We start from the raw sequence: 228526 nt of genomic DNA, 5'->3' as shown, positions 1-228526 counted from the left end.
CTGCCCCCTGGTGGTCCTGCATTAAGCATCTGCCCCCTGGTGGTCAGTGCACTCCCACAGAGGGAGTGCCACTCAGCCAGAAGCCAGGCTCATGGCTGGTGAGCACAGCGGCACTAAAGACTCCTTGGGGGATGTTCTCCTGCCCGCTTAGGGGAGCGGGCCTAAGCCAGCAGGTGGACATCCCCCAAGGGGTCCCGGACTTCGAGAGGGCGCAGGGCGGGCTGAGGGACCCCCACCCCTGCACGAATGTTGTGCATCGGGCCTCTAGTAAGATATAAAGGCAGGGATCATCAGTGGCTCCTAACTTCACAAACAGAAAGACAACCAGAAATTATGTGCCTGCTGATGGAAGTATGCAACTTTAACTACAAAGTTCATTGTAAAAAAAAAAAAAAAAATCAAACCCAAATCTGATCAAGTCTTTAGATCTAACTACCAATTCATAGGAAATATACTGGCCAGAGCAACATCTTAAATTTCACAGGGATGTTCAACAAAATCCAGACTATAGGGCACTCTATAGGACATACTATCCATCTTCATCAACAAATAAATTATAAGGGGAAAAAAGATGAAGAGAGAACCTATAGGTTAAAAGAGTCATAAGAGACATATTAACCAATTGCAATGATTGGACCTTATGAGGAGCCAAAGAAATTATGTAAGTATTTATGGAGTAACTGAGGAAATCTGAGTATGGATATTGGATGACATGAAAGATTACTGGTGAATTTTTTAGGTATGATAATAGTATTTTTAAGTATAATGCATCTTAATATTTTAGAAAAATTACTGAACTATTTATACATGAAAATATATGATGTCAGAATTTGCTTTAAAATAATCTCGGATTGGTGATTGCCCAACATGAGATTGATCATCAGTTGAAAATTGTTGATGTTGGCTGTTGAGTACATAGGGTTTCATTATAGTATTCTTTCTGATTTTGTTTCTATTTAAAATTTTCTGTAACAAAAGTAACAATAAAATAAAGACTGACATTAAAGGAATTGTGTTCAATTTAAGTAAGGAGAGAAAAAATTAATAGGGAAAAGTTAAAATAGGAGAAAAGAAAAATATGGATAAGAACATAAAATAGTGAAGTAGAAAAATTGATACGGTTAATGAAAAAAGATGACACAGTTGAGAAGATCAATAAATAAAAAGTGGTTCTTTGGAGGCAATTCTAGAAGAAACAAACCACTATTAAGATTTATCAGGAGTAAAAAGAGAAAAGGCATAATAGACATTATTAGGAATGATATGGCAGGCCTAGAAATAAAATAGAGATTATTCTATTATAAAGAATTATTATGAATAACATTGTTAATACATTTGCAAACTTATATGAAATAAACATTTTTTTAGAAAAGAGTAATTGTCAAAATGCACTTTAGAAAATAATATGCCATTGATTATTAATTGGAAATAAAATTTTATGAACAACTTATCCCTCTCTCCAAAAATATACCCAGTCCTAATGGCTTTATGAAATAAGTATTCCTAGTTTTATACTGTTTCAGACTTGAAAGAGGGAAAGCTACCCTAATCATATTTTTTTTTTAAACATGTTTTTTATTGATTTTTTACAGAGAGGAAGGGAGAGGGATAGAGAATTAGAAACATCGATGAGAGAGTAACATCGATCATCTGCCTTCTGCACACCCCCTACTGGGGATGTGCCCGCAGCCAAGGTACATGCCCTTGACTGGAATCGAACCTGGGACCCTTTAGTCCAAAGGCCGATGCTCTATCCACTGAGCCAAACCGGTTAGGGCCTAATCATATTTTTAATTTTTAGGGAAAGAGAGAGAGAGAAACGTTAATGTGAGAGTGAAACATCAGCTGCTTCCTGCACGCCCCTTACGAGGGATCAAACCCACAACCTGGGCATGTGCCCCAACCGGGAATGGAACCAGCAGCCCCTCAGTACTAGGGATGACATCCAACCAAGTGAGCCACACCAACCAGGGATACCCTAGTCATTGTTGAGCCTAGTGTAACCTTGATATCCACACTCCACACCAGAAAAGACTAGTTTACAAGAGGACCATAAACTATGTATGTATGATGCTAAGGAGATAATATGTTAAAATATTAGTAAATCAAATGTGGCAGTTCATATAAAAATAATAATTAATCATGATCAAATAGGGTTTGTCCTGAGAATGTAAGAAAGTTCAACATTGTAAAATCTCTTAGGGAGTACACCATATAAACAGATAAAAGAAAAATGTAACACTTTTTAATAGATGCAGAAGAAAACATTTGATAAAGTCCTACAATCACTTATAAAATGAAAACTTTTAGCAAACTTATCTTTTAGCATAAAAGGTAGTCATCAAAGTAGTACTCCATATAAACAGATGGAAGAAAAAATATAATCATCTTAGTAGACACGGAAAAAATTATAAAAGTCAACATTAAAAAAAAGTATACCTTTTACCAAACTACCCCAGAGCAAAGCGTAGTCGTTAAAGACATACAGCAAGAATCATATTTAAACAGTAGAGGCATGAGGGTGGGGGTCCCTCAGCCCTGCCTGCCCCCTCTCACAGTCTGGGAGCCCTCAGGGGCGGGAGGCAACCCAGTGATCAGGGGAAGGCGACGCCCCCATCACACCTCTGCTGCTGCCACTGCCAGCAGTGCAAGCCTCTGCCGGCCTTGGGTGGCTGGGCAGCTGGGCAGCCACCATCCGAGGCTTGCCTGTTCCTCAGGCTGGCCCTGGGTGGCTGGGGTGGGGGGGGTGCTTAAGGGACTGGGGGACTCCAGAGGCAGGTGTGTGGAGTGGCCGGACCCACCTGGGGGCAGGCCCAGCCCTGCTGCACGCCTGCCGCCCTGGCAGGGCTGAGGGGATTGGGCGCCGCCATCTTTGAGGGCGTGGCAGTCAATTAGCATGTTCCCTCTTTATTGCCTGTGGGCACCACCATCTTGTGAGGGTGTGATGGTCAATTAGCATATTCCCTCTTTATTAGATAGGATGAGACTTCAGAAGAAGTTCCAATGAAAATAAGAAATAAGATATGTATATCCATTATTGTAATGTTCTTCTGTGATTAAAGGGCATAAAATAAGTCCTGAATAAATGAATGGGAAGAATCAAAGTCAAAAGATGATCAACAAACAAACAAACAAAAAATGGAGGTAGATCCAGTGGAACAGAATGCAGACCTCAGAAACAGACCCAGTGCATGTGGAAACCTGATGCCTGACTGTGGAATGCCATGACGGTGGATGAGGCATTCTATAACTTCATGGGTGTGGACAGGGAAAGCCCCCCCATGTCATAGTAACTGGATATTCCAGTGAGAACAAACCACTGCCCCTTCCTCCCAACACCCTTGTGAATCCCAGTCCCTTTTTTCCCTTTTCACTCTTTTACAGTGTCTCTCTCCACCTCGTTCTTTCTCTTTCACCTTCCCAAGGACTGGTTTGTTTTCACCCAGAAAAAAACACGCTAACTGGGGAATGTGCCGGTCTCTGGAGCTGAGATGGAGGGCCCGCACACAGGCCTCACGTGAGGCCCAGCCTGAAGGGTAAGAGGGCCCTGGGCTACCGTGAGGGAAGGCCCGCACCTCCCGCCTCTGCCCGGCTGTCTCAGCTCCAGCACACACCTGCTCCTCCCCTCCCCTGCCCCTCCCGTGTCCTCTGCACCTGACAGGCCAGGAGCAAACAAGGCTGTTTGTTTGTTCCTCCCTCCCCGGGATGCACAGTGACACTCAGGAGGCGCTGTATATGCTAACACACATTGCACTTTGCAGTTACCTACTGTTTCCCAACTTTTTCTTATGTATGCTGCTTTTCAGACTTCCTCTGAAATTCTGTGCCCTTTCAATTAGACTGGAGTCAGCAAACATCTATTCGTTTGAGGTCTATTTTATGTGCTGGGTTTATGAGGGGTACAAAGGAATGAAGAATACAGTTTCTCCCCCATGGGGATCTCACAACCTCGTGGTGGGGGCGGGAGGAGCACAGAGACTCATCCACAACTAAGTAACCCCACTGTCAAGCTAAAGGGGCCGATTCCCTGGGAAGATGAAGGACAGAGATTAGCTGTAACTTCAAAGTCCAGGAAGGCTCCTGGAGGAGGCTTTTCTCCGCAGACACCTCCAAGGAGAGGAAAACCTAGGCAGGCAAGGAGTGGATGAGCTTGTGCAGAAAGAAATGCTGCAAGAGAAGAGAGAAGGGCCAGCTACTATGGACCCACTGGGACTCCCGACTTTAAGGATGGGCAAAGACAGAGGAAAGAAGGAATGATCAGGGAGGAAGGACGAGGCCCGGGCAAACAACCCTTGTGCAGTGAGACTGGTCTGTTTTCTACCACTTAGACTACTTCAGAGCTGGCCAGGACCTTAGCAGCAAACTAGTCAAAACCCGCTGTTATACCGAAAAGGAAGGACATGGAGGTCCATCCAAGTGGGGAGTGATTTGCCCAGAAGGCAAAACTCAGTCCCGGCCTCTGAGCTTCCAGCTTACTCCATGCTATGCCCCTGTGATAACCCAAAGCTCAAGGTCAGCTCCTGATTCATTGCTTTTCCCACCAGCCATGAATTCCTCAGTGCTTAGCACCTACTAGTAGTTGGTACATGCGTATTTACTGAATTAAATTCCCTTACTTTTCCAGTCTGAAGAAAGGGACAAGAAAGAGGAATGGTCGGCTACCGAACCCCTATTGTACTCCAGACTGCATGGTATGTATTGATACAGAACAGCTGAATCTCACCATCATGCTGTTATTCCCCTTTTGGATCTTGGAGAGCTAAGTGATTTGTTTTACAGCTAGTGATCTGTCAGAATTCAAACCCAGGCCTGCCTCTAAATTCCAGAATGAGTGTCCATTTCAGTGACTGAAATTAAATGGAATTGAGCCGATACTGGTTTGGCTCAGTGGCTAGAGCGTCGGCCTGTGGACTGAAGGATCCCGGGTTCGATTCCGGTCAAGGGCATGTACCTTGGTTGCGGGCATATCCCCAGTGTGGGGTGTGCAGGAGGCAGCTGATTGATGTTTCTCTCTCATCGATGTTTCTGACTCTCTATCCCTCTCCCTTCCTCTCTGTAAAAAATCAATAAAATATAATAAATAAATAAATGGAATTGAATTGATTTCTCCTCTGTGCTCTTAGAGGAGGGAGGGGTATTTCTTTTTCCTTAGAGGGTGAGTGGGGGATAGAGTTGTGACAGGAGTGTGTGTGAAAGAGTAAATCCTTCTAAGAACTAACTCCTCATAACTGACTGAACTTCCAACACCAGTACAAGAGGCAAGCAAAGGTATGGGTTCTTCTTAAAAAGTCACTGCCTCTCTGGCTTCAGGCCCTCTCTGCACCATCAATATACAAACATGATCTGAGGGTCCAAAAACTCAGGGGCATTGTTGAGCTAGAAAGACAAAAAGGATTGTCATGTGTGTGACCTTTCCAAGAGTCTGGTAAGCAGATGGAGTTGGAGGGGGCGAAACTTAGAAAGAGGTTTCAATGCTCAGAAGAGAGGATAATAGAGATGAAGGTGATGATGTGATGGTGCTGGTGGTGGTGCTGGCGGTGTGTGGGTGTGTGCGGTAGATGTCGGGTGGTGTTGGTCAGGGAGAAGAGGACAGACTTGTCACAGGCCCTGCTTACCAGTCCAGACCTTCCCTCAGCTCACTGTAACCTTTTCTTTTCTTTTCTTTTCTTTTCTTTTTAAATATATTTTATTGTTTTTTTTACAGGGAGGAAGGGAGAGGGCTAGAGAGTTAGAAACATCAATCAGCTGCCTCCTGCACACCCCCTACTGGGTATGTGCCCGCAACCAAGGTACATGCCCTTGACTGGAATCGAACCTGGGACCCTTGAGTCTGCAGGCCGACGCTCTATCCACTGAGCCAAACTGGTTAGGGCTCACTGTAACCTTTTCAAGGCACCTCCACAAGCGGGCTTCTGGGGTTGTCACCAAGCCTTTGCACCACCTACTAAGGCCGGGGAGGTCGCGTCCAGGGCCTGGGGCAGGTTGGGAGAGAACTGGAGTGGGGAGGGGCGCTGGGGGTCATGGGAAACCTCGTTACCCAGGCCAGGTGCAGAGCCTGGGCCTTGCGGCCAGCTGGGGGTCTAGGAGTAGGATGGGGGCTCAGGCTGCCTGTTTGTTCAGCACAACCTGAGGTTCCTGTTAGGAAGTGCCCTTGTTTGTGTCCAGACTGATTTGTTTGCTGTTCACACTTGTATGGAGAGCTGCCCCTGGGAGTCCTGGCTTCCAACATAGGGGTGGGCGTGGGAAGGGGGATCCTGGGTCCCACTCAGAGCTTCCAGGGTCTAGAGAGAATAGTCTGGGAAATCAAGGTCTACGAGCTCCTGATGCGGAGAGGGGCGGGTTGGACGCCCCTGGAAGCTCAGCCCTGCTTTCCGCTATCCAGAGAATAGCCAAGCGGGGCTTGTCCAGTGAGGAGCCCTGAGTCAGAACTGACTGCCAGTCCAGGCCTCTACAAACCAGGGAAGGAGCTGGGGCTAAATTCTCCAGGACGCTGTACAGGCGCTCTGTAGAGACAGAAAACTCGGCCCTGCCTCCCAGGAGCCTAGAGCTCCAGAGGCGGGGAGGGATGCTCCTGGAGCTTTCCCGGACGGGTGCTTCCGTGCTGGCTGGGAACACTCCGGGACTTGGTGCTGAGGAGGGCCTGTCAGGGCTCACTGCCTGGGCAGGCTGTGCTCAGCCACAGAACAGGACTCACGAGGCCGGCCTGTGTGAGAACTGACAGGGCACAGAGGCAGGCCCCACCCGCGGTCAGGATATGGAGGCTCTGGTCTGGTTCTACATCTAATCACTTAGGCCCCCCGTGAAGTGGGGTGATAGACTCAAAGGGTGCAGAGCCAATTCATGGAGGCACCATGTTTCAGAGAGGAAGGGAGAGGAAGAGAGAGATAGAAACATCCACGATGAGAGAGACTCACTGATTGGCTGCTTCCTGCACTTGGGGATGGAGCCTGCCACCGGGCCTGTGCTCTGGCCGGCTCGAATCTTGACCCTGGTCCATAGGTTAACCCTCAACCACGGAGCCACGCTGGCCGGGCCCATTATGCTTTTGTAAGTGCCTGTCCTGCCTGCGTGCTGTCCCCGCAAGGCCACGGGATCGCAGCGCCCTGTGAGAGGTGGGGAGCCCCTGGAACCGGGGAGCCCCTGGAACCGGGTTCTGAAGGGCGGTCCGACAGCGTCGGTTCCCGCGGAAGGCAGCAGGGGGCGCGCGCAGACCGTGTGATGGGGGCGCCGGGCTCCCAGGCTGCGGGCGGCCACCGGACCGCTGGGTCTCCGCAGCCCCCGCGAAGGCGTGGGTGGAGGGAGGGGTGGTGTGGGCCTCCCCTGGGGAGGGCGCTCGGGGCCCCCGGGGGAAGGGGCCGGGCTCCCACCATCCTCCCGCCACCCTGCACGCCGCAGAGTCACGCCGGGCCGGCGCGGCCGCGGGCGGAATCCGGGACGGGGGATTGAGGCGGCCGCCGCGTGTTTGCCCAGCGCCCGCCGCCGCCGCCGCCGCCGCCCTCCCTAATCTCCGATACACTTGCGAGTTGGCTTCCTGCCCGGGGGCCCCCGCTCCCCGAGCAAACAGGCGGAGCGCGGCGCTGCATCCCCAATGTGGCATTGGAGCCCCGCGGGAGGAACGCCGAGCGCGGCCGGCCGGCGGTAATTGCCCTCCTCCGCCCTAATCCTCCGGCCGGCCCCTCCCGCCGGCTGCGGCCCATTGATTAGGGCGGGAGCCGCGGGCTCTGCCCCAAGCCCCGCCGTGGGCCTAGGAGGCCGTCAGGACCCTCCCCCACCCCGATCTCCCTGGGCCCCAGCCCATCGGGTTGTCAAAACTTCCCCGGGGCACACCCCAGGCTGAGGGACGTGAGACCCCAAACCACCCTGTCCTTTGTGTGATGAGGGAGGGGGTGCAGAGCGTCCGCAGGGGCCTGGCTGGGCTGGACACCCTCAGACCCACTATGAAGTTGGGGTCTGGGAGGTCCCTGTGTGCCCCCACCACCCTCAAGGCCCCCCGTGCCCTGCAGTGGCCAGGCCCACTTTGACTTTCGGTGGCCTGCCCAGGGGAGCCTGGACCTGCAGCGCCTCATTCAGGCATTCACCCCCTGAACACAGGGGTGGGGACTGCGAGTGCCAAGCACTCCAAGCTGGTAATAGACACGGCCTTTACCACAGTAGTTAACGAGAGAGGTCAGTACACGGGAAGAGAGAAATAGGGTGACATGGGAGCCTTTGGGGGCAAGCCCACTGGCGCCTGGGTGATGGATGGCTTCAAAGGGACAAGACCTGGTTCCCCAGCTGGAATGAGTTTTGTTTCTTCCCTCCTTCTCCCAGCCTTCCATTCAGGCCCCCAGCATGCACTTCTCCCTCCCAGAACAGCCACCCCAAGCCAGGAAAACACCCCTCTGAGTCTATGTCTCTGTGTTTAGGCCCCAGTTCAAGGCTTGGCTTCTCTGTGCAAGGGCAAGGACCCCGGAGGGTCCTCTGACACCCCGAGGCCCAGGGAAGAAAAGCTGGGGCTGGGGTGGAGGCTGGGCCAGGGCGAGTGGAGGTCTTCAGAAATGGAACACAAAGGCAGGTGTAGAGAGAAATCAGGCTGGAGGCCTCGATAGCAAACCAGAACCCCGTGCGTCAGCGCCTCCCCTTAACACACCCCGGGACAGGGCTGGGACAAGTGCGCACATTTAAAAAGGCATTCCCTCTCAAGGTCATGTAAGTGCAAGGTCAACATCTGAGAGGGAGCGCCTTCTGACCTCACCCTAGTGCCAGGCCTGCCCTCACGGCCCTCAGGGAGCCCTCCCCTGGCCCAGTCACCTGTGGGTTTACGTCAGAGACGGACACCACCTTGACCTCACCCCCACCCGTCAAGTGGTTGGTATTGACCATCTCTCAGCTGGAACAGAACGTGCATGAGGCAGGGACCTCATCCCTCAAAGTCACTGCCAATAGCACTACCTAAGTCAGCAGTGAGCACTAAATAAATGTAGAGCTGACGAATGAGTAAATGGCCCTGTCTCTCCCACCCGCCTCATCCCAGGTCTGAATTCTTCCCTCTAGACACGGCCAGCTGCAGTGGCCACCCCTGGGGATTGCTGGCTTTACTGCTAACCCCACTTAATCCTCAGTCCTTCTGCCTGATTGTGAATTTGCACCGTTGATGTGTTTTTTATTCTCGAGTCCTCTGATACCAAGCCCCACTTCTCTCTCCAGCCAGATGCCACCTTCCTGAGGGTACGGGGCCAAGCCTGGCCTGGAATTCCTTCTCTGCCTTGCAGCCCAAACCCCAGGGTGGCCTCAATACATGCTGATGGCGAGCACTTGTCACCTCACGCCCATCTGGGGACTTAGGGCAAGTTCTCCTACTGCCTTATTTCTGGTGAAGGAAAGAGTGTGAACCAGGCCACGTGTCTTCGCAGTGACAGAGTTGGCCGAAGGCAGGGCCCTGTGTCCTGGAAGCCGTGGGATGTCGTCCTTATGTTTAGTAACTGCATCATGCATGTAGGGTGGGCTGGTGGGCGCTTCTCTGTTTTCTCATATCACACCAGGTGCGTGGCCACCAACTCCAATGAACGTGACGATGCACGTGTGAGCAGGTGGGAGTGTGTATAGTTGTTGGGGGTATGTGTGTGTGTGTGTGTGTGTGTGTGTGTGTGTGTGGTGTCTGCTGTGTGTGAAAGTCTATGTGCGTGCCTGGGGAGTGTGTGTGTGTGTGTGTGGTGTCAGCGGAGGGTGTGTGTGGATTCTGTTGGATATGAGTGCAGGGTGGTGGGGGAATGTTGGCTGGGTGTGTGTGTATCTTCTGAGTATATCTAGGGTCTGTGTTTTGTAATGATGAGGGTCAGTGGTAGCTGTGGGGTGTGTCTGCAGAGTATGTGCAGTGCTGGCTGGAACGTAGGGGTGTCATGTCTGCTCTGTGTGCACCTAGGTGGCTGGGGTGCCTGCCTGCAGGCTGTATTGTGATGCTGCCTTCCAGAAGCCTCTGTGTAAAATGCATGGTGACAGCCCCGACCAGTGCCCCTCTGCTTGGCCAGAGCCTGCTGTCCCCAGGCCTGGCTGGCGAGGGAGGCATGAACTGAGGGCCTGGGAAGTACATTGCTTCAGGAGGTCAGGACGCTGAGAGATGGCAGTGACTGCTGTGACCAGGGCCATGGAGACCCCACCAGGGACAGGTGTGGCTGCCATGAGTGGACAGAGGCCAGTGCCTGGAGGCCTCAAATCCTGTTGAGTACAAATGGCAAGGTCCTGTGCACCACGTAGAACCAGGGCAGGGAGTGGGAACATCCAGTCTGGGTCTCAGTCCAGGCAATACATTCCAGCTCCGGGGTTTCAGGAGAGGGGCCCTGGGAGAAGGCTGAGCTCAGATGGTGGGGGCGGGTGGGAGAGAGAAGCAGGCCAGCTGTGGAGGGCCAGGGCTAGCCCATGCCACCCTTCTGGGCAGCAGCTCCCTGCCAGGGCACAGCACCCAGTGAAGGAAGCAGGAGCAGGACTTTAGCCCCACTGCCCACCTGGTACAACCTGCCCAGCTATACACAGTGACCCTGACCTTGGCCTTGGAACCTGTAACTTCCAGTTCCTCTAGGGCAGAGCAGAGGACGGCCTCCTCAGGCTTCGGAGGAGAGGGAAGGCCTGGCCGGCTGGGGAGGGCCTGGCTTTGGAGCAGGATAGCTGGAGGCCTGTTGGCTGGGCATGCCATCTCCTGGGTCCTGGGCTGGCCTGCACAGCGAAGAAAGGGCACAAGGAAGGCACCAGCAATCCAGAACCTTCTCACCCCCATAGAGTTCCAGAATGGCCACTCATCACCCATGGGAGAGTGATGAGGGGGGAGACACGACAAAAAAATAGGAGGCTTGACTGGAAAGGGCATCAGAGAGGAGTCTGACAGGGAAGGGGGAGGCTCCTGAACAGTCACAGCAATCACCAAGGTGACCCACTGATGGATTTGTAACCTCTGACGACCAACTTCTTTCTGGCCTCAGTTTTGTCATGTGATTAAGGGGGTGGGACTAAAACAACTTCAAGGTGCTTTTCCCTGTGACTTGGACCACGGACAGAACCAGCCTGGCAGAGGGCTGGCCCAGATGACCACGGACAGAACCAGCCTGGCAGAGGGCTGGCCCAGATGACGGTTAACACCGGCTCCTCCTGTCCTCATTGGCAAGGGAGTCTGGGGCAGGGGGGGAGCGGAGTGTGGATGCCTCAGCGCAGCCCACCCCCTGAAAACCAGCCCGGGGCCCACGCCCTGCTGTCTGGAGTACCGTGCTCACCTGTGAACGAAGACTGGAAAGGACTATTGTGGACTTTTAGTTCCAAGGAAGGCGGTATCTTTCTAACTCAACTGGAGAATAAAATGTCGAGCTCAATCATCTCTAGACTTCCAGGCTGAGGTTCTGGGAAACTCCAGCAAGCCCGCTGAGCTGATGCGAGTTGCCTTCGAGTTGCATTCCTTTTTCCTTGGTCGCTGGGGCCTGGAGGACAGAGAAGGGCAAGCGACAGAGAATTCAGGGCCTTTGGAGGTCACGGAGAAAGTGGAGGAGGAGGAGGAGGAGGAGGAGGAGGAGGAGGGAGCTGGTTGCCTCAGCACCCAGGAGGGAGGGGGAAGTGATGAGCAAGATTTTTCACACCTTCAGTGAAACAGAAAAACAGATTATTTCTCCTATTTTCTTCTCTGAGATTAATGATAAACGGTCTATCCCCGAAAAGAAAACGATAAAGACTCTAATTTTTCTTGGAGGCGTAGAAATGCCATTTCCACGCAAAGCAGGGAGCCCGTAATCAGACCGGAGCGGGGCAGCACTTTGATAGGGAACGCTTTCCTCTCTCCCTCCACTGCGGCCCCTCCTGCCCCTCCCAAACCAAGATGCCCGACAGCTAAGAACAATGCTCAATAAAGTGAAATAATATTTTAGTCAAAATAGGCCGAGACTGCTCCCAGCCAACTGTAAATTAGCATTTTGAGGGCAAATATGCAGACAATTTGAGATAATGAAGCCTGATTATTCAATCCAATGAATGTTAACTAGGGAGCAGAGGCTCCTCGGCCTTATCTCACTCCCTTCGATTTATTTTTTTAATCGTTTCACATTTGAACTCTTTATTTGTTTCTGTTTTATGTGCCCCCTCCCTTCTCCCTGTGCTTCTCTCTCTCTCTCTCTGTCTTCACACACACACACACACACACACACACACACACACACACGCACACACAGTCTCCTTCCCTTCTCCCCCTCCTCCACTCCTGCCCAGGCAGCAGCAAGGACCAGACCGGCCCTTGGGGTGGGTTCAGCAAGCCCCATGGAGCGCCCACTGCGTGCATGGCCCTTGTGGAGCCGGAGGGGCTGGGGCCGAAGTGCAGTGAAGAGACAGCACAGACCCTGCTTTGCAGTGTTTAGCGCGGGGCTGCATAGAGGATCTGGGAAAGTCATGCACGCTTTTAAGAAATATGCCAAGTGCCTGTGAGGTGCGGGAATCAGGGATGCACGTGAAAGCTAATACAGCACAAGCCTTCCAGCCACCCTCCTCGAAAAGGCCACGAGGAGCCACCCGCATCCCCAGGGGTCATGAAAACCCGTTTAGAAATGATTCCTCACTCCGGCCGGACGAACGTCATAATTTGCCAGGGCCCAGTGCAAAATGAAGAGACAGAGCCCCTCGTTAAAACATGATTGAGAATTTAAAGATGGCGATGGCAGAGCGTGAAGCAAGCAGGGGGGGGCCTGCTGAGGAGCACCAGGCCTGGGCATCTGCATAGGACACACCATGCGGCCGGCCCTGACTCCAGGAGCCCCGGGTGGAGGCAATCCAAGGAGGCTTTCTGGAGGAGGAGTGGGGCAGGAAGCCCAGCTGCTGAAGAGCTGTCAGCAGGGCCTTGTTTCCCCTTGGCAGCACCTGTTCTGCAGCCCAGAAATGAGCCTTATTTGGTGCTGGAGACAGCTCCCACCTGGGTGAGACCTCTCATGCTCTGGTGGCCCCCGAGCCTCAGCTTCCTCCTTTGACCTTGGCCCTGCTCTTTCCCTCGCTGGTTCCTGTCACTTTCCCCATGGGCCCTCGCCCCGGTGCCAGGCCCTGCTGCCCGCGTCCCTCCGTGCTCATTGAGTGCCCTCGTGCTGTGTACAGCAGGAAGTCTCCTCCCAAGCATGGCCTCACTCCTTTTCTGCCCTCTTTCTCAGCATACCCTCTTCCCACCAAACCTCCTGCTCTGTGAGGCTCGTGCTCCTCACACTGCTCAGACCCCATGGTGCCTCTGCGCATGCTGGGCCCCTCACCTGGAGAGTCTTCCCCTCCCATCTATCTTTATTTTTGTCCCTCTCTCAACACCCAGCCAGAGCTTTGGGGCCAAGCAGCCCTGGTTCTATTCCCAGCTCTGCCCTATATTGGCGTGTGTTCTTAGGAAGGTTATCTCACCTCTCTGAGCCTCAGTTTCCCTGTGAATAAAGGGGGATATACTAGGCCCTGTATCATGAGGTAAGTGGGAAGACAGAATGAGCTTGTGCAGGGAGCTGGCCCTCGTGAGAGTGCATACATGTTAGCTCGCCACTCTGAGAGGCCATTGGGCCAGCTGCCCTCTCAGAACTTCTGTACCAATTGGAGGTCCCATCACACAGTGTGGTCCACAGTCTTGCACTACTTTCTCCACTTGGCTGAGTCTTTCATGAGTGGGTGGTAGACACTGAGGATGGGCTCCCTCAATCTCTCAAGCCATCCTCCTTTTGGTTGGAGGGATCGGAAAACTAAAAACTGCATTTACCAGACTCCCTTGCAGCTAGGGTTCTGGAAGTGAATAGGGATTGTACCCATCAGTTACACTCATAGAATTTGGAGGGTGGACATGAGGCCAACGCTGTTTTCTGCATCTGGTTGTTTCTAATGACTGCCAAGATTGTAGAAACGTGATTTTTTTTTCTTTTCCTGCAACCGCTTCCATAATTTACTCTCTAGCTTCTGGGAGTCAAGAGTCAAGGACAGTGGTGACAATGTCAGTAGTGGCTGACTCCGGTTTCTTGATCTCTGTATTGCAGCTACAATGGTTTCAAACCAGTCGTTCAAAGAATGGTCTTAGAAGTGGGAGTGCCACTGTAGTCAATTCAGTATTGGTCAGGTTAAAATCCACTATGTTGGCCCTTCCAATAATTTTGAAAGCACCTAGTTCTCTATATTAAGTCTCTCCTTGGTTAAAATGCCCAGAGGGGTTTTTCTGTGCAGAACCTTGATAGACACAGGGATACACCATGCCTGCTTCTCCTCCTACACACTCACACGCAGCACCTAACACAGGCCTCCCTTTCCCAAAGAAAGCCTCACCCTTCCCATCAGCGGAACCAGTCAGTGCCAGCCTGGCCTCTGAGCTGCCCGGCTCATTGCCTGTTTGCACATCCGTTCATTTCCTCCCATCCCCTGCTCTGTCCCAGATTCAAGGAGCCAACTCCTGCAAATTATGTTTCCCAGCCTGTTCTGTTCATTGGTTTCCTGCTGTGTTCAACCAATTCGAGGCCCTGTTGGGAGGCTGGAGGACAGGAGAAGGGGAAAGGCCAGGGTATTTCTCATCCTTTCTCTCTCTCTCTCTCTCTCTCTCTCTCTCTCTCTCTCTCTCTCTCGTTTTCAGTGGCGTCTATTCTGTGCAGCCACCTTCTGCCAGGCATTTCCCCCCAAATGACTCCAGCTCCCAGTTGTTGTCCCTTCCAAGTTGTAGCTTTGACCTTGTAGCCCCAGCTCTTGGCTCTGGTAAATATCATCTCCTCCTGCAAATGTTAATCTTGGAGTTGCCTCACCATCCCATTTTCAGCTCTTCCAACACTTTTGTAACTGGGTTCTCCAATTAAAAACCCTCTGCAGTGAGCTACCTGGTGTGAACAGGGTTTGCAGGACACACTGGGGAGTGGGGACTCGGGGAGGAGCCAGGGTGAATGGCAGCTTTCACCAACACCTCACTCTTCTCTTCTTGACATGTTTACTCACAGGCTGTCTGGAAAGTGAGAATCCTCTCTAATGGATGTTTCACCCAATTCAATAATTAAATCAGAGTGTTGCTAAGCATCCTCGGCGAATGTCTCCCAGTCCTGGAGGCTCCCTCATGCCAGGCCGTGACTGCTGCCAGCTAGGGTCTGGCCAATGCTGAGAGAACAGAGGCTGGTGGGAAGAGCGAGGAGGCTGGATGTGTGGGGGTCCCCATATTTCCATGCCAGGATGAGGGAGATGAGTGCACTAGAGAGCGAAGGCGAGGCAGGTGTTTAGGAAAGGGAGGCTGGGGCTCACAGGAGGGTACAGCAGAGGTGAGGCTAAGGATGTATGATTCCTTCATACTGTTGAAAATCACTCAGCCCTTAAAAGAAATAAATAAATTTACATGTACGGGTAGGAAAAGATCTCTAAGATACTATAAGTGAAAAAACCCCCACAAAACCAAAACCCTGCAGCTTAATAGTACATACAGATTACTTTAATTCTAGAGGCCCGGTGCACAAAATTTGTGTATGGTGGAGGGGTGTGTGTGTGTGTCCCTCAGCCCAGCCTGCACCATCTCCAATATGGGACATCCCTCTCACAATCCAGGACTGCTGGCTCCCAACCACTTGCCTGCCTGCCTGCCTGCCTGATTGCCCCTAACCGCTTCTGCCTGCCAGCCTGATCACCCCCTAACCACTCCCCTGCCAGCCTGATAGACGCCTAACTGCTTCCCTGCCGGCCCGATTGCCCCTAACTGCCCTCCCCTGCCAGCCTGGTTGCCCCTAACTGTCCTCCCCTACAGGTCTGGTTGCCCCAACTGCCCTACCCTGCTGGCCCGGTCACCCCTAACTGCCCTCCCTGCTAGCCTGGTTGCCCCCAACTGCCCTCCCCTGCAGGCCCGGTCACCCCCTACTGCCCTCCCCTGCAGGCCCGGTCACCCCTAACTGCCCTCCCCTGCAGGCCTGGGTCCTTCCCTACTGCCCTCCCCTGCAGGCCCGGTCACCCCCAACTGCCCTCCCCTGTAGGCCTGGTCCCTCCCAACTGCCCTCCCCTGCTGGCCATCTTGTGTCCACATGGGGAGGCCATCTTTGACCACATGGGGGTGGCCATCTTGTATGTTGGAGTGATGGTCAATTTGCATATTACCTCTTTATTATATAGGATTATTGTATAGGATGAGTAAAAATGACATATACAGGCACACGTATACCTGGCTGTCCATGGAAAAGGGCGAGAGGAAGCACACCGGCATGTTTCTCAGGATGACCCCTGTGCCTGGGATAGAGTGGGGAGAAGGTGAGCGTTCTCATTTTACTCTCTGCACTCCTGACATGCTTGACTCTTACAACCAGAATGTGTTCTTACATCGCTTCTATAATTAAGACACACAAATGTTGTGAGAAATGCTGTTAGAAAAAAAAAGAAGTAGCTGTGTTTTAAAAAATGGCGTAGCCTGGCCGATGTGGCTAAGTGGTTGAGCTTCGACCAATGAACCGAGAGGTCTGGGTTCGATTCCCGGTTTTGGGCTTGATCCCCAGTAGGGGGCGTGGAGGAGCAGCCAATCAATGATTCTCTCTCATCACTGGTGTTTCTGTCTCTATCTCCCTCTCCCTTCTTCTCTGAAGTCAATAAAACATTTTAAAAAAAAATGGCACAAAGGAGGATGTGGGAGTTATGATACATTGAAGAAAATAGATTCTTAACTCCGGGGAGTCTAGATTCTTGAATCAGTATATTTCAATCATTTTGGCCCCATGTCATGGTGAGAAATACTGGGGTCAGGTCCCAGTACACACATGTGTATATTTATTCGAAACAGAAGTTTCACGAAATGATGTTTGCATTTAGTACATATTGTATACTCTAGTGTCTTCTATTCTTTTCTAATTTTCTCTTAAAAACTACTGATGGTGATCCTCTAACTAGATTTCATGAGCATTAGTGGGAAGATCCTGCCTAAACTGATGGGGCTCTAGGGCCCTCTTAGGAGAGGCTTGCCCATCAAGCACTCAGGGACAACCCCAACCCCAGCCTGGAGAGGAACCCGAGTCTTTTCCTTTCCAAGTCCCAGAGGACAGGGAGAGACGTTTCACCGGCATGACCACAGGGTGGCAGCGCTGGCTGTGTTTGCTGCTAATCCAAGCATCAGCCCAGAGGTCTACCTTTAACCCTTTGCACTCGCTTGCTTATTTCTTGATTCCTTTATTCTAATGCAAACCGTGTCGAGTCACACTCGACATCTGAGTGCAAAAGGTTAAACCATCATGAAACAGATTGAACTATTGCCTACTGCCCTCTCCACCTCCAGGTTTTGAGAGAGAGAGAGAGAGAGAGAGAGAGAGAGAGAGAGAGAGAGAGAACCCAAAACACTCCACATGAGGGGCCCAGACCTCCTCCCTCACTGGGGTAGCCCAGTCTTAAAGATGAAACCAAATCCCACCCCAAGTTCAAAACCCAAGTTCTCACTCATTGGCTGTGTGGCCTTGGGCAAGTTTCTTAACCTCCCTGTGTCTCAGTTTCTTCTGTGAAATGGGCATAGATAATAATGCCTCCTTCCCTCAAGGAGTTGTAAAGACAGAATGAGTTAATACACGCAGAGCTCTAAGAACAGTGCCGGAGGTCAGTAAGTATTAGCTATTGTTATATTGCTTTCCCTCCTGATTGCTTCTGCTCTAGAGGTGCTGCTAGGGGGAGGGAGGTGGGGCGTGCTTTAGCGGTCAATTAACTGCAGAAATGAATGAAGCCCAGGAGAGCCCATTTCCACCCTGTCCCCTGGCTGGGCAGTGGGCTGGAGCGGCGGGGTGAGGGGAAGTGGAGTGTGGCGGCTCAGATGAGGTTGATAAGCCTTGACTCCAGCTCCCTTTTGATTATGCCCTGGGGTCTGGGCACCCCCCCCCCCCCTGCCCCCTGCCCCCTGCCCCTCCTCCCGTGCCCACCCCCCTCCTGCTGCTATATACACCCTCAGAGCCAGGCCTATTTTGGTCATCATTGACCCTGAACCAGGCCCACCATCTCCCTGACCCCTTAGGTCGGGTGAGAGAGAAACAGACACACCCCATAGACCCTGAGAACTGCTCACTCGACCTTCTGTGCCAGCTAATCTCCCTCAGGAAGGTGGGGGTGGCCCACCCTTCCTTCCTCTGCACCTGGGCACATGGCACACTCCCCTCCGCCAGGTACATGGCTCCCGTCCAAGGCCACCTCCTCCCCAGGGCTCCCGTCCTCTGGTTAGCCTCCCTCCTCTCTTCTCCAGTCCTGCTAAAAGCATCCTTAATGCACCCTGCTCCCCAACGCCCTTTCCCTGAGCTGGGTTCCTTCTCCAGACCCCGATCCAGGCCCATCTCAGCCATCACTGGGCGCTGAGGCCAGCGTCTTCAGTTTCATCATCATCTAAATATCAGGGCATGACATATCAAGAAACCTGCAAAGAGCACACAAAAGTGCAAGATGGCCATGGTTTTTCTTTTGGAACCGTTTCCACTGAGATGCAGAACACAAGGTAGAACAAAGAAGGGCCAGAGAAGCAGCCCCAGAATTTACACCTGAATGCAGTAAAATCCACTCTTTTTGCCATAGTTTTACACCTGCAGAGAGCCCTGTAACCATCACTAAAGTCAAGATAGAGAGCATTTCTATCGCTCCCCACATTTCTTCCTCCTGTCTTATTTTACTTGTATTTACCCCGCCTTCACCCTTGCAACCACCCATTTGTTCTCCTTTCGTGTAGCTTTACCTTTTCCAAAAAGGTCATATCAATGAAACGCTAGAGTATGTAGCCTTCTAAGACTGACTTCTTTTGCTTAGCATAATGCATTTGGGATTCATTTTTGTGGTTGCATGTATTAAGAGTTTGTTCCTTTTTTCTTGCTGAGTAGTATTCCATCATATGGGTGTACCGTAGTTCAGTTATTCATTATGGGTTGATGGGCATTTGTGTAGTTTCCAGTTTGGGGCCAGAATAAATAAAGCTGCTACATGTATGTTGGGGTATAGGTTCTTGTAAGAACGTAAGTTGTCCTTTCTCTTGGGTAAAATAGCTAGGAGTGGGATTGCCAGGTTATACGCAAGTTATTCAAAAGTAAAGAATGAGAGCAAATCTTTTCCCCAGTCTTCTAGCTCCGCAGGCAACCTCTGTTACTTTTTTCTTTGTATTTTTCCAAAGATGTGTGCATGTGTGTGTGTGTGTGTGTGTGTGTATGTGTTTGAGAGAGAGAGAGAGAGAGAGAGAGAGAGAGAGAGAGAAGAGAGAGACAGAGAAAGAGAACATATAATATTAAAAAACACACACAAATTATCAGATAATACATGTTTTGATTTTGTTGCCTTTTCCACTTAAAGGATTTTAAAGATTTGATTGTCTCATTTTTTTTCTATAGCTGCCTCCTATTCCATATATAGATGTACCATACTTTAACTCCATATTGAGGATTTCTGATTTTTTTGGAATTGGTGTTTGTAACAAACATCCCTGTATATGCTTCTGTGCCATTGTTTGACCACAACCGCAGGATAACTCATAGGTGGAGTTCTGAAAAGAATAAAGTACATCCCAGCCGCCACTGTCTCTCCTTCCCTCTTCCTTGGCCCATAGCAATTTGGCCCAGGCCCCTACCAACCAACGAGACTGCCCTTCATCACGCATCCTCCTCGATTTCTCTGAGGCAGGCGGGGCTGCTGACCTACCCTTCTGTTTGAAACGTTTCCTTTGGGAGCTCCCGGTCTCTCTTGGTCCCCCCCACCTCTCTGATGGTCTCTCCCCCATTTCCACAACCAACCCTACCGCAAAGCATTCGGCAAGGCCCACACTGCTCTCTCCTGCACCCACAGCTTCAGCCACACTTGCCTTCAGGCAGCTCCTACTTTATGTCCACAGCTCTGACCTCCGTTCTCAGCTCTAGTCAACTTCCTGCCTACGTTGTGAGACCAACATCCCAAACCCGACTCAGCATCTTGCTTCCCCTCAAAAGCTGTTCTCATCCGCCTGCCTGGTTTTATTTAGGGAGCTGCCATGCCACCCGGAAACTGGAAGGGCTTGTGTCTCCTCCCATATACATACACAGACAGCCATCCTCTCACTCTCCCCTCCCATTAATTAGTTACCAGATGTTGCTCCTCCCCATGGTTCTTCCCCTTCCTTCCCACAGCCAGCCATCTGGGGCCGGGTTTCCCTTAACAATAAGGGCTGGTACTATGTGCTAGGCTCTGTGCAAGAATTACCAATCAAGTGTAAACTTCACACAGTTTTACTAGAAAGATTCTATTTGCCATTTATTTATTTATTTTAAAATATATTTTTATTGATTTCAGAGAAGAAGGGAGAGAAATAGAGAGAGAAACATCAACAATGAGAATCATTGATCGGCTGCCTCCTGCACACCCCACACAGGGGATGGAACCTGCACTGCAACCCAGGCCCGTGCCCTTGTCCGGAGTCGAACCAAGGACCCTCCAGTCTGTAGGCGGATGCTCTATCCACTGAGCCAAACCGGCTAGGGCTCTATTTGCCTTTTAAAGCTCAGACTTAGTAACACGTGTAGGAAGTGGTGGACACGGATTTGGTCCCAAGCATTGCGGAGCCTGCTTGCTGCACGTGATCACACCGTTGTACCTCCTTACTCATCGAGGTTGTCTTATGACAGACCATCCGGCCTCCAGACCTCACTACATCCAACCAACACTCAGCTCACAGATGGATCTCCCTGCAGCATCGCTCTAATTACTTGGTACATCACAATCCTGACCAAAGGCCTTCGCTGACTCCAAATAAAGCCCTGACCCAGGCTTGCTCTTCAGGATCCTCAGGCACTAGGTCCAACCTTCCCATTCCCCCAAAATACACCTAATTTGCCCTAACCGGTTTGGCTCAGTGGATAGAGCATCAGCCTGAGGACTGAAGGGTCCCAGGTTCGATTCGGGTCAAGGGCATGTACCTTGGTTGTGGACACATCCCCAGTAGGGGGTGTGCAGGAGGCAGCTGATCGATGTTTTCCAACTAGTTATTTGATGTTAGACAATTATTTTGCAATAAGTTCCATGTTGTTAGACATTTAGTTGGCCTAACCAACCCACTTTTGGATATTTAAGTAAGTCCACCCCATCAGATTACTTTTGGCCAAATTGTTTTGCGCCACATGTTATACTTCCTATTCGATCATCCCTTCTTGTTTTTTATCTTCAACCTCCCCTCCCCAACTCCTTTCCAGACCCTACTCAGGTCTCGCCCATGAAAACAAACGGCATCCTTCTTTCCCTACGATGCCTACACTCACTGCTTCCCCTGTCTCACTCCAAACTCTCTGTCCACTGTAGTCCGCCTTCTGGCTCCATCCATTCAGCAGCACAGTTCCCACAACCTCCTTGAGGCTAAGTCCAGTAGACACGTCTCAGGTCCTTTATTATTCCAGGACCCCCCCTGTGCCCTCCCCCCTTCCTGAAGCACTCTGTCTGGGCTTCCATGTCCACCCCTCTCTCCCTCCCCGTCCGCCCGCTCCTCTGTGGCCTCTTTTGCAGACTCCTCAGAGTGATCTTGGGGCTTCTCTCTCCTTGGCCCTCTCCTCTCCGTATTCTACACCCCCTCCACAGGGAGCTCACTCAGCGCGTGGCTTCAGTGGCCTCTGTATGTTGAGGGCTGCCACCAGGTTCCAGCAGCTCCCTGCTGTCAAGCCTGAGCTCCTATTGGCATGTCAACCATCCGCTGGGCCTGTCACTTGGATGTCTCCACTCACTCGGCTTGTCCATGCGGGACCCATCATCCCCTCCTTGGCCTCTCTAGTCTGTTTCCCCTCTCTTCCCATTTCAGATTCTCATACTAGGAACTTCCTACCGTGCTGGAAACTCAGGAGCGTTCAATGAACATCCGTTTAATGACTTGAATCAACCACCACGTCCAGGGGATTCCACCTCTGAATGACCTGTTGGCCTCCCCCCCCACCACCCCCCACTGTCTTCTGTTGCCTGTTGCTCGGCTGTCTCTCCATTAGACACGCGCTGACGTCCCCACCCCTCATCAGCCATGCAGGAGGAAGGGGTGCCTTTGAAGCTGCCATGTCCTCAGGGCTGCATCAGAACGGGCACCTCTTTCTAAATACTAACAGGTGAGCTGAGACCCATCCACACCCAGAGCCCGGGCCAGCAGGCTGCGCGTCCATCTTCACATTGGTTCGGCCTGGTTTAGTCCAAGGAAAGAGGGCCTCCGGCCTCCGGGGGGGTCTCCTGTGAGCCAGGGGAGGAGGGAGGAACAGCGAGGGGAAGGGCCAAGAGGTTGTGTGCTTCGTTGGGCAATGGAGGCAGTGGGCATGATCAGGGGCTGGGAGAAGATGACCGATTTAATCACTGCTCACAGACCGCTCTGGGGCCAGCCTTGCTGTTGAGGGCAAAACAACCTTATTCCGCGGGGAGGCCCTAATTCAGGGGTCCTCAAACTTTTTAAACAGGGGGCCAGTTCACTGTCCCTCAGACCGTTGGAGGGCCGGACTATAGTTTAAAAAAAAAAACTATGAAAAAATTCCTATGCACACTGTACATATCTTATTTTGAAGTAAAAAAAAACAAAACGGCAAAAACACCCGCATGTGGCCCGCGGGCGGTAGTTTGAGGACGCCTGCTCCAAACCCTGTTAGACCAGCCACTCTGGTGTCTCAGCTACTTGAAGGAATTGTAGTTCTTAAACATACCAGCAGAGGGAGCTCTCAATTCACCTCTGCTCTGTGCTGGGAGGGGGGTGCGAGCTAAATCTTGATGGGAAGGTTCCCATAGTGAATGAGGGGAGCAAGTGTGAAGGAGATGTGGTGACTTACACGTTTCTCGCACGTATGGCATCCAAAACTCGGACATACAGGAGAGGAGCCGTGTGGAAGTAGCCAGGGAAAGGGCCGGGTTTGAACCTGTGGACTCTGAGGTCCTGAGGGACAGCCGGTAGGAGAGGTGCCCTGTTCAATTGACATACAGTTCTGGAGCCGGGAACAGATTGCCGTTAGACATGTAGATTTGGTGTCATCATTGTGTGACAATGATGCAAGACCTGGAGTGGCTGAGACTGCCCAGGAGGCGTGAGAAAGAGGCAGGCCAACGGCAGAGTCCCCAGAAGCATCAGTAGCTAAGGGGCTGGAAAGAGAGGGTGTGGACTATCAGAGAGGTGGCAGAATAACCAATAGGGACTGTGGTGGATGAGAGAATTTAAAAGTGGATGAGTGTCTCCACTGACAGCCCTCTAAAGAAGAAACTTTGCCAGCTGGTCCAGAGAGACACAACAGAGAGGCTGGAGGGATGGGGGCAGGGAGGCCTTATCTAGAGAGGTGAAGTACATAATAAAACCAGGCAGAAAACATATATTAGGAAAAGAAAACCCATGGGAGAGGGGGAGGTCACCACACGGGGGCTTATAAAAAGCTTTGGGGTTGCCCCAGCTGGTTTGGCTCAGTGGATAGAGCGTCAGCCTGTGGACCAAAGGGTCCCTGGTTCCATTCCGGTCAAGGGCACATGCTCAGGTTGTGGGATTGATCCCCAGGAGGGGGCGTGCAGGAGGCAGCCGGTCAATGATTCTCATCACTGATGTTTCTAACTCTCTCTCCCTCTGCCTTCTTCTCTGAAATCAATAAAATAAAAATTAAAAAATATATAAAAGCTTTGGGGTTTTCGAGTGTGAGGGTCTCCAGCGTAGCCCCAGGGTGAAAGAAAATTGTGGGAGGGAGAGAAAAAGGGACTCTTGGAAAGTGTGTTTTAGTAGAGTATAAATAAAATCTCTTCTTGATTTCTCTTTGGAGGCCAGATTTGAATGAAACACATCTTTGAACCACATAGGACTTCAGTTTTATTAGAACCCATTAAACTTTAGCAAGCTAGAAATAGAAAAAGAAATCTTTCTTACCCCGACAAAGAGAAATGACCAGAAATTAATAATAGCATACTTAATGGTGAAATGTTGAAAGCATTCCCACAAAATGTAAGACCAAGACAAAAATTTCCATTATTGTTGCTCTTATCCAACACTGTACTGAAGGCCCTACTTTGACAAGAAGACAAAAAGAAAGAATAATTTGTGGAAAGGAAGAAACCAAATTATCATTATTGCAGATGTTGTTATTATGTGCCTAGAAAAGAGAGTTAACTGAAAAACTATTAAAACTAACAAGAGAAGCCCTGACTGGTTTGGCTCAGTGGATAGAGTGTCGGCTTGCGGACTGAAGGGTCCCGGGTTCGGTTCTGGTCGGGGGCATGTGCCTTGGTTGCGGGCGCATCCCCGGTGGGGGGTGTGCAGGAGGCGGCTGCTTGATGTTTCTCTCTCATCGATGTTTCTGGCTCTCTATCCCTCTCCCTTCCTCTCTGTGAAAAATCAATAAAATATATTTTAAAAAAAACTAACAAGAGAATTAAGTGGTCACCACAAGATTAACATACAATAATCAACAATTTTCCTACATACCAGTAATAAGTGATTTAACAACATACAAATCAAAAGATACCAATTCCAAATGGCAACTAAAAACTATAAAATACTGTACATATACATTTATAATGATTAAACTGGTAAATTTTATATTATTTATATTTTACACAATAAAAATACTATACCTAGAATTTAAATGAATAAAAAGGGCAACACCTACACTGAGTGACCAGATTATTATGATCTCTGAACGCATAATAATCTGGCCACTCAGTGTGTGTGTGTGTGTGTGTGTGTGTGTGTGTGTGTATATATATATATATACATATATATATATATATATGAGGCTCAGTGCATGAATTAATGCATGGGTGGGGTCCGGCCAGCCTGGCCAGGGTGAGGGCACATGGGCAGTTGGCTGGCCTGTCTGCTAGTCAAACTCCTGGTCGGGGGGACAATTTGCATATTAGCCTTTTATTATATAGGATATACACTGAGTGGCCAGATTATTATGCGTTCAGAGATCATAATAATCTGGCCACTCAGTGTATATGAAGAAAACTCTATTTGTTGTTGGGATTGTAGTTCAGCCACTGTGGTACAGCCACTATGGAAAACAGTGTGGAGTTTCCTAAAAAAATTAAAAATGGAACTTCTAGGAATATAGCCTAAGAAGCCTGAAACACCAATCAGAAAGAATATATGCACCCCTTTGTTCATAGCAGCATTATTTACAGTAGCTAATATCTGGAAACAGCCCAAGAGCCCATCAGTAGAAGAGTGGATAAAAAAGCTGTGGTACATTTATGCAAGGAATACTATACAGCTGTAAAAAAAGAAGGATCTCTTAACCTTTGAGACACCATGGAGGGTCCTGGAAAGTATTATGCTAAGTAAAATAAGCCAGTCAGAGAAAGACAAGTATCACGTGATCTCACTTATATATGGAATCTACTGAACAAAACAAAATAGATCCAGAGACAGTGAAGCATGCAACAGACTGAGGATTCTCAGAGGGAAGGCGGGGGGAGGGAAGAGATCAACCAAAGAACTTATATGCATATATGTGTAACCCATGACACAGGCAACGGTGGAGTGAAGACCTGGGGAGGGGATGGGAGTGGAGAGGAGGGGTGTCAATGGGGGGGAAAGGGGACATCTGTAATACTTTCAACAATAAAGATAAATTTAAAAAAACAACACACACATTTTATTGCCGAAACCGGTTTGGCTCAGTGGATAGAGTGTCAGCCTGCGGGCTGAAAGGTCCCAGGTTCGATTCTGGTCAAGGGCATGTACCTTGGCTGTGGGCACATCCCCAGTAGGGGGTGTGCAGGAGGCAGCTGATCGATGTTTCTAACTCTCTATCTCTCTCCCTTTCTCTCTGTAAAAAAATTAATAAAATATATTAAAAAATACATTTTATTGATTTTTTTTACAGAGAGGAAGGGAGAGGGATAGAGAGTTAGAAACATCGATGAGAGAGAAACATCGATCAGCTGCCTCCTGCACACCCCCTACTGGGGATGTGCCCGCAACCAAGGTACATGCCCTTGACCGGAATCGAACCTGGGACTCTTCAGTCTGCAGGCTGATGCTCTATCCACTGAGCCAAATCGGTTAGGGCAAGATAAATTTTTTAAAAATAAATTAATTAAGTGAGGAAAACTCTAAAGCATTACTAAAGAGAAAGGAAGAAAAGCTAAACAAATGGCGAGACATCATATTTCTAAGATGCTATTGTTGTGCAGCATTTTAATTGTTTTAAAACCCCATGAATTGGGGCTGGGAGGAGAGGGGAAGTAGGGGGGGAAATAGGGGACATCTGTAATAATGTCAACAATAAAAAATAAATGTAAAAAATAAAAAACCAAAAAACAATCACACTAACCACCCCCCATGAATTAGACATTATTATAATTATTTTGTACAGGCAACATTTGTCTGTCTACATGTTTGCCAGCTTCCTAGTTCTTTCCTGACTCTCTGCCTTCCTCCCAGGGTCATTTTCCTTCTTCCTGGAGGGACATGCTTTAGCAATTCTTTAGTACAGGTTTATCGGCGCTAAACTCAGTTTCTGTTTAGCCAGCTGTGTCCCTGATTCTCCTCGTTCTTCAAAATAGTTTTGCTGAATATATGATTCTCGCATGACAGCTATTTTCTCGTAATCCTCTGAGGACCCTTATCTGCCAGCTTCTGTTTTCTACTCTTGCTGTTGAGAACTCTTTGTCAGCTTAATTTTGTTTCTTTGTTGGTGACGTGACTTTTCTCCGGGATTGCCGTAAAAAAGCTTTTTATTTCGGAAAAATTTCCAGCGCACCCCACAGTAGAGAGAAGAGTTGAATGAACATCCACATTCCCAACACCTGGTCTCCATAAGTTCACATTTTTGCCACCAGTGGTCCTTTTATTCTGACTCCCTTTCTTTTTTTAAAAAAATATTTTATTAATTTTTTACAGAGAGGAAGGGAGAGGGAGAGAGAGTTAGAAACATCAATGAGAGAGAAACATGGATCAGCTGCCTCCTGCACGCCCCCTACTGGGGATGTGTCCACAACCAAGGTACATGCCCCTTGACCAGAATTGAACCTGGGACCTTTCAGTCCGAAGGCCGATGCTCTATCCACTGAGCCAAACTGGTTAGGGCCTGACTCCCCTTCCAGGAGGCATTTTTTTCTACACGATTTAAAGCAAATTCCGTATGTATCAGATTGTGTTGTTGATAGATAAGGACTTTTTGCTTTATTTTTATGTTAATCTCATCATATCTTCGAATTCCTCATGCACGTTCAAATTCCCCTAATTGTTCTAAAGAGGCCTTTTTACAGTTGGTTTGTTTGACTCAGCATCCGAACAAATTCCACACTGTGCCTTAGTGGATAGGGCGTTTAAGTCTCCCTTCATCTATTACATCGGCCCCACCCCACTTCCTTTTTTAAGCCATTTATTTGCTGATAAAAACAGGCCATTTGTCCTGTAGAATTCCCCACAATCAGGATTTGGCTGATTACTTCCTCATGGTGTCCGCTCACTTGCTCCTGTAGCCCCTGTGTTTACCACGCCTTAGTAGTTACAAAAGAGCTTGGACTGGATTTATGTTGAATTATTTTGGCCGGTGGCACCGTGTGTCTTTTATTGCACCTTCCCCGGGAAGCACATGTTGTTTGGTTGTTGCACTTTGATGCTAAAGTCATTCATAAATAAATTATGGGGTGCAAAATGGTAATTTCCTTCTAATTCAATCATTCCCTCTTCATTTATTAACTGGAACTCATATTTAAGAAACCTTTCTTCACCTCCTACTGATTGAAATGCAGCTGACATTCCACCAAGGTAACTGATGAGGGGTGTGTGTGTGTGTGTGTGTGTGTGTGTGGGGGGGGTGTGTGTGAGAGAGAGAGGGAGAGGAGAGAGAGAGAGAGAGATGAAATTATGCAAGTTTCTATATTTCATCTGACTTAATAAAATGTAGTCATTATTTATTAGTAATTCTGATGCTGAACTTATTCCATCTTCAGCCAATGTCCCTTCAAGTGGCTCTTATGACCTTTTAACATTATTCTAGTGGTTATTGACAATTCCCTTACTGTTAGGTTTCATCAAATAATTGAATCGATACTCCCTCCCCTGGGAACTGACCTTTAGGCCACTTCACAATGGACATTCCCTTCCGCTGAGACCACATTCCTCTGGCTAAGACCATTATCTCTCCCCTCCGGACCTTCCCAGGACCAGGCTCTGCACAGAGAATTCCCCGCCCAGAAAAAGCCCGCCTAGCGTCCTTGAAAAATCTCTGACTCCCGACTTTGGGGGCTGGCGCCATTTTGAGGCTCAGCGCATCTGGCATCCAGATGACCTCATACATTTATAATTCCTTACCACTTTGGCCTCGTGCGTTCCTCCTTCGGCAACCCTAACACTTACTTTATAGCTCAGTGAGATCTCCCAGGTTCATCTTGTACATTGCCCGCCCTGGTTCGTGTTAGTGAGAGATAGGTTTAGAGAGCAAAATTTTGTCACTCAAGGTGTTTATTATTACTTGGTTGTCATTTCTTTAGAGGTTGTGGAAAAACTGGATCTCATACATCCCTGATGAGAGAGTAGAATGGTATAGCTAGCTCAGTGGTCAGCAAACTCATTAGTCAACAGAGCCAAATATCAGCAGTACAACAATTGAAATTTCTTTTGAGAGCCAAATTTTTTAAACTTAAACTTCTTCTAACGCCATTTCTTCAAAATAGACTCACCCAGGCCGTGGTATTTTGTGGAAGAGCCACACTCAAGGGGCCAAAGAGCCGCATGTGACTCGTGAGCCGCAGTTTGCCGACCACGGGTATAGCTACTTGGGAGAATGATTTGACAGTCTCTTAAAAAGTTAGAAATAAAGTTATCATTTGACCCAGCACTTCCATTCCTAGGTATCTTCTTGAGAGAAATGAAAACATATGCCCACACAAAATTTGCACATGAATGTTCATAGCATCATTTTATTCATAATAGCCAAATCAGGAAACAGTCCAATGTCCATCAACAGGTTAGTAAATAAACAAAATGTGATATAAGTCACACAAGGAAACACTACTCAGCAATAAAATAAATAACTACTGATTATTGATACATGCTATGATATAGATGAGCCTCAAAAACATTACGAGAAGTGAAAATAGACACAAAAGAGTATATATTGCATAATCCCATTTGTAAGACTGGTACAGAAAAGGAAAATTTATATAGATGTTAGTAGGTAAGTGGTTCCCTGGGCTAACTTTGGGGGTGAGGATTGACTGCAAAGGAGCACAAGGAAACGTTCTGGGGTGATGGGAATGTTCTAAATATGGATTGTCGTGGTAGCAGCAACTATAGATTTACTAAACATAACTGCATTGTATACTAACAGTGGATGAATTTTATGGTATACACATGAAACCTCAAAAAAGCTGTTTGTTTTTTTTTGTTCGTTTGTTTTTGTTTTTTTAAAATCATAGGTCCAGGAACCAGAGTATTGAGATATTTTGGGGCTACTTTATTATTCCCCCTGGTCAAAAATCTGCAATAAGTTCAAATTTGAGTGCTGTATGCACGTCTCTACCTGTGGTATACCTGTGGTAGGCTGGATATTGTCCCCCAAAGACGTTCGGGTCTTGATCCCTGAAACATGGGAATATGATCGAATATGGCAAAAGGGACTTTGCAGACATGATTAAGTTAAGGATCTGGAAATGAAAATGTATGAATTTTCCGTTGTAGTGGGCCCCACATGTAATCACAAGTGCCCTTATAAAGAAGGAGGCGGAGGAAGATGGACTACAGCGGTAAGAGATGTGAAGATGGAAGCAAGAGGCTGGGGAAGAGGCCCCCAGCCAAGCCATGCAGGCAGCCTCCAGAAGCTAAAAAGTGCGAAAAAGCAGGTTCTCCTGAGAGTCTTCGACGCCAGTAAAACGCATTTCAGACTTCTGGCCTCCAGAACAGTGGGGACTAAATTTGTGGGTTTAAGCCACCAAGACCGTGGTACTTTGTTAGAGTGGCAACAGAAAACTAATGTAATAACAGCCTCAAGCATATTTGATTTACATTTTCTAATTTTGAATTAGTTGCAAAAAGGAAACATTTTAAATTTCATGTGTAATCTGGATATATATTTTTTTTTAACTGAGAAATTAGGCAGCACAGATCTTCCTCATCAACAAGGCAGTAATAAAACTGTCTGGCGCTGACAATGCGCCCCATCACCCTTCCCTTCTCCCCGCAGCCTGCTGCTTCCTCTGCCTCTGTGACTCCCACTTCAGAATGGTTGCCATAGCTTTCTGCTGCCATATTTGTGTCTGCATCCGAGGACATGACCCAGTCACTTGGAGTGGATGCAGCATCTTCCACGGATTACAACTCTCTCCCTTTCGAGAGGGCCGAGGAGGAAAGGGGGGTCACTTCTGAAGCTGGCCTGTGTGACTTTGTGCCATTCTGTGCCATGTGATGGCATCCTGTGTCACTTACACATCTGCTGGCTGAAACGGGACTCATTTCCTGTCAAACTCCCGGCCTTCCTGGAATATCGGGGGGACAGGGCTCTCTCACATTCACGCTGTGCTTGCTTCTCCCACTTTGCCATGTACGGATCCATTACCTCCTGGAGTTCCAGGACGACCACTCTCTCTGGAAAGATGTTGTGAGGGTCTTGGTGGCCTCCTGGGTGTAGGAGGGGCCACTGGGAAAGCTGTGCTTGAGTCGGAGACCTGAACACAGACCTGTCCAATTATTTGCTTGGCAAACTTACCTGAAGTCTTAGGGTGAATTACAATGCACCCGAAAATAAATCCTAAAAGTGTATAATTAGAGCGCCCCTGCATTTAAAGGCCAAGCGCCTCCACTTAAGCCCTCTCCTGGGCACTTCCTCTCTGCTGTCTCCTGTTCTCCCTCAAGGGAATGAGAAGGGCAGCAGTTCCCTCCACCAGGAGTCCTGGGCTGCTCCAGCCCCTCATCTCAGGTCAGGATGCGGGGTTGGTCTTTCCACATTCTGACCTTCCAGACAGACTGACAGCTTTACAAAACGGACCCACTTGCTGCACCCCACCCCCACCCCCCAAGAATACCACAGCTCTGGTCTGGCGCCTCCCAGCGTCTGGGTTCTTCAGTCTGCATTCCAGCGTGGGCACAGCCTCCTGAAGGAGCCCCCCTGCAAATGTGCTTCGGCCCGGCCAGTGGAGGCCGCTCAGGGGCCCCCAATCTGAGGAGGAGATTTGGTAAGAGTCCTTTTGGCTGCCTGCCTGGCTCTCCTCCCAATTTCCGGTGGGTGACTGCTTTGACCAGGACATACCCACACCCTCGCCCAAAACATAGCTACAGAGACTGCCTTGTCTGAATCATATTTAAGAACATTTTTTTTTTCCCCCGGCCGGCGTGGCTCAGTGGTTGAGTGTTGACCTATGAACTAAGAGGTCACGGTTCGATTCCTGGCCAGGGCACATGCCAGGGTTTCGGGCTTGATTCCCAGTAGGGGGCATGCAGGAGGCAGCCGATCAATGATTCTCTCTCATCACTGATGTTTCTATCGCTCTCACCCTCTCCCTTCCTCTCTGAAATCAATAAAAATATATTTTAAAAATTTCCCCTCCTAACCCATAAATGCATTGCTCTTGGTAGAAAATCCCAAATCTTTAAAGTGCCCCCCCCCGCCCCCAGGTCCTAGAAAGATGGCTCCTGCCTTTGCTTCCTGCCATGGTCCTCTGTGCTCAGGCCACACCAGCCTTTTCCGCTTCTCATCTTTCTCTGGTCTTGTTCAATGTGAATTTCCTCAGGGAAACCTTTCCTAACGTCCCAACAGAAATAAAGCCCCTCTGTAATGTGGGCTCCCACAATCCTGGGCTCTTCCTTCACAGTGTTCAGTTTTATATGTTTGTGTTTATCTATATATTTAATAATCTGTCTCCCCTGCGAGAGTTCCCCAATTACGGGGGGAGCTTCTTGAGAGGCTGTGTCTGTCTGTCCCACATTTTCTGAATCAATACATGAATGAAAGGAACCATTTGCAAAGGCACTCCTCCCCTTCCACCACCCACGATGTAAACGATGCCGAGATTCTAAAAAGATATGCAGAGCTTCTCACTATTTCAAAATAGCCTATCTAATAAAAGAGTAATATGCAAATTGACCATCACTCCAACACACAAGATGGCTGCCCCCATGTGGTCAAAGATGGCTGCCCCCATGTGGACACAAGATGGCCACCACAAGATGGCCAGCAGGGGAGGGCAGTTGGGGACAATCAGGCCAGCAGGGGAGGGCAGTTAGGGGTGACCAGGCCAGCAGGGGATGGCAGTTAGGGGCAATTGGGCCGGCAGGGGAGCAGTTAGGCGTCAATCAGGCTGGCAGGAGAGTGATTAGGGGGTGATCAGGCTGGCAGGCAGGCGAGCGGTTGGGAGCCAGCAGTCCTGGATTATGAGAGGGATGTTTAGGCAGTTGGACATCCTTCGAGGGGTCCCAGATTGGAGATGGTGCAGGTTGGGCTGAGGGACACTCCCCTGCCACCGTGCACGAATTTCGTGCACTGGGCCTCTAGTTTAATTTTAAAATAGGATGTTGGATGTATCTTCACAATTTCTCTAACCAAAAGACCCAAGGCTTAAGTGTTTTTCTCAGAATAAACAAAAGGTCACCAAAGAAGAAGTCTAGCAACACCAAGAAACCCTGACACGTGGAGACCTTAGATGGGATGGAGAGGAAAGTTTTCCAGGGCGAGGAGGTGGCTCTGAGGTGAGGAAGCCTCGGCTACAACTCCCCTCTCCTCAGCCGCCTGCAGCGCTCACATTTTCTCGACAGACAGGCCAGGACTTCTTTATCTCTGTTCATGGATATTTAGGCTCCATCCCACGAGGTTTGCTGTTTTAAGTCATGCAGAAATAAAGCTTCTTATAGAGAATTCCTTAAACACTTGTGTGAGGATTTCCACAGAGTAAATTCCTAGAAATAGAGTTTCCAGATTAAAGGGATGACCCATTTTAAATTGTTGATAGATATTGCTGAATTGCAAGGGTGCCCCCTACACTGGCTATCACTATTGTACCAATTTGTGGCTTTAAACTTGTAATGAGATTCAGCATTTTTTTCATATGGCTAATTGCTCTTTGTAGTACCCTGTGAACTCTTTATTCAAATTCTTTGAACACTTGAGATAGAACCCCAAGTATAAAAAATAGACTCCCGTATTTTATTTTTACATTAGTGGGGTTTATGATTATTTAGATCTTTAATCTGACATTTTTAATGAGCTGGCACTCTATATTTAATATTTATTACTACTATTTTTTTACAAATGAAAAGCAAACTTGCCCTTTTCCTACATGTGTGAAATACCATCTTTATCAGAGATGAAATTCTTAGGCATGTGTAGGATTATTTCCAGACTTTCTAGTCTGTTTGCTGCTGACTCTTTTTGTCTCCTTCTGGCTCCACCCCACATTGTTTTAATGATTGCAGCATTACAACACCTGCCTGAGAAGTTGTCACTCTCTAAATCTATCTTTGACTATACTTTAGAGTCAGTTCATCAAGTTATTTTAAAACCCACTGAGTTGCCTTTCTTTTACTTTCAAACTTCTTGAGCAATTTTATTTCAGCATACCTTTTATTGATAGCATATGTTTGCTTTAGTTTTTTTTAACCATATCTAAAAGTATTTTCTCTTAATTGGCAAATTTTGTCATCTTTTATTTTTTTCAAACTGTTTTTTAACACTTCGTTGTTCTTTTCCGGCATTTGCTTTCTGGTCTGTTTTCTTTCCACCCCCAACAATTTGAAAAATGTATAGTTAAAAAAAATGTATCTTTTTACTTAAAAAAATATGCTTAAGTCTGTGAAACTCCAAATTCATTCCTCTTAGAAGCTAAGACAGCAAGCAGACAAAAAATAGAGATATTGAAGATCTAAACAGTACAATTAATAAATTTGACCTATGGATTGATAGATTTGATCTTTTTGAGCACAGGAATAACATTTAAATTAGCTGTAAAAGGAGCTGTAATAAACTTGATAGAATCAATATCATACAGACCATGTCATCTGACCTTAAGGTACTAAAATTAGAAATTTTAATTAATAACTAAAGTAAGGCTTAAAAGCACACGCCTCTTGCCGTTTGGTGGCCCTACTGTCCTCTAATTTCTCCTGCTTGCCCTGCCCTCCTGGGTTGCTAGATGGCTTGGGGAAACTTGAAATTCTTATCCTACACAGCAATTCAAGTTCTCTATCCTCTCCTTGAAAATTCAGCTCCCAGATCAACTTTCTTTCCTCTTTGTTTCTTTTCATCCTCATACGAGGATATTTTTCCCATTGATTTTTTTTAGAGAGGGGGAGGGAAGGGAGAAGAAAGATGAGAGAGAGAGAGAGAGAGAGAGAGAGAGAGAGAGAGAGAGAGAGAGAGAGAGAGAGAAACATATCGATGTGAGAGAGACACATCAATTAGTTGTCTCCCCACTTTCCCCCGTCCCACCAGGGCCAGGAATAGAGCCTGCAACCGAGGTATGTGCCCTTGATCAGGAATCAGTCCTCCGGCAGATGCTCTAAGCACTGAGCCAAAGCGGCCAGGGCCCCAGACCAACTTTCGTCTTCCAGAACCCATCCAAGTGTCCAGCAGAAACAAGTGTCATCTTCTGAGTTACCAGGATCTGCCCTCCCAAAAATTTTTAATGGCAACTTCACACAATCAGTATTTATTGGCTTTCCAACATCCTATGTTCAAATTAAAACGTTTTAAGTTCATTCCCTAGCTGGTTTGGCTCAGTGGACAGAAGAGTCCCGGGTTCGATTCCAGTCAAGGGCATGTACCTTGGTTGCGGGCTTGATCCCCAGCAGGGGGCGTGCAAGAGGCAGCCAATCAATGATTCTCTCTCATCATTGATGTTTCTATCTCTCTCTACCTCTCCCTTCCTCTCTGACATCAATAAAAACATATTTTTATAAATAAATTAATAAAAAGTTTAAGTTTAGAAGGTCTGAATATTGGAGACGAAACCACAGATGGTTATTATGATCTTGACACTTTTGAATGGTACTGCTCATGTATTTCGAAGGATGGCCCTCAACTTGGATTTGTCTGATGTTTTTGTCTGGATTAGCAAGTGTCTTTGCGTTCTTAGAAAGGCACAAAAGCGAAGTGCCCTTCTTGTTGCATTGTCGGGGGTACATGCTCCTCAATATGAGTCATCACCAGGGATGTTCGTCTAGATTGCTTGATTAAGGTAATGTCTGCCAAGTTTTGTCACTGTAAAAATCACTATTTTTCATATTCTGTTCTTTGAAGGCGAGGCTCTGAGTCCCACCACACTCAAAGAGAGTGGAATTAAGCTCCACTTCTTGGAGGGGGCAGAAATAACTTGTACGATTTAGAATTTTTCCCTAAGGAATATTTTTCTCTTCTCCTCATTCACCTTAGTTATCCACTCAACCATTTATTGATAGCACTATAAACTCCTGGGTATCTATCTTATGTTATAGGTTATAATCCCATACTATTGTGATTTATTTTGTGGCTCAAATGGCTCCAGCTCTGGCCTTTTGGAGTTTTGTCCTCTAATCTCTCCTACCTGCCCCTCCCTCCTGGATTGCTAGATGGCATCTGTGTACAGGTTGGCACCTGTGTTGTTTATTTTCCCGAGGACTTCCTTACTTTCTAGCGTTACAAAATGATGTTTCCCTGCCCTGCTCCTAGAATCAGCCATTTCTCCAAGGAGCCTGGTTCTTTTCACTGGAGAATGATATCTAGAAAGCATGATCTGGGTCATGGGTGTGCTCATTGCTATTGGTGTATTTACTCATTGTTTAAAATGTGCCTTTCAAGTTTCTATGTACCTCTTCTAGTTCTTTTTCCTTGCAATTTATATTTTGAAAAAACTGGATTGTTTGTCGTGTGGTCTGTATTTTGCTGGTTACATCTCTGGGTTATTGTTTATCATTTCCCCCTGTCCCACGTTGTTCCTAAAAACTCCTAGTTGGATCTAGAGACGTGATCAGATTCTGGTTAGATTTTTTTTCTTTTTGAGGGGGCAAGACTACTTCACAGGTGGTGGTATGTTCTCCCATTAGCAGGCACATGATTCCTGGTTGTCTCCCTTTTGTTGTGATGTCAGCAGCCATTGGCAATCATTGCCTAGATCCATTTATTCACTAGGGGCTGTGAAATAGTGATATTCCGGTTCAATCATTCCTCCTTCATTTAGTTACTGGAACATGTCTATAAATTCTTCTCCTCATCTACTATTTTGTTACCTAATGCTATAGTTCATATAAAAAGGGAAGAATTCTGTCCCTTTATTTAGCAGTTTTCAAAATGGTGTTGGTTCCTTAGCATCTTCTAATGATGACAAATTCAATTTTTTAAAATATTTTTATTGATTTCAGAGAGGAAGGGAGAGGGAGAGAGAGTGTTAGAAACATCAATGATGGGAGAATCATTGATCGGCTGCCTCCTGCACGCCCCCTACTGGGGATTGAGCCTGCAACCTGGGCATGTGCCCTTGACTGGAATCGAACCCAGGACCCTTCAGTCCACAGGCTGACGCTCTATCCACTGAGCCAAACCAGCTGGGGCTCAATTTCTAAAAATGATGAAGTTTGGCCCTGACGGGTGGCCCAGTTGGTTGGAGCATTGTCCCATATACCAAAAGGTTGCAGGTATGATTCCTGGTCAGGGTACATACCTAGGTTGTGGGTTTGATCCCAGGTCAGGGTGCATACAGGAGGCAACTGTTCCATGTTTCTCTCTCACATTGATGTTTCCCTCTCTCTCACTTTCTCTCTCTCTCTCCCCACCCTCTCTTCCACTCTATCTAAAAGCAATGGAAAAATATCCTCAGGTAAGGATTAACAAAAAACAAAAAGATATCATTTCCCCCCCGCCCCTCACAACAATTTATCTCACAATTCCAAAAGAATTAGAGCTCACGTGGATGAATACATAGGTAAAGTAGCTATAAAATCTTTGAAGAAAATAAATGAGTGAAGATTTGCTTTTTCATCATAACAAAGCACATAAAAGGCAACATAAATAAAACAGAATGGCATTGGCACAATGATATAAATCTCAGTGGAACAGAATGCAAAGCTCAGACTCTGTCTATAGTATATATAAGAACTTACATTAAAAAACCCAATGGCAAGGAATAGCGTTTTGCAATATGTTTTGGGAAACTTGGGTAGCTGTGTTGGAGAGAGAGGGTTAGATTTAAAGTAAAAAATCCTCACCTGAGGATTTTTTTTTGTCTTTATTCCTCACTGGAGGACATCCTTAGACGGAGGAAGGGATGAGGTGGGGGGGGAGGGGGAGAGACAGATAAATATCCATTGGCTGCCCTCCGAACATGCCCCAGCTGGGGATTGAAGCCCCAACCCAGGCATGTGCCCTGAGCTGGAATCGAACCCACAACCTTGCAGTGCCCAGGACAAGGCTCAACCAACCGAGTCACTCCGGCCTGAGCTGAGGGTTAGATTTTTCATCTCAAGTCATTTACCAAAACTGTTTCTAGAAGAATTTAAAGAAACTGAAAGAACAAAGAAAAGCCAAACAACTTAAAAATTAGAAAAAATATGAGTGAATGTTATTGGACCTGTGAAAGAAGTTAAGTTTAAACAATGGAAGAAATGAAAAAATTTGATTATATAACTTCTTATGTCAAAACATATTTGCAATAAATATAAAAGACAAGGCATTATTATTCTTTTTAAAAAATGTATTTTTATTGATTTCAGAGAGGAAGGGAGAGGGAGAGAGAGATAGAAACATCAATGATGAGAGAGAAATATTGATCGGCTGCCCCCTACACGCCCCATACTGGGGATCGAGCCTGCAACCTGGGCATGTGCCCTGACTGGGAATGACCTCCTGGTTCATAGGTTGACGCTGAACATCTGAGCCACACTGGCTGGGCAAGGTTTCATTATTCTTAATAATGAAGGGTTATTTTCATTATTCTTAATAATATAAAGGGTTAATATAAATTAATTAGAAATTAAGGCTTCAAAGAAAAACAGGCATAGAAATTGCACAATTCAGAAAATAGGTAACTCATTAAAGGAGGAAACACAGTAAAAGAAGAAAGACTAATAACCGAAAAATAATTCAAATCTCACGGGCAATAAAAAAATGCAAATGAAACAACAAAGAGGTACATCCTTTTGCTTTTAGCAAAGATGTCTAAGATGATACTACTCATTACTTTTAGGATGTGTTGAGATAACTCTCACACTAATGCTATGAGGTGATTTCCTATTAGTAAGCCCATTCTATAGATGTGGAAACTGAGACTCAGTGGACTTCAGTAATTTGTCCAAGCTTATACTGCTAGTAAGTGGTGGCACCAGGATTGGAACGTGGGCTGTGACTCAATATGATGAGACCAGGAAGGAGAGGTGAAGGACAAGGGGGGAAATACAGCTTAAAGAGCCAGGCAAATATATTTGAAGTGCCTATGTGGCAGGGCCAGTATGGTATTGCAGAAGGAAGCAACAAGTGGAAATTACCCAAAGGACCACCACTCTTTTAAAGCAAGAACAGTCCTAATGGACTAGAGAGATCCAGGAAGGCATGAGCACACCCAGGAGGTCCTCTGTCTAACTCTTCCGGCAGGTGGGGAGGGGAGGGGGAGTGTCAGGTGGGGGCGGGGAGGAGGTTGGTGGTCTCATCTTCTAGAGAGGTGGCCAAGTCAGTGTCTTGGTAGTTTCTGCTCGTTTTCCCCCTGAAGACAGCTAGCAGACCCCACCCTTTCCTCCTGGGCCCAGTGACCAGCAGGGTAGCCCTGCCTGACTTCAGTGCCCTCCCACAGCCCCAATCCAAGCCAGCAAGAAGCCTGAGCTTGCCGAACTGCGAACTGCGTGGGCCAGGCAGGAGGAGGGAGAGCTGGAGGAGCCATCTGAGTTCTCTTTGCCCTTTCCTAGAGGCTTGTTATTCCGTGAGAGATGAGGAGGGGGGCAGGCAGGAGAAGGCAGACCAGGCATTTTGGAGAGCTAGGAAACAGAGAGTGACAAATTAAAGGAGAGTGACAAATATATTTTAGTTGTAGTTTGGCAAAGATATCTTCATTTACAAAGCCCTTGGGGAATCCACTCCTTTTTTTTTTTTTTTTTTTTAAATCCTCATTCGAGGCGTGAGGATATTTTTTCCATTGATTCTAGAGAGTGGAAGGGAAAGGGGAGGAGGAAGGACAGGGGAAGGCAGAGAAAGAGAGAGAAACATCAATGTGACAGAGACACATCGATTGGTTGCCTCCTACATGCTCCCCAACCAGGGGTGGGGATCAGACCTGCAACCCAGGTAAGTGCCCTTGACCTGGAATTGAAACCTTGACCCTCCAATGTGCAAGCCTATACTCTAATCACTGAGCAACACCGGCCAGGGCGGGAAATCTGTTCTTAAAAGCGGGGGGCTTCATCCTGACGCTGTGACCTCAGGTAAACCTGTTTGACCCCTTTTTATACCTCAGTATCTTTATCTGTAAAATGGGTATGAAAATACTTCATGCTTAGCTTCACATGGATGCAGGGCTCAGATGACCAACAACCTATATGGGGGCAAATTGCCACAGGCAGTAGAATCACTCAGACCTGAGTTCAAGTCCAGTCTCTGCAATTTTCCCGTTGGAGACTTGGGGAAAATTACTCAGCCTCTCTCTGCTTTAGTTTCCTCGTCAGTAAAACTGAGGGTGGCAATCCCACCTGCCTCAAATGGTTGTCTCTTGGGGTAAATGAGATAATACATATAAATGGTAGAACCAGGATGCCAAAGCCCACAGGTTGAGCCATTATCCTACAGTTGCCTCACAACCATAATACATATAAAACAACAACACATAGTGTAGAGAAAAGACTGGAAGGAAATACAACAAGTTGTGAGCAGTTTTTATTTCTGGACAGTGCGGCTATGATTTATTTTTATTTTCTTCTTTATATTTTCTGTATTTTCCAATTTACTTTTAGAATCAGGAAAAAAGGCTGTATACATTGGGCAGATGCCTGCAGATCCTTTGTGATGGTCTCCACTGCATTACAATCTTAGACAACATTTTCTCCTGTTTGAAGTAAGAATCATTATCCCCATTTCCTTGATGAGGACATGAGGCCAAGAGAGGCAAGAGAGCTGGCTCAAACTTCAGGTCTCATTGCTGCTAAGTGGCAGAAAGCCCAGATCCACAGGCAGATCTCACTGTCTCCAAAGCTAGGTGCTGTGCACAGGGATTCTGGAGCGGGGCTCCGTGCCAAGGACTCCTCCACCCCAGTCATATGATCATAGGGTTAAGGTGGGAGGTTGTCAGGATCGGGCCTGTGGCAGATGTGTCCCATAGGTCTCCTGTACTGGTTTCCTACATCCATATTCCTGGTGGAGGACATGGCCTGCAAAGTGGGGATTTTGGCATCTTCCTCTCACAGCACAGGAAGTCGAGCAGTACGATGGAGAGTTTCCCTAAGAAGAAATAAAGGTTTCCAGTAAAAAGGTATTCTGTAGAGGAACTAAAAATAATAGCTTAACTATATAACACTGAGAAAGGGGCCGAAGCCGGTTTGGCTCAGTGGATGGAGTGTCGGCCTGCGGACTGAAAGGTCCCAGGTTCGATTCCGGTCAAGGGCATGTACCTTGGTTGCGGGCACATCCCCAGTAGCGGGTGTGCAGGAGGCAGCTGATCGGTGTTTCTCTATCATCGATGTTTCTAACTCTCTATCCCTCTCTCTTCCTCTCTGTAAAAAAATCAATAAAATATATTAAAAAAAAAAAAGACTGAGAAAGGGAAGTGAGTGTGAGAGCATTAAATCATAGCAAGAAGACAATAGATAATGGCCAGTCCTGATAAATCCAAATATAGCTATATAAGCATTTTATATAAAGATGTGGAGGTAACCACAATGGCTATAAGTGCTCTCCCTGATTCCAGGGGTGGAGAGGGAGTTTTTGCTTTTCATCATAAGCACTTCTGTCCTATTTGATTTTTATTTTTATTTATTTTTATTTTATTTTTAAAAATTTCTTTATTGATTAAGGTATCACATATTTGTCCTCGTCCCCCCATTCCCATCCCACCCCCCTCCCCACACATGCCCCCGCCCCCCTGTTGTCCTTAACCGCCGGCTAGGCTCATATGCTTGCACTATTTGATTTTTAAAAAGCTGTATATGTGTGTGTTGCATTACCCTTTTTTCTTTTAAGTACAGGCTCTGAAAGTAAAAAAAGTTCAGGCTTTGGGGTCATCTGTGTGAATTCAAATTCTTCCTCAGCCAGTTAAGGATCATGGGCAGCATAACCTCTCTAAATTGCAATTTTATCTTCTAGAAAAACTGGGATAAAAATCATTATTTATCCACCAGGTTACTCCAAAACGAGGTAATGCATATAAAGAGCACAAACTAATACTGGCTGGAATTCAGCATCTGTGATTATTAACAACTGTTATCACTATCAATAATAAGCCACGCGTGCAAGTTATACCCAGGGCTTTGCACACAGTAGGCGCTTACGGGGTGAAGGTAATAGTTTAACCCCTCCACCAGGAGCCTATAATTTCCCCCAACTCGTGACGGCTGAGCTCCAGCGCTCTGAGCGAACCCTTAAATATTGATGTGGTTCCTCATTTATTCATCACCCTGTCCTCGGCGGCAGTGTCCGCCGAGGGCGAGCCCAGCTCTCCGGCCTTTCGCGCCGCATCCACGGCCCCCTCCCGCAGGGAGGTTGGAGGCAGCGGCAGCTCACCTGCTTCAGGTCACCGAAGCGGGGACCGTCACGTGGAGCAGCGGGAATTGCTCCTAGTTTCAGCCGGGGATCTCCCCGGGCAAAGGCGGGCTGGAGGAGGGGGAGCGCGGCTCAAGATGAGAAGGGCAGCCGGTCTCGCATCGCCCGCACCAGCCTGCGCCGAGGGATGGTCCTCCCCAGAGGAGAGGGGCGTGCCGGGGCAGTTTTTTGGCGAGAACTAGGACCTCCCGAGGGAAGGTGTGGGATTGGCCGGGAGACGCGAAGCGGGCATTTCAGAACCGGCCGAGGGTGTCGCGCGCTGGCCCCGAGCCGGCGGGGCGGAGCCTGTGCCCCCCAGTCAGGGGCGGGGCCTGCCGGAGCCCCGCCCCCTCTCTGCGGAGGCCGCGCGCCCCGCGGCCCCTCCAGCTCCGCGCGCACGCGAGTCTGCGGCGGCCTCCTCGCGGACGCGGGGCCGGCGCCTCCGCAGCACTGCCGCACCGCCGCACCGCCGCGCGGGGCTGACCGCGGACCGCGGGGCGGGGCGAGGGGCGGGGCGCTGACAGCGGGGCGCTGACGTCGCGGCGCGGCGGGCGGCCGGGGCGGTGGGGCGGCGGGAGGCGGCGGCCGTTTGGGCTCAGCCCATCCCGCAGCGGCGGCGGCCGGGAGAGCGGGCGGCGGCGGCGCTCCGAGCCGGCTCCTGACAGCCCCCGCCGCTGCCCAGTCTACCGCTTAGTCCCGGCGGTCCCGCCGGGCGGGGCCAGCCTCGCCCGCCGCCGCTTCTGCTGCCATGGCCCTGATGCAGGGCGCCGAGCCCGCGGCGGGGCCCTCTCGCTGGCTCCCCACGCACGTCCAGGTGACCGTGCTGCGGGCCCGCGGGCTGCGGGGCAAGAGCTCGGGCGCGGGCAGCACCAGCGACGCGTACACGGTGATCCAGGTGGGCCGCGAGAAGTACAGCACGTCGGTGGTGGAGAAGACCCCGGGCTGCCCCGAGTGGCGCGAGGAGTGCTCCTTCGAGCTGCCGCCCGGCGCCCTGGACGGCCTGCTGCGGGCGCAGGAGGCCGACGCCGGCCCGGCGCCCTGGGCCGCGGGCTCCGCCGCCTGCGAGCTGGTGCTCACCACCATGCACCGCTCGCTCATCGGCGTCGACAAGTTCCTGGGCCAGGCCACGGTGGCGCTGGACGAGGTCTTCGGCGCAGGCCGCGCCCAGCACACACAGTGAGCGAGGGGCGCGGGGGGCGCAGACGGTTCGAGGCCTCGGGGGGCGGGGCGGGGGGGAGAGCAGGACCCCGAACCGCGGCCGGGTTGCTGCGCCCTCTGCCTCGCGCTCAAGGGCGTAAACCGACCCGTTGGTTCTAAGCATTTCGAGGGGGGCCCCCCCGCTACCCATTCCTAAACGTGCGCTGGGCTTGGCTGCTGGTGGGCCTTGGGAGGCCCCGGGAGGTGTGAACGGTGGCCTAGCGTTCCTTGTCAATTGTCCAGTAACCTTAGGAGTGGGATCCAGAGGCTCTTGGACTGTGGGAACCTCAAGAAGGAAAATCTCGAGGCGATTCTTAGGGCCTCCGGGCTGGTCTCCCTTTCCTGGAAGGGGAGGAGAACTGCAGGCACCTGACCCAAGCCAGGCCCTCAGGGGAACGGAGAGGTGCTGCCGCACCCTGTGGGGGCAGGAAGGGGCAGTGTTGTCCTCCAGGTGCCCCCCTCCCCACCCCCCAGACCTAGAAACTGCGAGGGTATCTGCTTCTTGTCTGGAGCTGGGATGTCCTTTGCCACCTAGAGACCCCCCCCCCCCCCCCCCAGACCCTGTCCCTCTGTGTCCCTGGCCTAAACACAAGAGTTCCTCTACAGAAAGCGAGGAAACGCTTTAATCAGCCTTCAGGCCCCTGCGGTGGAAACAGCAGTGTGATTCAAGCACTCTGGGGATAATCTCCCAGTCACTTCCACCTAGAAGGGCCAGTGGGTTTTTTTTGTCATTTATTTTGGCAGCGTTTAACCTTCCCTGTGTGAAGATCAAGGCTTCAGACTGGGAGCCTCATTTCCTATTTTGGGTGTGGGCAGCATCTGGAGGCCCGTCCCCGGGGCTGGCAACCTGCTGTGGATCACTCATCCACTGGGGCGACACCTCCCCTGGGCCTCCTGGGTCCGGGACGGGGAGGATAAGGGGATGAGGGCAGGGGTGTGCCATGGTGCTGGGAAGGTTTGCCCGAGTGGAATGGCATCCAACGGAGTAACTGTAGGAAGGCTTGCTGGAGGAGACTGACGAGCCTGGTGCAGACCCAAATGAAGGCAGGAGTTGGCTAGAAAAGGATCTGACCTTGAACATTTTTTCCAAGTGTGGGCAGGGAAGGGTCTTCATGGCTCCTAGTGGCCTGGGGTGGGAAGCACAGGGCGGGTTCCCTGCAGGTCTGACCTGGCTCCGGGTCCCCTCCCCTGGCCTTCTCTCCTTCCCTCATGACTTGCTGTTTGGTTGCTGTGTGTGGGATCATGTGGCATAGCCTGGCCCTTGGTTTGTTTTCTTTTTTCCTCACTTTTTCTGTCCTCTCCCTCCTTCCTGGCCTAGGGAGCCTAAGGGGGTGGGGGTGGGGCTGAAAACTCTCCCCTGGATCTCTTCGCTCTTTCTTTTTTCTGGAGAGGCTCCTGTCCCCCAATTTTTTCCGTTCCTTTATTTCTTAGTCCTTCAACCTCCACCTCACAGCTAATCTCACCAGGCTGGTCATCGGGGGGGGGACACACAGAAGTCTCTAGGCTTATAGGGAGGGCTTCTGTGAGGTCAGTGACTTGGGGAGGGGCCTTTGATACCCCCCCCCCCCACCACACACACACCTCCCCCAGTTCCTGCCCTTGCTTTCTTCTTGGGCTGTGGATCTGACTCAGCTGAGCTGTTTATGCCTTAGGCCCAGGTGGGCCTGTTTCACCCAAGGACAGTTCCCCTTGGAGAATTTGATTTGCTACCCCTTGATCTGAATGGGAGCCTTAATTGACTTTATAAAAGTCCTCTTTGCACCAGGATCTTTCCGAACCCAACCCGCTGCCTTTCCTCAGATGTATTGACCTGGATTATTTATAGAACCTGGAGGAGGCAGGGAGGAGACGGACTCTTGTGGTGGGCAGAGGAAAAGTCTGTGAAACTGGCCTAATCTCCTAGTCCACTGGACCTCACAGCATGCCCACCAACAGAAGGTGAGGACTGCTGCCCCCACTCCGGTCCCCACCTCCCTCCTCTGGCTCTACTGGCTATTCCTGGTGGCCTTCCCTGGAGCACTCTGGTGTGGGCCGCTAAGACAGTGAGTCTGCACATTGCCCATTGGGCAGAGGGCAAGATGGAGAGGAGGAGGGTTTACCCTCCTCAGTTTTGGATAACGATGGAAAAGAATAGTAGCACACTTTAACTTCAGAAATTAGATGTGGTGGTCTCAAGGAGGGCCGATGGTAGCCCTGTGTCGCCAAGACAGGACCAGGCTGGGAAAGGGCAGCCTCATGGTTAAGAGGAGGAGCCTGTAGAATGGCATAGCCCAGATTCCAGTCCCAGACCTGCCAGCTTCTGGCTAGTGAGGTAAACTCTTGGTGCCTTAGTTTTCTCATCTGTCAAATGGGGCTAATTAGCACTTGCACAGGGTTGATGTAAGAAGTGAAATGAGGATGCAATTAAAAGTATCTGGTGCAGCTCCTGGACATGGTTGGTGCACAATGTCTGGCAGCTTTGATCTGAGAGACATCCCCTGCCCTCGAAGAGCCTCTCATGTGATGGGGAAGACAATATAGGACTTAGAGGCTAGGAAAGACTGGATGGCAGGGTACATGCGGAAGTATGAGAGCTCCTTATAAAATTGGCTGGCCCTTCGCAGCCCTCCACCATTCTCTTTACTGATAGAGGTTGGAGAACTAGGGCTGGCTTGGGGCCTGCAGTCTTGAAGCCAGGCTTGGATCAGCCTGCAGCTCTCTTCCCAGCAGCCTTCCTGGGAGCTGCCTGTACCTTTTCGGAAAGGCAGGACAGCACAGGGTTTAAGAACCTGGAGACTGGGCTTTCACTCCCAGTTCTGTGACTTCCTAGCAGGCAAGTTACTTAACCTGTTTCCTCATTTCTACAAAGGCCATGACATAAATGAGATAGCATCTAACCATAGCAAGCTTTCAAAATATTAGTGTTGGGGTTACTCTCAGGGCCCTGCTTTGTGTGATGATGGTGAAGATGGTGGTGGACGGAGTGCTAGACACCTCATCAGCCCCCAAAGATCCTTTGTCAGTGGGATATTCTTTGAGGTGAGGGATTTCACTGGAGACTTTCCAAATAATTAAATTATTAAAACAAAATTTAACGTAATACACAAGGAGATTGGTTATAACCCTTTCCCCTTAGTAAAGCCACACGTGAGTCATGGTTCTGAAAATCCTGAGATGCTTCCCAATTATTTCCTTTCTGGCTTTTGCCTTCCGCACCCTTCCCAGTGCACTCCAGTGGGTGCTCTGTGTGGTCCTGCCTTAAAGAACCCCTGCTGTGCGGCTCCGTTGGAGTGTCATCCCATACACCAAAAGGTGGCGGGTTTAATTCCCCGTCAGGGCACATACCCTGGTTGTGGGTTCGATCACTGGTTGGGGTGCATGTGGGAGGCAACCAATCAGTGTTTCTCTTTCTTTCTTTCTCTCTCTCTCTTCCTCTTTTTAAAAAAATAATAATAAAAAAGAGCCCCTGTCCTGGGCTTGTTGGATCAGTGGTTAGACAATATAGGACTTAGAACCTAGGAAAGACTGTGGATGACAGGGTACGTGCAGAAGTATGAGAGCTCCTGATAAAATTGGAGCCTGGTGGTTAGGGCCTGGCCCCATGGGAAAGTTGAGGCGGTGGGCCCGATTTGGGCTGGGACCAGTTTTTCTTTCTTCATTCGTAAGAGTAAAGCTGTTGTGACCATGTACAGGCTGCTAACTGTGGCCCCTAAGAGGCCCTGTCAGCTCTGGTCAGACAGAGGCATTGGTTTTCAGACTGTGGCCGAGGAGGACTTAGGTCTGAGACCAGAGCCTTCTGGCCTGAGATCTCTTGAGGGTGGGTGTAGGGGCACTGGGAGAGGCACCCTAACGAAAATGCAGGCTGCTGGCCTAAGGTTGGGTGGTCTTTGAGGGCACCTGCCTATCCCTTAGCCTCCAGATGCCAGGCAGAATACTGTTGTGGGCAGATGGCACATGACCCCACTGCCTTCTCTCCAGATGTGACTGCTCCTCAGGAAGCAGCTGAAGCCACAAGCGTCCTTGGCTTCCTTGGCTCCTGTTCCAGCCCCAGACCTGGAGTTGGAGGCCTGTGGGACTGCCTGGGAAGTCGGCTTTGGCTGCCAGGGAAGGGTGTGGCTGTACTTAGAAGCCAGTTATTAGGACACAGGAGGCTCCATCTCCCTTAGTTATGGGGCAGTTTTTATGGGGGGTTGCTTGAGCAGCAGTGTCTGGGGGAGTGGGGAGGGCTAGGAAGTGAGTCCCCTGTCAGACTGGGCGGCTCCTGCAGGCTGGCACAGCAGCTTTCCCTTCCCTTACATCTGGCACTGGGTGGGACCCATCTCTGCCCTGTTCTCCCCTCCTGTGGGCAGCCAGGGACAGGCACAACTTAGCAGAGGCGCCATCCCAAGTGACCTGGAGGGCTGTCCTTTTCCTGTGCTGGGGGCTGCCCAGTGCATTTATTATTGCTGCCTCCTAGTGTTATGACGCTCTTGCCTTGTCCAGATGTTTCCCCTGCCCTCCCGACCCTGCTCAGGGACAGATGATTAACACAATGAGGGGGGATCTGTGTATTCTCTGGGAATCAGTACTCCTTTTCTTCTTGTCCTTTGCAGAATGATGTGATCATGAAGAAGCTCTGCCCTGTCCTGGCCAGGTGGCTCATTTGGTTGGAGTGTTGTCCCATGCACCAAAAGGTTGCGGGTTCGATTCTTGATCAGGGCACACACCTAGGTTGTGGGTTCTGTCCCTAGTTGGGATAGCATAAGAGGCAGCTGATGGATGTTTCTCTCTCACATCTGTTTCTCTTGTTCTCTCTCTCTCTCTCCCTTTCTCTTTCTAAAACCAATTTAAAAAACATATCCTCCATGAAGATTAAAAAAAAAAGAAAGAAGAAGAAGCAGCTTTTCCCTTCCCCACAGCCAAGTAATAAAAGTAAGTCCACAGTGTGGACGGTCGGCCCTGTCTGCGATAAGTCTGGTCACTTTGCTTCTTCCTGAGCTGGCTGAGACCTCCTTAGGTTCTTTCTTCCTCAGGAATGATGGCCACCAGACAGGAGAGCTGGGCGTGGCAGGTCCGTCTGAGGCCCAGAGTGTGGGGCTGGCCCAGCCCTCACACCATTGAGCAGTAAACAAGCGGGGACCCCGAAAGTTCAGTTCCCAGAAGGCAACATTTCAAAGGAGCTCCATAGGGAGGGGCTTTGTCTCTGGCCACTTTGACCTTCAGCTGACCTAGGTGTGGGGAAGAGAAGCACAGCCCTTAATCCTGGAATTCTAATGTCAGAGCTAGAAGGGTGGGGCTCTGTGTGGCTCCTGTTAGGCCCTGGCACCAGAAGAGAAGGCATTTGGGGCCCTGTGTGCATCCCAAGGCATTTTCTGTGGAAGTGCCTATGAGGTTTTAGAGGAGCCATTTCAGCTGGGATGGGAGTGGGAGCCTTGAGGCTTATCTATGGACCTGGTGGGCAGTCTAATCCAGAGGCCTTTCTGGAGTGCCTGGGCAGAGGCCGAGAGGGGCCACAGGGATATGGACACCCCAGCCTGCATGCCTGGAGGTCTTGTTAGGAGGGTGGACCCCCCACATTTGGAGGAAGGACCACAGCCAGGTATTTGGCGCCGAGGCAAGGAGCACTGGAGATGTTCAGAGCAGACGGAGCCAAGGGAAGGCCTCCTCCAGGAGGGGACACACACCACAGACCGTCAGGCGGGCCACCCCACCTCCTCCGCATTCCCACACAACAGCATGTGGCACTCTGTCTCAGGGCATGATTGTTGCCTCCTTGGCCTGGTGTGTCGTCCATTAAGCCCTTTCTAGGTGCTGCCACTGTTCTAAGAACTTAAGTTAGCTCACAGCAGCCTCTAGAGATACAGGCACGGTTACCGTGTTTAACAGATGGGGAACAGAGAGGCCAGGTGGCTTCTCTAAAGGCACTCAGTTCAGGGTAGAGCCAGGAGTTAGGCTCAGGTGCCTGGCTGGCTTCACGTTCTGTGTTTTTCACCACCGTGCCATACCGCCCATCTCAGTTTTCTTCCATGGCTCCCACGGGTCAGCTCAGCGTGGGCCCAGGTGCTCAGCATCTGTCCTCCGAGGGTTCCTCTCTCCTCTTCAAAGCAGACCTTGGGTTAGGCTTGGGGGCTCTGTAAGCATAACCTGCTTCTCCAGTGTGAGGCCTTGGCTGACTGGGATAAGCATGTTTAGTCTGTGTTTCTGTGTCTGTCTTGGGATGGGGTGTCGCCTGGCACTTTGGGAAGGAAGGTATCACTGCCACCAGGTGTGTCTCAGGAGATGTGGGAGGCCTGCGAAACTCGGCCTGCGCCCTGGTACTATGTACTGTCCCCCCACCTCAAGGAGGTTTGCTCCCCTTGGCTTATGTAGTAGATCAGGGCCTAGGAGCATCAGCAGAGACAAGACTTCCTGACCTTTCCCGATACATCACATGCTTGTTCCACTGGGACAGAATGCTCCCGAGCCATCTGGTTCCTCCCCCTATAGCAATGCAGATGCAGTTGCTTGCTTTTTTCTTTTCTTAAATCCCCACCCAAAGATATATTTTTATTAATTTTAGAGAGAGAGGAAGGAGAGAGAGAGAATCATCGATGTGAGAGAAAAACATCGATTGGTTGCCTCCTGTACATGCCCCGACCAGGGGGCTGGGCTAGAACCCGAAACCTTTTGGTGCACGGGATGCTGCTGCAACCGACTGAATCACCCAGCCAGCCAGGGCTCGTTTGCTTTTTTAGTGTTTTTTTTTTGCTTCTTCTTCCTTTTGTTTGACATCTAGGAAGCAATGACAGGCAATGACTATGCCTGGGTCAGGGCTTTGGAGAAAACAAGAGAGAGAAAATGTATAGCTCTTTCCCTAAAAGGGTGAAAATACGTTTGAGACAAGACTTACACAGGAAGGATAATTAACCTACAAAGCAGCAAATAAAAAGTGTGAGAGAAGGAAATGATTAGAAGAAGGGCAAACTCCCCAGGGTTAGAGTGATCAGGGTGGGCTCCTGGGGGAGGTGGTACTTTGAATTACAGGTAAGGCTGTGGGGGGCTGGGCAAATTTCTGAGAGGGAGACTGCCCCTCTGGAAGGGAGGTGAATGTGGTAGGGAGTGGAAGGGAACCAAGCTTAGCTTCCTATATATGCCTTTCCCAGCAAAACGGCCTTTACTTCTTACTTATTTTAAAGTAGTTCACCTGGTTCAAATTCTAAAGGTGGAGAGGCTACATGATGAAAAATCTCCCTTGTCCCAACTTTGAGTCACCCAGCTCCTCTCTTCAGAGGCAACCAACATTACCAGTTACTTCCAAAGTTATTCCATGCATTTAAAAGCCAATACATTATGTATTTTCTTCTCATCATCATTTTTGTTTGTACAAATGCAACATTCTCCACACACAGGCCTCTACCTGTGTCAGCCTGTCTTCTCTGTGACGGGATGTTTATTGTTTGTTTCTGCCTGTAGTGAATCTGAACTGAGACCTTGGCAGAGGGGATGGGCACTACTTAGGTTTGACCTCCATGACCCAAGACTCTTTTTTTTAGGGTGAATATGGGGTTAGGAGCAAACTGGGGAGGAGGGTGTGGTTAAATAGAACTTTTGTTCTCCTTTCTGCCAAAGACCCCCTGGGAGAGGTGGTCTTGTTGGTTCTTCCATTCCTCCTGGGCAGATCTCGATGGTTGGACCTGGGCCACCTCCCTCCCATCGGGCTCATGACAGCCTGTAAAAGGCCCCAAAGACAATAAGTCCCAAGTCTTCATGTGTGGTTTGCCCTAGTTTTCAGAGTGCTTTCTCAGCATCACCTCATTTTGTTCTTTCCTGAAGGCAGGCAGGGTGACCCCCATTTTACAGATGCGGAGACTGGGGTGTCAGGAGGTAGAATGACTGTTCTAGGTCACATGACTCATTAGTGGCAGCCAGGTTTCTGACCTCCAAGCCCAGTGCTTTTTCCCCTGCATCGTGCTTTTGGTCATACATATTTTCTGTTGCTATCTGTGCTGGCTAGACTGGTCTCCAGGCATTTTTATAGCCTTTTTTTTTTCTTGCTGGGTGAGTGCGGTCACGGCCATGTCTGAGGCGGCTGATGGTGACAGACCTTTGGAGCCTCCAGCAGCAGGAGGGATGAGGAGAGGAGTATTAGCCAAGATGTTTGTGCCCAGGAGGGAGGGAGGCGGACCTGGCTGGGTCTGCAGGGAGCTGAGTAAGACACGGCCACGGAGACAGAGGCAACTAATAAAGTGATGATTCTGGCGACAGGGACTGGCTCTGGGCTCTGGGGCTGTCGGTGCCAGGCAGGATGCCAGGGTGGGCGATGAGAATCACCATCTGGCCTGATAAGAGGCGATATCCTGTCCTATGGTTGTGTCAGGCTTGCAGTTCTACTGTAGACACCAAATCAAAGGGTGGGTGAGGTTGTGGGTGTGGGGAGCCAGAGGGGATTGGCCTGCCACCCGCACTTCTCCTGTCTGATGGTGTGGAAGGACGACTGCTCATGGGGCACTTGGAGAGGAGGGAAGGTATCTGGATGGGGAGACTCTGGGGAAAGGTTTTCCAGCGTCTCTCCAAACTCTGAGTAATAACAGTTTTAGTTGGCACTTCTCCCTGCTCTGACCTGCTTATTTTATCATCCCTTTTACAGAGGTGAAATGGCTGGATTGAAGCCACTTAGTAAGTCAGATTCAGGACGGGACCCCAGGTCTCCTGTCTTCCAACCCACTGGGGTCTTCCCACTATGCCCTTAAAATAATCGTTTTCTTCCGTTCATTTTGGGACTAGCTGAGCCCTATGGATTCCATCTCCTTTATCCAGCAGGTATTAGAAAGTGTGCCATGTATCAGGGCCTAGGTTGTGGGGGATAAAGGTGGGTAACAGTCCCTGCTGTCAGTAAGTGGGGAGCCTGCGGGGTGGAGTGTCTCTGCCAGAGTGGCCCCTCCCACCTTCCCTATTGCTCCTGTCCTAGTTTAGGGTTTTTTTCTTTCTTCTTCTTCTTTTTTTTTTTTTTTTTTTTTACCTCTGCTCTGGACTGTTAATATAGATAGCCACTGCTGTCTTTTTATAAACTAGAATGTCAGTTTATTCATTTATGATGAGAAATAACTGCTAAGGCGTAAGGATTTGCTGGGGTCAGCCCAGCCATGGCCCCCACCCTACGTTGTGCCGGCTTCCAGCCAGACTCCCTTGCCTCACCTCTCCGCCGTCCCTTTCCCTGCTGCCCCTCGCTGCCCTACAGCCCAGCTTCCATGTCCTGTCCTTGTTTCGTACCCTGTAGTGCTCTTCGGGGCCAGAGTGAAGTCACAGCTCTTCAGCATGTTTGTGGCAGTCTCCTGTCTGCCCCAAAGCGCCTTCCTGTCTGACTTTCCCCGCCAGCCTGGGCATCTGCATATTTTGTTCCTTACACCTGGAATGTCTCCCTAGCCCTGTCCTTGCCTCCTTCCTACCCATCGTTCAAGGCCCGGTATAATGCCACGTCATTCCCCAGCTCTCCTGAAATCATCTTACTACTCCCCTTTAACCTTCCTGTGCAGTTTGTTTGTGCATTTTTGTGGTGTCGATCACCTTCTGCCTTTATTTATGTGACTATTTTATTTCCTCAACACGATGTACGCTTCTGGAGGGCACCCATTACTTGTTCCTTGTTCCTGGCACATTCTTGGGAAATGTTTTGAGCGGAGGCCTGGCTGAGGCCTCCTGGTTGGATGAGATTTCACTGGCGAGTTAGTTACCTGTGCCTCTAAGACAGTGGTTCTCAACCTTTCTAATGCCGCGGCCCTTTAATACAGTTCCTCATGTGGTGGTGACCCCCAACCATAACATTATTTTCGTTGCTACTTCATAACTGTAATTTTGCTACTGTTATGAATCATAATGTAAATATCTGTGTTTTCCGATGGTCTTAGGCGACCCTGCTAGCGGTTCTCAACCTGTGGGTCGCGACTAGCAGGGTCGCCTAAGACCATGGGAAAACACAGATAGTTACATTACGATTCATAACAGTAGCACAATTACAGTTATGAAGTAGCAACGAAAATAATTTTATGGTTGGGGGTCACCACCACATGAGGAACTGTATTAAAGGGTCGCGGCATTAGAAAGGTTGAGAACCACTGCTCTAAGACATTGTGAGTGCCAGGATGGGGTCAGGATCCCTGTTGGGGTCAGGATCCCTGATGGGGTCAGGATCCCCAGCCGTGAATAGGTGGTTAGCACAGCACAGGCACAAGGCTCAGGACAAGACCAGGAGCTGGGCTCAGTCACAGGACAAGGAGAACAAAGCCTGTGTCTTGGCCCAAGGCTACCCGCCTTAGCTCCTCAGGGGTCTGATATAAACCCACTCTTAGTCCCAGGTGAGCTCAGAGGAGAGGATAAATAAGTCAGTGCTCCCTAATTGCTTTAATACGTGTTTTCAACCATCTCCAAAAGATTCAGGGGCTTTAAAAATACACACCCATAATACCATTATCACACAAACAAAATCAACAGCTCCTCAATAACCATCCAATATCCAGTCCATATTCAAATTTCCCCGATATCAGCACTCTCTCTTCATAGGTAGTTTGTTGAATCAGGATCCCAATGGGCTCCCAAACTGTGCCTGGTGTTAGGTCGCCCAGTATAACAGTCCCCCCCTCTTCGTTTCAGCCCTTCCCTGGTGGAGGAGCCGGGAGAAGATCCACACTGTGCCCTGGCGGAAGGGCTCCTGATGATGCTCTTCTCCGATTCCCCTCATTCTCCAGCCCCGAGCTCGAGGTCTGGAAGGCCTGTTTCCCGGGTCCCACCTCCCGGCAGAAGTCCTTTCTGTGGGGTGGCTGACTCTGCTGCATGGCCTCCCACGTGAAGCGGTGGGTTCTGGGCTGTTCGTCCGACCCAGCCATTATGAAGTTCTCCATCACCCTTCCTCCCAGTGGTTTTAGTGCCATTGATGATGATCGCACCCAGGTCTCCGCTTCTGCCTTTTCTTCTGTCTGTCAGAAACGGGCATAAGGAAGAGCTTTCCCTTCCCACTATTTGGTCACTCTGCATACAAATGGCGGCCAGAATAGCACGAGTGACATTTTTTGGTCATTATTTTAGTGATGGCTTTCAAATCAAAAGCACGGCCGCCCTAAGAGAGGGGGCATGATACTGTCATTTATATGGCAGGAGTTTCCTGCCAAAGCAGAGACTGCGGGGCCTCATGAGCCCAGGGAGGGGCCAGGGTGCATGACTCTGAAGACTGCAGGTCTTTTGAGGGCAGATGGTTTAATCTATGCAGCATCTCCTGAAATGGCCAGTGCTGGCCTGGCCTAGAAATCTGGGCAGACACTGTTATGGACAGAGAGACATTTTGGTGTTTTCTCCTATAGTTTTCCCTAACATTTACTTTTTGAGTCCCTGTGTTCCCCTCTGAACCCCAAAGCCCCCATTTGTACTAGCTCTCCAGGGAAGCTAGAGGTGGAGAGGGAGGCGGAAAGGAAACCCACCAGGATTTCTTCCTCCTCCACTTTGGCTCCTCACTTTCCCGTCTTGAAGATTTTTCAGCCGGTGCATCAGGGCAGCACAATTATCTTTGCTAAGGGCCTGCTGGCTTCCTTTGCCTCAGGGGTGGGTTCAGTTCTGCATTTTTCAGCTTTGCAGGCCCTCATCCCCAGCATGGTGGTAGCTTCTCATCACCCTGAGGTAAGGCCAGTCTCCCAAGAGGCCGGGACTGCAGCCATAGCCAGAAAAGAGAAGCTGCAGGCCTGGTGGGTTGCAGCTGTAGCAGGTGGACTCAGGTGGGGACCAACCTGGGGAAGTTGGAGATTGTGGTATTGGGGTCATGATCAAAACAAGCCCCGGTTAGCAGGTGCACTTGGCTGTTTTTGTTCCTTTGGAGTCACCTTCATTGGCATGCAGGGCGGTGAGGGTCAGGCTGAGCACTGTAGCGTGACGCCGGGGAGTCTCAGAGCCGCTGGCTAGCTTCTTGCCCGTCGCCAGGCCCTCCTAGCTCCGAGTGGAATCTGGGAGCAGTGCTGTCCTCTGCCCTGAGGCCCAGCCCGGGTGCCGCGCACTGAGGCAGGAAGGCAGAGACCTGCCTTCTGCTGCCGTTGTGCCCTCCCTCCTAGAGCAGGTGCTCTTAGCCCTTTTTGTGCCATGGACCTCTTCTCCGAACAAGATCTTCAAACCCATAGGATTACTGAGTACACCGGTGATATTGAAGCACATTTATCAGTAATTAGAACATTTGCTAAAGTAACATGGGCTTTATTACTGGGTTAAACAATGTGATCCAATGGGAGGACTAATACCTTTTGAAGTTCAAAGTAAAGATGAGTATAGACAATATTTTGTTACATCTGTAACGTGATGTGAAAATACCTGGTTTCTCCTGGTGGCACACTCATAGGTACTGCTACTCGATTACTACTGTTGGAAAAATTCATCATGGAAGAGATGCTCAATTTCAGTTAGAGATGAGGGGAAATAAAGATGTAATTTTTCTCTCATCTAAAACATACCCTTTGCTTTGGAGAAATAAGATTCTGTGGTTGGGCAGGGACATGGGTTTCTGGGCCTGCAGTGTGTGTGTGTGTGTGTGTGTGTGTGTGTGTGTGTGTGTGTGTAACTTGCAGAGGGAGGCAGTCTAGTGCAGCGATCAAGATCGAGGCTCTGGAGAGAGGGAGCCTGAGTTCAAATCCTGGCTCTCCTACTTACTGAAAATAAGTGTGTGACTTAACCCAGCAGACTTCTCTGTGCCCCTGTGTCGGCATCTGCAAAAACAGAAGCGCTGACACTTGTGTGGCGTTTCCCATGTGCCCGGCCCTATTCTTTGAATGTTTCACACATAATCCACTTACTCCTTGTAGAGTTTTGTGAGGGGAATAGACTTCCATTACCCCCATAGGTGTGGAAACTGAGGCATAGATTCGGTGATCTGCCCAAAGTCACGAAGCTGTAAGTCCTGGGGCTGGGGCTTAACCCTTTGCACTCTCTTGCTTTTTTCTCGATTCCTTTATTCTACTCGGGATTTAATTTTTTAAATACCCCAGATTTTACAAAGCGCGGCAGTAGAATAAAAAACTGGAGTTTCTTTTCATACAAACTTATTTATTTGGATTTTTTAATATTTCACATTATTGATACATTCAATAACCGTCACACTCGACGTCTGAGTGCAAAAGGTTAAACTAGGCAGCCTGGCTCCAAAGTCTATGCTGGTAGCCACTCTAGGGTCAGCCTCCCACACCCACCTCAAGAGGGCTGTTAAGAGGATTAGAGGGATGTAATTTGTTGTGTTGAGTGGTTAGTATAGTGCCTGGCACACACAGGTGCTGAGTGAGAGGAGAAGTTGTTCAAGGTGAGAAGACCAGTGGCCTAGTGATGGGCTAGAGTGGGATCAACAGCCACTGTCATTCACAAGTCTGGGCACTTCCCAAATCCGGTTGGCACCTCCTCTCCTAAGGAAGTTAGTGAGAATATTAGCTCAGGGATGGGGAGGAGGGTCTTGGGTTAAAGAAGGTCCCCTTTGGGAACTGTCCCCTTGAAGCCTGGCTCTGTGGCCACTTCTTCATGAGGCTCCTGTTTGGGGATGGTGGGTAGGGAGCCCCCTCTTCGCTCTTTGGGAACCTGGTGTCATGGGTAAGACCCAGGTATTTGTAATAGAAACATTACACAGTCATTCAGTTGTGAACAAACAAGTTCCTAAGTCAATTCACGGATTCATTTGTTAGTTCATTGAACAGAAGTTTGAGTGTCCACTATTTTAAGTGCTGGGAAGCAGAGGTGAGCAGAATAAAGTTGCTGCCTGTAGAGCAGGGGAAGACAGATATTAAATGGCTGTGCATAATATATCATTTTACCATGTGGGATGCGTGCATGCTCATGTGCACATGTGCATGAACACATAGCTGGGTACTGCTCTTCTACTACTCTTCCACATGTCAGGTAGTGTTAAGTATGCTCAAGAAATAAAACAGGGTAAGGACAGTTGCAGTTGGGGTACTCAGGGAAGACAGAGGAATTTCAGATGAACTGACATGAGTGAGTCAGTGAGGGAGCGAACCATGGCCTGAGATCTAGGCCCGTGTCTCAGCAAAAGGTAAAGCAGGTGCAATGGGCTTGAGGTGGGAACATGTTCGGTTCAGTGTGGGATGAGAGACACAGAGAGTCAAGGGAGCTGGGAGACAAAAGGTAGGTCCTTTCCACCTCTGAGGAGTGGGTGTGATGTGCTCGGCCTCAGCTGTTTGCTGAGTGGAGCATGGAAGGCGGGGGCAGGGAAGCAGGGAACTGCAATGTCCAGCAGGAGACGGGGGCGGACTGCACTTAGGGTGACCGTGGTGGGAGGGGTTGGATTCTAGATATAATTTGCAGGTAGAGCTAAAAGAGTTCAAAGTTATGATGTGGGTTGTGTGGGGAAAAAGAGACAAAGATGGTTCCTGGGTTTGGGGCCTGAAATAAATGACATGTGGGGGCTCAGGAAGGGCCACAATTATTTGGGTCATAAGCTGAATTTGGACTGATAGGAATGGAAATGAGTCAGGTGTCACAGCCCCACCGCCCCAGGCTCTGACAGGAACCCCTGGCACCTGCCTGTGTTTGACATCTGCCCAGGTGGCCCTCCCAGTGTTGGGCTTTTTCAGTTACGCTGTGTGGCACCTGTTAGCCCAGCTTCGTGCCTGGAGAGCTGGGTGGAGAGCTGGCGTGTTGGCCTGGGAGTCCACTAGCAGGAGTAAGTAGGGCATGGTCTTGATAACAGATGAGGCAACAAGACCCCCACTCCTTGCATCCCATCTTTGTCCTCTGCCCCTGTGGTGTGTGTGGGGGGTCCATCCTGGGGGAAGACTGAAGGCTGAGCCCTAAGTCCACACTGGACCTGCTGAACTTTGTCCGGCCATTAGGAATGTGGGGGAGAGATTGTGGCTGAGCAGGGGCCCTGTAAGAGCTTTCCCACGGGGGGCCCTCAGGAATTCTGGACCCTGGCGGCTGTTGGGGAGGCTCATCTCAGACAAAGGTTTAATGGCCTGGGATCAGGGCAAAACCCGAGGTTTCCTCAGTGACCTCTCAGGGCTCTATCCTCTCAGGATTGTGCCAATCCTTTGAATGGGTTTCTGGTCTCCATACCATCTCTGTGCCTCTTTGGGAATCTGTGATGTAGGTCCAGCGCTTTTCCAGCCTCTGCCCTCTCAAAGTGTCTAGAGGCCCAAGTGCTTGCATTCAGCTTGATGAGAAATGCTTTACCTTAAAGGCTAAGGTCATGGGTTGGAGTTAGACATCTTCATGTTCAAGTTTGGACTCTATCACTTATTAGCTGAGTGACCTCAGGCAAGTCACAAACCTTCTCTCTAAGTTGGTTTCCTCATCCACAGACTAGGGAGAATGGACAAAGGGTTGGATAGTGAAAGAGGCCCAGAGCCTGGCACGCAGTGAGCACACAATGAGGCTAGCCCTGCCGATTCTCTAGCCCCATGGTGTGTCTCCCTCTGCCCACACATGGGCCTCTCAGACTCCTCTGCACCCACAGGCTCAGATGTGCATTTGAACAAGACTCAGGGACCCTTTAGTACTTTGCAGTTTGAGAAGCGCTGATGAACGTCACTCCTGAGGACCAGGCTTTGCGTGTGTCATCTTCTCAACAGCCCCGACAGGGTGGTATCCCCACTGGATGGCCGGGGAAGCAGAGGCTTCGGGAAGTAACCTGGTAGGTGGAGGTTACACACCAGTAAGTGGTGGGGCCAGCTGTGTACTCAGGGTGCAGAGCCAGGGTGAGCCATCAGCTGTGCTGCCACATGCGTCCAGATGAGAGCTCTGAGCAAGCAGTGGGCAGAGCAAGGGGGCAACGACGGGGAGGTGGGCAGTGAAAAGCTGAGGGCTTGTAGCATCTCCAGGCTTTACTGCCAGCATTGCTTCTTTACTTGGGAGCGGTGTGCCTGGGGGGATGCTTGATAAATATCCACAGGGCACACCGTTTAGCGAGGGAGATCCTGGCCACCTGGGGATGACAGCACCAGGTGGTCACAGCAGATGTGGCCAGGATGGTGGCAGGTGAGAAAGCTTCTTGAGGAGGTGGGACTTGAACTGGGCCACTGGACCCTGTTGTCTCAGTCCCCGAGGGAGTCTCAGTCTGCAGGGATGAGATGCTCAGAGCCTGTTGGCTCTGGGGCCTGCTGTGTGCAGGGCTCTGTGAAGAGAAAATTTCCATCATTTCACGGAGGGATCGTCAGCCCACAGCAGCAGTGTTCAGGGCTTCCTGGCCTCCTCTGGACAGTGTGCTGCAGTGCCTGGCAGGCCCGGGTCTGTAGGGGACCTTGTGGACAGACAGGAGGAAGGAGGAAGCAGGAAGTAGGGGTGGGAGGGAAGGATGTGGCCTTTGTCCAGGAGCTGCTGTCTCAGCCCGCGAGGGTCACACTCCTGGGAGAATGGCTGCTGTGGTCGAGTCCTTGGGCACCTCAGGTGCCAGCAGGCCCGTTCAGGCCTGGCCTGGAAGGCGGAGGAAAGTATGGTAAGTTGGTAGGAAGATAGCTGGGTGATAGTGGCTGGAGGTCTAGAGCAGGTGCTGACCATTCTCAACCTCACTCTGCTCTGGATGGGAGACTCAGAAAATGGTGAGGCAAGTCTTTTCCCTCCTGGCCTCCCTGAAAAGAGGATCCAGAGAGAACCCCAAATTCCCTGGGGAAGAGTAGGAGAAGCCAAGGTGACCTTATAGGGGAGAGGGTTGGGAAGGGCAGGGGACCTGAGCCCCACCCTGGGACGCCCTCCTTTCACTGGAGGGGGTGGGAGGGACAAAGAAGGAGCCCTCCTGTGGCTCTAGTAACTGAGGAGATAAGATAGGAGAAAACAGGCGTTTTCTTGTTTCTTTTTCCTATTTTGACAATAATATACGCTCCTTATAAAAAGTTCCAACAGGACACAACTAGACAACGTTGGAAGTGATAGTTCCCTGCAACCTCGCCTCCCCATGGTAACCACGGCTAATCCCGTGGTAGAATGACCAGTGGGGCCGAGGGCCCCGGCCTTTGTGCCCCAGCAAAGGATGGTTTTGCTTGCTGATTCCAGCTGTTGGGCTTGGGGGGTTTGGGGCTGGAGGCCCTACACTTCTCTTTTGCCCCACCTCCCAGGATCTTCCTGCCCTAAATGGGACCTAGGCTGGGTTTGGGGAGTGACTAGGGCTTGGCCTTGAAAGAGTCCATATGGTGCCCAGTGTTGCTAGTGAGGACCCGATGCTGCTCTAATTCCTGATGTATGAACCTGCCTCCCTCTTTGGGAGCCTCAGGGTCCCCTTCTCATACCTGGTGTTCGGAGACCACTCAGTGATACCCGTTGGCTGGGTCTTCCTTGGTTCATTGTGCTGCATGCTTGTGGGCCCTCTGTCCTGGTGGTCATATCCTTCAGTTAAGAAAAACTTCCTTGCATTTTTTTCTTTTATTGTTTCACCCACTTTGTGTTCTCTACATGTACTCTCTGTCTTATTTTCTTTGTTAATAACATTTTTTTTAGACCAGTTTTTTTTATAATCTTCACCCGAGGATGTTTTTCCATTGATCTTTTAGAAAGAGTGGAAGAGAGAGGGAAAGACAGAGAGAAACATCAATGTGAGAGAAACAATCAATTGGTTGCCTGCTGCATGCACCCTGACCGGGGCCAGGGAGGAGCTTGCAACCAAGGTAGGTGCCCTTGACCGGAATCGAACCATGGACCTTTTGGTCCGCAGGCCGATGCTCAGAGAGCCAAACTGGCCGATGGTTCACAGAGCCAAACTGGCCAGGGCTAGACCAGTTTTATGTGTACAGAAAAATGAGTGGAAAGTACAGAGAAAGTACGTGTATACTCCTTAAATTCCCTCAGTTTCCTCTGTTATTAACACTTTGCTAAATTTGTTACCACTGATGAGCCAATATTGATGCATGATTGTTAATTAGAGCCTGTGGTTCCCATTAGGGTTCTCTGTTAGTGTTCTGTATTCTGTGGGTATGACAAGTGTATAATGACATGTACCTGTCAGTATAGTATCCTGCAGAATAGTTTCACTGCCCTAAGAGCCCCTGTGAATTGTTGGTTTTCAGCTTGCTCAGTTTGGTCTTGTTTTGTGCATGGGAGAGAGGACTCCCAAGCCCCTCACACTCGGGAGCCGACTGCTCTCCTGCTTGACTCTCCAGTTATCTGGGGTGGACTTCCTTGGATTGACCTCTAACAGTCGCTTCATCCTTACCCTACATTCTGGAGATTTCCTCCAGTTCATCTTGGAACACATCCTTTGAATTTTTAATTTCAGCTCTTATGTGCCGGGAAGGTTACACATTCTGGGTGCTAGTGTGAGAAGGGGGCCTGTTTTCACTTAACGCCTGTTTCCAGCTGCACCCCACCTCCTCATTTAGGCCTGGAGTCCCGACGTCCAGAGCCTTTCTGGTTCAGTCTCTCTGCAGTCTCTCCGCTCACACCTGTGGGCAGGAGTGTGACCTGGGTGAGTGGGGTGGGAAGGGGGCCATGGAGGTGTCCAGGAGCTCCACACCGATGCTGTATGGTGCGGCCAGCCAGCCAGCCAGCGTCAGCTGGGTCAGCCCTTCCTTCTTGGGCCTTCCCCCAGGAGTCTGAGCGGTTGGTGAGGAGGATTTGGGAAGCAGAGGAAGGAAAAGCTCTGTGCACACCCCTCCCCTGTAGCATGGGCTCCATCCCCCCTGGGCTTTGGGGTGATAAAAACCTGGCTCCTCATCTCCCCTCTCCTTTCTGGCAGCTTGTTCTCGGATGAGGGACTACCTGAGCCTCGACCTCCTGATCTATGAAATTGGGGTCGTGTCTCCGACCTCGTGGGCTTGGATGTGAGGTGTAAATAAGTGGGAATGAGATGAGAAGCCTGCACTCTGTTGTAACACACAGTAGACTGTCAACACATACGAGCCCTCGTTCCCAACCCTGGGCCTCTTGCTTACGGCCCCTTTGTACCCTCTTGTTTGCTCCTCCATCTTGCACAGCTGCTCCTGGTGGGTCTTGGGGCGAGTCAGTGAGTGGGTGAGGTGTATGTGTACATGTGCTAGTGTTCCTGGCCCAGGGCCTGTGGTGAGCTGTTCTTTCCTGGGCTCACTGGTGGCTCAGAGCAGAGCTTTGGCTGGGGCTGGCCAGGGGAGATGATATAAACAGGGAAGAATGTGGGCAGGTCTGTCTGTTACAGGGGACTGGAGATGAGAGTCCTTCCCAGACCCAGCCTCACCCCTCCGGGCCTCAGAGTTCCAGTTGTAGGGGGATGGGGCACTCCAGGGAGGGTGCTGGGGTGGAGGAGCTATGGTGTGGTGACCCCTGCCCTGCCTAGCAGCACCACGGACCTTCCCCTACTCAGATGTGGCTTTCTTCATCATGGAGGAGTTTTGGATAGTTTCTCAGCTATGCCTGTGGCCTGGAAGGCAGGGCCTGTGTGTCAGAGCAGGAGTCTGTGGTGAGAGGCTCTCACAGCCCCAAAGCAAGGAGGGGCCCTGTAAGGTGACAGACACTGGGGAGCGGGGGGAGGGAGGCAGGCTCCCTGTGTCTGTGACCAGAGCTCTACCCGACGTCCCCCTACCCTTCTCACAGGTGGTACAAGCTGCACTCCAAGCCAGGCAAGAAGGAGAAGGAACGTGGGGAGATCCAAGTCACCATCCAGTTCACTCGAAACAACTTGAGCGCCAGCATGTTTGACCTGTCCATGAAGGACAAGCCACGGTCCCCCTTTAGCAAGCTCAAGGACAAGATGAAGGGCAAGAAGAAGTATGACGTGGAGTCCGCGTCTGCCATCCTCCCCAGCAGTGCCCTGGAGGACCCCGAGCTGGGCAGCCTGAGCAAGATGGGCAAGGCCAAAGGCTTCTTCCTCCGCAACAAGCTGCGCAAGTCGTCCCTGACCCAGTCCAACACCTCGCTGGGCTCGGACAGCACCCTGTCCTCGGCCAGCGGGAGCCTGGTCTTCCAGGGCCCCGGGGCCGAGCTCCTCACCCGGTCCCCGAGCCGCAGCAGCTGGCTGTCCACGGACGGGGGTGAGCGAGGGGCCGCCCCTGCTGAGGCGGGTAGTGGCGCTCGGGCTCTCCATCAGGGGAGCAGGGAGGCCCCAGGTGAGGAAACAGGGCTTCCTTCCCTGTGCTAACCCTGCGTGTGCTTCCTTTTCAGGCAGGGACACCGCACAGTCCCCCAAGTTGTTCACCCACAAAAGGACCCACAGCGACGAGGCCAGCCAGATGCGAGCAGCTCCTCCCCGGGCCCTTCTCGACCTTCAGGGCCACCTGGACCCCGCCACCCGCTCCTCTCTCTGTGTCAACGGAAGCCACATTTACAACGAGGAGCCCCAGGGCCTCTTGCGGCACCGCAGCTCCATCTCGGGCCCGTTTCCACCCTCCAGCTCCCTACACAGCGTTTCTCCTCGGCCCTCTGAGGAAGGGTCCCGGGCCGCAGATGACTCCTGGGGCAGAGGCAGCCGCCGCGCCAGCAGCTCGGAGGCAGTGCCTGGACAGGAGCTGAGCACTCAGTCCAAAGCGCTGGCCCCCGAGGCCAGCCCCTCTGGAGAGGAGGAGGGGGCCCCGCTCTCAGAGGGGAAGCCAGTGCAGGTTGCCACACCCATGGTGGCCTCCTCGGAGGCGGTGGCGGAGAAGGAGGGAGCCCGGAAGGAGGAGCGGAAGCCCCGGATGGGCCTCTTCCACCATCACCACCAGGGGCTGAGTCGGAGCGAGTTGGGGCGCCGCGGCTCTCTCGGGGAGAAAGGGGGTCCCACCCCCGGGGCCTCCCCCCATCATTCATCCACCGGGGAGGAGAAGGTCAAGAGTAGCTGGTTTGGCTTAAGGGAAGCCAAGGAACCAACTCAGAAACCCAGGTATGTCCTTGGCAAAACCAGCTTTGCCCGTTGGGGAGGTGCTGGTGTGTTAGCAGCCTTGTCCCGGGGCTGGGAGGGTGGAGCTGCCGATGTGGCCTGGGCAGACTGCTGGGGCTCGCTTTGCATGGTTGAGCGGGGCTCTCCCTAAGCCAAGGCTCTTTGTCTGCACTTGGAGGCAGTGAGTGTGAGGGCCCAGTGGATTGAGGAGGAGAACTCTTCAATGGTGGCCTCGCTTCATGGCACCCCCGTCCCCCGAGGGAGGGGGAGGAACAGGAGAAAAACAGGAAAGCCATTTGTATGAATTTTTGTTTCTTAACCTCCACCTGTTGCCCTTTGGCCTCCAGGTAAGGAAGCCTTGGCAGGTAGAGAGGTGGGGACTGGGCTGCACCTCAGACTCCCCCCCCACCCCCGCTCCCTGAAGCTAGCCGACCTCCCTCAGTTGCCCAGCTCTTCTTGATCTCTTCCCCCTAAGAGGGGAGTCAAGTAATTGATGCCCCCCCCATATACCCACTCCAATTGCTCTCCTGCCCTGGCAAGAGGCTGTAGGCAGCTCCCCTGCAATCTGAACCTCCCCCTGTCCTGGGAGACCCGTGGCCCTGGCCCTCTGGGGATCTCTTGGTTCTGAGGCATGGCAAGTCTGAGGATGGCCACTTCGTTTTAAAGGTGCCTAGTCCCACCAAAAGAGGGATGCAAGAGTCCTTTAGCTCAGGCCCTGGACAGAGCTCCTAAGAGGGTTCTGAAACCAATTAGGATTATTCATGCAGTTCCAATGTGGAGGTGGGTAGGCTCCCCACACATCCAAGGGATTCTCTGACGCCAGCTGGGTATCCTACAATTCAACTCAACTCTGATACTGTTTCCTCAGAGGCAGCACCCGATTCCACAGGTGAAGGGCTCAGTCCTACAGGACACCCGCCCCTCTCCCACCACTTCAGACACCAGTCCCAAGTCAGTGCTTCAGACTGGCCAGCTATGCTAGGAGGCTCCAACAGCTGCCTCCCTGGGTTCAATTAATTTGCTAGAGCAGCTCACAGAACTCAGAGAAACACTTTACTTACTGGGCCACGGGTTTGTTTGTCCGCAGCAGCCGATGGAAGAGATGCACAGGGCATGGCATGGTGAAAGGGCACCACACTTCCATGCCCTGTCCGAGCGCAGCCACTCTCCCCAGAACTCCGCGTGCTCACCATCCAGAAGCTCTCCCAGTCCTTTCGGGTTTTGTGGAGGCTTCATTACATGGGTTTGAGGGATTACATCCTTGGCCATTGGCTCACCTCCATCCCCCTCCCCCCAAAATTAGGGGGTGGGACTGAAAGCTCCAACCCTGCATTTGTGGTTGTTCCCATTGGCAACCAGCCCCCTCCCATTGGTGCTTTGCAAAAGTTACCTCATTAACATAAGCCCAGATGTGGTGAAAGGGGTTTGTTAGGAAAAACAAGCACCACTTCACCTTCGTGGCTTCGAAGTGTTTTCAGGAAATGAGAACAAAAGACCAAATATTATAATAAAAGATGCTTCATTGTTGTCACTCAGGAAATTTCAAGAGGTTTGGAAACTGTGATCCAGGAACTGGATGGAGAGCACATATGAGAAATACGTAATTCTTGTAAATCACAATATCGCAGCCCCTGACCACCGCTCTGGCCCCTTTGCCTTTCTCCAACGCTGAGCCTTTGAGAGCTGCTGACTTGTCTAACAGGGCCCAGGTTGGGGCTCCAGGCCTAGGCGATAGGCCATGTATCGCCATTCTCAAAGGCCTGAGGCCAGTCCTAGACAAGAGCATGCATGGCAACCCTAACGAGTGTGGCAAAGGCACACTGCTCTCTCAGCAAGCCTGCTCCTCCTCTTTATGGATATAGGGGCAGGAAGTGGGGTGGGAAGGCTGGGCGCAGTGGTGAAGGGTCAAGTGATAGGGTAGAGGGAAGGTCCCTAAACCTCTTCCTGAAGTCCTGGTTCTTCTCTTTCCCTGTGAAATTCTGCTGAGAGGAATGGGGACAGAAATGCAGAGCCTTTCTCTGTGTGGGCCCTGGCCAGCTGGTAGCCTCATAGACAGGTATGTGGGTGGGTCAGCCTCTGGGTGAGGCTGCCCTCTGCTTTCCCTGCCTAGTACATCACCCTCAGTCCCTCTGCCCAGCCCCTACCCACCAGAGCCCAGGGGAACTGCTGGCCGCCTGTAGCCTCGGGGAAGAGTAGGAAGAAAGGGGTGGGCCTTTCTCAGTTGCCCAGGCTGTGCCTGATGGTCCTGTGACAACTCAGACCTTTGTAGGAGGTGGAAGAGAGGGAGGTAGTAGAAGACCCACAGGGCATTTGCTGGGAGCAGGTGGGGGCCAGGGTCAGAGGGGCACAGACCATGGGCTTGGTGCTCTCATCTGTGGGTGTCTCCGGGCCTTTTCTGGGCAGGACAGATGCTGGGGACACCTCTCTGTGAGGTCACTTCTAGGTACTTGCCCAGGTTTGGGGCTTAGACCCCTGCAGGCCATGTCTTTGAGTGATGTTGGGGATGTCACTGCTCCTGCTTAGAGCCTGTTTTCCTTCTGTTTCTCCATGTCTCCTCACGGCCTTTGAGAGGCCAGATGGACATAGGAAGCTGTGAGATGTTTGTTCTCTATTTGAATTCTGAGCTTGTCCACAGCTGGTTGGAGGGCACCCAGGGCACTCCTGCCCTCCCTCCCGAGGGCCCATTTGCAGGGCAGGCGGGAGGGGCTTTTCTTTGGGTAAGGGGGCGTGGCCGGGAGAGGCGGGAAACCTGGCCATTGAGCTCCATCTGTGTCACCCTGGGCCCGTGTGCCTTGAGGAGATGGGGAGGCTCGTCTGGAAAAAATTGTCCGTGCTTACCCGGAAGGCTTGCCTAGGGCTTTTGAGGAGAATAGGAGAGGTGAGCTGACTCACTGCAGGAAGCGATAGGTTAGACACTGAGAACTGGATTGCCTGAATATGGCTGCAGGATCCCCAGCTGGGGACACGGAGCCTGTTCACAGCTCAGAGGTTTGGGGGGCCTCTGCCCTGGGACTGCCGTTGTGCACTGTTGGGTGTTCCTCACGAGGAAGGGCAGCGGCGCCCTCTAGTGCTCTCAGGTGGCACTGATGCCCCGTGGAGAGACCCGAAGCAGTATGTGTTAGACGCACAGTATCCAGAAAAAGCTGCTGCCATTGGAGAAGGCAGTGGCTGGAGGAGGGGGAATAATGGCATGAGGGCCGAGAAGATAATCCTCCTGCTCTTCCTGACCTGCCCCCCACCCCGCCCGGTCCTGTGGCTGTTACACGAGGCCCCTACCAGTGTGTGTGTCCGGTGGAGGGGAGAATTGGTAACGGACACCAAGCCCCATGGGGCCACTGGACACGTCCCCACTCACCAGCCCTGCAGTGAGCCGTTCATTTTGAGCTGCAGTGAAGGCTACTTAGTGTGTGTTTAGGGTCACCACGATCATGGGCGCTACCCTGCCAGGTCCAGAGCAGTTTGTTTTTGTGTCTGTTCCTCCCTTTCTGATCCTTTTAGAGCGTCCGCTTCCCAAGGGCAGACTACTCTGTCCCCTGCCCCTCCTCCATCACAACTGGCAGCTACAAACGATGTTTTAATCGGGGGAAAGTGTGAAACTACACAGATGCAAGTGTACTGTGGCCTTTCTCGATCTCCGCCCCAGCCCCTCAGCAGGGGTGGTGGACAAAGTCCCCGGAGTGTGCAGTGGGAGAGCTCGCATTCTCGCGGAGTAAATGAGTGACTGTGCTGTGTGCCCAGTGACTGAGAGTTAGTGTGGCCATCCGCCTGTTTGTGCCTGTTTTCCTGGCGTAGTTAATAGTGTCTCTTTACCATAGTTAAAACGTTCCAGTTTGGAAGATAAATTATGTGGTTCCCTACTTACAGCTCACAAGGCCTCACTATGTCACCTCATTGTGCCAGATGATGGGAGAGGATATGTCCAGTCTCCCGGACATGTTCCTGGCCATTGGGCACATCTCAGGCAGGTGACAGGAGAGCATGCCTCAGGAGAGGTGGCTGCAGGGCATGTTGGCTGGGGGTGGTTACACCTCAAAGGCTGGCTTCAGCCTTTTGGGAAGCTGCCCGGAGGTGAGCCTTTGCAGATCACGGTCATCTCTGTGGTCAAGGTGTGGAAATAAAAAGACACAGTGCATCTCAGCCTAAGGAAGAGCTGTCCACCAGCTACAGAGGTGGCCCGTGGGAGAGCGAGTTGCCAGTTCCAGGGCTTAAGAAGACGGGGGTGGGGGGGGGGTGCTGTTGGAGAGAACAGGCGATTCCTCCGTTAAATGGCAGGTTTAACCAGTTGTTCGAAGGTCCCTGCAGGCCGTAAAGTTTTATTTCCGTAGCCTGAGAGGGCAGAGCCATCTGGAGTTCTGATTTCTTTCCCTAATTTTTGATCTTAGAAGACGAATCAGCATAAGTTGAAGCCCCCACTGCTTGACGGGGGCACGGCACTGTGCTAGGCTGGCACGGTGGGTTCTGGGACGCGGGTGTTTGTCTGTCTTCGGAGCATAACCTGCAAAGCTCAGCACACATGGGCACGTGTCTCTGATCTGCCAGGTGGAATGGTAGGGAGGGGATGTTCTAAGGTGAGAACCTTCAGAATGGGCATCTCATGGATCAAGGGGGAGGGGGGCTGGGGGAGGGGTTTGTTGCTGGGTAGGAGGGATGGATGGATGTTCTCAGAGGGAGCCTGTCCAGCTCTGGGGAGCCTGCTGGGCCTGCACCTGGAGTCCCTTACTCCAGGGAGAGCTGCTTGCCGGTTCCATACCAACGGGTTTGTGTGCACCTCTGGGGAGCCAGTGGGGTTGCCAGCCTAGGCTGGGGCTCCAGCCTACTTCCCTGCTGCTCTGCTGTAGTTCCGACTGCCAACCCAAACTGCAAGGGTGAGCGGGGCCAGCCGGGGCTGAGCGTGGTGCTGTTTAATGTTGATGGAGCCCTCTTTCCTCAGGCCCCTATGCCACTTGTCATAGGAGACTGGGGAAAGAGGTGGCTCAGAGTACCCCGCCCTATTCCTTGGGGCTGAGACAGGGGTGGCTATATCTGGTATGGGTGCTTCAATGGAGGGGGTATCTTGACTCACGTAGTGGTGGTACATTACTTTCCTCAATCCCCAAGGTAGGCACCTGTGCCTTGGCCCTGGGCCTCCCTGAAATGAGGGGAGAAGGGATGTTTGTAGAGGTTGGGACTCCAGGCCCAGGAGTATCCATAGAGGCAGAGTGGTACAGGGAAGCCTCTCCCTTCATCTCTAGGTGGTAGCATGAGACTGAGAACCCGCCCTGAATGGGGACTTAGTGTGGTGCAAATACAGGGTCAGTGGAGTCTCTGGAAGCTGGATTCTTAAGAGAAGCCCAGGGATGGGGATCTGGGCTCCCAGACTTGCAGACTGTTGGGAAGCCCACCTTTGCTCCTGGTTGAGCCAACTCCTTCCCGTCCCCTGCCCACGGTGTTTGTGGACAGGCCCTTACCTCTGCCCAGCTCTGTGTGGGGCCTGCTCTTTCTGGAGCCCTGGTTCTCGGAAGAATCCTGGTAAGCTCCAGACTTCTTGGCCTCTTTCCCTAAATGCCCCTCTAGTCTAACCTGTAGCCCTTAGGACCTCTGCCAGCTCGTGGCCCGTCCCCAGGACTTCCCCGTGGAAGGCAGCAGCTTGAGGAGAAGACGGATGTGTGGAAGTTCCCATGATTATCCACTTGGGCAGGGATTAAGGATTGGGGTCTTGGGGCTTAGAGTGGGGCCTGGGAGATGGGGCTCAGTAGGTGAGGCCACAGGAGTCTGGATCTGACTTGGGGTCAGCTGCAAGGCAGCGGCAAACCACAGTCCGACTGGGTTTGGGGTGCTGGGTCCTGCACTGTCTTTCTGGGTCTGTCTGTGTCCTGGGAGTATCCTGGGGAAACTGAGAGCTCTAGTTTCAGAGTCTGCCCCTGCCCACACCCCTAAAGTCCACTGCACATTGTAGACAAGATGCATGTACAGAGGATGCCCCCTCTCAGAGAGGAGGGGACATGTGCAGGCCAGCAAATGCTCTCCAGGATTTTGGGGCATGTAGGCTCATTTCCATGGGATGGATTTTCCAGGGGAGCCAGGGATCTGTGCAGGGGAGGACCCAGGAGGCTCCTGGCGACTCCCAGCCAGCTGCTTTCCAGGCTGGCCTGTGGGTGCTGGGGTACAGAGCACGGCTGCCCGATGCTGGGCCCTGTGGACGCCTGACAGCACATGTCCTCGGCAGTGCCTTGCTGTCCTCCTTGGACAGGTATGTGCTGATACCTTGTCATGTATGACAGAGCCCATCTTCACCTCCTGTTTCTGTGAGGGGTTGGCAAAGCCAGTCATGTCTCTGATAGTGCTGGCTTTGTCCAGCCAGGTACCAGGTTGGCCTTTCTCTGGCCTCTCCCCCTCCAAGCCAGTCCTGAAGGGATGTGAGGCACGTTCTATTGGCTCTCCAGGCATAATTCTGGTGCTGAGTGGCATCTTCAGCATGGGGTAGTGGAAAGAACACTTGGTTTAGGTTGGGGCCCTGCCTGTAAAATGGGATTATTGCTTCCCAGGGTTGGTGTGAGGCTTCAATGAACTCCACCCAGCATCTTCCTCCTTGGGTGGTGCCTAATGTATGTTACATGTTGGGTTTTCCCTCTGTCCGCTGGCCTACACACGTGCCTGAACCCAGCCTGGGTGGCATGTGGCACCTCGTCTAGAGGCAGGTGGGGGGCAGGGGGCATGGTATTCAGCAGGGGCGTTTCCAGTCTTGGCATTAACCAGGAGGCTCACGGTTTTGTCTCCCTCCACAGCCTGGACGTGTCTCCTCAGGTAGAACCTGACCCAGCTGCTCTTCCTCACCACCTCCCCTGCTCCCCCTGTGCTCCGGCCCCCCCCACTCCTGCTCCCACCGCTGCTCCCATGCTAAGCACTAACCTTTTTGCAGCCGCCTCCCCCGCTGCAGCTGCCGCCACCGCTGCCCTTGAAGCCACCCCACCTGGATTCTTGGGTCTCACCAATCCGTTCCTCACCTCCTTGCAGAGCAACCCTTTCTTCGAGGAGCTCCTAGCCGACAAAGCACTAAACTTTCCTTCACCTGCTCCCTCTCTCCCCAGGGCCTCGAGGGCCGGTCCCACCCCCCTGGCCTCCCCTGGGAAAGCCCTGCCTGAGTGGGAAGACACCTTCAACGTCTTTGCTGCCAGCAGGCTGTGTCCAGAGGCCAGGAGTGAGATCCTGGCCCCTGCAGAAGTGGGGCTGCAAGACCCAGGCCCTGGGGCCATGACAGTGAAGGCAGCTGAGCCCCCGGGGGGCCCAGGGGGAGGAGGAAGAGGTGGGAGCAGCGAGGGGCTGGAGCCCAGGGCTCCTCTGGACTTGGGACTGGACCACCAGAGTTTGAGTGCTGCCGCCCCGGGGCCCCTGGGGTCTGTAGAGGCCGGCCAGCCCTCCACGTCAGCCTTGCTGCACCCGCGAGCCTCAGACTCAGAAGCAGACAGGGAGCCGACGGCCCCAGGAGGGGAAGCAGGGCAGAGTCCAGCAGACAGTTCATCTCTGTTTAGCTCCCCGGAAGTGATCAGTGTGTGGGAGAGGCTGCCAGGCCCAGACGACGCCCCTGAGGGCCAGCGTGAGGAAGCTTCCAGAGGCAAAAGGCAGCTTTTGCAGGAGCTCAACACGATTGACGATTCCTGGCCTTGGGATGTGGTCACCCTTTCTCCTGGGGCTGAGACGTCCTCACCACTCATACGGGGAGAGTCCGACGAACTGCCTCCCCCCACTGTGAAGCCAGAGTCACCAGAGCCTGTGAGCCCCAAGGGGAACCAGGGGCTCCCCCAACTGGAGCTGGAGCCAGAGCCCAAACCCGAGTGGATGCTGGACAAGGGGCTGCCGCCCAGCACAGTGCCTCCCAAGCCGCCCCGCCTCTTCATACCCGCAGCTTACCAGGAGGAGGAGGCTACAGGGGGGCTGAGTGGCAGGGGGGCAGAGACAGGAGAAGGCGACGCATTCCTAAGTGAGCTGGCTGCTGGTTCCCAGGAGGCCAAGGAGGACGGCCAGAAGCCAGGGTCCGAGTCTGACAGCTGTTCTTCGGGAACCCTGCTGGGTGAGCCAAGCCTGGAGGAGCCAGTGGAGGACGCCAGCCCTCCTGTGTCTGTATCTCTGCCCACCAGCTGCCCTGAGGGTCCTGCCCCCATGCCCTCTCGCTCAAAGAGCCTGGCTCTTCAGAGCCAGCAGATCTGGGGGGCTCTGGAGAGAGGACAAGGCCCTGAGGCTCCTGAGGCCCAGAGCCGGGAACCAGCAGGAGAGGGGCTTGGACCCCGGCTGGGCAGCTCCCCGCAGCCTGATTTGTGGGCTTTGGAGGAGGATGCCTTAAACCCTTTCTTGTCTCAGGAGAGCCGAGATCCCCCCAGCCTCCCGTCCACATCCCCTCCCGAGTCCAGGGAATCATCCATCCACTCTGGACCGGAAGAGCTGCCCACACCCCCGGAGCCCACCTTTCCACCGCCCCCTCTCCCGCCCTGGGCCAGCCACTGCCACGGGGGGCCCAGTTCTCCGTGCTCTCCTTTGCCTGGAGCCTGGCCCCTGACCTCTTCCTCCCTGTCCCCCGGAGAGCCAGCCTCCCCCCCTGGGGGCTCCCCTGCCCCACTTGGGGAGGACCACGCTGCAGTCACCCCAGCCTCCCCGCTTGCGCTTCTGCCCTTGGAGACACGACCAGCTGAGGAACCACAGCCCAGTGACAGGTGAGCGGCCACCCGACAGCAGTCTCCAGGAGGAAGGGGGTGGAGGGGGCAACTCAGCCTGCAAGGGCCTCAGCCCCTCCAGGGGCTGTCCCTCCTGGGCGAGGGCTTGTTCACCCAGGCAGGACAAGGCGGGCTTTGAAGACATTCGTCTTCTGTGGTGCCGGCTCTGAAACTGCCTCCGTTTTGGACCTTGGACCTGCAGGTGCCCCCACAAGCCAGGACTCTGGGGGATGACAACACTGATGAAATGCAGGGGGTGAGGAGTGGGTGGGGAGGTATTGCAGATGGGCAGGGAAAGGGAGAGGAGAGCTAGGGCCCTCAGCAACTAGGGGCTGGGGCGGGGGGCAGTGTAGCTTGTCGGATGCCCCGCCCCTCCTGTCCTCTGCCCCAGGCCCCAGGGTGAGAGGCTGTGGAAGGCAGAGAGCCAGAGGACAGGACGGGCTGGTGCTGAGGTCAGAGAGGAAAGTGGAGACACCATTGAGGAAAGGAAAAAGAAGTGCGTCCCACATCTGTGACCTCAGAAGAAAGGGTCTCTGGCCTCCTCAGGGCTTCACTGGTTTGTGGTTGTGCCTTCAGGGTGGTCCCCGGGCGCTTGGGACTGTGCTGAGTTGACAGTGGTTGCCTGTGTGACTGGCCATTGTGGCATTGGTCTGTTTTGGAAGAATTATGAGGCTGTGACCTCACCGGGTGGCTAACGAGGAGTGCTCAGGTCACTGGGGGTGACAGGGTGTGATTTAGCAGGGGCAGCAAAGTCTAGAGGCCTTAAAAAAAAAAAAAAAAGCCAAAACCGGTTTGGCTCAGTGGATAGAGTGTCGGCCTGTGGACTGAAGGGTCCCGGGTTCGATTCTGGTCAAGGGCATGTACCTTGGTTGCGGGCACACCCCCAGTGGGGTGTGTGCAGGAGGCGGCTGATGGATGTTTCTCTCTCATCGATGTTTTTAACTCCCTTCCTCTCTGTAAAAAAATCAATAAAATATATTTAAAAAAAAAAGTCTAGAGGCCTGCCAGCGCTCTAGGAGGCCTGAGGGGAGCAGAGGTGCTGCTGCCTCTGGTGAGCAGGGAAGGGAGGCGTTTGGGGAGCAGGCCAGCTCCAGCACCGGCCTCTGGGAGGCCCAGCCCTGGCTCCTGCGTTCAGTCCTCCCAATTCACTGAGCATCCAGTGTGTGTCAGACACTTGACAGGGATGAAAGATGCTGTCCCTGCTATGTTGCCAAGAGTTCCAACCCAGTGGGGAAGATGGAAGTGAAGCATGAAGGGAAGGCCCAGGGGCCATGCTGGTCTGTGAGAAGCGGTGGGAAGCAGACCGGGCTGCCTGCCTGCGGCTGCAGTGGTAGGTGGTGAGGCCGTTCCCAGAGGTGTGGGAGAGGAGGCGGTACAGCGTCCCAGTGCCCTCAGCTGGCCCTGCTGTATCCCAGCAGCACTTCCAAGTACACTCGCCACTTTTTACCAGTCTTACTCTCTTTAGAGTTGGCTTCCTGTCTGTACTTGGCATGTTCCTTACATCATGGGCCAAACAGAACTGTCCCCATTTCTCAGATGGGGACATAGAGTCCATAAGAGCTTCAGGGTCCAAGGTCCCTCAGGTGCAGGGGGGCAATCAGACGCAGAGCCCAGGACTCCTGGCCCCCATTCAGGGTGTTTGCCTGCCTCACCGGTATTCCTCCCTGCCCCTAGCACAGCCCATAGGTGGCAGTAGAGTTGCCTCTACACCCCTTCCCTAAAGCAAATGCCTAGGTGGGAAGGACAGACTGCATGTTCTTTTCCCTGCTGCCTGCCCTGCCTGCCTCTCTGCCACTCTTCCCAGGCTGTGGGCCTCCCTGCATGTGGGTGAGCCCTTCTGCAGTGGATTTCAGGCCTTGGCCCAAGCCATTTGCTTCCTGCTCTCTAACGGGTCGAATGCTCTGTGAAGTAGACGTAAAGAGGTCCTCTAGGGGTAGGTTAATTGAATTAGGGGCCCGATGCTTGCAATTTGGGTAACTCATGGGTACAGGGTGCTGGGGGCCCAGAGGAGGGACAGCTTAGCCTGGGGGAAGCAGGAAGGTTTCCTGGAGGAAGTGGCCTTGCTCAGCTTTGCAACCTGAGTAGGAGTTAGCAGGCCCACAGGCCAAGGAGCAGCATTCCAGACAGGGGAACAGCTTTTGTAAGAGCCCAGAGGAGAGGGAGAGCCTGTCCTGGCTGGAGTGCATGGAGGGCCGGGAGGGAAGGCCAGGGGCCTGTTGTGTTAGAGACTGTTTTCTGACCCTGGGAGGGAGGGAGGCTAAAATCATGAGCCCACAGCACAGTGGAGGAGCAGTTGGAGGTGGGCAGGACTCCCTAGCAGGGGAGTTGGGGGACGGGAAGGGGGGGCTGACTTAGCAGCTGTGGCCAGAGGAGGAAGGTTTAGTGAGTCCTGGCCTGGCGAGGAGGGGGTGGTTTGAGAGAAGGTAGCAGGGCTTAATGTTTGTTACGGCTAAAGCCAAAGCGGGGGATTCAGAGGAGTTCCCAGAGCCATGGGGGGCTGATGGCGCCACTCACCACTGGGGAGCCCAGGAAAGGGCAGGCGTGGCGGGGAGGGTGGCATGCTTGGGGTGGACCCCACATGGATAAGCCAGCCCGGAACTGTCTGCGTGAGTCTAGAACTCGGCCGAGGTCTAGGCTGGAGACGGCTGTGAGGAGTGGAGGGAGAGAACCCCTGGCAGACTCGCATTTAAGACCGAGAAGTTGGAAGAGCAGAGAAGGGCAGGGGGGAGAAAATGAGGGAGGAGAGCAGCCCAAAGGAAGGAGTGGGCCACAGAGAGGTCAGGAAGGAGGGAAGCGGGTTCCCAGCAGGAACGTTGGTGATGGGCTGCTGGGGCTGGCGTCCTGTTCTCTGGGTTGAGGAGTCAGTGAAGGTCAGACTTAGAGACGGAATGTAGTCTCCAAGCTCTGGAGAGGCTGGGTGAGGAGGAAGAGGTGGGGGGACTGCGGGTGGTAGCCTGGCAAACACAAACCGGTGTAAATGCTGAGGGGAAGCAACCAATGGAGGGACATGGGCAGCCTAGTGTCCCAGTTTGCCCAGCTCTTTCCTGGTGTTAGCACGGCAAGTCCCACCGCCTGGGGATCCCCATAGTCCGGAGAAAACGGGGAACCTGGGAGGGCTGGTCACACTCCTCTCCCCCCACCAGAGAAATGTTACAATACAGAAGAGGATGGAGGGAAGATGGGTGGAGGGGGGCAGCCCTGGCAAAGACTGGGTACAGGCGCAGAGAAGTCTGAAAGAGGCCTCTGCTCTCCTGGTGAAGGGGCAGGGCCATCTGAGGGAGTGGAATGGGGAGGGGCAGGTGGTAGGGTGCTGAGGAATGTTGGACACAGCTGCCCTGAGGCCTTGCTATGTAGGGGCAGCCACCACAGGAAGCAGTGGTGGGTCTCTGTCCAGCAGAACTGTGGCCCTGCCTTCTCCTCCCCATAATGCATCTCTGTCTGTCTCCACAGTCCCCACCCTGTGAAGCCGCTCAGTGCTGCCCCTGTGGAGGGCAGCCCCGACAGGAAGCAGCCCCGCTCCAGTCTGAGCACAGCCCTGAGCAGTGGGCTGGAGAAGCTCAAGACAGTCACGTCTGGCAGCGTTCAGCCTGTGGCTCCGGCCTCCCAGGTTGGCCAGACTGTGGACACCAAGAGGCTGAAGGTGAGGCCTGGCAGGATGCCGTGGGCGATCAGATCAGACGTGTGGTGCTGGGGAGAGAGGAATTCAGAAACGGTGCTGGGCAGGGTGGAGCGAGGAGCAGGCCTGGTCTCCCGTGCCAGAGCCCTGAAGCCAGTTAGGCTGTTTCTGGCATTGGCGACCGAGGCAGCTCCGGGGCCTGTGGTGGTGTAACTGGGGTGTCGGTGGCCAGCCAGGCAGGTAGGCCTGAGGGTGCCCTGCTCACTCTCATTCCATCTGACCTCAGGATTCTGGTGCGCTAGACCAGTCCGCCAAGTACTACCACCTGACCCACGACGAGCTCATCGGCCTGCTCCTGCAGCGCGAGCGGGAGCTGAGCCAGCGGGACGAGCATGTGCAGGAGCTGGAGAGCTACATCGACCGGCTGCTGGTGCGGATCATGGAGACCTCACCCACACTGCTGCAGATCCCCCCTGACCCCCCAAAGTAGCCCTCTTCACCCTCACCCCCCTGGAGGGCTGGCGTGGACCCATTGCCCAAGCAGGGCTCACCTCCTCCCTCCTCCTGCTGAACTCACTCCCCTGGGCAGGCGCAGTCTGTCCTCGGTTGTCACCCTTTGCTCCCCCTCCCTCCTGCCTCAACTGGGGCTGCTGGAAGGAGGGCCTTTGGACTCCGGTTAGAGGTGGGTCTCACCCACCTGCCTATTTTCATACCCTTAGCTTTGAGGGTTCCAGAAATTAGAACAAAGAATTTAGCCCTCAAGACAGAGCAGGGGTGAGCTGCAATTTGATGCGGTATCTGGGACATACTTTATTACCCACAGGGATGGTCAGCCATTTCTCCCACTGCTAAACGCTTTTCCTCCTCATCTTCCTCCAGCCCCTGGAGGGCTCCTAGTATTACCAGGGCTGTGGCAAGGACCAAGCTGCCCATTGGTCTGTGAGTTATGGGCAACCAGGGCACCTGCTCTTCAGCCTCACGTCGGTTCCCCGAGAACAAGGAGCCTGTATGGTCTAGTGCAGCGGTCGCCAACCTTTCGGACCTCACGGACCACCAGGGGTCCGTGGACCACCGGTTGGCGACCACTGGTCTAGTGTCCTGTCTGCTGTGTCCTGAGTCTGTGTGTCTCCAGCTGTTTGAGGAGCGGATGTGGTGTGGATAGAAGGAGATGATGTGCATTCTCCAGGCCACTCCCTGCCCTCCTCTTCGACCTGTCCATGAGTGTCATGTGTGAACGTGTGGAGAGCCCCGGGCAGATGTGGAGAGACCACCTCCAAGGTGTGGGCTCCTCCAGGCCTTGGGGCTTTGGGCTGTTTGTTTGGGGATCAAGCCTCTATCCCTATTCTTGTTGCCTGTCCAGATGCCAAAACTCTGTGCTGCTACAGGATTTGAACTTTTGGAAACTGATTAAAACGTGCCTTTTGTGGGTGGGGTCAGGGGCCTCTGGATGTAGACCCTGCCCTCTGTTTGGCGCCCCTCTCCTTCCCTGTTGAGCGCAAGGGACTGGATCTGGCAGGATGCTAGGAACGGAAATGGAGGAGGGGGCAGCCCTGTTGCTGCTCTGCCCTCCCCTCGAGTTAATTTCAGTGAAGAGTCCGGCCAACCTGCTGCTGCTCCCTTTACCTATCTGCTGGCTTCTCTTACTCCCTCAACACCAATTGAGGGGGATCCTGGGGGAAAAACTACATTGTGGAAGTGGGAGGTCCACTCTGCTTATACTTAGGAAAAAGCCTTCCCATCTATCCTCTACCTGTTGACCCAGCCTGCCCCTTCCCCATAGCCTTGACTGGCTTGGCTGCGGTGCACTTTGAACGAAGTATCTGTCCTTTGGCCCAGCCCTGGTTTTCTTGCAGAAAACAACAGGCTTCCCCATGGCATCTGCAGGGGACCTTTGGTGGCGTGGGGCACCCTGCCTTAGCCAAGTTTTGGGGTGAGGAGGTGCTGAAAGAGGCTAGTTTTGACCCAATGAGGAGGTAAGGGCTCCTCGGGGATCGCCTCATTTTCTTGAGCTGGCCTGTGGGGTCACTCTTGGGATCACTCAGAAAGCCTCTGAAGGAGATTGGCTCAATGGGGGATGTCTTCTGCCAGGACAAAGCAGAGGAGCGCCACATATGGGGGAAGCCCCTTAACATTATCTACCTTAAAGACACTCATCAAGGCTGAGGAAAGTGTCCACAGGTACCTAGGACTTTGGTCCTGCTTTTAGGGGGGTCAATGGATAGGTATCTCTTCTGGGGGAAAAGGGTCACTGCTCTACTAGGTATCCCAGCCCTGAGGCTGACCTTCCACTCATCTTTGATTGTGAACTTCCAGAATGCCCAGGCCAGGGATGTCTCTGGAAGTTTGGAGTAGAAGCCCAGGTTCTTGCCGGATGTTTCTGCTCCTGGCCATGAGTTGGAAGAGAGCTGCAGGTGGGGTGGGCAGCGAGCTGGCAGTTCTGCTTTGCCGTTTGTCTTCCTAGTTGTAACTCCTGTTTATAAAGACCTTGCTCTTCATGTTTCGAGCACTTTATGAAGAATAAAAAGTTCACAGACTGCAAGTGGCTCTGTTGTGTTCCTGGTTTGATGAGCATGTGAAGCAGGCTTCCTAGGGAAGGAGGTGATGGCCTTCTTGGATAACACTGTCACTGTCCTAACATCAGGGCAGCAGCACAGCATTGCCCAGCGGCGTGGACTCAGTCTTTTCTCATTCCCAGGATACATTTATTGAATACTTTGGGGAATCTTACATAATCCTATATAATAAAAGGCTAATATGCAAATAGACCAAATGGCGGAACAACCGAACAACTGGTCACTATGATGTGTGCTGACCACCAGGGTGTGTGTGCAGAACATGGCAGGCATCAGCCGTGGCGGGATGGTGGAGCAGGTGAGAGGGGGCTCCAGACCAAGGTGGGGTGCCAGTCACTGTCATAGGGTGAGCCTCTGGTGGTTACTGAAAATTCTTTGCTCCCGCATGCCGCAGTCCCGCCTGGTGCTCGCACCTGCTGCTGGAGCCGGAGTCACCGCTCACACCCACTGTGGGTGCCCAGGGCCGGCTGCGATCACCCCTCAAGGCTTCTCCACCTCCCCCTGCTCCTGAGGGGAGATTGGGGACAGCAGCCGCCGCTCCCACCCGCTGACTGCACTGGCCCTGCTTGCACCTGCTGCTGGTACTGGTCCCAATCACTCTGCGCCTTCAGTGGGTGCGAGTGGGGCCAGTGCCGTCAGTGCGTGGGAGCGGCCGTCAGACGGGAAGGGGGGGGCGCAGTGGGAGGGGCTGAGGTCTGCCCCTGTGCCTACTGCAGCCTCGCAGCCCACAGTTCCTTTCAAGGTGCACAAATTCGTGCACTGGGCCCCTAGTACAGAGGATAAAAGACTTGATTGCTATTCTCAAACCATTTGGCCTTGTAGGGAAAGGTCAGCTACAAATCCAAGATACAAATGGTTCTTCAGGGCTAGCGGGAATTTCTCTCCAGCTTTCAGGAACATCTGTTTCTTATGGTTCAGCTGTTGGAGGATGAACTGACAGTTATGGACCATACATTGTTAAGAAACACATGGGAAGGCATGAGCCAACCCTGCACCTCACCACAAGACTAAGGAGATCCAAAGTGGGGTTCCCTAGGGTCAAACTAAATATTTCTACTGTACTCTTGTGTGAAACAGGCAGCTCCCCCTCTCCCCCTTGTGTTCATTATCGTTGCTGGTGCCTTGCTTTACCATGGGCAGTACTCCCCCTCCCTAAAATCCTTGTAACCCCACTGAACCTTACTCCCCACTCCCAGTTCTCTTCCTGCCTAGGAATTAGCCCCAGGAGGGATCTTCCTTGGCAAAAGGAAGTGGAGGCTGCTAAGGCTCCTAAGACCTCCTGTGCATTTAACTCAGCCAACAACTATAGGGCGCTCCCCCAAAAATGTATACACACTTTGTATATTAATTCCAATGGGTTAAACCGGAAAAGAAACATCAACTGAGCTGTCAGCTTTTAGTAGTGTATACATTTTGGGGGACACCCTGCATTTGAGTCCCTACTGTGAGCTCTCCAATGTCTGGCACCGTGGACTTAGCAGTGAATTAAGAAGTCACAACTTCTGCCCTGTGGACTTCACAGTAGGAAAGACAAGACACTCAAAACAAATAAATGCAAGGGCTGCGAAAGAGAAGCGTTGGGTGATAGTGGGTTTTGTAGAAGGAGGGACATAGATTGGGAAACACACTACTTACACTGCGGCCATAAAGAGAGCCAGCACCAGGCGAAGATAAAAAGTTAATAGTTTTCTAGGTACAGAGTGTTCCAGGGTCGGGCGGGGAGCACACAGCATGCCCCAGGAACCGGCTGGCAGGGTAGCTACAAAGCACAAGGCAGGAGGCAGGGTGGGACAGAACTGCAGGAATATTCCGCAGTGCAACTCCTGCAGAAAGCCTTCGGAGAATAACCCTAATCCGCCTCGAGTCCTGGCCCATCAGGTCCGGGGTCCCATGCGCTCCAGGAGTGACGCCCACCTCAGCAACTCAAACTTCTAGGGGCAGGGAACAGGGAGGGGTCGCTCCGCGGTCCCCTTGGTGGGGACTTGAGCCACGCACACTCGCAGGGTCTGCAAACCGGCAGCGGGAACCCAATTCCGGTCTGCGTTGGTGCAACTCCGCAATCTAGGGTTGTTGGGCGTCTTGGCAAGAAAAACTACACTCCCCACAACACTCTGCGCCTCCGACTCGCTGCGGTTGCTCATGGCCAATCCGGGGAGGTAGCTGTGGCGGGGGCCGAGGAGGGACATTTTAAAAGGGCCGGGATTGCGGGCGTCAGTGGCCATGGCGGATACAGCGACCACAGCATCGGCGGCAGCGGCCAGTGCCGCTAGCGCCTCGACCGATGCACCTCCTTTCCAGCTGGGCAAACCCCGCTTCCAGCAGGTGAGGACCGGGCTGTGGTCTGAGGGTCAGCGGGTGGCACAGGGAGGGTGAGCGAGGTCCTCTCCCAAATCCCCTTTAGCCCTAGGGTCTCGGACCCGCGGCCACCCAGGAGCCTGCAGCTACTGGATGGGGACCTCGGCCAAAGCCACTCCTTTTCCATTGGTCAGCGGGGTGAGCGAGGACCCCCACCTCGGCTCCCCATTGGCCATCGGCGCCGTCGCTCTGCGGCTGCTCGCGCCCTCCTGCCTTTCCCCGCGGAGGCGCTCTGTGATTGGCCGCTGCGGCCGGGGATGTGGGCACCGGGTCCGAGCGGCTGCTGCAGGGTCGCCTTGGGTTCGGCAGCTGCCCACTCTGGGCGGAAAGTTCGAGTCCGGCCTGGAGGAGAAGTTGCCTTGGCCGAGATGCCTTCTGCCCCTTTCCCCGGGTGGGGACTGACCGCCTTTCCGAGCTTCTGGAGGCGCCCCCGGCAGCGTCAGTGCCCCGGTCACGCTCCCAGCCCTGCACCCCAAACGGGTCCGCCGTGCGCGCCGGGCCAGGGCCACGAGCCGAGGGGTCCCCTCCGGCCGGCGATTCGCTGACGTGGCGAGCTGGCCGGCCGGTGCCCTGCGGCGGGTGGAGCGAGGGCCGGCGGGGAGAGCTGGGTGCGGGGGAAACGCTGTGTCATCTCCGGGGCAGGCGGCCGCCGGGGCAGGAGGGTCCAGTCCCGGGAACAGGCACCGGCCTCCTCCGCTGCCCCCTCGGCGAAGGGTCTGGGCACCTGAGCCCAGCGCCGCCGAGCGCTTGGCTCTGTCCGTCCTGCTCGGACCCGTCACCGGGGTCCTATCCTCACGCGACCCCCAATGGGGCGTCGCTAACTCGTCCTCGGCCACGGAGACAGGGATCGAACCCGCAGCCTGGACGAGGCCGGGGCTAGAGGCTGGGAGGGGCCATCCCCACGCCGCGGGCCGCCGCCTACGCGGGAGCCTCAGCCTACGCTTGGGCCCCGGCTGCCTGCAACGCGGAGGAAATGAACTTTGTTAGAAAAAGGGCAAAAGACTTGGCTGAAGTGAGAGCCTAGGGTGGGGTGGGGGCAGCGGAGGCGGACAGAAAGAAGTTTGCAGGAAGAGAGGAAATGTGCAAAGGTCGGTTTTCTATTTTATTTATTTTGGTGGTGGTGGTGGTGGAGAAACTGGTTCTTGCAAGGTGGTGCACTGAGCCTCGCGGATAACTAGGGAGCTGTGTCCGTCAGCTTTCTGAGAAAATGTCCCCACTGTTTTAAAAAACAGGACTTTACTTGCTTTAAAAAAGAAATCATCACAGCATGGAGGTGTCTGAGGTGAGACTGTGTTCCTGCCAGTGTAGGGTGCCACTCCGGGCGAGACTGTCAGGGGTGCCCCGGCCTGAATTTGAGTTGATCCCTCATTGGCTCTCCCCCTTAGCCAGGCCCACCTCCTGTGACATTACCCGCCAACCCCCCCCCCGCCCCCCCCCCCCCCCCCCCCAGGGTACGACTCCTTTCTGCCCACCTCCTTGGCCACCCCAAGTGGGATCCTTACAAGTCAGCCTGCCCTACGGCCCTCTGATACTCTGATTACTTGGTCTCCTTCACTCCTGTGTGCACTTTTTGAGTGAAAGGGCTGATCTTTGCCCTTCCGTTGTCTCCATCCTAACCCCGAGGTGGGGCTAGACACACAGTGATGTGCGGGATCAAGATCTGGGCGGTGGGTTTTTCTCTGGGACCTGTTCTGGGACATTCAGTCACACAACACACACTTATCAAGACCTTGGCTGTGATCCCTGCTGGAGCCATCGGTGCACATTTGACTCTCCTCTGTTCCGGCAGCCATTGCTAGTGTCTCCCTGGCAAGCCTCCGGAAGGCAGTCACAGTGCTTGCTTTTGAAGGGCTCCTCCTCCAGCACCGTAACCTGCCTCAAGCACAGCGCCTGTGAGCCCTGCCTGTGAAAGAGCTCGCCTTCCCCCGCAGACCTGTTCCCTGCCACACTGCTCCCAGCTGTGCCGGCAGCTCAACCCACCACCCAAACGACTCCTACGAAACCTGGGAGTCGCCTGTATACTAGTACTTCCCTTCCTCGCCCTCACTTTCTAAATACAACCGGAGGTCCAGTGTTCTCCTCTCTTAAACAGCTCTCAAATCCACGGGTCTCCACCCCCGGAACCCTGGGCCAGGCCCCAGCATCCATCTCCTGAGCCACCGTGGGAGCCTCCTAACAGGTCTCGCTGCTTCCACTTTCAGCCCTGCTTTTCCTCAGGGCAGAGTCCCAGTGCAGGTCTGATCAAGTGACTCCCTCCCCCGCCCCCCACCCCCCGCCGCCCACCCTCCCAAGCTCGAACACCCTCCAGTGGCTTCCTCTGCTTCTGAAATAAGGACCTCACTTTTGAAGGGGCCCCAAAGACCTGCATGACCCACAGCTGCTGAACTCTTCTTCCTCAAATTGAGCCCCCACCCACCCACCCCTTCAAACACTTCTTTTCACCATATTGGCTGCTTTCAGCACATGACATCAGTCCATTGCACTGTTCACATTTCCCACATCATATTTTAAATAATCAGTTTGTTTGAGTCAGGATCCCAGAAGGCCCACACATTATATTTGACGGATATGTGCCTTCTGACCCATTATTTCTCTGCCCCTCCTTGTTTCCCTTGCTTATCTGTTGAGAAACTGAGTTGTGTGTCCTGTAGACTTTCCCACACTCTGAATGTGGCCGAAGGCATCTCTGTGGTGTTACTGAACATGTCCTGTTCCCTGTTGTTCCTTGTAATCTTGGAGGCCGTGCTTTTAACCTCCGCCCCATATTGCCTAATGGGAGGGGGCCCCCCTGAAAGGGAAGATGACAAGACAACACCTGGGAAGCTCTGTGGCCGACTGCTCCCTTCCCTCCTCCTCTCTGCTCATTTCCTCTCCCAAACCTGCTCGTTGGGGCCCCTGGACAGGAAACATGCTTTTTCCCATTTGTATTCCAGGGTATCCAGAAATAAGTGCGGTTTTTGTTTGTTTGCTTTTTAAAAAACTTTCTTGTCCTTCAGAAGTCTCGCTTACCAGTGTCTGCTAAGATAACGGGGGTTAGGTGTGTGCTGTGGGTGTGCTGGGCTCTAAAATCAGCTGAGGCCTATGGTGGCAGAGCACATGGGTTGCACGGGGCTCCCTCTGAGGTACGGGAGCTTGCTGGGCAGGAAAACGCACTCTGCACTCCTGAGTGGGGAGGTTTGTGTGGGTTGAGGTCGGGGTCAATGGGGAAGTTTCTCATGCAGTTTGCCTGAAGTAAGTTCTACAGTGAAATGGCTTGTAGGTAGTAATGTGTTGTAATAAGTTCTATCCTACAGACTTAGCGGCTGTTTCCTAGGGCTGGCCCTGGGCTGGTTGTGCTGTGGAAAGGGTCCATACCTTCTAGTCCAGTGGCTCTCAACCCCTGCTGCAGATGGCTCACCTGATGCCTGGAGCACCCCCCCATCCCTCCACCCTCTACCCCCACCCCCCCTGTCCGGCCTCCACGTCACCTCAGCCAGTAGAATTTGAATCTCTGGGTGTTCAGCTGGGTTTTGGAATACCAGGTGACTCAGTGTGCAGCTTGGTCCAGGATTAGTGAGCTGGCCCAGTCTTTCTGCCTTTGAGCTACGGGTTCAGCGAGTATTTTATTCCTAAGCACAGTGATTTAGAGGGCTGGGTACAGGAGGGCTGGAGGTTCCTTCTCAGACCATTGCCCTCAGTTGCTGCTCCCAAGGCCCGCTCTCCCCCCACCCCCCGTGGCTGTGGGGGTGGGGAGGCCTTGTACTGCAGGCCCCAGGCCCTGCTGAGAATTAGCTGACTCACCTTTCTTGTGCAAGGAACTGGAAGGAATCACTTAGCTGATTCATTCTTCAGGTAAAGAAAAAGGGAAGGAAAAGCATCCATCGACTGTCTGATTAAGGAAAGAGGGGGGCTGAATTCTGGAGCGGAGGGGAGCCATACATTTTAAACTATTGAGAAAATAAAAATTAATTAGACTGAGAAAGTAGAAACCTTCTCTGCCATTCGTCAGGCTGGGAGGACAGGCATTAAAACAGCTACAAAGAAACAGGGTTTCTCACAAGGACCCGCTGCATCTAAAAAGTGTCCCAACAACCTCCTCTTCCACACTCACTGAGAGATCACCTTCTCCAAGATCTCTGGCGTCTCTTATAAGGACACTAATCCCACTACTGAGGGCTATGCCCTCAGATCTAACCGCCTCGCCAAGGTCCCACCTCTCATACCGTCATCTTGAGCATTAGGATTTAACCTATGAATATTGGGGGGAGGGCTCAAATATTCAGTCTGTAGTAAGAACCACAGTATAGTTACTACATTAAGTAATTTAATATGGATAAAATACTTTCACTAATCTATGGCCTACATTTTTTGGTCAGTTGTCTCAGTAGTGTCCTTGAAAATATCATTCCCACCCCATTCCTGTCCAAGATTCAATCAAGAATCACATGATACATTTAGTTGTCACTTTTAGTTTCCTGCACTGTGGGCTGTCCCTCAGTCCAAGCACAGCGATTTGTCTTTATGGCATTGTCATATTTGATGAATAAGGCCAGTCATTTTGTGGGATGTTCCTCAGCTTGGGGTTGTTTGATGCTTCTTCATGATTGGATTCAGTCCTTCCAGAATCCTGTGTGAGCGACATTGTGAACTTTCTCAAGGTATCACACCCGGAGGCTCACAGTGTCCATCTCCCCTTCCTTGGTCCTTTTAACATGCCCCCATCATTTGGTGATGGGGTGAGGGGGTGGGGGTGGTGGCGCTTCATTACTTTCTGGCGCAACAAAATGTACCAATCTCGTCCGGTACCTTCCCTGCCCCAGCCCTGGAACCGGCTACTTCCCTGAGGAACCCTGATGCATTTTAGTGATAACCAGAATCTGTATGTCGTTCTGCCTCTTTACTAGTCACTTACCATCCAACTGGCTCTACTTATTTCCCTGTCTATTAATTGGAATCATCCTCTTTATACGCATTTCACACCATCATAAGCATTTTTCTTTTTATTATTTTTTAATATATTTTTATTGATTTCAGAGAGGAAGGAAGAGGGACAGAGAGATTAAACACATCCACGATGAGAGAGAATCATGGATCGGCTGCCTCCTGCAAGTCCCCCACTGGGGGTCAAGCCTACAACCTGGGCATATGCCCTTGACAGGAATCGAACCCGGGACCTTTCAGTTTGCAGGCCGACGCTCTAGCCACTGAGCCAAATCGGCTAGGGCATAAGCATTTTTCTGTGCCATAAACGATCTCTTTTAAATGGCAGCGTAGTGTTCAGTCGCCGTCCACCTTGACAGATCATGCCGCAGTGACGTCCTCAGCATACGGTGGGCCTCTGACCGAACCTCTGGATGTCGGACTATTTCCTTAGACTCCGTTATCAGAGGTCATGTTGCCCGGACAACGGCGTGAGCACCGTGGTCCAGGCCCTTGGAGCTGTGGGAGTTAGAGAAGCAATGTTTCCGTGAGGAATGAATGGCACGGAAGCTTGATCTCTGAAAGGCAGGAGGTGGGGAGGCTGCTCCAGGGCAGCGTGTGTGGTGAGCAGAGCTGGAGGCAGCGTGGGGCCTGGTGTGTGCGGGGACTTCGAGGTGACCCGGGGCCCACCACAGGGTCTCTACAGGGAAGGGAAAGGAGCAGACGTTGGCTGCAGGGTCTGGTTTCCTAGTGAGCAAGGGGGCGGCGTGTGGAGGCGTCTGTTCCCTCGCTACGCAGAGCAGAGGACGGTGCTTGGAGAGCTGTGGGGCTCCGGGGAGCATCTGGGACAGAGCCTGGGAGTGTAGCGAGGCATGAACCCCCAGCATTTGCAGCTTCTCCCTTTGTCCCCTCGCTTGGCACCCTGTCTCCTCCCTTGCTTGGCTTTGCCCAGCTGGCTCCGTCCCTAGGGCAGAGGGCCCAGCACCAGGGTTGCTGGGTTTCCTTTCATTGGACTCTAATGCCTGTGGCCTGCTTTGCACAAAGCCCTTCTTTTCCACGGACCCTGCCCTGGGGCAAGGCCTGGGCCTCACAGCAGCTCCAGAGCCATGGGTGCAGGAGGGCCTCAGGGCTGCACGCAGGGGGCTGAGGTGCTGGAGCTCTGCCTCTGGGGAACTTGACCTTGGAGAGGGACCTTCCCTCACTGGAGGGGTCCTTGCAAGGCTGGGAGGCTGTGGTGGTCAGGGAAGGCTGGGAGAGGGCGGGGACAAGGTCCAACCTCCAGCCCCTGTGCTCAGTGGTGGGGGGGATGGGAGCTGCCGAAAGGCTTGGAGTGGACCTCAGGGCCCTGAGGGAAAAGGGAGAAAAATGGAGGCACCTTGAAGAGAAGTTGGAACAGTCACTGAGTCTTAATGTTCTTTCTGAATTGATGTTAGAAGGCCCTCAGACTGGAAAAACTGCTCTCAGGTCTCTGAGCAGTGAGGCCGCATTGGTATTCATCTCCCATGTGGGGAGTCCTGGGGACTGTGGGCCCCAACAGTGGGGATGAGATGTGGGGGCGGGGGGGGGGGCGTCCCCCAGTGGCTGGAGGATGGTCTACAGCAGCTGATCTCCTCTCCTCTCCCACCCCCTTCTCCAGACATCCTTCTATGGCCGCTTCAGGCACTTCTTGGATATTATCGACCCTCGCACGCTCTTTGTCACTGAGGTAAGTCGTGGCTGTCACTCCTGTGGAGGCCCCTTGGCCTTTTCACCTTGACCTTTAGAAGATCCGTGGCCATCTGTGCGTGTCCTCCATACACACTGTCTCGTTTCATTTGGATCTCACCATGTCCCTTCCAGGTAGGTAGATCAGCATCATCACCATCATCCTCACCATCACTTCAAACTTTAATAAACTTATTTCCAACTACACGAATTACACGCTCATTATAAAAGTTCAGACAGTACAAATGTTTAAGTAGAACAAAAGAGTATCCTTCATACACCCTTCCTACCCACTTCCCTCCTCTCAAAGGTGATTAAGGTATAATTTACCTTTTACATGTGAACCATGCCATGAATTTTGACAAACATTCATTCATGAATCCAGCCCCACAGTAACAATGTAGAGCATTTCTGTGACCCGAAAACGCCCCCTCGTTCCCATTAGTAGTCCGTCTCCCCTACCCAGCCCCTGGCAACCACTTACCTGTTTTCTGTCCCTGCTGCCTGGCCGTTTCCAGAATGCCATATAAATGGAATACAACAGTATGCGCCTGGCTTCCTTTCCTTCACATCCTGCTTTTGAGTTTCATCTGCGATGTTGCGTGTATCAGTACTGCATCCCTTCTCATTGCCGAGTAGTATTCCACTGAACGGATGTTCCAGCATTTGTTTGTCCATCCACTTGTTGATGAACACAGGGGCTATTAGAAATAAAGCCGCTACGAGCCTTCTTTGTGTGGCTGTATGCTTTCACTTCTGTGAGTAAGTAACTAGGACTGGGGTCGCTGGCTCATGTGGTAAGTGTGGTAAGTGTATGTTTCACTTCCTAGGAGACGGCCAAACTGTTCAGAGTGGCTGCACGTTTTACACTCCCATCCACAATGTTCCGGTTGCTCGCCAGCCTCACCAACACCTGCTCTTGTCAAACTTAAACAGATTCCGTTTACTTCAGCTGTCCCAAGGAGCGTGTCTTTGTGGCCTTTGCATATGTGTTTACAGATGCGTGTAGGAATGCATGCACACACAAAATAGCAAAGGTTTGTTAAGCACTTCCTGTGAGCAAGGCAGGTTGTGAGCATTGTACTTGCATCAGATCATCAGATTAACTCAAAGCAACCCACGAGGTAGACCTGTGTCAGTGCCATCGTGCGGATGAGGAAATAGACAGAGGGGAAGTCTCATGGGGTGAGCGCAGGTACGCTTGTCCTCGGAGCCCTTCCTCTTAGTCAGTTTGCATTCCTGTTCAGGCAACAGTTTAGGGAGCTTTAATGGTCTTTCTGAATTGATGTTAGAAAGCCCTCAGACTGGGAAAACTGCTCTCAGGTCCCTGAGCAGTGAGGCCGCATTGGTATTCATCTCCCATGTGGGGAGTCCTGGGGACTGTGGGCCCCAACAGTGGGGGTGGGCCGCAGGCCTGAGCTCCTGCGCTGGCCACACCCCTGAGCAAGCCCCCGAGCCCCTTCGTGGGCTTCCGGCATGGACAGCACTTCCCTGCACATCTCTGTGAGCACGGCCTGGCTTCAGCCCCGGAGCGGATCAGCTCAGGGAGGGAAGAGCCACGGCGGAAAGGAGCACAAGGCCTGCCAGGCACCTGGGCCTAGAACAACCCGCACTGTGTGCGGGAGCAGCCCAGGGATGTGAAATGTGGGCGTTAACCTGGTGGTTTCCGCTGCGCCTCAGCAGGACGGAGGGCTCAGGCATTTTATTGCTGGTCCTTCCTGCCCTCCGGCCTACTGCCTCCTAAGGACAAGGCTGCTGTGCTTCTCGGCTCCGTCTGGACTCCTAAGGAGTTGTCTCTGCCATCACACACAAACTGGGAAGAGCACCAAACTAGAGAAACTCCTGACCTAGCCTAGAGTATGTGTCTTTCCAGAAAGTTCCAGAATGGTGCAAAACTAGATACAGTTGCCACATAAATCCCAACATAAATGCTACCTGTTGATGGAGGAGTCAGCAGAGGCCAGTGCTTAGCTCAAAAGATGGAGGTGCTAACGGAGGTCTTTGAGGGGTGTTGAGAGGCGACCGGGGCACCCAGAAGGTCGGGAGGCATGTCAGTGCTCCCCGGGTCACCATGAGCCGGAGCCGGCCGGGCCTTTGGGGACGGATGGGCGGCTGCAGAGTGACCTGCTGCCTGTGCCGGGGGCTCACCCCCCTCCAGTCCACCTCTCCTCGGTCCCGGACCACTTCGCCTACTACTCTGCGCCCGTGCCACATCTTCCCTCTTCAGTCTAACGTTTTGAAAGGCTGCAACCTTCTTGTACATCACTAAACCATTTGGGCCTAAGTCCCATGGCTAAACATAAAAACCTCATGCTTTATTATTAATCGAACTAACTGTCAACACAATTATTTACTAGTTAGAAAATAAAACCACTGCAATGTAGTTTCAGAATATTTTTCAGATTTCACATGTTCCCCTCCCCTCATCAGAGATTATTATTTATTTTTTATTTATTTTTATTTTTTGGCAACCACGAAGGGATCCGAAATCATCAGAGATTATGACTGACTTCCCAGAACCATCTTCACTTTCCCCCTGGCACTGCCCCCCCCCCGCCCCCCCGCAGCAGTTGGGGACTGTTTCCAGCGCTGCCTGCTGGCCTTTGGAAAGTGTCTGCCCACAGGAGATCTAGGCCCTAAAAACTCTGAGGAGCCGTCCCCTCACTGGTTCTAGTCTAGGCAGGTGGCTTAGCCAGGCCACAGTGAGAAATCGGAGGCCCCGAGAGGCCAAGGGCTCTTCCCTGAGCCCCTCCCCCAGGAACGGTGGCGCTGCCAGGAGGGCCAGTTCTCCCCTTCTGCTGGGCTCACTGACCGTGGCTCCTGTCTCCAGAACACTGCTTCTCTCCCAGGGCCCTGGCTGGTGTCCTGGGAAGGAGAGCGTGGGCGGCTGCCCAGTCGGAGGACGGAGGACGGAGGACGGGCCAGTTTCCCTGTGAGGGTGGGAGGGTCGTGGAGGACAGGAAGAGGTGGCCCTGGAAACCAGAGTTTCCCGAGGTGGACAGATCCTGGGCGGCGTGAGCCATCTGGTGACCCGGTTCTGGGGGCAGTGGCCGACTGAACAGACCGACTCATCTCGAGAGAGTTTGCAGCTAGTTGTTTGCCATGTTTGAACTGACCAAGCTTTCCAAAGATCCCCACCCTCTTGTGTGTAATGAGGCGGAGGACGTTGTATTCACAGTAATTTCTCTCAGGAAGAAGGCTGTCTTTGTTTTATCCATGTGCTGAGCCAGGCTTCAGAGAAGGAGGCTGGTCTGCTTGACAGAGGGGGAGGGACTGTGCTTTGATCCTGGAGAAGAGAGGAGGGAGGGGGAAGGAAAGGGAGAAAGTGGGAAGGAGAGCAAGTAACCTGGTGAGCTGACAGGCCAGGGCCTGGGGGCTCTCTTTTAATGTTTTTAATAGTTTATTGATTTTTAGAGAGAGAGGAAGGGAGAAGTGAAAAACATCAATGTGAGAGTATAACATCGATGGCTGCCTCCTGCACGCCCCCTACCGGAGGGCGGGGGGAGCCACAATCCAGGCATGTGCCCTAACCCGGAATCGAACCCGCGACCTCTAGAACGCCCAACCAATGAGCCACACCTGGCCAGGGCCCTGGGGGCTCTTTTGAGGTGGGTCGTGCCTACTGTGCTTTGATAGTCGTTGACCCGACCCAGTATTGTCTCTTCCACCATCATTCCTGGAAAGCTCTCAGCAAAGTCTGCCTGGTTCATGAAATGTCCCAAGAGTGGATTATTTGAGGGATATTGAGGGGGTGTGGTCTCCGTCAGGGTGCAGTGTGGGGGGGATCAGGCCTGAGGAAGGAACGGCCAGGAGCCGGCAGAAGCCCCAGCTTTGGCCCTCCGCAGAAGTCATGGAATTCCACCTCGGCCTCTGAGGGCAGCGGTGCCCCCACTGACATCTCGGCTACTTTTAATTATGGGCTGAAGGGAAAAGGGACTTGCTATTCTGAATTCAATAACTATTTAAGGGAATGAATGGTTGATAGATTATCATCCTGAAGAGCATAGAAAACTAACTGAAATAGTGTTAATAGCACCATTTCAATACTAGCACTGGATTGGTTAGTGATCTGGAACTTAGTGTAGGCTAGAACAATCAGTAATTATACTGGTGTTGGGAACCATCATCACCTGGAAGAAGGGAGATACAAATACGAAGTAGGGAAAAAACAAAGAATTATGTGATGTTTGAATTAGAATTGGAGGTATCAGTATGAACTCATGATTTACACACACACACACACACACACACACACACACACACACACATTTCCCAATTTCCTGGCTCTGTTCACTGAAAGGGCCTAGTAACAATGTACCACTCACCATCCATCAAAGGAACCAGGGCTTCCTGTAGAGATGGTCAGGTCTACATTTGGGGCAAGGAGAATTGTTACGTAAAGTAAGAAAGTGCACAGAGAATGGCTTGAAGGGGCCACATTTGGGACAATTCCAACATTAAGAAGAATAAGAGCAATGGATTGTAATACATTGAGTAATAATAATAATAATAATAATAATAATAATAATAATAATCCCATGAGTCCATAGTAATATTAAAAAAGTGGGAGAGGGAAGCTCTTCTTTGCAGAAGAGTGTCAGCTAATAAGTACAGAAGGAAATAACCGTTGTGTAATCATTAAGGGATGCTATTTCCATAGAGCAAAAGACTGTTGGGAACAGGATATTTGTGTGCTCTTTAGCAGTATCACCCTAAGGATTATTTACAATTACAAAGGGGAAAAGGTACCTTTACGGTGGTTGGAGGATACCCCTTTAACCAGATGACCACACTTAGCACCACTAACACTGAAAACAACTGACATTATATGCCTCCTGATGTGATGTGATGCTGGTATTAATCCCTACATATGGGGAAATATATGAAAGTCTAAAGAAGAAAATAAAAACTGCTTATTACCCCACCTGCCAGAAATAATAATCTAGCATTTTGATGTATGTTTATGTTCAAAATTAGGATATTTACATAAAATGTATAAATGTAGCTCTATATAGATACATAAAGAATCATATATATTTGTATACATAACATAAATGTATACATAATATATATTCTTTTTCCATGTAACATATCATGAGCATTTTTCCTTGTCATTAAATGTTGTTTCAAAATGTGTTTAACAGTTGCATGTAATTTCCCATGTAGTTATTCTGTTTAGTCATTTTCTCTATTGTTGACCATTTGAGTAGTTTCAAGTTTTTTTCGCCATTATATTGCAATAAATATCCTTGATCATAAATCTCCTCATTTTCCTCTTTATTTCCTTTGGATAAATTCCTAGAAGTGGAATTTCTGCATGAAAAGCATTTTAAGGCATTTGAATATGTTGCCAATTGCCCTGTAAATTGTACCAACCTGTACCAAGATTATATCAGTTTATACTCTCACTAGCAGCGAGTGAGGAAGTCCATTTAAATGCATTCTTCTAATTTTTAAAATCTTCAATGGAATATATATATATATATGTATATATATATATATAAAATTGATTTTTAGAGAGAGAGGAAGGGAGAGGGAGTGAGAGAAACATTGATGTGAGAGAGGAACATTGATCGGCTGCCTCCTACATGCCCCCTAGAGAGGATTGAGCCCACATCTTGCAACCCTGGGCATGTGCCCTGACCAGGAATTGAACTGGCAACCTTTGGTTCATGGGATGACACCCAACCAACTGAGCCACACCAGCTAGCTTTAATGGAATTATTTTTTATTTAAAAAAAATCCCCAAATGTTAGTACCTTTATACACAGCAAGTGCTTGCCCATCAGCATACATTTTTGGCATACTTATTACATTGGACATAGACTTTTTGTTTGCTTTTTTCATTCATTTCCAAATCTTTCTAATTTTTTTAAAAGTTTAGTCTTACAGTATAGATCACCATTATCATTAGACTTATAGGTATAACAGATAGGTTGTTCCTGTCTTTTGTGATTCCCCCCCCCCAAAAAAAAAAAAAAAGTCGCAGGCATGCCACTTTCACCTGTGCTAAATTTATTTTTTAGAATAAATTCCCAAGAGAAGGATATTCAGGCTGGAGGCCACGATTGTTTTTATAGTTTGTGGGATAGCTGGACAGGTTAATTTTCTGAAGGTTTATAGTCCCTGCCACACTGCCAGGATTATATTGGTTTACCTCACACAGAGGTCAGCCGCCCAGAAAGCAGAACCTCTCCCCACGAGTCCCTGGTTTCCTCGCCCCTTGGGCCTGCCTCCCAGAGGGTGGCTCGTGGCTGGTGGGAGCCACACCAGACAGCCCTGCGAGTCCCTGGGCTGCTGGGAGGGAGCAAGAAGGGGCTTGGGAAAGCCCAGGGAAGACGAGAGGAGGGCGTGGCTCTCACATGCGCAGAAATCACTAGCTTTGGCCCACGAGTCCCACCGCCTGGGGCCACAATAGGCATGGATCCAGCCAGGGTGGCAGACAAGGTAAGGATGCCCGGCCCTGCGCTGGCAGGTGCAAGACTGGCCCAGGTGAGAACAATCGGATAGATCAGTGCTGAGCAGTTAACACGATGGGACATACCCTGCTGCCCCCACCCCCGCCAGCAATCCCTGCTCCATTCCCTCATGCACACCCCACCGCGCTGTCCGTTCATTCTCCCTGACGCTTAACACTGCTCCTTCTTTCCCATTTTTTTTTTTTTCAGTTCTGCAAGCTTGGGATTCTCAAAGCTTTGCCTGAAATGCCCGTGTTTCAGTTGTACCCTTTCTCTAAAACCCGCTCTCCCTTTTCTCTGTCAAGCTGGGCTTAGCTTGGAATGAGAGTGAAAAAGGACCTTCCTTTTCTTGTCTGGGGTATCAGCTTCGGGTTGGGGGCAGGATGCAGGCCTTGCTGTGGTTTCTTTTTTTTTGAGACTGCCCTGCTCTCAGTTACCGTGGTGAGGGCAGGGGGCTCTTCCATGCCGACATCTCGGGGAAATGGCCCAGAACTGGGGCGCAATGGGTTTCCAGTGCCACCCACCCGCTCTGTGACCCTGAGCAAGGAAATGCCCTTCCCTCTGTGGCCCCAGTTTCTCAGAAAGGGGGTGGCCCCATGGTGCTATGACATACACACACAGGGCGTATTTTTATTTATGGACAGGGCACAGTCTCTTGGAATCCGGGGAATGTGTAAAACCTGCATCACCGTCGATCCACATTGTTCTGATGCTGTAGAACCTGGATTCCTAACCCTGACCATGCCCTTTGCCTCTCCCTCTAGAAGCCTCAGTCGTGCATTTTTGTTAAACGCGCATTGTATGTGGCCCTGGGTTGGTGATGGGCTGGGGTGGGCATGTCCCCTGCTCCCTGCTCCCTGCACCTGGCAATCTGACAGGTAATGTCAGTACACAGGCAGGAAGTGGGCAGGCAGCTCAGAGAGGTGCAAGCCCCGTGCTCTCTGCCTGTTCACAGGAGGGGATGTTTCCGGAAGATTCCTGGAGAAGTGAGCCTGGGGCGGGGGTGGGGTGGGGTGGTGGTGGTGGATGGGATTGGTGATGGACTTGGGGAGGAAGGGTGTCTTGGTGAAGTGAACAGTGTGGGCAAACTCAGGAGGTGGGAACATGGAGGTATAACTGGAGAATGGAGGGTCCCTTTACCAAAACGAGGGTGAAATATTTCTGGGCTTTCCTCCCATCCTGGCCAGATGCTGTCACTCCCATCATATATTTAATGTATTAGATACTATTCTACGTTAAATATGTATATCAGTTTGCCATCCTCCATTAACCAAGCAGGGATTATACGCAGTCTGCACTTAGTTTGGGGGGGCGCAGTGCTAGGCTACTCTCTACCCTCCTAAACAGATTAGTTTTTCCTTCTGATGACTCCCCAGCTGTCCTTTCTGTGCCCTTCCCTTCCTGTGTCCCTCTGTTCCCATTCCTTTCTGGCCCGGTCTCCCCCCTCTGTGTCCACCACCCTAACACTCCATGCCTGTCCCTTTGCTTCCTTCTTCCCCCCTGAGGATTTGGGGCCAGGATTCTCCTCTGGCCAAATTCCCTGCCCCCGGAGCAGACCTCCCAGGTGCCAGCGTTTCCCGAGGAACCTTCTGGAGACCATGCCCCTGGAGACACCCTCCGGTGACACTTGTAGGCAGGTGAGCCAGAGGCAGGCAGGCTGTGATGGAGTCTGGGAAGCAGCAACCTGGACTGACCATGCCCCTGGCCCCCCGGGGCCCCGGAGAAGAACCCCAGTCTTATCTCCAGCTGGCCGGGCTCCTCACCCATCTGCATTCAGGGCCTGGCTGCCTGTTCCTGGTTGAGAAGACTTTCTGCAAAGTTCACCCTCCCACTGGCCTCCAGCTTTCCCCGCCCCTCACATGCCCAGGGCTTTCCGCCAAGCCCCGCAATGCATAGGCATGAGAGGAGGGTTGACTCTCCTATCTCTCAAGTCTCCTGAAAATGGCCCCCTTCTCAGTGGGGAGACCGGCCCCAGAGCAGCCAGCCCTCAGGGACCTAGGATAAGTGGCCTAGGCACCTGTCTGTCCCGGAGAGTAGCCTGGAGCCTCTGACAGGGGTCCTGGCTGAGGGCTAGGAAGGCCCCGAAGCAGAAGAGCAGGTTCTAGCTTCCATCAGTCCCGGATTCTCAGCTTTGTCTTCAGGAACTTTGGATTTAGTTCTCCCTCCACCCATGCCAAAACCAGAGCTCTTGGGAACCCGTTCTTGTGGCAGGAGGCCTCCCTTTGATGACTGTGTCAAATGAGATGGAAATTGGCCAGGTTGTTATAGGAACTCGGAAGAATCCCTGGAGTGGGAAAATAATGAGAACACGGGGCCATTCACCATTCAGCGGTGGAAAGTGGAGCATTCATTGTCTGAGGGCAGAAGCTGCGGCCCAGAGAGGAAGCGGGCTGGGGTGGGGGGCTTGCTGCAGCATGAGGAGGCTTTGAGGGTGGTGGGGGGACAGGGAAAGGGTCTGACCAAACTGCTCACTTTCTATCTGCATGGCTTTAAGCAAGTTAAAACAACCATCAACACGAAAAACAAATGTATGAGGCTGGAAGGAATAGCACCTACTTTTGCAGCAGTTAGCTCAGTGGTATGTTCACAGGTGATTTAAAATGATTTTTGTGCTTTTCTGTGTATTTTTTTTTCCTTTTTTCTTTTCTTCTTTTTTCTCTGTCCTGGCATTTTCTCTAAACAGCAGGAATTAATTGAAAGGGGAACCCTGAAAACACAAAGCTGACTCCAGTTTGGAAGCACAGATTCTGGGAAGGCTCTCTGGAGTTTTGGAATTGATAATGCATATATTTGCAAGGGCAGGGACAGTCCTTTCTGCAGTCAGGCTGCCCCCAAGCAAGTTTTCCTGGCCCCGGATGCCCTGGGTTAGACCAGCACCGGCCTCGGGTACCTCGCACACAGGCCTGCTGGGCCGGGGTGTCCGGACTGGCAGTTATTCCCGTTGTTACAGTACAGGAGGTGGCTGTTCGTTTTTCATCCTGCGAGGCCACCCTTGTCAGCTGGCTCAGCAAACGCGCTGTCTGCTCCACCGGGTGCCCTTCCGGGTGCTGCCTCCTCCTTTAGACCAATGAATGGGCTTGTGTTGAGGTCTTGGCACTCCTGTTTCCGGCCAGCCTCGTCCTCCTCTGCCAAAAGGGGAACAGTACACTGCCAGTGTGGCTCAGTGGTTGATAGTTGACCTATGAACCAGGAGGTCACAGTTCCATTCCTAGTCAGGGCACATGCCTGGGTTGTGGGCTCCATCTCCAGTAGGGGGTGTGCAGGAGGCAGCAGATCAATGATTCTCTCTCATCATTGATGCCTCTCTCTCCCCCTCTCTCTTCCTTTCTGAAATCAATTACATATATATATATATATATATATATATATATATATATATATACATATACATATATGTGTATATATATATATATATGTGTGTGTATATATATTTATATTTTTTTTTTTAAAGGAGGGGAATGGTGGCTTCACTTGATTTTTTTGCCCAAACTGGGCATCCCTGATGGCTGTGTCCCTCACCTGACTTTGACATAGGCTACCTTCTATCACTGTTGTCTGTTTATTACTAATTTTTTGAGGTACAACATACATACAGTAAAATGCACATATCCTAAGTGTATTGCTTACTGGATTTTGACATATGTTTATACCCATGTAAACCACCACTTAGATCAGACATTTCCATTTCCATTACCCTGGAGGGTTCCCTCATGTCCTTTCCAAGTCAGTAACCCCTAAAGGTAACACTCTAATGACCTCTACCACCATAGGTGAGTTTTGACTGTTTTTTTTTAAACTTTATATACTGTATTCTTTTACATCTAACTTATTTTGCTTATCATGCATATTAGCTGTCTATTGCTATGTAAGACATCACCCCAAAATATAGTGGCTTAAAACAACAACAGTCAATGATTTTGCTCACTGATCCTCAATTTGGGCAGGGCTAAGAGGGGATGGTTTGTCTCTGCTCCATGCAGCATCAGCTAGGGCAGCTTGACAGGGGGGTGGAAGGTCCTTTCCAAGGTGGCTCACTTGCATGGTGAGCAAGCCAGTGCTGACCACCAGCTGGTGGTTCAGCTGGAGCTGTGGGCCAGGCCCTCAGTTGCTCTACATGTGGTTGTCTATATGGGGTGCTTGGGCTTCCTTACAATATGGCAGCTGAGTTCCAAGAGAGCAACCATCCCAAGAAAACAAGGTGGAGGTGCAAGGCATTTTTATGACCTAAACCAGTGGTTGGCAAAGTTTTCCTGGCCCCGGATGCCCTGGGTTAGACCAGCACGGGCCTCGGGCACCTCGCACACAGGCCTGCTGGGCCGGGGTGTCCGGACTGGCAGTTATTCCCGTTGTTACAGTACAGGAGGTGGCTGTTCGTGAGCCACATGCGGCTCTTTGGCCCCTTGAGTTTTTAGCAAAGGCCAGCTTAGGAGTACCCTAATTAAGTTAATAACAATGTACTTACCTATATAGTTTAAGTTTAAAAAATTTGGCTCTCAAAAGAAATTTCAATCGTTGTACTGTTGATATTTGGCTCTGTTGACTAATGAGTTTGCCAACCACTGACCTAAACTCAAACTCTATTTGTTGAGGCAGCCATGACAATCTTCCCTGGATCAAGGTGTGGGGGCATAGAGGATGTGAGAAGGTTCTAGAAGAGCATGGGGAATGGGAGATATTGGGGTGGCCATCTTTGGAAAATACATTCGGCTACATTATGTTTGTCAGATTCATCTACGTTGTAACATGTATTTGTAATTTGCTTTTTAAAATTGTATAATATTTCACTGTGTACATAGACTACAATTTATTCAGTCTATTATTGACATTTGAATTGTTTGTAGATTTGGGCTATTTCAATAGTGCTGCTATGATTATACTTACTAGTATACAGATGTTTTGGTGGACAGAGGCGGCCATCTATCACAGTTGCTGTCTCTTTAGCTTTAAAAAATTTTAAAATCGTACAATTCTTATCCTCTTTTATTTTCTCTCTTTCCCCATCAGTTACTGTAGCCATATGCACGTTAGTATGTAAATCTCTGCTAGTGTTTTTAAAATCTTGAAAAGAAATTATAGCAGTATTACATAAATATGTTTTCTTTATAAAAACTTTCAGTATTGCAATTAAGATTAAAGTTCCTTATGACACTCCTTGCCAAGTCGGGCCCTTTCCTCCGACCCCAAGATAACCCTTCTCACCCGTTTGGGGTGGTCTCCTCCTGGAGCTTTTTTTGATGCATTTACACACATAAGTATTCCCATAGAAAATACTGTTTTCTGTGTGTGTGTGTGTGCGTGTGTGTGTGTGTGTCTGTTTTGTTTGGTACAATGCACGGTATCATATGGCTCTGCAATTCGCTTTCTCACTCAAAAAATATCTTGGGCGTTATGGCCATAGAATCGCACATAGATCTACTTTACTTTTTCAACTGCCGAATAATGTTTCACGGCATTATTATAGCACTGCCCCTTGGCCATTTCCCTACGAAAGGACGTTTAGGTTGCATCCTTCTTTGTTGTGCAGCGTGTGTCCGATGACCTGGAGGGCAGGCCTGGTACACTGGGGTATTGTCAATACTTGATCAACACAGATGCCTTCCGGAATGGGAAAGAGTGGCTGGAGCCCTGGGTCTGTGCCCCTCAATGTCCCCTTTCTCTTCCCTGCAGAGACGACTCAGAGAGGCCGTGCAGCTGCTGGAGGACTATAAGCATGGGACCCTGCGCCCAGGGGTCACCAATGAACAGGTAACTCTGCTGGAGGTGGGGAAGGAAGGAAACCACAAATTCCTAACCTTTTCCCTGCAGCCAGACCACTCCTTTTTCCTTCAGTACCCACTTCTACTGCGACTACGTACCCCTGTGGGTCTCTGGCTTTTGGAGGATTTACTCAGGTCTCCAGCACCCTGAGTCTGGTGGGAAGCATGGCGGCTGGTGAGGCCCAAAGGCAGTAGTTTGCTGGAGCTGATGTGTGTACCTCTTCCCATTTCCACATTCAGTGACATGATAGTGATAGCTTGAAATCAGCCACTACGGGAATATTTACACCTCAGAGATTGGCAAGTGCTACAAATTAGGACTCTTTCCCCCAAAGAATTGATTAATAATTACTTACCAGCATACTACTCCCCAAAAGTTCAAGTTGAGGGTGGGAAAGGGGGGCGGATGGTGGGGATTAGGCTAGGACACTGTGATTTTTTAAACTTTAATTTATCTTTATTGTTGAAAGTATTACAGATGTCCCTCCTTTTCCACCACTGACCCCCTAATTTTTTTTTAATAGTATGTAGGAGCTTGAACTAGAGCTAATTGAAATATTGATGGTTGTGTTTGGTTTGGGGGAGGAGTAGAGGGATGTAGTATAAGGCAACTTTAGTGATACAGAGACTGATGGTTAATGTACCAAAGTGGTTTTTTAATTCATAAACTTTATTTCAAAAACTTAAAAAATTCATTTCACATTTTTTAAAGTAATGTGTGTGCGTAATTCAAAAAGTCAAGTAGTACTAAAACATTTGTAAGGAAAAACAGTATGCTGCCCATCCTCCCTCTTCAGTTCCCATCCCTGTTCCCCAGAAGCAAATACTTTTAGCTGTCTCTTCAGATAGAAATCTGTATTTCAAACTAACATGTTTATCTATACTGCTATTTCTCAACTCATTTTTGTGTGTTATCTATTATGGTAGTTGAGAATCCAGCTCTCTTATATCCACCCCCAGAAACATGTTTCTCTCCCCAGCTCTCCTCACCGTCCCAAGATAGTTATCATGGTTTGGGGGTCTATGGATGTTCAGTATTCACATTATAATTTTATGAATAACATTTACTGTAGAGTCAAGTTGGTTGTATCATGATTATGTTTTCTGTTTTTAAACTTTATGTGTTGTCTGCAGTTAATGGTTGCCTCTTTTTTCCTTATTAGCATAGTTTTCTTTGTCCCATCTCTCATTCTCACTACACCCTCTAGGGCAGTGGTTCTCAACCTTTCTAATGCCGCGACCCTTTAATACAGTTCCTCATGTGGTGGTGACCCCCAACCATAAAATTATTTTTGTAGCTACTTCATAACTGTAATTTTGCTACTGTTATGAATCGTAATGTAAATATCTGTGTTTTCCGATGGTCTTAGGCGACCCTGCTAGTGGTTCTCAACCTGTGGGTCTGCTGTAGAGCCTAAGACCATCGGAAAACACAGATATTTACATTACGATTCATAACAGTAGCAAAATTACAGTTATGAAGTAGCTACAAAAATAATTTTATGGTTGGGGGTCACCACCACATGAGGAACTGTATTAAAGGGTCACGGCATTAGAAAGGTTGGGAACCACTGCTCTAGGGGTATGTTCAGTGCCTCCTTTCAATCCTGAGGACTCCAGCCCTTCAGTTCTATTTTTCCCTTGAACATGTCCTTCCGGGCCCACCTGCCTCCAGCTCCAGGCCTTCCTGTTCGTGTTTGTACACTTCCATTTTGGTGGAATACCTCTTCCAGTAGCTTCCTGGCGGGGGAGAAACATGGGAAGAAAATTTTGAGTACTTTTATTTCTGAAAAATTGTGACTCTGCACTCAGCCTTAATTGACAGTTTGGCTGAGGAGAAAAATTCTAGCATGACAATCATTCTCCTTCAGAATTTTGAAGACTTCACTTAGTTGTCTTCCAGCTTCCAGGATAGCGGTTGAAAAATTTATGCTGTTTTATTCCCAATTCTTTGCAAGTGACCTCTTTTCACCCCTTGGAAGGTTTAGGGTCTTCTCTTTAACTATACAATTTATTTCTGAAGTCCCACAAATTCCACAATGCCTCTTTTTAAAAATTCATGATTCAGGATTCCTGGTAACTCCTTTCAATCTGAATACTCCTCTCTTCCAGTTCTGGCAAATTTTCTCAGCTTGTTTATTTAATAATTTCTTCTCATTCCGAAACTCCTGTCAGCAAATATTTCACATCTTAATTTTTTAAATAAATTTTTATTGTTCAGATTATTATAATTGTTCCTCTCCCCCCCCCCCCCATAGCTCCCCTCCACCCGGTTCCCACCCCACCTTCTGCTCTTATCCCCCCCCCCACCACTGTCCTCATCCATAGGTGTACGATTTTTGTCCAGTCTCTTCCCGCACCCCTACACCCCTTTCCCCCCCTGAATTGTCAGTCCACTCCCTTTCTATGCCCCTGATTCTATTATATTCACCAGTTTACTCTGTTCATCAGATTTTTTATTCACTTGATTTTTAGATTCACTTGTTGATAGATATGTATTTGTTGTTCATAATTTTTGTCTTTACCTTTTTCTTCTTCTTCCTCTTCTTAAAGAATACCTTTCAGCATTTCATATAATACTGGTTTGGTGGTGATGAACTCCTTTAGCTTTTTCTTATCTGTGAAGCTCTTTATCTGCCCTTCAATTCTGAATGATAGCTTTGCTGGGTAGAGTAATCTTGGTTGTAGGTTCTTGCTATTCATCACTTTGAATATTTCTTGCCACTCCCGTCTGGCCTGCATAGTTTCTGTTGAGAAATCAGCTGACAGTCGTATGGGTGCTCCCTTGTAGGTAACTAACTGTTTTTCTCTTGCTGCTTTTAATATTCTCTCTTTGTCTTTTGCTCTTGGCATTTTAATTATGATGTGTCTTGGTGTGGTCCTCTTTGGATTCCTTTTGTTTGGGGTTCTGTGCACTTCCTGATTGTAAGTCTATTTCTTTCACCAGGTGCGGGGAAGTTTTCTGTCATTATTTCTTCAAATAGGTTTTCAGTATCTTGCTCTCTCTCTTCTGGCACCCCCATAATTCTGATGTTGGTATGCTTGAAGTTGTCCCAGAGGCTCCTTACAGTATCTTCAAATTTTTGGATTATTTTTTCTTTTTTCTTTTCCGATTGGGTGTTTTTTGCTTCTTTGTATTTCAAATCTTTGACTTGATTCTTGCGATCCTCTAGTCTGCTGTTGGATCTCTGTATATTATTTTTTATTTCAGTCAGTGTATGCTTAATTTCTAGTTGGTCCTTTTTCATATCCTCGAGGGTCTCACTAAATTTATCGGCCTTTTCTAATTTCCCTGCATTTAGCCTCACCTACTCCCACCTTCCACTGTGTTAGTGCTCCCAACTTTGGAGTCACTATAATTCAGTTTCTCCAGAAGGGTGATAAACCTTCAGCATCTGCTAGGGATGCAGGTGGGGCGGTAAGAGTCACCTTGCTATGTGGTGAAGGTCTGGGGTATTACAGCTTTGAGGACAGACTTTCGATCGATCCCTGTGTCTAGCCCTCTGATTAGCCCTTTTTTTCTGTGGTACCTGGTCCCTTTGAGCTCTTAGCTTTGCTGTTGTCCGTGGGGTGATGGGCTGGCTCCTTAGGCATGTCCTCTTCAGGCATTAAGGGGATGTCTTTCTCCTCTCTGCTGGGTCAGTTACCAAAACTCTACTCATCTTCCATCCAAACACATGTTGCTGTCCCGCCCCTGCTGTTGTCTTCTCTTCCATTATTTTGGTAATGATGTGTGCACTGCCCCTCCCTTCCTCTAACACCTTCAGGAGCAAAGCCCACGCTGAGGCTCTGTGCTGCCACCCGACACACCAGTGCCTGGCAGGGCGTCCCGGGGGCAGGCGGCTTGGCCATCAGTCCTCCCATTCCAGTGCATTTCGGTGTGTCTTTAGGGAGCACCTACAGGCCAGGCTTGGTGACAGAGCCTGGGGGAGAGATCAGGGAAGAGCAGAGGAAGGAGGAAGGAGGGACCCAGACGGGTTTCTGGAAGAGGTTTCTCTCCGGAGATGTGAGGGATGAGAAGGGGCTGTGGCGGAGAAGGCGCTGATAGGAGCAGCGCAGACAAGGGAGCACATGTGCTGTCCTTGACATCAGGACAGGCCCACAGGTATCAGGGCACAGGCACACGCCTTCTGATCTCACGCCTGCAAGAGGACATCAGAGCAGGCCCAGCGCCTGGGGGCCGACGAGACCACCGTCGGAAGTGGCGGGATGTGCTCCACCGGCCCAGCTGTGAAGGGTACGTGCAGGCGGATGCAGCACCTTGTGCCGGGCTGTGAGGGTGGTGAAGACGGTGCTGTGCTTGCTGGGCAGGGCAGCCTCAGGCATCCGCGCTGCCCGCCGAGTTGGGGGCCACGGTCAGCAGGGAGGGCAGGCCTCCGTCTCCTCATTCCTAGCCCAGAACTTCTTTCTGGCCATGGGTCCCGGGGAGCCTGGTGGCAGCCCCTCTCCAGTCCTGGGCCTCCTTTGTTTTCTGTCCTTAAAGCCCCCATGTACCTCCAGGAACGGGGGCAAGGGGAGGGGGCGCGGGCGCTTCTGGCTCCGGCTGTGCTTCCCTTCCTGGCTCTTATCGGTGAGGCCCCAGGGTCCCTCTGCTGGCTCGGCGGCCCAGCACTCCACGGGTGAACCTGCCCCTAATGAGCAGATCCTCCCTCTCCCTCCCTTTCCCTCCTCTCGGGGCATCAGGACTGGGCTCTGTGGCAGCTCTCACACTGCTTCTCCCCTCCCTGGACCTCAGTTTGCAAAGCCACACCTGCCTCTGGCCTTTATCGACACAGGAACGGAGGGGACAGGTGATGGCATTTCAGCTCAGGATTTGGCAAACCTCAGCAATCCGGGATGAAGGACAGTCCTGTTCCTGGTCCTGGCTGGCCCTGCTCAAGGGCCACTTCCGTGGCCTCTGAGAGGCCCAGGTGGTCCTTCATCTCAGCCTGGACAGTGGCCTCGTCGGCTCCTGAGCGCTGGGCCTGCTCTGATGTCCTTTTGCAGGCGTGAGGTCAGAGCCTGTGCCCGTGCCCCATACCTGCGGGCCTGTCCTGATGTCACGGACAGCGCTGGGCACCCGCGGGCCAGTTTGTTAGGTATCCTGCCTCCGGTTACAGCAGCTCGCCAGTGGCTATACCCTGGCAGATGGACGGTTTGTTCCACCCGATGGGCCTTAGTTTGGTTGTCTGTTAGTGAGGGTTGGTATCTCCTCCCAAGACTGTTAACTTGGTTTTTTAAATCCTCACCTGAGGATATGTGTGTGTGTGTGTGTGTGTGTGTTTAATTGATTTTAGAGAGAGAGGAAGGGAGAGAAAGAGATAGAGAAACATGGATATGAGAGAAACAGTGATCAGTTGCCTTCCGTACGTGCCTGGACCAGAGTCAAACCGGCAACCTAGGTATGTGTGCCGACTGGGAATCGAACCCACAACCTTTTGGTGTATGGGACGTCACTCCAACCAACTGAGCTACCCGGCCAGGGTGACTGTTAACTTGTTAAAAGTTTGCTACACCAATGAGTAATTAGTCCTGAGGATAAAAATAAAAATGATTATAATTTACCCTTTGGGCTTAACAGGTGGAAATTTGGTATGCCAGGAGCCCTAATAAGGACTGTAGCTATCAATTGAACAACGAAGCCATAGATGAGAGTGACAGCGTAAGTACAGGCAGTGAGGTTTCTGGGGCATGGCCCTGCTGTGTGCATTATGTGCTGGATGGTTTGCCATGGATGGAGATGGGTGTGGTTAAATATGGAAGGACACCCTCCCCCCCACACACACACACACGGTAATGAGCCAACACTCACTGCGTGCCAACCAAGTGCCAGGCATCATGCCAAGTACTAGCATTTCACATGCAGTACCTCCATTAGTCTTTACAGGAACCTTGCTTGGTGGGTACCGATATTAACTCCATTTTGCAGGCAAGAAAACTGAGGCTCAGAGAGGTTGAATTACTTGCTTAAGGTCACCTGGCCACTATGTGGTGGGACAGGGATCTGACACTGGGCCTGGAAGACCCAATGCCTGTCTTTGTCCCACTGTCTGAAGGTGGCTTTGGTAGGGAAGGCGATACTCTGCGGAGCCAAATAATGTACCCAAACATGGGGCAGAGGAGTGAAGGGGGTTGTGGGCAGAAGAGTGAAGGGGGTTGTGGGCAGAGGAGTGAAGGGCGTTGTGGTCAGAGGAGTGAAGGGGGTTGTGGGCAGAGGAGTGAAGGGGGTTGTGTCAGAGGAGTGAAGGGGGTTGTGGGTAGAGGAGTGAAGGGGGTTGTGTCAGAGGAGTGAAGGGGGTTGTGGGCAGAGGAGTGAAGGGGGTTGTGGGCAGAGGAGTGAAGGGGGTTGTGTCAGAGGAGTGAAGGGGGTTGTGTCAGAGGAGTGAAGGGCGTTGTGGGTAGAGGAGTGAAGGGGGTTGTGTCAGAGGAGTGAAGGGGGTTGTGGGCAGAGGAGTGAAGGGGGTTGTGTCAGAGGAGTGAAGGGGGTTGTGGGCAGAGGAGTGAAGGGGGTTGTGTCAGAGGAGTGAAGGGGGTTGTGTCAGAGGAGTGAAGGGGGTTGTGTCAGAGGAGTGAAGGGGGTTGTGGGCAGAGGAGTGAAGGGGGTTGTGGGTAGAGGAGTGAAGGGGGTTGTGGGCAGAGGAGTGAAGGGGGTTGTGGGCAGAGGAGTGAAGGGGGTTGTGGGCAGAGGAGTGAAGGGGGTTGTGGGCAGAGGAGTGAAGGGGGTTGTGGGTAGAGGAGTGAAGGGCATTGTGGGCAGAGGAGTGAAGGGGGTTGTGGGTAGAGGAGTGAAGGGGGTTGTGGGCAGAGGAGTGAAGGGGGTTGTGGGCAGAGGAGTGAAGGGCGTTGTGGCCAGAGGAGTGAAGGGCGTTGTGGACAGAGGAGTGAAGGGGGTTGTGGGCAGAGGAGTGAAGGGCGTTGTGGACAGAGGAGTGAAGGGGATTGTGGGTAGAGGAGTGAAGGGCGTTGTGGACAGAGGAGTGAAGGGGATTGTGGGTAGAGGAGTGAAGGGGGTTGTGTCAGAGGAGCCTGGGAAGGTCTGGCAGCCCAGTTAAACTTGTGTGGTCTGGGCATCTGCTGACTGTCCGATATGCAAAAGGTTCTGAGGTAGCTGGGCACCGAGGGGGAAACTGACACATGCCATGGTCCCAGCACCGGTGAGGCCACCACACAAGTGGGTGGTTAGCGGCCAGGCTGGTGGCTGAGCCGCGTGGAGCTAATGCTATGGTAGGCAGGCATTCGTCGGTGAGAGAATCCTGAACATGCAGGTGATCGGAAAGGCTTCGTGGAGGAGGAGGACAAGTGGGCCCTGCGGGTAGAGCGAATGTAGAATAGAGAGAGAGACCCGAGGCAGTGGGAGAATGTTCCCTGTACGTCAGACAAAATCTGAGGAGTAGAGGAGAGAGAGAGAGAGACAGAGAGAAGGAGAGAGACAGAGAGGGAGGAATAGGGAGAAAGGATGAGATTAGGGAGGTAGTTGGAGAGGAAGTTGGGAAGTTACAGGGGCAGGTTGTGAAAATCTGTCCTGTAACTTCCAGGTGGAGAGATGCTGAGTGTGTTGTGTGGGGCAAGAGGAAGCTGCCGGAAGCTGTTGAGCAAGGGAGCAGCAGGACAGCGCGTGGTGGCGGGAGCATTCGGGTGGGTGCCTGGTGAGTGGGGCCGGAAACCAGCGTGGAAGCTGCTGGAGGGGCCAGGAGGCGGGGGAGCGGGTCTCTGGAGCCGTGGCAGGCTTCTGCGTGGTGCTGCGTGTCTCTCACCCCATGTTCCGCAGGGGCTGGGCACCGGCCCACCTTTATTAAGTGCTTGCTCCCAGAAAAACGTATCGCCCGCTCAGAGGCCCCGGGCAGGATGGACCTCTGCCTGTAACCGACCCAGGCGGCGGACAGCTGGGGCCTACGGGATGCCGCGAGGCGCCTCTGGCAGAGAGGAAACGGGGTCAGCTGTGCTTGGCCTTTGCTGACAATAGCAGAGAAAATGCTGTGGGAAAATGCTCGTGCCCCACATCTTCTCTGGGTGTCAGGAGGTTTGTCAGGAGCTGGCCGAAAGGAGGACTTGGCTGACCTCCACCCCCTGACCCTGACCCCTAGCCTCAAGCTTCTGGGATGCTGATCAGCACCCTGCCCCTGGGGGTTGGCCGGGGTTGGCCCTTCCAGCCGGCACAGAACAGGCAAGGGATCAGTACCAGTTGGAGCCTTTGTATCACGAGCCGGGTGTTGTACTGGAGGCCGTAGCTGCCTCTCTGGGCTGGGTCACTGCCGTAGCCTCCTGGGTGGTCTCCCACTCTACCTGGGCCCCCCTGTCTGCTCCCCAAACAGCAGTCAGAGCAGTCTATTGTCCCTCTGCTCCAGGGCTTCTCAGCCTCGGCACCTCAGTGAAAACTACCCTCACCACCTTACTACTGTCAGGGCCTCAACATCACCCTATTTACGGTTCTGTCCGGGAAAAATAATCTTTTCAAGTAGTCACTAGGGCCAGAAGCAGGACAAGGGTGGAATCTTAGGGGGCCAGGGTGGAAGGGGGACCCGGGTACCAGAGGCGCTTCAGGGGGATGGAGCGGATGCAGCCCCGGTGTGTCCCTCTTCCCTCTTCCCCCTCAGCTCCAGCCTGGCCTTCCTGTTCATCCCTCTTCCCCAGGCAAGAAGCTGTGGCCCTGGCCATGTCATCATGTTCCCGAGTCCCCTTCCCGTTCCCCATCCTTCACCTTCTCCTTTGGTGTAGACGCCATTACAATAATTTAAAAATAAAAAATCCACCCGCTCTGCCAGGGCACACCCTGTTCTACCTCCTCATGTGTCCTACAGCTCCCCGTCTTCTCAGCTATCAGAGAACTCACTTATTTATTGTTTTTATTACTTATTGTCTGTTGGCACTAGCAGTAAGCTCTACGGAAGCAGAGACTTTTTTTTAACCTTTTTTGCTCACCCATGTGTTTTTAATTACCTAGATCAGTGCCCAGCACATAATAGCTGCTCAAGAAGGATTCGTTGAACAAATGAATTTTCCTTAATCTTTGCAATATCCTTGAAAATAGGTATTCATAGCCCCACATTACAAAGGAGGGAATGGAGGCTCAAAAAGATTAAGTTGCCCCAAACTGCATGGCCAGCACGTGGGGAATCTGGAATTCAAATCCAGGTTTGATTCCACGGGCCCTGCCTGTGTGGGAACTCTCGGCTGCTGCTGTGTGCTCAGCTGCAGAACCAGGGGGACGCTCCTTCACCTTCCTGGTCTCTGTAGATCTGGACGTAGCTTCGCCCCACATAGACTTGCATAGGTACCTAGTACCTGGGAGTAACCATGGCAACAACATTAACGGTAAGGAATAATGAGGTTGGCCCGGACGGTAAGTTACGAAGATCTTTAAAACTGGAGTTTATGGAAGCAGCCTTTGCCTTGCAGAAGGATCCCCTTCAGGCTCCGTTTAATTACCTTCTGGAGCTGTTTTAAATAGGCTCCGTCTCTGCTGCCTTCAGAGGCTGGGAGGAGCAGCTTGGGAGGAGGCAGAGGGGAAGGGGAGAAAGCAAACGGGGGGTGGGGCTGGGCAGTCAGCTCCTCCATGTGGGGGCTGGGGCTGGGGGTCTGCCCTGCTCTGCCCCTAGAAGGGAGGGCTTCTCCTTCTGAGGCTTGTTAGGGGCCCGTCCGCCCGCCCGCCCGCCCTCTGCCCCTCCCTTGGTTTCAACCTCTCAACCTATTCCATGGGGAGGTTCAGGTGCCAGCTCAGCTCAGACCCAGGCCGTCTCTGAAACCAGCAAACATCTGCATTGTTCCAGGAACCTCTCACCAAGACCTCTGTCCTCACCCTCCAAGTCAAAAACCAAGCCGGCTCCAAAGTCTCAGGCTCACAGGGGCTGTGGCTGCAGCCCGTCAGTTCCAAAGGGTCAGGGCGGCGCATTTTTACCTTCAGCCACGGGCACCGGGGGAAATGGGCTGAGCCCAGAGGAGACCGGTCACGCCCAGGAATGAAGGTTTAGAGCGGAGCTGCCTCGGCGGGCTGCCCAGAAGACGCTGGGGGCTCCCTGTCCTAGATTCGCAGTGTGGAGGGACCATCCACGATGCCTCTTTTGGACTCGCGTTCAATGCTTTACATTCCATCTGTAACCTGTTGGCAGGACTGGCTCGTGCAACTATAAGCTAGTGTCCAGCTCTTGGCTTGTGGGCGATTCCTGCTGCTATTTCTGCTCCCAGCATCCGACTCCTGGGTCCCGCAGGTGCCAGGGAAAAGCCCAGACCTGGGAGTCAGACCCAAGTCCTTGCCCTGCTCTCTCTGTAGACTGGGTCTGGCATCATCAGACAGGAAGGGGCCCTGGGGAGACTTGCTTCCGCTTCCTGCCCCTTCTCCTGCCTGATTAGCTGAAGCACAGTGCACGTCTAAGGTGTGTGGCGACTTGCACGGGGAAGACCATGTAAGTTAGTGGCTGAGCCAGGGCCCAAATCTGTGAGCCTGGCGAGTGTTGCTACCGTCTGGAGATGGGGCGAGCCTGATCGTTCAGGAATTTTAGTTTAAAGGGGAGATGTCCCTCCCACCTTCCCGCAAAGCCTCCTGAGGCGGGAGCATTGCCAAATGTCACAAGAAGAGCCTCAGACACTGTTAGCTTTGATTTCTTCCTCCCGCCTCTAAAAATGCTTATCTGTTATCATGGGAGGCAGTTTCCTCTAACCCCAAATTGGTTATACTAGCTGCTGTAACAAAAAGATCCCCAAATGCACCAGCTCAAATAACACAGAAGTTTATTGCTCGCCCATGTGACAGTTCAAGGCGGGCAGGTGGCTCTGCTCCACAGGATCATTCAGGGCCCCAGGCTCCTTCCATCATGCTTCTCCACCACCTCCTTGGGTGGTCCTCTGCATGGTTCAGGCTGGGCTGCAGGCACATCCTGGCTCCGGCTCACAGGAGAGGGACGGAAAGCAAGGAATGGGAGGCCCTGGTTGGGGAAAAGCACATCCCACTTCCCACCAGATGCCACTGGGCGACTCAGTCACATGGATAAGCCTAACTGCAAAGGAAGCTGGGAGATACAGTACAGCAATTCAGCCACCTGCCCTGCAAAGGAGGCTGGGAAATGTAGTGTGGCAGGTCAGCTCCCTGTCCACCACGGTTCTCTTACTATGGAAGAAGGGAACATAGATTTTTTTTGTCAGACAATAAACAGTTTGTGCCATAGAGGTCAATAAAGAGCTTAGGCGTTGTGTACCCTATATCTATTTTTTCATGGTTGCTCTTAACATTTCTTAGCAATTCTTTTTTTTTGAATAAGTAACATATGAACAAGCTTACAGAATTCTAAGAATGTAAAAAACAGAGAATAAAAAACAAATTTCCCTTTCCCTGTCCCCCCGTAGCCCCCTGACTCTCCCTAGAGCAGTGATCGGCAAACTCATTAGTCAACAGAGCCAAATATCAACAGTACAACGATTTAAATTTCTTTTGAGAGCCAAATTTTTTAAGCTTAAACTTCTTCTAACGCCACTTCTTCCAAATAGACTCGCCCAGGCCGTGGTATTTTGTGGAAGAGCCCACACTCATGGGGCCAAAGAACCGCATGTGGCTTGCGAGCCGCGGTTTGCCAACCACGGCCCTAGAGTAACCATTAGTTACTCTGTATCCTGCAGAAATATCTGAACACATGTATCTTTTCTCTTAAAATGCTAATGATATACTAGTGATAACGCCAGGGGAATTCACCAGAGCATGGCTGGCACAGTAAAAGAGGGAACAGTCACAAAGGACAAATATTGTATGAGTCCACGGATAGGGAATATCTCGAGTGATCAAATTCACAGAGACAGAAAGATGGTGGTTGCCAGGAGTTGGGGAAGGAGGACGGGGGTTAGTACTTACTGGATACAGAGTTCAGTTGGGAAAGATGAAAAAATTCTGGAGATGGATGCTGGTGATGGTGTACAATAATGTGAACGCACTTCATGCCATAGAGCTGCCACTTTAAAGTGGTTAAAATGGTAAGTTTTACATTATGTATACTTTACCATAATAAAAAAGATGGGAAATAGCCTAAAAGCCCACTCATAGGGCACAGTAGAATATACAATGCATTCATCCATTCAAGGTTCCTATTAGGAAAAATGAGTTGCTCTCTGTGCACTGATGTGGGAAGATCTCCACAATATTTAATTTAATTTATTTTCTAAAAATACATATTTTTTATTAATTTCGGAGAGGAAGGGAGAGGGGAGAGAGAGATAGATACACCAATGATGAGAGAGAATCATTGACCAGCTACCTCCTGCACGTCCCCCACTGGGGATCGAGCCAGCAAACCAGGCATGTGCCCTGACCGGGAATTGAACCGCGACCTCCTGGTTCATAGGTCGACGCTCAACCACGGAGCCACGCCAGCAGGGCTCCACGATATTTTAGATGCCCCGAGGGCAGAACGGTGTGCATTGGCGTGCCAGCATTAGAATCGGGGGGTATGTGGGGATTAAGAGCGGGGCCTCTGGAGCCACACAGCTTGGGTTCAGCTCTCAGTGCTTCTGCGGGAAAGTGCTCAGCAAAATAGAAAAGCGTGGAATTATCTGTCCTGCGAGACTTTACCGCCGCCCTTATCTGTGCCACTGGCCTGCCTGGGCCACGTGCGTGGTGGTGTCACTTCGGGGGAGGGAGGAAGGGACTTGCCGTGAGCTCTGGGTTCCTCGCCTTGCCTGCTGGCAGCCCTGCTGGGCTTCTGCCTTTGCCGGTAAGCCAGCACCTGCCTGACTCTCCATCGCTGCCCCTGGCTGGAGGTAAAGGAGGCAGTCCTTGAACCCGAGGGCCACGATGTCGCCATGGGTTATAAGTGCTACTTGGCTGGGCTTCGGCGGGAGGAGCATCAGCTGCCGGGCTGCCAGGAGGTTCTGCACTCTCAGGATGACGTCAGCCAGTCCTCTTCCTCCTCTCGTGCCTCGGGCCTGGCAGTCACGCTGGCCAGAGCAGACGTCATCTCCTCCAGGGGCCCTGCAGAGCGGGAGGACGCCAGTCTGGAGGCCAGGAGGCCTGGGTGCCCTTGTCCATCCTGCCACCAGGGACCCGGGGCTGAGTCACTTAGTCTCTGAGATGAGTTACCTCGTCTGAAAAGAACCTACCCACCTCACAGGCATGTTATGGGAATAAGACAATAGACACGAAGTTACTTTAAAACGAATTAAGTCATTAAAAATGTTGCTCATGTGAATGACTGTCCCTCTATTTTAGGCGTTTATGGAGCGTGTCCTGTGGGCCAAGCAGTTTAGATATGCGTATCTCATTGAAACCTCTGTGTGAGTCAGGGTAAGCCAAGTGCTGTAACAAACAGGCCCCAGAGTTTAGGGGCTTATACAGTACGGTCCGTTTCTCACTCATGTCAGAGTCCAGCGCAGCTCAGGGACTTGGCACAGGACGTTGTCCAGGGACCCAGCTCCTGTCCCTTCATGGTTTTACTGTCTTCTAGGGCCTCATCTTGCTCCCCTGGATTCTCTGTGGGAGCCTTTGGGGCCAGGCCTGGAAGTGGCAAACATCACAGGCCATTTAGCCAGCACCAGGCCACAGGGGTGGCCCACCCGACTGTGGGGGAAGCTGGGAAGTGCCGGCTTAGCTGTATGCCTAAACTGAAGCTCAAACTGCCCAGGAGCATCAAGCTCTGCTCCACCTTCACAGCAGCCCATTTCACCGATGGAGAAACTGAGGCATGAAGGCGATGTAATGAGCCCAGGGCCACCCCTCCAGTAAGTGATTCGAACACAGGCGGGCCTGGTTCGAACACCGGCTCTTTACACTGTCCTCTGATGTCTTAGGCCAGTGATTTCTGCCCAGCTCTTTATCAGAATCATGGGGAATTGTTTTCAAAGAACTGTACGAAGAAATTTTGAGGGTTTTTTTTTTTTTTTAATAAAATTTCAATTTTAGAATAGCTTTAGATTTTCTGTGTGGCCGGCGCTGTGGGGGGTGCAGGACGGTGCTGAAAGGAAATGGTCCTGGGACTTGGGGGTGCACTTCAGGAAGGCACTTTCTCGGCAAAGGAGGGTCAGCCTTTTATCTTTTTTTTTTACATCTCTGCTGTATGCTCTCACTCACCTCCTTTGGCTGACACTGATTCTGCATTTGGTTTTTTTCCCTTCAGTCCCTTCTGTTCCGCAATTATTATTTTTTAAAACTCTACTGCCTCCAGTCTTCCTGGAATAGCAGACAATCAAATATGTTTGAAATGTATCTAAAATAAGAGTAATTAGGCTGTGAATTAAGGCTTGAGGGACTCTGCTGTGAGTATAATGCATAAGCTTTAATATATCAATTTTATAACTTCTATTTTTGCTACCCAGTAGCCTTCTGCAACTTAATTTATGTCCCAGGCAACAGCATTGCCATGTAAAGGAAGCATAAGTGGGCTGTTCTGTTACAAAACTAGACACCACCACCCCTGGCCACGTCTTACCTCTCACCTCCTACCCTTTTTGCTGCATTGAAAGTGCACGGGCCCAGGGTTTGCCAATGTAAATGTTTATTTACCAGGTTTGCTTGCTTCTGAAAGGCCCATTTGGTCACATTTTAACATCTCTTAAATGGGATGAGTCTTTTTACTGATGGTGGTCTTGGCATTATGTCATTGTTTTCTTACTTAGCGGCACATAATAATGTCTTCGGATTAACGATGTCTTAGATTCAATGAAAGGCAGTATTTATATCATTTGAAGGAATTGACAGATTGTTCTGTTTCTCCAGCCTGTGCCACATGCTGCTGCTGGAGAGAGACAATTTTTCCAACTCATTTGAAAGCAACTTTCTTCTCCTTACAACCTTCTTATAATAACAACAATAGGAATAATGATAGCTACAACAGTAAGCAGTTAAAAAGCACTTACTACGTGCCCCGTGCTGCTCCAAGAACTTTGCATATATTTTTTCAACAACGTTAGAGGCACAGCTATTATTCCCATTTTGCAGAAGAGGACATTGGGGCTCAGAGGTGGAAGTGGCAAAGCGGGGAATCCAGGCAGTCTGCCTAGCTCCGGAAAAAATCATGTTAGGCTGCCTCTACTGATTCTGGGAGACAGTTGAAGGATCTTCATTTAAATCAGGCTTCTTACCTGACCCTACTAGGAAGCTTTAGAAAAGTGCTGGAAGAATTCTTTAAGCAACCTTATAGCAGCCGGGGTTGAGAACCCTTCATTTAAATGGTCTGTGTGAGATCCCCTCGCTCTGCTGTTCTGGGGTCCCTGACGCCACACCCTCAGAGTAGCTGCCAGACCTGGGGGCACCAGTACAACCTGAGCCTTTTACGCCCTTTGCAGCTAGATCTCTTGGTTAGAAATGTGACTTTGAGACCTTAAGGGGACATGTGCTTTAATTTTCCCCCCTCTCTCTCTTCCTTCCTTCCAGCTCTGGAGTGCACAGAAAATCAAGCAGGTAATCCCATTTTGGCTTCTTTTCCTTCCCTCCCCTGACCGCTCCTGGACCCTGCCTCACCTGTCCCAGGGATCCTTTGGTTATGGGCCCATCTTCTCTCCCCCACCCCCCTTGTTCCTTGCCTTTCCCCAAAGCAAGTACCCAGGGCCTGAGCTTTTGAAGACTGGAGCTCACCTTCCCCTAGGCACATGGTCGGCAAACTGCGGCTCGAGAGCCACATGCGGCTCTTTGGCCCCTTGAGTGTGGCTCTTCCACAAAATACCACGGCCTGGGCGAGTCTATTTTGAAGAAGTGGCGTTAGAAGAAGTTTAAGTTTAAAAAATTTGGCTCTCAAAAGAAATTTCAGTCGTTGTACTGTTGATGTTTGGCTCTGTTGACTAGTGAGTTTGCCGACCACTGCCCTAGGCCCCTAACTCCTTCCCTACGGTGCCTTCCCCACAGTCCTCATTCCATGCCTCCTGTGTGCCAGGCGCAGGCATTTAGGGAGCCCAAGAGGCAGGCATTTAGGGAACGCTCCCTGTGTTCAGCTTCGAGCATTAGTCAGAGGCTACGTGCTGCTTGGGGCTGTGTTTCAGCTGCCTCTTGCCTCACATGGCGGGAAAGGACTGACTGGTGAGAAGGCAGGATACAGCCACGGGCCATCTGAGTCCTCCTGGGGGCTGGCCTTTCCCACCTCCTTCCCTTCCTCTCCCTGTGCCCCCCTCCCGCTCCCCCTGTCACCGGTGCCCTGTTCCTTGCTCCCGCCAGGCGATTCTACACCCGGACACCAATGAGAAGATCTTCATGCCCTTTAGAATGTCAGGTGAGCCCCCGGGACCTCTGCTTCCGCCCCGCCAGGGCCACTTACCATGGCACAGCTCCAGGACCCTCCAGCTGTGCCGGCCCGGGGCGGGGAGGGAGTCTGTGACACCCACATGTGTTACGCACATGGCCACGCTGGCACCTGCATGTTAACATTGACTCAGCTGTACAAGACTCTAGCCACACCTCGGAATCACCTATGGAGCGTTTTAAAAAATGTGCCCTTTTCTAAAAATAAAACAAGTGCCTTTCTGCCTGAGCAGCTGGGGTGGAGTGGGGCCTCCACAGGTTACTCCCACTTATTGGCAGCCTCCAGGGTAACACCTGCTACAGGCGAACCCTGCCTCCCAGGAGTCACTCCTCCTACCTGTGCACGCGCTCTCTCCCCCCAGGTCCTGCTCCCCACTCTGCCCTTTCAGGAGTTCATCCCCAGACTAACTCGCTGGTCTCTGAACCTGCTATTAACCTGCCCTTCATTTTTTTTTTTTTTATCTTATTGATTTTTTACAGAGAGGAAGAGAGAGGGATAGAGAGTTAGAAACATCGATGAGAGAGATACATCGATCAGCTGCCTCTTGCACACCCCCTACTGGGGATGTGCCCGCAACCAAGGTACATGCCCTTGACCGGAATCGAACCCGGGACCTTTGAGTCCGCAGGCCGACGCTCTATCCACTGAGCCAAACCGGTTTCGGCTAACCTGCCCTTCAGAAAGTCCGCACTCCACGTGCCCTACTGCGCACACAGCAATGGCAAGTTCCATTCTGTGCAGACCAGTGGGCAGGGGGCGTGGGAGAGCAGCTGTAAGATGCCCGCCTCCTGGGAAGTCCCCGCCCTGAGGTCACTAGAAGGACCGTTCTGTGTTATGAACCTGACAGCCCAGAAAGACTTGCACACACACAGGGCTGGCGGGTCAGCCTGCCTGCAGTGCTCAGGGGCCACAGGTCTTGCCCGGAGTCAGACCCGACTCCTGGTGTACGGCCCGAGGTACAGGGTGGGTGGGTGGCTGCTGGGTGCCACCTTGGAAGTCCTCAGCAGCTGGAGGAAGGGTCTCTACCAGTGGGTGTTCCCAGTTGGGTAGGTCAGCCAGGGCCCCCACCCCCAGAGAGCCTGACCTCAGAGGAGGGAGAGAATAAATAGCCACAAAAAGTGACATCCCTGTGCAAACCGGGGCAATTAGTGCCAGGTGACCCCCTTGCCTTGCCGTGAGGAACTCCAAGGAAGCGAAGGCTGCGAGCACCTTATAGCCATGGCTGTGGTGCTCCCCAGTCCCTGCACGAGGCCATAGCAGGCTCTCACCTTGGGCCTGGTTTCTCTTGCAATTCTCCGATCAAGCTTTGGACCTCTCTCCGGAGAATGCGGGTAGGAGGGCGCTGGCTCATGTGCGTGCACAGTGACGCGCCCTGAGGATGCGAACCTTTGCTTTACGCGTAGCTCAGAAAGATGCGCGTGGCTGGCTGCTATCCAGCTACCAGCTGCCATAGTTAGAGGCTGGGGGTCGACAGCAGTGGGGATGGTGGGGGGAGCCTTGCTGTAGCCCAGGGGCCATGAGAGCGAGGAAGCAGCGCCCAGGGCCACTGGGCTTCACACCAGCTCGGTGAGGGGGTCTCGCAGGGCACCAGCGATGGAAAGAGCTCTGGCACTTAGAAGGACACCTCTCCGGTGGGTGGGGGATTTCCTTTCTAGAAATGGCCATGATGCCAGGGAAGGAAGGGTGCATGCTAGAAAGAAGCTGAGGGATGTTCCAGGGCCTTTGAAGACATTGCAGTGTGTGCAGTGAGGGGCAGGGGCGTGGCGCCTCAGGAGGGACATGATGGGAGGACCACCCATTGTGCGCCGGGGTGCCCGCCTGCCTTCAGGAAGGGCCCCTGGGTTTTGGAGGGGAATGAGAACTGTCTGGCTAAAGGCAAAGGGGGACAGAGAGAGGGAGGCTGGGGGACACAGGGAAGGCCCCTGCTCTGGGGAGGACTGAGCTGGGAAAAAGTCTAGGGACTAGAGGTACCTCTCCCCTAATGGACCTGCACCCCTTCTCTGAGGCATCTGTCAAGACCAAGCCCGGAAGTCTCCTCCGATGTGTAAACTGAGAGATCTGTGGGGCAGAGCGGGCGGGATTATGAGGCCTGACTCTTCTCTCCTCTCACAGGTTACATTCCTTTTGGGACGCCAATTGTAAGTATTACCTTCACAGGATTTTCTATTTTCCCAAAAAACATTTTAATGTATAACTTTACATCATTGCTCATAACTATTTGACTGAGTTGTTGATTTAGGCTAAAATCCTGGAAGTGAAGAACTGGCTAATACAGCACACATTTCTTTTTTATTCTCTTGGTGGTATTGTCAGACTTCTCTCTGGTAGAAGGTGTACCAGTGTAACACAGAGCCCTGTGTGGGCCTTCATCCCTGCACATTTTCCGTCCTGAGTATTATCATTAAGACATGTTCATTTGCTTACAGGGAAGTCCCCCCTCCCCCCAAATCTTGGGAAGTTGGAAAGTAAGGATGATTTCTGAAAACGAAGGTTTAAAATTAACTTAGAAAGGATTCAGTCTTCATGTTGTTCAGTTTTAGAATCAGGGTTATGTTTACTTAAAAATTTTTTTTTTTACATTAAAGTAAAACAAATATACAGAGAGGTACAGTCATCATAGAGGTATACACACTTGATAAGTTTTCACCAAGTGAGCTCATCCAAGTAACATCACTTAGATAAAGATTTAGAGCGGCGGTCACCAACCTTTCGGACCTCGTGGACCGGTTGGCGACCGCTGATGTAGAGCATCCGCCACATCTCAGAAACCCCTCCGTCACTGTGCCCACAGCACAGGAAACCGCTTTTCTGACCTGCTTCACGATATTCTCATTTGGCCTGCTATTGAACTTCATGGAAATGGAATCATCAGTATGTACGTTTTTGGGGGCCTTTGTTTTCTTTTACTAAAAGTTGTTTGTGAGATGTGTCCATATTGCTATATGTGGTATTAGTTTATTTTTCGTTGCTGCATAACATTCTATTGTTATAACAATATTGAAATTTCTTTATTCATCCTACTGCTGGTGAAAATTTGACTTGTTTCCAATTTGGAGTTTACAACCAAACAGTGCTGCTTTGAATATGATTGTACAAATCATATATATATGTGTATATATATATATGTGTGTGTATATATATATATGTGTGTGTGTGTGTGTGTGTATGTATGTATATATATATATATATATATATATATATATATATATTCTCATTTCTCTTTAATTATACCTAAAAGGCTAAAGAGATAAGAGCTAAATGCAGTGTGTGATCCTAGAATCAGAATTGGGGGAGGGGTGTTGTAAAATGGCATTGTAGTCTCTTATAAAGTTAAACTTACAATGTGAGCCAACAATCCTAATTTTAGGTGTTTACTTCAAGAGAAATGAACACACATGTTCACCCAAAGATCTAGATGTGAATGTTTGTAGTAGCTTTCTTCATATTAGCTTAAAACTAGAAACAGACAAGAATGACCAACAAATGTTAAGATCCCTGGGTGAAAACCTGATTGGAAACAGGATATTTACCTAGCCTCAAAGCTTCCTATATATTTCATAAATATTATTCCTTCTATGTTTAATAGTTGGTAACGTCCTGTAAATAAGAGATTTCCCTACTGCCTCCTTCTTAAAACTATCAATATGGTCTCGTGTATTTTTTTGTATCCAGGGGGTAATAATTTACTTCTGCCATTATTCATTTTTATAAACAAACTGTGCCAAATTTGACCAAAAGGAACTCTTTAAATAAGTTTCTCTGTTTATTTGACATGTCTTTTTTATTTATTGTTGTCAATATTACAGATGTCCCCATCCACCGCCCCCCCCCCCCCTTTGCCTTCTTATTCTTTGAGTACTTAAATACTTTATGGCACAAAATATGGCTATTCCAGACTCATCTTGTAGTTTCTGTGTCCCAGTCCTGGAATCACCCATTTCTCCAAAGAGCCCTGGTTCCTCTCAGAGGGTAATGGTACTTAGAAACCAAGGTCTGGATTCTAGGTGTGCTCACTGTTGCCAGAGTGCCGTTGTTGCTAGGCCATCTGAGCAGACAGGGTTAGGAAGTGCGACTTTTAAAAAATTGTGAGTTTGTACTAATACCTCTAATTCCAATCCAACATCTCGGAGTTCGTCCCCTCCTTCATTCCATAGTTATGGCTCCCTACTCCCTGAATGAGGATCCAACAGCAACATAGTCTGATTCTCTTTTCTTTTGTAGATACATGTAATTAAAAGACTTTCAAAATTGCTATGTCAATTGCCCAAGATTTCTTTGTAGTTCTTTTTGTCCATTGAATATATCCTACTGAGAGTATATAATCAGAAAACCATGTTTTGTTTTGTTTTATATATATATTTCTTTATTGATTTCAGAGAGGAAGGGAGAAGGAGAGAGAGATAGAAACATCAATGATGAGAGAGAATCATTGATCGGCTGCCTTCTGCACACCCCCTACTGGAGATCAAGCCTGCAACCCAGGCATGTGCCCTTGGCCGGAATCGAACCTGGGACCCTTCAGTCCGCAGGCTGATGCTGTATCCACTGAGCCAAGCCGACTAGGGCCGGAGAACCATGTTTAAAAGTTGTTTCAATTATTTCTTCTGTTGTGTTTATGCTATTTATTTTATATACCATTAAGTTTATTCACTTCTATTATTAACTTTCAGTTGTTTCCCATTCTTACTGATTTATTTTTGGAAATATATAAAATATCAACATGGCTCAAAAGTCAAAGCTATATCAAAACTCATAATGAAAGTTTCATTCCCCCTCTCTATCCCTTCTACCTCCTTCCCACCCATCCTCTGGAAGTAAATATTTTATTCTTCCCATTTCTTTTTGTAAAAGTAAATTATATAACTCTTTTCTCCAGTTTTTTTTTTTTCTTCTTAATGGCATCCTGGAAATCATGGTAAATCAGTTTATAGAGATCTTCCTCATTTTTAAATTTTTAATAGTTGCATAGCTGTCTACTATGTAGAAGTACCATAATATATCCAGCTAATTTTCTACATGTGGATGTTTAGGTTATTTCCAATATTTTGCCAATATGAATAATACGAGAATGGATAATCTTGTGCATATGTTTTTTTGATATTGACAGTAAATTCCTGGCTTCTATGGAGGACTAATTCAATAGACATTTCTGGCAACAGTGAGCAAGGAAAAAAGAGAGAAGGTGCAAATAAACAATATTAGGAGTAAAAGGTACAATAACTATAGATACAATAGAAGTTTAAAAGACCAGGATGCATTGAACAATCTGGAGCAATAAATTGGAATATTTAGAAGAAATGGACACATTTCTAGGAAAGCTTAGCTTACCAACAGCTACCTAGCAGGTATAATAAATGTCACAATTAGGCATTTCGTGTGTGTGTGTGTGTGTGTGTGTGTGTGTGTGTGTGAGAGAGAGAGAGAGAGAGAGAGAGAGAGAGAGAGAGAGAGAGTGTGTGTTTTCTTTGTCTGGCTAAAGTACCTCTGAGTAATATTCACTGTGTGTGGGCAATACACTTTGTGAATTCTTGCATATCTGGAAATGTCTTTTTCCCCCTCTTAAACATGAACAATAGTTGGCCTGATTATCTTTTCTTTGGTAGGTAAACATTTCCACTCCCCTGGGGATCCTTTGGTATTTTTTCCTCTTTATCTTTGGAGTCCAGAAATAGCCTCAGGATTAAAAAGTTTTTTTCTTTGTATATTTTATAAAATTATACAAGTAATACATGAATATGTTCTTGGAATTCAAAATTACCACCAAGAATTTTTTAAGACTATTTTAAAAGTTATGCAAGTAATACATGAATATGTTCTCTCAGCTCAGAATTCAAACAATACAAAAAGAACTAGAAGTTCCTCTGACAACCCTCAACCCCAAATCTGCTCTTAGAAGTAAACACTCTTAGAAGTTGGTCATAGACTTTCGGGCTTTTTCCCTACGTATTTGTGTATATATGAATCATCATTTAAACTATTATTTTTGTTTTGCATTTTTTCTATTAAAAATATAACAATATTCTTATTTATCTACAATTAGCTGGTTACATGTAGCTGTTTACTTACTTAAATCTCTTCTCCCAGCTCTTTCCCCTCTACTGCTTCATTCATTCATTTATTCATTCATTCATTTGTTGTTTTTTCAGCTGAGTAGTATTCTCTCCCCTAGTAATAGATTTAAGTTGTTTCTTATTTGCTAATTAGAAATAACAGCGCTGTGAAAAATCCTTGCAAAGCTCTTTTTGCATAAGTATGAGGATTTCTCAAGGGCCCATTCTAGAAAGTGAATTTTCAGTGTAAATGACTGTGTGTGCACATGTGAATTTTTGATAACTATTGCAGAGAGGTTAGACTTCATCAGACCTTTGTAACACGGGTATTCATATATTTAGTGTTTTCTTTTTGCCAGTCTGATGGGAGAAAGGTTATCATTTCGTTATGGCTTTAATTTTTTTTATTTCCCTGAACACCAAAAAGGATTCTGCTTCTTTTCAATATTTACTGGCCATTTATATTTCATCTTCTGTGAATTTCCTGTTCACATCTTTTGTCCATTCTTCCACTGGCTATATTTTCCTAATTATTTGTAAAAGTTATTTTTATATTTTTGATACTAATCCTTTGAGTTATATATCTTGCAAATCTCTTCTCCCAGCTCTTTCCCCTTTACTGTCTGGTGTCTTTGTTGTAGAACGTTTTGAATGTTGATGTTTTTAATGATTTTTTTTCCCTTGGCTTGATTTCAAGTCTTGTCTCTACTTCTCATCTCCATCTCCTTTATTACAATAACTGGATTGGTGAGACTTGTGCCTATGAATTAGTTCTTGGATGCATTTATCAGTTCTTCTGTTTTTATTTTATAACTTATTCATTTTTGTTTTTGTAATATTCTTTTGATCTCTTTTATTTTGTGGTAGAATTTTTTTTTACTTTTCCCTTGATTACTTAATTTATTTATTCTCATTCTTCCTTCTAATAAAAAATGCTTAGGGCTGTGAATTTTCTTCTGAGTACATCTAATACCTGACGATATCTAATATATTTTCATATATAGTGATCTATGTTTTAATTTCTAAATAAGTTTGAAATTACAGTTTTGAATTCTCTTTAATCAGAGTATTCAATCTTTTAGCTTTAATTAGAAGAACACATTTCAAATAAGTGGATTTTTAAAAAGGTGTTCTTTTGTTACTATTTTCTAGTTTATCTTGTATTCAGAAACAGTGATCTCTCCAGTTCTGCCATCTGAAATGTATTGGGGGTTTTTTGCAGCATAGTATATGATTATGCCAGTTAGGTCAAGACCATCTCCATATAAAAAAGTTCAAAATAACAGTGGCTTAAACAATTTAGTTTATTTTTCTCTCATGTCAGAGAAGTTCAGAGGTAGGTAGGTCTCCACAATGCTTCAGGAACCCAGACTCCCACTTTTCTATACCATTCTCAGTGCTGTCTTCTATCATCAAAATTACCTCCTAGTCCAACGTGGCTGTTGGTGTTCCAGCCATCGCATCCACAGTATAGGGAGGAGGAAGAAGGAGGAGTGAGAGGATATACCTCCCAACTGGGTCAGTTCCCTTTAAGGAATCTTCTTTGAAGACCCACACAACAGTTCTGTTTATATTTCATGTAGAATTTGGCTGGATATCTAGTCAATCCCCAATTACAGGGATTCTGTTAGTGAGAAAGAAGGAGAACATGCTTAAGAGGTGGGCAAACAAGAATCTGCGTTAATAATTGTTTATAAATATTTCATTAACACTTGAAAAAAATACGTCATTTGGCAGTATCATCTCTGCCAAACCAGAGAAGTTGAATTTGGGGCTCCTTTCCTCTTAAGAGGCCAACGAGGTCCTTACAGAATTAATGGCTGCCGTCATCTGGGATGGACCAGCTAACGCAAGGGATGCCAGCACTGTCTCTCGCTCACAAGGTGTTATGGAGGATGGCCCATACTTTTTCACTCTCTCCTCTTTCTACCCAAGACAGGTCAGTCATTTCAGGGTCACTACGGCCCTGTAGGCATCCTGGGAACTCGGGTGCTGCTGATCCCCTCCCAGGCTGCCAGGGCTTCACTGCTGAAGTAGCTGCTGTGAATGTCCCAGCCCGGAGCACACAGCCCTGGGCAGGGCACGATGCCCTGGCCTCCGAGGTCCTGAATGAACACTTGGTTGAGGTGAACTAGCGGCATGCCCTGGGCCTCAGTGGCAGCCAGAGCCAAATGACAATGCTCACCTGGCCCCACTTCTTAGCCCCACATACTCATATTCAGGACTAGAACAGCTGGCCAGAGAGGAGCCATTGGACCTGGAGAACCCATAGGCTTCCGTCCGGCTACGTTGACGTGGACAAGCCACAAGCCGCGTGAGGACTCACTGGTCCCACTCCCTCCCCGGGCCAGTGCCCTGCCTGTGTGGAGGGAGCACGCTGGCTGTTCCAGCACTTCCCTCCCTGGCCTGGCTCCCACCAGCCGCGTCCGCTCCCCCGAGACCCCACTGAACAGCTAGCAAATGCCGGGTCTGGACAGGAGTGAAGGTTTCAGTCCACACCTTAGGGAAGCCCCTGGATTGGCAGAGTGGGTAAAAAATACAGACACGCAGAAGCCACTAAATGCTCACCAAAATAGAAATGGGGGTGCTGGCGAATCCACTAGGAGCTGCGTCCCCGAGTGCTGAAGGGAAGGGGAAATAAGGTTGGCAGGTACCTTGGCTGAGAAGCTTCTGGAGGCAACACCCAAGCTGCCTCCTGCCCAGGTGAGCATTCCTGGCCGACCCTGCACCTTCCCACCCTGCCTGAGAGGAGCCCCGCCCCCACATGCTCACCCCCCACCCCCACCCCGGAGCTCAGGAGAAACGAGCTGGTTTTCTCCCAGAGGCTGGTGCCAGTTTAGTCAGCAGATTTCACAGATCCACTGGCACCCGTGTAGTGTCTTATTTTAGGCTTAACATTTGAAGATGGGAACTTTTCCCCCTTGGGTGTGTGGCGATGAGATCCCAATTTATACATCAGCACGGCGGCTGAGCCCCTGCACCGCGGCCAGTGCAGCGCAGGGCTCCGTCCTCCAGGCCCTTGGCAGAAGGACCCACCACCAGTAGCTGCTGCTGACCGCTGGCAGCGCCCCGCAGCTTCCGCTGAGAGGCTGCAGTGCTGTCACTTCCATGGCTGGGGGAGGCAGGGCCAGTGTTCCCGCCCCGCTTGCCTTCCCCACCTGCCAGCCTGTGCCCCCAGCCATGGCTACCAGAGCATCTCAGCTGCCAGGAACTGGGTTTCTTTCAGCCCTTTGCTCCCCATACCCCTGCTGCCCTTTCTCCCCTCCCCACTCACTTCCCCCACCCCCCATTATTCTGGAACTCTCAGAACTCAAGGCCCCAACGCCCATGTCCAGCTGGGGACTGAGGAGGGCAGACTGTGCACTTCTAGTCCATGAGTCCAGTGGCCTTGGGTTACATCCAAAGCAGAGTTCTGTCCTGGGACCTTCAGAGCTTGGACTCCGTACGCGGAGCCCTCTCCTCTTCCACAGCAGAAGGTCAAGGGGACTTTGCAGTCCCATCTCTCAGGTGCTGGTACGGGTCACTTCCTCTCGGCGGGACGAGGGGTGGGCCACAAAGGCTCACTTTAAGTGAGGATTTGACTGTGTCCCGGGGCCTTTCTGACATCTCCCAACCTTCCTCATCCCAGACTCCGCCTTTTCACACACTTACATCCCAGCCCAGTGTTTTCCCGTTGTAAACGGCACCAGCCGTTCTGGCCCAGGGTATATCCTACGAGAAGAGTCGCTCGGCTACGCTGGATTTGACCAGTCAGGGGCAAGCACTCGTTCGACAAGAGATATTGTCTTTCCCTGGTTGGGACCCTGTACATAGCAGCACCCCTAGTGCCCCAGAGTGTTCCTTTTCAGGTCATTAGTCACATAAATCAGAAGATGGAGACAGAGGAGAAGGAAAGAGCAGGCGCATTGTTGAGCAGCGGGGCTCCTGGCGGGTCTTTGAAAAATGCAGGGGGACGTTTGGAATGGAGCGTGTCCGTGTGGGGGGAAGGGGTACGCTGCTTTCCCAGCGAGGACCCCCGGGTATGGGGGATGTGAGCGTCACACGGTCTCACCCCTCTGAAGCTTCTGGAAGCTCTCGAGGGTGGCATACTCTGACAGATACCACTGAGGCGAATGCTGCACAGAAAGTAGGCAGGGAGCCGGGGGGACGTATGACAGGGGGTCTGACCTCAGCTTGAGGGTCAGGGAAGGTTTTCTGGAGTAGGTGGCAACTAAGCTGGAAGCCGGAGGGGGAGGAGTGATTAGCCAGGTGGAGTCGGGGGAGAGGGGGGACAGTTACTTTGCCATTCCCTTGCTTGGCAAGAGCGTTCTGTGCCCTGCAGCCTTCCCCTGGCTTAAGTTTCACCACCCCGTTGTTTTGACACACACCCTGCTTTCTTCCTGGATTTTCTACACTTTTATTTTAAAAATCTTATTTTTTCCTACGTTTGAGTTAGTTTTGTACGGACCGTGGCCAAGGGGGTGGAGGGCCGCTCACGTCTCCCCCTGCGGGTCCCAGTGTCACGGTGTACAGGCGTCTTGGTCTGCTGTCCTGTGTTCAGCTGGTTGTGACCCCTTTTGCCAGGCAGATTGGGATATTTGGTGGCGCCTTTCTCCCAGACTGAGACCTCATCTCTCCGCAGAGGTTAGAGCATTCGGAAGGAGAAGGGCTGAAGGGAAGGTGTGATTTTCCTTGTGAGCCAGCTCCCAGGTGGGTGCCGTTGGTTGGCCCCATCCCAACTCTGTCCTGAGACAAACCGTCTTTCGTCCCTTCCAGGGTGGCCCCAGCCTTGGGCTAATGGTCACCAGGTGGAGCGGATGGATAAGCTAGGCTACTCAGCAGCCAGCATCACTAGTGACGACATAATTCAAGGTGCATGAATGATATAGAATATTAAAACCATGAAGGACAGCATATTCACTCTTCCTATACGGTCATCTCTGCATTAACGAGATGTTGCTACTCTAGTGCCACGTAACACACAGCCACAAAATGTCAGTGGCAGCCGTACACATTTATTTTTAGGGATCTGGGGTTTGTCTGGTCTAGTCTGGGCTTGACTGAGGCAGTTCTGCTGCTAACCACAGGTCTGGGATCTGCTGGGGATCAGGGACCCAGGCTGGGCTCTGCTCCTCGGGTTGCATCCTCCTTGGACCGGGGCACCAGGCAGGGCATGTCTCCTCACAGCAGCGTAAGCAGCACCAGAGGGCGACTGAAGCACATGAGGCTTCTGAGGCCTGGCTGAGAACTGGCACACTGCCACCTCCTCCCACATGCCATTGGCCAAAGCAAGTCATGTGACTAAGCCACACCAAGAGCAGGGAAATACATCCCTCCCATGGCCAGGGTATAGATGCAGGGAAGCGTGAAGACTCTGGACCAAACTCAGTCTGCATCCTCTCTCCAAAGGCTACCCGCCCCGCCCCCGTGCAGTTCAAACTTTAATCAAAGGGGTAAGGAAGAGATGGCTGGTGGTTGTCATTGTCACGATCCATCATAGATCTTTTTCTGGCCAGTAACTGTTTAATGTTCTTAATCAGTTGGCGGTGTTTCCAGCATGTCATTTGGGCCCATCTTTGTGCTGAGTGCTTTGCGGGACATCAGGGAGAAAAGCCCTTATTCTACCCTCAGGAGCTCCTGGTCCATTGAGGGATAAGGCTGGTGTCCAAAGACAAGATGGGGCAAGATGATGCTCAATTGTGTCAAGCAGACGGTGGCGTTCAGAGAAAAGAGAGACCGGCAAAGACGGGAAAAGAACGAGATAGGAGGAGAGGAATCACGCTAACCTAGTGGTAAGCGCTGGCTGAATGACAGACACTGAGCCGAATTCTTCCCGTGCCTGCTCCCATGACATCCGGAGAGGAGCCGTGATCACCACGTAATCGATGAAAAAAAGCAGAGGCACAAAGAACTCAAGTAACTTGCATGTGGTCGTCCTTCTGACAAATACTGGAACCGGGATTTGAGTCCCGCTCTTCCTGCAGCCAGAGCCTGAGCGTTCATCGCCAAGGCCCATGGCCAGCCGTCCGAGGGGCAGGGGGACGGCAGAAATAGACAGCTGTGCATAGCGGGCAGCTCCCAGGGGGTGGGCGCGGTGGAGGAGACCCCACCATGTTATGAACTATAAATGGGAGCAAAGCTAGGCTGTGCGATTTGGCCAAGGTCCTGCGGCAAGATAGGGTGGAGGCTGGGCTGGAAATTCTGGCTGTTGGCTCTCCTTCCACTTTCCCTGGTACCAGCCGCATTCTGGGCTCTCTCCACCCATCTGCGCGGCCACGCCTGAAGCGCTTCCCTCTTGGAAGAGGTGCAATCCCCTGGCATTGGAGCCGGGTGGACTGGCTCCCTCTCTCCATCCATCGCTTTCCTCCTTTCCCCTGCCACGTTCTGGAAAGGGCAGCGCGAGGGAATGTGGGCAGGTTGCACCAGAGATATACATCTGAGAACTGAAGGAACATTTATTTTTAATTTAGACTTAAAAAGGAAAAAAGGAAGTTATAAAATATCTGCTCTTGCTCCTGGGATCGTGCAGATGGTGCTGCGTGTTGCCTAATAGGGAATGGGGCTGGCACCGCGTGCTCCTGGCCCCACCAGCCTGACTGCGGGGCCTGGAGGGTGCGGTCCCTACTCCCTTCGCCTCGGCTCACACGGCCCCCCTATGCGGCATGGTGCTCGCTGCCTTCTAACCTCACCCTTCCCGGACTCCAGTGGGCTGACTTCCCAAACCTCCTCCTTTAATGAGGCCAGTCCCCTCTGTTCCGCGTGGCCAGCTCGCACACGCACACCTCAGCACCGCCTTACCGCCTCCTCCGGACAGAGCCAGAGCACACCCACCTCTCCCTGCCTGAACCCGTTTGGACACTGGAATTGACCAGATTTATAGACACAATTAAGGACCCGATTAAACCACCTTGTCCCTTTCCTGCCCGGGGGGGTTGTAAAGACTTTCTCGTGCGCTTGGCTGTGGGTTTTGGGCTCATTGCGGTTTGGGAGCCTGTATTCCTTTCCTCAGGGGCAGCAGGGACCTTGGTGCACAGAAGAGGCTCAGAAACGGGCACGGAGTCTGCTTCTTCCTTTGTGCGCAAGGGGATGAGCTGGAGAAGGAGCCCCTCAAATCAGAGCGGCGGGGCTCCCAGGCCAGGGATCAGGGGACCCTGCCTCTTTTTCTAGGAGCTGCGAAGCCTTGGGCAGGTCACCGGATGTCTCTCCACCTCAGTTATCCCATTTGCAAAATGTAGAAAGTAATTTCTTTTTTTTTTTTTTTCTGAGCCCCAGAGTTATAATAAGGACCGTGGTACGTGACATAAGGGGAAATGCTTAGCAAAATCCATCCATCTCTTTCAGAAAGCGTAAGGCGTCAGAGGTGCGTGGACGTCAGGCTCGTGTGAGGGCAGGAGGTTGGCAAACAAGGTGAAAACCCGACTGGTTACAAGCCGTGTGCGTGTGGGTAGTACATAGCCTGGGTACTGGTTTAGTTTAGGGCTGTGGTTTGTTCTGGAAAAGACTTGATATCAGATTTTAAAAATACATGGCACAAGATAAACAAATGAAGATGAAAATGAGACAAAAGGAAATTAGGGAAGGGAAGGGAAGGGAAGGAAGATGAAGTCAGGAGTGAAGTTTGGACACAAAATATGTGCCACGAGGATGTGTACACTGGGCAGAGGTGGGCCCTGGAGATCTGGCCTGACCTCGACAACCAGGGCAAAGAAACAGTTAAAATGCCCAGTGTCTGCAGGGCCGGTGCAAACCACATGCTCACCATACGAGTTCTGAACCCATGGGAGAGGATTCATAAGGGGACCTGTGATGTAACGAGCTGCGAGGGTCCTGGACTACAGCTGTCTGAGTCCATGGGGCTGCATCGTGTCCCTCTCCTGGTGGCCAAGCACAGTTCAGGGGGTGCAATGGGGATCGAGGGAAAGAAGACAATGACGTTCATAACACACCCGCGTAATATAAACCAGCGGATGAGGGGGAATGATATCCTCCCAACAGGGAAGAACTACTTACACTCACACATGTGCTGGCTCATGCTACCTGTTCCCAGCTTTATGCCTCTCTAGGCTCAGCTTCCTCTCTATTGTCTGGCTCCTGACTGGGGTCCGACTAGGAGGAGGTCCTGTGTTCCCCATGATACTTCTCAATTGGGCTGGGGTGGGGTTATTCCCTTTACAATGGGGCTATCTCTACTGACTTTATGTGTATTACTTGGAAAATGAGAATTGAATTTAAACCGAGATAGGACCTGCTAGGTCAACACCTTCACTCTATAGGTAAGAAAGCTGGAAGCCCAAAGGGGACTGTTTTATGCTGGAGATCACACAGGGACGGAGCTGAGGATAAGAACCCAGGTCTCCTGATTCCCACACCAGTACCCTGAGCTGTCATGGCAAAGAAAAATGGAGTTACGATCTCATTTGGGGGAGAAAAATAGCATCATAATTTCTCACTGGAGCCATGGAATGGGTTTACATTGTATAATTTTATTCAAACTGATATGGGCCAATAAATATAAATGTATGTGCATATTCACTGTTTTAAAAACATTTTAATCTTTAAAACATGATTTACTAATGTTGCTGAGGATGACTAGAATTTGATTTACTGCATAGAATTGAATGTTTATACTTGTTCCTTACAGAAATTCTTGCCAAAGAGCCATTTTATCTACAGGAATAATAAATAAGTCAATATGTGGATGGTTGTGCACATTTTTTCCCATATGCAGCAGTACGGGGTAGGTGTTATTTTGCACACAAGTACTCAAAAGGTAAACTTCAGAGACATGTGGATCCTTGAAGTCCAAGGTTTGGCCAGTGTTAAAATCAGACAATTAATCTTGACTTAAAACAAAAAACAAAGTCAGTGAGTCTAGGTCTTCAGTGATATTTGGGCTTTGGGAATAATGGATCCACACCTATATAGTCATGCTTAGCTATATGGATGCATTGGCTCATTCATTCATTCACTCATTCAACAAATATTTACTAGACATCCATGTTTCGTTCAATAGCTTAAACATGGTGTAGGTTTTGCTTCGTGAGGGCCCAGTGATAACATATAAATTCCACCAACTTGTATTTGTAAAGCACTTAAGGCCTTTGAAATGAGTTTTCTTTAATCCTCACAAAAATCCTGCTGGATGGCTGGAGTGTGAAGGAGCCGGGTAAGCTGAGCAGAAGTGAAGGTGTTTCTTTAGTTTGCTTGTTTGTTTTATTGTTCCCCTGCCCACCAATTATGAAAAGAATGCCTGTCAGCTGTTAAAAAGAATACAGAAATATTCAAGAAGAATGTGAGGAAGTCCTATGTAACCAGATCTACATGCTGTGCTACAGATTTTTCTTCATGCTTAGAGATATGTATGTGTGTTTGTGTACATGGTTGTATATAAGATGTTTGGACACCAAAATATGTGCCATGGGGATGTGTACACTGCTGTAGTACAATGCTGCAGCTTGGGTTTATTCATCACACACAACCTCACTAAAGGCAGCAGGTTGTCCATATCAGTTTGTGCAGATTCAGCTTGCTCTTATTTGTGGCTATTTTTCACCCTTTCCTCTCTCTCTCTCTCTCTCTCCTCTCTCTCTCTCTCTCAGGTGGTCGGTCTTCTTTTGCCCAACCAGACACTGGCATCCACTGTCTTCTGGCAGGTAACAGTCTCCTGGCAAACAGTCTCCTGAGGGAGGGCCCAGCAGGTACTGGTTAGAACTCCTTGCCTCAGCGTCTCCTCTCCCGTCCGTGCCCCGTGGGGAAATCACCCCATTTCGTACCGCTCCCCAACCCAGAAGCTACTGGGAGAAGCCCAGGTCTTCTTTCTCCTTTGAAGAAGGTGATGAGGGCTGGGCTGGTGCCCTCAGCTGGATGGCTGGTTGGTGGCCGCCCACTCTGTCCCTCGGTTGCTTGTCCCATGGCCAGTGACCTCGAGGCCCTCAGCCTCTTTGACATCAGCCTCACCCAAATCTGTGGGGAAGGTAAATGCACCCCAACCCCAAGGTAGTGAGCTGGGTGACAAGGCATCACAGACCCTGGTCTTTGCTCTTGAAGAGAGTCTGGGTGTGGCTCTCTGACAGGAGTGTGTGTGTGTGTGTGTGTGTGTGTGTGTGTGTGTCTGCAGAGAAAGAGGGGAAGGAAGAAAACCTGTCAATCTTTAGGAGAAAATGTCAGTCTTCCCTGAGCACAACTCCAACAGTGCTGGTGTCTGGGCGCGGCAGGTGGTGCAGGACACGGGGCTGGGATATTTTGAAAGAGGTTCAGGGCTGTCAGTCATTCCAGGGGCCTAAATGTCCACCTCTGTCCAGTAAGTAATGTAACAGGATGACGAGGCAAAGGCAGGGGGCCCATTTAGGGCATAATTTTGGAAGAGGCACTGTCTCTGGAGCAAGTTGGACTGCCGGGGTGGGCAGAACCAGTGTCCTGGTTTGCCAGGAGCTGGGGGTGTGTGTGTGTGTCTCAAGGCTGGGGACGTTCAGTGCTAAACCTGGCACAGTCCCGGGCAAACTGGACAGTTGGTCATGCTAATAGTGGGATGGATGGACCCACCATGAACTGGCGACTCAGGTCGTTCTGAAGGTGTGTGGCCTCCCAGGGCCCTGGCCTGGCTTCCAGGGCGGTGAGCACACCTCCCCTGACTTCTCCTCTCCCCCCTTGCCTTTCAGTGGCTGAACCAGAGCCACAATGCCTGTGTCAACTATGCAAACCGCAACGCTACCAAGGTGAGTGGCACGGACCGGCCTCCAGCGGTGGGCTTCTGGCTAAGCACTGCCCTCCTGTAGGCACCTTATTTACACAGCTGGGAGGGACCGTCCACGTGACGGGAAGAAGGCCTGTAACGGGGAAGTGGGGGGGCAGCGACAGGGATCAGCTCCACTGGCTCCAGAATTCCCTGTGGGCGGCTCTTATACTGATGTTGGACCTGGACAGCCTCAGCCAGAGGGACCTGAATCTCCCTACGGCTTTCTCAGGCTTCCCTGGAAGCTGCCTCGCTGCCCCCAGACTGTTGTCTGCAGAGGGTTGAGGGGTGCTGGGTCTTCAAGGACTGCCACCTTCTCCCTCGTGCCCTTCTCACCATGGAGGCCCACTCACCCTTCTGCTGTCAGGAAGGGGCCGGGCCCTGCTGCACTGGCGGGCGAGACTGCCGCTTCCCCTGTCAGTTCTCTTGGTCTTTGGTCCAAAGGCAGGAAGAGGGGAGGTGGGGTCTAGGTCCCCTTGGGGGGGCTGTCAGTTTGGGTAGGAGAGGGTGTGTGCTGGCCCGAGGGGTAATATTTCGGGGCCTAATACCTTGAACACACACCCTCTCCCCATGTAAACCTTCAGTCCATGTCTCGCTCGTGTGCTTCACACACGTACATCTCTGCTTGTTCTGCTCCCATTGGCCTTAAACCAAGCATCTCCAAAATTGCCATTGTGGTATCTAAAGGCAAGTTCTTCAGCTCTTTCCTAATTTTCTGCATTGCAATGTGAGGTGCATTTTCCCAATAGAAATATTGAGCAACGGTCCTCTATTGCATGGAAGCGCCGCTGCTACCTGGGTCGACAAAGCCTGTGAGCGCCAGCCAGGCTGGAGCAGCCCTGCCCCTGCCATGTCTAGCCAGGAAGTGCTCCAGGGGCCAGACAGCCCGCTCACACCATGTGGTCTTCCTAAACTGGTTCTGCTTGCCCAGCCACGAGCGAGCGACCCATTTGACTCTTGCTGTTCTCCAGCTCCCGCCAGCAGTGTCTTCCAGTGACCTTTTTCGAACAGGGCAGAGTGCCGGGGGCCCTTCGGCATCGCTCTGGACGCTGCTGCATCTCCCTGGGCACTGCTGCCTCCTATTCCCATATTTAGAACTGCACTGGGGGGTGGCTGGGATCCTTCTGGCTTCCAGAGAGATCTCTTCCTTCTCACCCGACCCTCCCGTCTTGGAGGCAGGAAATGCCCCTTGCTGGCTGGGACTCTTGGCAAGGGCAAAGTGTGGGCACCCAGTGGGCCTGAACTTCTGTCTCTTGTCTTCCAGCCTTCACCTGCATCCAAGTTCATCCAGGGCTACCTGGGAGCTGTCATCAGTGCCGTCTCCATCGCTGTGAGTAAGCCTCCCCCCACCCCCCACCCCAGCATCTCGGGCCAGACCTTGTCTGAGGGTCAGACCCAGGCAAGGGGTATGGGAGACAGGCTTCTGGGGGCGGGCTAGCAGGACTGGCTTTCTAGGCAGAGAAGAGTAGATCTTGGTGACACTTTGATAGGGAGAGCAGAAGCTGGCGATTCGGTTTCAGAGAGCAGGGGGGAGGTGCAGTGGTGCCTGTGGGTGATGGGAAGGGCTGCGTCTGTCCCTAGAGGCCGGGTTTGCCTGGCACTCTTCTCAGCGGAGCTGGTCCTCAGCTCAGGAGCGCGGCTGGTGCGGGAGGCGAGGGGCTCTGGAATGATGCTCTTTGCCTGAGCTCCTGGGGCTCGGTTGTTCCCCCTCCGTAGCCTTGGTCACGTGGTCACATGTCCAGTCCCTCCTGGAGGCCTGTGAGTTCCTCAAGACAGAGGCGACAGCTCATTTTGAGTCCCACAGGACTTTGAGGATAGAGCAGCGATTACGTAGGGGAGGTTTGCCGACTGTAGGAGCCTAAGGTTGGATCCCAGGCGAGGGAAGAGGGCAGGTGACACGGCGAAGGGCCGAGGCCAGGGCCAGCACGGAAGCTCACGCTCCCAGGACCCTGGCTCCATGGCCCGCCCGGAGCTCACCCTGTAGCGCACCCTTGCTCCTGTCTGGTCCTCTCTCGACCCCGGCTGGGTGCTCTCCTGTGGCTGACTCCGGGGCAACAGTCACTTCACAACTTTGTTATTTTATTCATTATGCGATAAATACATGCACCTGTAGGAGGGAAATTAGAAAATTCAGATAAAAAACATCCACATATAATAATCTTTCTGCGAAACCCCATTTCCTCGTCTTTCCCATGTCATTAAATAAATATCCCAATTGCTCATGAAAAGGCATTGACCCATCATCTACTTCACTGTTCTCCTAAAGTCGGGATTGGGGTTGTTCTGAAATGGCCTCCTTTACCCCACTCCCACGTAGACCAGATCATCTCCAAAGAGCTGTTGGGTGTGTGTGTGGCGGGGGGGGGGGGAGGGAAGTGGGGGGGGGTGTCTCCATTTCATGACCAAGAGCGTTCTCCTTCCCTGAATCCTTATGTCTCATCCCAAGGCATTGCCAAATCTGCTCAGGTGGCTGCTAACCCACCTGTGACCTAGCATGAGACCATTTGGTTGGGGTCGTACAGATTGGGGATCCCTGATTCTGTGGGGGTTGCTGGCCAAGGTCAGGGGCTCTTGTGAGAGACAGGAAGGGGCTCTGTCACCTCTTTCTTGCCGATGTCACCTCCTCTTCCCTTAGGACAAGAGGAGCTGATGGCTCAGCCTCGTTTAGCAGCTTGAAAACCCCACTTTCCTTCTCTGAGATTGAAGGGTGAGGTGGGAGGATACTGAGTGGCTCTGGTTGGGGAGGGCTTGAGAGGAGGGATCACTGTCCTGGTGGATGTCCTCCTCCTGCAGGCTGGGGCCCAGGCCCTGCATCCCAGTCCTGCCGTCTCACCCCAGGGGCCCTCAGTCCTTCCATCCCAACCACTTCCCAGGGCCAGAGCCAGCCCAGGCGTGGGGAGGAGATTCTCAGGCCCACGCCTCCCAGAGGTCCCAGGGACTTGGGGTCCTTCAGGGCTCTCAGAGCCAGGGTCTCACCCTAGGGACTGGGGACCTCACACTGGGCTGTCCTGCCCCCAGGGGCTGTGCCTGTGCCTGTGCCTCCTTCCTCCTCCCCACCCAGCTGCAGAGACCTCGAAGAGGCTTTCCCTGACCACGCCAGCCCACACCGTTCTCCCTCGCCAGTTCCAGAAACTTCTAGAAACTTCTGTCCTTCACACGCGCTTGGTGCTACCCCATGCCCTGTCCTCTCATTGTTCCACTGGATTACCAGTTAAAAGGGACGGCCCTGTGTCTTCTCCCCAGAGGGGGGCCTGCAGCACTGCTCCATAAATACTTGTTAATTAGGCCGCTGATTGATTGCGGCCTCGGGAGGCCCCTCTCGCTCTGATCTGAGTCTCAGCAGTGGCGGCCCTCCGCCCCGCCGTCTTCACACAGCGAGGGTCTAACTCCGGCAGATGGAGTGGAGTTTCTGACTTGGAAAATCTGCAGCTTGCTTGCTTCTCTTTTGTGTGTGTAAATCACAAAACCTCCGGAGAAAGAGGCTTTATTTTATTTTCCTTTCCCTTGTTCTCTGGAACCCCAGGCCCCGCGGCCTCATTAACTGATCTCTGCTTCAATTAGTGACAAATCCCCTCCCAGGGCGAGCCTGTTAGGAGGAGATGACCTGCAAACAAGTGTCAGGGCCCGGCGGTTGGCCCAGCTCTGGCATTAATTAAAACGAGTCCCTACAAGCAGCCGCGTGGACGGGCTGACAGGCCGAGGGCAGATCCCAGGGACCGGGGACGAGCGGGAGTGGAGGCCAGGCCCCAGGAGTCCAGCCTCCTCTCTGGACCCTGTAGAGCCCTGTCCCCTCTCACGGGAGCCCGTGACCTTGGCCAGCACCCCCCCACCCCCAAGATTCAGGGAGCCCCAGTTTGCATGCCCTGGAAGTGAAGTCTCATGCTGGTTGCAGGGCCTCCAGTGTGGGGTTCTCAGCCTTTGGGTGAACCCTCTAAATAGCTCAGTGTCTGGCTTCTTGCTCGAGAATAAGACAGAAATGTCATCTTCCGTTATTTTTGAGATCTCACAGTTCGCTGTCTGTTAACAAAGGAAGCCTCCGCCGGCCCTCGCTGTGTGTTCGTCGGGAGTTGCTGTTGAGCCCTTGGTGGTCAGCCCTCCCTGGCCCGGCTGCATGGGGGTGACCCACTTCAGTCCCTGAGGGGTGCATCTGTGTGAGCACTTTGCAGACACTGATGCAGACGCACAGACTGGTGTGTCCTGCAAGATGCTGCGAGGGAAAGCTGGCATGTTCTGTGATAAAACCAGAATTATGATGAAGGCCACCCCTTGGGTGTGGTGGGACGCAGGCATGGGACCCCTAATTTACACAGGGCTGACTGTTACAGGAGACCAGAGAGAGGCGAAGGCAGGGCTGTGAGTTCCATAGAGAGGGCACAGCGGGAGGAGGGCAGGACGGATTCCACACATCAGAAAACGAGTGGCTACGATGTGCAGAGTGATGGTGACAAGGTGATGAGGTGATGAAGCAGGGGGACTAGCAGGGAGTCACGGAGTACTGTAGTGCCATGCCAGGACCCCCTGCCTGGGCACAGGACCATGGCGTTGCTGGGGGTGCAGGCAGAAGGGGGCTGGAGAAGTCGTGGGGGGCTGGCAGGCCCAGCAGATGGACCGCCTTCATGGTCGCAGGGTCTGGGACGAGAGTGGTCCTGGGGCTGAAGAGGAAGGCTCGGGGCTGACGTCCAGCCAGGAGCTGGTGGATGGAGCCAGAGTATCTACGAGAGCTACTTCATGTCTGATCCTCAAACCCTCCACCCCAGCCAGGTCTTAGCTGGCTGAGGACTTTCCCTGTTGGGGCAACACTGACCTCCATTCCCAAAGGGCCTGGGCCTGGGGGTCGTCTCTGTAGAGGATGTAGTGATGTCTGTTAACGTCTACTGCTAGACACTGGAGGATAAGAGGGATCCCTGGGCTTGAACCCCACCCCCTCTCGGTCCCCATTGCCTACTCCACGTCCCCATGATAGTCAGACAGGGAAGTAATCATAATGGCTAACACTTATGGAACGCCAGGTGCTATGTCAGTGTTCATCTCCATTTCACAAATGAGGAAACGGAGACACGGGGGAAGTCAGTGGCCGAGCTGGGATTCAAACCCAGGCCTAGTCACACACGATGCTCCTAACACAGGGCCCTTCTTCTCCCTGCTCCCCCTGTGGCATAAGGAGGCCGGAGAATCCACGCAGCCTTCTCGGCTTCCAGGTTGAAGGAACTTACTGTGACCCCAGGTAGACAAGTCCCTCCCCGGGTGCCCCAAGAACAGTGGGGCCTGGAAGAAAATGTTTGAGAGGCTCTTGAGCTGTAACAGGGTTAGACCCTCTGCTCACCTTCGTACTTGGCTCCTGGGCCTGTGTTTTCTGGCCAGAGTCAAGTCCGCTACATACCTTTGTCCCTGGTTCACAGGATGCCCTGCCCCTGCAAGATGCACCTGGCTGGCTCTGTGGTCCAGGGTGCACCTCAGGTGCTCTCTCGGGTCAGGGGTGCTTTCTGTGGTCCAGGGTGCACCTCAGGTGTTCTCTGGGGTCAGGGGTGCTTTCTGTGGTCCAGGGTGCACCTCAGGTGTTCTCTGTGGTCAGGGGTGCTTTCTGTGGTCCAGGGTGCACCTCAGGTGCTCTCTCGGGTCAGGGGTGCTTTCTGTGGTCCAGGGTGCACCTCAGGTGTTCTCTGGGGTCAGGGGTGCTTTCTGTGGTCCCGGGTGCACCTCAGGCCTTGCTGTTCTTCTCTGGGCCTGATGGAGGGGCCGGCAGCCTGGGCATCCTGGGTCAGACTGTTGTCTTGCTGCTGTCACTAGGACTGGCTTCTGAGTCGGAGGGCCCATGGCATGGACCCTGTGGCATAATCGGAAGTGTTCCAGAAGCCCACAGATGGCGATGCTGGCAGTGGGGGGTCTGACATGACTGTCAGCTCTGTACATATTCTAGGGAGGACAATTGGGTGTCCCCTCCTACGTGGAAGAGGTCTGATGTACTTGGTTTTCCAGCAGGTGGCCAGCTGGTCTCTGTGGGTTATGGTTCAGGGGTCAGGTCTGGTCAGTGTAACTAGCAAACAAGCCTCTCAGGCACAGCAGGAGCCGACGGGTGCCTTAACCTGTGCCTGACTCTGACCCAGCCGCGTGGCCCTTTGCTCCTGAGCCTGCTGCCAAGCAACAGACTGGCTGGGGTTGCAGGCACATGAGAGGGTCATGGGCCACTTTGTTACCAAGTTTATTCTGCCGTGAGCGCCATCTGGTGGGAGGTTTTGGTACCTCCAAGAGTCTTTGACCTGCCCCAGCCCTTGCCCTCCAGCACCCACCACACTCGTGACCATTTGGTTACATTACTTCCCACCACCTGAGAGTGGGTGTAGATTCTCACCTCATGCCATCCCTCCTTCCAGGCATGCCCCCTTCTCTTGTTCTCCAGGGGCCCTTGGACCCCCGATGGCAAGCACCGTGAGTCCACAGAGCCGTCCCTGCAGCCTGCTGAGCCCTTCCTTCTAACCTGGCTGCATCCCTCTCACCCCTCAGGGCTCAGTCAGGCATCTCCCTTCCAGAAGCCTCATGGCCTGGGGCCGCCCTCCGGCACCCTCCTCCTGGGGGAGTGGATGAGCCGTCCGCGCAGGTGGCCTTAGGAGAGCTGTTCGCTGAGGTGGACAGCCGGGCCTGCACAGGACAAGTCTCCTTGTGGCTCTTCGCTTTTCCCGCCTCGTTCAGAAGCACTCACTTGATATATCCTAGGCCAGTGGTCGGCAAACTCATCAGTCAACAGAGCCACATATCAACAGGACAACGATTGAAATTTCTTTTGAGAGCCACATTTTTTAAACTTAAACTTTTTCTAACGCTACTTCTTCAAAATAGACTCGCCCAGGCCGTGGTATTTTGTGGAAGAGCCACACTCAAGGGGCCAAAGAGCCGCATGTGGCTCGTGAGCCGCAGTTTGCCGACCACAGGCCTAGGAGCACTGATTAAGCACCTACTCATTTCACCAGGCAGGAGTTCAGTGAGGAATGAGAGAGACAGAGGCTCCGAGCCCAGTGCTTGGGGCCTATTAGGAGAGATAGATGTTTAGTGAAGAGTCCGCAAGTAAAGCCATTTCTGTGAAACTCCGTTTTTAAATCCTACACACGTATTACTTTGATTTACAACATTTTATGAAGGTAAATAAATAGGTACTTAGAGACCGCGATAGGTATAAGGAAGGAAGAGGTCCAGGGAGGGGCAGTGCTTGGAGGCCCTCGGGAGAGAGAGATCGGGGTGGGGCAGGGAAGGAGGGATGGAGAGAAAGAGAGAAAACTGCCTCATCAGAGGAGCAGGGGCAATGGTGAGGTGGCTGGAGCCTTGCAAGCAGGGCCAGGCGGTCCCGTGAAGCTGTGCGTGTGTATAATTGCAACAAGAAGCCAGGGAAAGGCTAACGCAAGTTGATATCCATATTTAGGGGGTCACTCTGGCTGCCGTGTATGCAAGCATGTCAAACTTGCGGCCCAGGGGTCGCATGCCTTGTTTATTTGGCCCGTGTCAGCCTTTGCGTTTGACATGCTGGTGTAGTGGATTGGAGGGGGCGAGAGTGGAAGCAGGGAGCTGAGCTAGGGGGTGGGCAGTCCTCTAGGGAGCCTGGTGCTTAGGCTAAGTGGTGGGAGCAGAGAGAGAGGAGCAGCTGCGTGCCAGGTGTCCAGGAAACGGAACAGGTAGCTCTGCAGGATGGGCTGGATGTGGGGTGCAAGAGGCTCTTCTCGGGGAAGAGGCCCAGGTCTCCGGCATGAGGAGTGAGCTGGGAATGGGAGAGGAACCCGGCGTGGGTGGGGAAGGACAAGGTGACCTTCCTCTGGGGTGTGTGAAGGTGGGATGCCTGAAGCCCCTTGGAACGGAGGCATCCGCAGGGGATGGAATGTATGGGCTGGCGGCGAGGACACAGGTGGGGTGAGAGAGGGCTGCAGGCATTGCTCAAGCCCCATCCGGTGTCTCCCTGCCGGCCTTGCGGAACTTAGGCTGATGTTGGCCTGGGCAAGGCCTCGATACTTAAGGAGCCAGCTAATGGCCACATGGCTCATGACACTGAAGGTCTGTGTCACGGGGCGCCCACCCCACCCCAGGTCTTGGTGCTGGCCAGTCCCCACTGTGGGGATTGCCAGGAAGCCAGTCTTCCCTCCTCTTGCTCTGCTCCCGCCGGTTGCCCATGGCAAAGTCACCGGCCCGAGAGCCGGAGCTTGGCGAGAAGCGGCCAGAGAAAGCCCACTGCTTCCTCGGGCCTTTGCTGATGCCCTGCTTCCGGCTTCTCCCAGGATCCCCCGCTGCTGGCCACGTGCGAATTCTTGTGCAAAACCCACACCCTGTTTGTTTTCCCCTCCACCCAAATGGAGCCCCTGTTTGGTTAATTTCTACTTGGTGGCTTATTTGGAGGCTGTGGAAACAGACCGGAGGGGACCCTCAGCAGCGATGGTTCCATATCTCATTATCTTTCCCAAACCCGATTATTAGCTCAGATTTCTCTGATCGCTAGCTGCTGTTCGTGATGAGTTGTGTGCCATTAATGCCAGCTGGTTCCCTTAAACAGGACCCACCATGCCAGGGAAAACGAGCTGGCATTCAGAGCCACCAGCCACTTGGCTTTTTAATTTTAATGGGCTCCACCAAATGTTCCAGGCCAAAGGGGCCCCGAGAAACCAGAGCAGACGGGCTCCCAGCCCCCGGGCTGCAGCCCACCCTGGCTCTCTCCTGGGCTGCGGCCATCCTCGCTGCTGGGGCGGTAGGGCCTGTGTTGGGGGCTGTAGGAGCAGAGGGGGTGAGTGGCCACTTGCCTTCCCTGCGTTCATGCCTGTCTGGCACCCTCCCATCATCGGTGCCCAGGAGCCCAGGCCTTTTCCCAGCTATGCCGGTCCCCAGCCCCTTCCCTGGGCATGCGCCTGTTGGCCATGCACTCAGAAACGTGTGTGTGTGTGTGTGTGTGTGTGTGTGTGTGTGTGTGTGTGTGTGTCTTACCCGGTCTGTGTTGGGGAGACTCCGGTGGGCTTTGGGGAAGGGGAGGCTGGAAGGGACCTGGGGCCCCAGCATGGCTTTCTCTCCTTTCCTCCTCTCTACCCTGGGCTCCCATGTGGGGTGTGGGAGACAGGCTGGGTCAGTCACTCTGGACTGTGCCATCCTAGCCAGGGAGCGGAAGGCTTGAGGGGAGGAGGCAAGTCTGAATGTTTGCTACAACTGAGGCCCCTATTCCTCCTTGCCCTGGACCACACTCCAGCCCTGCCTGCCCGCAAGCTCCCTGCTGGCCTCTTGGAGGGCTCCCGCTCCCCACTCCTCTCACACTGTGCATCGGTCCAAATGAATGTGCGCGTGTTGAACCCAGGCCTTCTGATTTCTAGTTTGGGGTGGGGAGTCCGAGAGCTCTGTCTTCCCGACTGGAGCTGCCTCCCGCCTTCCACTCCTCAGGGCCTCATCTCCAAGCTTGTCTTTTCAGGGGGGCTTTCCTGTGCAAACAGCCAGTGTTAAATGGCGTGTCAGGCATTAAAGCACTCCTCATCGAGGTGGGAGACAGTGGGAAATTAAATAGCACAGTGGTTAAGAACACAGCTTTGGAATTAGCAGTCCCCGGGTTCAAGCCTAGCTTTGCCTGCCTCCCAATAGCTGTCTGTCCTTGGACAAAATTACTTAACCTCTCTGAACCTGAACCTGTCTGAACTTCTCTGAATCTGTAAGAAGGGGTAACGCCCTATCTAAAAGCCTTGTAGTGGGGCCCTAGCCGGTTTGGTTCAGTGGATAGAGCGTCAGCCCCCGGACCGAAGGGTCCCAGGTTTGACTCAGGTCAAGGGCATATACCTCAGTTTCAGTCTCGACCCCCAGCCCTGGTCAGGGCCCATGCAGGAGGCAACCAATGGATGTGTCTCTCCACGTTGATGTTTCTCTCTCTCTTTCTCTCTTTCCTCCTCCTCCTCCTCCTCCTCCTCCCTTCCTCCCTTCCACTCTCTCTAAAATATCAATGGGAAAATATCCTCAGGTGAGGATTAACAATGACAACAAATAAAAAAAATAAAAGCCTTGTAATGGGGTTTATTTCATGTGAGGTGAGTAGCCGGGCATCTCCCCACCCCTCTCCCACCCTCTCCACACTTTCCCTCTCTGCATTCTGTAGGAACATATTCCCTGGTATTATGGGGGGAGGGCACCATTTGAGTCACAAGATTGACAGCCACTGGCTGCTGGGAGCTGGGAGAACTGGGCTTGAGGAGTTCCATCTGCGTGGCAGGGGCAGCCGTGAAGCAGGGCATCAGGGCCCAGTGTATGTGGCCGCTCCCCCGGCTGCCCCGCCGCCCCACTAAAATGTGTCCAAGCTGCTGTGCCTCCCCGCATCCCAGCATCCCTTGAACAAGCAGAGGACAAGGATTGGACTCTCTGAGCATCAGCGTGAGGCTTCCAAGGGAGGCCAGGCACCCAGGTGCCCAGGCTGGGTGTTTGCCTGGCCGCCCTCTGGCTCTGTGGGGCCCTGGGCTGCCCAAGGGATGGCTGGCTGGCACTTGCTGTCTTCCTGGGTCCCCGGACCGCTCTGTTGTGCCCTGCTTTGACTACTGCCAGTACCCAGCAGCCCTGGAGGCCTCCCAAGGCTGAGCATCTTCCCCAACAATGCAGGAGGATGAAGCCAGAGCCAGGGCTGTGGGTGAGGTGGTCTGCTGAGCCAATAGGTGTGCCAGACCAGAGCAGGCAGCCCTGGGATCCGCCCAGGCCAGGCATACCCACAGGGCAGGGCTGGCTCTGGCCTCTGTTGGGGAGCAGAGCCTTTGCACACCTGTCTCCTTGCTTTCTCTCTCTCCTGCCTGTGCTTATGCTGTTTTCCCCACCCAAAGGCCCCGTTCCTCTGCCGGGACTAACCCTTCCCTCCTCTTCCCTCGGCTGATCTCTCCACTCATTCATCTCTTTGTTGGCTCCTGGGTTTAATCCTCAGTCACCGTGTACGCAGCGTGTACTACGTGCCATCACTGCCTTAAGTGCTGGGCATACAAAGATGGAAAAGACACGGTGCCTCCCTCCCTTCCTCCCTCCCTCCCAGCCTGGCGGGGGACATCACACCCGTGCGCGGCATTCTGAGTGCTGGGAAGGAGGGACTCGTGATGTGCAGGGCAGGGACTTCCTGCCAGGGAGAGGCGACATCATTCTTATAGAGCTCAGTGTATTGAGGCCTCTTGGGCTAAACACGTACATACATTCTCCTAACAGCCCGGGGATGCTGTAGACGTTGTCCCTTTTCACAGGCAAGGAAACTGAGGCAAGGCTTAAGAGACTTGATGGCTAAGGGTTTAAAGGTCATTTACTCCCACTGAAGGAAGTGACCCTGGAGGTGGGGATCAGAGGTGGGCCGTGAGAGAGCAGGTGAGGACTGAGGAGAGGAAGGAAGGCGTCCCTGGCATGGGGACCGGCATGGGCAAAGGCCCTGAGGCCAGAGTCTCACGGAGCATCTGATAAGCAGCAACCTGCACTCACAGAAGGAGAGCATGGTGGCTGGGGGACTGGGGAGTCGAGGTCATGGAGGCCAAGAATGGAGATGGTACCTTCTTGCACAGATCATGGGGAGGAGGGGGTGGCGGTGAATGTGATTGGGCCTGTGTTCTAGAAAGACGAAGGGCAGCATGGGGATGAACTGGAGTGGGGAGAGCCCAAGGCGAAGGCCGGGGGTCTCTGGTGTCCTGGGCCGGGTGAGGGGAGCTGGGTCTGAGTGAAGACAAGCAGGAGCCCAGGATGTCCACTGCACCCCCCTCCGCACCCCTGCCCTGCTCTGGGCTGCTCTACTTGGCTCTGCGGGCACCTGTGGGCAGGTGCATGGATCTCACGCTCCTGAGACCTCATGGTCGGCCAGGCCCGTGCCTGGGCTCACAGCGGAGCCTCAGAAATGTGGTGCTTAGAGACTGGGAATAAGGGGGTCCTACACTACATTTATTTGCAACAGAAACCACCCCCTCTTCTCTCCCCCCTCTCCCCTCCACACACAGCTGATGCTTTATCTCTCTCCTTCCTTAGGAGCTGGTTAACTGGGATGATGGGGCAGTGATGCTTTAAACAGCCACACTGCGGTTCTGCAATCGAGGGGTGGGGGCGGGGTGGGGGCGGGGTGGGGGGACAGCTGCAGGGGAAGATGGCGCCCCTCACTCTCTGCTCTTCCCCCAGTCTGCCCCCTTCCTCCCACAGGCGGCTGTAGCACCGTGCGCTTTTTCTGTTTTCTCTTTCCAAGGTGGGCCTTAATGTCTTGGTTCAGAAAGCCAACAAGTTCACCCCGGCCACCCGCCTTCTCGTCCAGAGGTTTGTGCCCTTCCCCGCCGTAGGTAAGACCTGCACAGTGCTGAGCATCTGCATGTGTGTGCGTGTGCATCACATACGTGTGCATGGGCATGTGGGGCTTTGGGGCTCTCCGGGCTCTCGGGAGCGGGTCAGCAGCTCTACACGCTCCTGACGTGGGGTGGGAGGTGTTTCTTCGCAGGGACAACTGGGACAGAACATGTGTAGATAGAGGAAAAGGTGACAGGGGCCAGGCTGACGGGCTGTGTCCAAAATTCCACACAGGGATTCTTAGCCCGGGACCCCAGGCCCCCGAAGGGTCAGTAGATAGAAGGCAGTGGATCCCATGAACTTGGCTGGGGCAGAATCGATACTGACCTCTAACTGAAATGTAACGTTTCCTTCCATTATGAATGTAGGCAGCAAACCACAGTAATAAGCAGGCCCGGTGACTGTCACCCATCGAAATCACAGATGTTCTCATGTCTCATCACAGTTACAGAGATCTTAAAATATTGTTCAAAATTAGTACCAACAGATCCGCTGGTAGATCTCGTTTTTAATTCATGAGTTAAAAAGCAACTCTATTACTATGTCATAATTTTTAAAGTATTTTGATAACATTTCAATGGAATTCCTTTGTGGCCCTATGTATCTTTGTTTTCTGCATTTAGACACATTGTTTGGAGGGAGGTGCATGGGCCTTACCAGACTGTCCCAGGTTCCTGACACAAAGCTCCCGCTAGTCTCGTGTTCCTTGGGAATTGTAGGCCCATCAGGTTTCGCAGCCCCCCTGCACCTTTGGGTAATTGTGGGTGCACGAGTGTGTGTAGAGGGGATCTCGCCTGCCTTCAGCCGAGTCTTTGCTGGTCTCGGGGTCTCTGAGCTCACAGCAGATGCCCCAGGCCTGGGCCTGGAATTCCTCAAAGCCCAGCCAGCTCTTAACACATTGCGGACCAGTCGTTTTATTGCTAGCTTTACCCAGTGGCCAGATAAGTTTCTACTGAACGAGTACAAAAAAACGTTTTACATAAATGTTAAAGGCACGCTTTAAAATCAAATACCCATTGCATTTTGAAGCTATTGATTACATGTTCTTACAAGCTAATACCTTTTTAAAGTATGATGCTTTGTAAAACACTGTGTAATATGAAGGGAGAATTCTCGTGATCCGTCCGCAATGTGTTAAGAAGCCCACACCTTGTTTGGGAAGAGGGCAACACCCTGGGAAGTTTTTTAAAAATTAAAAAGAAATAAACAACATGGAAAGAAACCTGAGGCAGTCCGTGATTAGTAATCAAAAGAGGAGCATAAGCCAGTGTTTGAACCATGACACTGAGTTCCCCATCTGAGGCCAGAGGACAAAGATGGGGGCCAGCCCCAGGGCGCAGGGGTCCTGTGACATCCTTGGTGCCAAGGCTCCATCTAAAGAGCGGGGAGTCAGACCCAAGTTCATGGCCCAGACCCTGCTCTCCTCCTCCAGAGCTCAGTTTCCCCATCTGTACAATGGGCACCAGTACTTCCCTTTCTACAGGCCAGAGCTGTGGGAGGATCAAATGAGACCACAGACCAGATTCCACTCCTGGGAGAGCGCCTGGAAGCACCTGAAAAGCTCCCCGGAGATCATTCCTGGGCAGCCCCACCTCCTCGGTGGCCCAGAGGCTAATGAACTCCCGGGACCAACCTGCTTGATGAGCCTTGGCCAACCCAGATAATTGCTATAGCAACTCCACACTTTTAATGAACCCTCAGCTATTTCTGGTGTGGGCCATTAATGGAATGACTCTTTAGATCTGACTTTGTTAAGGGGCCTAATTGAGTGAACACGGCTGCTGTTCTTGTGGTCCTTGCCATCCTGGGCTGGAGGGGTAGGTGCAGCCCGAGAAGGGGGCAGCTCTCAGCCGCCCTGGACTGGATCTGGGACTCAGCTGAGATGTAATCTGTCCTTGAGCCAAGCTCCAGACAAGGACTCCGCCAGGGCCCATTCCAGCCCTGCTCTACTGGCCATCTTGCAGTGTGACCTTGGGGGTGGTCTTAACCTCTGTGAGGCTCCTGAACGCAGGAGGAGGGTCCCTGCTTTCAGGTTTGACCCTTTCTGTCATCCCCACCTGAGACTTTCTGTCTCTGTTTGGGCTCCAGCGTGATTCCTCTCCTGCCTTCTTGTGGGGGAGGAGCCTACAGCCCCTCGCACACATCCAGCCACCACTGAGGGGCCTCGCGTTCCTGTGTACCCCTGGGCAGTCGCACAGGTGGCACTCTGTGTGGTGTGCAGCCCTGAGAGTCCTAGCTGGCCAGGATCCTGAGAGAAGCAGGCCCCTTCTGGCCCCTTCCTCAGGCCCACGCCCAAGTCCTGGCTGTGGACCTGCCCGCCTTCCACCCCTGCCCAGTCTCTTCTCCCCCACATTCAAGCTCCCATCTCTCTGGCACCCAATGCCCACCCCAGGCCCAACTGCCAATGGGCACTAGCTGACTCCCCTGGTCATTGCTGACACAGTGGTAACGGGCATGCCTCTCACTCTCCGGGGGTTCAAAATTCCCTTGGTCCTCTCAGGCCACCATCTAGTCTGTGCATGTGGCCTCCCCCCACCTTATCCCCAGGGCCCTCTGGCCAGGACAGAGCATCTCTAAGCTTTCCACGGCATGCTGGTCCCACCAGCTGTTCAGCCCTCTTTTCCACGGCAGGCTGGGCCAGACTGGGACGGGCCACAGCTAAGACCCCTCAGAAGATCGCTCAGGACTTGCTTTACCTTGTAGAGGGTTCTTTGCCCCTTTGGAGGCCTGGCCGGGTGGGGAGACAGGACTCACGGAGCTGTGAGTGCACACGGGAAGTGACGGATTGAGCTCTGGTTGTTGGGATGTGTGTGTAGGAGGATGGAACAAAAGGGGGTCTTCAGGGTGAGGGAGGGTCCTGAAGGGGCTTCGGTGCACCGTGCTCAGAGGCCACCTCCCCACTCTGTCCCTCCTGGGCAGGCTGGGCTACTCAGGCTCTGGGGAACCAGGAGGCGCCCGGGGGTCAGTTGCTTCTTCCCACTGCTCTGCCCAGCTCCTCCCTGGGCTCCTGCCCCGGGCTGAGGTCTGGGAAGCAGGAGGACAGCTCTCTGCACTGAGACCCAGGTGCTGCCCAGGAGAGAGGCCTGAGACCCCTGGCCCGGGACACCTGGCTCACGCCTGACTCTGCCACTCCCACCCCTCCCTGGCCTCGGACCAGGTCCTATTTCAGCCCCTTTCTGCTGGGGCCGCAGGCCGCCCCTGGGTTTGTAAAGCCCAGTATTCCTGGGGCTCCACAGCTCTCCCCATTTCCCCAGCAGGCCTCTGTTCCCCTCAACTCTCCTCATTCTCTCTCTGGGAGGACCCTAGGCAGAGGGAGCCATCCCATTTTACAGCAGAAGAGACGAATTCAGACCCACTGAACGTTATCCTGACCTGGCCACAGCCCAGGCTACTCCAGCCCACTTGAATACCCTTCAGGTCAGTCGCTGAGAAACTGAGGGGCGTGGTCCAGCGGCCGGCTGTTCCCTGTCCCACCAGGAGCACCTCTAGTTTCGCCTCTGGTTTTTCAGCCGGGGGTGTGCATGTGCACGTGTGTGTGTGTGCGTGTGTGCGCACGTGTGTGTGTGGTGTATGTGCACGTGTGTGTGTGTGTGTGGAGTACGTGGGGAGCCACAAGGACACTCCCTGCAGCCTCTCCCCCAGGGTGGTTTCAGAGCCGTGCCGGGCCCTGGTCTAGAACAGCAATCATGTGGGAAATCTCGTTTCTATTTATACACGGACATGTTAGGAAAGACGGTGTGTGCTGGCATCGGAATCGATTGGGGACTGGTAATTAATTTGTTTAGACCTTAATTAATTCTCCAGTTCTTTCTTATTTGTGGACTGTCACGCTTAATTGTGTTCAGGAGCTGGAGCTTGGAGCAGGCCCTCCATTAATTGACGTGCAGTGGCTGTGAGGTGGAAGTTAATGGTTTGGGGAGCTGGGCAAACAGTGTAATTAAAGGTCAATTGAGGAGGCATCGGAAAAATACAAACCTCCAGGTCCAGCCACCCGGCTCCACGCGCAGAGTCCATTCCCGCGGAGGCAGGCCCCACCGCAGCCTTCACGGGAGGCCTTGGGTGGGGGCTGGGAGCAGTGGCCAGCAAGAGGAGGTCCAGCCGGTGCCATGATGGGCTGGCGAGAGGAGTAGATGCACCTTGTCAGGCGAGGGCGGGCAGGGGCTTTAGCCAGGAGCTGCGAGGTGGAGACCCCAGGGGTCACCTGGCAAGCATGGCTCTTGTAGGTGGCAGGGCGGGGAGCTCTGAAGGTCACCCCCAGACTGCCTGGTTGAGTCCATGCCGAGCAGGGACAAGCAGTGCCCTGTGCTCATAAAGACCCCCATGTGCGCTCTGAGCTCCCCCTGGGGAGGCCTGAGCCTCAGCACCCGCCCGCCGACTCCCTGCAGAGGGAGCAACCTTCCCGCAGGGACCAGAAATGCCAGGCTCGGCATCCCCTTGCCGGGAAGTGACTTTTCCCTGTGCTGTCGACGGCAGTCTCTTACGTTAAACGTTACAACTTAACTCATCCCCATGAAGAAATCTCGGCGCTCACCGGTGGTCCGTTTCTCAGGACGTCTGGGCAGCCTTTGCGAGAAGGCCTTGTGTTCGTTCACACAGTGTGCCCGTGTCGCCCACGTCTGCCCCCAACCCCATGCTCCCCTGGCCCCAGCCCACAGGGGTCTTGGTGTCACTGTCCCCCCACAACACCCCCCCACCCCCCCCCACCCCCACGCCATTGCTCCTGCCTTGCTGCTCATTCCACCCTCCCCCTGGAAGGTGGCCACAGCAGTGTGCCTGCCCCAGGCTCAGCCCCAGGCCTGCCTCTCGCCCATCCCTCCTCCTTTAACACCGGTGGGTGCCAGCTGTGTCCTGGGCCTCATGACTTACACGCCCTCCACCCAGGTCAATGATAATGTGGTGTCCACAGCCCCCGGGCTTGGCCCACTCAGATTCCTCAGAGCCATAGCCGCAGCCAGGGGAACTTGTGGCCTCCCTCCTGCCTCTCTCCCTGCCCCAGGCCTTTGCCTACAGCCTGCTGGCCTGGAGTCACCATACTTCACGCTACCTCAGCCCTACCCTCTGCCTTCCCTTGGCTGCCAGGCCTTTGTTTCTCAGCTCACACACCACCACCTCCAAGAAGCCCTGTCTGGTAGGATGAAGAAAGTGAAACTGCCCGGCTGGTATGGCTCAGTGGTTGAGTGTCGATCCAAGAACCAGGAGGTCACTGGTTCGACTCCCCGTCAGGACCCATGCCCAGGTTGTGGGTTCAATCCCCAGTCGGGGGCGTGCAGGACAGCTGATCAATGATTCTCTCTCATCATTGATGTTTCTGTCTCTCTCTCTCCCTCTCTCTTCCTCTCTCTGAAATTAATAAGAACATATATTAAAATAAATAAGTAAGTAAATAAATAAAATACAAATTCATTCATTTCAGCTGCTATAGGCATTCTACTCTATGACTATTCCACAGTTGATTAATTGGGGACATTTAGGTTGTTTCCAGTTTCTCGTTATTATGCACAGCATTGCACTTGCACTAAACAACCTTGTGCACGTGGCCTTGGGCACACCTGGAGGAGTGTCTTCTCCAGGACAGAGGTTTTCAAATGACCACCTGGGAGCTTTAACAAGATGCTGAGGCCTGGGTCTGTTGGTTTCCATTGTGCAGCCGGGTTGAGGATCGCCTGTCCAGAGTCTGCACCTGGATGTGGAATGAGTGCATCCGCGGGCTTGCACATCTCCAGCTTTTCTACATATCCCAAATGAGTGTACTGGCTTTCACTCTTTCTGCAAGGTTCAAATTTTTGTTTCTGTACATCTTCTTCAACACTTGGTATTATCAATCTTTTAAAATTTTTGTCCATATGAAACGGTCCCTTTTTCATTTTAATTTTCATTTTTCCAATTTCCAGTATGGTTGAGAACCTTTTCTTAGGTGTATTGGGCATTTGGGTTTCCAAATAGGAAGGATGGGGGCGGGGGGAGGAGAGAGAGAGAGAGAAGGAGATTCCTATTTCATACCACGCACAAAAATAAATCCAGATAGATTAAAGACTGAAATGTGAAAAGTGAAATGTTAAAGCTTCTAGCCCTGGCTGGTGTGGCTCAATTGATTGAGCATCATCCCATTCACCCAGAGGTGGCGGGTTCGATTCCCTGATAGGGCACATGCCCAGGTTTCAAGTTCTATCGCCACTAAGGGGCATTTAGGAGGCAACTGATTGATGTTTTCTCCCCACTTTCTCTTCCTCTACCTCTCTAGAATCAATTAAGACATACTTTAGAAAAAAGTGAAAGCTTCTAGAAGAAAATATAGATGAATATTGGAGTCAAGATAGAGTTTCTTAAAGACACCTTAAAAAGTATATGTCAGAGAGGGAAGGATTATTTATTTGACTACATTTTAAACTATATGACAGAATACACCATCAACAAAGTGAGAAAACAAGCCACACTCTATTTAACCAATCTCCAAAACATAAAGAACTCCTGTAGATTTATGTTTTCTGATATTAAAAAATCTACTTTTGACTATTAATAAGATTGAGTTCATGTTCATTGATTTTTTTAAAACATTTTACGAATTCCTACTCAAATATTTTTCAGTAATTTCTATCACTATCTTTTTCTTAATTGTTAAAGTTCTTTATACAATTTTATGGATTTTTTTTCTGCCTATAACAAACCCTCACTCAAACTGGCTTAAATAATAAATGAATGAATGAATTTATTTACTTATTTTTTAATTTATTTTTGCTTAATATCTTCACCTCTTTCACCCAGCCCCCCAAATCCCTCCCCTCTGACAGCTGTCAGTCTGTTCTCTGTCTTTATGAGAGTGTTTTTATTTTGTTTGTTAGTTTATTTTGTTCATTAGAGTCCACATATGAGTGAAAGCATGTGATACTTGTCTTTCTCTGACTGGCTTATTTCACTTAGCACAATACTCTCCAGGTCCATCCATGCTGTTACAAAGGGTAAGAGTTCCTTCTTTTTTATGGCCAAATAGTATTCCATTGTGTAAATGTACCACACCTTTTTTATCCACTCATCTACCGATGAACATTTGGGCTGTTTCCAGATCTTGGCTATTGTAAATAAGGCTGCAATGAACATAGGGGTGCATATATTTTTTCGAATTAGTGTTTTGGGTTTCTTCAGATATAGTCTTAGAAGTGGAGCCACTGGTCCAGTGGCAGTTCTATTTTTAGTTTTTTGAGGTCACTCCGTACTGCTTTCCACAGTGGCTGCACCAGTCTGCATTCCCACCAGCTATGCCAGAGGGTGCCCTTTTCTCCTCATCCCAGCCAGCACTTGTTGTTTGTTGATGTGTTGATGGTAGCCATTCTGACAGGTGTGAGGTGATAGTTCATTATGCTTTGACTTTGCATTTCTCTGGTGATTATCAATGACATTGAGCATCTGTACAGAGGACTGTATCACTTTACATCCAGGGCCCTTCCTTCCACCTCCCTGTCTGGGGCTTCACCGTCAGGGTAGCTCCCTGAAGATGGCACCAGCAATTCCAACGGTCACATCCAGACCCACCACTGCCCAGAGGACAGGAGGCACTGCCTGCTACCTCTTCTTAAATAAAAGGAGCCCTTTCCTAGAAGACCCCTGCCACCCTCCCTCATTGGCTAGGACCAATCACATGTGCTTTCCTAGCCAATTACTGGTAAGGGAGGGATTATTACAATTAGTTTAGACCAGTGGTTGGCAAACCGCGGCTCGCGAGCCACATGTGGCTCTTTGGCCGCTTGAGTGTGGCTCTTCCACAAAATACCACGGCCTGGGCGAGTCTATTTTGAAGAAGTGGCGATAGAAGAAGTTTAAGCTTAAAAAATTTGGCTCTCAAAAGAAATTTCAATCGTTGTACTGTTGATATTTGGCTCTGTTGACTAATGAGTTTGCCGACCACTGGTTTAGACTAATCTTTTGGGGGTAGAATAGCTGTTGAGTCAGTCACCATGACCCTCCCTAATAGAGTAATATTAGTAGCTCTTTGTCATTTTGTCACTTTCCCATTTCTTATCACAGAGCTTACGGAATAGATATTGAATGCCACACTTCTCTGTTCTAAGTTGCCTCTCTTAGAAGAGGCATTAATACAATAGTCATTGAGAAGAGGAAAGGGCTGTATTTCTTGTTCATTTGAAGGATAAATAAGCATTCACTACATGTTCAATCCAAGTCACTTTCTTCAACACCACAGAGTCTGAGTCTCAGCCTTCTCCTCATCTTCCAGGGGCTGGAAGGGTCAAGATGAGAGGTAGGGATTGCGAAAGGCGATGGTGGTTGTGATGCTGTTCAGCAACCTATGTCCAAAAGAGACAGTGCAATTTCAAAGCATACAAACGGATAGTGGGGATTCTTTATCTGCAGTTCCTATTTGGTTACACTTGCAGTTTCATTTTTTTTTTCTTTACTTGCAGGAAAAAATATTCCTGAAGTTCATCAGCTTCCTTAGGTAGTTTCTGACATATAGATGCCTAAGTGTCGGACCCATGAATAGGTCGCACCAATCCCTGCTGGCTTTCAAACTTTTATGATCTACTTCAAGAAGTTTGGCTATTTCTTTTCCATTTTTAAACAAGTAAAGCATGATTCTATTCTCATTGTAAAAATGCAAACAGAGTAGAGAAATTTAGGGTAAAAAGTGGAAGTCCTGCAACACCCCCCGATTCCTAAATTTAGGTTCCTTCCCCGAGGAGAGCGCTCTGTGCAGTGTGAAGCGTCCGAAACTCCACTTGTGGGTTTATGTGCACACAGATGTGTGCGTACCAGTTACGAGCTGTGCATTCCGTAAACCGTTCTGTGCAGACGCAGTAGCTCTTTTCATATAAGTTTGTTTTGGAGAGCTTCCCATGTAGATTCCGTAAATGGTGGACATTTAGGTTGTTTCTAATTATTTGCTCTTGCAAACAGTGCTATAATTAACATCCTTGTAAATGTCTCTTTGTACATATGGGCAAGCATTTCTTTAGGGTAGCTATCTATGGTTTGGCAATTTCTGCTGCCTTTAATTGCATTGCCTGGTATCTGGCAGACGATCTTCCGCATGTACAATAACTTTTCACGTCCGCGCTCCATTATAGTGTACGTTTTAAAAAGAAGTTCTAGGCGACAATTAGGGATCTAAGTTTAAGTTCAAATTCTGTGTGGATCGCTGTAAGCAACTGAGGTGACACTTGAAGGAACAGATACACACGGCTACGTTCACCCAAGACCGGGCAGTTGTGATGGGGAGCCGATAAGATCCCCTCCCTCAAACACCCATTGTTAGGCATATCATGATTCTGCAAACATTAAAATATGAGAAAAATGCATGTTGGGATAGAGGATTTACGGTGTTTTATTTTCCCTAAGTCTGTGGTCGGCAAACGGCGGCTCGCGGGCCACATGCGGCTCTTTGGCCCCTTGAGTGTGACTCTTCCACAAAATACCACGGCCTGGGCGAGTCTATTTTGAAGAAGTGGCGTTAGAAGAAGTTTAAGTTTAAAAACTTTGGCTCTCAAAAGGAATTTCAGTCGTTGTCCTGTTGATAATTGGCTCTGTTGACTAAGGAGTTTGCCGACCACTGCTCTAAATGAATAGATAGCCTATTGCTTCACCCCCATATTTGAAGAGTCCTTCCCTTGTGAGTTAATACAATTGCTTTACTACTAACTCATCCCCCCCATCCCCCCCCAGGTGGAATAGTCTCTGCACTATTAAGTCTTTTTTTCTTGTTGTTAATCCTCACCTGAGGATATTTTTTCCATTGAATTTTTTAGAGAGAGTGGGAGGAGAGAGGGGGGAGAGAGAGCGCGCGACAGAGAAACATCAATGTGAGAGAGACATATCGATTGGTTGCCCCCTGCACGTGCCCCCACCGGGGTGAGGGTTGAACCTGCAACCCAGGTACTTGCCCTTGACTGGAAATTGAACCCGAAACCCTTGGGTGCTTCGGCCGATGCTCTAACCCAGGGGTCCTCAAGCTTTTTAAACAGGGGGCCAGTTCACTGTCCCTCAGACCGTTGGAGGGCCGGACTATAGTTTAAAAAAAAAACACTATGAACAAATTCCTATGCACACTGCACATATCTTATTTTGAAGTAAAAAAACAAAACGGCAAAAACACCCGCATGTGGCCCGCGGGCCGTAGTTTGAGGACGCCTGCTCTAACCACTGAGACACACCAGCCAGGGCTGAACTATTAACTTCTGATCTATGTGTCTGTTCCTATGTGTCTGTGCTAGTTCAGGGGCCAAGCTCTCCTGTAGTCTTATTGTTGAGAACTTTCTTGCACGTTTGTCTTCTGTCTGCTGCTCTTCCTTCTTCCCACACTGTCCCTTTTACACGGGGCACTTCACAGCTGTTCACACCCGGCATGATGGTGCATCACGCGGGTCTGATGTGAGAACATCTGCAGCAGTCAAGGCCATACTTTCCTCAGGACTTGACACGGAGCTTGCATCAGCACGCAGCGATCTCTCATCCTCTCTCTCCGCCTGTGACATCTCCCAGCATCGCTGCTCCAACATCAGTTATGCCTGAGTCTTGAATGGTGTCAATCTGAGTTGAAAATGTGCCAGCTTTCTTAGCATTATCACTAACAGACTGTTTAATTAACCTGTGATACTGTCAATAGTCGGTCTTGCTGGTGTGCTGGAAAGGAGACCGTGGCCACGCATGGTTGGTCTTGGTCTTGGTTGCTCTCTCTCTGTCTTTTCCACTCGCTATTCACTTCCGGCTCTCAGTGTCTGTGACTCGGGAGCTGGACTGGTCAGGAACCGATGGGAGGGACCTGGGATGTCCTGGAAGGAAGACGGTAGAACTGAATGTTCTGGATGAGATCATGGCAATGAAATGACTGAAACAGGCCAGCAATCTCACTGCTCAAAGGTGATAGCAGCTAACCTGTGCATACAGCAGGTGCCCAATACATGGACAACCAGTATACACAGTCAACAGAAGAAATGACGGTGCATGTGCCACTTGAGTAGGCAGTAAGAATGGGGGTGTTCTAAGGGAGGAGCCTGGGGGTTGCCCTCATTCTGAGGTGGCTTTTAGGGTTTTCTCTGCTGCCTTTTTTCCCACCCAGACAGCTTAGAGGAGAGGGCAGCTTTCTCATTCCGAAAAGTGCCCTAGAGGCGCTGATGAGGAGAGGGAGGCTGGGTTTTACTCCCTTTCAGACTTTCTCGTTCGTATCAAGTCATTTTGTGTTTGAACCAAAGTCCTGCTATTTGAAAATTGGGGAGAGCAAGCAGGATGTCACCTAGGGCTACTGGACCATCAGCTCCAAATCCACACTGTCTCTTTTCTTTGTCTTTTTCCTACACACACACACACACACACACACACACACGCACACACGCACGCACACACGCACACGTGGAGCAAGAGATGTCTCCGCCATTCCTGGCTTCCCCTGACCTGGCGTGAGCACTGGTGCAGAGGCTGCGACCGGGATCCCATGAAGCCCTTCATGCAGCCCCTCCTTCTGCAGCCAGGGCAGTGGGGGGAGGAGTGTGCAGAGTGAGCTGGCCCTCCTGACTTGAAGCAGAGGCTCATCCCCTGGACCACATTCCTGTAGCCTTGCCTTTCCCAGAACAGCGGTGGCGGAAGCTGTTCTCCAAGGGCAGAGACCCCCAGTACCCTCTCCGGTGGTTGTGTTGGGTCTCCTGGGAACTGCAGGCCTGGCAGCCCCAGGGGGTAAAGGACGAAGAGCATCCCTGTCGCCACTAAACACACAGGCTAGGTGCCCCCTTCCCAAGGCCACTGTGCGGGCCCTTCCTGGCCCTGAGCCCTGGGAGGGCCTGGCGCTGGCGGGAGCTCTCCTCTGAGGGTGAGGAGGGGGAGATTGGGTATCAGAATTAGAACCCAAGCCCAGCTGTCCTGAAACTGGGGTTCCCAACCTCTTTTCCTTGACATCAGATTCACTTTCCTAATCCTGGGGTCTCTAGATGTGTGTGACACGGGGGTTTTCAACATCAGCACTACTGACGTTTTGAGCTGGATAATTCTTTGCTGTGGGGCAGTGCTGTGCACTGTAGGATGCTTAGCAGCATCTCTGGTCTTTACCCACTCAACGGCCTATGGCAGTGGTCGGCAAACTCACTAGTCAACAGAGCCAAATATCAACAGTACAACGATTGAAATTTCTTTTGAGAGCCAAATTTTTTAAACTTAAACTTCTTCTAACGCCACTTCTTCAAAATAGACTCGCCCAGGCCGTGGTATTTTGTGGAAGAGCCACACTCAAGGGGCCAAAGAGCCGCATGTGGCTCGCGAGCCGCGGTTTGCCGGCCACTGGCCTATAGCAACCCCTACACACACCAGGCTGTGATCATCAACAATGTCTCCAAATGTTGTCAGGTGTCTCACAAAATCGCCCTCGGTTGAGAGCCACTGTATCAGATCACTGAGTGCGCCTGCCGTGGGGACAGGAGTGGCCCGGCGCAGAGGAGGTCTGCCCGTGTACCACTGCGGCTGAGTGTCTTGTGGAAACATGAGAGCTACTCAGAGATGACATCTGTGCTGTAAACACATTTAAAAACTGTGTTTGGTCTCCTGTTTTTCTCTCCAAAGACTGCAGAGCCTCTTGGACTTCCCTCTGCTCGTTCCACCTTCCACTTTATTGAAAAAGGAGACTGAGGCTCGGAGACCCCAGGGCCTCAAGCCACCCCTCACCTGCAGAACCCTGTCCCCCAGCTGCGAGCACCCTGGGCCCCTCTGCGCCCCAGCGTGGGCTCTGGCACCAGGAGCATCTGCGGTCCTCCTCCCCCTCCACCTGCCTACAGGCCCTGCCGCCCTCCAGCTCCCCAAACCCTGGTGCCCGCCCCCCCACACTGGAGGGAGTGGGGAAGCAGCAGGTGTTGATGCTAATCAGCGTTCACAGCCCAGAACTGCAGTCGCTCCCAGGCTCACACACTCCCCAAAATTAAACACTCATTATACAAAATTAATTGACATTAATTAGCAAAAATTAAAACTTTAAACACAGCAAGGCGCTTTGGGGGGAGGAGTGAAGCAGGCAGGCTCCACATTTGTCACCCCCCACTCCCCACCCGCCCACCACCCCCATGTTCCCCCACTTCCATCCTGGGGCAGAGCTGGAGGAGTTCAGGCGAGGTCAGCACCCACACCCAGCCTCGGGCCCAGCCCCAGCCCTGTGGGTCCCCGGTGGCTAGTCACCAGCTGATGGGTGGCCCCCAAACTCTGGCATCCAGTGTTTAACTATGGACCCAGGAACCCTCCCCTCAGCCCAGGCCCCCATTCTCTCAGCTGAGATGGGTGGGCATGGTCAAAGGATGAACCAACCTTCTGAAGCCAAAGTTAGAAGGTATTCCTATAGGGCTGCCTGACCCCGCCCTCTTCCCATCTCCTGGGTATCCAGAGGACCAGGCTCTGTGAACTTTCAGCTCTGCCCCACTTTGCTATGTGACCTCAGATAAATCCCTCCCCACCCCCCACACACCCCCCCCTGTGAGCCTCAATTTTCCATCCATATGATGAGGGGGCGGTGCTGGGTGAGCACTGAGGTTCCTGCCGCTCTGGCACCTGCTGTCAGAGAAGCAAATCTCTGGGAACCTGATTCACTCTGAGGAGCAAGGGGCTGAATGTGGGGTACTGAATTGCTGATGGGGGGAGCATCAGGCACCGGGGGGGGGGGGATGCGTCTTCAGTCCGGAGAGCCCCCCAGATGGGCACCCATTTGGCCTGCCTGCAGGGGGCAGGCTCCTTGATAACGGGCCGCTCTGTAAGCCGGGAGCAGTCCCCCCTTCCTCCCTAACCCTGGGTGTTTTCCAGCCTTGCTCACCAGGCTCTCAAGGACCCCCAGACCCCTCACCAAGCTGAGAGGCACCAGAACCACACCTTCCCCCACTGCGTTTGAACACACGCTTGGCGTCTATTCAGAACTCCGTTGCTTGGGCGAGGGTGGAGCCCAGTGGTCCTACCAAGTGGAATGCCATGCCCCCCTCCCCCTCACTCCTGCTCCCTTCTCTCTCTCCAGCCAGCGCCAATATCTGCAACGTGGTCCTGATGCGGTACGGGGAGCTGGAAGAAGGGATCGATGTCCTGGATGGTGATGGCAACCTCGTGGGCTCCTCCAGGATCGCAGCCAGACATGTGGGTCCTCCCAAGGCTCAGGGGGCAGGTGGGGGGGTAGCCACAGGGAGGGTGTGGGTTTCCCCTAAATGTTTTCATTCCTCAAAGACTGTTGTCCACAGCACCCTTGCTTTGTCCTCTTAATCTCTCCTCCTCACCCGGCCCCACCTGCCATCTGTACGAGCCCCAGCCTGGAGGTCTGGTCCAGCCACGCCTGTCCCCTAGACATCCCTGTTTCTCTCCAGATGCCCTCTCCTCCCCGCTGTGAACTGTCCCCATCTCTCCTCGCAGCCCCTCAGGACCCAGCTTCTCTGATCTGTTAATTGGTGAGGGCAGAATAGACCCCAGAGCTTTCCCTTGCCTCCCCGGGACCTGGGACCGGTCCCCTGGGCTTTCATGTCCTCCTGGGTAAGATGAGGAAGTGTGGGCACGGGTGCTGTGTGGTTCTGTGCTAATCAGCCCTCCGGCACTTGGCGCCTCGCTGGGGAGTGAGGCGTGAGTGCGCTAAGGTGCGGGATTTCAGGCTTGCCGGGGGCCTGGCGGGTGGCTGGAGGAGAATGTTTGTTACCGGAAGGCCCTTTCCCACCTCTGGTTTCACCGCCTCACCCACTCCAGCAATTGTAATATTTTTTAACTCCAGTATGCTTGTGTCCAGCCTCTTCCCAGTGGTGATCAGTGGCTCTCCCTGCTCTGGCTTCCAAGTGCTGGGACTGGGGGGTTCAGCTGTGAGGTAGCCAAGCATTTCTGCTCCAGGCACTGTCCCTCCTCAGCTCCCACAGGGGCCCGAGCCTCACCTCTGTCAGGGCGGCCTCCTCTATAAGCCTCCAGTGTGGGGAGAGCCCTCTCTCGTCCAGCCTCCCCTCCCCACTGTTTCGGGGAAAGTGAGTGCCCAGCCAAGGCTCTGAAGGGAAGGGGCTCAGGTTGCCAGCGACAATGCTGCGCCCTCTGTTCCCCTCACCCTACCCCACCCCCGCCCCCCCGCACACGGGCTCTGGGCCCCCTCATTCCCGCTTGGGAGGGAGGCTGGAGGGACCCCTTCCCAGGCCTTCCTGAGGCCGGTCACAAAGGCCCCCAGTTCCTGGGAGAAATTTTCAACCCTGAGCCTGTCATCAGAAGGGATTTGGCCTCAGTTTCCCCCCTGGTACCAACCTCCTCTCTAACCCTATACTCTTTCTTGACTTGCCGTGAGGGAGGCTCATGTTGATGGTCCTCTTTGCGGTCCAAATGGCAGGAGCCCCAGGCTCTCTGCAGCCCTTGGGTGTTCCCCAGCCTGGCTGTAGCCCCTTGCTTTCTAAGGGAAGACCAGGGACCCCGGGGCTACCAGTCGTTCCTGGAGGGCCCACGCCTGTGGGTTAAAGGGACTCCCCACAATGACCGGCAGAGAGCAGGAGTGCCCCTGAGCTGTGCCCTGACTGTGCCCTCAGCCGGGAATCCCAAGGGAGTCCCAGAGCCAGGCCCAGGCAGAGCCCCTTGGGGGACCCGCAGACACTCAGCAGAAGTGCCTCCCCTGGCCACCAAGAAAGCCGCCTCCTCCTCGGATCTTTGTCTTTAAGGGATGTCAGAAAACAGCAATTCCCAGGGTCTCTGTCCCCGCTCGGCACCAGGCCCCAGCTCTTTGCTGGGGTCCTCCCAGGGCCTGCTTAGATGTTAGAGCATCTCGAGTTTTCCTGTTGCTTCCCCCCCCGCCCCCCGTGCCCCGGCACCTGCCACCCACCCGAGGCACCCCCACGGGCACTTCTGTGTTGCTGCCCCCCCCCCCCCATGTGGCAGGTGACGGGGATCTGCTCTTCAAATGTATGTGCTGAGAAGGCGGGTGGCTTTTCTCGGTTGTTGGAGTATGGCTTCGTGAGCAAATCCACGAATTATTCCACTCAGCCAGACGTGCTCTGCAGTGATGCACACCCCCCGGGGCTCTGGGCTGGGATTGGCTGCCAGGCGGCTGTGCCCCGACCTGGGAGCCCCACTCACCACAGCGTCTGCTTGCCCCTCAGGCCCTGCTGGAGACGGCGCTGACGCGGGTGGTCCTCCCCATGCCCATCCTGGTGCTCCCTCCCATCGTCATGTCCATGCTGGAGAAGTGAGTTGGGGCAGCCAGGGCCCTGGGGCCACCACTGGGCAGGAGGGGGAGGGAGGGGACTGCTTGCCCGGGTCAAAGGATGGGATGGGGGTGGGGGGGGGAGTTTATTCAGACTCTCCCAGGCAAGGCTACTGGGATCTGTGAGAATTCATGGGCTTTCACTGTGCAGGACCCCGTGCTAGGTTGCTGGGGAGGCTAGCCCTGCCCTGAACAACTGGAGATTCTGGCATGTGTGCAATAAGTGTGTGTGTGTGTGTGTGTGTGTGTGTGTGTGTGTGTACACGCACTATGGCTGCACAGGGCAGGACCAGTTGTGAAGAGAGTCTGAGGACTAAATATGGAGCCAGCACCACCCCTTCCAGGCCTCCACCATGAGGCATGTCCCTGCCACGGAGCCTCAGTTTCTCCATTTCTAAAACACAAACAGTGCCAGCCTCCCTGCCTCCCTCAGAGGGATGCTCGGAGAACACACGCTTGCCATGACTGAAAAGAAATGAGGGAACACAGTAATAAAACAATGGTAGAGTGATTGTATTAATTAATGGGTGTGAAATTGAGTCGTGAAGACTGAAATGCTGCTGGAAGGGGAAGCTGAGCAGGGAGGAGGGAGGGCCAGGGCCCGTCTTCCCGTGCTTTGGGGAGGATTAGGGTGAATCCAGGAGGAAAGGAGTGGGGAAGGGCCTAGGTGGGGGGGAACAAGATGAATAAAAGCCTGGAGGTGCAGACCCCTGGGGTGCAGGTAAAAAAACACACGGAGGAGACAGCTGTCTCCCTCCTGGGGGTCCAGCCTGGGAGGGAGCTCAGTTGGGCTTGGGGGCAGCGTAAGCTAAGGGGAGGGTTGGGGGCACTCCCTCTGGGGTCCTGGGGCAGGATAGTCTCCTCAGTTTGGAGACCTTCTTATTCCCACAATACGAATTATAATAACAGCTAATATTCATCAAGCACTTGACTGCATCCCGGTCCTCTCAGCCAGGCCTCTCCCCAAATTCCATCCCAAAGAGGCCCCCCTCCCCGACCACCCCATGGAGGTAACAGACACCCCCACTCCCCTCACGTTGCCTTATTTTTATCCACAGTGCTTAGCAATAGCTGAGATTCTTTATCTGGTTGTCTATTATCTGCCCGCTTCACTGTAATGTAATCTTCACAAAGACAAGTAAATTCCTTTTATTTACTGCCCTGCAAAGCATCTAGCACAGTTCCCAGCACATAGTAGATAGATGCTCCGTGTTTGCTGAATGAACGAATGAGTGAATGAATGAAATGAAATGAATCATTTAGCCTTCACAGCAGGGCAATGAGGTAAATATGGTATCTGGTTTTACAGATGAGGAAAGGAAGGCGAAGGCTTTGTCATCTGCTTACGGTTGTTCACTAAGACAGTGGTCGGCAAACTGCGGCTCGCGAGCCACATGCGGCTCTTTGGCCCCTTGAGCGTGGCTCTTCCACAAAATACCACGGCCTGGGCGAGTCTATTTTGAAGAAGTGGCGTTAGAAGAAGTTTAAGTTTAAAAAATTTGGCTCTCAAAAGAAATTTCAATCGTTATACTGTTGATATTTGGCTCTGCTGACTGATGAGTTTGCCGACCACTGTCCTAGGAAACGGCAGAGGCAGCAGTGGCCCAGGACTGTGGCTGCAGAGCTGCGCTCTTCCTGCCACTCTGGCTGCCTCTGGGGTCTTCAGATCACGTCACACAATCAGCATGTCTTTGGGTCCTGCCCTGCATGGAGACTGGGGAAGAGCGGGTTTGGGGGCCTGGCCTCAGAAAGCCTGTGTCATGATGCGGGAGATGGGTAGACCCACACACAGGTCAGCTGCAGGTGGGACGGGGCAATGTGCGAACAGGATCAAGGTGACCTTGAGGGGCGGGAGCACTGTGGGCCCGGCAGCAAGGAGGGCTGGTCCACGGGAGAGGGGCTGCGGTTGACTCTGAGAGCAAAGTGGGACGTTGGCAGGAGGGAGGGCTCTCTGGGCCACACGTGGGCCTGTTGTGTAGACAGCGAGGAGCGGAGGAGCCCGGCCCAACAGCAGCTAAGTGAGCCCCACCCTCACACCCAGCCCTCTACGCCCCTGCCGCTAGGTGTAAGGGTGGGGCACCTGGTCAGGCCACGGAGTGTTGAGACAAACAGATCCTGGGAAGGCAATTGCTTTTGTGCCCCTGCGCCTTGTGTACGAGCTGCCTTGTGAGCGGAGGCTGTCCCCGAATACCAGCCACTGCGGTACACAGGACACCCCAGGGGAGATTGGGAAGGTGGGGCTTCTGTGTTTAGGCGGCCAAATCCTGAGCCTGGAGTTACGGGGGGAACAGGTGGTCTGTGATGCCTTCCCGGTCGGCACCCGAGTGGAGTTTACAGAAAGTGCAGTGCTGGTTAGTGTCCCATCTGTTTGGGAGCTCACCCTGGGCTTCGAGAGGCACGAAGGTGGGAGGGCCGGTTCTAGTTCTGAGCCTCCCTGGCCTGGGATCTGCTCAGAGTCTGGCCGCCCTGAGTCCGGCTCAGCTCAAGGTCCAAAGAAGCCCCCTGGGCACGTAGAGGCAGGTTGGCTTTGTGCTGGCCTGGTCCTTCCCTGAGGCCTCTCCGACAGTCTCCGGGGAGAAGGGAGAGTCCAGCCCGGGTTCGCCCAGAAATATCAAAATGAAAAAGACCCAGTTGGTGCCCTCCAGGACTGACTAATTCATGGATACGGGGAGCTGCAAGACCCGGGCGGTGGGAGGGCCAGTGTAGCAGCACCCGCTGAGACTCCTGGTAGGAAAGTGAACTCTGGGTTCTTGCTCTCTCACTATTGGGCCGGTTTGGTTCAAGAGACTCCCTCAGCCTCAGTTTCCCACCTGGAGGATGACGACTCGGCCAGCTTCTCCATCTTGTCCCCTGGGGCCTGGCATCCGGCAGGCCCTTGGCTCCTTGCAGGGGCCCCACTCAGCACCCCTTGGCCTTCCCATGTGGGGTGCTAGTGGCAGGGCCCTGCCGAGGAGGGGGTGGGGGAGGTGGCCCCACCCTCAGTGAGGGAGTCAGAGGAGAAAGACAAAAGAACACTTACCAAGCAGCCTGCTTGCAAATTAATGGAGTGCAAACTCGAACCGCTCCAAGTGCGGAGGGAATGCACAGCAGTGGGGACAGGAGCTGTTTGTTGTGTGTGGGGCTGGGGCCCAGCTCGCTTCACCTCTGCCTCAGTGTCTCCTCTCTGTGAGGAGCCCTCTGACCTACGTGAAGTCCTGGGTTTCCTGCTAGGAGAGAGTGGGCCCCAGGATGTTCTGAGGCCGAAAGGAAAGGTGTCTGAAGTCAGAAGCAGGGGAGCCTCAGCTCCCAGCCCACAGCGCGGGCCTCCCTCTGAGGGGTGCCCACTCCCCAGCACACATCCTCTCCCAGCACAGCCTCACCGCTGAGGAGGAGGCTGGTTTTAGACCCCAGGCTGCGAGATTGGGAGATCGGCCCCTCCCCCACAATCTCCCTAACTCCCAGGCAAGTGCGGGGCTTTCTGCCTTCAGCCCCTCACCCCTGCCCCTGGAGTTCACCCCCCCCCCCCGCACCCCAACCCCAGCCTGGGTTTCAGCTGGGTCTGGGGTTCAGCTCACACCCTCCGTGGTGGTTCCTGAGGCCGCTCCTGCCTCCTTCATTCCTTGGGATCCGGGTCTTTCCTTTCTCCCAGTCAGTCGCACATCTCTCCATCTGCATATTTTAATTCCCCCAGCTGCCTTTCCAATCCCTCCCTGCCATTTCCCACCTCCCCTCCCCTCCCCCTGTCCTGCTGTGTTCACTCCAGAGCCTGCGCTGGGCTGGGACTTCTAAGGAGCCTCCTGCTTGGCTGCAGTCTCAGGCCTGCCTCCTTCCTGGACTTCCTGAGTCCCCTGCCCAGTGGGGACTTCAGCCAGCCACCTGAGAGAGAAGCCAGGGTCACGGCCCCACATAGAAAGGGGTCTGTCTGGAATTCCAAGGGATGAGTTCATGGCCTGCCCATCACCTGCCACCTTCTTCCTCCCTGACACCTTCCTTGCCCTCAGCGACCCTTGGGGCTATACCCCAGGGAGTCACACCCTCAGTTCCACTGCCCCTGCCCTCTTCCCCCTGGGGACTGAGGTCCCGGCTGCCTTCCAAAGCCTCGCAGAGCCAGGCTCTAAGTCTGTGTGCAAGTCTGGAGGGTGAGCCCTGTATCCTACCCGCTTGTCCTGCGGGAGAAGTTGATCCTCATCAAAAAGGTCTCAGGGCCCATCTCAGCCTTTCTCCTGCCCCTCCATGACTCCTGTGGAAGCCCAGGAGGCCTGGGGCCGAGTCCATGGCCAGTGGGAGGCTTGTGTGGAGGAGAGGGCCAGCATGGGGCCACTGGACCGAGGCCAAGGGGGAGGTCAGGTAGGCTTGAGTTTGACTCAGGCACTTTTGTCCTGCAACTCGTGATGCTGTGGAAACTTCCCTCTGCAGCAACTCAATTCGGGCTTAATTCGACAGCTGGACAGATCTTGAGGTCTGGGCTGGTGGGAAGGGCTGGAGGACAGCCCAGCCACCAGGATCCCCCCTCTTTCCTGCACATACAAGGGCAATAACAATGCACAATTACTCAGCACTTACTCTGTCCAGGCCTTTCACTTGCATAGAATTGACCAGTAACTGGATCTTACTGGTCCCTTAGCAGGAACATCCTGGACCAGAGTTTCTCCAAAGTGACTGGGACCGATCACCTGTTTTAGACTCATGAAGGTTATTTGAAATGCAGGTTCCCAGGTGCTGGACCAACTGAATCAGGATTTCATGGGGAAGGGGCCCTTGGGTGTCTGCATTTTCAACCAGCTGCCTATACACCAAGTTTGAGAACTGCTGCTCCCTAGTAGCTGTCCGCTCAAGGCCAAGTGCTCCTGGGATTCTTGTCCCAGGAGGTGAAGGTGGTGTGGGGTTTACCTGCCCCCCACCGAGGCCCTGCCCCCAGGAGGGCCTCTCACCTGCCAGTGGCCACAGGCAGTCCTGCTCCGGAGGGGCCGGGGCAAGAGCCCGGGTTATATCTTCTTCGTACCAGGAGCCAGTCGAAGGCCTGTGGAAGCTGACACAGTGACTGGGGTCAGACTTAGCCCGCCCAACGTCCCCTGGTCAATCGTCCCGTCATCCATCCTGCCGGCGCACCCTACCCAAACCTCCCCAAGCAGAGGCTCAGGGTCTTCACCATACAATGTGGTGGACAACGCAGTGAAGGAATATCTATCTGCCAGTTGGTATGCCCCCAATCTCTCCGGACAGCCCTTTTTGTCATGGAGCTGGGGGACCCCGGGCCTGGAGGGAGGTTTTTCAGACCCCTCTCCTGCCCAGGAATCCCATCTTCGAAGCTTGTCCTGGAGAGTGGGTGTCAGCTATGACATGCAGGCGATGAAACTTGGGTCCTGAAGGCGGGAGCCAGGAGCAGCACGGGGTGGCAGCACTTGCAGGGAGTCAGGAGTCCAGGCAGCAGCCAGCTGGCCTCCAGCAGATCTAGCCTTGGCCTTGGGCAAGCCACTGCCCCTCTCCGTGGCTCTTGGATTGAAGTTGATGAAATAGTCAGTGGGGCATGTTCTGTTCCCACACACAGAAGGGGGTCATCCCCTCCTGGCTGTGTGTATATATGTGTGTGCATACATATGTATGCATATATATGGGTATTGTGAGTACATGTGTGCATGTGTGTGAGTGTGTATACATGTATGTATGTGTGTGTGATGTATAAGGCTTTGCTGGACAACACGGTAAAGGTATATGTGTGCATGTGTGTATGTGTGCACATGTATGTGCCCATGTATGTGTGGTCTGACTCCTCCCCTGCACTTGGCACCTACTCTGGTTTGTTTGCTATTTCATCATGTGCTACCTTCGAAGGTGATCTTACTCTCCCGTGTGTCTCCCCAGGTGCAGGGACGACAGCCTCCTCTGTCGTGTCCCCCACATGTGGCCTTCTTTGCACAGGGCTGGACACACGGTGGGGTGTGGGAAGGGCCCCCACGAGTGCTCCTATATGATGTATGGTTGAGAGTTTAACCAGCAGTGTCCTTCAGGGCAGGGCTTGGGGGCAGGGTGCCGCTTGGGAAAGACCCGAAGACAGAATTCCACCACAACTATTTAGCCACGGGCTGGTGCTGGCCCGGAACCATGCTGCCCTGGTCCTGAATTCCGATAGGACCCGGTGTGGTGACCTGGGGCTGCTCACCCTGTCTCCGCTCTCACGGGCTGCCTCCTCCTCTCCCCACAGGACGGCTCTCCTGCAGGCGCGTCCCCGGCTGCTCCTCCCTGTGCAAAGCCTCGTGTGCCTGGCAGCCTTCGGCCTGGCCCTGCCTCTGGCCATCAGCCTCTTCCCACAGATGTCAGAGGTCAGTGAGGGGAGGGGCTCAAGGGCAGGACAGGCGGATGTAGTTAGGCCATTAATTAACGAATACTTATTCAGCGCTGACTCCTTTGCACTGGGCTGGGTGCTGGGGTTTGAACCGTGAATGAGACAGACATCTCTAAGCTCAGGGTGAAGCAGTGAACACAACAATGAAACAGGGAATAGAAAGTGGAGTATGAGGCGTGTTAGGGTAGGACCAAGTGAGCTGGATGTGGGAGGAGATCGTGGGGAGCCCCAACAGAGCCTTGAGGGAAGTGGCATTTTCCGGGACCTGCAGGAAGGGCTAGAGTTGGCTGGGCGCACAGTGGGCGATGGGACATGTGGGCTGAGGTCACCGGGGGGTGAAGGCAGGGCATAGCATGTTCCAGAGCCGAGCAAAGTCTGCAGCTGGAGCAGAGAGTGGAGAAGGATGAGGTGGGTCAGGTGGTGCTGGAAACTTGGGAGCCAGCGCAGAGGGTCACGGTCATCAGAAGGGCGGTGCAGCCGAAACCGGTTTGGCTCAGTGGATAGAGCGTCGGCCTGTGGACGCAAGGGTCCCAGGTTCGATTCCGGTTAAGGGCATGTATCTTGGTTGCGGGCACATCCCCAGTAGGGGGTGTGCAAGAGGCAGCTGATCGATGTTTCTAACTCTTCCTCTCTGTAAAAAATCAATAAAACATATTTAAAAAAAAAAAAGAAGAAGGGCGGTGCAAATAGGCCCACAGGTGCTGCTTTCCAACGGTCCCCGCGGCTGCATGGCGAGGCTGGGTTGGAGCTCTGGGGGAGAAACAGCCATCAGGAGGCTGTGGCGGGCGTCCAGCGAGAGACGATGGCGGCTTGGACCAGGCTGTTGGCAGTGGGCATCGAGGGAAGCGGGTCCTTTCCGAGAGAGTCAGGAGGCAGCTTCGTGAGAATTGAGGAGCTGCCTGTGGTGGGAGGGAAAGGGAGCGGCAGGATGTGTGCCCGGCTTCCTGGTTTTGAACAACCAGGCAGATGCAGGTACCACGCGATGAGATGGAGGGACCGGTTTGAGGGAGGACAGCGTGTTGTATTGGATGGACACGTGGGGTTGGAGGAGCCTGGGGGAGTTGGCGCTGGGTCTGGGAGACAGAAGTGGGGCCACCAACGTAAGAAACAGTCATGGAATCGAGGCGGGGGGTGGGGGTGGGATCCGCCAGTGAGCCTGTGGAGAAAGGCGGTCCTCGGGTCGGGGTGGTGACTAAGGATGCGTGACCAGGGAGGCAAGGACAAAGCCAAGTGGGATTCGGGGCTGGGGGCCCAATCACAGAGTCAGACGCTCCTGAGAGGTGAAGCTCCGGGAGGGTGAAGAATGTCTGGGTGTCTCAGGCAGTGAGGGCAAACCCTGGCCCAAGGGGCAGGTCCAGCTGACGGGTGAGGAACCGGGGTGGCAGGGCGGGATGTTTGGTGTCGAGGGAAAAAAGAGAAACAGACCCGCAGCTGGAATGAGGTGTGGGATCAAGAGAAGCTTTTATTCTTTTTCCCCTTTTTATTTTTATTTTAAAAAACGTTTTAGTTGAATTTATTGGGGTGACATTGGTTAGTAAAATTACATAGGTTTCAGGTGCACAATTCTATAATGCATATCATCTGCATATTGTGTTGTGTGTTCACCGCCCCAAGTCCAGTCTCCTTCCCTCAGCACTTATCCCCCCTTTACCCTCTGCCCCTCCCTCACCTCCTTTCCCTCTGGTGATCGCCATACTGCTGCCCGAGGCTACGTGCACCCCTATGTCATTTACAATAGCCAAGATTTGGAAGCACCTAAGTGTCCCTAGTACAATGAGTGGATAAAAAAGCTATGATACATTTACACAACGGAATACCACTCGGCCATGAAAAAGAAGGAAATGTTACCCTTTGGGACAGCATAGACAGACCTGGAGAGCATTGTGCTGAGTGAAATAAGCCAGTCAGAGAAAGATAAGCACTGTATGATTTCACTCATGTGTGGAATCTAATACGCAAAATAAGCTAACAAACAAAATAGAAACAGGTTCATAGATATTTCCCCTTTTATACACGGGAGAAAGTGGCCCTTGTATGTACAAAAAGGACACACCAAGAGCGAAGTGGAGAAAGAGGATGGGGAGCAAAGTCTATGAAGTGGGGGGTGGGGATTCAAGGGAGTCACTTTGACAGGGAGAAAGCCCTCCCCACCTCAGCAGGGGGAGACAGGTGCAGTTGGGGTGGGGTTCAGGGGTGGAGAGGTTAAGGAAGTTGTTCTGATAGCTTCTGGTCTGTATTCTCATGCCTGAGCAGAGAGGAAGCAAGAAGTGGGGAAAGGGCCGAAACCGGTTTGGCTCAGTGGATAGAGCGTCAGCCTGCGGACTCAAGGGTCCCAGGTTCAATTCCGGTCAAGGGCATGTACCTTGGTTGTGGGCACATCCCCAGTAGGGGGTGTGCAGGAGGCAGCTGATCGATGTTTCTCTCTCATCGATGTTTCTAACTCTCTATCCCTCTCTCTTCCTCTCTGTAAAAAAATCAATAAAATATATTTAAAAAAAGAAGAAGTGGGGAAAGGAAAGGTCAGAAGTTTGACGACTGTGGACAAGCTTCTGGACATTCAGAGGAGTGAGTGGGAGAGACAGCTGGCCAAGGAAGTCAGAGAGCCTGATGGCAGTGCGGGGGGCGGGGTGGAGGGTCAGCAGAGGGGAAGCTGAGGGGGGACACAGGCCTGTGGCTGTGGGCAGGGCCTGTCCACCCAGAGGTGCTGGGGGCCAGCTCCGGGCACCACAGGGCTCTCTCAGAGGGTTTTGTCTGGCTGGGTGGGGCCTTTGGGAGGCTGGTAAGAGGTCGGGAGAAGCTGCGGGCCCTGGATCTCAGCGGGTGGAGGGGAAGGTGGGCAAGCAAGCTGGTGGGAAAGCAGGGTGTGAGGGGTCGGGGAGTGGACTGGGTATGTAGAGTCACTGAGCTCGTGGCAGATGGAGGCTCTGGCTGGGGCTGGGCACTTCTGAATCTGCTGTTGCAGGACCGACCCTGCTCTAGCCTCCAGAAACGGTGGGAGGGTATTGGTGCCCAGAGGGAAGTCGGGGAAGGTGAAAATACGGGCCCTGGGTGTTAGACCTGGCCTGTGAGGACTGGGACCCAGCCTCTAGGCCCTGCAGTCCTAGGAGGGTGAGAACGGAGCCCCCAGACTCCTAAAAGGAAGCTATGAGGTGATGGGGCTCCTATCTTGGGGGCCAGCCCACACCGGGATGGCAAGCCTAGTGTGTGATCTGTGCCAGCAGTACCCTTAGGCCCACAGGGCCCAGCCTTGTCATGAAGCCAGGGACACCCCTCCCGTCTCCTTTCCCACCCCCCATGGAAGCTGCACAGCTATTACCTGATGCTTGGGGCCTCCACATGGAGCCCAGAGCTCAGGTTGTCCGGAAGGTCTAAGGATAGAGGGAGGGCACTTCTCGGAGGCCCTGGCATGCCCCTCCCGGAGGGCTGGGCCCGGCACTCCCCGAAGCCGCTGCATCTCTCTGTGTAGCTGGGCTGAGTCTGCGGTTCTAGACGAGGGTCCAAGTGCCCCGTGTGCTTGGAGGCACCACTGTGGTCAGTTGTTTCAAGCAGCCCTCACGGCTCCCCTGTCTGCACAGGGGAGGGACCCAGGGCCGACAAACCCAAGGTACAGAATCCGAGACTGTGCCTGTTGAAAGGACTTTAAAGGTCATGGTTTACCATCCTGCTGACTCTGCTGGGGACAGGAGGCCCAGAGCAGCCCCGGGACCAGCCCAAAGTCACAGAAGTGAGGGCTGATATGGAGGGAACCCCAGAGGCCACGCCCAGGCCAGAGCTCCCAGGAAGTGCTGCCTCCGCTTGTGCTGTGGGATTTCCTCTCCTCACTCAACCCCCTGACCTACCTGGAGCAGAGGAGAGAGGTGGCGCTGGGCTGCCCTCAGTGGGGAAGCATCAGGAGCGAGCGCTGTGGGTCTCTGATGGGTGTTCCTCGGGGGCTGATAAGGGGGGGACAGCGGGAGGTGGTCTCAGTGAGCAGCGCTGGCCTCACAGAGGTTCCATGTCCGGGCGCAGGCTCCTCTCGTCCCCCAGGCCTGCCTCAAACAGGCAGAGTTCTCTGGGTGTCTCACTGCAGCCCAGGCTTCTTTCTCTAGACTGGGAGGAATGTAGTCATTGCATAATAAGGTTGTTTCCTGGGAAAGCAGGGTAGGGATGTGATTTTTCAGAGCCCCCTCCTCACCTGAATCAACCCCAACAGGATGCAGGTAGGCCTGGGCATTATGGGTTTTTATTTTTATTTTATTTTAAATACATTTTATTGATTTTTTTTAAAGAGAGGAAGGGAGAGGAACAGAGAGTTAGAAACATAGATGAGAGAAACACATCGATCAGCTGCCTCCTGCACACCTCCCACTGGGGATGTGCCCACAACCAAGGTACATGCCCTTGACCGGAATCGAACCCGGGACCCTTCAAGTCTATAGGCCAACGCTCTATCCACCGAGCCAAACCGGTTAGGGCATGGGGTGTTTTGAGACCTGTCTGTGACCTACAGCACCAAGGCCATCAGCAGTTGGCTAAGAGGACCTTGTCCCCCCTCCTCCCATTCATCCTCCCAATTAATTCTCTCTAACAAGGCGCTGCCTCTGCCGTAGGGGGATCGTGTCTCACATCCCAGAAGCCAGTGGGATTCGCCACAATAAGTCTGGACTTGCTTGGGCTGACCCAGCCTTGCCAAGAGCCACCAAGGTTGTCAACAGGAGTAATCGCTGGGACACGAATTAATTAATTAGGGAACATGGAAATTGCACTTAGGAGCTGGTTCCTAGCCTGGCTGGCCTTGGTGTGTGGTGTTTGGCATGAGGCTTTCAACCCACTAACCCCAGAGGCTGAGAGAAGAACTTCCATCGCTGGGCGAGAGTCTTGTCTGGTCTTTTCAAATCAGTATTTCTGCCTATTGAAATGGTGCTAAATGTTTAAATAAAAATAGCAAATAATAATAATAGCTACCATTTACTAATCATCTACTATGCCAGGCAGCATGCTGGGAAACTCTGCATGTCTTGCTGTGTTCAATCTTCCTAATGTCCTTGAAGGCTCAGGCATTTCTGAATGATAGGTGCCTGGGGGGGACTGAAGTTGAGGAAGGGGTGAGGCCACTGTGTGTGTTGGGGAGGGGGCAGGGGAGAAAAGGCATCAAGAGCAGCCAGGGGCCGAGGGAGAATCTCTATGGAGTGGCTTCACTGATGCTGAGGACAAGGGTATTTCAAGGAAGAGGGAGCTCTCTGCAAGTGAGCTGCTGCAGAAGGGACCAGAAGTCGACGAGACTTGGAAACTGGGTGATGTAGCTGGACACGGCAGTGTAGGAGGCAAAATGGTAGTCAACTTTCTCTCTGTTAAGAGAAGTTGGCTCAGGGATGAGAAACCACTGGAGAACAGCAAAGGAAGTTTTATTCACTGGGTGTTCGGTTGAGGGCTGGGAGCCTGGAGAGAGGACAATGATGGGGTGTCTGGGTCCAGTAAGTAGAGGGGTCTGGTTGGCTGTGGTGGGGAAATAGGGGTCCAGAATGTGACAGTCCTATGAGGTCGGTACCATTTGCTTACAAATGAAGAAACTGAGGCGTTCCAAGGTTCAGTTCCTCGCCCAGGTCCAAAGTTGGTAGCGATGGCGTGAGCTCTGTTCCCAGAGAAGGATTGTTACCCTCCCCTGCCCACCCCACCTCATTATGAAACGAGAAGATCCAAGTCCCAGGCCCAGATGACGCCCCTTCCACAGCCGTCCCCCGCTTCCTGGGGAACCCATGTCCGTGTTCTCGGGGACCTTCTGGAGTAGCTGTTAGTGCCTTTGTTCTCTGACCCAGGGCTGCGGGCTTGTCTGGCAGGCCAGCAGGCGGGGCAGGGACCTCCTTAGGACCCTGAGCACCAGAGCAGGGCACCAGGCTTGGCCTCCCTCCCAGGCCCCGGCGTGTTGCCATGCAGGGAATATGGGTCTGCCCTAGGACCCTGTGACCTGCAGGTTAAGGCTGTGGGGCACTGGCCAAGGCTAGCTCAGCCAGGCCATGCCCAGGCCTCAGCGGGCCCATCGCACCCAGAGTCTGTTCCCCTCATCACAGACACTGGGGTGCTTTCCCCTTCTTCCTGAAACTGGAGGGGCCATGTCAGAGCCCCCCGTCTCAGGGAGCCTCTCTTCTGTGGGGTGGACAGAAGCCCAATAAATAAGAAAATGTCAGGCCAGACAGGTTGTGGAGGCCTCTGTGACATGGTACGTCCTGATGTGTGATGGCCTATCTGGCCCTGCCCTCACTGGAAATTGAGGCTCCTGTGTTCTCGGCAAATGTGGTCATTTGACAGAGTGTCAGCTCTCAGCCTTAGGGACACCCTATGTATTGAGGGAGTGAGAAAGGAACTGAGGAGGGAGATGGGACACAGGAAACACACAGCACCAGAGTACACGTGTGAGGTGAGACAGATCCCGGTGAGCTCATCAGGGAGGACTTCCTGGAGGAGGAATCATTGCTAGAATAGTTTCTCTCTCTCTCTCTCACACACACACACACACACACACATACACACACACACACACACACTGGTGAGTTGGGTCCCTCAAGGGAGATGTCCAGGGTCCAGTCTCCGGGCCCACGGGCTTTGCTGCCAAAAGAGGCTGGACCAGGGAATGGGGAATGTCCCTCCAACTCTGATAGCCAGTGTTCCCTACCTGGGAGCGCATCTAATCCTGTTTAATGAACCTCCTGTCTCCCCAGAGCCTGGAAGCAGGTTCTGAGGACAGCTCAGGCCCACTTTACAGCCTCCTGTGGTCGGCAAACTGCGGCTATTTGGCCCCTTGAGTGAGGCTCTTCCACAAAATACCACGGCCTGGGCGAGTCTATTTTGAAGAAGTGGCATTAGAAGAAGTTTAAGTTTAAAAAATTTGGCTCTCAAAGAAATTTCAGTCGTTGTACTGTTGATATTTGGCTCTGTTGACTAAGGAGTTTGCCGACCACTGCCCCAGAGCAAGAAGCAGTACCTTGGCCAAGGCCCCCTCCCCGCATCCCTGCCTATTTCTGTTTCTATCTGTCTTTGTGCCTCTCCCCTCCTGGGCTCCTCCCCAGCCCCATTCCCCTCTCTTTTCCCCCACTCTTCCCCCGGGAGCTCGGGGGCTGGGGAACGGGGCTGCACATACAAGCCGGAGCCATTGTTCGACAATCTGTTTTTGTCTTCATCTTGTTGGCAGGCGGCAGGAGAGGAGCAAAAGGTTAATGAGGCACTGTGCAGCGGGATTACCGCGTGAACGGCGAGCGGCGGGCGGCCGAGCCAGCCGTGTGACAGGGAACTAATTAGGAGCAGTTTAACAGGAGGAAAAAGTGAAATCTCCTCTTCACCAACTGTCAATAATTAGCTGATTTGGTGAGGTTGAAATATGTCCACAGGAAAAGGTGGGGCTCCTCTGTGGATGAGTGAGGCTCAGGGGAGTGGGGGCCCCTGGTGGGACTGTCCTGACCCCTGAGGTTGGGGTTGCCCTGTGTCCCCCAGGCCTGCCCTCCGAGGGCTGGCATCTCTTAGCTCTGTGATCTTGGTCTTGACCTCCAAGACCTCAGTTTCCCCAGCCAGAAGATAAGGTGTTGGAATGCAGTTTCTTCCTGGCTCTGCCCATTAGGATTCTGGGAGTGAAACCAGGAGACCGGGCCCTGGTCCTAGAGGGGGCACAGCTGACAGTGGGCTGTGTGGCCTTAAGTCCGATGCTGACACTCGGTGTCTTGTCTGAGAGCCACCTCCTGGGGCCCGGCGTGGCTCGAGAAGGTGCCGAATTATGAATGGGCGGAGCCTAGCCTTTCTCAGTACACCACTCACTGGGCTTCTTGAGACCCCCGAGCAGCAATAGGGGCTGGGGCGGGCACAGGGAAGATGGGGCTGTGTGCCTGCCTCTGGCTGGGGTACAGTGAAGGAGGGGCCCTAGGCTGCTCTGTGGGGCTGCGGGCTGTCCCAGGGAGCGCGTCTCTCTCCCCCCCATCAGCGCTGCAGGAGCCCCGTGGGGCCAAGGAGTCAGGTTCGCTGGCGGCCAGGATTGTATCCTGTTGGGCCTGTTCGCCCTGTGTTTGTGGGTTTGTTGGCTCCTGCCCTTTGGCCTTCCCGGGACACCTCACCTGGGGACCCCTCCCCACTCTCCCTCTGCCCCTCCAGCTTCTGCCAAACACCTTGACTGGAAGAAAAGACACCATCAGAGCCCCGAGGGCTTCCTGCTCAGAGCCTCCATGGCAGCCCTGTTAACCCCCCACCCCTCCCTCTCAGCCTGGCCCCTCCTCACCGCAGCCCCACAGGGTCCAGGGCACTGGAAGCAGGTTCTGAGGACGGCTCAGGCCCACTTTACAGCCTCCTGCCATTCACAAGCCACATCTTGCCCTGGCCCCAGAGGGTGGCTTAGAGTCCAGGCCCATGTGGTGCATGAGATACCTGAGGGTCAGGCTCAGCCACCCCCTTCTCCCTCCATATCCCCTACTCCTCCTTTCTTCCCCTCCAGCTTTTTAAGTTAAGAAACAAAGAGGCATGTTGTCCCTGTACAGGAAAAGAATATGGATACTCCCAGTGGGTACCAGAGTCTCCACCATCTCTCTTCCCATGGTGGTTTTGATGAACCATCTTGGCTGGGAGCTGTGATCCACCCAGAAGCAAAAGGTTGCCTCTCTTACTCTGGAAAAGCAGGTGAACTCCCAACCAAGAGTTGGGAATGAGCTCAGGTCTTCATTTAAGCGGTTCTATAAATGACCCCCTCCTCCAGGAAGTCCTCCCGGATGAGCTCCACCAGGGTTTGTTTGACCTCACACGTGTAGACTCTGGTGCTGTGAGTTTCCTGTGTCCCATCTCTCTTTTGTGTCCCACCTCACTTTCTCCTTCCCTTAACACACAGGGTGTCCCTGAGGCTGAGACCTGGCGCTCTTGATCAACACCTGATGCAGAGCAGGGGTCCTCTGGGCTCACCTTGACTCTGTTGGTTCCTGCTTCTCCTGCTCCTCAGGGCTGATATGAGGCCAGAGACAACGCCCAGGGGACATTGTGGTTCTCCTGAGCCCACAGGTGTTCACCATCTCCCAGAGTAGGAGCCTCCTCCCCTCCCATCTCACATCCATCTCCTACTTTGCTTAGAGATGTTTGTTTGGGGTTTTTCTCATTTACTGGTTTAATCAGTCCTCACTGAACTCCAAAGCGGGCTATTTTTGCCGTCAGAAATCTGCTGCCTCCCCGCCCGCTGCTTTCTTGGAGTTTGCCTACAGGACCCCCCAGGAGGATGGATGGGAATGGCAGAGCTGCTTGGAGCCCGGGAACGCCAACGCCACCTGTCATGTTGCCTGTTCCCCACACCCCCAACCCACACCTGCGCGTGCATACAGGCACACGCTTGAACATGCACACACATGCCCCTGTGACAGGCCTTAGCAGGGCTGCCTCTCAGCCTGTCCCTCCTGGTTTTTCCTAGGACCTTCTAGAACACCTAGATGAATTCAGGACAGGGCAGGAGGAAGCTTGGCTGTGCAAAGCTTCTGTTGAGAAGATTAAAAGCATCGGTATGTGCGAAGTGTTTAGCCTTGTGAGCCACGAGGAGATGCAGGCGGCAAGATTGGGCCTGGGCACGGGGATAACCACAGGGCCCTGCCTCCCTTACATAGCATCCCATAGGTCCGTGGTCGGCAAACCGCGGCTCGCGAGCCGCATGCGGCTCTTTGGCCCCTTGAGTGTGGCTCTTCCACAAAATACCACGGCCTGGGAGTGTCTATTTTGAAGAAGTGGCGTTAGAAGAAGTTTAAGTTTAAAAAATTTGACCTCTCAAAAGAAATTTCAGTCGTTGTACTGTTGATATTTGGCTCTGCTGACTAATGAGTTTGCCGACCACTGAAATAGGTTTTCTAAACCTCCCGAGGGCTCTCCCATCCGTTTCTGGATTTATCCTCATCCCAAACCCAAGAGGTAGAAAATCTTCCCACTGTACATATGAAAAAACTGAGGCTCTTAGGACAGAAAATGATTCTGAAATTGGTCCACCAGAGGGCACTCAGGAACAAAGCTCCAAAATGGGAGGGGGTGGGTGTGTGTGTGGGGGGGCGGTGTCTGAGCATCCACTGGGTGCACATCGCACAGCAGAGGAGGGAGAAGATAAGACAGGATTTCTGCTCTTGGGGAGCTTGGTTCAATTTGATTCAACTTTTATCGAGGGCCTATAGCAGGGGTCCTCAAACTTTTTAAACAGGGGGCCAGTTCACTGTCCCTCAGACCGTTGGAGGGCCGGACTATAGTTTTAAAAAAACTATGAACAAATTCCTGTGCACACTGCACATATCTTATTTTGAAGTAAAAAAAAAACAAAACGGCAAAAACACCCGCATGTGGCCCGCGGGCCGTATTTTGAGGACGCCTGGCCTATAGTGACAAGGCACAGGAATACTTTGCTGTCCTGAGTGGCTCACACTGGGCTGAGGTGGGGGACCGCTGTGTTCGTGTACAAATTGGCCTACGACTGGGATGTGACGGAGATGGAAATACTAGTAAGTGCCAGGGGTACCAGAGGTGGCAGCATGGATTTGGTCTGAGAAGATCAGGGGAGGCTTCCTGGAGGCGGCAGCCTTAAAAGATTAGGATATAGCTGGACGCAGGCCTCAAAGCCTAAACATACAACGTATTGGAAATAGAGAGCAGCCAGTGAGTGATGAACCTGGAGAAGGTTCCAGAAGGCCTTGAGTGTCCAGCCAAGAAGGCTGACATTCACCGGGAAGTCAATGGGAGCCCAGAGCCAGCACCAGAGCCTGACCCAGGGGTCTAGGCTCAGGCCTCAGCTACTCCCCAGCCCCAGCCTAACACTCCTGCACACCAATCAGGATAACTTCCCCAGAGGTGGGGCCTGGATGTGTGTGTCTGAGCAGGACCCGAGGTCTGCCCAACCCTAGTGAGGAAGGGTGGGATGTGGCTGCCCAGGAGACAAGTTGGTTCCAGGCCTGGCAGAGGCCTCAGGCACACAGGGTCAGCCAGGTGCCAGGGTCAGCCAGGTGCCAGCCTGGGCATGGGACCCCACGTCAATGTCGTCGCCACCTGTGGACCCGCAGAGGCCCAAACCCTTGGCCAGGAGCAGGAGGCGGCTTTGAACAATGTCACAGGGTCACGCTGCACACCCCGGCCCCCCGGCCCCGGGCCTTTGAAAAGGAGGCAGAAAAGCCACCAGAAAAAAGGCCGAGGAGGAAGTGCTTTGTAGTAGGTAAAAGCCCCTGAGAATGGGGCACAGGCTGCGGATCCAGTTTCCTGTTTATGTCTCGGCACCTTCGCTCCAGGTTCAAATATGTAAACTATCTGCTGGCCGCTGGCTGCAGGTGTGTGTGCTCCGAGGCTGCAGAGGCAGAGGGCGGCCCCAAATGCATTCCTGACTCCGGCCCCCCACCCAAGATGAGCCAGGGGACAGAGGCAAATAGCTCAGGGTTAACCCTTCCCCTGCCACACAGGAAGGCCGCCGGGCTGCTCTAGGGGACTCTGGGGCCAGCTGGGCCTTGGGGGGCTGCGGGATACAGAATGTGGTGCTTTCTGTCTGCTGCCTCTGATCTTAGATGCAACCAGCCGTCTGGAGGGAGCGGCTGCGGCTGCGAGGGGCAGCAGGGCCTGGCTGGGTCTAGAGGGGGGTTGGGGCCCTGATAAGGGGTGCGGAGGCAATCCAGAGTGAGGGAGCAGGTTCTGCCTCAGAGTCCCGGAATGCTGGCAGGGCAACAATGGTGATGCCGTGGCAGGGTGGGCATGCTCCCAGCAGACCCACGCCTTCATGGCACCCCAGTTCCGAGGCTGGGGGTTCCATCAGCCAGTGCTGATGGGTAACTTCAGCCTTCTTGCTGGTGCCTGCAGCCCCCACCCTCCAGGGCTCTGGCTCCCCATCCCAGGCACCCCCTTCCCTCAAGGGCCCCTGCTGACTGGCTGGCATCAGGTGCCTGGGAGGAGTCCACCCGCCTGGGACGAGATCTTCTCCCTGTGGCCACCTTTCTCCTTGTCACCCTCTTCCCAGAGGTGGCCCATCAGCGCTCTTCCGTGGCCAGAACCAGGCCCCCATCCTGGGGCTCTAGCTGTCACTAGCTGCTGGCCCCTCCCCGCTGTGCCCACCACTCCCACGGGGCCTTGGCACCTCCCTCCCACCACACCTGCTGGGAGCCACTGTAGCCACATGCTTCTGACGTGGCACACACAGCCGGCTTCCGCTTCTTACCCACCAGTCCCCCAAACGACAGGGGCCTCCGAGAGCACAGCACAACCCTTTGTCCCTGCCCCGGGGACTCCGGAGGGGGTTCAGGCAGCAGCAGGGCGCCCCACGGCCCTCACCCAGGACCTGCACCACATTTATTTACTACCAGGGCCCTGGGTGTGATTTCCATGGAGGACACAGCCTCCCATCGAAGGCAGGTGATCTCCAAGTGGGGGTACAGCCCAGGCGTCCCTGCCCCAGCCTCCCTCGCTAGCCCAGCGGGGAGGAATCCTCGTGGTCCAGACCCATGAGACCTCAAGATGGTGGGCCACTGAGCCAACCCCCCGCTGTGGCCAGAGAGCTGGAGGGGTCTTCACCAATGGCCAGTTGAGCTGGTCCAGGACAGAGTGAGAGGCTGTGCCCGGGGTCAGCCCTGAGTGAAGGTTAGGAAATCTGGACTCCAGAGGTCACCCAATCCCAGGGTCAAGACCTCCGCCTCTCAGCCTGGCGCCTGTGGCACCCTCTGCCGTTGCTGCCGCTCCTTGGGCTGGTCCCCTCAGGCCGCCATCACGGGCTTGTTCCCTGTGCCCGCCCCTCAAATGTGCCTGTTCCCCAGGCCTGGCACCCTCCCCTGCCATCTGCTCTCCTGGGCAAGCTCCTCCGCTCCGGGGGCTCCGGCTGTGCGCACATCCCGGCTCGTCCTCCTGCCCAGACCCCTGGCCGGAGCCCCAGAGCCTGGGACCTGCCTGCTTCTCCGGCCTCTCCGGCTGGGAGGCTCATCAGGGCTGACCCTGAGCCTATCACCTCCCACCTCTCCCCATCCCCATCCCCCTCCCCCTCCCGTGTTCCCTGCCTCTGAGAATGGCACAGCCAGCCACCCAGCTCCGGAGTTAGAATTAGGAATCATCCAACGCACAGTCATTCTCCACACCTCCCTCTTACCCCCACATGGGATTGGTCATCAACTCCTATGGGTTTCATCTTCAGAAAGGATCCCCAGTGCCCGCTCTTCTCTAAGCCGCGATGGCAGCGTCTTAGGGCAGGGCCTGGCACCTCTCTCTGGTTCCCACAGCTGCCGCCCACTCCTCCGGTCCATCCTCCACACCCTCTGCCACCAGAGAGACCTTTCTAAAGGGGAGCCCACCCCTGCCCAGAATTCTTCCCCGGTGCCTTGCTGCCCTCGGATAAAATGCTGACACCTCCGCACGCATGGGCTTCCAGCGCCTGCCTGTCCCAGCCCCACCTCCATTTCTTGCCACGTACCCCACGTGCCCAACACAGCCCACAGCAAGCAGGCCGTGCTGGCCAGCGAATGCTTTTCCTTCTCCCAGCAAGTTTTTCTTGCCCTCTCATCAAAACCCTCCGTGTCCTTCCTGGCCCGCCTCCTCTGAGAAGTCCTCCTTCCTTGTTCTTTCACTAGTACATGCTGACTCCGCCCCCTCCCCAGTTTCCATGGCACTTTGTCTCTCTGGGATCCATCTGCTTTCCTAGCTGGCTCCTCCCCTAGACTTGGAGCTCCTCAAGGGCATGGGCTGATCTTCTCCCTCTCTGTGTGCCCAGCCTTGGTGCATGGAGTTGGCAGCCATAAACATCTGCCGGCTTGAAGGCTGATGGAGTTGAAATGAGAGAAAGAGCCTTGCATGCCAGCTCTGTCCCCAAACCCCTGCTCCTGCGTGCCCCAGTCACCTCCCCCCAGGACCTTCCCACTGCCTGCATCTCCCCCATGCTTCCCTCCCACCAGCTGCCCTCAGCACAGTGGGGAGCCTGGGGGAGCCCGGGGGTGCTGGGTCTGTGACAGCCTCCACTGGGAGGGTCACCGGGGCCAGCCCTCTCCAGGGAGTGAGTCGAGTGGCTGTGGCCCTGGCCCATGGTCCTCCACTGTGGTGGTGAGCGGCAGCCTCTCTCTCCGATTTCCATGCGGGCCTCGGTGCTTCAGTGAAAGCCGGCATGGGAAGTTGCTAATAATGGCACTAAAATAAAATATGCTACATCTGTTATGGGTAGCAGAACAAAATTAGCTGCTCACACCTCTGACATCCAAGATGTCTTAACTTAAAATACTCCTTGGCTTACTTTACATCATTTACTGATTATATTTAAAAGAAATACAATTTTGCAATTACTGTTCTTTCCAGCGTGATATCTATGCATCATTTTCCTTTTATGTTTATATATTTCTCCTTCATTAGTGCAGTCTGAAGGGTGATTAGGATTCTTCAAACATTTTACAGAGGTTAAACGTTGATTAAGATTTAATTATTACTGTAAATAGCTTGGAATGACATATGGTGCAAAAGCCTGACATATGTGCATTTGAATAAATGAAGTGCTATTTCCCAGGATGCCTCAGTAGCTGTTTAACAGCTTTCCCGAAGGGTTATGTTACACCTCATGGTAAGATTGCTGGGATGTTATATTTTGTTGGTTTTTGCAGCTGAAAGCTAAGAACAGTTTTCCAGTTTTTTAAAAACATTGAATATTTTAAATACCTAAATTGTTTTGCACAAATTTTTGCTAATTTGTCTAACTAGGTTAAACATTTTCAAAAGCATTTAGATTTTTAAGCGTGGGCGCTGTGCATTGTGTCAGTGGCAGCGTGGGGACGAGGCGAGCGGGTGGAGTGGAGGGAACTCAGAGGCCAGCAGGGGTGGGGACGGAGGAGGTGGTTTGAGGAGAGGGGGTGGGGAAGAGGCCCAGGCCTTGAACCTAGCTCTTGTCTCTTTGGCCCTCTCAAATGGCCAGAGCCTGGGTATTGGGGTACCAGGGACTATAGGGGAAGGGTTCCCCTTCTCCAGAAACTCTGCTATGCCCACCACCCTAGTCCACATCAAACCCCCTCTTGTCTGGCCTCTGACATGCGCAGCCTGTGTACGACTGAGTTCTTTGCAGGCAGCGCTGGTCTGTGGCACCTTGCGCCTGGGCCCCAGGGTCTCTGGCCAGAGTACCATTAGGTGGCAGCATGGGGAGCTGGATTGGGGCAGGGGCTGATTCAGTTCCATTTTAGATAGGTTCAGTTCAGGTGCCTACGAGACATCACAGGAATGTTTAGTAAGCAGTCCGTTGTGGGCCCAAGACTCAGTGGGGGGATGTGGCTGGAGACTCCTCAGATCTGGGAGTCGCAGGGAAGGTTGTGTGTGCAGGGAAGAGGGCCCAACCAGGGACCCTGAAAAGTGTCCAACGGATGTCACAAAAAAAAGGGGGTTAGCAGTGACCTTGGGGAGAAAGATTTTTTGTGGAACGCGGTGGGAACTGAAGCCAGATTTCCTGTGGGTTGAAAAGCCAGTGGGAGGTGAGGAGGTGGAGGTGGCTACGACTGTAGATAGTGCCTTGAAGAAATGTGGTTGCTGGGGAGGAGAGACACCAGGCAGAAGCTACACAGTGTGACGTGGGGTTGAGGGGAGGTCTTTCTTAGACAGAAGGTGCTTGTCTGTGTTGAAATGCTGGAGGGCAGGAGTCAGCAAAGGAAAGATGGGAAAGAGGGAGGACAACCCAGGAGTGGGCTCCTGGAGTGGACAGGGGGGAGCTGGAGCTTATGGGAACACCTCTGAGGGCAGGGGAGAGGAACCAGGAGGGCAGGTGTGGAGCAGAGTGTGGACACAGTAGGCCGTGAGTTTATGATGGGACACGAATGGGTTCCTTCTGATGCCTTCTATTTTGTCCCCTGAGGTAATGAGAAGGCTCATCTGCTCAGGATGAGGGGGGAGCTGAGGATGAGGTGACCTCTGTGGAGAATGGGAGAGCGAGGTGACTGGCGATGTGGCCAGGGGGTGAGGGTGCTGCTGGCTACTGTGAGGATCCAGCCAAAGTCATGGACCCTGAATGCTGAATGTGTCCATTAGGTGGTCAGGTTCAAGTGGAGACCAGGAGGCTGCATGATTGTTTCCTCCAAAGCCAGTCAGGGCTGGAAGGACCTGGGGCTGAAGTGATAGCCCCTCACGTCCAGTTTAGGGGAGGAGAATGGGAAGCCGAGCTGTAGAGAGTCTGGGGCCTGAGGTCTCGGTGGCCTGAAAACAGACAGGGAGCCCGGCTGGCCTGGCTCAGTGGTTGAGCATTGACCTATGAACCAGGAGGTCACGGTTCGATTCCCAGTCAGGGTACATGCCCAGATTGTGGGCTCAATCCCCGGTAGGGGTGTGCAGGAGGCAGCCGATCAATGATTCTCTCTCATCATTGACGTTTCTCTCTCTCTCCCTCTCCCTTTCTCTCTGAAATCAATAAAAATATATATTTAAAAAAAAAAAAACAGACAGGGAGAGTGAATGGGGTGCTGGAATGATAGGGGTCTGCAGGGTCAAACAGGGAGAGTGAGTGGGGTGCTAGAATGACTGGGGTCCGAGAGAGTAGGGTTTGGATTTAAGGAGTTTGGGTAGAGCAGCCCTGGTTGGTGACCAAGTTCAGGGTGTGGCCCTGGGAAGGGATTCGTGCAGCACAATGGACAAGGTATTGGAGAGAAATTCAGAACTCGGAGGCCGAGCATACGATGCTCCCCTGCATGGACACACTGTCAGAGGAAGAGGCCTGGGCAGGAAGGGATACTGTGAGCCCCTTGGCAGGAGGGCAGAAAAAATTAAAGATGGGGTGCCAGGGGCAACTGTGGGCTCCAGAGTAGTCCTAACTGCTACTCCCAGCCTCCCCACTCACCCCTCCCCTCTCATCCCCTCTCACCTTTCCTCCCTCTGTTCTCTCTCCTCAGATCGAAACTTCCCAGTTAGAGCCTGAGATTGCCCGGGCCACCAGCAGCCGGACAGTGGTGTACAACAAGGGGCTGTGAGTGGTGGCCGGCTGGCCTGGGGGTGCAGCCTTGTCCAGCCTGGGGAGCTGGGGGCGGGGAAGGGGTCTCATGAGTAGCACCTGCAGGGAGGGCAAGCTGGCCCCACCAGTCCTGGGCCACCTGGGGGCGGGGGGTCTCCATCCACAGTGGTAGGGAGACTAATCTATTCACCTGTTAACATAAGGGAGAGGAATTCTGACACATTTCCTATAAAAATAATCAAGTGCATTTCTGGGCCTTACGTGGGGTTGCCAAAACTCTACTCAGCACAATTGTGTGTGAAGCTGAAAAAGTGTAGAGTGCCCACAGGGTAGAATTAGGGTCCTTTTATACTTTATTTTTATTTTATTTTTATTTTTTATCAGAACCAAGCCTTGGTTGCAGCTGCTCAGATGCTGCTAGCAGGTGGTCTGGCGGTGGGAGTAAGGGTAGGCCTGAGAGCTGGCTGGTTTGGTGGCGGGACTGGTAGATTTAAGATATTATTGTGGCCAAGACCGATGCCTCCCTGGGTGCTCAGGGGTAAGGAAGGGAGGGGAGGCAGTCGACACCTCGCAGGATGAGCCAGCTATGACTAAGGTCCTCAGGAGGTGGCCCAAGAAATCAAGGAGCACTGGAGGTCTCTGGAAGATTCCATGGGCAGCTGGCTCTGAGTGTGGCCGGCCTTCAAGATCCAGGCCACCCCTGCAGAACCGATTCCTCTGCATGAAGCCCAGTGACACACGGGCTGACATCACCCTTCATGGAGCCCTGACATATGGGAGGCCCCTGAGATGACCCCAACTCCAGGCAGGAAGCCGCAAGAAGGAACGATGGTGGGCAGGAGTCGGGGGCATGCAGTCTGGCCTTTGCAGGAAGATCTTCCTTCCCGGCACCAGGCTGGCAGCTGGGCATTAGGGCCGAGTGTGGGGCTGGAGCCAGGCTGACTGCCCCTGAGCCGGAGGGCCCCATGCCTGAGAGTACAAAGGCCAGAGCTCTAGGCACCTATCGGAGAGGAGGCATCAACCCAGGAATCAAAGCAGGCGCTGGCTGGCTGCGTAACCTTGGACAAGCCCACTTCCTTCTCTGAGCCTCCACCCCCATGTCTGGAACCAGAGGACTGGATCAAGGGATTCCCACCCGCTCGTCCAGCTAGATCTCGTCTTTGCCTGTCCCGCTCAGATGCTGGTCATCCCAGGCGCACCCCAACACGAACACTGGGCTGGGAAAGGGGCGGGTCCCTTTGGGCATGGCCAGCAGTTGGCCTGAGCACCTGGACTCTGCTGTTCTGTATGTGACCCCACATCCTGGGAGCGCTGGACCTTTGCCAAACACTTTGCAGTTGTGAAGGAGGAGGTAGAATGGATGCCTGGGCTGGAGTGGGGAGCCACACCCACATGCCGCCTCTCACCCTGCACTGGCCTCCGAGGCCCCGGGCTGCTGGCTGCCGCCTCCCCCCCCAGTGCGGGCCAGGAAAGGGGAGAGCTCTGCGGAGGAAATCGGGGCCTGGGTGGGGTGAACAGGGTAATCTCTCATCTGAAAGGCCCCAAAAACAGGACGCCTGGGTCTCAAGGTACCTCTCACCTGATCCCAACTGGAATGAGCCTTCTTCCACATGCAGCCTCAGGGCCTCCCTCCCCTGGTGCCTGACTCCACCGGGGGAGAGACGTGGCTGGAGGTGGACAGGTACGTGCAGGGAAAGGCAGTGCGGGGCAGCGGAGGCCTGGCCTCAGGCTCTGCTCCCCTCAGGGCGGGGGGAGTTGGGGTGAGGTGGGTCTTCTACAGCCGCTGGCACCATACATCCCACCAGAAGCCCCTGCTGCCCTCACCTCCCAGCCGGGCCCTGGAGCCTCCCCGCTAGCTCTGCGGGGTGCAGCCCTGAGAGCCCCCACTCTCCCAAGGAGCAGCCCACCCGCTGCCCATCAGGAAGGGGAGAAGGCAGAGACAAGCATGGGAGACAGAGCAGCAGAGGGCAGGGCTGCCACGGTGTTGGAGGGACAGGCATTTTTCAGTTACTCCCGTCATAATGTGAACGTGCTAGCGACTGGGGCCTGGGCAGGTCTGGGTCCGCTTTTGCAAAGCTCACCCCGCCCCACCTCTAATCGGGTCTTACTCTTGTGCACTTTACCTTGGGACCAAAACTGCTCACCCCAGCTCCATCCCCACCCCCTCCAGAGGCCTGGCCGAGATGGGATCTCTCCATCTCCCCTCTGGGCTGGCTGCCCCGGCCCAGCCCTGTGGCCTCTGCATCGCATAACCGATTTACTTTATCTCCCAGACGATTTCCGGTCATGCTCTCAAATGCAGTTTCAGGTGACTTAGGGGGGGCTCCTCCTGGTAGGGTGGTGGCGGCGACGGATCCTTATCGCTCAGGGTGACGGTGACAGAGATTCAGCTAGCCGTGCTGCTAGGCCCTGGTCTGGCTGCGGAAAACACCCACGAGGGGAGACTTGCAGTTAACATCCAGCCCCTCTCAGCTGAGGCCAGAGGAAGGGAGGCCTCGTGGGAAGATGGTTTCACGTCTGGGGAGGAGGCTGAGTCAGGGCAGGGCTGGCCCAGCGGAGCCAGAATCCGGGCCATACCTGCAGCTGATTCTCCAGCTCTGGTGTATCTGCCTGGCCCTCCGCTGGTCACTTCAAACATTCCTGAAGGCTCGGAATGCCCCTCTCCCGTTTCCAGAGAGCAGTCTGCACGTGCAGGGACCAAAAGCCCAAGATGTCAGGATGGCTGCTGAGTCAGGATGGCCAGCATCCTGTTCCACGTCCTGGTTGGGGAGGAGGTGAAGGGGGGCGCTGTGTCCTGTCCTGGGCCCCTACCCTGGCAGAAGGGTGGGGCTCTGAGAGGAAGCAGGCCCGTGGACAGAAGCGAGGTGGTTTCCCAGGCCTGGGCCTCGGCCATACCCAGGTTACTTGGCAGTGTCTTTTTAACCTTCTCAGAAAATCTCTCAATCTCTGTGATTTATGTAATACTAATGAACTGTGGGCAATAAACGATGGATTTAAAGCATCAAGGCTTGGCGTTGTGAATGATGGGTGGAGAGGTGGGGGCAGGGAGACACAGTGGGAACAAGCCAACGGCCAGGCGAGGATTTTATGGGAAGGCCCCTGAGGAAGATGTGGACCCAGGCTCAGGAGGGGGCAGACCCTCTCGGGGGGCCCAGAGGGAAAGGTAGAGGAAAGGACAGAAGAGCCTGTGAGGGCAGGAAGCTGGACAACGGGGATGAATTGAAACTCGGCAGAAGGAACCCCCTTTGCCGAGCGGTTGCTGGGCACTTACTGCGAGGAAGTAGAGTGGAAAAGGGATTTCGGTAGCTTCTCGTACCGTTTATATCAAGGGGACTAGAAGGGAGAGTGGTGGTGGGGGTCACTCTGGACTGCCTGGGGGCCAAGAGAGGCTCCACAGGGTGGGAAGGTTTGAGCCAAGTGGAGAGGTACCTGATGTCCACAGTGTGCCCAGCACTAGTCCTGGGAACTCTGCCCCTTCTAACTCCTCCACAGTCCCTCAGGGCCAGGCCTTGGCTGCCTCCTGATAGCTCTGGGGCCTCCCAAGCACCTTCCACGCCTGTAGGGTGACCATGCAGTGGAGGTGGGGTTTATGGTTGGGGTCAGGCCAGCCCAGATCCCGGCCCCAGCTTGGCCCCAGCATCACTCAGTCACCCATTCCTCGGATCAGATGTGTGAGGAGCATATTCTCTCTTAGCGCCGCGGTGTCCTTAGCGATAAAATGCCAGGATCAGCATCGTTCCCTGGGCTGGTGGGCAGAGATTAGAGGGGCTAGGTGGGGACCTCACCCAGACCCTCCTCTCACCTCCCCAGTGTCAGGGGTGCTGGGCCTCCCTCGGAGGGTGGAGGAGGGAAAGGGCTGGGGGAAGGGTCTGTCCCAAAGTGCTACTCCTGGGTCAGGGGGCTTCGGGTCTCTGGGGAATTTCTTTGCTAAGAGCCCCACTGGCCACAACCCCCATCCGGTGTCGGAAATCCTTGACTCTCGGGACAGACACAAATCCCTCCTGGGAGCTGTTTGTTGTTTTTAGCTGGTCTGGGGTCTCAGCTCCTGCCCTGCCCAGAGATCATTAACACTCCAGGAATGTGGCTTCCACCCTGGCCCCTGGGGCCTCCCTCCTCCACTCAGGCAGCAGTTAGACGGAGAGTCAGAATGCTAGGGATGAGGGCAGTGATGAGTGACCCTTTCCCAAGGCGCTGGGGAGCCGAGCCTCAGCTTCAGAACGCAGCTTCCCCCAGTCCCCAGAGCTGCTGCTGCTCCTGCCATCTCACCCATCCCCATGTCACCGGCTAGCCTGCCAAACAGGAACCTCTCAGCCACTCCCCGAAAGGCCTAACTCGCGCCCCCACCCCCGCCGCCTTCTCTCCCCGCTCCTCCCCCCCCCCGCATGCCCATGCTTCCAGGTGACTCTCTGGGCAGTAGCCAAAAAGTATTCCCTCTCCATGCCCCACTCGGAGGTGCAGTAGCTGCTGTTAGCCTTGTCTAAGATCTGAGTCTGGCTCCTTCCCCACAAGGAGCAAGAATCTGGGCTCCCCCCGGTTCCCTGGACCTTATGGAAGGAAGGGGAGAACGAAAAGAGGAAAGAGAAGGTGGACAAATGGGTAAACAGGCATAGGCAGACGACACCCCCTTGAAGATCCCATGCAATTGAGCGAGGCAGTGAGGGAAGGGGGTGGACCCCTGCCACCTGAGCTGGTTCTCCTCTGCCCAGGTGAGCCTGGCAGAGGGAGGGACAGTAAGCAGGGCCCTCGCTCCCGCCAGGGTTGAGCTGCCAGAAGCTCAGTTGTTAGAGAACAGGACGCTGGAGGTGACAGAGGGCCAGCTGCTGCAGGGCCAAGGACAGCTGGGAGCCATCAGAGGCTCTCAGTGGGGAAGTGCATTCATCTGGTAACAGAGTGGAGTGGAGCGTGGCCTCTGGCAAGACTGCTGGGGAGACCAGGGAAAAGGCCACTGTGACAGCCCAGGTGAGGGAACAAGGGGGTTGGGCCAGGTCATGGGATGGGGATGGAGAGAAGTGAAGACGGCACAACTGCTCAGCTCTTGCTGATTGGCTGTGGGGAAGAGGAGGAGTCAAAGATGGCCCCAAGTTCCCCGATTGGGCAGCTGAGGACATGGATAGTGGTGCCATTTCTTGGTGCTAAGGAACAGAGAAGGAAGAACAAGTTCGCAGAGGAGGTAATGCGCTCTGTTTTACAAGTTAATGGAGGTTTCCTGCAAGATCACCAAGTTGAGATATCAGGAGACAATGAATGGGTGCTTGTCTGGAACTCAGGAGGCAGGTCGAGATTGGATATGCAGACTGGCATGTTATCTATTATTGTCAGCACCTGGAGCTAAACCGACAGCACAACCACCCAGGGTAGTATGTGAGGTGAGAAGAGGAAGATCTGGGATGTTACCTTGAGGTGTCCTCATCTCTGAGGCCTGGACAGAGAGACAGGGGGCTGCTAAGAAGTGCAGCCCCAAGAAAAGTGTTATGGGCTGAATCATGTCACCCCAAATTCATAGGTTGAAGTCTTAATTCCCCGTACCTCAGAATGTGACTGTATTTGGAGGTAGGATCTTTAAAGAGGTAATTAAGGTAAAATGAGGTCATTAGGGTGGGTCCTAACCCAATACGACTGGTGTCCTTATAAGAAGAAGAAATTTAGCCCTAGCCGGTTTGGCTCAGGGGATAGAGCGTTGGCCTGTGAACTGAAGGGTCCCAGGTTTGATTCCGGCCAAGGGCACATGCCTAGGTTGTGGGCTCGACCTCCAGTAGGGGGCATGCAGGAGGCAGCCAATCAATGATTCTCTCTCATCACTGATGTTTCCATCTCTCTATCCCTCTCCCTTCCTCTCTGAAATCAATAAAAATATATTTTTTTTAAAAGAAGAAACTTAGACACAGACCAGCATCGAGGGAGAATTCTATGTGAACAGGAAGATAGCCATCTGCAAGCTAAGGAGAGAGGCCTCAGCACAAACCAACCATACTGGCACTTTGATTGTGGGCTTCCAGCCTCCAGAACGGTGAGAAGAGGAGCTGTCTAAGCCACCCCACCTGTGGTGCTTGTCATGGCAGCCCTAGCAAACTGATACAAGAGGTAAGAGGAAGATCAGGAGAGCATGGTATCCCAGAGGACAAGAGATGAGCATCCTTCAAGCAGGAGAAGCTGTCCACATACTTAGTCGGTGCTGAGAGTTTAAGGAAGATAAAGACCAAGGACCTGCAGAGAAGGATCTCAGTGGATGTGGCTAGGGCGAAAGTCAGATCATCCTGGGTTGGGAAGTTAGCAGGACGCCCGCTGAGTGCCTGTTAGAAAATTCACGTGAGTTGGGCAGAGAGAGATGACAATGGCTGCAGCATGACACAAGGCTAAGGAAGGGCTTTAGACGGGAGACTCTCGGGCCTGTGGAAACTCTAATGGGTGAGAGTGGAGGAGACTGTAAAGGCAGAGAAGAAAAAGAACCACCCAGGAGTGAGGTCCTCCAGGGTGCGGGGAGCATCCTCCTTGAGGAGAGAGGAGCTTTGGGTGGTAACAGGAGGCAGGTGGAGAGGATGGGTTGGAAGCTGGCGGTGTGGGTTTGAGTGTGGGAAGTTGCGGGGTGAGAGGCTAGCTTCCCTGGCCCCTCCAGATCAGCTCTGCACCCTTCTCCATCAGCTCTCCATCCCAAAGGCTGACTCAAATGGACTTGATGTCTGGCTCCCGCCACTGGGAGTCATCACTAGGATACTGGTGATTGGAGGAGAGTGAGACTGGGGGATTTATTTCCTCCCCCCAGCCTACCCCCGGCTCCCCCCCTCCCATCTCTACTGCAGTCTGTGGGCCTCCTGCTACTGAAGGCTGCAGCCCCAGTGGGGGCCCTCTCCGCCCAGCTGTCCGCTATGATTCTGGTAACTGCTCCTGCCTCTTGCCTCTTCAGGCCTAAGGGCTGTGTGGGCTCCCCATTGTTGCTAGCCTTGTTGCTGCAACATCTCTGTTGGCTTTCCAAAATCCATTATTCCACTCTCCTCAAAGTGCCCCACTTGAAGGGGCCATCTCTCCCTGCAGGCCCCTGATATGAAGGGGTTCTCTTCCACTGCTGCTTTGTTCTCCCTGGAGATGCAAATCAAGTCCTCTGTGGGGCGGGGAGGAGGTAGGAGGAGAAGGATGACCCTTTGAGACTTCCCCGATGGAGGAGGAGAGTGGACTTATCAACAGGGTGAGGCCTCAGCTGAGGCTGGGATTTCTACCTCCAGAGAGGGGGCCATCCAGCAAGCTTGCCTGGTGTCCTTACCTACCGACTGAGCTGCAAGGGCAGGCAAGGAAACAAGTTCAAGCAAGTTTGGGATTTTGCCAGGTGGGTACAACGAAGGAACAGTGGGACAGAGGATGTTGGAGAGAGAATAGAGGAGCCTGTGGCCAGGAGGGGCCCATGAGGTCAAAGCACGGAGGAAGAGGAAAACTGAGTGAGTGAGCAGGAAGAACATGGGGTCTCGTAGGAAAGGACAGCTGAATGTGGGATTTGAGAGCAGCCACAATTCTGGGGTCTGATAAGGCCTGAGAGTGGGTGGTGATGAGGTGAGAGGGAATGAGAGGCTGGGGTGCTGGGTGGAGGTCTTGGGGAGATAGGAAGACCATAAGCTGGTGGCCACAGTCTTTGACAAATGAGGGGGTACAGCTGGGACACGCAGCCACACACTGCCCACGTGCCCAGCCGACCGCCCACACACACCCACACAGTCACACTCATGCACACACGCCCACAGCCCTCCCGGACCAGACAGACACCCTCACATGCACTCACCCTCACACACACCCCAGACAGCAGATGGGGCGCTCGGGTAATTGGTTAAACCTGTTCTGATGTCTGGCTCCGAATTGGCAGCACCCGTCTGACAGGAAAGCTGGCTGGGCCTGCTCTGCTCAGCCTGCTGGCCTCCCTGCCCCTCCCCCTGCATGGCTGCCCTGGAGCACGGGCTCTGGGAGAGGTCTGTGGGCCCAGCCTGGCTCCCTCCTGGCCAGAACCCGGGTCAGGAGGTGAGAGCTCCACAAAGCCCCACCGGAAGCAATCACAGCCCCGGTGAGGAGGAGTTGGTGTAAACCAAGCGCAGAGATGCTAAGAGCACGAGCCGTGCTGCTGTGGAGGCCCGAGGGACTAATCCCGGAAAGTTGCGAGGACAAGAGGATGTGTAAAGATCCTTCCCGGGATGTGAGGCACAGGGCTTGGGCCACAAGAGTTATGAACAGCTCCCCGGTATTCCCTCCTCTTCTGTGCATGCAACGTGGGTTCTCACAGGAGCTCATCACACCTCAGCCCACTGGACTCTGCAGGGCCCGGAGGCCAGCACCACTGAGGGCTATGGCCTAGCCCGGCAGGTTGCTTCAGGGAAGGCCTGACCCGGCAGCTCCTGTCCACCGTCCTCATCCCTGCAGGCCCTGATCTCCAGGGGGAGGAGTGGTCGGGGAGGGAAGGGAGCATCATTCTGAGGCTTCTGCTCCCCTTCCTGGCTGCATCTGTGTGTCTTTGAGAGAGACTTTGGTTTGTTCCCTGGAGAGGGCCCAAAAACTCCCAAATTAGCAAACCTGGCAAGCCCACAGCTCAGAAAATAGTTCATCCTGATTCCATGTTTTTCAGGCTCACAGAAGCCTTTATTAATGAAGTCACAACACCAATATTTACCGACTGTGGGGAGAGGCACAACATGGGGGATGGATGGGAGTGCTCGGGGACTCCCGCCCCGCCCCCCGCAGGCCTGGCCTAGGAAGATTGGCAGGTTTCCTTGGGTCCTTTCCAGCTCTTTATCTGGATGACAGGGGGTGCTCTGCTGTGGTTTCCCTGCACCCTTTCCCTACCAAGTGAGAGAGAATCTTGAGTGGAACGGCTCACCCATTCCTCCGCCCCCCATTACTCATGCCAAAAGGACGCCTCCTCTCCTCACCCTCATCCAACCTATGCGCACAAGCTTCCCAGAGGTCAGCCCACCTGCCTGATAGTGAGAGAGTCCACCTGAGGTTCAACTGGGCCTCATGCAGGATGTGAGGGACGCATTGTCCTGGCTGATGTGGGGAGGGGTGTTGGGATGGGACTTAACCCTTTGGTTTCTAGCCCCAAGTGAGATGCTTATAGACCCAGCACAAGGACCTTCTGTGTTTGGATCCCTAGGTGTGCCCCCGGCAACAAGGCTGGGCCTTTGACATCTTTCCGGTGACTTTAACATTGACCAAGCCCCCAGGACATTCCAGGCACCAAGAACTATGTAAGTAAAGGCACGGCAGAACCCACAGCTCACTGAGGGACAGGGATGACACGGGTGAGACTGAAGCAGAAGGTACCAGGAGCGATGTAGGAGAGGTCAGGGTGGGGAAGAAGTTTAGGAAGAGCGGGGGACTTAGGAAGGGGGAGACAGGATCCTATTTGGGCTGAGAACCCTAGCCGTAGCATGGAGGTCCTCCTTTGAAGTGGGCCTCATCCTTGACATCCACACAAACCTCGTTATACCTACCATTCCTCCCCTCCCCTCCCAACACCCCAGGAGCCTTATATACTGTTTCCCAAGAGAGACAAAACCTTGGCCAGTTGCCAAGGCGGGCGATCCTGCAGAAGGGTGGAGAGATGCATTGGGTTTGAGGTGCTGAGGGGCGTGGAATACACCAAATGGCTGGTGGCTAGCTCAGGGGGCCTGCAGCTCAGTATAGGTCAGCTGGAGGCGTGAACCAGGGAGCCAGAGACAAGTCCTGGCAGTTGATGCGAAGCCCCAAGTCAAAGGCACAAGGGCTGACCCTGGGTGGACATAGGTGATGAGGCAAGGACAAGACTGGGAAGGACTTGGAGAAAAGAAGGTGTCGGAGGTACCCAGAGGCAGGCGGCAGGGAGGGGTGAGGGAGTCGGGAGGAATGGCCGGAAGACGGGTGCAGGTGAAGCCGGATGAGAGGCCGTTAAGTTTGGCCACAAGTGGGTGGCAGTAATTGAGTGCCATCAGCATCAGCAGAGGGTTGGGACCACTTGGATGTCATAAGGGAAAGGCTGTTAGGCATATGGGTTTTGCTTTGTTTTGGAATGAAAGAAACCTTGGTGTGTGAAAAGCAGGAAAGACAAGTGGACATATTGAAGGGCAGGTGAACTAAAGAGCTTGGCGTGCCCTGCTTTGGAGCTCTTTCCCAGGCTGGGAGGCCCTGCGTCCTTGGGCACTTGTTGCAGGCTCACACTCAAGTCCTTTCTCTGAAACTTGAATTTGCACAAGGAGGTTCTCTGGGGACAGGTTAACATCCTGGCCAAGCCAGGACTTGGGGCCGGCACTGTCAGCCTCTGTGAAGGGTGCCTCGTACACCCAACCCCCAGTGCTCCCCTTTCCCTCTGGTTTCTCCTCAACTGAAGAGTCTCTACACATGGGACGTACGCACGCTCTCTGTCTCCCCGGACCCACCTGGGCCGGATGCTCATTGCTCAACACGTTTGGAGACCTCAGCATAGCCTCCCTCATGCCCAGGGTCGTCCTTCCCTATGTCTAGCCTCAGTTTCTCTTGTTGTGGAGTTGGAGCTAGAGGCCAGGTCAATGACCAACAAAGGAAAGGAGTTAATAAATTGAGTCTCTAAGGCCCTACCCCAGGCTCCCAGGCCCTGAACAAGCTTGCTCTGCCCGTGCCCAGTGGCCCAGAAACCGAAGCCACCACCCCCGGCTCACAGGGGTTGGAGTTGGATGCCCGTGTCATTAAGAGAGAGAGACTTTTATTGTTCCCATAGGGAAGGGAAACACAGGGGAATCACTAAGAACTACAGAGGGTTCCTGGAAAATAAATTAAAACAGAAATGCATCAAAACGAAAAGAGAAATGGAGAATGGCTGGGAGGCAGCAGTGGCTGTGGGCCTGCCCAGGCAGGCAGGCAGGCAGGCAGGCTCTCCGAGGAGAAGGTGGAGCAGTCCCAGGCCTCAGCCAGCCCGCTTCCTGTCCCTCCGTCGATGTTGCCCCAGGCTCCAAGCCCTATGGGGCTGTGACTTGAGGCTTCCCCGCAGCTGGGCCGGGGAGCGGCGAGTCCAGTTGGGCCCACCGAGGGCCCTGGCAGCACTCTGCTCTCATGGGTCTGTGGCTGCCCACCCTAGTCATTGGAGGTGACATCGATGTCCTCCCCGTTGGCCTGCTTGGTGGCGATGCGCCACCGGTTGATGTGGTGGGAGCCCTTCTTCTTCTGCTCGGACTCGGGTCCCTCCTCCTCCAGCTTTTGCCGCTTGTACTTTGTCCTCCGGTTCTGGAACCACACCTTCACCTGAGCCGGGGAGGGAGGGGCACAGGTGAGAAACGGCCGCCAGGACCTCAGCACTCAGGATGAGCTGGGAGCCAATGGGGAAACCGAGGCCAGAGTGCTTTTCTCTGGCCAGCTGCCACCTGGGGTTTGGAGAGAACGCAGTGGGCCGAAAGGGGCGATTTTCCTGCCCTCTCGACAGAGGGACAGGAGGGGAGGTGGAGCTGCCGAGCATCCTGTAGCCACAGCACACAGAGGGGGAGGCCCAGGCTCTGGAGCCCAGCAGACCTGGGTCTCTACGGTTCCTAGAGAAGAGATAATAATCACTCCTCCACAGGGTGGATGGGAACATAAAGGAGAGAACGTACGAAGCCATCGCATGCTCCGTCTGTCCGCTTCTCCTGACCATGCAGTTTTTCACTTGGCCTTGCGCAGCAGCGGACCAGGTCAGCCTGAGTCAGTGATGGGAGCCTCTGCCGGGTCCCTTCCCTCTCTGGGCTTCATTCCCTCCTCTACAGGAGCCTTGGGGCTCCAGGGCACCGCCTGGGCTTTTGCTCCAGAGCATCTCAGGGAAGGGGATGCAGGGTGGCCAGGGTTACAAGGCATGGATGCTTTCCTGGAAATGACAGCACATTCTAAAGCAAGCAGTGCCAACTGCAGCTAGGGCCATCCATGGTGCCAGTGTGGATGGTGAGTGGTAAGTCGTGTGTGTGGACTGATGGCGAGCACCTTGATTTTGGCAGCAGCAGTGGATGCTAATGCGGGGATCCTTGACTCCTGGGCAGGGTCAAGGGCAGTCCTCAGAAAGACTACCCAGTCCAGCCCCTACTCCCTGAGGATGGGTGACAGCCACAGGCCTTTCCCATAAAGCCAGGCGATGGCGGTCAAAATCAGGCCTGGCATCCAGGTCCAGGAGGCAGTTTCCTGCCCAGGATGCCCCACCCTCACAATTCCCAAGCAGTCCCCTCTGTCCCTTCCATGGAGCCCACCCAACCCAGAGCTGCCCCTACCCCCGCCCCCAACCAGGGTTTCCACAGCTCCATCTGCCCTGCCCTTGATTTTAGAGCAATAGGTGAGGGGTGGGGACAACCAGTGCTCAGGGCTACGCAGAGCAACCAGCAAGGACAGGAAGAGATGAGGGGCCTGGCTTCAGGCAATAAAATGAGGAGAGGGCCCTCTTCCCTCATTTCCAGGGCAGAGTTCAAACCCCTCACCTGTGTGTCTCACCGCAGGTACATGGGGAGGATGGCAGATGCTCTAGGCCCAGGGCTTCTGGATTCTGTGCCCACCTTTCCTTGGGCACAGGGCTATGGGGCCCTGGGTGGTTCTCAGCATAACCATTTGGCAGCCAGCCTGGCCCCTGCACCGCCCCCCCGCCCCCACATCCACCCTGGAGCCTGTTGTGACTGTGCCATCCAGTAGGTGGGTGAGCTTGCCCTGCCTCCTATGCAAGGCATGTACATGAGTCACGTCTGGATGCTGGCCTGGGTAGCATTCCTAAGAGCCCAAGGGGCTGAATGAGGGTTAGGCATGGCCGGCCTGTTGGGGTGATGCAGGGCAGCACTGGAGTGCACCAGGGACAGAGGACCCCTTTCTGCACCTTCTCCCTCCCACACACTCCCATCTCTCCTTCCAGGAAGGAGACATAGCTATAGTGGAATGGACCCAACCTGCTACCCTTGCCTAGAATCACTGGCCCAAAGAAGGAAAGTTTCAATGGTGGAACTTCCTGGCACACCCAAATGAACGTTGATTCTGAATATTTTCTTCACGAAAACAACCAGTGTCGAGGAGTCAGCTGTCTAGAAACAGGGCTGCAAACCCTCTCCCTGGGCAGTCTGGCTATCTTCTGGAGAACAGCCTTGGGCTGAGTGTCCAGATGCTGTTTACAAAGACTGAACTAACGGGGATGCTTATGCTGTAGTAATATTAGTGAAAATGGCAGGATGCACAGTTTGGGCACAGTGTGAACACAACCATGGAAAAACAAAATCTATGCACGGGGAAAAAAGACTAGAAGGAAATGAACCCAAAGTATGGGTGACTTTTCTTTCTTTTCTCCACTTTCCTGATTTTTCTTTAATGCATCATTGATAACAATTAATAGTTATTGTTTTACTTGGAAAAGAAAAGGAACTGGACTCTGGGTGTAGTGGAAAATAAGAGTGGCACCCATAACATCTCCAAACCAGCCTCACCCCGAGCCCCTTCTCTAGAGGAGAGAGGACCTGGAAAGGAACCAGGTCACATAGTGTGGCTACCAGCTCCGTGGGAGCCAGCCTTAGGAGGCCGTGCTTCTTCTGTACCTGTTCCCACCCCCAATGGCCACACACCTCTCTCTAAGCTCCAAAGGCACAGCCGAGATGTTGGCTGGAGGAAGCCCTCACCCATCTCTGACCCCTTGGAGTTGGGGAGAGGTTCCTTATGGTCTCCCAAGTCCCTACCTCATTAAACATATCTCAGTTTTTCAGATGAGACAGACCCTTTCAAGAGTCTCTGCTTTTCCCTGAGTTACCCAACCTGAAATGCTCTTAGCCTTCAAAACCCTGCTCAGATGTTCTGACTCTGGACCTGCCCCACCACCCATCTGTACTTCTTTAGTACTTTTCTCTGTCTCAGGAACAGTGACCCCAGCAGTGCACTAATTTATTTGCTCGAACCTGTCTCCTCACCAGACTATGGGAACCTGGAGAACCAAAGCAGTGAGTCAGTCTGCTTTGGAGTCCTAGTGGACAGGTTCCAGGTCTGTTCAGCCAGCTGGACAGAGAGATGAGGTGACCCAGCCCTATGCTCTGGGCCAAACCTGGAAAACAGGAGAAAATCAATGGCAGAGGGATTGAGACCTAATAAAAAGAGGGGAGTTTGGAAAGTGCTAATTGCTGAAGAAATGGGATGCTCTTTTGGCTTAGTTCAGTGGACATGTCTACAGTACAGTCAATTCTTAATTCTTCATGTTATGGACTGTATTAACCACTTGAAGGGGGAGCCTGGGGGAGGGAGGCATTGTTGGTGGTAACAAGGGTCAGCTTGAGTCAGACAGGATGAAAAAGGTGAAACTGCCCAGCCAGTGTGGCTCAGTGGTTGAGCGTCAACCCATGAACCAGGAGTTCACAGGTTCCATTATCAGTCATGCTGGGGTTGTGGGCTTGATCCCCAGTAGGGGGCGTGAAGGAGGCAGTGGATCAATAATTCTCATCATTGATGTTTCCATCTCTCCCTCCTTCTCTCTGAAATCAATTAAAAAACATTAAAAGTAATTAATTAATGAGTTAATTAATTAAAAAGCAGGTGAAACTGCTGTGGATAAATGAATGAATCAATGAATGAATCAATGCATTAGTGGATTGATCAATTTATGCATTAATGAATAAAGGCATGCATGTATTCATTATAAAGGAACTAACAAACAGGCCAACTACAGCTCCAGTCAGTATTTCAGATTTAACTTTTAAATAATCTGCTGTTTGAATGAACCAGCTCTGGATTCCTTCTTTTCCACCCCCCATCCCAACCTTAGCTCATCCCCAATGGAAGGGTCTGTGGCTTCTGGCCCCTGCCTACTTTCAGGGGAATACCTGTCCTCTCCTCAAGGAGTTAAAATACTCCTATTCAATATTATTCGAGTTTTGTAACTCTGATACAGAAAGTTGCTCCTTATGTCCTACTATTCTCTTCTGCTTTAACTTAAGCCTGTCCTGTACTGTCATCTCAGACACAGAAATCCTCAGACTAGATGGAGGCTTGGAGACACAAGTCAAGCCACCCCTCAGCCTTCTCTCCTCGCTGCTCTCTCACCTTGAGGGACAGGCACAGGGTGAGGACTCCATTTCCCATCATTTGATCATGTGAGCTGCTCCCACTCTGAAGGTCAAGCCCAATGCCATGCTAAGCTCAACTCTCACCCCATTAAAATGAGGTCACCTCAGACCCCACATCAACCTTAGCCACAACTCTTCCTAAGCCTTCTTTCTCTTCTCTTAGACCATCCTGGATGCTTGCCCTTATCCTCAGGTGAATCACCCATGTGGGTCTCCCTGACCTCCCTCAGCCCATACCCACACCTATGACTTTAAGGGGACTCCAGTTGCCCGTCCTATGCATGTCTCACAAGTGTGCACGTTTTGTTTTTAAGTCCATCACTAAATGAGGAATCTCCAAGGCCAAGGAACACGTTTCTGCACTATTTCCCCTCACAGCTCAGCTAAACTTAAAGCCAAGAAAGGTCAAGAAACACCTGCTGAACTATTCAGAGCAAGGGCGGCAGCTGGAAACATCAACCAATTCATCAGCTTGGAGCAACCAAATGCTTTCTCTCACTCCTAAAACTAATGTGCCCCCTTCACACACACGCACCGAAGCACACAAGCTGCACCCCATGATGGCTTGCTGGCATCTGATGTGTACATATGAAATACCACCTGACCTTTGAGCATCAATAACACTAAACCTATATGTGCACACACCCATTATACACACACACACATTCATACACTAACACTCACTCACTTGCACCAATCGTGGCTCTGATCTGACCTAACCACCAGGACTGAACTTAGATGGGCATCATCCCGGTCAGACTCCAGGGCTGCACCACAGCAGTGAGGAGCAAGTGATTAGAGCCAGAAGGGAGAAGAGCCTGGGGCCCCTCCCTCCACCTCCTGGATAAACCCACCGTAATCCCAGCACAAATACCCTACTCCCAACCACACATACAGCTTACCCCAACAAAGAAGCTCAGGGTGCCCACCTCCCCACACTCCCTGCTAAAGCTTTGGTTGTACAGAGACCCCTGAGCTCTGGATTAAGACCCACACACTGATTTGCCTAACCTTCCCAGAAGCTCTATCCATGGATAAAACCAGATCATCTAGATCAACAATCTAGAAGACAGTGCAAGGGAAAGATAGAAAACAGAGAACAATGACAGTAGAGAGCAAGGGATATGACCGATAAAATTAACATATGGATAGGTGTACAATCAAGAGAAGTTTGCCCATCCATTCACTACATGTTTATGGAGCCCTGGGGTACAGCGAGAAATAGGAAGGCTTGGTCTCTGCCTCCCAGAGCTGAGATGCTCAGGCCAGCTGTTCATCAGAATCACCCAGGGAGCAGTTTAAAAACTTTCCCTGGGTCCCATCCTGAAACTCCTAAGAGAATCTCCTGAGTGGAGATCAGGAATCTGTATTTTAAGATTCCTTTGTGAGACAGATACAGCCTGTCTACAGACTGACATTTGGACATGGCAGATAAACAATAGCAAAGGCCTGTGAGTATTTTTATATGTAGGAGGAATACTGTGAGCTTTGAGAACTTAGAGGAGGGATTATAGAGAAACACAAAGTAGAATAATGATGAGCCAGAAATTTAGGGCTGCAAAGAACCCTGGAGTTAATTTCATTCAGTCTTACAGATACTGCAACTGAGGCAGAGCAAGAAGACAAAACCAGAACTGATGAAATGATAGATAACCATTAGTAGGAATACACTACCTGTCAGTTGGTAAATAGGTCTATAGAGATATAAGTTTGACATGGATGGTGTATACACAGAAGATAAAATAAAATAGATGATAAAGAGATAATCAACAGTTGGATTAATAGGAGTTATTGTTAGGAAAATTATAATTAATAGAAAATAGGAAATATAAATTAACCAGCTTTATGAGGCAGTTTAATGAGAGCAGACATAAGTAATGGCTAGCTATAAAACAGCTATCTGTGAGGGACAGATTCGGGAGCTCTGAGAGACAAATACAGATATTGACAGTAGAAAGAAATGGCAGGGGGCGGATGGGAGTGACTGATGCTTGACAAGTAGCTGATAGCTGGAAATGACAGGTAAGCTTGCCTGGCAACTACTGAAAGATGAATAGGTAATTAGTTAATGATATAACGCAGGTCCAAATGGTAAGTTAGGAGAGGGACAGAAAGACAGCTGGATAGAGGAGACTGGATGTAGCAGAAAGAACACTGGACTGTAGGTCAGCCTAGACTTGAATCTTATTGTAATACTAACTTGATATATCACTTTACATAAAGGAAAAGGAAGGACTGGGAATGAGAATTAATATTACTTGAGTTAATATTAAGTGCCTTTAATTCTTAAACAACCTGTTTTCTGGAGGAGAGAACCAGAGTTCAGAGAGGTTGAGTACATTGCCCAAGGGTCACACAGTCAGCTAGCAGGAAGGCAGAGAGTGAAATCGCATCAGCCTGCCTGGGAGCTCTGCCCAGTCTCTCCACCTCTTTGTCACCTGGAAAGACAGCCTCTGCAAGGAGGTTTCTCAGGCTCAAACCTCCTGTGGTTTTGTTGTTACATTTTGTTCTATATGCTAAAACCAGCTCACCTATATAGATGGAACAAGATTAGGCATGAGTTTTGATAGTAACACTGTTTTAAATATAAGTTTGAACTATCTTACCATAAAAATGAAAGAAACAATCATGTTTACTAACTGGCATTGTTAGGAGCAAATATTGACAGGCAGCTAGATTCAGTGAAAGAAAATTAATTAAAAGTGCTCTAACTGAGCTAAAAAAATTGAAAGTTTAAAACAATGACATTATTTCAATAAGTGTTCATCTGTGGGTGGTGGAATTATAAACCCGTTTGTTTTCTTATACTTCTGCAGTAAAATTTTATAACTAGTACTTTTCAAATGAAGTTAACTCTAAACACCATTCATAAATTGGCACCTTGTTTTAGACAAATTTAAAATGCTGTTTGCCAGAAGGGAAAAAGGGGTATTATTTTTAAGTGGGTTTTTAAACAAATATATATATTTTAAAAACGTTTTTAGAATTAACTCCGTTGTTTTGTACATTTTATTTATTTCTATGGTTAGAACAGCCCAGCTAGCAAATCTGAAATATATGTGTGTGTGTGTGTGTGTGTGTCCTTTAGCGGAGACAGGGGCATTGGGCATCAGACAGATAGGACCTTAGTAAATACCAATATGCGACGTGAGGACAAGCTCGAGAGGTCTGGAGGTCGGATGCAGTTAGAGTTTGGACTGTCCCACTAAGCCCCCTTCCTACCCTCACTGCTCCCCAGGAGACCCCAAGCTGCCTCCCCCGCCCCCCTACACCCCTGCCCAGGCCTGCACCTTCTCCTAGTCCGGACTAAGGTGGAGGGTAGTGGAGGGCAGGGAGCGAGGAGTACAGGAAATCGGAGCGGAGGATGAAATGCTAGCCAGCTTGCAGACCTCTCTGATTTGCAAATCTAGGCCTTGACTAGGGCGGAAGGGAGCGGGTCTTCAGAGGCCCGCAGGGCGCTGGAATCCTCCCCAGGGCAGCCCCCGCCCCCCTAGCAAGTCTTACTTGGCGGACGGAAAGCTTAGGCGGTGCTTCCAGGCAGCATGTATGTATGGCAAAGTCTTTCCTTACAGTAACCAAATGTGCTTCCCTATAACTCTCATCTACTTCTTGCAAATTTTTAAAAAATTATCAATGACAAAAATACGTGGTGATTATAATCTCACCCAGTTCAACCCCTCAGCATATTCTCTCCCCAACTCAGCAGCCGGTCAGGGGACTGAAACCAATCCCCGAATACCCAGAATCTTCTTTCCACATTTCTCAGGTGCCCTCGCCTTTGCAAAGCCACTTATTTCCTCGGTTCCCTGCCAGCGTGCCAGTGAGGAGATAGGGCCCCCCTCCGACCCCAAGCAAGGCTGGCGGCTCCCCAGCTTAGCCCCTCTGTTTCTGAGGTTTCTACCCTGGGACACTGGGCTTTCTCCCCCTACCGCGTGCGTTCGTGGGCAGTCGAGGCCTCTGCCAGGTCTGCCCTGAACGGCGCACGGAGCGGCGGGAGAAGGGGGGGCAGTAATCGCTGCGCTGAGATGGCTCCCGCGTCCACGGTGCGCCCGGCAGTGACAGGTACCCCGGCACCTCCCGCGGGCTTTGGGAGCGGCCTTGGTATGAGGTCTGATCCCACTTCTAGTGAGTCCTCAGGGCTGGATTAAAACCCTGCGCCTCTGCCAGGCTACACCCTCCGGGGCTCTCAGACTGGCTTCGCGGGAGCGCCGCCGGGCGGCTTCCTGCGCTGGGCAGGCGAGGGCTCCAGGGAAGGCCAGGGGAGGACTCGGGCCACGCCCGTACCCGCCCGCTCCCACCTCTCCTGGGGCCCCCAGGGGAGCGCGGGCCGCCAGTTTGGGGCGATTATTACCTGCGTCTCCGAGAGGCTGAGGCTGCCGGCCAGCTGCTTCCGCTCGGCGCCCACCACGTAGTGGTTCTTCTCGAAGGCGCGCTCCAGGCGCAGCAGCTGCGAGGGCGAGAAGGCCGTGCGGATCCTCTTGGGCTTGCGCGCGAAGGGGCCGTGCAGAAGCAGCCCGTCCTGGGGCACATCGCTGGCTGCCCGCGCCGCCGACGCCACACACGCGGGTACAGACAGAGAGAAGGGGCGCCGTGAGCCGCAGCCCGGGCCTCCCCGGCCCGCACGCTTAACTCCCTTGAGAACTCCGATACCCTCCCCAGTCCTTGGCCCCTTCTTTCTTCCCTCTCCCTTTGCCTCCCCTTCCTTAAGTCCACTCTCCTCCTCAACGCCTCCACACTCCCGGAGTTACCCTGTTGGGAGCCACGCAGAAATGCGGGCGCTGCTGATGGGCCAAGGGTGGGCCCCAGCCTGGGGAGGCGCCTATGGGCCCAAATCCATAGGGCCTGCAGCAACCCAAGAGGCCGAGACTGAGAAAAGTCCCCTAGCTCTGTTCATCTGCTTGACCCATCACATTTCACTCCAAGTGGATCAAGAGGAGAAGAAGGGCTGGTTGTCAGAAGGTGACAGGGGAACGGTGAAGCTGTTAGGCATCCCCAAGCCAAACACAGATTCAAGAGCTAGGAGATACCCAAGGCACTCTCCCCTCACCTAAACCAGCCTTGCTCAGGCTACTAGCCCTTTGAAAATGCCTACCACTGGCCCAGGCTCTGCCCTGCAAGTGGTAAAAATAGGCCAGCGGTTAGGTCAATGGCCAGGCAGCACCTGCAGGTCTAAGGTCAGGTTCTTCTCCCCTTCCCCACCTCCCTCCCTTTCCCCTCAGGTAAAACCTCTCCACACAGGAGACCCCGCTGCTCTCTGGTGGGGAAAGACCTTGCTTCATCCCTGAATAGTCCCGTGCTAAAGACGCATGTTTATAAATATCTTGGTATTATCTTTCTCTCTAATATATAGACATAGATATGGGTATATTGGTTTCTGCATGGGCGTGTGTAAATACATGCTCCAGCCTCCCTACTGTCTTTTTCTCCTATCGACCATACGTGGTTTTCAAAGAGTGTGACTGTCCCTTGCAAATATTGGCCACCATGGAAACTCAGCTCCCAGATGCAGGAGGAGGGGGTGACATTGGACTGGATGGGGCTGGGGTGGTGGGGTCAGGAACTACAAAAGCTAAACAAGCTTTCACAGACAGTCCCAGTCTCCATGAACTCCCACCCCGCCCCCACTCGGCCCTCTCAGGCTTGGTTGCACGGGGCTAACACACTCGAAAAGGTCCTGAAATCACCCGTGGATTCTCATGCAGTGGCATGTAACAGTCACCCTGACCCACCAATAACGTAGAGCCCTCGATAGAATGTTTTGACAGAATTAGCTGATCCAACGAATTTCTTCAGAAATGGCCATTGGTTTGACTCAATTTGACCTGTTGTTTTGTTCTTAAGACAATTGTTTAGATTATTCCGTTAAGATCTCCCATCTCTGGAAATATGGCTGTAAGTGAAGCCAGGCATATAATTGAGGTGATGCTAAAACTCCCCAGGTTCATGTCCCTCTGCTGGTGGAAACTGCCTGACATTACTTTCTACATGTCCCTGGCTTCAGACACTGACACAAGCAAACAGGGTTGCCTAGGAATGAGGGGCTAGTGCCTGGGGGGAGACAAAGTCCCCTGGCTGGGAGAAGTCACTAATTTTCAGTCACCTTATCCATTTCAAGTGGTTGGATCTGTGCTGCTACAAAAGGGAGGGGGGAATCATAGAATAGGAAGATAGAGGGAGGGACACCATGACCATTGGGCCCTTCAAAACGGGCAGGCCCAGGACTCTCAGGCCTGATTGAAAGAAGAGTTTAACTTGTGGTAGTGGAGGGGACAGATGACCAGAGAGGTGGTCTGACAGAACGGGGTAAGAGGGAGAGAATGGAGGAGCTTGATCCAGGTAGGAATAAGGGTTAAAGTCTCAAGTGTGGGCAAGAGAAAGGTGGGAGAGATAGGTGGGAAGCAGATACTTCTTGTTGATGTTAAAATAAATTGCTTCAAAAAACACATCGTTCTGAGCCCAGGTGAAGTCCCAACAGGGGTGTCCTCTGGACAAATGAGCCCGATGGTAAGAGAGAAAGCCTGCCTCACATCAGCATTTGCACGGTTTAGCTCCAGCAGCCGGACTGGCCCAGGCTGGTCGGAGTGAGGTGGCAGCAGAGGGACCCGCAGGTGGGAGTGAATGGGCCGCAGAGGGTGTGAAGGGCCATATGGAGCAGAGGACCCAGGACTGGGGTCTGGCCTCAGTGTGTGTGACCTGATGGCTATTTTATAATGTGGCTTGTGTCAGCCCGGCCCTTGGGACAGGGGTGCAGTGTGGCCTGTCCCCCCCACCCCCAGTAATTCTGGGCTGTGAGAGTGGGCTGTCAGTTTCAGACAAGGACAGTAGGAGATTAAAAAGGGGCTGGCTTAGCCGTCCCTGGATCTAGCAACTGAACCCCACCCAGCCCAGTTTTCCTCCAGCCTCTCTCTGTGGGCCACTTCAAGGCACTGGCTAGGAACTAGCAATAGAGACTCCCAAGAGCAAGGCAACGGGAGGTGGGAGCTAGGGGTGGGAAGGGCCCAGGGCTGGAGTTGCGGTCTCTTCAGCAAAGACAGCGGCCGGCCAGGGGCTCTAGACCTGACGGCGGGGCTTGGGGACCTGGGGCTACAAGAGGGAGAGGCTAGCCAAGCCGCGGAGATAACCTCATTCCCCCTCCTGCCGGAACAAAGGCGCCCTTTGAAGCGCCGGCCCATTACCCACGCGGGTCCCGGAGGGTAGGGTATCCCAAAGCCCGCTCCGGACGCTGCTCCCTGGCTTGGAAAGTTCCTGATGTCCGGGGAAACAACACCGAAGGGCAGCCAACACCTGGTCTCCACCGTCTCCTCCCCTGCAGGCCTCGAAAGCCGGCCCCCTGCTTCTGGATCCCGCCGCCCAGTTCGGACCATCCCGCGCCGGCTTCTCCCCTTCCACCGCCTCGCTCAGCGGAGAAGCCGCTTCCCTGCGCACCGGGACGGGGCTGCCGGAGAGCCCGGCGTACCACAGCGCAGGCGCTCCCGTTCGTTCCTGTAGGGTTTCGTTTCCAGCACTAAAACCGGGCTGAAATGAGCATCTCAGAGGCCGGGTTCTCTAGAAAACGCGGCGCCGGAAGCCCCGGGCCGGCTCTGCTCGCAGCCCGGAGGCCCCACTGGGACCGCAGGGCGCGTGGCCACCGGGGCGCGCACGGGTCCGGCGGTCTGGCGCGCCGCTGACCCGCCCCGAAACCAAAACGTCTCAGGGTTCGAAAGTCCTTCACTGTCCAACGAATTTCCGAGTTTAAAAATGCTGTCACACTCGGCTCCATCTCCGCATCCAGACACGGTTCTTGAGAGAAAAATCCAACCGTTTTGCAACTCGACAACGTGCCCGCCGGGGCTGATAGCTCAAGGAGCGGCAATTTCCTAAAGGGCTTTGCGCAGGATTTATCGGGCCTGTCTGACTGGGGATGCTCAGAGCCGGGGCTGGATCTCTAGAGAGGCACCTCGGCCCTCGGCGCCCGAGCCGCGCCGGCGAGGCTGGAGGCGAAAAGGATGGCTGGGAGGACACGGGGCGCGTGGGTCGGAGCCGAGGGCGCTTGGGGAGAGGCCTTCTCCCGCTGAGCAGCGATCACAGGGCTTAGGACCGGCTGTGCCCTCTCGCCTGGGCCGCTGTGCCCTCCACCAGTCCCTCTGCAGAGCTGGTGCAAAGGTTCACAAACACCCGCGACTCTCAAATCGGTCCGCGGGCACTGGGTTTCAAGACTCCAGGAACCAAGCCTATGGAGGACCGAGGGAGTTTGCTCAATTTTGAACAAAACTCAATTTTATCAGTAAACATTGATTTTAATTGACAGGTTTCCCGCCCAAATCAACCCCCTTCCCCACACAAACACCGGATGAGTTGGACAGATCTTCGAAATCCCCAGGGGAGATGTGTGCCCACAAAAATCCTCGTTTCAGTAATGACATTCTCTTATTTTGTGGGAATCTATTGGGTCCCTGTCTACCAGCAGAAGGGACTGAGAAAACAGTCTGACAAATCGGGACCCGGGACAGCGGCTTCCCGTGAAACAAGCGGCTGTAGCTAACGCTTCAAGAGATCCTTTTTCTCCTATTACCTAGATAATTGCACCAAACATCCAGTTTACTTTGACTGTGTAGACGGGTTTACCGCCAGATTAACTCCAGGCGCCTTAGCTCTCGCTAAGTCCTTTTCATTTGTTTCACTGAAAACCGGGTTACCTAGCTCTGGGTCATGGAACCTCACAAGGCTGAGGTCTGGTCTACACTAACAAATAAAGCTGGAAACTAAAGCAATTACTGCACAAATTAAGGCTACTCTTTAAAAAAAAAAGAAGGAAAAAGAAAAAAGAAGAAAGAAAGAAAGAAAGAGAAAGAAAGAAAGAAAGAAAGAAGAGGAAAAAACTCCAAATTCAAGGAAGAAAACGAACTCCAACAAATGCAGTTCTCCTTCGGAAAAGTCAGATAATTGAAACGTGTGTGTGTGTGTGTGTGTGTGTGTGGCCAGTGGGAGAATCTTCATTAGCAAACCCATTGCCCCTAGAAGACCAGGGGGCGCGGACTGCCCGTGACCTTACCAGCTTTTTGCCCCCACCCCCTGCCTGGGAGGACCCAGGCAGTGCCCCCCCTACCCCCCACCAGCAGCCTGGTGGGCTCCCAGAGTAGGCAAACGGCGGAGGAAGCTGGTGTGCTATTGCAAACCGTCCTCACTCTGGGTCCGAGGCGCGTGTGACTTGGAGAAGTCGGGCAGAGGTTGCTGAGAAACATCTCAAGAGAGCAGAGAATGCCATACTGAACATTAACTCTCCAGTTTGCCCTGCCCGCGGTCCCTTCTTCCCGAAGACCCGAGGCACGCGGGTGGACCTTGCCCTGCTCGGACGGGCCAGCTGGGGCGGATCCCTGGGAATGGGTGATGGACATGACTGCCGAGTACGGTCCCAGATCCAGCCGGGGCGGAGGGAGGGCGGCGGACACGGAGCTCTCTGGGCTGGGACTGGCTCAGGCAGGAGAGATTAAGACAGGCCGCCGGGAGGGGCTCCGAAGATGCTCCCGGGTTTGGCGTCCAGTCGGCATCAAACCTAGGAAAGCCTGGACATCCTAACCTGGTTCTCTGGCAGGGAACCCAAGGCGGCAGAAGCGTGATGGATCGGACGCGGCTCTTCTCTTGGCCTGGGAATCGGCCTCCGAGGACCCGCAGCCTTCTCGAAACAACTTCCGAATAGCCCCGCGCACCCCCGAGCCTCCCCCGCGCCGCCACAGCGCGGGCGCTGGCCGGCCGCTCAGGCGGGCACAGCGTGGGCACTCACCCTGGAAGCGGTGGCCGAAGAAGCGGTTCCGCAGAACCCAGGGGTAGAAGTGCAGAGGGTCCCGGTGCTGGGCGCCGAAGAAGGAGTGCGGGGGCTGCAGCGGGGAGGCGCCCAGCTGGTGCGCCTGGTGCACGGTCAGCGCCGGGTGGTTCATGGCTTCGGGGAACACGAGCTCGGGCCCACCGTAAAGCGAGCGGCCGGCGCCCGCGGCGGCGGCGGCGGCGGCGGCGGGGAAGCCGCTTACGAAGGCCGCCTCGGCCGCGCCGGGGTGAGGGTAATTGAGTGCGGTGGGCCGAAGTGGCTCCTCCGAGGCGGCCGCGGCCAAGGGATGGGAGCCCGCGCCCCCACCGCCATTGCCCCCGCCGGTGCCGCCGTCCTTGGCCACCAAGGACTCGATGGTAAAGCCGCGCTTGGCTGTGGGCTGGAACATGGTCGCGGGCGCCAGAGCCGAGAGAGGCAGCCGGGCTCTGGGGAGCGCTCCGCGTGCGGGCGCCGCCGCCGTGCGGGGTGTGCACCCAGCCAGGCACATGCACTCACACCAGCACCCCTCACCTCCCCCGCCCGCCCGCCCGTGCTCAGCCCCTGCGGGTGAGCCAGGCGCGGAGCGGCGAGGGGCGTGCAAGCCGGGGAACGCGGAGTCGGGCCACCGCGCACAGCCAGGCGAGCTGGCCTCTGCCGCCAAGCCGACAGCTCCCGGCTCTTGCACTGGCGCGGGATCAGTTGTGGTGCCGCGAGCTGCCTCTACGGCCCGGGGGCTGAGCTCGGCCCCCTCCCTCCCGAGTCCAGCCGGGACCGACCCCAGCCCCGGGTCCTCCAGCAGCGCCCGGCCAGGCTTCGGCAGTGGCGCTGTGAGGCGCGAGTTAGCCGGCACCTGCCCCGCGCTCGCCCATTGGCCGCCGCTCACCTGCCCCAAGGTGGGGGGCGGGGTGGGGCGGGGCGAGGGACCGCGGGTGGGGAAAAAGGAGCCAGCAGTCGGAAGCAAAAACCGGACTGGAGCATTCGCAGGGCGATCTAGGCATCCCCCCCCCCCCCCTCCCCTCGCCGCTGGCTTCTCTCGTCCCCGCCCTTTAGCCGAGCCTGGCGGCCGCCACAAACGTCTCAACCCACGCGGGAGCAGAAGAAGGCGTCCGTGGGGCCGGGGGCTTGGGAGAAACTCCAACCCCACTCCCCGGTGTGCAACCCATTTGAGCCTTCTCCAGTTCGTCCCGGGATGTTGTTTCGGTTCTTAGACAACTTGGAAATGAGTGGAAAGCGGGTGTTTAAGGTTCTCCCAAGAACCAGCTCCCCGCTGCCCTGGCGTCCGGAACCCTCCCGCTTAACCCACCAACTGTCTCCAGGGCGGCCCTGTTCGTGAAGTTTCGCGTTTTCTGGGTGTCATGGGGGGACAGCTCCAGAGAAGGGACGCTCGATTCTTTTCTCGAGGGGCCAGGCCGGGAGCAGCGCGAGAGCCGCCGCCAGCAGCCCGGCAGCCGAAGTTCGCGGGCCTCGGAAGCATCTTCTCGGCGCGGCCACGGCCACGGCCACGCGGCGGCTCGCACAGGGACCGCCGGCGTCGGCGCAGGGCGAGCTGCTTCCCTCGCCTTCTCGGGTCAAAGGCAGGCGGGCCGGGCCGGGCCAGGTCTGGGCCTCGGGCACAAGGTCTTCAGTTGGAGCTGGCTGAACAGTCGACTCCGTCCACGAGAAGGCACACCGACAGTCCCAGGAGCGCAGCGGCCGCTCGGTCTCCCCGGACCCGCACCTTAAACCCGCGACCGCAGAACAGCGACGGGTCTGCTCTGGCCAGTGTCCATGTCGTGCAATAATCTCACCGGCGGGCGGCGAGAGGGCTGCTGGCAAGGAGAACCAGTTCTCCGCAAACTTTGTCACCCGGGCCTTCCAGGCCGCAGGAAACCCCGCGCCGAGGCCTGGGAGGGCGCCGGGCGGTGGTAGGGGGCTGAGACCCGGACCGGCCGGCACAGCGCGAGATGGGGACCCCAGCGCCTTCCTCCTCCTCGCCGACGTTGGGGTCCGTCCGAGCAGCCCGGCCGCCGCCCTCCGGGTGCGCAGATCCGGGCTGGGCCTCGGGGCGCCCCGAGGCCAGTGGGGTCGGCGTGCCCCGTGAATCTGCAGCTACTCCAGGCCGGGTCTTGGGAGTGGCCCTTCGGAGCGCCGGGAGCCCTAGACCGGGAGAGCGCTCCGGGCGCTTCGGTCGCCACAAAGCGGGTTAAAGTCTATTTTCCACTCGACTGCTCCGAAAAGCCCCCGCGCGCCGACGCCGTTCCGGCCCCGTCGGGCGAGATGGAGGGGTGGGGAGAGCAGCGAGAGAGGGGGAGGTGAGCCCATCGCGCCCTGCAGCCCTCCGCGTCCTGGGGAGCCGGGACGGAGCGCCGCGGAGGCGCCCAGAAACGTCTGCGGAAGGAATCCTTGCCGAATCCTCCGTGGCGAGCGCTTGTGTCTCTCTTGCTGGCCTCTCCGGATCGCTCCGGCCCTCTGTGCAGGTCTTTCCTCTCTCGCATTTGTCTCGGGCTTTCTATTTCCCCTCTCTCCTGCCTCCCTGCTCCCCCATCCCGACTTTTCCTCTCTTTCTTCCCCCTTCTCCTCTGCCGCATCCTGGATCCTGGAAAAGGGGCCGCTCCGTCAAATGGGGACGCGGACCGAACCGGACACATCACGAAGAAGGCGGGAGCGCGGGTCTGGGCAGAGGCACGGACGAGGCGAGTTTCGTTCTCTCTGGAAAGAAATGCAGGGGAGCAAGTTCCCCCGCAGGGACTGGACGCGGGTTCGGCTGGATAAGCACTGCCTGGGCCCGTGCTCTGAGGACACAGTCCGAGCGCTGGGGGCTGCGAAGGAGAAGGTACAAGTTGCATCCGCCCCGAGGACCTTGTGCCCCGAGCCAGAGAGGAACCCCACCTGTCCAGCCGCAGGCCCTCAGCGCCTGCCTCACCGGGAGGCTGGGCATTGACCTCAACCCCCTACATCGGGCAGGCAGAGGAGCTGGGAACCCACCAGGCCATTCCTAGACTCGCATCTGCAGACGGGCCACATGTCCTTCGCATGGCTCTGGATATACACGATCGTCTTTAATTCGACAGACCTTGCAAAACAACGCTGTACCCGTTGTGGTGCTTTCCACATACTTTGACATCCAGCCACCTGTCATGAACCCCATTTTACAGGTGAAGAAACAGATTGCACGAGACCAGTGACTCCAGTGTGGTCACGGTGTGGTTTGCACTGGGAGGACTCGGTGGTCTGGACTTGGCTCGGGTTCTACCCGCATTCCACCCCCACCTCTGAAGCTGCAGCCAACTCTCCCAAGTTGGGGCGTTCATAGGGTTACCATGAAGTGTTGGGGTGTGCTGGATGTTGGGGGCTCTACCTTCATCCTCCCTCTCCTTTTCCGTTCCTGACGCCTCTTCCTCACGTCTTCCTGTAGTTCCCTAATTTCCTTCCTTTGCAGAGATGTATCCCTAACCCGGTTTCCTCTGTTTTTGCTTTTCTTAGAGCCTCTTCATCTGCTGTTGCTTCCCCTGACTTTGGTTGCGAGAAGAACTTGTCCTCCTCAGTGGGGGTCTCTAACCTGCCACTGGGTTCTGATCCAGCATCAATGGGGGTCATGATATACGCCACAGCTTCCCAGCTTGGGGGGCGGTGAGAGGGACATCTCTCCCCCCAGTATCTTCCTGTGCCATCTCCCCTTCTCGGGGTCTCTGCCAAGATCACACCTCTCCTCCTACCCACCTCCTCCCCCGCCTCCCCCATGATTAGGTACACACAAATGCCTCCTCTCCTCACAAGACAGCCCCCGCCTTAACCAAAACCTGCTGCTCCCTCCCCTACCCCTGTTCCCCAACCCTTCCTCTCTACCTTTCCAGACCTCCCTCCCAGGTTGCCCAGGTCTGTTCCTGGCCAGAGGCTGGTCATGCCTTCCTCCTGCTGGAGTGCCTTACCCTCCCACACATATGTGGGCGGCTTGCCTTTCACTGGCACCTGCTCACCCCTCTGGACCACCCATCCTGGCTCTGGCCCCTCATCAACTTTTCTCCCTTCCTCCATCTCTGCAATACCCTGGGCTCCAATCCTGACTCTTCCATTTCCGAATGGTGACACCTGGAGCCAATAAGCTTACACATGTATGAAATGGCAAGCATTATATGGGAGCTCTGTAAGAATTAAATGAGATGAATATGTGGTGCACAGGACAATGCCTGACTCCAGAGAGACAATCGGTAAATGTTATAGTCTCTGCCTTGTGCCCATGCGGGAAACTTGGGAATGGTCCTCAAATCCTCACTCTCTCTCATCCTCCACATCCAGTCAGTCACCAGGCCTTGTAGTTAAGTCCTTCTCAAGTCTAATCCCCTCCCTTTTTGCTTCTTTGCTGGCTAACTTTGTTCTTTACAATTCAGTTCGACAACTCCCCAGGAAATCCCTTCCATCACCACCAATCTCCACTCTGTTTAGCATTCACCTGCAGGACGGAGTTGTCTGTGTCTGCCATCTGTCTCTCTCACTAGGCTACGATGTCCCTCTCACCGCCCCCAAAGCTGGGAAGCTGTGGCGTATATCACGACCCCCATCATAGCCCAGGCAATGGTTATGCAACAGTGCCCTTGCTCTCCCGGAGAGCTTAGTCCAACAGCATCCCCAACCATCTCCCTCTTACTTTCCATCCCCCTCTTTTCTCTTCAGCCTCCATTCATCTTCATGTCTCCCTGCCCTACAGAAAGTCTTCTGTCATGTGTCCCTCACTCTGTTAACTTTTCTTCTTCACAGCCCACCTTCTTGAATACGTTTTAGTCTCTCTCCAACTCCGTCATTTCCCCTTGAGTCAATAAGCCTTTGCAACCGGCTTCCACACCGTCACATTAGGAAAATGGCTTGGAAAAACTCCCAGGCTTTTAGTACGGTGTTATTACAACAGCAACTTGTGCTTGTGGGGACAATAATAAGCACAACTTTATGAAGCTATTGTGAGATTGAATGAGTTATAATCCCCACCCAATGGGCTTAGAACATTGCCTGGCGCATAGTAAGTCCTTGATACATGTTAGCTATTATTTTACAGAACTGTGCTGTCTAATATGGAAGCCACGTGGCCATTGTGTGCTTGAAATGTGGATGGCCCAAAGTGAGATATTCTGTAAATGTTAATGTGGAAGGCTAAGTGTTAAAAACATGTAAAATATCATTAATATTTTCTGTATTGATTACATGCTATAATGATAAATACAGGAGGGAGCAAAATATTAATAATAAATAATACAATAATTACTAAGTAATATAAGAGTAAACTGTTCCATGTACTCACAACTGTAATCCTACTTTTGCCCACCCCTGTATTTGGGATATATTGGTGTTTAGTAAAATATGTTATTAACATTATTGTTACCTCTTTCTTTTCACTTTTTAAATGTGGCTACTAGAATATTTAAAATTACATATGTGTCACACATTATATTTCTATTGGACAAAGTTGTTATAGAAAATACAGGCAATCCAAAAGAAGGTGGGAGCGTAAATGCATGTGGGGAAGGGAAAACAGATATTTTATAATTATCAAATCCTACCACCCAGAAACAGCCATCATAAAATTCTGGTAGCATATCCTTCCATTTTTTTCCTTTATATATAAAGATACTTGTGATTGGTTATAAAGATAAAGAAACAGGTTACAAAACTGTGTACAACATGATCCCTTCCCCCCTTTTAAGGGAAGTTTAAAAGGGGGGAAGGGATCATGTTGTACACAGTTTTGTAACCTGCTTCTTTATCTTTATAACCAATCACAAGTATCTTTGTGTCTCATTAAATATTCTCTATTGGATATTTATGCTGTTTACAAATTTTCAACAAAATTTTGACCAACAGCCTCATAGCCATATTACTTTTTTTATGTAAATGTCTATCAGTAAAATTTATAGAAGAATAATTTCCAGATCTGTAATATTTTAATTATTTTGATGCATATAAACAATTTGGCTTCTGGAAATGTTGTACCCATTTATTCTCTCACAAGTAGAGTCTAAGGGTTTCTCTTTATCCTCATTAATCATGACTCCTTATTTCCAAATTCCAGGGTTTTTTAAAAGTCATAATTATCTGTGGGCTCTTTAGCATTTGACTACTTTCAACTCCCTTTTCTCTTGGGAATTCTCTCCTCCCTTCATTCTCCTAACAAGGTACTTGCCTGGATCTGCCACCTCTGGGAACTGCTCCTTCCTGGACTTCCCTTTCGTTTTACTTTGGGCATCCACTAGCTATCCTCGTCTATTTTATCTATCACTGTCTATTCCCATAGCATCAACCAATACCTTTTTAAAAAAAAAAAAAATTTTTTTTTATTGATTTCAGAGAGGAAGAAAGAGGGAGAAAGATAGAAACATCAATGATGAGAAAGAATCCTTGATCGGCTGCCTCTTGCAGGCCCTTCCTGCTGAGGATTGAGCCCCTACCCAGGCATGTGCCCTGACTGGGAATCGATCAATGACCTCCTGGTTCATAGGTCAATGCTCAACCACTGAGCCATGTGAGCCCGGCCAACCAATACCTTGATGCAGACCTGTAAGGGTATAGGTTTGTAATGCTAACTCTATATTTTCCCCCAGATCAAGTCACCAATTTTCAAATGCTTGTACGACGCCTTCATGGGGGTCCCACAGGCTCCTTAGACACTCATTATTACCCCATAACCAAGCTCAACATCTTCCCCACCAAATCTGTGCCTCTCCTTGGCTCAGTCTCTTCTGATAACCAGCCCACCTTCTGCTCCAGGGCACCCAGTCTCAGCAGCTAAGAGGCATCTGTGATATCTTCCTCCCAGTCACTGCCCTGCATATCCAGTCCGTCTTTGCATTCATTTCCTTCTGTTCCCCTTACCACTGGCCTACTTCAGGCTCTTGTTACCTTTCCCTGCATGCCAGAAAACTGTGATCACCATTCTCTTATGATCACCATTTGTGGACTCTCCTGGTTACAATTCATCTTACACATGGCTGCCAGCTTTCTGCAACACAACTCTACCCTGTTAAAATATTTTGACACAACTGTGGAACCTGGGGCAGTTTCTTTATCTCTCTATGACTTGGTTTCTCTGGAGATAATAATAGTACCAGAGAGTTGTTGAGAGAATTAAAATGAGGTAATTCATGTATAGCTCTTAGTACATAGTAAGCATTCAATAAGCATGAACCATTAGTGTTACTATTTTCATTAAACTTCAAATACCTGAGCTTGGCATTAGAGGCCTTTCATGAGCAAGTCCCTACCTTTCTAGCCTCGTGTTCTCTGCTCACCAATGGGTAGCCTGCACTGTGGCATTCATCCAGGGAATCCTTGCTCTCTCTGCCTCTCTGTGCATGCCCTACACTTCTCCCTCCAACCCTGCTCAAAAACATCACTCCAGATCATCTGTCAGTCCACCTTCTGAGAGGAAGAAAATTGTCAAAAGTACATGAAATCAACAATATAGAATAACAACTTCATAAGAACTTCATTTATTTTGTTCATTGCTGTGTTCTTAATACACAGCAGTTTTCTGGCATGTAATGGGCACTCATTAAAGATTTGTTGACTGAACATATGAATTTGAGAAACATAATTTAAGACTTTTCTGAAACAGTGTGTAAATGTAAATTTTTATCACAAGAGAACATGAAGAAGAGACTGTCTATGCCCTATGAGATTTGCCAGGGTGAAATGTTTTTTTCAACATATGGATCCAGGCTGCTCTGTCCCTGAAGATTAAGGCTCTTTCTTGGGAGTTGCAGATGTTTCTTACTTAAATGGAGAACATAGAACTAGAAAATAAAGGGCAGGGAGACCTCTATCTTACCTCCCAAGGGGTTTTGACCAGAATTGCCAAAGTCCATCATGAGCTATTTATACTGCTGAATGCTCACTCAGACTTTCATCCAGAAGGAATCTCAGGCTCCGGGAAATGTACTCATGTTAGACAATTATGTAGTGACTAGGGGCCCAGTGCACAAAATTCGTGCACTGGGGAGCGGTCCCTCAGCCCAGCCTGCCCCCTCTCACATATTGGGAGCCCTCAGGGGATGTCCTACTGATGGCTTAGGCCTGCTACCTGTTGGGAGCAGACCTAAGCCACAGTCTGGCCTCCCTTTGTGAGAGGTGACCAGGCTGATCAGGGGAAGGCACCAGTCCCATAACCCTGCTGCTGCAGCCACTGCCAGTCACCGCAGCCACCAAGGTATTTTCATCAACACGGATTCCAGTCCCTTTACCATGAAAAAATGACAACTTTCTTTAAGCATTTTCAAGATGTGTCTTTCATAGGATATGACATTTCTTTCTTTATTTTCTTTTTATCCTCACCTGAGGATGTTTCCATTGATTTTATCCCCTTCCCTCCGATCCCAGGCTTGGCCCCTGCCCAAGCCTAAAGCCTCCACCCGATGGCCTGCTGGGAGTGACCTGGGTGCCGAGGAGGTTCCCAGGACCCAGGTATGTATGCAAATTAACCGCCATCTTTCTTGGGTTAATTTGCATACTCACTCTGATTGGCTGTGGGTGTAGCGGAGGTACAGTCAATTTACATGTTTCTCTATTATTAGGTAAGATAGATTGGCCCAGTGGGACTCTAGGCAAGACCAGCCTCTGGGAGTTCTTTAATGGACATGATAACTTGCAAGCATCCTGTGAGGCAACAGAAAGGGCTAGAATAGGTATACTTACAGAGCAGGCAAGATTTAGGCTGGAGGTTGGAGTCAATCTCTGCTCCCTAAAACTAGAGAGGCTGGAAGATAGAGAGAGAAGAGAGAAGCTAGATCCTGCTGTCACATGGATCATGCAATGAAAAACTAAGTCCTTTGTTAGTTCAATGTCAAGACACTTCAGCAGGCCCATCCCTACCTGATTTGGTGTTCTGCCAACCTGCTCACCTGCCCGCCTTCCCAATTGCCCACTCATACAAATTTGTTTGTTCATGTCTGGTTCTGAATAGCTTTGTATCAGTAAATACACACATTTCTCACTCTCCTTCAGCTGTCCAACAATTTGGCCAGGGTAATTTGTGGATGTTTTTCTTAGTGCGATAGTTGAATATGATGTCACATTTGTTTATAATAATACAGTAGATTACATGTCCAGAGAGCCCTCCCAGTATAGCACCTAAGAATCCTTTTTTATTACATTTTGACTTTTTAATCATAAAAATTTCCAAACATACATAAATGTAGACAAAATACTATAACGAACACCCATATATCCTGTTACCTAGATGTTACAATTAACTTTTTTTTCCCCCATTTTGCTTTATCCCTTTTTCTCTGAAGTATTTTAAAGTTAATTACAGCCATCATGATGTTTCAACCCTAAATATTATACTAGGAATCTCCATGGGGAATTATTTAAAAAAAAAAAAACTAAGTCTTTTTATTATGTGAAATTTCAAACATACTTTGTAGAGAGAATGGTATAATAAATCTCCACATGTTTATCACTTAATTTCAATTATCAATCTTGTGCCAGTCTTAAAAACATCTTTTTGAATGATGGCTGAGCTGGCAGAAGAATAAGGAAAAATTCTTAATGCCCAGAAATGATAGAAAGCTTGAATTGAGACAAGCAAGTGAGTTCTGAAGCTAGAGTTTGTGTTGGAACAAATCCGAATTCACTGGTGGCCCATGGTTTGGACTTTAAAGGGCCACAGTGAGAGGTATGGGAAAAAGCTTGGGACAGGAAGTCAAATTAGAGACCCCTGAAAGGTGACATCTTTACTGAGTGAATGAGAAAAAAATCCCTACAAAGAGAGGTGATGGATATATGTGTCTGGCTTAGCTTTGGCTAAGTAATTCCATACCCAAAAGAATTGAAAGCAGAGTTTGAAGAGATATTTCTTGCACCCATACTTATTGCAGCATTAGTCATAATAGCTAAAACATGGAAGCAATCCAAGTATCCATAGATGGATGGACAGATGAGTGGATGGATAAGCAAAATGTGGTATATACACACAATGGAATATTATACAGCCTTAAAAAGAAAGAAAATTCTGTCCTATCTGGCATGGCTCAATGGATAGAGCATCAGCAAAAGGTTGTGGGTTCGATTCCCAGTCAAGGGCACATGCCTGAGTTGTGGGCTCAATCATGCAGGAAGCAGCTGATCGATGTTTCTTTCTCATGGATGTTTCTCTCTCTCTCCCTCTCCCTTTCTCTCTCTTTCTAAAAAATCAATAAAAACAGGAGTTAAATAGAACTGATATGAGAGTTGGTGTAGAGTGACACTTTCCAAGCCAACGTTCTGCACATGGTTTGAAATTTATGAAAGAAAGTAATGGGCCTGATCAGTCCAAACCTACCTTCAAAGTACAGAAACTTCAAGGTGAATTTAAAAAATTATTTAAAATAAAATACTTTAAGATAAAAATATGTATATATATTTTTTCTTTTTTGTTAATCCTCACCAGAGGATATTTTTCCCATTGACTTTTTAAAAGAGAGAGTGGAAAGGAGGGGGAGAGAAACAGAGAGAGAAACATTGATGTGAGAGAGACACATTGACTGGTTGCCTCCTGCACGCACCCAGACCAGGTCTAGGGAACGAGCCTGTAACGAAAGTATAAGGTACAGGCCTTGACTGGAATTGAATCTGTGACCATTCAGTCCATGGGCCAATGCTCTAACTACTGAGCCAAATCAGTTAGGGCAATAAAGTGTCTTTTTGGCAAAATTAAAACTTAGCAACTCCTCCCAAATATAAATATTGATTGTGTAAAACCTTAATATTTCTGTATAATTTGTAGGACTAAAAAATAGTAAACATTTAACAATAGTACATAAGTTGGGGCAGAGTGGTGACCAAAGTTAAAGTATATTTAAATCATACATTTTTCTGAAGGAAGGTAAAGAATAGAGTTTAGAATTTTTAAGAGTTAAACATGCCCAATAAAATGTCTGGGGTAACCACTGAAGGAATAGAAACAGGGTATTACGTACAAATTAGTAAAAGAGAATAAAATAGAACCTTAAAAATCTAGGCTGAATGATAATTAAATAACAATAAAATAGTTTCTTTTTTGTTAATCCTCACCTGAGGACATTTTTTCCATTGGTATCTAGAGAGAGTGGGAGGGAGAGAGGGTGAGTGAGAGAGAAACATTGATGTGAGAGAGACACACTGACTGGTTGCCTCCAGCATGCTCCCAGGACTGGGGCTGGGGATTGACCTCTCCTTGACCGGAAATCAAACCCTACCCACTGACCCACAGCAACCAGAGCTAAAATAGTTTCTTAACAAAAACTGTAGTCAGTGGAAAAATCTTAAAATCCACGGTTTCTAGGTTATAACAGTAGTATGCTACTAGGCTGAAAGAGCCCTACTTTGGGACATTAATCTGGTTAGAAAATAACTGAGAAAACATGGAAAGTGTCATAACAAGAAGTGTTAGAGAATCTGTCATTGGCATTCTCTTCTTGGAGATGGAACACAATCACTGAGCAATTCTAAATAAATACTTAAATCACAGGAATTTAAAAAGTGATGTCAAAACAAAAATTTGAGTTCTATTTTTCACTGAAATGTCCAAGAGTTTGCCATCAAATTATGATGCCAATAGTATTGTGAGGAGTAATTAAGTATTTCACCATCAAGAGTTAATCAGAACTGACATGAGGGTTGGTGTAGAGTAACACTTTCCAAGCCAAGATTCTGCACATGGTTTGAAATTTATGAGAGAAAGTAATGGGCCTGATCAGTCCAAACCTACCTTCAAAGTACAGAAACTTCAAGGTCAATTAAAATATTCTTTTAAAACCTTTGAAATCAGATTGTTGAGGGATGAAACAGCGTTGTTAAAGATACGCTATTCTGTTACCCTTCTAGTTGTTCTGCTAACAAAAATTCAGGAATAAAAAAGCAATTTACTGGAAATTTTCAGAAAAACAGAAAAAAAGTATTTATATTAGTGTAGTTTTAGTAAACGTCTGCTTTTTGGTGACATTACCTTTTGTAAACTACACTGATTAACTGAAACCTAATGAGGAAAGTAAAATGTATCTAAAGTTGAAAATATTTTATTTCTGAGAAAATTGTGTCTATTCAAGGGCATAAGGAATCTAATTTGGGAACAAAGGTAACTATTTTTTTTTCTAAAATGTGTAAATACTTTATTAACTAATAAACCAGCTTATCTATTAGCATCCCAACTATAAAACAGTTTTTTTGACCCATCTCCAGTTTGCTATCCTAAAAAAAGGAAGTGATACGTACAATGTATTCATGATTTTTTTTTCAACTTGGTAATTAATTAGAAATTGAAGTTTTCCTCACACTCTTATACTCCTTTTCTTCCCAAACACATTCAGTGACTTTTCATTGGTGACTTTAAGTGAAAGAAATGCAAAGGCAAATATTTTGAGTTGGAAATAAAAGAGAAATTGGAGAGAACTTACAACTAATTTAATTTGATTTCTACAAACTGTGCAAATTTACTATGAAACTTGGGAAAATTACTTAACCTTTTAGTGCCAGTTTCCTTTTCTGAGAAATGGAACTAAATCACAGAACCTGCCTTATAGTCAGTTGGGAAGATTTAATGAGCATATGTATGTAAAGCACTTAGAAGAGTGTCTGGCACATAGCAAGCATTTATACTTATTGATGAAATAATTAAAACAGACATCGTTTTCATAAATTACTCACGAGTTAACAATAAGACAACTAATAGTGTAATGATGCCAAACTCAACCTGTGCAGCATTCCTACAGAAAATGCCCAAGACTGTCTTAATGAAGCAGACATGCGTGGATGCGATGGGTGTTCTTACGCCGGGTTATTATGGAAGGTGAATTTAATAAAACGCACAGCTATTTCTACATGGGAGCTGCTGACACCAGTGAAAGATTTAATGTTGTTGCTACAACGTTCAAGGAAGATGAGCCAAGAGCTTTATACACACATTGTCATGCACATCTTGGGGATTTAATGGTGTTGAGGTTTGTCGGGGTATGAAAGAACTCCGCGGTGATCTCAGCACTGTCAATTCTTTATATGACACTAATCATGCATTTCTGAAAAGCTGGCAAATTTTCAAAACGTTTGTAAGCAGAGTGAAGGCTTAACATACAGGAAGCTCCAAGGTTGTTGAAAAGATGTTGGATTGAAGGTTGTGATGGAGGAACTTCTGCAGATGACTCAAACATGGGAAGTTGTATCAAGCTATTCTTTAAAAAAATTTTTTTTAAATTCATTTCAGAGAGGAATGGAGAGGAAGAGAGACAGAAACATCAGTGATAAGAAAGAATCATTGATCGGCTGCCTCCTGCACGCCCCCCACTGGGAATAGAGCCTGCAACCTGGGCATGTGCCCTGAGTGAATTGGGAATCAATTGTGACCTCCTGGTTCATAGCTCAACCACTGAGCAACATAGGCTGGGCTCAAACTATTCTTGAAATGCACAGGAGGCTGATGTAGTAAGGTCTTGGCTGACTTCGTTTTCCAAATTTGAATTTACCTTTTGTTTACAAATTTTAAACAATGGGCTAAGCTTGCAGACATTTTTTTTTTCTAAAGAGCTTCTAACTGAAACTTAGACATTTTTCTCTTTGCCATCAAAGTTTAGAAGCAGAAGTTCATGGCATATCAGCTGAGAGAAGTGATAAATATTTCAAAATCATTTGGGATAGAATAGAGAAATTATGCCAAAAAGTTATACCCAAAGGTTCCAAAGTTTTAAAAAAAAAAGTATTTTAAGGGGAAAAAGTTCATGGTAATTCAGGTAGTACATTTCCCCTAATACATCAGAAAAACAATTTGTAATAAACTTTTATGTCCAATAAATAATAGCCATATTATTTATTTGTCTTTTCAAAAAGCAATGACAACAAAATGAAAGAAATGTCAGAAATACTATTTCGTGCAACACTATATGAAATGAAGAAACAGATAAATATATGCAATAATTTTCGGTGTGCCTGCCTGCTCTGCCTACACCTCCTCACACCCCCTACTGTCCTGGCTGACCCGCACTGCCCTCCTACGGGCCACAACTGATTGGACTGAGGTGGTCACTATGCGTCTGCCGGGGACCTTGGTTTGGGGCTGGGCTCAAACAATGAGATTCTCTCTCAGGCACTTGAGGTAAGTGACTCAGAGGGAAATGAAATTTGGTAGTGGGCAGAGGCAGAGAGTGCAGCAAACCAGGGGGGCAGGGAGAGAGCGCGGAGACACTGACAGCTGAGCTTCCAGGAGCCCAGGGCAGCAGCTCCTGCAGAAAGGCCATCCTGGCTTCAGTCCGAAGGCCTATTGTACTTAAGGTCAAAAGCACATCCTTTATCATGGCACTGCTCTACCTATGTCTGTCTCCCCTGAGCAGCTGGTAAGTCCTTGAGACTCTTACGATTCTTAGGTCTTGTTCTCTCACATCCCGATATAGATGTTCACCAGGCTCCTTGGGAAATGGGTTAATTAGTGTAAGAGGACAGTTAGGAAATCCGATCAGGTGAAGGTGATGATGAGTGTGGAAGGCACTGCAGGAGAGGACTCCTACTGGATCCCCAGAGTATTGGTGACATCAGTGCCTGGGGAGAGGCCTGGAGGGAGCCATAAGACAGCCCTGGGAAGTCTCAGGAGCCTGGTGTTGAGGACAGGGGTCTGATAATGTAGACACTCATCCCCAGGCACGTAGCTCATAAGCCGCCGTGCTTCAGTCCAGTGCCTCAGAGACATCTGTCATCTGGCCTCGTCCACTCCTCTCCAGCAGACCATGAGCCACCTGGCTACCTGGTGTCCTGTTCCCACACATCGTACCATTATTTTAAGAAAAAAAAATAAAGTTCACGGTAATTAGCCCTAGTGCTTTTGCTCAGGAGGTTTCTGCCCCCTGGCATGCTTCCTCCTCCCCACCAATGCCAGTCATCAGCCTTCAGGGCCCATTCTCGTCTCACTTACTCTGGGCAACCTTCATCCATGTCCGAGTTCCTAGTACTCCTGGTCCCTGCCCAGAGAGCTCTGGTTTCAGCTGTTCTCTCTCCTTCTGCCTCTACAAAGGCATAGGATACTTCTCCCAGGCTCAGCCCACCACTCACCTCACCCAGCCTGGGGACACCCCTGTCTCTGCCCCAGGCTGCAGCATCAGTCTGGGCCCTCAGCCCCAGCACCTGGCAGCTAACCATCCTTCAATGAGCACATTCATGCTCAGGTGTGGCAAAGCCCAGGATTCTTCATAAGCTGCGGCGAGCTTCTCCTTATCCTAATGAGCCAGCTGGCAGCTCTTCTGGAGACCCTCCTCTGTCAAGGGACCACAGACTTTGTTCCCTTTGCTGCACCACTGGGTCTGCCTGCCCTTCCCAATCCACTTCTACTTGCAGCTCAGGCCTCAGACTTGCTGCCTCCATCCCCGTCCTCAACGCTGATGCCGTAGTTGGTGGCATTTCTCGTTGCTCGGACATGAACCACAAGAAAGGCCAGGACATGCTAAGCCACGCTCTCCCTTGCTACAGTGGAAGCCCCATCTTGCTTCTTTCAGCTCATCCGCTCTTCCTCCAGGAGGCCGACCACTCTGACTCACTTGGATCTTCTTGTTCTCTCCAGAGACATCTGAAGCTCACAACTGATTCTACTGGAGGTAGGAATGTTTGTCATGGTATGAGAAAGATCTTCAGGGGACATAGGCCATACAACTGCACTCCCCACAGCATGAGTGAAACAGTGGAGATGTAGTAGAAACTTAGAGCAGCAGAACTTCATTTTCTTTGAACATCTGCCAACTCTTCCTTCCTTCCTTCCTTCCTTCCTTCCTTCCTTCCTTCCTTCCTTCCTTCCTTCCTTCCTTCTTTCCTTTCTTCCTTCCTTCTATTACATAGTCTTCTTATTACCAAGGAAATGCATGTTCACTATGGGAATTTTTCAAAATACAGGATAACAAAAGAGCCACATAAAAATTCTCCAAAATCCTGCTACTCAGATATCATTATTTTAATATCTTAGTTATTAATATTAATAAGAGCTAATATTTGTTGAGCTTTTTCTAGATACAAGGCACTATTATAAGACTTTCCATGCATTATTTTACTTAATCCTCTCGACCCTATGAGACAGATGCTCTTTTTAACCCCACCTGACTGATGAGGAAACCGAGCCACAGTTTAAGTAGGTGGCAGAGCTTCAACTTGAATCCAGGCAGGCGATAACCAACTCGAGCACTAGGTAGGGTTAAATTTTTGATGTACGTATTTATGGTCTTTTTAAAAGTTCGTAAACTAGCGCAGACTCCTTTTCTGTTTCTTTGTACAAATATATTTTGAAAAATTTCAAGTAACATAGTCATGCTTTAAATTATTCAAGTAGTATATTTGTGCTAGTGAAAGTAAAAAGTACAGATGATTTTATTTATTTATTTATTTATTTTTAAAATATGTTTTATTGATTTTTTACAGAGAGGAAGGGAGAGGGATAGAGAGTTAGAAACATTGATCAGCTGCCTCCTGCACACTCCCCACTGGGTATGTGCCCACAACCAAGGTACATGCCCTTGACCGGAATCAAACCCAGGACTCTTGAGTCTGCAGGCCGACGCTCTATCCACTGAGCCAAACTGGCTAGGCCTAGGGCAGTACAGATGATTTTAAAGAGGAAAACAAAAATCACTTGTAATCCTCCCACCCACAAGACCACTGTTCCCATTTGGGAGTCTATCGCCCATCCCGGGATGAATTTAGGATCAGGAATGGAGAGTGCTGCAGTCCCTAAACTGGGCAACATCACCAGGGGGTCTTTCAAGGGGCCAGGAAATCATGTGAACACTCGGCAGCTGGGTGCACGCTGGAGGAAGTGAATTACGTTTGAAACCCTGAAGAACACTTCTGTCTGATGCAGGAGAGTATGTCCCAGATTGTAGTGTTAAACGCTGAACTAAGTCTCTATAAACACCTGAGTTGCAGTGGAAAGAGAACTGGGCCAGGGGTCAACAAAGCTGGACTCTCCACCTGAGATGCTTGAGCTGGGGAAGTCATTTCCGGCCTCAGTTTCCTCATCTGTACAATGAGCTACTACAGTTCTGCGGAGCTTCATTTCTGGGTTATCTGCTATGCTTTGGATGATTCCTGACAAGTTCCCACCCAGCTCTGGCAGAAAACACAGGAGGGTTGGTATTATGAAAGAAGCTGGGGTCAGGGAACACCAAAGGCTTAAGGATGCCCAAAGAGGGTGTGAGCTTTATTTTCTTGAAGGGCTGGGCCAGCCAAGCCGATTAGGGGCCCGGAGCAGCTGTGGGCTGAGGGAGGCCGCTGGGAGTAAGGGGATTCAAATGGTTCTTTCCCACCCTCTCCCCCACCAGCCAGCTCTGTGTAAAAATTCCAAACTCCCAATCAAACCCCCTTCTCTTTTCTCCTTTCATTCACCTGCCCATCTTCCTCTCCTCTTCTCTCCTTTTTCTATCCAAACTCATAATTAATCGCTCAAGGCAAAAGTAATGAATGTTAATTGGCCATCTGTAGGAAGACTAATTAAAATCTACCACGCTGGGGTTTCAAACATACCTATAGCAACGGAGTGAATCGGGAATGAGGCGAGGAGGGACTGAGGTAACAGCTGAAAGACTACAAAACACCATTGGGCTTAGGTGTGAGGGAACAATGCCAGAGAGGGGCCAAGATGCTGAAGAAAGAGAGAGAGGGAGGGAGAGAGAGAGAGAAAGACTTTCTTGATTTACTCTTATCTCTGTAGGACCTGGTACCTTGTCACTGTAATGTTTTATGTTTAACAAACACATTACACATTTCCTTCTCACTGGACATGGCTTAAGGGGTGGCTGGAGTTTGTCAACACACAATTGTCGTCTCTCAGTCACAGGCTTGAATACACCTATTTACCCAAAAACACCGTTTCAAAATCACACCAAGACAGACAGACGCACACACACACACGCTGGGTCAGTCTCATGCACAGCTTTGCACGGGTTCATCCTTGCAAGGCAATATCCTGTCGCATGTGTATACACGCATACCCAGTTATAAACGGAGAGCAACCAAGGGACACAACATGTTATACACAATCACACATAATCACATGTATGCACACTGTTGCATGCTTTCATGCTTTAAACACACAAACCCAGTTATTCAAATATAAATGTGGGTATGCACTCACAGTGCACTCGCATTCACACAATAGTCTCACGGAATGTACGTATAGTTGTACACCCAAACCCACCCACCTTTGTATACACACACTGTTATCTGGCAGTTTTACATCAAAGTGCTTATATGCAGGTACATACACAATTACACACGCTCCCCCTCCAGGAATAAGCAAAGTTAAAGCACTTGTATGACTACTATTAATACTAAGGTGGCAAAGAGTTATAAACACACACACACACACACACACACACACACGCACGCACACACAGACACACACACTCTCCTGGGGCCTAGGGCGGGCCCATGTGGGGTTCATATACATCCATATGTGTGTACACAGAGACCCCAGCCCCAGGAGGAAACACCCCAATGATGGCCTCTCACCTTCCTGAAAGGCAGGGATCAAGTCACAGATCTAAGGGTCTAGGCCTCCTCTCCTCCCTCAGAACACCCTGCTTTGAGATCATGAGCACCCATGGCCTGCCTAGAATGTCCCGTCCAACCTCCTGGCAGAACAGATGGTGGATCTGAGGGGAGCACCAGAGAAAGCGTGGGGGTCAGGATGGGCCTTGATGAGGCCGGGCAGGGGTGAGGCTGCCAGCCTGTGGGATGGGTGGCAGGGAGGGCCTCTAAACCTTCTGTGTCTGGAAAGGGTCAGTTCTATGGGTCGGGGAGGCTTGACCTAGGTGGACATGGCATTGTGGGACGAGCCGTGACACAGGGTTGGGTCCCTTTGGCCAGGGTCCCTGTTTTACTCAGAGCGACAAGCCAGGGGACTTTCTGAATAGTTTCTGGGGCCTTCCTCATTGCTGCAAAATCTCATCACGATTAGCTTAAATTAAAGCAAACACACAAAAAATCTTCCTGACACATGGGAGATGAAAACCTGGAAAGGGTCACCGGAGAGAAAGGGCACAGTGTCCTACCCAAGGATCCTTACAAGAAAGGGTTAAGCATTCCCGTGTTCCCTGGCTTTGTGCCAAACCTCTCTGCTCTTGGAGGCTGGGGGTCTGCGTTTCTCAGGCCTCTGCAGCGGAGTCAGTGCCCATGGCACATCCTCATGTCCGACAGGGAAAGCATGTGGGAGAAGAGCAGGCCAGAGGAGGGCAAGTCCTCAGTGCCCCCGGGGGGACCTGGGTGCCGGGGCATCACGGGGAGTCAGGCGTCAGACACAGAAGGAATTCCTGGCTATAATAAGCAGGATGCTAAGAATCCCCGATGTCTCAGGAGTGGGTGACATGCATGAGGCCAGGTGCTCGTCGCCACCCCTCTGGGATGCAGGTAGCCTGGCTACTTGACATCCCCACCTGCCAAGGAGGAGACTAGCTGCTCCGACTGCCCAGGGCCACCTGGCTGTAAGTGGCCAAGCCAGGCCACAGAAGTCAAGTCCAGTGGGCTAGCTCTAAAGCTGGGCAGCCCCCAGGCTTCTCCCTGTGCAGGACACGAAGGAACAGCACCGGCTTCCCAGGCGTGGACTTTCTGAGACCCTCCAGGCCCTCGGGGATCCAACCCCTGCCGGGCTAAGGCCTCAGAATTCTCGGGGAGGAACAGGCACACACACACAC

The 228526-nt window shown here is 52.1% G+C and overlaps 2 protein-coding genes across 6 annotated transcripts; one reads left to right on the top strand and one right to left on the bottom strand.

The window, feature by feature from the left end:
* The first annotated feature begins 42097 nt into the window (after positions 1–42097).
* Positions 42098–199171, top strand: LOC103291427 (rab11 family-interacting protein 5). Of its 4 annotated transcripts, XM_054728477.1 has the most exons (21): positions 42098–42716; positions 62196–62632; positions 62763–63459; positions 70524–72140; positions 75591–75780; positions 76043–76186; positions 87220–87288; positions 99413–99490; positions 114827–114853; positions 115601–115655; positions 117798–117823; positions 131314–131367; positions 132373–132429; positions 133711–133776; positions 144631–144721; positions 158704–158819; positions 160790–160875; positions 167075–167192; positions 184042–184115; positions 193225–193318; positions 199012–199171. In XM_054728477.1, the coding sequence occupies exons 1-20, from the start codon at positions 42289–42291 to the stop codon at positions 193268–193270; spliced, it is 4476 nt and encodes a 1491-aa protein (XP_054584452.1). In that variant the 5' UTR covers positions 42098–42288; the 3' UTR covers positions 193271–193318; positions 199012–199171. The 4 variants fall into 4 exon arrangements, with proteins under 4 accessions (XP_054584452.1, XP_054584453.1, XP_008145676.2 ...); XM_054728478.1 differs by lacking the exons at positions 131314–131367; positions 132373–132429; positions 133711–133776; ... (5 more) ...; positions 193225–193318; positions 199012–199171 and adding an exon at positions 129056–129103; XM_054728479.1 differs by lacking the exons at positions 42098–42716; positions 62196–62632; positions 62763–63459; ... (5 more) ...; positions 193225–193318; positions 199012–199171 and adding an exon at positions 80530–80651 and having other exon boundaries at positions 184042–184146.
* On the bottom strand, positions 195156–209406 carry EMX1 (empty spiracles homeobox 1). Of its 2 annotated transcripts, none has more exons than XM_008147456.3 (3): positions 208878–209406; positions 203469–203653; positions 195156–195323 (listed from the first exon to the last, which is right to left on the bottom strand). In XM_008147456.3, exons 1-3 carry the CDS (start codon positions 209404–209406, stop codon positions 195156–195158), a joined length of 882 nt encoding a protein of 293 aa, XP_008145678.1. The 2 variants fall into 2 exon arrangements, with proteins under 2 accessions (XP_008145678.1, XP_054584455.1); XM_054728480.1 differs by having other exon boundaries at positions 203469–203649; positions 208874–209307.
* Positions 209407–228526: the final 19120 nt, after the last annotated feature.

Source organism: Eptesicus fuscus, chromosome 16 (assembly GCF_027574615.1).
Source record: "Eptesicus fuscus isolate TK198812 chromosome 16, DD_ASM_mEF_20220401, whole genome shotgun sequence".
NCBI lineage: Eukaryota > Metazoa > Chordata > Mammalia > Chiroptera > Vespertilionidae > Eptesicus > Eptesicus fuscus.
This window is presented reverse-complemented; position numbering and strand designations above follow the sequence as displayed.

What these genes read in the sequence shown, in the direction of transcription:
- LOC103291427 (XM_054728477.1), top strand. Translation starts at nt 42,289, where the DNA reads ATGGCCCTGATGCAGGGCGCCGAGCCCGCGGCGGGGCCCTCTCGCTGG. An exon ending in GAACCAACTCAGAAACCCAG is followed by an intron (nt 63,460 to 70,523) that starts GTATGTCCTTGG and finishes CTCTCTCCCCAG; the next exon opens with GGCCTCGAGGGCCGGTCCCA. An exon ending in TGTGCCCTTCCCCGCCGTAG is followed by an intron (nt 144,722 to 158,703) that starts GTAAGACCTGCA and finishes CTCTCTCTCCAG; the next exon opens with CCAGCGCCAATATCTGCAAC.
- EMX1 (XM_008147456.3), bottom strand. Translation starts at nt 209,406, where the DNA reads ATGTGCCTGGCTGGGTGCACACCCCGCACGGCGGCGGCGCCCGCACGC. An exon ending in CTTCGGCCACCGCTTCCAGG is followed by an intron (nt 203,654 to 208,877) that starts GTGAGTGCCCAC and finishes CGGCGCGGGCAG; the next exon opens with CCAGCGATGTGCCCCAGGAC. An exon ending in TCAGCCTCTCGGAGACGCAG is followed by an intron (nt 195,324 to 203,468) that starts GTAATAATCGCC and finishes TCCCCGGCTCAG; the next exon opens with GTGAAGGTGTGGTTCCAGAA.